At 39.8% G+C, this 243,793-nt stretch overlaps 1 protein-coding gene and 1 long non-coding RNA gene across 13 annotated transcripts; one reads left to right on the top strand and one right to left on the bottom strand.

Moving 5' to 3' along the window:
• Window positions 1-302: 302 nt before the first annotated feature.
• SYBU (syntabulin) lies at window positions 303-114,814 on the bottom strand. 12 transcript variants are annotated; one of them, XM_059165757.1, is made up of 8 exons: window positions 114,796-114,814; window positions 74,106-74,186; window positions 72,168-72,372; window positions 48,677-48,874; window positions 11,908-12,010; window positions 5,547-5,750; window positions 3,885-4,034; window positions 303-2,375 (listed from the first exon to the last, which is right to left on the bottom strand). In XM_059165757.1, the coding sequence occupies exons 2-8, from the start codon at window positions 74,127-74,129 to the stop codon at window positions 1,271-1,273; spliced, it is 1,989 nt and encodes a 662-aa protein (XP_059021740.1). In that variant the 5' UTR covers window positions 74,130-74,186; window positions 114,796-114,814; the 3' UTR covers window positions 303-1,270. The 12 variants fall into 12 exon arrangements, with proteins under 12 accessions (XP_059021740.1, XP_059021742.1, XP_059021739.1 ...); XM_059165759.1 differs by having other exon boundaries at window positions 72,168-72,369; XM_059165756.1 differs by lacking the exon at window positions 114,796-114,814 and adding an exon at window positions 77,892-78,020.
• Window positions 114,815-114,916: 102 nt separating this feature from the next.
• LOC131826487 (uncharacterized) lies at window positions 114,917-198,414 on the top strand. Its single transcript, XR_009351619.1, has 4 exons — window positions 114,917-116,084; window positions 121,622-121,718; window positions 122,784-122,855; window positions 193,975-198,414. It is a non-coding gene; the product is annotated as an uncharacterized LOC131826487 (long non-coding RNA).
• The last annotated feature ends 45,379 nt before the right edge of the window (window positions 198,415-243,793 follow it).

The following is a 243,793-nucleotide window of genomic DNA, read 5'->3' as shown; positions in this document are numbered from 1 at the left end:
AACCATGGAATTGTGAGTGGTTTACCTCATTGAGATTTAGCTCCCTTACCTGTAAAACAGACTAATACCCACCTCACAAGGTTAGTGTGGGGAATAAATAAGGTTATAGAAAATCAAATATTATCTCATCCTTCCTAGCCACGAACCCACCCTCATCCTATCATTCCAAGGGGAGGAAGCGTACGGTATTAGCATGTTCTCCCTCTCTGTATCCCTAACATACTAAAAAAAAATCAACCCAACTTTTTTGCAAATACTCAACACATCCTTAGGGAATAAATATATTACCAAACAAGTGTATGGGTAATTTCAGAGCAAACGATCAAAGCTACTTTTATTCCGAAGCAAAGTTTTTTTAAAGACAGTAGGAAACCCTCACCTTTCTTTAATAATTTTTCCCCTTTCTCATTCCTTAATTCATTTTACAGACCCCTATTGTTAAAGAAGAAAGGACCTATCCATTTAGTCTTTCTTATATACAGGAGTAAAACTAAACATAATTATTTTACAGGAGGATAAATATTTTACAGGAGGATTTATTTAAATGGAAACACTTATCTTTATTTTCATCATGCTGAAGTGTATGGTTACAAACAATTCCCAATAAAACACTATATAATAAGCAAAAAATAAGTTAATACATTGTGAACTTACCTACAGTTTCATCAATTAACAGGTTTAGGAACAAACAAGCCATTTTACAACTCTGGAGCTACATTTAGTAAAAAACCCCAAACACTCAAACCTTATCAACCCCAAGTAAGACACTAAGGAGCTATTCAAGACTTCTTCAAACCAATTACACGAGTACAGTTTTATTTTTGGTTACAGTCCCCTGCTGCGCACAAGACCACTGGAATGCTGTAACAATTACACATTTTTAAACGGCACAAAGCGAAGCAAGGAGCGAACATGCCGGCCTTACAGAAGCTGTCTTGAATGTGCAAACTCTGCATTTTCTCTTCCTGAACCACTAGGAGAAGCACAGGTACCTCGGACGACACGGCAGGGTCAGGAGCATGCTTTCTCTACCACTGGTGGGACATTGAACTTGAACCACGTCTCCATGCCTTTGAAGATACCTCTCGTTTCAGACAGCGAACAGGTGTCAACTAAATATAGTGCAAATCAAATACCGAGGAGCAAAACGACAGAGCACAGACCGCCACAGGTTGACCCGCTGTCTCCCCCCATCCTCCCCTCCCCCACCCCCCCCGCCCCAGGGCAGCACGGGACACGGGACAGACTGGCACAGGGCGACAACTTCTCTTCAGGTTTTGATGTGAAAGGCGGTGCGGCGGAGCGAATGCAGGGCGACCACGCAGCAGCCCCGCAGCAGCGCCCCGATGTTGTAGACCGGATCTGTCCCCCCTCTCTGAGTACTGAAGGCCCACAGAACCGTGGGGACCACGGGCGCGGCCACGGCCAGGAGATCCACCAGGAAGCTGCTGCTCCAGTACTGCCTCCCGGCGGCCCCCCGCGGCAGCGGGACGACCACGTCCAGTCTCTCCTCCACCGAGCCTGCAAAATCCAGCTCTCTCATGAGGCGGTTTGCAGGGGCCGCCGGACCCTCCGCGGCGGATGGGGTCTCCACGGGAGACAAAAGGATGGCGGAGTTGGGATTTCTTGGCGTCAGATCAACCAGGCATGCCAAGAAGGACTCCGGGAAGCTCTCGGTCGAGTCAGCCCCGGACTCCTCGGGAGACGCCGGGCTGGAGGGCCAGGGGTCCTGGAGCTTGAGCACGTGCTGAATGAGCTCGGAGACCGCGGGGCTGTAGGGCACCACGTCAGTCTGCACGGCCTGCTCCACCAGCACGCCGCCCTCTTCCTGACCCGCCGCCAGGGGGCGCAGCTCCAGGGCCTCGGCCCCGCGCGCGCAGCGAAGAAGCTCCAGGTCGGGGGCCTCGCCGGGGGCGGCCGTCACCATCCCATCCAACAGATCTGCGCCCTCGGCCCTGGCGCCTCCCGCCAGCAGCTCGCGGTCAGCCCCTTCCTCCACGACCTGCTCTTCCAGAGCCAGCCCGTCCGCCATCTTGCCAAAAGCGGTGGCGAGGGGCAAGCTCTTCCTCGGGGAATCGCAGGGGAAGTCCAGACACAGCTCGTCCCTCAGGGAGCCGCTGTGCGCCATCTCCATGCTCTGCAGCAGAGACTCCAACTTCTTGTTCTGGATGTTTATGTCCACGAAGTATTTCTGGATGCCTTTATCTTTATCAGCCAAGCTGCTCCGCATCGTTTCGATGACATGCCTGAGCTGCTTGATCTCTTTCCTGGCTTCCTTCAGGGCCAGCTGCGCCTCCACGCGGTGGCATTCTTCCTCGATCCAGTCTTCCCTCATGCGGGCCAGCTGCGACTTGAGCTCCACGATCTCGCTCTCCCTGCGGGGAGAAGACAAGCGGGGCTCAGGGAAATGTCGGCTCTCAGCCGGGCAGACAGACGGCCATGCCCACACTCGGCCAAGAGCCCGGGCTCTTCGCCCTTGAAACGCAGAGGTTAAATCAGTTTTGAGGGTTTTTTTTTTTTTTTTTTCCCTCACAGGTATTAGCTTGGAATTGAATCAGAATAAAAAATGGTTTTTCTTTCTGAGGGCTTATGACCTGTCAGGCGGTGTGGTAAGTATAAGCACCATCCTCTGTTCAGTACTTAATATTTGAAATTTCGACATAGGAATGCATTAGAGCTTCTTTGCCTGCTTGTCCATCCATCGCCTACCCTTTCCTACGTCTACACTGTGTGGAAGGAAAGTTCGTTTCACTTTTGGTCATCCACCACAGACACAAGGCAGACTGGTTAAGTTTTCGGCCTGCAGCCTTGTTCTGATCATAGAATAATCTGAAAATTTTTTAAATTAAAAAATGCTGCATGTCGCAAGGACTTTGTGAAACGCTGATTATTCTGACTCTTCTCAAGGGAAGAGGATAGGGGAGCCATGCGACACTGAAGAAGATCCATCCCACTGTTTCAGATCCTTCACGGGACCCTATCTCTAGATCTTTGTCGAAAAATTCTTCCTGACCTCTCATTTCTTCACAGTCAATGTAAATACAAGTCCTCACAGTCTCCGTGGATATGAAGACCAGGCAGTCAGGATCATGATCTGTATGAAGGGATGGCGTCAGTTTTGCTTCTCTAAATTCAGATTGGACTATTCTCCAGTTCCATTGCCTTCCCATGCTTCCCTGCCATGACTGCTCAACCCCTTCAGTAGATTCCCCAAATCATAAACAAAGATTTCCAGAAAGTGAGGTCTGACTCATGCTACCCTCACCCTGAGTTCACAGCTACCCTGGTCAGAGATTGGTGTGGCTATGCCAGAATGTTCCAGGGGAAAATCATTAAGCAGAAAATCTGGCCTGCCCCAAGATGTCAAAGGTCTTTTCTGAGATAAGATCTCTTAAGCACGGGCTGTTTTTTGGTTTTTTGTTTTTTACCTTAACACTTAGCCAAGAATAATGAACCTCTTCCTTCAGCACAGAAATAGCCTGCAGGAATCACAATACACAGGCCATCCACCCTCTCAGAGAGAGAAACAGGGCTTGAGAGGGGCCCCTCTGTGTGACCCTTTCTGCTGGAAGTAGGGGACTGTTCCTGCCAGTGTTCCTGCTGTGTAAAAATAGCCACGCACACGCCCAACACTTCACATCAAAGCTGTACACACGTAGAGAAAGCAGGGATCCCCTCTAACCTGAAAGGGTCCCTCAACCTCCTGAAGGAGTAAATCAGGCAGGAACATGAAATGGCTCTTTTGAAAGACCAATTTAAGGAGTTTGGCAAAAATTCAGTGAAATCATCTTTCTTCTTGTCTATTTCTCTAAAGTGTGGGCTTGGATTTCACTTGATGGGAAAAGAAAGTGTCCCGCATGGGAGTGAAAGGCGCGCAGATTCACCTTTCATGAAGCCGCCGCTCAGATTCCTTCAGCTTGGTCTTCAAGTGCCTCACAGTGACCTCTTTCTGCTGCAGAGGCGTCAAATACTGTTCTGGGTTTGGAGGCTTGACACCGTGATTTTCACCACAGGACATGTACCTTCCAGAGCGCCTGAAACAATCCAAGCAATGAAATGTTCCTTCTTCTGTGAGAACAGTTAGGGCACAGCTAACAGCCTGAGAAGCTAACTGCCTGAGAAAGAACGGCAGCTGTGTCCGGGGGGTCTTCAACCTCAGTAAAGGTCCTTCACTTGGGAAGGGGGACTGGAACCTACCTGCCAACTTAGGACCTCACATTTCTTGGGAGACTGCGGGGAGGGTGTTTGTGGAGAAGGTGGGGACAGTGGAGAGGGAGAATTCTCTATGGCTTAGGGAATGAGCTCATACAAAATAATGCACAATTGTGCATGGGCCTGCCTGTGGGTTCAGAGTAACCCACTGTTAGATGAGAGGACAATGCGTGGGTTGGCGGGGTGGGAGGGAGAGTGAGATGTCCTGACTTTCCACACAGTGTGCCACTGCCTAACCATCCTGAATGTTAGGAGCTGGATTCAAATTGTTTCTAGATCAATCCCTGGTGTGAGGGTGCTGATCTGACGATCTGATGATCTGATCTTTACCCATTGGAAGAAGTTTCCTTCTTCCAATGGGTAAAGGCTACTGCACTGTCACCAGAATGTGGTTTGTAAGAGAGATGCCCAGGGTTCGAGAAAACTTCCTGAGATGGAATGTCAGCCTCTCTCAGGCCTGGCCAAGCTTGGGGCATCCCTGCTGTACCAGAGCAATGAGCGAGAATGACCACCCAGAAGGAAGAAGACGAAGGAGGAAAGTTGCCAGCTTCTGCCCCGACTCTGGAACCCGTCCAGGCCGCTACACTTGCTCTGCTCCCCCTGAGCATGCGCTCCGTCCAAGATGACCCATGTCCAGCTCCCAACCTTTTAGCGCTTCTGTTGTGGTCCCTTAGCTTGCATAGGTCCTTTTTTCCAGAACCTCCTGTCCCCCAACCCCCACCCCAGACTAATTAATTCCTTGCTTGACCTTCAGATTCCATTTCAAAATTATTTCCTCAGGGAGGCCTCCTCTGATCCCTCCAGACTGAGCTGGATCCCCTCCTGACCTCTTAAAAACACATACAGCAACCGGTACTCACAGGATAACCTTAAATGTGTTTTTGTCATTAAATGAGCAATGTCTTTAGTGTGCTCCAGGCAGTAGGCCCAGGGACCCTCTCTGCCATTCACTGTCCCTTCCCAGTGCTCTACACAGTGCCTGGCACAATGTGGTACTCAAGCCATATCTGATGTTTGAATGAATGAACCAACCCCTGAATGACTCTTTCCTGTTCTGAGGGAAAGACGTCGGCCCCCCCTACTGCCCCTGTGCCATTTTCCTCCCTGGCCTGTCACTCCTCAGACTGATAAGCCTTAGCAGAAACTATGCTTTGTGTTCTTTGTGCAGCTGCCCTTGAGGGATTAGCTCAGTTGGGGAAAGGAAAGAGAAGTGACTTTACTACAGAATAAGGCTCAAGAGTTGTATACCTTTTTTTTTTTTTTCTTTCAAGTTTCTAAGTTTTTGCAAGAAAACTTACCGAGGAGGGCAAATTCAGACCCCGGAGCCCACTCACCTCATGACTGGGCTGCCGTCGCTTCCTTTGTAGGAGCCTGAGTTGCTACTACTTGGGGAGGAAGGCGCGTAACTGGGATGGATGTTAACGGGACTCAGCTGATTCCTGCACAGCATGGACAGAAAGTCCTTCTCCCGTGGGGAGGGCGGGCTGTTGCCAGACTTGTGTGACGAAGCTCCATTACTCCGCCCATGGGGCCCTCGGCTGGGAGAAAAGCAAGTAAAATGTTCACATGCCTGGGGCGACCAGTGTTCCAATGCTAGTTACTACTAAGGAAATTCAATGCATAGAGTTGAAAGGGCAACATAATTACTAGCAAACTGTCCTTCTGAGCGACCCTCTTCCCACCTGCCCGAGATTTCTTTCCATCTGCCATTAGCACGGACAACCTCATCGCCTGCCATTCGCGCAAATAGTTTCTGACCATAAAGCTTGCTTTGGATTAATCCCAAATGGCTGTTAAGAGCACACCCCGCGTCAAATATTGATTTGGTTGAGGTCCCCTCAGGAGGCTGTGCCAGGACACCTGTTCTCAGCTTCAACATGTTTGGGTTTGGTTCATATTGGGGTAAGAAAACCAGGGTGGTTCATTTGGAGGATAAAGAGAAAGGGGATTGCCCACAGAGGAGGAGGAGAAAAGAGGACAGATGAACACAGACCACACAAATGTCTCAAGTCTATAGTTTAACCACCTATTTTCTTTCCTTTTCTTTCCACCCCCAATGACTTAACACAGCCTTTATCATTTAGCTGCTAGATTGGAACAGCCCTCTCCTGGCTTCCCGGCCTGTCGTCTTGCCCCCTCAGCAGCTGGAGTGGCCTTTCCAAAATGGAACTGGATGTCACTGTCCTCAATGGCTGTCATGGCTGCCCCCATGCCTCATGAGGTCCAATCCCACCTCCCCGTCCAACCCATCTTCTGCCACTCCTCCCTCCTCCCTCTGTATTCCAGGAGTCCAAACAACTTACAGTTTCTTGATGATCCAAGCTCTCCATCACCTTTATGTGTTTGAACTTACAGTTTTCTCTGCCTAGAATGTCCTCCTGCTCCCTACCCTAAGCCTTGGGATATCTCCAACTTTGAGACCAATGGAAACCTACTCCAGGCAGCCTTCCTGGATTCTTCCTTCTCTAGACTTGTGTACATGGGGCTCCTTAGTGGTCCCTAGTACTCTGAAATTTATCTCATGGCATCACAACCACACACTGTGTGTCCTTCCTGCTAGACGAGGGCATTCTGAGGGCCGGAGCATAGTCTGTTCTGTCCCGACTACTTGCTGGCACATGGTGGGAGCTCCTGAAATAATGACTATTAAATGAATAAACTGGGTTGTAGCCTTGGCACTGCCACTTACTAGGAACTTAGGCAAGTAAGCTACTTAATACAAGGGGATCTGTAATAACCTTTCTTGCCTCCCTCGCAGAGTTGATGTGAATCAAAGAATGCATGCAAGTGCGTTTGATAAGATGTGAAGGGCGATTCCGCTGCAGGATAGTATGACAGGATCAACTTGTTTGGACTTCCCTATTCATTTACTTCCAGAGATTTGACACCCACTATGTAAGGAAGCAACTTGAGAATGTTGAAATTACTTAAATAGGGTAACAGTTCGGTGTCAGGAATATTTCTTGATGACATTACAAGGAAACGGAAGAGAACAAGATACTTTCACACAGAAGTACTGCTTTTTGACCATGCCCCGCCCCCTTGCAGTTTCGATTACAGCTGCACCCAACGGACGCATATCAATGAGAAACGTGTGTAAATGTGCGTGTGCGTGTGGGTAAACTTGGCTCCGAAACTGCACTTATTTAAAATCAAATGTAATTTCAACTAGCTGTCAACCCAGTAAATCACATATAAATGAAACATCACCAAATTCTAAAGTTAAAAAGTTCTTTCCTTTTGAAATCATCCAGATAGACTCTGCCTCCTTTTCGTGAGAAGGGGACACTTTATATGGAACAGATGGACTGATGGCTTTGTGACAAACCAACTTCAGCAGCCCAGGGGTGCTGGGCTGAGCAGCAGAAAAGAACACGGGCTCTGGCTTGGATCCGCTTCTCCACACTTCACTTCTGAGCCTACTCCAGCTGGCCTGACTATTTCTGAATGTGACAGTGAGAAATATGCAAGATTAACCACTACAAGCCAGGGCTGAAAGTAAAGAGCTAGCCCTGAGTTTGACCTGGGCAATCCCCTTCTGAGTCGACCTTCACTAACGACCTTCTGAGACCCTAGCCCTGTTCCAGATGCTTTGAGAGCACAGTTTTACTTAATTTCAACCACCATGGTATAAAGCTGGTACAATTATTACCTCTCATTTACATTACATTAAGTATTCAGTTATGTGAAAGAACTGTGGTTCAGGGAAAAATCTGGTCCAAAAATGCACAGCCGAACTAAGATTTAAATACAGATTTTTTTTTTTTTTTTAAACTCTGAAGAAATGTCTCCTTACTTTACACAAATAGAATATATTGTCTGGGGCTTTTAAATGGTATGTAGGTACTGGCTATGGATGTGGTTATTACCTGAAGAATTCACCACTGACTTTTACTGTAGAGCAGTCATTAAGATACAAATGAAATTAGATGGGGATTTTGAAGAACTCATCTGGTATACTGAATAAAGCAAAATCCCTTCAAGTACTAAACACTACTAAAGTACAATTAAATCTTCAATTATATTTCAGGAAATGAGTGGTTAGAATATAATAGCTAACTTATAAAAAAGAAACTACATGCTTAAAAGTATCAGTCTTATTCCTTACATTTAGTTCAGTTCAAATGCTAACACATGGAGGTACAAAGTCATGGCAAAACATTTTCAAGGAGAGGCCAAGGGTCCATGTTTGCCATGGCCATGGCCGGGAAAATGCGATGCTACTTTCCTCAGCCCACACTAAATCCCTCGGTGTGGTGGACAAGAAGAATGCAGTCCACAAGGAGGAGACAGAATTCTGCTGCCCCTGCCCCCTCCTGCACACCTGAATACAGTGATGGAAATGAAGAGAAAGAGAAGAAGGGAACCTCACAAGGGGCCAAGGAGAATGTCTATTCGCCCGATGTTGTCCTTTTTACTCCACGGCAACATTACTATCATCATCATCACCATGGTCACTGTTATGGGCTGAACCGTGCCCCACTCCCAATTCATAATATAGAAGTCCCACCCCCAGTCCCTAAGAATGTGACTGTATTTGGAAACTGCTTTTAAGAAAGGTAATGAAATCCAATGAAATCCTATCCAATTCGACTAGTGTCCTTATAAGAAGAGGAGATGCGGACACAGGCACAGAGAAAGGTTCTGCTGATGAAGCAGAGGCAAGATGGCCAGTTCTAAGCCAAGGAGCAAGGCTTCCAAAGAAGCCAATCCTGCGGACACCTGGCTCTTGGACTTCCAGCCTCCAGAATTGTGAGAGGGTGACTTCCTGCTGTGTGAGCCCACAAGTCTGTGCTCTTTTGTGACAGTAGCCCAAGCAAAATAAGACAATCATCACCACCACCGTCATCATTTCATCCTCATGGCCATCAATATTATTCTTACCACTACTGATGAAAATATCCACTTATGGCCCTTTTATAAAATTCTGGAAACCATGTTAAGCACCCATACGTTAGTTCAATTAACTCGGTGAGGTAGATGCCACCCACTATTACCCCATTTTCCAGAGCAGTAAGGCTCGGAGCTCTGGCTCATGTGCCAATAAATAATGGTGGCTAAACTCAAGCCATGTCTCTCTGACTCCAAATTCCAAACTTTATTATTTTTTTTTTCTGTCTCACTTCTATCTGCCCTTGGCCAGATTAGGATTTCAGTTTAAGAAAGAGAATTCCTCAGGGGCACCTGGATGATGCACTCGGTTAAATGTCCAACTCTTGATTCGGGCTCAGGTCATGATCTCAGGGTCATGGGACTGAGCCCTGAGCTCAGTCTGGAGTCCGCTTAAGACTCTCCTTGTTCCTTCTTCCTCTCTCCTTCCTCTCCCTCACCCTCTCGCTCTCTCTAAAATAAATAAATAAATCTTCAAAAAAAAAAAAAAAAAGAGAGAGAGAGAGAGAGAGAAAGAATTTCTCAAAAATGTCAGCAGAGTTGGCCTGTAAGAAGAGATCATTTGTAAATCCTTAAGTCTTGTTTTTAAAATCCCACCAAAAATATTCTCACCAGCTCCACCTGTTGCTTACTTTTCCCACCCCTTCACCACCCAAGTTTCTTCTCACCTTCCTCCCAGAAGCTGATTCTCCACAGAGAAAATTCATTTATTATAGGAGGCACAAGCCATTTAAAAGGATCATAAACTATTACAAGGTTGACAAGGATACCCAACCCATCTAGGGGAGTTGTCCTTGCACAGCCCTGGAGAACACAAAAATTACGTGAAATGTCCAAGGTACCACCTCACAGAAATCTACTGACTATGCTCTGTGCCTGGGTCTGATTAAAAAAAAAAAAAAAAGTGAATATAATGGATAGAATACTGCCAATTCCAATTTTCCATCTATTAAGCATGTATCTGATTTGCACATAATTCTACTTAGCTATTTTAGGTTTCGCGTTTCAGTTTTCAGTCACTTGGAGAAACCAGAGATTCCAGACCAGACAATTTTCTCTAAGTCACTCAGTATTGTAGACATTACTTTGGAACTTAACCACACAAATTCTTTTGAAATGTTTAATAAAATTGGCTTCTTTGACAGGCCATTTCTTTTTTTCTCTTGTTCTCTGCTCTTTGAGACTTGTACTATAGGTATGTGCTAATTTTCTTGAATGGGTTAGATAAATGGTTTATTCTCAGAGGAAGCCACAACTGATTTATACAGAAAATGTTTATATTCATATTCTGTGATCCTAGAGGTACTTTATTTCCAAAATAGATTATGTTTGGGGCTAGAATAACTGTGCTTTTTCATTGTGGACTTAACTCTTTTGTGACAGTAGCCCAAACAAAATACATCGGCTAAATGTTTTGCTCACTGAAGAGAAATGGGAAATATTTGCTTGCTGAATCCTGAGAATGCAACTTTTTAGTAACTAATCAGTTTTTCTCCATGAAGGAAAGGACCTTAAAAATTATGTGGTCCAACCCTCTTTTTACAAACTTGGACACTGTGGCCCACGAAAGTGAAGGGATTTGCCTAAAATCTAAAGACAAATCATCCTCAGAGGTCTTGCTGCTCACTCCATTGAACTGTTTGGGTCCCTGGCTCAGAGCTCAACATATCACAGAGGTCTCTTGGAAACACCCTATCCTAAAGATGCCATACATCCTATTAGTCTCAATGGCCTTTCTCTGTGTGTTTTTTTAAAAAATTTATTATTTATGTATTTATTGTCTTTCTTTTCCTACTAGAATGAATATAATTTCCATGAAGTTTTGTTTATTGCCCTATCTCTAGACCTTCATAGTAGATGCTCAATAAATACCTATTGAATGATAAGGTCACTGAAAGTAGGAGAGAATCCTAGGCTTACCACTTTTCCTGCCAAATGTAAATGGTAGCTCATGACTTCCCACAGCCCCTCTCTTCCCGCAACCCAAATAGCATCCATGGCGAACATCTGTTGATGCTTGCTACGCTCTAAGCACGGACCCACACTCTACATGCATGAACTAATTTAATCCTAACAATAAACCCTACGAAGTGGGTATGACTGTAGCCCTATTTTATAGATGAGGAAACTGAGGCAAAGAGAAGTTAAGCAACTTGCTCAGGGCCACACAGCCTGTAGGGGGTGGAGCGGGCCGTCACACCCAGGCAGCTGGGGCTCCAGAGCCCACATCTGTAGCACTTCTGTTCTCACGCCTCTTGTGGTGATGGCCACCCACGTCTATGAACTTTATTCTCTTTTCACCCCTTCCCCAAGTGAACGCTGGGAGTAATCAGGGCTCACTATGTCTCTTTCACGAGGGTAAAATGCAAACTCAGCTAGTGGAAAGAAATGGTGAAGTCAGAGGCTTCAGAGCTAAGAGATGACAGATTCATGAAGGGGAAGCAGGTAGGAAGTGGAACCAGGTAAGTACACAGTAGATACTCACCTGTGTACTTACCTGTGAACCAGGTAAGTACACAGGTGAGTGAGGGAAGGGGAAGGGAGAGAAGGGCGAGTGGCCACACAGCCAAGGCCTGGATGAGAGACGGCCACGGGCAGACACACCCTGGCTAAGCCCTGTGACCGCTGCTGGGAAGACAGTGAAAAGTTCCAATTGCAAATCATTATAGAAAACAAAAACTGCTCACTGAGTATAACAAAATATGAAATGACAGTTCATTCAGGTGGTTCCACAGGAACGTAAAGGACAGGTAAGTCACCTGTGTAAAGCATCTTAATAATTACAGAGCAGGAAACTGTGCCTACTTGCGTGAAAAAGAGGACCGCTTGCTTCCCGGGGCAGACATATGGACCTCAGGAGCGGAAATGCTGCCCGTGCTGCTGGAGGAGCTAAAATCCGCTTCACTACCTGAAAAACAACAGGGGGCAGAGAGACAGGCGTGAAGGAAGGAAACCTGAGAACAGGCTGGCTACTTCCCTGCCCGGCCAGGCCCCCAGGTCCCCGCAGGGGCACACTCAAAGCTCAGCAAGTGGCAGGATTCCAGAGCTTCCCGGCTCTCGGTCCGTTCCTCAAAGCAAATAAGAGAAGGTGCGAGAACGAGGACAATATTTCATAAACACAGCTTAGAAGCCCAGCGGGGCTGGTTTCATAAAGACCGATCTTCCTGCGGACACTCCCTGGTGGCCGAGGTGGGGACAGACACGCAGGGCTCTTCCTGTGCGTCCTCAGCCCTCCCTCAGCCACAGGAACGTTCCGGCCCAAACTTCAGGCAGAAGGAAGAGCATGCCTGTCAGTCCCAGAGTCGTTTTTCCAGGAGAGTGTATCTTTGGGCTTTTGCAGTCAGCTAGCCGTTCCTGAATCTGGCTCTTTTAGGTCTGGGGAGAATCAGCAGGGGGCAAGCAGCGGGGAGGACAGTGAGGAGGGCTCCAGACAGGTCCTTGAACCTGCTTTCTGATGAGTGACTCTGACTGCTCGGATGCTTTTCTTTCTTTCTCTTTTTTTTTTTTTTTTTTTAAGATTTTATTTATTTATTTGATGGATGGAGATCACAAGTAGGCAGAGAAGTAGGCAGAGATAGAGGAGGAAGCAGGCTCCCTGCTGAGCAGAGAGCCCGACCCGGGGCTCGAACCCAGGTCCCTGGGATCATGACCTGAGCTGAAGGCAGAGGCTTTAAACCACTGAGCCACCCAGGGGCTCCTGCTGCTTTTCTACTGAGAACACAACCTTCACGGGGGACCTGGGTGGCTCAGTCATTAAACGTCTGCTTTGAGCTCAGGTCATGATCCCAGGGTCCTGGGATCAAGCCCTGCATTGCGCTCCCTGCTCAGTGGAGAGCCTGCTTCTCCCTCTTCTCCCTCTCCCACTCCCCCTGCTTGTGTTCCCTCTCCTTGTGTCTCTGTCAAATAAATAAATAAAATCTTAAAAAACAAACAAACAGACAAACAAACAAATAACACATCCTTCACAAAAAGGCAGAACTGAACATTTCCAAGCAGAATGAAGAAAGTTCACAGCGACAGTGATGGAAACTGGGGTTATTATAGGGATGTGTGACATTGTAGTTGGGGGAGGGGGAGGGAGAGTGTTCATTAGTTTACAAAAATCACGTTACATTTTGAGTACAGACTACAGACTGTTATGTAATTAGAAACATGTTGTGTGGCAGAATAATTAATATAAATTTATTTCTAACAAAAACATACAGAGTTCTGAAATGGTCATCATAGAACTATTCCATGGATTGCCTTGGGGAGTGAAGGAGAGTGGAAGAGGCAAAAAAAAGAACAAATGAGAAGAAGGAAGAGATGATTTTTAAAAAGGTAAAATTCTATAGGCTTTTGGAAAAATAAATCTAGCTATACAGTTTTATTTGACCTTATCTCTCAACTCCTACAACAGTTTGTGACTCTTGTGGTCTAGAACCCAGAGCCAGCTCACATTTCTGGGTTGAGAAAAATAGGAATGACCTAAAACCTTTGAGTTTCTTTTTTTTTTTTTTTACTTTTCAGTGTAAAAAATACATTGAATTCATTGTTTATGCACCACACCCAGTGCTCCATGCAATGCGTGCCCTCCACAATACCCACTACCAGGCTGACACAACTTCCCACCCCCCCCTAGCCCCTTCAGAACCCTCAGATTGTTTTTCAGAGTCCGTAGTCTCTCATGGTTCACCTCCCCTTCCAATTTCCCTCAACTCCCCTCTCTTCTCCATCTCCCCATGTCCTCCGTGTTAAAAACCTTTGAGTTTCTAACAAGCCATGAGCTATAATTATCATCACAATAATAACTATTTATTGAGTGCCTACTAGGCACCAGACCCTCTAGGACAAGTTTTCTATTCTTTGTATCTGTTAATCTTGACAGGTCTGTAAAGCAGACGTCAATCTCGCTATTCTACTACTGAAGAAATTCAAAACTGATTTGCCCAAGGCTTGTGGGGGACAAATCCTGGTCAGGACCAAGTCTCCATGCCACTTCTCCACACCATGCTGCGTCCTCAAGAAGGCAGTGGGAAGAACGAGGGCGCAGGGGAACTTCCTGGATACACTATATAGTCCTGTTTCCCTAACAGCCAAGAGGACCACTGGTACGAGATGCAGCCAGACTGGCCCACTGGTGAACAGATCCTCTCACTGACAAGTTGTATTAATTATGCTAGAAGGAAAGGCAGGGCAGAGACAGAAGTCCCTTCCTGGACTCCCAGCACCTCTCTGGAATTTCATCTTCTGGAAAAGACACCAAAAATGGCCGCTTAGCACAGTTGATGGCAGTGAATCCTAATTCCCACCAGAAGTCCAGGAGAATTAGGCAGTTTATCAGGACTGAGAGTGGCTATTCCTTCCGGATTTCAGAGACTCCGTCTAATGTTGTAACGGGCTCCCCAAATATAATTAGTTCCCTCTGCATAATGCACTAGCTAAACTGCAGTATTTTACAGTCTCAAGGATTCATGATTATTGGTAGTGCTATCCGGCAATATGCTAGTCCTGACCTCCTAATTCCACCAGCCCTGTCTGCTAGTAAATCATCAGGTTAGTGACTAAGTGATAAAGGCAGACAGTTTTCAAAAAACAGATCCTGTGGGTGCAGCCACCAGGCTCGAGAGACGATTCTCTAACGTAAGATTATGACTCCGAAACACCCAATTTACATCCCTTCAAAGAAACGCATAACCCCACCAATTATAACTTAACTGCCTGAATAAAAACAGAAATTCTACAACAGAAACAGACCAGACAACTGCTGAAAATCCATTGTCTCCTCAAGATGCCTTTGATCTGTGGTAATTATGTACTCTGAACTGAAGGGACGAGTTCACTCTCCACCTCACTGCTATTGGAACTCGACATATTGACTCCTAGGTATGGGCGGGGCCCACGTTTGTTCCTATACTTCTCTTTCTTACCTTCTGGAAGAGGTTAGAAGATTCATGACGGGTACCCAGTGGCTGCATGCAGGACTGAGTAAGAGGATAGAGAAAACATCGACGCTACTTAACGCCATTTCACTTTGCTATGTTTTAAAATACATCTTCAGTTTGGTTAATGCAAGGTAAAGTCAACACACTCTTCTTAACGGATACGCAGAAAGGTCAATTGCACTACATTATCTGATACACAAACTCTTTCATTTACTAAGCAAGATAACTGAGAGGAAGACTGGAGATCTGAAAGTCCCCGTTTACCTACCAGCTGGCAACAAAGACTCAAGGAAGGAGAGGCTCTTTCTACTCATTTCCTTTAATCAGCGTGTGCAACTAGGTTAGTGCTGTGGGGATTATAGCTCAAGGATCATCGGTATTATTCAAACCATACAAAGACGGCACCTAACCTAAAAATATAGGCCCTGCGTCAGACAGCCCGGGTTCAAATCCCACCACTACCGGTCACTAGATGGGGGCCTTCTGGCAAGTTACTTCGCCTTTCTGCGCTTCATTTTCTCCATCTGTTGCACGGAGATGATAATCATGGATTCTGCCTCTTAAGGTTATTGTAAGCAAGGAGTGTGTGTGTGTGCGTGTGTGTGTGTGTGTTTACAAACACATGCATACACACACACACACACACACACACACACACATAAACCACCTGATCCCTTGTAAGGTCTCAATAAATGTTAGCCATTCTTCTCCTGCAGGGGTTAAAAAGACAACTTTTATTACACATTTCCTTTTTAAGAAATTTAGAAAACAGCAATGATCCGCAGGACAAAATGCAGTCTATTATTCCATCACCAAAAAATAACTAAAGTTAACCTTTTGATGTATAATTACTCAGCATTCATAGTTAATACATTACTATGTAGTCTAATTGATTTTCTTTTAATATGTGAATATCTTCAAAATATACTACATTATAGGTTTATATATATATATACACATATATATAAAATATATATTTAAGATATATTTATATATATATTTAAGATTTATTTGAGAGATTGAGAGAGCAGGGGGAGGGACAGAGGGAGAGGGAGAGGGAGAGAGAAACTCAAAGCAGACTCCGTGCTGAGTGTAGAGTATGAAGTGGGGCTCGAGCTCACAACCTTGAGATCACGACCTGAGAGGAAAACTAGAGTCAGATGTTTAACTGACTGAGCCACACAGGTGCCCCTGTGTTGTGTTCTATTAAATCAGTGAGTATATAGTCTATGTTCAATTTTTCTATTATGAGTAAAAAATACTATATGCCAGAAACCATTCTAAGCATATTTACTTATCAACTTATTTACTTCCCATGATAGTACAGACCTTATGAGGTAGAGACAATTATCAGTCCCTGTTGCAGACAAGGCAGAGAAGTTGAATGACATGCACAAGGGGGTACAACTATCAAGAGGTGGAGGCAAGACTTGTACCTAGGCCAAGAAGGCCAAGGAGACTCCCCGCTGAGCTGGGAGCCCAAGTCAGGGCTACTGCAGGACCCTGAGATCATGACCCGAGCTGAAGGCAGATGCTTAACCAACTGAGCCACCCAGGTGCCCCCTTGTCTGCTATTCTTTAGAATCAATGCCTGAAAGAATTTTTAAGCCAAAGGATATGCTCATTTCCAGAAATTTCATATTGCATCGCATATATTTTTGGATGACATTAGCCTAAAGCAGTTTTTGTGGTCAAGAGCGTGTTTGTCTCCACATGCCTGTGTGTAGATAACTGACCTCGAATCTGATGTCATAGAGAATACTCGGAAAGAGCGCAGGATACAGTATTTGCTGTCGCAGACTTGTGTTTGAACAGCTAAAGGGAGTTTTAAATGCATGCCTAAGTTATCCTCATCAGTATTGTCTCTGGTCAGCTACTGGCGTCGGTGGAGCAGGATTCCAGGACTGAAAGCAGTGGATGACCCTGATGACCTCTACCTCCTGATGCCAATGTCTTGGTGACTGCACATCGTGCGGCAGAAGGCATTCTCCAACTAGTGAGCTCTGCTCCCTGGCCTCCAGAAACTCTGGTGGCCTTTGCTTGTAGGACCGCTGGTTCTCTTGAGAGGCATGACTCTTTTTCATAATGTCAGGGCAATAAGCATTCTGTGCATGTGATGGTGAGGCCAGGAATGAGAGAAGGAAGGAAAAATGGAAACAAAAAGAGTATGTGCAAAAACTGATAACTAGACTTCTTTTTTTGAAACACTGCCTGCGAACTGGTCTCTTAGGACATTATTATTTTTGCTTTCAGGAGACTATGGAGTCCTCAGACATCAGAACATCACAAGCCTCTGAAAACAGAGGCTACTAAGCTGTGTTAAGCCATTCTAAACCACTGATTGAAGCAACCCCAAACCTTCCTTTATCCTTTGTCACCACAAAGCTATCAAATTAATTCAGATTGGCCACCTACATCCCTACCTCAAACAGAGGCAACAAATTAAAAAGGGAAAAAATAAAAACAAAAAAATAGTTCCCCATCCCTTCTCCCCCACCCCCAACACACACACACAGATACACAGATCTTTTATTTAAAGGTCTCTAGAGAGGAGAGGAGCCATTTCCACTGAAGCCAAGCAGAGCTATTAAGGAGCAGCTGCGGAAGTGGACACATGTAATTAAAGAAGACACTATTTACAAAAAAAAAAAAAGAAAAAAAGCTTCTTTAAAGTAGATTCTGTAGAACGGACTCTTAGCTGCGAAGCTCTAGGGCACCCAGCCAATGAATCCAAGAAACTCTTCACAAACTAAACAGGATTTTCGTTTTAGTTTCTGCAAACTATTCTCTAAAACCCCTCTAGGCATTTATTTTAGAAAAGGAATATTTGATCAAAAGATCAATAAACTGATTGGAGATATATATATGCAAGTTTTCTTGCATTTCAGAACAAAAGACTTTCTGAAAAAGTGTAAATGCATTTTCATTTGTATCATAATTTCAGAAAGGATTTCTCTTCATTATGATTGAGGTTTAATGGATGGAGCCACCATAAACTTAAAAGCATAAATATATACACAATTAAAAACAAAAGGAGGTTCAAATTTAAAGTATTTGGAAGACAGTTTTGTATTGAAAAAATATGACTACATAACAGCAAAATTCCTTATAGGAAAATAGCAGTCAAAGACAAATAATAAACTGAAGGAAAATATTTACAACAGAAGACAGACAAAAGGCAATCTCCTTAATTTACCAAAACCTCATACAAATTGGGGGAAAAAGAAAAAACCCTAAAAGAAAAATGGGCAAAGGACATGAACAAGCAGATGGTAGATAGAGAAAAAAAAATGACCAATACACATGGACAGACATTCAATCTCATATGTAACATAAAAAAAAAAAAAGTAAATGTAAACAAAGAGATTTTTTTCAGTTATCAGATTGGCAAAAAATTTAAAAATCTAAGTTTGAGAATACTAGCTCTGTTGAAGGTTTGAGAAAAACACTCTGATAAGAGTCAAGAAGAGAGTGAGGAGAAATTTCTCCCGCACATGAGCATTGAACAAACAACTTAAATGCCCATCAGCAATGACTGGTGAAGTCAGGTGGTACAGCCACCTAGGCGAATACCTATCAAGGAGTGACATGAACCTGTCCCTGCTCAATGAAAGCATCTTGAAGCCATGTGGCTAGATAAGAAAAACAAGATGCAGAATAGTGGGTGTGGCATGTCTGCTGCTTCATAAATAAATCTTTAAATAATATATAACTGGCTACATCCACAGAACATTTTCACTGAGGGATTAAAAAAAGATCTGTTAATAGTCGTTTCCCTTTGGAATGGGACAGTAGGGATCTAAAGAGACCCTCATCTTCACTTTATATCTTTCTGAGCCATTTCGCTCCTCTAACCATATGCTTATTACTCTTCTTATAAACCAATGATAGGATACACTAACATAATGGGCAACTGATTTTCCCTTTGAAAAAGATCTAAAATTTTTAAAGAAAAAGCACTTTATAGGAAAAAGCAATCACACCATTCCATGTAGTGTTAAGAGGACTTTGGAGTCAAGTCACTTGGGTTTGAGGAATCATGCCTCTTCTACTAACTGTGTAAAGGCTTAGGCAAATTATTTACCTTCTCTCTACCTTAGTTTCCTTATCTGTGAAATGGAGATAAAGATATTAATAGTAAGCATTGGTAAGGGATTCCAGGAATTAGGCGATGCATACAAGAAAGTTAGAACAGTGCTTGGCACATAGCAAGCACTCAGTCTATGTTAGTTGTTATAATTTCTAGTTAGAACTACTGGTACAGTGGCTTGATGGCCAGAAAAAGCTTTTAAATATCTTTCCCTTAAAAAGACCCACAATACAAAATGCCTTATCCTACTTAAGTCAAACATTCTTACAAACACTCTTTACAAAAGGTGGTTTTCCTTCAGCCATTTGTCAGTGGAGACTATGTTTCTATGTTTTACTGTGTGTGTGTGTACAACAGAGTATGTCTCAAAAATCTGTGGTCCTAAAACAAACTCTCCATGGTCTCCTCCAAATGTCTTTATAGAGTTGCTCCTGGGTTACAACCCACTTTAAGTAAGCCCCAGGGAAAATGCACTTAGGTTGCTTGACCTATTCTTACCAAAGGTCAGTACCCTGAGCCAGGAAGCTTTGAAGGTCTGAGGAAGAAGGGTAGGAGCATGAGAGATGAGACCCAAGAGGACTGAGAGGGTCAAAGGCATCTCTATCTGTTCATCGTGGGCTGGTACAACTACTTGTCTTGATAGAAACACAGGGAATACACCTGCTGAGCAAGAAAGCAGATGAAAGAAAGATAAAGCAATCTAAAGAAACTTCCAAAAAGCAGGGGGAGTGAACATTTCTGAAAGAAACCCCAGATACATCTAGTCTCCCTTTGCATCACCATCAGCGAAAATTAACACTATGCATTGGCCAACCTGAGTAGAGTACAGGAAAGACAACGGATGCTGTTTGGTTTTGTGAATGATCACCCAACTTCCTGGGCCTGTTCTCATGATCAGTAATAAATAAATATGTGCCCTGTTATCTTACCACAGATGGCCAAAAAGAGAACACTAGGCAAGAGATCCGTCAGTTCAACCCAAGGCCAATCAGGTGCCTCTGGAATCTTCTATAACCACTGCCACACACTACCCAGCATCACCAGAAGGAGGCGCCAGCCTGCAAAGTCACACACCAACAAGCTCTACCCAAAGAAGGCACTATAAACTCTGGCTCCATCTCTCAGCAGCTATGTGTTCCTGTCCAGGCGATTTTACCCTCACCAAGCCTTAGTTTTCCTATTTATTATGTATATGTGTATGTATTTTTTAAATGATTAACTTGTTTAACAAAAATTTATTGAGCATCTGTCATGTTGTTATGCATCAGGCCCCACTCTAGGTGGAGAGAAGTTCCTATCTTGGAGAGTTGCTGTGAAATTGAAATAAATGAAAAGTGAAATGTGTGGGAAGTGCTTGACAGGCTCATAAATACTCACTTTATAATTCTTATTAATAATATAATGATTCTTAAATCTTACTACCTAAAGATCATCAGGAAAGTTAAGTAATAGTGTGTTTATCTGGTTAACACTCACAAAAATTCCAGTTCAGAAAGATTGGGGAGAAGCCAGGAATGTGCATTTTTAGTCATTACCACAGATGACTATGTAACCAGCGGTCACAGACCACACTGAAGAGGAATCCAAAGATAAAGAATACATGGAATCTTTCTCCAGGTCTAGTCAGATTGCAAGGACTCTCTTCAACGGAAAGCTGAAGATGAGTGAGCAGAAGTTGAGGTCCTTTATCAAGGACCAAGCACCCAGAAAAGAGTCTACCTTCCAGGATGATTTACCCCTCACAGATCTCCAGAAGCCCCTTTCTGGGCTAACTCCATCTTCAAAGAGTTGTAAGGGGTGACAGGGACATAGAGAAAACGTGGCTTATTTGAAAACTGGCCCAGATCCAGCCAAACTCGTGCCCACATGATGGTTTGTAGAGCTAGCGGGATATTTAGCAGTTGGCCCATGGTTTGAAGTCCTCATAAATCCCGTTTTAAAGAGGAGGGACTGGGGCTTCGGGGCGGCTCAGTTGGTTAAGCACCTGCATTCGGCTCAGATCACAATCCTGAGGTCCTGGGATGGAGTCCCACGTCAGGCTCTCTGCTCAGTGGGGAGTCTGCTTCTCCCTCTCTCTCCGCTCCTCTCCCTGGCTTGTATTCTTTCTCTCAAATAAAGAAATTAAATCTTAAAAAAATTAAAAAAAAAATAAAGAGGATGGGCTGACCAGTTTGGAGCTGGGGGTGTCAAATACCATTCAGCAGAGAGAATCAGCTCACAATCTAGCACACTCCCTGTCTGGGTTAGCCCGTCAGCCCTGACTTGCTGCCTTCGGCGTGGTCGATGTATACATGGCTGACACGCTGAATGGCGCCAAACCCACCACACAACCATCCACCATCGCCCCGTGCTGACTCAGCACTGGGCACCAACCTTTCAGCAGGTGGGCACAGAAGCAACCATCTCCCATTGTCTTCCATTGAACAGGTCTGGGGAGAATTACATCTATTGTGGCCACGAACTTCATCTTAATTGACTATTCTGGGAACCTGGTAATAACAGAAGTAAATCCGCCCTGAAGAATTTTCCAGACTCTTACATGTTCCTTATCTTTAAGTTCTTGGCAAGTTCACTGAACTGAACTGACTTTCTGCCCCTTTCAAAAAGCTAGCTGGTTCTATTTAAGGAAAAGTGTTTATCCAGTGATTACTAAAATGAAGTGCCTGCCTCCGTGTCTGGCAGGAAGACCTAAATCAGGGAAAAGCCAGCCTTGAGGTGGCGGGGTGGGATCAGAGCAGGGATGACATTGTGGGGGGAGTTAACAGGGGAGGTAGGGGGGATCCAGGGGTGGCAGAGAGGAATGGGGACTGACAAGTCATCAACACTGAAAAGTCAGAGCTGGGCTAGGAATGAGGTCTGTGACTTCAAGTCCAGAGCATAAAAGGAAAAGATGAGTCTTTTTTGAAGTCATCTCACCTTCCACTCCCAGTAAAGTGGTGTTGTCTGCAGGCAGTTCCAGACCATGAATGCAGCAAAAACACCCACTCGCTAGGAAGACAGGACATAATCTACCACTTGCTACAGAGACTAGCAACAGCACTAAAACAGCATGGTTTTTCATTTTGTTTTATTTTATTTTTCTTAAGATTTTATTTATTTATTTATTTATCTATTTATTTAAGACAGGCAGAGAGAGAAAGCCAGTGCTCCAACAGTGGGAAGGGCGGAGGGGAAAGAATCTGAGATAGACTCTGAGCTTAATCCCTGGACCCTGAGATCCTGACCTAAGATGAAATCAAGAGTCTGAGACTTACCCAGCTGAGCCACCCAGATGCCCCCCCCCTTTTTTTAAGATTTTATTTATTTATTTGACAGAGATCACATGTAGGCAGAGGCAGGCAAAGAGAGAGGAAGGGAAGCAGGCTCCCCGCTGAGCAGAGAGCCCGATGCAGGGCTTGATCCCAGGACCCTGGGATCATGACCTGAGCAGAAGGCAGAGGCTTTAACCCACTGAGCCACCCAGGCGCCCCGGGATGCCCCTCTTTTATGTATTTATTTATTTATTTAACCTCACTTCTGTCAGAAGAGCCATTTTCTTAGTTGACTTCAAGACCTAACAGTCTTGGCAGCCTCCTCTCGTCTTCCCCACCCTGTGCAGCAGCCTCGAGGCTGCACCACATGGTGTGTATTCTCTAGTCACAGGCCACCCCCCCAGGGCTGTGGCCCCAACAGGGAGGGGTGCAGGAAGGGTTGCCACAATCTACATCTTCGCTGAAGCAGCCTCTTGCACTGGACCCTCTCCCTTGACTTTCTCAGCAGCACCAACCTTCCCCTTTTTCTATACTGGAACAGTCTTCCAGGTAATTACATCACTGGACCTTGGCAACTCTCAGCCATGCTCCACTTCTAATATCTTGATTTCCTTTCCCCTTGGTTCATGCATGATATATCACCGCTTGGTTTTACCCTTGCATTTTCAATCTCTGTGAAGTTGTTTCTTTTTGTTTTTTATGAGGTGACACTTTAGTAGCCTCAGTTACCAGCTGTGTGACCTTAGCAAGACACATAACCTCTCTGTGCCTTGCTTTCTTCTCTAAAAGGGAAAAGATAATAGTATCTATCTCATAGAGTATTGAAAAGATTATATAAGCTAATATATGAAAAAGTAGTGCCTGGCACTCAGTTAACACTTTAGAGGATTTTTTTTAAGAGTTTTATTTATTTATTTGAGAGAGAGCATGAGAGGGGGAAGGTCAGAGGGAGAAGCAGAACTCCCTGCTGAGCAGAGAGCCTGATGTGGGACTCGATCCCCGGACTCCAGGATCATGACCTGAGCCGAAGGCAGTCACTTAACCAACTGAGCCACCCAGGCACCCTCAGTTAACACTTTAAAATACTGCCTTTATTTTTATTTTTCTTCTTATGATCACCCTCGCAGAATCACATCTGGGTCCCAACATGTGTAACCAAAATCAGGGAAAAGGACTTGGAGCAGGAACAAGGAGTGAGGGGAGGCTGTCATCTGGGATGTGAGTAACAAAGCTAGCAGGAAAACAGACAGAAGGTGGTTCTGACAGAGGCTGGTAAGGATTCTGCCTCCTTCCTTGAGATTATAAATCAGTGAGTAAATTCCTCAGCTCTGGGCTATGTTGACTGAACTCTCAATTTCACATGAAAGCCTGAAGCACATCATAGAGAGCTAACTACCGAACCTTCTCATAGAGGCTGTAGGTCATCACACCGTGGGAGACAAGCTCCACCAGGGCAAGATTTCATGTGTTCCTACTGGAACGCCCCACAGCTCTCTGCACCCCTAGCAGGCGTCCAGTTGAGACAATGATCCTGATGTCGAGAAAGGGGCAAATCCCTTAGGATGGACACAACTTGGGTTCAAAAGACGCCAACAAAGGGAAATATTTCCTGTGGCAGGATTAAGATTCCACGGAAGAGCCTCCCGGAACTACCTAGCTTTCAAAACTACCCATGACTATTCAACCCATAGACAAGGAGTGGTGGAGGGCAAAGGGAGCGGCATATGAAAGCAGCAGCCCTGGAGGGAAAAGTAACAGCAGCGAATGATGTGATGAAGGCAGTTCAGGGGAGAGATAGTCGAAATTCTTTTTTTTTTTTTTTTTTTTTTTTAAGGTTTACTTATTTTAGAGAGAGAGAGAGAGGGAGAGTGTGAGCATAGCGGGAAGGGGCAGTGGAAGAGGGAGAGAGAGTCTCAAAGACTCTCCACTGAGTGCAGAGCCTGACTCGGTACTTGATCTCACAGCCCTGAGCTCATGACCTGAGCCAAAACCGAGAGTCAAACACTTGCCTGACTGCGCCACCCAGGGGCCCCTAGTTGAACATCCCTCTAAGCCACGGGCCCCCAAATTTGTGTCCGACAACAAGTGTCTCGTACTGGACACAGTCTTTTTTTATTTTCGAAAATCCCTACACTTGTTTCTCGGAGAAAACATGTCAACATGTTACCTTCCTCAGAGAGGTAGAGATTAGAGAAGAGGAACCACATGTTTTCTTACCCTAGCGATACCGCAGCCATGGTTTCTTCTGAAGTGACTGCTGGGATCTTCCCTGGCCTACTGATACCCTCCTTCAGTGATCTTCATGTATCAAGAACCAACTGGACCAATGGAAATGAGACATGGGAGAAAGTGGCAAAGACTTCAGGTCACAGTGCTGTGCGGGAACCAAGCAGGGGCCCAGAGAGTCACTTTTCATTATTTTCTCTGCAGAAAATCTATGAATCACGGTGCACAGGATTGGATTAATCAAATTCCTTGGATCCTGACACACTCTCATCATTGGTCCACGCAAGACGACCTTTATTTTAGTTCTTTCCTGACCGGTTTGTATGAGCCAGCATTCATGTTTCTTTAGTATTTATTTGTTGTACTTATGTTTTTTGTTTATTTCTTTACATTTAATCTTACAGTAAATGAAGAAACCACCACCCATCACAACAACTAAAATGTCTACACTAACTACTAAACTACACTAACTACTAAAATGTCTACACTACCTACCTCCACTTTCTATTCCGTGGTCACCATTTCCTTGCTTTCATTTTTACAAAGAATAGTCACATCTATAAGTATTCCTAAAAAGTAGATTCTTTTTTGTTTTCTGTTTTGTCCATCTTTCACTTTTTCATAAACAGGCTACTATGATATGTATCATCTTTTGGGATGATTTAGGTTCAAAATCATATTGCTAAGATCTTCCATATATCTGTAGTACATTCATCTGACTGCTATATAATATTCCACTGTATCTTATACCACAATTTATTTCTTCATTCTCCTGATGATGAGAAAATGAACTGGGTTTATTCCAGTTACTCATCTAGCTGGAGTTTCCATTATGATAAACAACTACTTGTATTTCCAGAGGCACAAGTCTCTCTAAGGAAAAAAAACAAAAAAACAAAAAAACAACAAAAAATAAAACAAAAAAAAACCCAGAAGAGTAAATCCACTTTTATGTAATATGTTCCATAGACAAAAAGAAATGCTCTGTGGACCATTTGTCTTTCTATACCTTTCCCTCTCGTTGTCATGGGGAGTCAAGAGCTAAAAGTAAAACTGGACTCTCTGCTTTACCTTATCTCAGTTTTACGGTGATCCAACACGCCTAAGGGGATCTTCATTCTTGGGTCATTCTGACCCTGACTAGCTCTAAGGGATCAGGAAGTCCATGATACTATTTTAGATTTTGCTTAAGTTATCTCCATGACCTTGCCCCTTAGCCTCAGCAATGAGACGGGCCCATGAACATGAGAAGCTGGCCCAGAGCTACTGTTTTATGAATATAACCTCATATTGTGGAGAGACAATCCTTGCTCCAGGGTAGGGAGTAATGGACACAAGTGTCTTCCTTAACACAGCCCAGAGTTGGTCAAGTACCTCGTTCTAAAGCCAAATGCTGGGTCTGAGTCACAGTCACAGCAACGATCTGGGTTTTTAAAAGACACCACTGTTGCGGAGAAGGGGAAGAGACTGTGTAAAAGTTTCCAAATCAGAAAGCCACTGCCCTACTTTGGAAAGGTTGAAGCTAAAGTAAAGATTTCTATCTTTTGATTTTCATCTAAGTATCTCCATGGTAGAGCTGACGACTTGTCACTTCTTAGTGTCTCTGTGAAGTTAGTAACTAGGTCTGTGAAGCAGGTCAGACAATTATAGCATAGATTTTTAAACCACCCTCTGCTCCCAAATTCACCAATAGTCTTCTCATTCCTCTAGGATGGTGGTTCTCAAAATGTGGTACCAAATCAGCATCAGCATCACCTAGGGCCTTGTTAGGAATGCAGGTTCTCGGACCACACCCCAGACCCGAGGCAGGGGTGGAGCCCAGTAACTGGGTTTTTAACAAGCCCTTGAGAAGGTTGGAGAAACATTGCTCTGAGACACCCCGACCAGATCCCGAGTACATAGCACAGTGCTGCATGGCTACCTCCGAGAAATAGACCATCGGGCTTGACTGTGACTTAAACACAGCTGTACTCATTTCGGGAATCATTTTCACACATTTCACCTTCAAGATAAGTCAATTTCTCAGTTTCCTTGGCATAAATCCAAGTGTTACTAACCATGCTTCACATAACTGACAATGCCTAAGACCCGTAGGTAAGAGCAGGGTCTAGCACGGGTAGCTTCTGAGTTCAGACATCTGATCTTTTTACTGACAATGTGACCGCAGGCAGTTCCTTGATCTCTCTGCCCCTGAGTTCCTCACTCCAAGAAGGGATTGACCATGCCTTGCCAATGGGATCACTGTGAGAATTAAAGGATGGACTGTGGGCGACTGTAAGTGCACAAGAAATACTCATCATTGCTACAGTTGGCCTACTTACCCATGTGTTCGGTATGTATGCCTAAGCACTTACACTTCCCTAAGAATTCTTGCATATGGGCACTATAAATGTGTGTGTGTGTGTGTGTGTATTTTAAAGTACCGTGGCTTAAAGAACAAGGTAAAGTGTTTATTACGTGACTAACGTCTAATGCAGGTGACTTAAGGTTTTTACAAACTACTGGGCTTTTGTCAGAAATGGTTTACCATGTTTGCATGCTGTTCAAAGTGGTTTACATGTATTCTTATTTAATCCTCACGATAAGCCCATGAGACAAGGTACAGTTTTACTCTCATTTTACAGATGAGAGAAGAAAAGCACAGGTAACTTGCTTGTGGTTATTACACAGCTCATAAATGGTGCAGCTGGGATTTAAAATCAGGTATACGGGCTTGAGAAATACCAAATAATAAATGCATTAAAATATGCCTTAAGCACTAAGAAGGCACACCTGCAAGGAACTTTGAGAGTTGGGGAAAATACGGTTTTTACCATAAATGCTTGCTTGCTTGCTCTTGCAAAGGGCATGCTGAAACCTTTGAAAATTCATTTACAATCAATCTGCAGCAGAGGTTTTTAACAAGATTATCACCATTCTGCTCTGCTCTGTATCTCTTATGGAGAGCAAACAATTAGTGAACACAGACCACACTGGCAAGGAGACTGCCTTTTTTTTAAACACATTAACCCTTGGGGCTGAGCCATTCACATATTTTCAACAGAGATAACAGGATTGAATCTTCATTCTTAAATGAAAAGTGAACATATTGTGAATGCACTTAAAAGAAGTATTGCCTTTTGAAAACATCTAATAGAAATGGGTTTTTCATGGTGTGGTCTGAGGACACCGGCATCTGTGCACCTAGGCTATCTGCTGAAAATAGACAATGACTCATATTCCAGACTTGTGGACTGAAATTTCTTTACATGATTCCCATAATCCACATTTTTACAAACTGTCCCCAAGTGATCTTTTACACACACTAAAGTATGAAAAGCACCGTCATAAATGGCTCTTGTTTTTTAATATTTAACTATAAACTGCAAGCTACCCGCTCTGAGCTGTTTAGTAACTCTGCGTTCTGCCTGCTTCTTCCCATCGGGAAGGTTCCACACCCAGGCCATCAGCGTTTCTCACCCGGAATTAACCGCAACAGCCCCACACTGCGTCCCAGCTACTCAGTGTGGTCCTGAGCACTCCATCTTCCATGCTGCTCCAGAGCATAGAGGTGACCCACCTCCTCATGAGGTGACACCCCCCCCCCAACGCTGTTGAAACCCTCTAATGGCACTCATGTCCTTCAGATCAAGTCCACACTCCCCGGCGTGATTTCCAAGCCCTTCTGCCTCCCTTCAGCTGCCACTGCATCCCGGCCCAATGCAACCAGTCCCTCTGGATCTGGCTAACTACTACCTGTTCTTCAGGTCTCCAGCCTCAACCTTTAATTGCTTCAGGAAGGGAAGCAGGTGCCCCTCCTTTATGCTCCTCGGCCTACCCAGAATATAAGAAACATTCCTCACACTGCAGTGCGATGTCTGTTTGCAATTTCCCGGCGTGTCATCAGCTTCTTGAGGGCTTGTTCGTCCTTCTATCCCAGTGTCTACGGCAGCCTTTGGCATACAGTAGGGGCTGTGGCCTTGACAGATTTCACACTGTTCAAGGTCCTCCACTCTTGTCATTCAGCAATGGCTCCTGGAAAGGCTCTCTGAGTTACCTTCCTTTTTCTTTCAGTTGGATTGATGGACTAGTATTAATTACAAGTAGGAAAAAATAGTCCCTCCACTCCTATCTCCATCCCACATGCTCAAATCTCTTAAAACTCAAGGTTTCATCATAGGATCTCCCTGATATGAGGAAGTTGAGAGGCAATGTGGGGGGTCTGGGGAGTAGGAAAGGAATAAATGAAACAAGATGGGATCGGGAGGGAGACAAACCATAAGAGACTCTAAATCTCACAAAACAAACTGAGGGTTGCTGGAGGGAGGGGGGCCGAGAGAGGGTGGTGGGGTTATGGACATTGGGGAGGGTATGTGCTACAGTGAGTGCTATGAAGTGTGTAAACCTGGCAACTCACACACCTGTACCCCGGGGCTAATAATACATTATATGTTATTTAAAAAAAAACAAAACAAAACAAAACAAAAACAAAAACCTCAAAGTTTCGGCCCAAAACTTGGTAAGCAAATATCATGCGACCCGGAAAGGCCTCTATCTTACTCATCCTTGCCTCCTCAAGGCCAAGCACAGTGCCTGAAAAATAGGAGATTCAAAAGAATATTTATTGAATGAGGAGAAAAAAGGTACTGAGAAAAACTTGTAGGCTTGACTGTGCCAATAACCCCACTAATTTCTGAGAAATTGCAAAGGAAGAGAAGCAGCAGGTTGGAGATGGACAAAAAGTATACATGTGATTCAAAGCAGAGAAAAAGACAAATTCTGAAAATCACCAACTGCCAAGTTTGGGGTGGATCTGCCGTAAAACTGTAGAGGCAAGTAGGAACCAACAAGAGCTCATGAAGAACCAGGTACGAAAGACAATCCTCCCTTCCTCTTCTGACCGAGTTAGGGTTGCAGGCTGCCACGTAAATCACAGATGTGGAATTCGGTAGGCATGTCGTCACACACACTAAGTAGAGTCTTAGGACCAAGGCTGACATACTCACAGGATGATGGCACAGTCCAGTACCCACAGGATGTTGACTAATGGATTGCCTGTCAACCTCGAGGGAAATGTCTAGTAATGTGTCACCTGACTCTGTCCTTGTCCTTAACCTATTTAACATGCTTTATTAATGACACAAATGAAAATATGAACAGCAGACTATGGATTCCACAGGCCTTGAAGAGATAACGGACACAACAAAGGACAGAGTCAGATACTAATGTGAGGAGCAGCTATCTGCCAAAAGCAGAATGTGCTAAAAACTCTACATCTGCTATTTCGTTGAATTGTTCCTCTCAAAACACACAGGGTGTTGACAAGAAACTGTCTTGAGCATGATGAGATTTGTCCCAAGCCTGGAGCTAGTGAACAGCAGAGTGGGCTTGTCTGACTCCAGAGTCTGCTTTCTTTTTCATATCCTCTCAGCCTGGTACCTTGTGATCAGAATTCCCAAAGATCTAAGAACTGGAAACCAAGATGGTAGCATTCAATTTAGTCCATTTCAAATATGCAATAAGCCTTGCACGTGCAAAGGCCCTGGGGGTTGGGCTGGGGAAGAGGGTCTGAAAAAGGAGAAGTCTGCTGCTCAAAGATCCTTTCAGGTGGAGATGAGATACGCAGACCAACAACTAGGATATGAGAAGACATGACGAGTGAAAGACAGAGGGGTCCTGAGGGAACACAGAGGAAGAACTACTCCCAGCTAGGTTGAGGGGAAGAGGGGAGGGGATATGTCACAGACAAGAAGCCACTTAAGATGTTTCGAACACTGGGTAGAATATGAAGAAGTGTTGGAGGAAGCAAAAGGAGCAGACCCCAGGTGAAAGGGATGCTGCGCATGAAAACACGGAGGAAGGAAAACATGAGGAATATTCAGAATATACAGAATCCCTTGTTTGGCTGGAGCACAGTGATCAGAGGAGATAAAGGAGCCACAAAGGTGAACTGTACGTGGAGAGTGGAAGAATGGGCACGCTCTGCTAAGGGCACTGACTCTGAAGGCAAGAGGGAGCCATGAGGAGTGTGGAATGGGGTGCTGATATGAACATATTTCATGCAGCCTTTGTGGCAGCTGTGTCTGGAGGAGAGATGGGCAGCTGGAAGGCAGGGCAGGGGACTATTACAGCTAGGAGGTGGGTCATATGGTAAAGGCGAGAGAGCCCCAGCACTGGAAACCCTTTCTAGTTTTGAATCTAGTTCTTAGGTCTAGAAAATTAACTGCATTGGGTCAAAACCATTTAAAACTACAGGTGAATATGAAAGAATTTAAAACAGGAAAAGCAGAAAGTAAGTGAAGTGGTAACACCATCCCGTGCTCCGTGCTTGACTGCAGTGTCTGGACATAAAAGAACAAGTGAATGAAGATATGTATGTTTTCTGCACAGTGTGGAAAACCAAACCAAACAGGAACTATCTTGGTCAAATGAAAGGAAACAATATCTCTCCTGGTGCCTGAGGACCATGTGAAAAATTAAACAATCTGATCAGAATGGACTGAGATGCTCCAAGATCAATGCTAGATTTTAATCTAGCACTGCACAATCTTTAATGCAAATATCTTTTATTTGCAAGCATGAATGTCAATAAACTAGAACAAATAAACTGGGTAAATTCTGGCCATTTCTGGCATCTGCACAGAGCTGAAACAAAAGCAAATGGAAAAATAGAAAGCCTAGAGGGGTTTGTTTTAATTCAGACATGTGTTCAAGGAACTACAGTGAGACTCGGGGAGAGGAAATCATAAAGGCACATGGAAATGTTTCCAGGAGAAAGCCTGGCAGCACAACAGAGAGAATTCTGGATCAGAGAACTGACTTGGAGGAGAGCAGGTGCGGGGCAGGTGGGCAGCTCCCACGCTCTGCCCAGAGACGGCTGTCCAAGGCCCCGCTGAGCAGAGAACCTGCCCAGGGAGGGCACTTCATCTAGGGAGCCGGTGCTTCCACCATGACCTTTTGGAGCTGGGTGCAGGTTGGGAAGAGAGACAAGGTATTATGCAAACCAGTTCAGCTTCCAGCCTCAAGCTGCAGCATTTCACCTCACACCACTGTTTATCAGTTAAAAACTGATCTGAACTCTCAAACTTCTGAACAGAATGCTTTTGAACGTCCCCCCTGAGAGAGTTCTGCATTGAACGTCCCCCCTGAGAGAGTTCTGCACTGATTCTTGTGTGTGGGTTTTTTTTTTTTAGCACTTAAAAAGAATGAAGCACATTCACAATTAGATTATGCTCTGTACACAAATTATGCCCTGAATTTCCATGGACTTGTTTAATGAAACCTTCCCCAGGATCTCAACTCAATGTGACATCTGGCACAGAACACGCATTCCCAGGCCAACATTTTGCTTGCCCTGCCGTTCTGCCCCACGCCTGGCCCTCCACAAGTTAACTTTTAAATTCAAGTGTACTCAGTGTTCTCTCTTCTCTCCATCCTTTTCCTCCTCCTCGCCCCACAATGTTCTTGGAAAAACCAAAATGGAATGGAAAAGCAAAGCAGACCATCACAAAAATACTGAGGCCATTCTCTTCGGGACCCCTGGAGAATAACTGCTGGGTGATAAAACGGAGAAAATGGTAAGGAGGTACTTTGAAAACATCCCCAAACAATTAAAATAGTATGTAATCAATTTCTGCAGTCCGTATCTATAAGCACCCCATAGAGGCAAAACTAACAAGGCTCAAAAGGAACAAGCTCACTGAAGCTGAACTAAGGTATCTCCCTGACATGTGGCAGTGCCACACATATCTCCTCCGGGCTCTAGAGCATACCCATTCATTCACACACATCTAGGGAGGGCTAAGTTCTAGGCACTCTGCTCATTATGGAGAACACAAAAGCAAAGAAAACATGGCTCCAGGATTTTTAAGTGTACCCTTGTGTCTCCAACATATTTTTAGGGACACATGATTAAGCTGGTAGGTAGATTGTCCTTAAAGTGCAAGGAAATGATAAAACACGCATTTCACTATCGCGGTCACCTCTGGGGGAGGCAGAGAATGGGATCTGGGAGATCATGCAGGCAGTTTTGGGGGTGGCAATTCTGAAAGTGGAAGGTGGGTCACAAATATTTATTATTATTATTATTATTATTATTATATGGTTATTATTACAGTGAATGGCTTATGTGTGTATTGTATATATATTCTTTTTATGTGTCACATTGTATACGTAATATTAAAAAGAAATAGGGAAGCAGCTATAATGAATTTAAAATAAAAGATAATAAAATGATAAAGAAGGAAAGCCAACATTGTTTATGTTCTAGGAAGGCTCATACCCCCGCAGAAAAAAGAGCCATTTAAAAAATAATGATTAGGGGCACCTGGGTGGTTCATGACCTGATTCGGCTCAGGTCATGATCTCAGGGTCCTGGGATCGAGCCCCACATCAGGCTCTCTGCTCAGCGGGGAGCCTGCTCCCCCCCCCCTCTCTGCCTGACTCTCTGCCTACTTGTGATCTCTGTCAAATAAATAAAATCTTAAAAAAAAATGATTAAATACAACATGGTAACCATAACAATAGAAATATAAAAGAACACTAAGGGAGCACACAGCATTTAAAATGACAACCATGGCCTGTGAAATTCTGATACCAAACTGTCTTTGCATTTAGGAGCCTGGTTTACCCCTTTGTAAGTGTCAGTACGACATTACTTGCCCTGGGATGCCTTCCAGATCCCCAAATTCTGGGCTCCACGGTCCTCCTCTGTGCACGGGTGGGATGCTGTACTACCCCCAGAAACATGTTACACTTGTTACAGGGGGCCCCCGTGTTTACTGTTACATCCCAGTACCGGGCTCATTTCCTGGCTTATCAGTAACTGCTTGTTGAAAAAACAAAGGAGTATCATTCCTGGTTCGGTTCTTTTAAGCGGTGGCTGAGATCAAAGAGAGAAGGGTAGGGTGGAAATGTGAAGTTGGAGACTCCCATCCAAAATTCAAGAATGCCCCAGCTTTATGCAGACAAAACTGCTCTGCTATCCCTGGTAAGCGAGGCTTGGCAGGGTAGGACGCTGACAGATCCTAACCCAGGCCTCCGTACGCCCTAGAGCTTCTCAGCCTGTGGCCTGGATCCTTCCCTTCTTCCGTTAACTGAGGGGGAAAGCATTGGATGTCAGGCTATATCAGGTTCAGGCCCAGCCTCCATCTCTCAGGAACTGTCAGGCCTGCCCACAGTCTCGGCAGAAATCAGATCTTCCTGGCAGCGGCCCGAGGAGCCTGCCTATCTCAGCCACAGGGGTGAGCGCAAGAAGCCAAACCCTCAGGAGGATCCAGTTTCCCTGAATAGTGCTGCTGCCCCACAAGACACAGAGGCATCCCTCCCTCTGAAACTGCCAAACTCTGTCTGCTGAAAAAGGACTCGGCAAACAGAACTGAGAGCTCCAAATGCTCCTCAGATGTCAGCAAAAGGATGAGAGCCACGACTCATGCCTGCAGCCCCAAGAGCCGACGGAGCATTCAACCAACTGCATCATCGGAGCACGTGACTGTATGACCCACAACAATGGAAAAGAAAGTGGGGCATTATTTTGGTCACAGACCAGCACAGTACAGAGAGAGAAGGTCACCGTGCTGGTGGGGAGGTTGCTAAGGATTTACTGTTTGCCTTGAAGCCTGACAACAGAAAGCTTATTCTAGCTACATGATCTGAGTGATATTGCATATGAAATCATGTTTAGCATCATATATTTAGCTACCTATTTGCACATCCGTGGATTCCCAAGTTCCCCAACTCCAGAGAGCTCGTTTTTAAATCACACCGTAAAAATGTCTTCCCCTTTTTTCCATTCCAGTGAATTGGTATAGTCCTTGTTCCCACATGCCACGTTCTTTCCAGGGCCAACAGATGGAAAGAGAGGAGATGCCAGAAAGAAATGGAAAATGAAAATGACATAAAAATAAAAATAAAGTTGCAAAATGTAATTTGGGTTAATTCCTGGTGCGTTTTTAAAATCAGCACCAGCAGGCTCTGTGCATAGGGCATTGGCTTTTTACTTTTTTTTTTTTTTTTTTTTTTTGGCTCAGATGTCACACAGGATTAGTGCAAAAGGAAAAATCCCAGCACGGGGCCTATTTTTATACTTAATCAATCATTGCCCGTCTCTTCCTCCCATCACTCCCCAAACTTTCAACTTAATGAAACTGGTCTCTCTTCAAAGTATGTCATTTACTGCCCTCTGAACGGAAATCCTTTCAGGAAAGGAGATGAGCTTACACTCTGAACCCAGATTTTTAACTTTCACATTTTTAATTTATTATAAATACTAACAACTTATGCTGATATTTAATTCCTTTTATCTTACATATCCATTGAGGAAAGCTACACATCTATTAGTAGCAGCAAAATGAATAGGCAAACATTTGATTACATGTACACATAGCCATTTAACAAAAAGAGCAAGGCACACATTGGAAAAGAGAAAACTATTATATACGTCTCACATTTTGTGAGGCACATAATTATGTACACTGAATGCCATAACTCCCATCAGAATACCAAGCACACAGTTAGGTTCTTCATAGTAAGTATTGGACAGAAAATTTGATAGCCTGAATGGAACCAAACTACAGAACTGTGCAAGCTCTGAGCTATCACCTTCCTTAACCACAGAGATTGCAAAAATGGTCATGCTCATAGGAACGTAATACAATATAATACAACGATGGTAGGTCATGTGCCATCGATTACGTCACTGAATTTTCAAAACAGCTTTATGTCATAGGTACTATTATTATCCCACTCTACAGATGAGGAAACATAGAGAGGGGATTTACACATTCTGAGGCTGGAAAAAAAAGTCCTACATGACGCTGGTCTGCAGAGATGGGCAGGAGAATTTATTGAAGGCACACTGAAATGGGAAAATGGGGTCTTAGGTTACCATTTGGCTGAAAAACATTGGGCAAAGTGTCATCAACATTGTTTCTATGTCTCCAAAACCAGGATTGCAACAGAGTTCACGCCCCCTTATTTGTCTGTTGTTCCTTTGAAGGATGGAAGTCATATTTTAAAAAAATATTAAGTCAATGACCCAGAGCCTGACCTCAAGGACAAAGTCAGGTGCAGACTAGTCACACACAGTCCATTTCACATCCTGAAAGGGTGGCACCTTCTCACCATTTGGGGCAGTTATAATTGAGGCATGACTAACAGTTGTCCTTTGCTGAATGGTCAGTCATAAGTACAGAAAATAAGAGACACTTACAACCTAGAAAAATATTCTGTGCTCATTCTTGTATGTGATTGAAACTGAGTTTCTCTTATACCAAAAAACACGTGTTATGTTTTTTGTGTAGAGCTGCTAGATGCTGTTATTTACTGTGGGTAGTCCAAAAACCTAAATTTTACACAATTTCAAAGCTATTGAACTACATTTAGGTTCACCATAGGTATTGCCTTTCTTTGTTTCTACTAATTAATTTTAACACCACAGGCATTAATCATTTGCCCACCAGATGAAAATCGCTTTAAGATGACTCATGTGTTTTACAACATTGCAAACCCAGTCCGTATGTTCTTGGAATGTAGAGTAAAGAGGAAGTGTTAGATCAAATCAGTTAATAATAAAATAAATAAATAAAAAAGAACACTCTTCCCTATCCCAATTCCATGAACATGAAGAGTTTCAGAATGTGAGAAAAGTATATTAAAACTGGACAGAGATGTGCTCTGAATAATTTCCATGAACTGGCAGACCCGAGCACATGAGCAAGCTCTCTCTTGATAATAAACACGTCGCGTCTCGGCCCACACAGAGGCCCATAGCAACTATGTGCGGGGCCAATTAGCATTAATTGTGGTTGTGCTCATCTATTCCCACAGCACACGACTGAGTAAGGCCCGGCTTTGCATTTACAAATACAGTGCTCAGAGTTAGACGAGCAATTCTAGAACGTCAAAGTCCATTTTTCTCGTTTTGGCTTCAAATTGCACAAACAGACTCACAGATGACAAGGGGTATTTCAAACAATAGACATGTGTGTGTTTAAAAGTTTAGGTATAGACTCTGCCTTCGGAATATCTGAGAGGCAGAGTGGAAAATTTGTTTTCAGTCTACATTTTTAGCCCGCCACAACGAACTTTACACACGCATCCATACAGAAAGAGCCTATCCTCTGTGATTCGATATAATTACTTACTTACTGTGACTAATACTACTTACTTAGAGGGTAAGCTCCGTAGACTTTCATGGCAAACACTGCCTCTGCAAACAGCCTCCCGCCACAGGCTGGTGTATGTCTTGTGCAGAAATACAGTGTGAGCAGCTCATCTCTCCGTGGAGTACAGTCTCAGAGTGGGGTATCCATGGAGACAGAGCAGGGCAAGGAAGTTACTCTGCTGGGCACCATAGCAACAGGAGGCAGAGGGATGGCTGGCCTATCAGGGAAGAGCAGAGGAGCTTCTCCCTGGTGACTGCAGCATTCCAAATGAAACCATCGCCCTCATGAATGGACACAAAGCATTTAAAGAAATACCAAATTGTCAAATAGAAGGAAATGCCTACACAACAGTCAGGGCTAATCTGCTAACAACACTGGAGCGAAACACTTAGTCTTTCTATAATGACTATCTCCCAATGGGCAAGGAAGAAATGACCTCAAAACCCCACATATTCTGAAGTTTAATGGCAAGCATGTGAAGCTTTGAAAAAAAAAAAATGCATGGTGTACTCCATGAATTCCAGCGATTTCAAAATGCAAGGCAACTCACAGAGCGGACCAAGAGGGAGAAATGGGAGAGATCTGTTGTTCTGAAGGGAGAAAAGGGAATCCAGGGCTCTCTGGGACAACCCTCAGCATAGTCCTTCCAAATGGGTTTGCTTAAAGTAAACACATTTATTAAGCTTCCGCCAAAGCCCTCCATTATATCAGAACAATTCTTACAAAGGAGGTATCTTTGATAAAACCAGACCAATGCAGAGGAGATGGTGAGTGGATACTCAAATGCCTTAATACTGTGCTATCTGTTAACTTGCCCCACTTCTTATTTAATAGCAATGGCACCAGTGATCATTTATGGACCATATGGTGTATGCCAGGCAAATACCATCACTGCAAACATCGTAGTAACAACGATTTTTGCAAAGATATATGACGTGCGTGTTGACCTCTTCATGTGTACAGCATGCATTTGCTCTGCTATATAACCAACATACTTTGTGATTCTCACAGTAACCTGTAAAAGCTAATTATTAGTTATTCTTCCACATTACAAAGAAAAAGAAAAGATTTTTTTTTTATGTTATAAAAGAAACCCTTCTGCCCTCGAACTTCCCTTCCTCCACAGCTCTGCAAGTGGCCTGGTCCACCCTATTCAGTGTCTAAATATAAGGTGATGTAATTTACCTCCCACAATTTACCTCTCAGAAAAGAAGAAACCCCCTATATTAAAGTCTTTCCAAAGCCTCTGATTACAGAGCTTTTGCTCATAATTACCTTCTTTGAAAAAAAGGGCCATTTGAAAAAGACACATCAGTCTGAATTGACCTCAGTCTGTGCTAGTTTGGGGTGCCTTTGGAGGTCAACTGATGGGATTGTTTAAAAGGAAGGAGACCAAGAAATTAAAAAAAAAAAAAAAAAAAAAAAAAAAGATTTTGTAATTCCTCAGACTCTTCCAGCCTTTAAAGAACACTTCAAATAGCAACATAGTCAGTGGTTAAATTGTACAGGTCAGAAAAACCTCATTCCCTTTGCTGACTGAACTCAAGAACCAAGCAGCTTCGGATAGTGAAGGATACTCACATAGAACTACAGGAAAACAGAAAAATCCGCTCTCTCCATGCTGTACCTCAGGTGCTATGACAACCTGTAGGTTATCCTCCAATGTCTACCTTCATTCTTCCTTCTTCTGCTGTCACAGGTGCCTACTTGACTAAACGTCCTGGGATATAATTGCAAATGACTTCCGTGTCCTGACCTTAACATGACTGAGTGCCCCTTGGTCCCTCTCCCCCTCCCCGCTGCCTGGTGGATGACAGCCGACCTGACATAGCTGCCTCCCAGCCTGGGTCACCCAGATCCCTAGGTTTTGTTTAGTAAGAGACAAATAAACCTCTGTCTGGTCTTAACCTCTGTATATTAGAGTCTTTTTTCTTTCTTTTTTTTTTTTTTTAAATAGTAACTTAACAGATACCCTCACAATACTTGTAGGCTTAAAAAATGTCCAATGAGGGGCGCCTGGGTGGTTCAGTGGGTTAAGCCACTGTCTTCGGCTCAGATCATGATCTCAGGGTCCTGGGATCAAGTCCCGCATCGGGCTCTCTGTTCAGCAGGGAGCCTGCTTCCCTCTCTCTCTCTCTCTCTCTGCCTGCCTCTCTGTCTACTTGTGATCTCTGTCAAATAAATAAATAAAAATCTTTTTTTTTTTTTAAATGTCCAATGAGAGCACCAGACACCGATTCGAAATTGCTTCATATCAAATGAATTGGGTGAAGGTGAAAATGCTGTGCTCTAGAAAAGTCAGAGGAGTTGCAGAGTAGCTCTAGGGAGGAGAACAACTGAATAAAAGATTTTATATTAGACATGAATAAAAAAAAATCAATGTTTCTAGGGGTGCCTGGGTGTCTCAGTAGGTTGAGCATCTGACTCTTGATTTCGGCTCAGGTCACGATCTTGGGGTCTTGGAATGGAGTCCCACATCGGGCTCTGTGCTCAGAGGGAGTCTGCTTGGGATTCTCTCCTCTCCCTCTGCCCCTCATCCCACCACTCTTCCTCTCTCTCTTTCTCTCAAATAAATGTCTTTAAAAAAAAATCAATGTTTCTAAATTAATAATATAGTATAAGTAAGAACATTTAACTAAGACAACAAATTTTTAAAAAAATCAGATACAATTTCATCCATATCTCCAAAGATTTACTTGAGCTAACAAATGAACTAAAACTTTTTTATTCTCATTAGGGAAGTGGGGGGACATTATATTCAGTCATATACACTGTATCCCTATACTTTTCTCTGTATCCGCTAACTCCGTCCTAGGCTAAGCTATCTAAATGTAGACCTGCTTCCTGTTGCACCACTTGATAATCCAAGCTCTACAGAGTAGCCAGAAGGATCTGGACTATTTACCTTAAATTATGTCTCGCTTCTTAAAAACTCTCCAATGGCTTTCCAGTACTCTAACAATACAGACACCTGCTACTGCTCTTTACCTTCCTAACTCACCGCCCTACCCTGCCCTTTAACCCTCCCCTAAACATAAAGGAATATGGCTACGTTCTCAGCTCAAAAGTCATCACCCCAGACACACCCTTGTCTCATCCCCACTCAGTCACTGTCTATATAGCATTTCCTGGCTTTGCTTGTCAGCATCTGAACTCCTCTTGTTTGTCTGCCTGTGTATCAGCCACCTCCCCATGTTAAAGGCAGACTCCATGAGAACAGGCATGTTGTCTGTTTCTTCTCTGTATCCTTCATGTCCACAGCAACAGCATCAGCACAGAGTAAATGCTTAATAACTGTTAACTGAATGACTGAATGACTGACTGAATGAATGAATGCTGGTCAATCTACAGCCAGGATTCAAGCCTCGGTTTAACAGAAACCCCTTATGTGTAATAAAGGGGTTCCTTTCCTTTACTTAGACTGACATAGACATCACTTTCTGCAATGCCATACACATTCTAGTCCCTGCATCTCCAAGTATAAGCTCACTGCAGCCAGGTTCCTGAAGGGTTACCTCGGTTAAGCATGACTTGCAGCCTTGGCTCTCAGAGAAGCTACAAGCTTAGGGGATAAAAGTATGTTACCCACACAAGCATACTATGTAGTTCAGCACATAACTTTTTATCAGTAACCGTGCCGTACACCAAAACATCACACAACAAATCATACCAGCAGAGGAGACAGAGAGAGAGCGGGGTATTTACCCCTCTGGCTCTTTTCCTATCCTTTGGCTTCATTCCTCTACCAAAGTGCACAGCTGCTCCACATGTGGCCTCAGAGTTCTCTCCCTCTGGCTTCCAGCTAACTCTACCCTGTCCTCAGCCCTTCAGGATGTGGGAATGTCTCCAAGCTCCTGCCAGTGCCAAGCATTTGACCATGCCTTGTTGGATCCCCTTAATTATGCCCTTTGCATGCAGACAGTCTCTTCAATAAACTCACCCCAATTAGCACAAAAAAAGGTCCCATCTAAAGCATATATCTGCATGATTTATAACTCAGTTTCCAAGTTTATGTACAGAATAAGTTTCTAGGTTTATTTCTCTTATGCTGGCAGTGGGTAACTATGTTCCGCGGTGGGTGTGTGGTCTGCTGGAACGTCTACCATGTATGGGAGACCAATAATGCTTCGTTCTCAACACGTTAGAGCACTTAGTAAGCATTTGGCAGGCTCCCAAACCAGTGGCTAGAACTGTACATGAAATAAATCCTACAGGCCCACGATTTGTATGGCAGTCACCTTTGGGAAGAAGAGGATTATAATTCACTAATTCTTAGGGGGAAACCATTAACGGGCCATTTGGCACCATTACACTGATCGGGTGCACCGTCAAAAGCACAGATGGGAGAAATGCTCAGAGTAGATACGTAGCCCTGTCGTAAAGATAAACACTCATCCCATTTAAGCTTTATTTTACTGGTCTGGTCTCTGCTGGGGAGAAGTGATAGATCGTACAAGAGTCCACCGCGAAACATTCTCTGCGGTAGCCTGGGTGAGCATTCTTTCTCTCAGGGTGGAAGAAAGGTTCAGAGACCCATTTCAGTATAAACACTAAAGCTCTTGCTACGTTGGCAAAGTGTAATGATCTGTGCTTAGGAAAGTATTCATGATATGCAGGGCAGCACAATAAACATCTTGACATGCAGGATAGGACGAGAGGATGATGAAGTGGAGAACACTGGAGACCTGAACATTCCTCTGATGTTCATATCCTCAGAGTTTACTGATCTGCACCCGGTCTTATGTGTTCAGTTCTGTGGACTTTATTGAAGTTACACTGAGGTTCATTGAATCTGTTATCAGCAACAGCCAGCATAATCTACATACGGGCTATATCAGCTAATTTATGAAAATTAATAAGAATTTTTAGGGCTTTACAGACATTAAAGAAAAATAATTTCTATCTTATTGAACATAATCTTTCTCAATAGTCAAGCTCCCTTATTGTAATTAAAATGATTCCTTTGAAGGCAGGCCTTACAACCAGTGCAGTGGTTAAGAGTTAGTAGCAAGACTGCCCTGTTTAAAACCTACCTACCTGCCACCTTGGATAAGTTACTTAACTTCTCTGGACTTTAGTTTCTCCATCTGCAACACAGGGGACAATAGTATCTTTTTCTCCTATGGATGTTAGGATTAAAGAGTAACATGCTTAGACTTTTGCCCGGGACTGTCATTGCTCCATAAATGTTAGCTAAAAAATACATTTTTAAAAGATTTTATTTTTGTAAGTAATCTCTATGCCCAGCATGGGGCTCGAACTCACAACCCTGAGATCAAGAGTCTCATGCTCTACTGCGTGAGCCAGAGAGCCGCCTCCGGCCAATAATTTTTAAATCCAATTTCAGACAGTTATTCAAGCCCTACAATTACATCTAATATATCCTTCCAGATACTTTCATAACGTTTTCAGTATCTAAAATAGATCGTAGTCTTTATATGAGGCTGGGCTTTGCTGCTGCAAGACCTTTGATTGGAACTATAAGCTATTAGAAAAACAATGCTTTGCTAAGAAGGCTGGAAGTTTCCTTACAATCGAAATCTTCTAGCACTAAAATTTTAATTTTTTCCACTCTATGAAAATATTTCTAAAATGTTTTAGACATTTTTCTGCCCTCAGACACATCATTTTCTGCTGACTCCACCATCACAATGACTCACTGTGTTTCTAGAACATTAACTACTTCGCATAGTGCTACAAAGCACTTAAACCCTTAAGAGGCCACCGAGTTTTTTAACCGATCTTTTGTCTGCTCTTTCATATTTTCCCATCTCCTTGTTGTCAAGGCATCAGCTGTCATTTCATACTGTGGTCAGTGTCCTCCTAGAGGAAACACTGCTCCCATTTTATTTGAACTAGGAGCCCAGGACAAGCTAGAATGCTGTTTTAAATAAACACAGACTCTATAGGAGACTTTTAAAGGGTTTTCTTCTAAAGAAAGTGCATGGAATTTGTGACATGCATTTTAGAAGCTACAAAGGACCACTATGAACATTTACTGAGGAATTATTTTGTGGCGGATCTAACGATGGGCACTTCCCATTCGTTAGTCTATTTAATCTTCAAAACAACCCATTTTACAGATGCTGAACAAGAGGTTTCGGGAAGATAATAAGCAGCTGAAGAACGCCTGGTTATGAAGTGGTGGCTTGAAGACTTGAACCCCGTAGGTTGGACACCGGGCTCCCAACCCTGACACACACTTTCTTCCCCCAAGGACAAGCCGAGCCGGGTAACCTGGCTGGCGGGGAAGCTGTACGTGTCTCGGCTCTCAACTCCCCTCCAGGTAGCTCACGTTATTTTAAGAATGGCTTCTCTCAGGTAAGTTGTCTAGCTCTCTTTCATCTCCCAGGACTAACTTTGAAATGAAAGGCTTGTGATAAGCCCGGGAACAGCTGTAGCTATCCACTGTGGGAGAAAGAGCTTCTATCTGCTTAGGGAACCTGGTTGGTGCCTTCTGAGCTTTCCAGCAGATGCTTCTGAATGTGGGAAATAGTCTTTTTAAAGCAACCAGGCCTCTGTTATTGTTGTGAGGTTATTATAGTTCATCTGGTCAGGTCTCCAATTTCCATAGCCCTGGGGGTGTCAGATGACAAGGGAATACTACCTTAGTTGGAACGCTGATGGCACCCAGTGACATGTTTCAAATGCAGATTTTAACATTTCAGTTTCTAAAAGTGGATTTCTTTTAAATTATAGTGACCCTAACCATTTGCTCTTTATCTATCTCCTCGATCAGCTGGTGTTGTTTTTTTTCCTCCCTTTCTTGTCTTCTGATTATTTGTTTAAATCTTGTAACTGTTTCCCCAGCTCTCCACCAAGCCTGCTGGAGAAAGGATTTATTATTTCTTTTCGTAAAATAATGACAGCAGGTGTCTTTCTTCCTTGGACTAAGACAAGTAGTAGATCGGCATTATAGGAGCCCCTGGAATGTCATTTAATGTACCGGAGCAGAAATGCAATCAGGCCTTGCGGTTTTGGGTGGAAAGGTCAGGAAGGCTGCAGACCAAACTTGAGAGGAGCCCCTGGGGGCACCTCAGAGCTCACAGACAGAATGCCTTCGTTCCTTTCTTTCCCATGGGCGCTATAGGCCAGGTTTATCGCACGGTACTCTGCTTCAGCTATAAGCTCCCTAGATGCAGGGATGACCCTGAGGTCTTCTTTGCCCTGTCCCTCTGATGCTCTTCCCATGCCAAACACAATTCCTTGCACAGGGTGTACACTGTATTTTTCATTTAAGTATTTATTGGACACCAACTTTATGACAGGCACTGTATCAGGCTCTGGAGATTTGGTCTTGAGTGTTTGCTGAATTGACTTGCAGATAAAAGGAAACCATGGACTTGCAAAGCCATTATCCAGCTGGACCGTGGGGATGTTTTCTTTTGCACTTTGGTGGCAATTTTTAATTAAGCCTGCCTAGGCACTAAGTGATGGAAGCCAAAGTGACAGAAGGCTCACTGCCTCCAAGAAGTTCCTGAGCAAGCCCGGCCTGAGGAAGGAAGGGGGCCTGCTGTGTGCGCACGGTGCCCAGCTGGCAAGGTGCAGGCTCGTTCGGTCCACCTCTCTAAGCTTCCCCCAGCATCCTGTGACAGATCTTCCTTCTCCTGCACCAGATCTCAGTGAGCATTCTTCGCTCTACCTGAATGACTGAAGGGGCATGACAGGAACTCCTTTTTGAGGTGAAGAGCAGTTTTCCAGAATCTAGAACAACGGACCTAAAATTAAATGGGCCTGGGTGATTTAACGTTAAAGAGGCCCAGAACGTCCATAGGAGCAACACTAATTGCTTGCTATTTTAATAAATTGGTATTGGTTCTAATGAGTTGATTTATTTTTAAAAAGTAGAGCACACATGGAGAGCGTAGGATCGGTTTGGGCTGAGTGGAGATGGTCACTTGGGGTTGGGGAGGAGGGAGAACATTTTAACCTGACAGCAGCATTGCCTTGTGGTTTAGCAGATGATGTCTCGGCATTTTACAAATTGTGGAGTCATCCAGGGGCCTCGTTTCCAGCATTTCCTCTCCTCATATTTATGAGACTGACAGGTTTATTCTGCCGCAAGTTCAGAGAACTATAGGTCACGGTGCAGATTTTTCTACAAAGAGCTTGCTGTACAGAATTGAGTCCCCTCAAAAGCGCAACCAACTTTTTCATTGATGATGTTGGGAATTTTAGGCAACTAAGAAAGAAGCTTTAGGGATCCCTTCGACCTTGGTTAAATGCAAATAAATAAAAACACCACGAGGTAAAGACTGTTTAGGTGATAATGTCTGCTCATGAGCAAGGAAATCAGAATTCTGGTGACAAAAGCTGGTGTTTGACCAAAGTAGTGTTTCAGGCTCTGCCTCCGGGCAAGGGTCACTATGTTAGGATCCATAATTGCTAATAAAGGAGGTCCAAGGAACCTCAGAAATAGTAAATGGTATTTTGTGCACATAGGTATTTTTCCAGGGTATGGGTTCACAGCCTTCATGATTCTCAAAGGATCCATGAAATAAAACAACATGAAGGGGCACCTGGGTGGCTCAGTGGGTTAAGCCTTTGCCTTTGACTTAGGTCATGATCTCAGGGTCCTGGGATCGAGTCCTGCATTGGGCTTTCTGCTCAGCAGGGAGCCTGCTTCCCTTCCTCTGCCTCTCTGCCTACTTGTGATCTCTCTCTTTCAAATAAATAAATAAAATCTTTTAAAAAAATAAAAAACAACAACAACATGAAGAATTGTTCTAGCTTTCATCCATTTTTCCATTCTTCCTTCCTTCTTTCTACTTTCTTTCTCCCCTCCCTCCATTTTTTTTTTTCTTTTTTGTCTACATTTTCTTCAGGAGCACTGAGGGCCTTAAACATTCTCAGAAAGTCAAGTGGTTGATCCTTAGCTAGTTGAGTACCTGCTATAGGATTAAGGACTTGCTCAGTGTGATTTCTGCATACAACACATAGGGTTTTAAATCTTATGTTAACATATGATTATTCCTCTTATGATTATTGAAACAAGGATGGGCAATGATAATCGTAACTCCCATTTAATCTTGGTTTGTTCTTGCTGCACCATACCTGTCTCCTATGTCCCTGTTTCCTTGTTTTGTCACCACTGTAAAAAGTTTTCAGAATAAGGTGGTGGGTAGGAAACCAAAATGAAATAATTTTAAGTTGCATTCAAACCCTACTACACCTGCACAGTGAAATCCCTTTTTCTTTGCAACTCATGAAGCTGGCATTCTTTCCTGCACCATTTTATTTTTTCAATCTCATAGCCTATCTTTGCCGTCGAGCCCCCACAATGCACTGGACTCTGTGTTAGGAATAGAAAAAGAGGATGACAAGGCTCCTGCTCTTAAATACATCCCATATGTTAGAAAAACAGATTCTGCGGTTGAGTACTCTCAGGTTAAAAGAAAAGTGAGAAGATTTTTCCAAAGAACATTGTACAAATGGCCCATAAGCACAGGAAAAGATGCTCATTGTCCTCAGCCATTGAGGAAATGTAAATCAAAAGCACGATGAAATACCACTTCACACTCATGAGAATAAGTATAATAAAAAAGCCAGGAACAGCCATCAACAAGGATGTGGAGGAAGTGGAACCCTCATACATTGCTGGTGGGAATGTAAAATGGTGCAGACAGTCGTTTTAGAAAGGTCTGGCAGTTCCTTAAAGAGTTCAACATGGTCACCGTATGACTCAGCAATCTCTTTCCTAGATATATACCCAAGGGAACCGAAAGCTGATTCACGAAAGACTTTGCCATGAACACTCATAGCGTCATTACTCAGAAGAGCCAAGAAGCAGAAACAACACAAATGTTCCTCATCTGTGAATGGATAAACAAAATGGGGATATAACCACACCAAAACAAGATGTTAATAAAGAAAAACCTGGAGGTGGCAGGGGTGGAGAGGTATGTGAGAACTCTCTGTACTCTCCATTCAGTTTTCCTGTAAACCTAAAATTGTTCAAAAAGAATCCACTTTAATGTGCGGTACAGCCATGTAATGGAATATCACTGAGCCATAAAAATGAATGAAATTCAAATGCATGCTATGTGGATGAACTCGGAAAACATGTAAGCTGGAAAAGGCCAAACGCGGAAGGCCACACGTTGTATGATTCCACGTTTACAGGATGCCCACAACGGGCAGGTCCACAGAGACAGGGTAGGTTAGTGGTTGCCACGGGCCGGGGGGAAGGGAGAGTGGAGAGGCACAATGGGCAGGGGCTTCTTTTGGCGGATGATAAAAGTGTTCTGAAATTAGATAGTGCTGATGTTTGCATCACCTTTTGAATATACTACAAACCAGCAAATTGTATACTTTAAAAGGGTGAATTTTATGGTATATGAATTGTATCTCAACTTTAAAAAGAACCACTCGGGGTGCCTGGGTGGCTCAGTGGGTTAAAGCCTCTGCCTTAGGCTCAGGTCATGATCCCAGAGTCCTGGGATCGAGCCCCGCATCGGGCTCTCTGCTCAACGGGGAGCCTGCTTCCCTTCCTCTCTCTCTCTGCCTGCCTCTCTGCCTACTTGTGATCTCTGTCTGTCAAGTAAATAAATAAAATCTTTAAAAAATAAAATAAAATTAAATTAAATTAAAAAGAACCACTGGTCTGGAGTGGGGAGGGAGATTCTCCTTCTGGGTACACAAGGTAATAGTTTATTTGTTGGCTCTAATCTCATGACATTCTTTAACTCATTGTCTCTGTCTTAAGTATTGAAGGTAGCCAACATCCTCTTTACAATAACCATCTTTCTCTTTTATATGCTGTCTTCCCCACTGTGTATCACTCCCTTTCTTTTCCATATTATCTCAAAGCAAAGGACTGTTAACAAACTCATCATGACTACCATTTATCAGTTGCCTAGGGAAGAGGGGATTTCCTTTTCACAAAGTTTAAAATTTTTCCCTGAAACAAGACAATATGGTCTTTGGTTGACCAAAAGCAAGATGAAGAATAATTCATTAAGATATGCTGTGCAAATCAATTATTCAGGAGAACAAAAGCAGACAGAGATGGAAGAGGACATAGGACCAAGCCTTGGCTCCACTGAAAAAAGCTGTTTATTTCTCCTTGCACAATAATGTCATCACCAAAACAAAAAAAAAAAAATGAGAAGACAAACATAATGAATGAGAACTCATGCAAGTCACTGATCTGTCTTTATAGGCTCATAAATACGCACAGCATTAACTTGGATTTTGAAGAAAATAATGCAATATTTAAGCTGTCTTTCAATGCCAACGCCCAGGGCTTTTAAAGTTATAACTTTAGTTTTATTAAAACTACAGTTATTCATATATTGCACATATTTCTGCGATATAAAAAAAAATTCTTTATTTACATATTGCAAATTCTGAGAATCGACCTTTTCTGGAATTTATGGTATCTTATCCATTGCAATAAAAATCTCCATTTCCCTTATTCATTGCAATACAAATCTCCATTTCACCTCATGTTTTGTAACTGTGGAACATCTATATTATATATATAACATCGGACTCATATTTAATTCTTTAAAAGCAAATAAAATAACTAGGTTAGTCAGTCTGCCCAGACCTATAGCTTTCCATCAAGATAACCTGTTCTTCTCATAATCTGTGGGCACTTTAGACAGTATCAAGTAATTTCTTAGTAAAATTTATGTTAGAATTTGATAGTTTAAATGTCTGTTAGACCATTCAGTTTACATGTCTCCAACTTTGCTCCTTCTTCCCATGCCTCTGTAATGCACGTATGCCCCTATACTTACTCAATTATCAACAATCAATACAGAAAATATTCCACTTTTTGCCCTACCTCCCTAAAAAAGGGAGATGTTTTTGGGTACTGGTACAGCAACCAACAATACAGTATTCCCTGTCCTGGTGTACAGGTGTTTCATTTCAAACGTGAAATCACTCCAGTCATACTGTTCTGAGAAAAACATGAAAAGTAAGTGCATTTACCTGGCTTTACAAGGCCTGACTTTGGTTCCTTCTTATATCGAGATGACTGGATGCTTCCTTCACCAACCATTCCAACTGTGCATTTCTTTCTGGAAAAGTCTTCATCACTTCCAGGACAAAAACCAATAGGGCTGTTTCCAGTATCTGAAGGCGTCTTCACGGGAGACACGGACTGGCTGCTAGGACAGCCCGTGTCATCTGGAAGACAGCAATCAGTAAGTGATTAATGAGGAGGAGGAAATCAACAAGGGCAGAGAGAAGCCATGCACACACGCACTCACCCACATGTACTCTGCTTATGAGGACCTGGACTGACGTCTGCAGATGCCCCTCCTTTTACTTTCCATATGTTGGTCAATTTTGTTTACAAAGAAAATAGCAGCTATCATGAAACCTATCTTAAGGCAAAACCTTCTGAAGTTTTTGGACCACAAATACTTCTGTAACTTTCATGTTGTCAACACTTAAAGGTTTGTCCATTTCAACATTTTAGGCAGTATACTTTTGGGTCAAAACTGTCCATATATTTTTTGATGCAGTTAAGTAACAAAAAGTTCACCAGACAATTCGGGGGCATCACTGGGAACACTTCAGAGTTGTTTGTGTTAGAAAAAAAAAAAATTACTTGACTATTATTGACCACACCCAGTTTTCAACAGTTGCCCTATCAACTGGTTAAGAGAGTTTAATAGGTAAGAAATCTGGCTTTTGGAGTTCAAAGGAGCAGACAAAAAGGTTTGTTTGTTTGTTTGTTTGTTTTATTATGTATCCTGTTTCATTAGCATACACACCCTCTCCAAAATATATCAATCCAGTATCTTGCTGGGTGGGATAAATGGTAAAATAAAAATGATAGTCAAATTACAAATATCCCCTTAACTTTCAAGTTTCAGATTATTACTATGATCATTATTATAAGCTAATATGCATGATACGAAGTGACCTGAGTAGGTGCTTATGAGGCAAACAGGAGAGTCATACTGCTGACTCCTATAAATGCTTTCATATTTATTAAATATTCATGATGCTTGGTTAATTCATGTATACTTTGAGGAAGAGAATTGTATGGGAATTTAAGGTAAATCAATATTACCTAAAAGTGTGTCTCTTCCAAAGAGTCAATTAGTGGCAAATACTCATTACTAAATAATTCTTTTTTATACAGAAATATTTTGATGGCGGAGCTACTTTAGTAACTCATTAGACAAAAAAAAAAAAAAAAAAAAAAAAGAATAGAGACTATTAGTACTAATAATTTTTAAGACTATCACACTTTAATGAGTATTAAAGGAACAAAAATAATTTGCCATCTGTGAAAGGCTCTCTCAAACTCCACAGCTTTAATAAATACAGAAACAGAACGAAACATGAATAAAATATACTGGTTGCCTGAATAAAGATGACTAGAATCCATCTAAAAAAAAAAAAAAATCATGGCCTTTGCTTCATTTTTGGCTTCCATTTCAGATTTTATTATGAAATAGCCCCAGTTTCTGGAACAAAGTGAACTTGGCACTGGTAAGATGATTCATTTCTCTGAATATTCTTTTTTTTTTTTGGACTATTGGACTTATTAGTATACACAGGACCTTAATGGTGCATTTCTGGAAGGGAGTAGTTTTTAGTGTACTGCTCATGCCTTCTGCCTTTGCTGTTCTCTTTCAAGTTCCCTGTTATTACCAAACTCCGGAAGAAACTTTGGCCATGAAGGAGAGTGCTGAGAGCCCCTCCTGGCTGCTATGGGTCAGCTCTTTCACCACTTATTGTCCCTGCCTTTCTGTAACATTTGCATGTCCCATGCTGCAACCCAATAAAAAGCCTAGCTCCCCTCAAAAGGTGCAAAGCTGCTAATTACTCAGATTCCAGCACTCTTACAAGGTCTTACAAGGCTCAACAGGCCTGCACATCGCCTCAGGAGGTCCTCCTTGATTCTGATCCCAAAGCAGATAATGCCAAGCAAAGGAGGTCTAATCATTCGAAATTACCCATTGCCTTCAAAATTATTTCCTTATGAGTCACTTCCATAAATTACTTCTTTTGAAAGAGAGATGGCCCAAATAAATAAAAAGTCCATGCTTCAGAGTCTCTAACCTGAAAAGCAATTTTTCTTGAAAACACTCAGACTCAACAGGACAAAATCAAATGATTTCCAGTATTGAGAAACACTGTCAAAATTATAATTTAAGTAAATAGAAAGCAAATGTGTTTTGTTGGTTCTATTATCATTTAGCCAGAGTTAAATGAGAAAGAATATGTATAAGCCATGCTTTTAATAATGTCAAGAATTAAGTGCTAGGCTCTGGTTAAAAATTGGGACCTGAAATTATTTAGAATAGTGGCACTTTAGGGAAGGCAGCAGCAACTTTTTTTTTTTTTTTTTTTTAACCTGGAATGTGTGCTTTACAAATCATCAATATTTACAGCTAGTATCTCTAGGGGAAGGGTTTGAGAAGGTGAAGACCTAAATAAACCTTTAACTTGTGGCACCTTGTACAGCATCTGAATCATGATATAAACTGGTGTTCCCCCAACATCTCTTAACTGTCTAGTATTGTGCTTTATATTGAGAGAGAAAAAATGGGCATAAGACATGATCTTTCATTGGTTAAACTGCATCTTGGCCCTGAACCAGCCCACAGACATTATGCCCAGCGCCCATACCAATGGAGCTTATAAATAAGCAAACGGAGCTGGATAAATATCACGTACAACGCACAACTCCTACAGACTGGCAAGCCCGTCAAAGCAAATCCATACTCCAGAAAATCAGTGTGTTATCAGAGAAAGTCAGGGTATTCGCCAGTTTCATCCCATGAGATCAACACTAACCAGATATCTAGTTTGGAAAGTGTAGGGCCATTGATTTTCCTACTAGAGAGAACAAACATTAAGTTATGCAAAGTAAGCCTCAGAGCAAAGGCAACAAAGGTTCATGGACCAGGGAGTCATCTGGTAACCTGGGACACCTGCAGTGTTTTCCTCTGTGTGGCACTGAAAAAGCGGTCATCTTTTCAACAAGTCTTGTTTAAGGCTCCTTTTCCCTTTCCCTCCCCTTCCCTTCTCTTCTCCTCCTCCCTTTTAACTCCATGGTCACAGCTGGAAGCAGACTCCTAGTCCAGATGAAAGTAATACTCCTTCCCGAAATTCTATGTAAAATACGTTTCCTTCACATTTACTGCAAGACTCTAAGAAGATGGAAGCCAAGTAGATGCCCCTTGGTTATTCATGTCTAATGTTACCAATGTGCCAAACTACATGTGGACTAAGCACATGTTAAACAGATTTATTTATAAAGCCCACTTTCGTTAAACCCTTTGAGTATGCCTCCTGTTTCCTGCTGCTACTAGCTCAGTTTGTCCCGTGGAATCCATGGATTTATAATTACAATATGTATAATTATGGTTTTTATTATGTTAGTATAAAGAAATTATCAATGACAAAAAAATTTTAATAGGACACCATGAGGAAACTATTTCAGAGAGGAAATGACAGAAATCCTGATTGACCTACCCAAAACAGTGTAGAGTGTTTTAAATTTCCAGAAAAATGCCTGAGAAAAATAAGAACATTTTGGTCTGGTTTTGGCAGAGGGAAGCTTTGCAGCAAGACTTTAGGTAGAGCATGTGGAAGACTTTCAGTCTCTGGAGAGAGAGGAGTTTTTCTTTTAAAACACACATACACACACACACTACTTTGGTGCTTACATTATTGAGCTTTTACACTTCTTCATTGTTCATAGTAAGTATAACTTCATTAAAAAAAAGAAAATATGGGGCGCCTGGGTGGCTCAGTGGGTTAAGCCGCTGCCTTCGGCTCAGGTCATGATCCCAGGGTCCTGGGATCCAGCCCCGCATCGGGCTCTCTGCTCAGCAGGGAGCCTGCTTCCTCCTCTCTCTCTGCCTGCCTCTCTGCCTGCTTGTCATCTCTCTCTGTCAAATAAATAAAATAAAATCTTTAAAAAAAAAAAAAAAAAAGAAAACATAAAACAGGGACGGCTATGTGGGTCAGCCGGCTGAGCACCTGCCTTCAGCTCAGGTCAGGATCTCAGGGTCCTGGGACACAGGTCTGCATTGGGCTCCTGCTCAGCGGGGAGTCTGCTTCTCCTTCTCCCTCTGCCCCTCCCCCGATCCTGCTTGCTCGCGCGCGCGCGCGCGCGCTCTCTCTCTCTCTCTCAAATAAATAAATAAAATAAAATCTTTTTTTTTTTAAAGATTTTATTTATTTTTTTGACAGAGAGAGATCACAAGTAGACAGAGAGGCAGGCAGAGAGAGAGGGGGAAGCAGGCTCCCCGCTGAGCAGAGAGCCCGATGTGGGGCTTGATCCCAGGACTCTGGGATCATGACCTGAGCCGAAAGCAGAGGCCTTAACCCACTGAGCCACCCAGGCACCCCAATAAAATAAAATCTTAAAAAAACCCAATAACCCTAAAATCGTGTTTCATGTTTTACACACTGTGATCCATCTGAAAATATAGGCTAACTTCCTTTTGGGGTCAATAATTTTAAATCCCACTTCAATGGGCCCAGGACGGTCCCTCGTGGGACACGGGTAAAACTGGCCCATACTAAGTCTACTTTTGATCATCATCTATCGTGAAGGAGACTAAGTTACATTTCGTCCTTGATATATATTAAGGAATAGGCCATTTTTGTTCTTGTTGTTCATTTGCTTTGAATCTGTCAACATACAAGTTTAAGGACACACAAAGAATACTCACAGACCTAGGAAGTCCCAGAAGTTGCAGCCCTTCTCAAGCGCTATAAGAAATGTACCTACTAAATAGTTTCCAAATTGTTGTTACGGGGAAAAAAATGTTAAGATCTGTAAGGACAGATGAGAGAAACAGGCATCTGTTGTAGCCTGCAGGTTGTTAAAAAAATGTTTTTAAATCTATTTCTCCTCTCTCTTTATATGACAAGCTCTTTGAGAACATGCCATATAGCTAATAACTGTACAATTACTCTACTGACAATTCTGAAAAAACATGTTAAGTATCTTTTAAAATAATTTGTATCTTATTTTAAATGCACTAAAGGAACTTGCTCAATTAAAAGAAATCTGTTGGGGTTGTTAAAATGTTCATTTAATCTTTGATATTGTCAAAGTAATAATTAACGCAAAGGGTCTAGCTTGAGTGCAGAAGAGTAAAAAGAAGGAAAGAGAACATAAATGGATAACAGTTTCCTGGAACTGCAGTACCCAGAAAAAATATTATTGATCTTTTAATTATGTGTATAGTTTACTTGCTCACTTGCTTTGTGCTGTTTCCACATGTAGTATATTCAGTTTCATTATCCTGCTACTGAGCACTTTCCCCTGGAACTTGTTAAGCTATAAAGAAAGAAGCTATTGAAGACTGACAGGAGCCAATGCAAAAGGGCTCATAGTGGCCAAAGACAATAATTCGAGCACCGAAAAGAACAAATAATTAATGCAACTGACTGATAACAACTGGATATTTAAAAAAAAAAATCTGGGGGCACCTGGTGGCTCAGCGGGTTAAAGCCTCTGCCTTCAGCTCAGGTCATGATCCCAGGGTCTTGGGATCGAACCCCGCATCGGACTCTCTGCTCAGGGGGGAGCCTGCTTCCTCCTCTCTCTCTGCCTACTTGTGATCTCTTTCTGTCAAATAAATAAATAAAATCTTAAAAAAAAAAAATCTGTGAGCTCATGGCTATTAAAAAAAAAAAAAAAAAAACAACTAAAGATGAAAAGAAAGACCCTTTCCACCTTAAAGAATCCCAATGCACTGGCAATCATTGGCAGCGACCCAGGGACCCATTCTTTGTGTTGAAATTCAGCAATTAAAAGGAAAGAAAGAACTAGTATAAATCCTGATTGAAAAACCATTCCTCGGGGTGCCTGGGTGGTTCAGTGGGTTAGAGCCTCTGCCTTAGGCTCAGATCATGGTCTTGGGGTCCTGGGATCGGGCCTTGCATTGGGCTCTCTGCTCGGTGGGGAGCCTGCCTCCCCCGCTCCCCACCTGCCCTGCCTCTCTGCTTACTTGTGATCTCTCTCTCTCTCTCTGTCAAATAAATAAATAAAATCTAAAAAAAAAAAAAGAAAAAAAAAAGAAAGAAAAACCATTCCTATACAAATTATATTTTAGTATAACTGAAATCTCTCACTGATGTTGCAAAGTTCTTCCTTACAGAAGCTTCTGTTAATGAAAATAGATGGAATAATAGAAACAGAAAGTCACTATTTTACAATTATTTCTAATGAAACAATTGATTTAGATAATACACATAATGGATGAAACCATTAGACAATAGTCTGTTAACGAATTTACAGTGAAGGGATCAGGCCTTACCCAACTGCACCCATTCTCAGCATCACCAATGGCGGAGAACAGATATTATGGACCTCCTGACAGGATGCCAGAGGAAACGCACAGCATTCACAGCATTCCCCATGAAGTAGTCTTGCTATAAAAATTGCCCCTGCATCTAACCAAGCTTTAAACCTAGTGTCCACCTTCTAAAATATATGGAGAACAGAGAGTAATGAGTCAAATCATGGGCTGGCAAGCGGCAACCTGCAGGCAAATTCTGCTTGCTACCCGCTTTTGTAAATAGAATGTTACTGGAACACAGCCATGCTGAATCCTTTAGATATTGTTCACTGTGGCTTTCAAGCGACAATGGCAGAGCTGAATAATTGTGACACAGATCATCTGGCTAGCAAAGTCGTAAATATTTACTGTTTTGTTCTCTACAGAAAAAGTTTCTTGGCCTCTGAGTTAAATGCTATGAGGAAGCAAACAGACACCTTCAAGACAACTGGGGCTATTTCGATGTTCTCTGTCATACCAAGGAATTATGTTAATTGTGTAGTAATGAAAATGGCACTATGATTATGTGAGAAAATGTCCAGTTTTTAAAGAAATGCAGGGCTGAGGTATGCAAGTAGACATGAAATGACATGATGTCTAGATATCTGTTTTTTAAAATGCTTCAGCAAAGTAAAAAAAAAAGAAAAGAGGAATAGATAAAGCAAATATGAGGATATCTTGTCATTACTTAATCTGGACAAAGTAGATTAGCAGTATATGGGGATTCATTGTAATATTATGTTTTTGAGTATGTTTTAAACAGGTTCAAAATGTTTTATTAAATTTCTCAAAAAAACATTATTTTAGAGCGAGTATCTATTTAAAAAAGATGTAAATGTATTATTTAAAAATCAATTCCATCTTGTATTGTTTCTTAGGGTGTTTCCAATTTTATCACTATTACTGAAATTGTTTCAATAACACATTTTAAAAATAAATCTTTGGGGGCACCTGGGTGGCTTAGTCAGTTAAGTGTCCGACTCTTGATTTCAGCTCAGGTCATGATCTCAGTGAGATCTCATGAGATCGAGCCCCACGTAGGGCTCATAGGCTGGGTGTGAAGCCTGTTTAGGATTCTCTCTCTCCCTCTCCCTCTGCCCCAACCCCCACTTACATATATGCAAGCTCTCTCTTTCTCTCTCTCTCAAAAAACAAAAATAAAAAGTAAAGAATAAGGGTGCCTGGGTAGCTCAGAGGGTTAAAGCCTCTGCCTTCAGCTTGGGTCATGGTCTCGGGGTCCTGGGATTGAGCCCCGCGTCAGGGTCTCTGCTCGGCAAGCAGCCTGCTTCCCCCCCTTCTCTATGCCTGCCTCTCTGCCTACTTGTGATCTCTGTTTGTCAAATAAATAAATAAATACTCTTTTTAAAAAAATGAAAAATACATCTTTGGTCAAATATTTTATTATCTCATAGAATGTATATCCAAAATGGAATAACTAAGCTTTCAAAAAAGTTTGAGACAACTTAAATTCTCCTTATTATTGAATGAACATACCCTACTTAGAAAAGTCCTGACAATATTAAATAATATTTATTTGAATTTTTGCCAAGTTAATAATGAAAAACGTATTTTTGATGTTTTAATTTGCACATATATAATTATTAGTGAGGCTTAATGTCTTTCATATGTTTTCTGGCCTCTTAAACTTATTGTATGAATTGTTAGTTTGACAATTTTCTACTAAGATGTTAAGAATTTCTTATCAATATGTAAAAAATCCCTATATAGTTTTTAATTTATAATGTTTTGACATTTAACCTTTGTATTTTCTCTATATTTTCCTTTGTGATTTCTTCCAGTGTTTTTTTTTTTTTTTAAGATTTTATTTATTTATTTGTCAGAGAGAGAGAGCACAAGCAGGGGGATCAGCAGACAGAGGGAGAGGCAAGCAAAGGGAGAAGCAGGCTCTCCAATGAGCAAGGAGCCCAATGCGGGACTCAATCCCAGGACCCTGGGATCATGACATGAGCTGAAGCCAGACTCTTAGCCAACTGAGCCACCCAGGTGTCCCTCTTCCAATGTTTTAATACTTAGAATATCCTTCACTCCAAAAAAATTAATATTTACTAATACTTTCTTCCAGATATTTATAGTTTCACTCTTCATATAAATTTAGTCCATCTCAGGTGCCTGGGTGGCTCAAGTGGTTAAGCATCTGCCTTTGGCTCAGGTCATGATCTCCAGGTCCTGGGGTGGAGCCCTACATCAGGCTCTCAGCTCAACAGGGAGTCTGCTTCTCCCTCTCCCTCTGCCTGCTGCTCCCCCTGCTTATGTTTTCTCTCTCTCTCAAATGAATAAATAAATAAAATCTTTAAAAAAAGCTCAAATAAATAAATTTAATCCATCTGGCATTCATTTTAAAATGCAGTGTGATGTTAGATATAACTTTATTATTATTTTTTAAAAATTTAGGAAATATATTCTTTCCCCATTACTTTGTAATACTTTTTGGTAAAATTTTGAAAGCAATAAATAGTTCTTGCAAAATGAATATATATATATATATATATATATATATATATATATGCTTTTGTGCATATATATTTTTAAAATCCACATTTTTAAAATGTTAAGATTGCCTGAAGTATGCGTGTGTGTATGTGTATTACATAATTTCTTGATATTTAACTGAAGTGCCTACCAGCCAGTGTCATCAAACTTTTGGTGGAAATTATGATGACCAAGTATCTACTTGAGTATCTGTGCACCAATTACATAAAAGAATAAAACATGAGGTTCTGAAATTTACAAATAAAATATTTCTTCAAAGTCCAAGCAACAGTTCTAGAACTTCTGGTTCACTTTTGAATTTAGATCTCAGAGCTCATTTGTTTTCCAAAATGCTGAACTAAACAATTCCAGAAGATGTACTTAAAAATAACATCAGGCGGAAGAAAACGTGGTTTTGTGCCATAATGTCTTGAAACATTCAGTTATGGTTTGATGCTGTTCAATCTTCCGTTGCATACTTTGTGCGGAAAAAATCATTGCTATTTTAAGGAAACATTACTTTAAACTATTGGGAAATCTAGTTGATTCTCATGAATGACCGAAGCACTTAGAGACCACTTACTCATCCATTCAACAAATATTTATTATCTACTACGTGCTAAACACTGGTCTAGGTGTTTGTATTCTTCCTGCTCCAGATACTGACATTTCTTAAGACATTATGTCTTTCTGAAAAAGACATAAAATGTCACAGCCTAAACTCATTGTTAATCTGAACTCTGTGAAATTCTTACCACAAACCATTCAAATGCACTGAAAGGATGTAGGTAAAATAAGAAAAGTAATATTTATTAAGTAGCTATCACATAACACTAATTTTTTTTTAAAGATTTTTTTTTTATCTATTTGACAGAGAGAGATCACAAGTAGGCATAGAGGCAGGCAGAGAGAGAGAGAGGAGGAAGCAGGCTCCCTGCTGAGCAGAGTGCCCGACGCGGGACTCGATCCCAGGACCCTGAGATCATGACCTGAGCCGAAGGCAGAGGCTTAACCCACTGAGCCACCCAGATGCCCCTAATTTTTTTTTTAAAGATTTCATTTATCTACCCGACAGACAGAGATCACAAGCAGGCAGAGAGACAGACAGAGAGAGAGAGAAGGGGAAGCAGGCTCCCCGCTGAGCAGAGAGCCCGATGCGGGACTCGATCCCAGCACCCTGGGATCATGACCCGAGCTGAAGGCAGAGACTTTAACCCACTGAGCCACCCAGGCGCCCCAACACTAACTTTTAATAATATTTTATTTTATAGGTGGGACAACTGAGGCTCAGAGAGGTTAAGGATTCCATAGTCACACAGCTATCAAGTTACTGACTCAAGATGCAAATTCAGGTTTTTCTGACTCTCAAGTCCTTGTTTTCCCCACCACTACAAGCTAGTTTCTTTCTAAAATTTTTTACCTATATTTGTTCCAGAGGAAACAGCAGGAATTCTGGGAAGGCTCAAATTAAAAACAGACATAGGAAGCTGTTAGAGAGAAGCCATCCCATAATAAACAGGCCACAAAAATTTGAGGCAAGAAAACTCCTTCTGGTTCTCGTTTTCCAATATTCTTGCTTCAACACAGTAATCATATAATGCTTGTCATTTAGATAATTTTGCATTCTAGGTTTTGAACAGGAAAACTTGAACTTCTATTCCTTTACCTAATTTTAGCATCCTTTCTGGAGTGAGAATTCACAAGTCTATTAGGCTCTACACCAATTTTGCTTCAGTATTATGCAATGTGACAGTACCCAATAGCAATGAAGTGCAAGAAGCCCATCCATCCATCCATCCATCCATCCATCCAACCAATCATTCCTTCCACAAATAGTTACTGATTTCCTATTATGTGCCAGTCGCTCTCTAGACACTAGGGATGCTATGATGGTCAAGACTCTCTAAGAGCTTAGTCCTGAAGTTTACATTCTGGTGGTGGAAAGAGACAGTAATAAACAAGGAAAACAAGAAATAATGTAGAGAAGATATTTGATGGTGACGTACTGTTTATGGAACAAAACTGGTTGATATCATATAGATTAGCTAGGTTGGGGGCGGAAAGGCACTTCATTAGACCGGTTCTTATGAAAGGCCCTGAGGAGGTAACCTGAGCTGAGACCAAAAGAATGAGAAGGAACTAATTGTGGAAAAGGCAAGGAAAAGAATTTCAGGCAGAGGGAACAACAAAGAGTTTGGTGCACTGGGGAAACTGAAAGGAGTCCAGGAAGGCTGAGAGGACTAACTAACAACGACTAACAAGGACTAACAAGGAGGCTGAAGGGACGTAGACGCCTGAGCACATGCAGGATCTTAGACCAGGAATCCTAAGTTTGTTAAGTGTGCTAGAAGCCATGATGTGCATTAAGCAGATGACAACAGTTTGGTATGTGGAGAACAGACTGTACTAGTGATAGTATGTTTGGCTAATACTAACTGAGTGCCTACTAAGTACCAGGCATGTTCTAAACACTTAACACAAGGCTTAATTAACGAAGTGTAATCCCCCTTCGAGACAGGCAGTAGTATCATCCTGCTTTGCAGAGGGCATCTAAAACTAGTACTAGCATTTATTCCACCTGCCAGGGTTGCAGTCAGTAAGTGGGAGAGCCATGGTAAGAATCCGAACAGCCCAACTCCAAAGCCTCTTTCTTAGCCCCTATGTTGTGGTTGAGGAAGGAACTCACCAAAGCAAGTAAGTCGCAGAGGCCCCTGCCATGGTGGGAATCAGAGATGACAGTGGTGTGACAAGCTGGTAGCAGGGAAAACTGAAGAAAGTAGATGGATCTGGGATATATTTTGGAAAAATAATCCAAAGCATTTAACTCATGATTATGAAAAATAGGAAGAGATCAAGGAAGTTTTTAAGGTTTTTTTGCATAAGCATTATTCCACGGTGGTCATTCCTGAGTTGGAGAAAAATGGGTTTATGAGTGTGTAGGGGCTGAAGCCAAGAATTCTGTGTTTGAGGCGCGTGTGGCTGGCTCAGTCAGTTAAATGACTGACTCTTGACTTCAGCTCAAGTCATGGTCTTAAGGTTGCAAGACACAGCCCTGCATCAGGCTCTGTGCTGAATGTGGAATCTGTTTGAGATTTTCTCTCTCCTTCTCTCTCTGCTCTTCCCTCACCTCATATTTTCTCTCTTAAAAAAAAAAAAAAAAATTCTGTTTTTGATATGTTAAATTTGAGGCACAAATTAACAATGACCCTGAAGATATCAAGTAGGCAGCTGAGTAGGCAGCTGAATAGGACAGGCCGGGAACATCACCAGCCTATGGCTGAGCAACTTAAAGATGGCCGCCCTTGGGGAGGACTGGAGAAGAGGGCAGTGTAACATTATGGGGACAGGGAGAGTGAGGAGCCAGAAATGGTGCCCAAGGAGTGACTCAGAGGCAGAAGGAACCTCAGAGGTTTGGAACCACAGAAGCTAAGGAGGAAAATCCTTCCTAATGGAGAGGCTAGTTCAGTTGTGTTGAGTGCTGCCGAGAAGTCAAGGAAAATGAGGACAGACAAGAGAAAGATCTGCCAGCCTGGGCACCCACATCCTTGACAAGAGCAAATGATGGGAATTTTGCTGTGAAAGAGAAGCAGAGAAACATGATGGCAGGCACAAGGAGATGAGAGGTCAAAGGCAACTTATTTTCTTTCAAAGGTGTGTATACTCGAGTGACTGCATGTGTGAGCTGATGAAGATGAGCTGGGGAAGGAATGAATGCAAATGAAGCCCTTCCACCAAGGCTTGTCACCCACATCTAAAAAAATGGAGACTGGAATAATTATTTAATGAATGTCTCCCTGGTTTCCTGGAGACAAAATAATCATCTCACATGTAAACATTCCCGGGATTTCTGAGCTATTTTGGAGCTTTGAGTGCTCCCACACGTCACTCTGGTGCAGCCCTCAGCAGCAGAGGAGGATGAAGTGAAGGGAGGCAAGCCTCCATTTCTTCACAGGACTCATGCTATCTTGTTTTGTTTGTTTGTTTTTGTTTTTTTAAACCAAACTTCAAGTTGTTGTATTTGTATTAGCAACCAGAGGGGAAGGAATTTGGAAAGGAAAACATCTTGGTCCCATTAGTTAATGTGGTGTGAGGAAAGACTCTCTGGAGGAGTTCTGGTGAGGGAGGAGTTGGTGTGGAAACTAGGGAACAGGGTGGCTGTGTCACTGCCCCAAGACAGGTGTGCCTGGCAGGGGCTGTGGGGAGGGACTCTTGTCTTGCAAGCTTCCGTTTCTCTTGCTCTGTCCTTTGTGGGGTTACGATCTTTCCGAAATAGGCATGATACGAATACCTCTGCCCTTCTCTCTCCTTAGCAATATGAGTTTATCTGCAGTTTCTAAACCACGCCTTCTTAAAGACTCTGTTGTTTATTTATTTATTTGGGTTCCTTGGTGGAAGAAGGTGGGAGGGAGGGAGACAGGGAGACAGAAAGAGAACTGGAAGGATCAGGAGGAAAAGAGGAGTAAGAGGCAGAGACACAGATCAAGAAGCCATCTTGTAATCTCTTGAAAACGTTATAACCAGGGCGCTGCAAACCACTCTAAGGACACCTGAACTACAGTTAGCTGTCTTGTAGCAATGTCAATATTCTCCCTTTCTGTTCTATTTTTCTCACATGGAGAATTTGAACAGAGTGATAGGAAGGAGTAAGGGATACAAATGGATGAAAGTTAAGGAAAAAACAATACTCAGTTCCTGCAATGGCTGCATTTGGGTTTTTTCTATTTGAAAATAAAAATGTCTTAGGTAATATCATGGTATTTACTTTGTTTTAAAAAGGGAACAAAGAGAGAGACAGAGAAATGTGCTCATATACCAGCCTAATTCCAATGATACTCATAAAATAAGATTCTGAATTTTGAAGGTTAAGCCCACGGACCAAACATCCGTCTGAGGACGAATGGCCGAAGACATGATGGCCTTCTCCAGGGTGAAATACGTGCCATCGTCACAATGAGTGAGGGGACTTTGCTGTGCCGACAAGCAATGACATGGACAGGTACTGCCTGGACACCCGGTCCTGGAGGGCAAGAGTTCTGTCATGATTGTCCCTCACTCTAGATCAGCTCTTGGGACAGTGCCCTGCCCATAATAGGTGTTCAAAAAATATTCACTTAACAAATAAACAGAAAGGATCACAGATCCTGCTTTGACAAAAAGCAAAACAAAATAAATCCTATAGATGCGATTACATCCACTCAATTTGCTTGCACATTTTTATTACTTCTGAGTTTAAAAAGTACAATAATTAGTCTTAAAAATATAATCCTCACAAACACCTCAGAATAAATAGAAGGGTGGGTTAGGGTCCACAGACTCAAGAGTTCTGAGGGTTAGGTTAGTGTCAGCGAGGAAAACGAACTCTAAGAGCACCCACACCAAAGAAGACAGAAGAAAGCCTGAGCTAGCCAGAAAAGGGGAGGGGCCCCAGGAAAAGTCACACTGAGCCAGGAAAAGCCTGAAGGATGAGTTTCTGCAAGGATGGGGGTGCGGGCCAGATGAGCCCACAGCTGAGCACTGGTCTGCACTGGAAAGCTTGCTTTGGGTTCCCTAAAAAGAGAGAGCAGTCATTCAGACCCACAAACACAGAACAAACTGGTGGTTGCCAGAAGGGAGGACATGGGGGGATGAGAAAAGTAGGTGAAGGGGGAGTGGGAGTTATAGGCTTCCAGTTATAAAATGAACAAGTCACAGGGATCAAAGGTCCCACACAGGGAATATACTCCATGGTATTGCTGTCGCTCTGCGTAGTGACAGAGGGTGGCTATACTTGTGAGCAGAGCATAGTAGCAGAGTTGCTGAACTACTATGTTGTACACCTGAAGCTACTGGAACATATGTCAGCTATACTCAAATAAAAACCAAAAAAAAAAAAAAAAGAAAAAAGAAAAAGAAAAAAGGACAGTCAGCCTGAGGATGTGACCTCAGGCAGTGGAACCTAGGGCACTCTGTCCAACCTCAGGAGGAGCAGCGGGGCAGGTGTCTCTCCCCTCTGGTGGGAGAGGGGCTGCACTCTGTCTCCAAAGCAGGAGACAGCCAAGCTGAGATGCAGGGCAGGTGTGGAGCAGTTGTGTGCCCGGGGCCAGCAAAGCCACCTGCCAACGCAGGCATACTCAGCAGCCTTGCATACCTGAAGTGCACCAGGTTTCCTTCCCCTGGGTCAGTGGGAGGAGACTGGAGCTTTCTCAAAAGCATCCCAGTAGGGTGGGGTGGTGGTTCATGTCCAGTTGTAGTCCTGGGAAATGTGGGTGTGTGGCTTTGTGCTGGCTTCCTTCTTCACTCCAAACTGGGCTGCTGGTTTTTCTCATGGCTTTCAAGTGCCAATTCGTGAGTGGAGCATTTTCTGATTTTCCTAGCAAAAGATCTCTCTCCTAGCTACCCACAGCACTGGAGTCATGGTTCTATTAGAGAGATTACTCTTTTTGACATTTAGAGATGCTGAACTCTCAAGGATAGGAATGTTTCTTTCACTTAATAAGCCCATTAAGTTGAGTATCGGGTACTGTTCTAGTTTTTCATTCTCCCAACTACGAAGACAGTACATGCTCTCAATAAATTTTATGAGTGAAAATACTTCTCCTGTTCTCATAATTGTGCCTTCTACCAAATTTCAGTGAATACTTACTTACTAAGCGACTGCTGTGTGTCTGGTATAGGGCAGGGAACTCTACTGTTCCTGCCTTCATGAAGCTTATAGTTTACTGGGGATTCAGGTAACTAAATATCAAATTTAAAAACCAGGTTCGTCATGTGGTGTGACAGAGGAAGCATCACCGGGCACCTAATCTAACTGTGAAATGTATCCTTCAGCTACGTCCCCAGCTCTGACATTTACCTATATTCACATCCAGCCTTTTTTTTCTTCCTATACATGTCTTTTTGGGTCCACCGGAGTCATGTTACAAAGTTAACACTTTCCTACTCTCCACTAATCTCTCTCTCTCTCTCCCTGCCCCCTATGTGTGTGTCTGTGTATGCCTCTTTTTTCTTTCTTGTCTATTTCCCCTCAGCCTAAAAACTTTACCAAAATAACCGGTCATTTGATAAATGTCCTATCTTTGCTATACATGCAACACTATTTTTTCTTTTTGGTGTAGTATTCAAAGATTTATTAGTTGTGTATAATGCCCAGGGCTCATTATGCCACTTACCCCTCCTTAATGCCCATCCCCCACTTTCTTCATCTCCCCACCCACCTCCCTGTCCACAACCCTCAGTTTATTTCCCGAAGTCAAGGGTCTCTTATGGTTTGGCTCCTTCTCTGATTTCTTCCCAGTTTTTCCTCTCTTCCCATTTGATCCTCTGCTCCATTTCTTATATTCTACATATGGGTGAAACCATATGATAATTGTCTTTCTGTGATTGGCTTATTTCACTTAAGCGTAAGACCCTCTAGTTCCATCCACGCCGAAGTAAATGGTAGGTATTCACCCTTCCCATTTCCTCTTTCCCACCCCAGTGAAGTCTGTTTTGTAAAGTTGTCTACACTCCATTTGTCACCTCCATTTCACATCTCAGCCATCCCTATAATTTTGTGGGATTGTTTCTGCCTAACCTAGTGGTTTTATACTTTTTAGTGCACCCCTTCCTTAATCTTGCTGTGACATCAGAAGCTGTTGGCTACTTTCTTCTTGAATCTCTTCCCTTAGGGTTAGAGACACGATCATTCCTGACTCTCCTCCTTCCTCTCTGAACTCTTTCTTGGTGCTTTGGTTTCCTTTTTCTGTCTACTCTTGTTTTATCTCAGAGGTCTAGCCGAGGGCCTCTAATCTTTCTCCAGGCACCGCCCTCGGGTAATATTATCAATTCCCTGGACTTCAGCTACCAACATCCCTGACTTCTCTTTGGAGCTTCAGACCTTTCCTTTTATCTCAAATGCAACACGGCTTAATCTGGCTCCTCAACCTGACTCAGTGTCCTTCTCCCCAGTCCTGCTACTCTGTTTATGTTCATCCAGTGGAAATTTAGATCTAACTCTTCCACTTGCAATTGGTGATGAAGACCTATAAGTTCTAGTCCCCAAATCCTCTCCCATATCATTTTATGGTCCTTAACGAGACAGCCACGATGGCCTTCAAACCAGGCAGGCATCTTGCCATCATTCCTGCCTCCTTCCATCCACTGACCAAAACATATCCAGAAAGATTTTTCTCAATTCTCAATCACAACTCTTTCTTGCTGAAAATCCTTCCATGACTTTGCAAGATCTTCAGGAATTGCCAGATGGCAGCCCATGAGCCACACTCAGCTATTTATGGTACTTAGCTGGAAGAGTTCATCAAAAACCTGAATTTTTTAAATTATGAATACTGTTAGAAAGAGCACATGCTGTCTGGTCTAGAGTCCTCTCTATTGTCCTTTATGCATGTGGCCTCACTCTCTATATTACTAGTCTAGTTTCTGCATAGATCCTCGATCTCACCAACTGGGTTAGCACAACATCTAAAACCTTTCCTGACGTGGCCTGGCCTGGCTACTCTCATTTCATGCTCTGAACTCAGGTCTGTGATGCCAAGGCTCATGTTTATCCACTGCGCCACGCTAATTTATGTCACTTCTTTGACTGCTTGGGTCTGTGAAATGTGAAAGGCCAATGTTGATAATAAATGGAGCAACAGGGCGCCTGGGTGGTTCAGTGGGTTAAGCCTCTGACTTTGGCTCGGGTCATGATCTCAGGGTCCTGGGATCGAGACTCGTGTCGGGAAGCAGGGAGCCTGCTTCCCCCTGCCTCTCTCTCTGCCTACTTGTGATCTCTGTCAAATAAATAAATAAAATCTTTAAAAATAAATAAATAAATGGAGCAATAGATTCCAATTATGAGGAAGAAGTGTGTGTAGTGCGCATAGATAAAAAGGACAGGGAAACAAAACAGGTGAGTCAAGATAGTCGTGTGGGAATTGCATCTAAAGATATGCTATCCCACTTATTTTTTGGCACCAGGCTTAAGGCAGTAATTGATTTTTCGACCTCTGTGTTTTATTCATTATGATGGCTTTAGCACAATTCTGATCCTCAGCAGGCATTTAATAAATGCTTACTGGATACTCCGTTTTTGTGGAAGCTTGCAAAAAAGTGGCTGTCCTGTTGCTCCTAGGCTACGGTTCCTTCTTTTTTCTCTTTCAGTGAGACCATTGGGTATTTACCAAGAGTGGACCCAATATATCTGCTTTCAGTGTACCCTAAATCACCTTAATGCCAAAGAAAGTAAATGCGCAAGAGAAGTGTGCTAGGGATGGTAAATCCAGAGAGAGAGGATTCTATAGGAAAATAAAGGAAGAGAATGCTTTCTCCTTCCCCTTTACTTGTCTACCACTTGGACACAAGTTACACCAATAATGTAGGTGTCAAGAATATTAATGCTAAGACTAATGACACGGCAATTGTAAATACAGAGTTGAGAAGCTATCATTTCCAGGGAATGTGGAGGCAATTTCCTTGTGCCGTGCCCTGAGTTTAAACAGCTTGGTTGGCCATCGCTTCTATCATCTTTGATCTTTCCTCATCTCGTGAAGCCACTGGGGGATTACCGTTCACATCCCTCTTCCAAAATTCCCAAACCCACACAGACCACAAAAGACTAAGGCTCCAACTTCATGAGACACAAGAGTCATCTGGAAAGCCTATAAAATACAGATTCCTGGGTCCTCCCATCCCGTGATGATAGGTAAGGGCAGGGCCAAGGTATCTGCATTTTAAACAAGTTTTCCTGAGGATTCACAAGTAGACAAACACCATTCTCTGAAACTGAGAAACAATTCCCATTATTTTAGGACCATCTTAGGATTCTCATGTTAAGTACCATAAATCTGCTCTCAGGCTTGCTCTAATCCCATCGTGATTAACATTTACTGTCCCCGCTGCTAAGTGTTTCTGTTATTAAATGGTAAAAAATTTTGCTCTTGCCGTCTTTGTTACAGTCACCACACCCTCAAAGAACTATTTCCCTTGTGCCCTTCATTTGTAACCTGTATCACTGGGTACTTACTCTGCAGCTGAAGCAGCTAAGCACTTGAAATACATATTCCACAACAGTGCCTGGGTCCCCTACTCATTAAAATGATACTAAAGTCTTAGGGTCTTTGTTTTTTTTTTTTTTTTCTTCACAGCAGGTTGGCAGGCATTCAATTATAGAATAATTCTGTACTGCAGCTCACTTTAGTTGAAGCCGTTCATCTCCATTCTGATTATTATGTTCAAAGGTTTACTCTATCCAGATGCCAAGTTTCCTCAACTGGACAAAAGCAAAGCAGAAATAGTTCTGTTTGGCAAGGCCTGGCAGATTTTTGGAGGTCTTGTCCTGTCACAGCAGGGCACTAGTCAGGTTGTAATTTGACTTAATTGTTCCTCCCACAAACAGCAACAATGATTACCTCCAGGTCGCTGGCACTCGAAGAAGAATTTCTTCCCAGCCACTGTAAAAACCAAAATACTTTCCACAAACACCTTACTCAGGATTCAGCTGCAGAGAATCTTAGAATCTGACCAATTAGGGGACTGACCCGGTATATGTGTTTAATGGGTTAAGTCACAAACTTGCCCATGTATCTGTGTGTGCACATTAGCAACACGGAAATAACTGAGAAATCACTGGTCTCCCATAAAACCACCAGTGTTCTCGCCACATAATTTGTTCCACCTGCCATGTTTACAAGGCACCCCAAGGAGAACTAGAGTAAAACCAGGCAATCCATCTGCCTCCCAGCCTCAAGGGGTAATTATGACCTCAACTAAGACAGAGGAATGCACAGCAGGCTGCTGTGTCAGGTGTGCGACGGAGGGACTGACTGACTTACCCACGTCCTGAGCTTTGTCAAGGGTGGCTGGAGTCACGGTAGGAAGACAAACCCAATGCACTACCACCAAAGCAAAGGGAGAAGAATGGACAGGGGACTCATTCAGTGGGCCACACGGAGGACACAAATCACAAATAGGGGTTTGAACACACGTTACAACACAAAACAAGGGAGCAGGAGTGTTGGGCGGAGGAAGATGCTGGCATGGTATCCTCCCAACCGCTGGTTACAAGAACTGTTTAAAAGTAAAGTGGGCGGGCCCCTGGCTGGCTAAGTGAGTGTCCAACTTTTTGAATTTGGTTCAGTTCAAGGTCTCAGGGTTGTGGGATGGAGCCCTGCAATGGGCGGAGGGGGCCGGGCTCAGCTCTCAGCGGGGGAGTCTGCTTGAGATTCCCTCCTTCTTCCGCTGCTCCTCCCCCCCTGCTCTCTCTTTCTCTCTCTCTCCCCTCCTCTCTAAAAATAAATAAATAAATAAATTGTTCAAAAAAAGAATAAAAGAGGGGACATGAAAGCATGTTTTGTTTCTATTGACTTACTATTAAATGTACTTCCTTACGTATGCTTCTTCTTTTCTTTTTTTTTAACTTTAGTTAATATTTACCAAGAATATATAATATTTTACTTGCCATGCACACTGAATAGGGCCTGGCCTCCAAGACCATACAAACTTAACTATGCCCAATTACGGTCACAGTGACGAAGACTAAATACACACTGTAAAGGATAGACTGCTTTATCAGGAGAATGATGTCGGAGTACAAAACGTATGTGCCGAGGAAGTGCACAAAACAGGCATATCTGCAAAGAAAGTCTGTTAATAAGAAGCTATTAAAAGAAACGCTCTTTGGGGATACACCCCAAATGAATTGCAAAAGGTCACACACAACTCCCTTCTCTGAAATGAGAGAGATACAACATACAAATTAGCATACAGAATATCAAGTCATTAAATGTTCCTTGTCAAGACTCCCAGGGGAAGATAAGGGGAAGGCAGTGGAGTGGGGGAGGGGATGGAGAGAGTAGGCAAAAATGGACAGGTCACTTTGAAAATACACGGTTCCCGGTCTTTTCATTTCACAGATCAGTAAAATTAAAAGAAAAACACAATGTGGAGAACACACCAACGTGGAGTTGTCATTTGTTTTGCTCAAGTTTAACTACCACCCACCATCATGACTTTTGTTATGACATTATAAAACAAAAATACAATATACTATCTAAGGAATTAGGAAAGCCAGACTCTCAAAATGAAGGATAATTCTTTATATTAGGTAAATTTAATTTCATGTAAACTCACCACATCCTTCTTTTAAAAACTGAAGATCTTAGAACATACGATGTTCTTCATAATTAATGCCTTTGATACAAATTTGGGGACAGAGTCTCTAGTTTGCAGTTCTGAAAATGTACTTTCCAAATTAAATTGCGTCGTGTTCCTCCATAATTTCACTACCTGATCGTAAGACTCCCCCTAACTCTGCACGTTCCCTTTCGCATTAGTGAACGTGATGATTTATAAAGAGCACAAGCTAATGCAGAATGATCACTGTGAGGCTATGAAGCTACAGGAGATCTCTAAATTATTTTAGTTTAATCCTAGCAGAGGATGGCATTTTTAATGTTGGCCTGTACCTTATTCTCTAACTTAAACGCCACGATGAAGCCAATACATATTCCGGTCTCAGTGTTAAAGCGGCTGGATTAAAACGAGCTATTTCCCCCTGCTGGTTGGACATGTTGTACATTCTCTACCTCACTGCCTGCAGCTTTAATGCTCCCCATAGTACCAAACCCATTTATTTCCCATCCACCGACTGACCTCCTAAAGCATCATTAACACGCCCCCAAAGGGGGCTCCTGTCAATTTTCGTCAGCGCAGCACTCAAAGCTGTCTTGGGGCCTGTGGGGGCTCCATAGGAAAGGAAAGCAAAGAAGGAAAGGCACCGACCCAAACCTTGGGGAAGCACCAACATAGAAAGATGACACCTAGGAACAGAGTCATCCATCCCGAGACCGGATGTGAGGCTCAAGACGGAAAGACAGGTTTACAGATGCTCATAATTAGGCGCTTCTGCCACTCAATTCACAGCTAGTTAATGGCAGAAGGATCAATATCTACTTTCGATTTTCATGTACAGCATTATGGCCTTAGTGGGAGACAGGTCTCTGGGGAGGAGAGATCATCCGAGAATGGGTCTTGGGCAGAGTGAGTCATAACCAAAGTTAATAATCTTATTGGTTTGCCTAATATATTTTCTAAAACATATGTGGAGGGTTTTTTTGTTTTGTTTTGACCATCTTTTTTTTTTTTTTCTTCCTAACACTACTCACCCTGAAGTCAGTCATAGAGAAAATGATTATGCGGAGAAAATATCAGGAAAAAATGTGGAATGGAGCTATGTAAACAAAGTGTGTCAGTTTGAAATGACATCCTCTGGGTTCATCCACACTCAAACAGAGTGAATCCTGAGCTCCAAAATGGAGTCTAAGCAAACAGCACTGCCTTCTGCAAACATGGTTCCAGGTTCTAGGTATCTTTGTGTTTTCTTCTTGCAAGAGCATCAAGCAAACCATCCGCGGGTCTCCATTTTAAACTAGATTCATGTAATACCAATGGCAAGAAACAAGCTTTACGGCATTTTGATAGATTTTTTTTCAGAATCAAGCAGAAAATCTGAGACTTTACAGAGAAAAAAATGTTGGCAGCATAGTATTCCTAATGTACAATTTATGCATGGGATAGAATTATTTCATGAAATTATGCAAGGAGTCCAAAGCTGGACTTTAAAGAAACCTCAAAAAATACATTGATACTAAAAATATTAGAATACTGTATCTTGCTAAATTCGGGAATTAATCACAGCATCTTCATCCACATGTCCCTTTGCATACATGTGTGAGCCTTCTAATTAAATGTTCCCTAAATAAACCCTAAAAATTATCCACTATGAAACATCCTTCATTACTCAGAAGACAGTCATTCTTTTAAATTTTACCCAATTTTCTAATACTTCTCAAAGAATATAAGTCATTCCAAGTCATGTGCTTTAACGGGTTGTAATGGGCTCTGTCATTGATAATGGTGGCACCTTCAGAAGCTATGAAGAGATTTGTGCTTTTGCTAGATGTGCTCACAACTTTAAGGAAACTTCCTTAACCATGCACCCAAACTGACATCGCCAGTTTATCTTTTTAAGAACCATCATGGATTAAGCACCTCTATAAGCCGGGCACTGTATTAGGAGTTCCTTTCGGTCTCATTCAACATTACAGCAACTGTACAAGGTTGATGTTACCGTCCCATTTTATGGATGTAACAACTGAGGCCGAAGGAGGTTAAGCCACTTGCCCAAGGTCATTCAGCTTGTAAATGGTGAAAAGGTCAGGGATTCCATCAGGTCTGGCAAATTACAAAGCCTGTGCTCTTTTCCTCTAAACTACAAGGTCAGGCTGGCCCTGGGATATAAACCTCCTTGATCCTGACCTCATTCATTAGGAGTTGTTTTGTTTTGGGGGATTCTATAATCAGAAGTACACAGCCTTATTAAGGTTGCTATTATAAAAATGCAAGCTAATTCATTTCCCAGATTTATTAAGGAGTCGTTTTCTAAACAGTCATTGAAACCAAAGTCAGATTTCATGTGGTAAATTATAAACTAGAATAACATAGAAAAACAGGTGCAAATGTCCATCAGGGTCGAACCATTTGAAACTGCTGTATGTGAAGGTCAAAAGTGCCAAAAAGGTGCAACCTATCACAATTCATCCTAATAACAGAAGTGTAGACCCAGGCTCTAAGGGGCACACCCCGGTCCATTCACAGTGCACCAGCAGAGCTCACACTCCATGACTGGAGGGCTTCCTTGGGTACTATACCTGAGCAGAAGCTGTTGCTGCTTATGGTCCTCGCCGAGCGCCCAGAGCTGCTGGCATTGAACTCTCTGCTCTCTTCCTCAGAGAAGGGAGACTCAGAGGCTGGGGACACTTTGTGCTGTTGCTGGGGCAGATGGGGCCGCAGAATCAAACGGGGAATTCGGCTTCGGGAAATCTCCTTCTCATGATGCTGTACTCTCTGCTCCTTCTCAAAATTGGACATTAAAAAGAAAACAAAAGGAAACTTGTTTCCCCCTCTTAACCTCTGTTTGTCCCTTCTGGGCTCAGTGTCTAAGAAATCACATTTCTGAATATTGAATTTTCACAGAGCAGTCCTTATCTCGGTTGCTTAAGTGAACACCGAAACTCTGTCTAATCCTTCCAATCTATTGAAGAGCACATACTTGAGTGTGGACACACACACACACACACACACACACACACACGAACACTTTCCATTAGCAGAGAAGCCATTCCATTCACCTATGCTATGCCTAACTCACCTTCCCACTCTGGCTTTTTCTGTCACATTCAAGCTTCTGCTTCTCTCAAAGGCTCTTTATTACTCAAAGCACTCTCTGACTTATTCCTTGATTTCCTCTAGACTTCCATTTTGCTCTCCCTGAATTAGCTGTGACAATCTGATTTCTGCTTTCCTATCTGCTCACTAAGTAGACCCCTATACCTGGAACAATTCTTTCCTGATAGATCATGCGGACTTACGTTTCAAATCCCTCCTCTTCCGGCCAGGATCTTAATTATTCATTAATATCCTGGTACACAAGGCTTGTTGCCAACAGAAAAGCAAACAAAAATCCAATACCCAGTAAGATGGCTCCACCTTTTACACCATGTTTGGCTTTTGTTTTCCTTACAGGACACCCAGGAGAAGAGAGTTTTCTCTCTCTCCTTAAAAAAACACAGCATTAAACACAGAGGGCGATATCTTGGTTTTAAAAATGCATAAAAAGTAATATTTTGGCAAGGTTTTCCAATTTTCAAAGAGTTTTCCTAACCATTATCCCATCTGACCTTTACAACCCGAGCCATAGAGAGGACCCCAACTTAAATCCCTATTTACAGATGAGGAAACTGAGGCTAAAGCCTTAGGCAACAAGGCATATCATCTAGAAGCAGAAGGAATCTTAAATTGTGTTTTTCAGGGTCACCACCACCCTGCCTTATTAAAATGGATTCCTAGGAGGAGCTCTTTGCAAAAAAACTCACCGCTCCCTCCAACCTCTGCAGCTGAAAAAGGCCTTTCCATTGGGTAACAAATACTATTAGGAAACATGACCTCCTGCCCATTTCCACGACGCTTACCAGGAAGGGTCGCTGCCAAAGTAAACACCTCTGGGAGATCTGCAGAGTGCAGGAGTTGAAGGGAAAGCCTCCGCCTCGGGGAACTCCTGAGGTCGCTCAGGCGTCCACCCCATCCGGGGCGAAAACCGCACCCAGCCTCGGGATTTGTTCTGCACATCAGTCCCCCAGCAGGTATCACGTCAGCCACTCTCCGCACACCGCAGACCCTGAACCAATGCTGGGTCGCTGACATGCAAGGGACCTTATTTCTCACTCACCAGAACACCCAATCCTTTTTATTCACATCACACTCCGGACATCCTCTGAGAGCCAGATCCCAAATCCCCAATTTCAGGAGGCGGGATTAACCCTCCAAAGTCAATCCTTTAATCCTCATGTCCACCCCTCAGATCTTTTCCTCTAGTGCCATCTTCCCATCTCCTGGGTCTCATCATCTGAGCAAACGCTCCTCTGCCCTCCCAACGTCCCCACTACCTCCATGTCCCCATCCCCCGCGACTCTGAACGCCACCCCTCCAAGCCCTCACCTGGCTCGCCCGCTGCCCCGCGGTGCCCACTTCCCCGCTCTCCGGCGCCCGCGGACGCTCTCCCCCGCGCCCGCACGACGTGCCCTCCTCACCTTGGTCTCTCGAAGGGGTCCCATCGCTCTGCTGCCCACCGGGTCCCCGCGCCGCCGCTGCCGCCGTCCAGGAGGAGGCACCTGCGGGCACGGGAGCGAGGACACTGCGCTGAGCCGGCGCGGGTTGCGGGCGGCGGCTGCTGCGGGGCCGACACGCCGCCGCCACCGCCACCGCCACCGCCACCGCCGCGGCTCTCTGGGCTCCGAGGGCGCGCCCCGGCGCCCCGCCCCGGCCGGACACGTGGTGCCGCGGCCGCTGCCCGCCGCCGCTCCCCGGGCGCCGCCGTCTCCCCGCCACCTCCCTCACCTGCCGGACCCCCGGGTGACTCGTCGGACACCCCGACCGCCCGATCTCGCCGCGGGCGCTTCCCCCCAGCGCCGCGCGCCGCTCCCTCTGTGCGTAGCCCGACCCCAGGGGGCTGGCCAGGGCCGCGAGCATCTCCAACCGGGAAGTGCCCGACCCCCTCTCTTCGGCACCTGGGGTCCGGTTTGAAGAGGGTACACGTCTGATAGCAGAGCGGAGAAAAACTGCGACATCACCGAGGGCCAAAATGGAGAAAGTTTTCCCCTCGCGGCCCCTCCCTGCCATCTCGGTTTTGAGTCAACATACGGCTCCCCACAATTACCTCGCCCGAGAGAGATGGGGCGGGTCCCCCTGCTCCCGGACCCCAGCCAAGCCAGTGCTGCAGGACTGACACAGCATCTCGTTCAGGGATCTCAGAGGCCGATTCTCCTCGGGGGATTTGCAACAGAAGGGCCAGGGAAAGAACCTTGAGGCCGCTTCCCAAGGACTTGGGGGAGCCAGACCGTTTTAAGCTTCAGAGCAGCCTTTTCTCCATCTCTGCCCCGCAGCGGCTAGGAATGGGCCCCGGGGCATACTGCTAGGGGAGGGCCACTACGTTTGAACTCAGAAACCCGGGTGCGAGGCAGCACTGGACTCCCTCCCAGCTGAGTGCGTTTATGGTAAAGTTGACCTCTCTGAACTTCAAAGTTTATGCTCCTTAAATTGAGGGTTGACAATAATATCTACCTCAAGGGTAGCTGTGAGGATTAGAAGGGGCAAGCAAACAGCTGTACCCAGTTTATGGAACAGAACTTTACAAGGGGGTCGTTAAGTCAGGTCCAGGACACCCTTCAGTATTTGCTGAGGCCTCCTATCTGACAGGCAGAAAAAGCATCTGTGAGGCAGACAGATTTGTTCAACTGAGGAGTTAAAATAGAGATCATCAGCTGGGTCATGGGCCTTACTTAGGACACCTGCTATAGTTAATATTTCTAGTGATGGAACTCAACTTACATGATAACTTAGATGCCCTTCATTCAGAATTGGAGGAAATTCTAAGCAGCAATGTGGATGGGAAACAGTCTGATCTCTACCCCCAGTGTTGTACACGAGGGGACTATAACCCTTGAAAATTGTATTTGAGCCACCACCATCCCCATTTGACTGCCCTCCAAACAGCATTTTTCTGAGTCTTTCCAATTTCAAATCCAGGAATAAGCAACGTGAGTCGAGAGCGAGCCTGAAAATAGTGAAATCAATATGCCCTTTTCCTATATCCCTAAGGAAATTTTATCCCATACATCTTCATGTCTTTTCAATCTACTTAGACTTCTTAAACAGTGAGCTTGGTCATCTTAGAATTCTTTATTTGGAGGGAGGAGTGATTAATTCATACTTTCTATACCTGCACTGTCTTAGATAAAGACTTCAGGAAAAGTGATGATCCAGGATGATTCCTACAATCGACTATTTCCAAAATTACGAGCCCAAGGACATCTACTATGGCACAGGAATAGACTGTTAAGGGCAAACGGTGTTTCTGAATTCTCTACTGAGAACTGAGAATTGAGTCTAGGGGCCTAAGAATAGAAACACCGTGCACTGAGCTGTCCCAATCAGAACCTTATTCTTGACTTTTTCATCTCTCTCCTGTGGCCCCCACGTAGTAAAAACCACAAGTCATCCCCATGCTACTCTAATAATAATACCTTGAATCTGAATACTTCTGTCCACTGTTTAACTCTACGGTCTTCATTTAAAATCTAAACCACAAACATCCCAGATTATTGCAGTAGTGGTCTAACAGGAGTTGCCTTGCTTCCAACCTTGCCTTTTCCTCCTTTCTTGCCAGTTTTTACATTTTTCCACAAGGCCTCTCAGAACAGCCAAATAAAGTCGTGTTTCTTTATTAAGGCTCATTAATGACTTTTCGGTTGTTCTCCCAAGTAGTACTCAAAATCCTGAACGGAGCACAGAGGCATTTCAGAATCTAGTCTTGTTTACTTCTCTGATCTCATTTGTTGCCACTCCTTGTGCACCCATCCCCCACCTCCACCCCTTGGCTACTCTGCCTCCCCCCACACATGGATAACTAACTCAAACAGTAGAACTTTCAGTTCTCTGGAGGTGTCATGTTTTCTTTTTCCTTTAGACTGTTCACATGCTAGTCCCTTTGTCTAGAGCATTTCTTCCACCTCACTCTCCTTAATCTCCTACTAGACTCCTAAAGATACATAAATTTCACTTTAGAGACAGCTTCTTCCAGGAAATCTCCCCTGATCCCTCAAGGTCTTTCCTTGCATATTTCCAGGATACCTGTTTTTAATGTACCCCAGGAGAATTGATATGCTCTTCTATCAGAATTCCCCATTTATCTATCTCTACCAGGAATCATAGGCAGTGCCTAGTACAGGTCCTGTCATACAGTAGGCACTCAGTACACAATAGTCAAATGAACAAATGCATGATTGACTGAATTCTCGAAGCCCATAGGGTCTCATCAGTACAGCATAAAGAAAAGAGACCCAACTTCTGTTTTGCAAATGACTCCTAAAGCTGCTTCCAATATGTCTTTGTATTTGATGATGGGGTGTGTGCCTAAAAAATCCAACATGTGTTCAGTGAAAGCTTTTACTGCAGAAGTGCAGGCAGTGAGAGGCTGTGTGGTGGCCCTGCTGTCACCATAGCAACGCTGCTGAGGGAAAGGCTGATGATTTAGTGTTCTAACGTCTCTTAGCTCTGTACTTTTGGAACCTAAGCCTGTTTTTCTGCTGTTCTATAAGGCAAGTTGTACAAATGATAATATCTATGCCGTCTTTAGTTTCATTCAAGTGTTTCTCAAGTCATTAAGAATAATGTCTTATAACGTTTGTGTTACACCATCAAAGAGATATAATCTAATATAGTGTATTATATTCATCTTTCATTTGCTTTAAAATACTCTAATGCATCATTTCTGTTTCTAGTTACTTATTTTGTTTTGTTTTGTAATTTTGCAGTTTTTCCTTTAGAAATGAATGTAATGCTGGTTTTTAGAGAATACTGACTGCTTTAGAAGGCTAGAGCCCTTCAAGATTATAAATAGTATCCCTGCCCAGGTCTCGGAAAGAATAGGAGATAGAATGTTATAGATTGTGGGGGAAAGAGTGTGTATGGGTAATTACGCCCCCAAATAGGAGATATATTATTTAATTCTTTGTTTATGTAAAATTTATAATTAAATGAATTATGTCTTTCATTTACATAAAACTTTATATTTTCAGAGCTCTTTCACATATATAATCTCATTTGAGCCTCACAAAAATCCTGTGAGGGGCATGTGGCCAATCCCTGAAATCAGATGTGATAAAGAACAGATTTTTATCTATAGGAACCTCTCCCCCCCCCAATGCAAACTTAACAGAAAAGATAATACATACAAATGCACTGCAAGGAGAAAACGTCTGCACCATACAACCGAGACCCATCACAGCCCCCGACATCCGCTCTCTCTCACGGCTCACCTGCGTATGCTGAGGGCTTCTCTGGACTCAGTCAAGGCTGACAAAGCACCATCTCCTAATCCTATCAGCTGTGGGAGCTAGCGCTGCCTTCTGTCTCAGTGACCCGATGTTGGGTGATCTGCACAGCAACAAGAAGCAGCTGACGTGCTTCACAACACGTCATGAGGAGAAGAAACTGCATTCTGGAGCATCCTGGGATTTTTTTGTGGTGGGGTGGAGACCCATATTTTTCTTACCGGGGGAAGAGCTGCCCATTTTCCCTTAGAAGCGTGTGTGAGTGATCAATGCTCCTCTTACTGTATGTGTGTTATTGTCACTATATGGTTAAGGGATTTGGATGCTGTAAAACTGTAATGAGTAGAATTCTTCAAGATCACTCCCTGAGGAGGGGGCCCGGAGAGTAGGGCACAGAGAGGGCAGTGGGTGACCTGCCAGAACTACCAGTGGGTTCACAGTGTGTCAGTTATCTCTGCTCTGCAAATGAGTCTTCAGTGAGAGGCATCCTTCAGATGAACAGGAATTAAGGGAAAGTCCAGGTAAACAGGGAGAGGCTGAGGGTTGGGGACTTTAAAGGATGATGCGGATATAGTCTTCCACCTACCCAGTGGGGTAGCATACATGAGGTAATCCTCCCCAAATGCCATCTGCTCCCTGTGGCCTTTTGCCCATTTTTGAGAATAGAGGGCGATACTAGCCAAAGACATAGGTACGGTGATTGTATTGAACAAACTGGGAACACGTGTTTGAACAAGTACGTATATACTTATTGGGACAGTAGATTAGAAGGACTGAAACTAAGATGCACTGGAAAGTATGAGAGTAAAGGTTGTCATCTGGATAGGAGAAACTGAGTCGTGACATTTACCTAATAAAAAGCTTCAAATGACTATACAAGACAGCAAATGTGTGGGTCTTACAGACTTGTAGAAAGGGCAAAGAAAGCTATCTCTATGGTAGGCATAGGAAGGCCTAAATCCAGAGGCTGAATTCTGAGCTGAGAAAAGTTCACCCTCCATTCTTAGGAGAACAAGAGACCAGAAGCATGAGAAGCACAGGGTGGTTAAAAGCTGCCTGAGCCCAGTGGGAGAACTCCCTACGGAGAAGATGAGGCTGAGACTCTTTTCATATGAAGCAGGGGCAGAGCAGGTAGCCAGGTTAGAGGCTCTGAAGGATTCGTTCAGCATCCACATCAGTCTTGGTTTAGAAAAGAAATTGATAATCTGTGTTCCCAGAAACGAGATCTGTGGCTAGATTTGAGTTACACTAAGATAAAAGAATCTGTTCTCCATTATATCATTTATTTCCATGATATTGTGCTTGTTTTCCGCTCAGCTTTCAACTAAGTGTTCTTCTTATTACTACTCATTTATTTTTGTAATTTTGCCTTTATTTCTGCTAAAAGATGGGAGGGGGAAGGATTTTGAGATTGTCTACTCAAAGGGTGCCGGTAGTATCGCAAGATGGAGCAGAGCGTCCCTAGCGGCCAACTTCTATCACAGCAGCTGCAGAAGTCCAGGGGAAACCAAGAACCACCAAACCCCAGGGGAATTTGGGAGTGGGGTGGGGGGAGGGGTTGCTTTATTTCCACCTCCTAGGTCATTGCTGTGAACCCTCTTCCCTCATCACCTGAAATCCTGTGACCTAATGAGTAAATTTAGCCCCTGCTAAATTTCCAATACACTGCAGAAAAATCTGTAGCAAAATATATCCAGAATTTAGGAACCTAGCTGATGTTTTTTCATCTGCCTGTGTCTTCTTTAGCTATTTCTAGAGCACTATTCCATCAAAGAAGAAAATAAGTACTTTTCTAAAAAGATAGATTTAATATTTTCTTCTACAAAAACCATGCCAACAAAATTTCGAAAAAAAAAATATTACTCATAATCTCATTGTCCTAACATCAATTATCCATACTCCTTCTGTTAGCATCTTTGGGTGTTTGTTTTCAGGCTTATCTATGGTGCATAAAAAACAGGACTTTTAAAATAAGAATAAAATTCTCACTTGAGGCCTCGTGATGCTATCACATCTGGCTGTTTCTGGATGGCTGTGGTAAACCCCCATGCCCACTGTTTTCCCAGAAGTTACCTCTGTTTTCCTCAGATTGGGCAAGGATATGAGGCTCTTGGTCCTCCTTACCATTGTTGACAAACAGCTGGGGCTGCATCCAGAACCTCAGAAGCTCAAGGTAGCTTCCCAGGTTCCTGGCCCTAGTGTTTACTGGCCCAGTCAAATATTTCAGGAAGAGCTGCCAGTGGTATGCTAGAGAAGAGCAAATTCAAGGGTTGAGAAATGACCTCAACTCAGAGGCTGATAGAAAAACATCTGTGTTCCTTTCAAATAGAAGCCCAGCTAGTAACCTGCTATAAGGGGATGCCGATTCAAGGGGCCACAGGAAAGTGAAAGGAGTTTCCGGAAGTCTGCAAAGACAACTATACTAAAAAAAAAAAAAAAAAAAAAAAAAGAAAGAAAAAATGAAGTTTAATAAAGAACATGGCTTCTCATATTCCATAGGGCTGGTGAGTCCTTTTTTGTGTCGTTGTAACTGGTAGTCTTAGACAAATAGTTTAATCCCTCTAGGACTCAGTATATGATAAGTGCATGTTAATTAAAAGAAGAAGGAAAAAGAAAAAAATGAAAGGAAGGGAGGGAGAGAGGGAGGAGGAAAGGTTGGTTGGCTGGAAGGTTATGTTGAAACCAGTTAATGTCTTTGGGAAAATCAACTTCTCTGATCCTCATTTTCTCACCTATAAAATGGACTTAATAACAGTAATTACTTCATAATACTGTTGTAAGGATTAGATAAGAATATATGCGAAGCCTATCATTTATGTTAGGCACATGGTAGAGCTTAATAGATGCCCTTTCTTCCTCAGGATCAACCACCATTTCTACCTCCTGTTTGCTTTTTTCATATTCTCCATATCTCAAAGATTTTTATTTTAGCTTTTATTAAAGAGAAACATCAAGTTTTTCCCCAGGTGACTTATGAGATAGAAAGAAACTGAATTTTTCATGGGAAAAGATATTGACAGGACTTTTGTTCCCAAAGTAAGATTTAAAAGGTAGAAGGCATGATAAATAGCGTGATTAGTATTTATTTCATTCCTATTCTGAGCCAGGCAATAGCTCAGGCACTGTTTCCAGAGTATTAAAAGATGAATGGTCTTTCCTGTCCTCAAGTATCTCACAGTCCAATAGAGACATGGGCAGGGCCATTGGCTGTTACACTACTCGTTGTGTTAACATCCTGACAAATGAATTCCCTGAGGGTTTGCCAGTGTCCAAGTTAGTCCGGGTCTGAGGCTTCCAGGGATGAGTTTTGAAATGAATTTCAAGGGATGAATAGGTCCTTTTATAATTTTGGCTCCTTTAGAGTTCCTTTCTCTTTTTCTCTCCTGTCTTTTCTGTCTTCTTTCTTCCTTCCCCTTCCCTCCCTTTCCTAGACCTTCTCCCTGCCACCCCCCGCCCCTTCTTTTTACTCTGAGAGACCTGCTGCCCTACAAACTGGTCTATGCTGAATTGATACAGAGAGAAGAAGCTTTAGGTTTTCCCTTGAATCTTTACTGTTTGACTCTAACCTTCTGGAAGAAATGGACTTGTCTCAGAGTTCTGATTACCTAGTATATAACATCAAGCACATACCTGGTGCTTCAATCAATATTTTAATTAGCAGGAATATTTAAAATTTCAAGAACACCATGTTATACTGCCACCTATTGGTTCATTAGTGAATTTTTCTCCTGACAGGTGAAGTCTGTTTGGTTTGCAACAGTCTGTCTTCATAAAAAACATTAGCAGCGTCTTTATTCAAACTTTCATTATTTTCAGAAAATTTTCAAAATTTAAGGCTACACGTAACTGAATACCAATGACTAGACTCACTATCCAGTGGGTATGGGATCATAAGTATGTGCTTTGTAGTGTGATCGATAATGGTTTGTTCAGAATGATTTTCTTTTATCTCCTGAGCCACCAAAATAGACAATCAAAGTGAGCCATTTTGTAAGTCACATTCAGAGAGTCCCTACTGTCTGTATTTCCAGACATATTTCTTAAAATTTTAGACTCCATATTTTCTGAGTAGTTTTAAGTTTATAGAAAAATTAAGCAGAAGGTATAGAGTTTCTATACACTCTTTCAAAGGAAAAAAATATAGATCTTCTAATTTTGGACACAATCCATTCCATGCTTTTTTTTTTCTTAATCTTTGGACACAATCCATTCCTAATTAAACTCCAGTTCTGAAGAAGGTGGAAGTAAGTGCCTATAAAATGATGGATCTACACCCCTCACTTCTTTTCTGCCCTTCTCCATACCCTCTACCTGCATGGTTTGCCTTCAAGATCTTTTAAGTTCATGGTGGACGCAAGGCCAAGATTTCTGGACCTTTTTCAGATACTCTGAACCTCGCCCTGAAGCCGAGCCCTGACCCGAGCTTCAGGTACACCCCACACACCTGCGGATGGATGATACAGCTAGCCCTTGCTCTCCAGCTGCAGTGGGACCTCGGTGCTGCCTGGCAATCGCTGTATGCCCCTGGGTCAGCATGCTTTCCTATTCTCCACAGAGTCTCCTTGAAACCCCCACACTTCAAATCTACCAGCCTACAACCTCCACTCTCATGCTATGTCATGCCCTCATCTCCTGATTGACAGATAAAAGCTATTAAGAAAACTCAGTCTCTCGGGACACCTGGGTGGCTCAGTTGTTAAGCATCTGCCTTTGGCTTGGGTCATGATCCCAGGGTCCTGGGTTTGAGCCCCTCATCCAGCTCCCTGCTCAGCAGGAAGCCTGCTTCTCCCTCTCTCCTGCCCCTGCTTATGTTCCCTCTCTCCCTGTCTCTCTCTGTTAAATAAATAAATAAAAACCTTAAAAAACAAAAACACCCCACTCAATCTCTCGCCTCCAAATCTACAAATTTGTCTGCTTTCACCCCATCCTCTCTATTTCTGGTCCTTTAGAACGGAAGTTCTCCCTCTTCTTACAAGGGTAATTGCTTCACTTGGGCTTTGGATCCCACCCTTTCCACCGCTTCAAGTTATCTCATCAGTCAGTCCCTCTAAGACTCCAGGTTTCTATTTCCTTATCTGTAAACTGGAATAATCACAGTACTTACCTCACAGGGCTATTAACATCAGAAGAGTTAATATACATGAAGAACCTGGAAGATTGTTTAGGGTATATTAAGCACCCAATAAGTGTTCTCTGTGATTATTAGCTATTTCTCCCTTTTTGCTTGTTAACTTTAACTTTTCTATCGGCGAATTCACATCATCATTTGAACATGCTGAGTCCTTTCACAACTACGTAAATGGCTCTCTTAAACTCACATCTCTCGAGTACTATCTAGTTGCTTCTCCCCATTCATCAAACTTCTGAAAAAGAATCTATGTTCACATGCTTCATACTCTCCCTGCCCCTTAACCCAAACCAATCCACTCACGTACGTGTACCCACCATTCTATGCAGAGTTCAGGCCCCAAGTCAAAAATTACCTCGCTATGGTTTGATCTAATGGTTAGTTTTTATCTCAATCTTGACCTCTCATCGACCTTTGAGATAAACACTCCCACACTTCTGAACATTGTTTTCCTTCCATACCTCAGTCCTCCTGTTTTTTCTTATTCCACTGTGTATCCTTTCTGGCCATTCCTTAAATGGCTTGTGTTCCTCGGTTTCTAGCCTTGACCCTCTCATGTCTTCATCCTACCCTCCCTCCCTAGGTAATATCTTTCTTTCTAATTGCTTCAATTACTATGTATAGGCAGATCTTCCATAAATTTTACAAATTCACATCATCTCTATTCTATGACTATGCCCTAATCCATCCAGATATCTTGACTTTCATATCCCATAGGGTACACAAATTCACTGTATTCCAAACTGAGTCTATCATAGTTCTTCAAAAAGCCAATCTTCTTTCTGTGTTCTCTAATTTAATAAATGCAATCATTTTACAGATCTGGGAAGCTGGGTGACACTCAGAGAGCATCTCTCTCCTTCACCTTTACAACTAATTGGAACCTAAATCAAATCCGTTCTGCCTTTTAATTATCTCTAAAACATTTTCATTTCTCTTCCTGCCTGGATTTCTTCCTTCCTTCCTTCCTTTCTTTTTTAAGATTTTTTTTTTAATTTAATTGACAGAGATCACAAGTAGGGGGGGGGGGGGCGGGAAACAGAGTAGAGAGCTAAGTAGAGAGCCCAAAACAGGGCTTGATCCCAAGACCCTGGGATCATGACCTGAGCTGAAGGCAGAGGCTTTAACCCACTCAGCCACCCAGGTTCCCCCTGCCTGGATTTCTAATCAGGCCTACAGACTTGTTCCCATTCAGTACATTTTTAAACAGTAGTCATAGTGATCTCTTTAAAGTGCAAATCTGACCACCCTCCACCCGACCCTGCATTTCCGGGCCCCAGTACAAGCCCTTCAATGTTCACCATTGCCCTGATGATAGCAGTCATACACTAACATATGGTATATAAGGTCTTTCATGATCTAATTCTTGTATTCTACCTTTGACTTTCACAAATGTTGTTTCTTCTACGCAGAACAGTTCCTAATCTCCAACCTCCACCTCCCACCACCACCATCTGGCTCCTACTACCCTCCAGCCAGACTAATTCGAAAATATGACTTGCAAGGGTCATGAATTTACTCCAGTCCTAAGTGTGAAATAATGATGAAGACAATGATTTCTGGCTTTGAAAATTCTTTCTGCTGTAACTGTAGGGGTATATAGTATTAGGGATATATAGGGGATATATATTAGGGATATATATAGGTATAAAGTGATATTAAGGATAAGATGAACACAGAAACTGTGTTAGCTTTTGGGCTAATCACACGAACTGAAGAGCAATTCAAAAGAATTTTTTAGTGATCAAGTAAAAAAATGACTTCCAAATTGGTGTATCTTGAAAAGCTTCTGCCCGAGAAAATACATACGTTTCATCCTATTTATTATAAAATATTAATCTTAGCTTCATTATTCTAATGGACTCACTTCTCTTGAGTGAGAATTCAAAGAATGCTCTTTGAAGTATTCCCATGACTCCTTGTTATAGTTTTCCTCCTGTTTTCCCCTACCACTTACTTGACTTTTTGTATTAAAATAGAAAACAATTCTAGATGAGAATTTAATTTTTAAAAAGACACTGGCATTTTAAATACTCATATGGTTGCACTGCTGCATTTTTTTGTTATAATAAACTCAGGAAAATGTTTAAATTTTTCAATTGTATATACAACTTCAGCAGATCTATTTTGAAGCTTGGAATATTTATAATAAATAGTTACGGGGGCAAGACAATATTAGAACACTCCACACTGCCAACCCCTCTTTTATTTTGAAGATTTTGTTTATTTAATGCCAGGACCCTGAGATCATGACCTGAGCCGAAGGCAGGCTCTCAACGGACTAGCCACCCAGGTGCCCCACTACCAACCCTTTTTAAATACACTTGAGAGTAGCCAATTTCCTAATGCTTGAGGTGCTAAATATAGAAGTGTGAGTTTGTTAAAACCAATATGCTTGCATTTATCATAGTAAGCACCAGTAATTTCTACATATCAATTACTGTTCTTTTTCTGCCTATGTTAAGGCTGTAGTTCCTGCATTGAGTTCTAAATTCAGAAACACCTCTGTGAAAGGACTACGAAATGTTGAAAATGGGGAATAAATACAGACCTAAGAATTTTCTGGTTTTCATTTTTGGATTTTAGTTTTGCAATAACAGATATATGAAATGATATATTTTGAAAATATTACAATGAAGATGAAACAAATAATAATTAGGCAGTTTCTGTAATGCTTACCTAAGAACTGCCTTGCAGAATTATACTTTCATGGCCACAAATCTTATCCTGTGAATTCCAGACTATTTATAAGTAACTGATTTTATTTATTCAACAAATATTAACTGAGACTTTCCTTGGTAGGTACAAAGAACTTAGGTAAATATTAGGGGACATTTAAGTAGTAAGCTTGGTAGTAGGAATAGGTATGATCTTTTAATTTTACTCTGTGCCCTCAGCAGTGTTTGGACATGTTCTAAGGCCATGGAAAATAAAGGCAGAATAATGAACTCCACCCAACTTAAGCCACACTGCATCCTTTTGGGCAATTTCTAAATAATAACATAAAATATAATCACTTTAACACTTACAGGATAGTGACATGACCTACTTCATATTAAAAACATCAAGAGACACCTGGGTGGCTCAGCTGGTTAAAACTCTGACTCTTGGTTTCAGCTCAGATCATGATCTCAGGGTCCTGAGATCGAGCCCTGAGTTGGGGTCCATGCTCAGCACAAAGTCCTCTTGTTCTTCTCCCTCTGCTTCCCTCCGCAGATTCTGCTTTCTCGAATACATAAATAAAAAATATTTTAAAAAATATTAAAACCTTGACTTCTACTTTTAAACTATATTTGAAGATAAAATGAAAAGTGCAAACATAAACATAACTAAAGAATGTTATTTATTAATACAGGACTTATGCGTTTTTTTTTTCTCCATAATGAAGAAGTGTGGTCAAGGGAAAATCAAGAAGGCAAGGCTTTCTTCCCTTGGCTGAATCCCTTGAATTCCTTTTCGGCAGAGCACTGTTTCTATAAACACTAAAAACTAAACAGGCACACAACAACCCCTTAATGATAAGAAATGTACTCACTTCTTCATTCTATTTTGCCAGAGTAGCTCTATTATTACACTTGACTACAAACCAGTCCCTTCTCCATAATTTATAGCTAGATCCAGAGATAATGGTGATTTACAGAGGGAGTTTGAGTAGAAAATTCTGCTGCTTCTTCTTTTTTTAATTAGGAGAATACGGTTCTCTTTCAAAACTGAGGTTTTCTGAGGGTCTTTTCCTAAAAGGTAATTTGTTTGTTCTGGTGAGCTTTAGTAAGGAAAGGCTGACCGCAGATCTGTAGTGACACAGTCCTGATGCCGGGCCTTCGGCAGAAATGCGCATTTCTGCACATTCAAGCCCTTTCTCAAGCATTTTATTCCTGTAACCTGACTTCATCCTTTCCTCTCTACTGTGGCTGCTGGAACTGGAAATGACTGCAGAATACAAATCATATGATAAATATTTGGGAATTTGTCTTTGTCGTTTTTCACTGTCACTGCCAAATTTCTGGCCTAGAGAGCTGTGGGAGGCTTTTCAACCTTTGAGCAATCCCATTCTCTAGCCAACTGAGAAGCAACCGCATGATTTAGTTGGAGTAGCCCTTCAGTGGGATTAATAAACACTTCGAGTTCTTTGTGTATTCGAGGCTTGCTTGTTTCTGGGTCAGAGTTTTATATCCAATAATTTTAAATACTGAGATGCAACTTCTTTATGGAGCCCCCCCAAAATGCGAGACACACAATTTTGAATTACGTGAGTATAATTGAGGACACTTTCTCTAAAATTTTTAATCATGTTATCTCCCATTTAGTCTGGTCCTACTGAAAGATGATACTTTTGGGTTTCTTACTGCATTCATTAGTTACTCACTGAGTGCACCATGTAAGATCCCTTTCTTGATGGTCATGGGTAAGGCAGCACATCTCAAGAAGTGATATGACAAAGAGCCAATCACACTGTCCCTCTGGAAGACAGCACTATTTGGAAAGTAGATCTACTATCTCAATAATAAGTAGAAAATGTAGGACAAATTTTAGACTAGTCAATATCTTCAGGTAGCCCTGGATTCTCACTGTAGGAATGGACTTGCAAACTTCTCTATGACCATGTTTTTTTTTTTTTTTTTTAAGATTTTATTTATTCATTTGACAGATAGAGATTACAGGTAGGCAGAGAGGCAGGCAGAGGGAGAGAGGGCGAAGCAGGCTCCCCGCTGAACAGAGAGCCTGATGCAGGGCTCGATCCCAGAACCCTGAGATCATGACTTGAGCAGAAGGCAGAGGCTTCAACCCACTGAGCCACCCAGGCGCCCTCCAATGACCATGCTTTTAAAGAGAGGGACTGGGGAGCGTAGGTGGCTCACTTGGTAAAACATCCAACTAGGTTTCAGCTCAGCTCATAAGCTCATGGGTCATGAGATTGAGCCCCGCATCAGGCTCCGCACTCTGCCGAGAGTCTGCTTGAGATGTTCATCCTCTGCCCCTCCCCCTACTCATGCGTGAGCTGTCTTTCTCTCTCAAAATAAATAAATCTTTAAAAAAATAAACTGAGGCACAAATGCAGGAAATTGGGGCTTTGCCTGCTTGGTTTTTTTTTTTTTTTTTATGTTGTAACTAGTGCATCTCATCTGATTTCTTTAGTATTGTTAGTCTTCCACAAATTCCGCTGAAACCTTTAATTCACAAAGACAAACAGGGGATATTTGATGGCAGCTATAAAGAGAAGTGTGGCAAAAATATCAACAACGTCGGTGTTTTCAGTATGTTCACAGCTGCTAGCTCTCTAAGTGGTAAAGACAAGGCATTGAAACTAGGAAAGCCACTTCCTGCTTGAGCAGATCAGAAATTTCTCTCTTCACTTAAAATTAGAGCTAATAGCATCCCTGTTACACTAATACATTTGTTTTTATATCTATCCCAAGTTCTGAGACTGTGTTAAGAATTACCCCTCAAATCTTCTGTATTCATCTGCTTGGCCTCTTTTAAGTTCCATAATTTAACATTTGGCAAAGGAGTCTTACCCATATATATAGAACATATACTTCCTCTCATAGGCATTAGTCTTTGTGTTTTCAGACCCATTAATAAGGTTGGAAAAGTGCTGGGTTTGCTGAACAGTTATCATCAGATCGTGTCTGACGGCTTTTCCGATGAGGTGGGTGAGCCTTATGTTTACTTTCAGCAGGCCAGTCTTGCCCCAGGTCTGCTCCGCGATGGACTTGCAGTTGGGCAATGAGAGAAAATTAACCAAGGGAATTTCCAGTTCAGCTATTGTGTAGGCAATAACAAACAACCTGACGATCTGCTGCCTCTTGTTTTTGCCCCAGCACCTGTAAAGTTTCTATTCATGACTGTCAAACTGAAGTTCTCCAGTGTAACATGGTAGGGACTTTTTCAAAGCTGATAGCTCTTTGTAGCTTTTCAGTGCCTAAGTCCTTTCTTACATTGTCCCTTTTCAATCAGGAACCCAGAATGCTGTTGACAAAAGCAGCCCTGTATTTCACGGTAGCCCAATTTGAATTTTTTCTTTTGTACACAGAGAACAATAGATTTTTACCAACCATAGCTCCACTGCCAGGTTCACAGGGCTCTTGACTTCTGCCTGCCACATTTAAACTTCTCCCAAACTAGGTGTCGCTTGGTTGTTCTCTTTTACTGTTCTTCATTTAATTTTTCTTCTCCTCTCTTCCAAATCTTATAGCCCTTTTGCAGTTCCCTATAAATAGGGGCAATCCAGTGACAGTAGGAGAAGGGAGAAATACATATTTACTATTATTAATTTGTTCTGGAAACAGAGGTGGGTGTTCTTATAAAACTGTTTCACAAGTTGGTTTAAAAAAATTACACTGCTAAGATCCTAAGTACATCTGTCATGCGAAAATACAAATGCTACATGGAAAGGACAAAGAAGTTAATTTTGCTCCTAAATCAACTTGAGTGTTTATGAATCAAGTAGCCAATTAGCCAAATAATTAGGATGAAATGACGAAAATAGACCTAATTCTGAGCCATCTTGTAGCTAATCCATTTGGCTTCATTTATCTCAATAAGAAATAGGTAGATATCTTTCCACACTGATTTCAAGTTTAAAGTAAAACCAAAACCGTATTTTTTGTTTGCAAATCAAAAAGTAAAAGCTCTTTTTCTTGTTAGGCTAGGAAAAAAGTTGGACCACGGTTACTTATGAATTTGTTAACTTTTTCTTTCCATTGATAGTTATAATAAATGGCTTTTATCAGAACGATGGTAGAAGTTACAAGTTATTTTAGTATCTGTTTCCTCATTTATATATATTGGAAAGATGAGTATATCAGACACTTTCTGGACTGTGTTCTTAACTATGTCAGGATTGTGTCTTATTTAAAAAAATCCAATTGAGGTTCCCACTTATTGTCTGATATCTGAATATTCACACTTACCATTTTTCAATGCTAAGTTTTTTTCTACAGCTCAAATGAGAATACATTTCCAAGTGCAGCATGGTCATCCTATCTGTGAGATTATCTGCCCAAGCATAGGAAAACCTTTAATTCAAGACTAATGAGAACAATAAAATGATCAACAAGAAAAAATAGAAATAAAAAATAAGATAGAAATTTAAAATAAAATAATTATCTAAGATAAATAACTAAAAATAAGAAAAAATGAAATAAAAATAAGATAAAATAAAACAGTAACCTAAATAAAAATAAAATAAGACATATTAATTTATATTATTTTCTACTCACCTGATAAGGATTAGTAAATATTTTTGACATTCTCATTTGACTCTAACCTCCAAATTATTTCTCTGCAAACGTTTATTGAGAAGTTCTGACTCTGCTATTACTTTTCTTTTTTAAAGATATTAATTAATTTATTTGACAGGCTCCCTGCTGAGCAGAGAGCTAGATATGGGGCTCAATTCCAGGATCCTGAGATCATGACCTAAGCAGAGGCTTAACCCACTGAGCCACCCAGGCCCCCATTACTTATCTTTTGATAAAATAAAAGGGAGGTACTCATTTCACAGTGAGTGGAACTGAAAAAAACATGAATTTCTGGGTATTCTCAAAGGAAATTCTAGAAACATACAGAGACTATAGATCCTTATCACACAAATCTATGGCAGCTTACTCTGAAAGTAATTATTAAATTCTTGACATCATATCTCAAAAAACATAAGATTAAACAGGAGAAGGCTGAAGCTAAAGTGATTAAAAGGAGAAAGGGAAACTAAAATGTTAAAAAAAAAAAAGTGAATGTTGCATGAAGAGACTAAAACTCCAAGGCCTCTAACTTGGGAAGGACCAACCCAGGTGCGTTTTAGACAGGAGTGTGCAGTTACACGGCTCTCATACCTGTCCACGCAGCAGCCTCTAGTAGAGGCCTATGGAAGAAGCACCTTCTGACCCTTGAGAAGTTAAGACAAAATCAGTGATCTCCAAGGTGCAGAGAAGTTCCATGGTCAGTGGAGGACAGCTGGAAAAATTATGCGTATGGAAGTGTCAGTGTGGCAATTTGCAAATAAGAAATTACGATATCAGGATTCCTGGGTGGCTCAGTGGGTTAAACTCAGGTCATGATCTCAGGGTCCTGGGCCTGCATTGGGCTCTCTGCTCATCAGGGAGCCTGCTTCCCCCACTCTCTCTGCCTGCCTCTCTGCTTAACTTGTGATCTCTTTCTCTGTGTCAAAGAAATAAATAAGATCTTAAAAAAAAAAAAAAAAACAGAAAGAAAAAAATTACAATATTTAATATGTGGAATGAAACCAGTGCCCTAATTTAGTTCCCAAGTCAGATGTTTGATTCCACCTATGTAAAAAATGCAATGCGAACGAGAGATCTACTGTCTAAAGTTGTAACCAAGTGCAGTTAACATGGTCCTGGATAATACAGATTAGTTTTAACTCAGAACAAATGGGTTTAAAAAGTAGTCTGCAGGCACAGATTGCATGGAGCACTGGGTGTGGTGAAAAAATAATGAATACTGTTATGCCGAAAATAAATAAAAAATAAATCAAAAATAAATAAATAAATAAATAAATAAAGTAGTCTGCAGAAGAATGGCAAATTGAAGTTCCTCTTCAAAGTGCAAGGAGAAGCTGACAAGGAAAGAATAGAGCTGTGTCTTCTCCCAGTATGAACTCATCATTAGCTTCATTATCAAGTGAAAACAAAGGAGAAAAAGTTACATACAAAAGGGCGTATGCTCAAAAATGGTGTCTTAGAGGTATGTGAGGAAAGAAGTTTGTAGAGCACTGGTCTAGGGTCATAGAAAATGAAATAGCCAATATGCATGCTTATCAAATTCATTACCTATGAGAAATAATATCTATGCAAAAATGCAGTCTTTGATATCCCTGGTGTATTTTCTTCTCTAGAGAACTTTTGAAATCTCTGTGACATATACTTGTCAAATCTAGATCTGAAAGCTGAGGGTTTTCATTTCCAAATCTTACCTGGACGCATGTACTTGCAAATACTGTCCTAAGTCCAAACTTTATTTCAAATACAAGTTATTATTTCTTACTCTCTTCAAATTAACTCCTCATCCCAAACTTATCTATGTCACCGTCTCTTCTTTGAACATGAAACTGAGACTAGTACAGATGTGAAGAGTATGGGATTTGAATCTAGGCTGCCTGGATTAAAATTTCTGTTCAAGTTCTATTTCCTCTATGAATTTGTTCCCTCCCTAATAAAACAGGGGAAATATTAGTACTTACATCAATAGATGTATCATGCAACTCAGGAAAATCCATGCAAAGGACACAAAACACTGGCACAGAGCAAATTCTCAAAAACATTAACTATTTTTTTTTTTAATCTGTGCTTAAAACTTTGGGGTCATTTTGACCATCTCACCCACATGTTTTAATTTTCTGTTTCAGTCAGTCACTGAGTCCTACCTGTTCTCTCAAAGCTACTTCTGGCCTTATTCCATGGCCCCTAACCTAAAGAGACATGCGCCCTTCCAACTTTGGCTAAACCCAACGGTCTCTGACATGGTCTTCCTTCTGCTATCTCTCCCTGCTCTAATCTGTTTCCCAGACTGGGCTGTGTGAGTCAAGAGAACCCCTCTTGTGGACTGTCTCCTCAAAACTCCTCATGGGCTCTCTGATGTCTACCAGAACATAATGTAAAACACGCTTCTGGCTTTAACAGCCTTCAAAGTTGCCTTCACTTTGCAGACCGAGTTCCTCGGTTTCAAGGCCTACTTTCAGTTTCCCTTTTCTGAACTGAAGTGTATGTCCCCTAGAACTTCACTCTCACTCTCCATTTGTTTCCTACTATCTGTTTCTCCTTTTTTTCTCAACCCTCAATTCAAAGAAAGCAGGTAATTTACTTTTTACCTTCCCAAAGCATCTGGCCCCAAACACAGTAAACAGATTATAAATACACACTTGTTGATCAGTTGATTTAAATATTTTACAATATAGGGGTGCTTGGGTGGCTCAGTGGGTTGAAGCCTCTGCCTTCGGTTCGGGTCATGATCCCAGGGTCCTGGCATCGAGCCCCGCATCAGGCTCTCTGCTCAGCGGGGAGCCTGCTTCCTCCTCTCTCTCTTTCTGCCTACATGTGATCTCTGTCTGTCAAATAAATAAATAAAATCTTTTAAAATATTTTACAATATAGAAAAAGTCATGGAAAATATTTCTCATGTGTTATTAAGGGAAACTTGGATCTTCACATATGCTCTTGACTTTTGAGGTGGAAATCAAGAAAACAGCGATCCTCTTCTTCAACACAACGTTTAATGCCAATGTCAGGGACTCTGCAAATATTAAGTGAATTGCACCAGGCACCAGAAATATAGAAAGACCTAAGACAATCTCTTCTCTGTCCCCTTCACATATATTTTTTGGGGGGAGTCATGTCTAGAAAAATATATGAATAAAAACAAGGGAATAAGGCAGAGAAAAGACTGACTGTGATAGAATAATAAAGGATGAAATAAGTAGGACTGTCTCCGGGTCAAACCTAACATGACATTTCCTAGGTACCATCTATCACGTTTAACCCTTATGACTGGCTTAAATATTGTCATTTTCATTTGCATTTTCATGTAATAGTAATAAATCAATTACCCTTTTGAGTTTGGTCACTGAGTGCATATTTTTGAAAAAATAAATTAGAGTTAATATATGGCCAAATGAATATTTGATAGAGGTTTTTTTTTTTTTTTTCACTGCCATGTAATTAAAATAATTCTGGTGATACATTATTATTCAACTTTGTCTTTCCTTCTTCCTAGCACACTTTTAAAGGTCTCTCTTTCACTCTCATTTTCACATCTTCTACTTGACCTCCAGTTTATATTTTCCAGTAACTTACCCCTTTTGTCCTCAAAGAAAGAGCCTAGGTACTTAGTGGCTCTGTTTAGTGCTGCTGATGGTTTTCCCTATTGAGTAGGTTGCAGATTGTCCTATACTCCTCCCACTAATTAGAGTTTAAATTTGAAAGTAAGAACTATAGCATTTGGCTTTACTGTAATGTCCACGTAATATTGCTCTCACCACAAACAGGGCTAACACATCACAAACAGGAATACATTTCCATTTAATGTATTAAACTAAATCAACAGGTAATGCAACATTTTGCATAGTGTTGACCGAAATGATTTCTGACTTTGGAAAATCATATACAGTGTATGTTAGGAAACAATAAATAAAAATTTGAGAACTCAGATAAAGGTATAGAGTTTATATAATGGCTGAAATCAAAAGAAAAAAAGTACAGAAGGGTATGTGCTGATCAATGGTATATGCATTATTTCTCAAGATGTGTTTCTAGAAACTCAGTTCTGTGAAATGCATGGAGGAAAAAAAAAAAAAAACCACTCCATTGTCAAAATGGACTGGGAGGGTCAGTCTGTTAAGCGTCTGATTCTTGGTCATGATCTCGGGTTGTAAAATCCTGCTGAGCAGCACAGGGCTCCACGCTCAGAAGGGAGTCTGCTCGAGATCCTTTTCTCCTGCTCTCTCTCTCTCATAATAAATAAACCTTAAAAAAAAAAAAAAAGAAAAGAAAAGAAAAAAGGACTGAAAAATGCTATATATCAAGTGGCTCTTTAAAAGTCCTTAATCCAATAAATGGTGCTGGGAAAATTGGACAGCCACATGCAGAAAAATGAAATTGGACCATTTCCTTACACCACACACGAAAATAGACTCAAAATGGATGAAGGACCTCAATGTGCGAAAGGAATCCATTAAAATCCTTGAGGAGAACACAGGCAGCAACCTCTTCGACCTCAGCCGCAGCAACATCTTCCTAGGAACAACGCAAAAGGCAAGGGAAGCAAGGGAAAAAATGAACTATTGGGATTTCATCAAGATCAAAAGCTTTTGCACAGCAAAGGAAACAGTTAACAAAATCAAAAGACAACTGACAGAATGGGAGAAGATATTTGCAAATGACATATCAGATAAAGGACTAGTGTCCAGAATCTATAAAGAACTTAGCAAACTCAACACCCAAAGAACAAATAATCCAATCAAGAAATGGGCAGAGGACATGAACAGACATTTCTGCAAAGAAGACATCCAGATGGCCAACAGACACATGAAAAAGTGCTCCATATCACTCGGCATCAGGGAAATACAAATCAAAACCACAATGCGATATCACCTCACACCAGTCAGAATGGCTAAAATCAACAAGTCAGGAAATGACAGATGCTGGCGAGGATGCGGAGAAAGGGGAACCCTCCTACACTGTTGGTGGGAATGCAAGCTGGTGCAACCTCTCTGGAAAACAGCATGGAGATTTTTCAAAATGTTGAAAATAGAACTTCCCTATGACCCAGCAATTGCACTATTGGGTATTTACCCTAAAGATACAAACGTAGTGATCCAAAGGGGCACGTGTACTCGAATGTTTATAGCAGCAATGTCCACAATAGCCAAACTATGGAAAGAACCTAGATGTCCATCAACAGATGAATGGATCAAGAAGATGTACTCGAATGTTTATAGCAGCAATGTCCACAATAGCCAAACTATGGAAAGAACCTAGATGTCCATCAACAGATGAATGGATATATACACAATGGAATACTATGCAGCCATCAAAAGAAATGAAATCTTGCCATTTGCGACAACATGGATGGAACTAGAGCGTATCATGCTTAGCGAAATAAGTCAAGCGGAGAAAGACAACTATCATATGATCTCCCTGATATAAGGAAGTGGTGATGCAACATGGGGGCTTAAGTGGGTACGAGAAGAATAAATGAAAGAAGATGGGATTGGGAGGGAGACAAACCATAAGTGACTCTTAATCTCACAAAACAAACTGAGGGTTGCTGGGGGGAGGGGGTTTGGGAGAAAGGGGTGGTATTATGGACATTGGGGAGAGTATGTGTTTTGGTGAGTGCTGTGATGTGTGTAAACCTGGTGATTCACAGACCTGTACCCCTGGGGATAAAAATATATGTTTATAAAAAATAAAAATTATATTAAAAAAAAAAGTCCTTAATCCAGATTAAACTATAAGGGTCCCGAAGAAATCCTGCAGGAAAGAGAATAATTTGACTATTGAATTCACTATTTCCCTAACCCATGTGACCATGGTAACTTTTCTCCTCAGAAAACGCTACGCTGGCAGTCCCAGTGTAAGAAGTAACACACTTCAGGAAAGGCCAGTACAGAGTAAGTGCTGAAGAAATTTAGGAATGAGACCACTCACAGTTGTAAAAAAAATTACTAAAATGTAATATTTTCAGTTAGATCTTGAAGACTGAGGTGAAGACTAAGGTAAATTGAGGAGGGGAGGCACCCCAGACAATGGGCACATTGTGAGAGGAAAAACAGAGGAGAGAAGAGAAGGTATTCAAAGGTTGTGTGGAAGAACCTCTTTGGGAGAAGCAGGAGGTTGCTGCAGGGTAGAAATGAGGAAATGGGAGGTCAACACTATGTAAATGATGATACATAGAATGATTAGCAAACTAGGTATACATTTTCTCTCACATAACCATAATTTCTAAAATGCTTGCTTGATCATGGAAGTAACTACTTAATTAAAACCTGAAGGGTCTAGGCCAGTGCCGTCCAATAAAAAAATGAGCTATACACATACTTTTAAATTTTCTACCAGCAACATTAAGGAAATAAAAAGAAATAGGTTAACTTAACAATACATTTTATTCAACCCAACATATCCAAAATACTGTCATATCAACATGCAATCAACATAAAAATTATTGGGATTTTTCTGGTTTTGGCCACATATCGAACACTATAATATTGCATAGAACAGATCTACCTATTTGGATAAATTGGATTAAACAGTTAATTTGGATAGTTTTCTAATACCATTGACCATGACTGTCAAGTTTTAAACTCTTTAAATTAGTATGACACATTTGCTTTCTTAGTTTTTGAAATTTATGTTTTATTTTTTAGCTGGATTTGATATAGGCAATTTAGGTGCCATTATAGATTAAAAGTGAAAAGCTCAATGCTCTCTCCAAATCAGCTAATTAATGTAAATAAATTACCTTCTTGTTCTCTTTTGGCTCTCTGAACTATTAATAAGTCAGGAAAAGTTAGTGGATTTGTGACAGTTAAACGCAAAGTCTCTACTACACATGCCAGCAGATTTGTAACCATATACATGTTCTATGAAACCGTTTTTCAGGTTTTTAGAATTTTAAATGATTCCTCCTGCTGGTACAATTTCTTCACACTTCATCACATTTCTAAATAAGTGATCATGTAACTGAAGATTTCATGTCCTGAAGGCATTATACCCTTGCTTCCAAATGCTTCGACTTAAAATACAAAGCAGTGTTAATCACACTTCCCATTTTTGAAACCACTGAGGCCATTTGGGGGAAGAAAAACTAGAAACCTGCTCTTCTGTTTTTGTTTTCTACAAATTCTCTCTACTGAGAGCTTGTACATTTCTTGCGAAGTTTCCAAAAGCACATTTAATCCCCATCAGACACTGAGTGAATATGGCACATTCTTTAAATGGAAGCTCTAGAAAATCTGCTGCTTTAAAAAGGGAAGATGAGCTCCAAGGCAACTGCTGTGCTTCGGGGCCCAGAGCTCTTCTCTAAACGACCAATGTGGACACGGAATAGAAATGGAAAATAGCCAACAACACAGCATAGTCTTTGAAAGTTCATGGCTTTACTCCAGGGTTTCTGAGCATCAGCACTATTAACATATTGGGCTGGGTAATTCTTTGTTGTGGGGGGCTGTCCTGTGCCCTGCGTCATGCGTCTCTAGCCGCCACTCACCAGATGCCAGCAGCACAACCCCCACACCTGCCCTCACCCTGGTCCTGACAAATCAGAAATTTCTCCAGACACTGCCAAATGTCCCCTGGGGGACAAAACTCTCCTTGATGGAGAACCACTGCGCTCTTCAAAGTCTGAAAAATATAGACTTAAAATTATACTAGAGCTCTAGCGTCAGGACAAACCCATTAATATATTATTATCTATGTTCTATATCTATCTGCTTTTCCTGAGAACTTGCAACTTTGGAAAATACATTAGTTTCATATACTGTTCTCTCGTGTCCTACCTTCTCAATCTCAATGATCTGGTTTTAGCCTGCCTTCTAATTTAAATTTAAATGCCCAACCTCATTCTTACCAGGAATTGCCATCTCATCATGATATCATATGGGTATATCAACATATCCTATATCATGATGATATGCTGACTTTCATATACAATCAATTGTTATATGCAACAGTGAAAAAACGTAGCAGCTTAAAACCCCTTAGATATATGTCAAGGGTATACATTGAAATTGTTTTTATAATGACCTGTACTCCTTAAATAAACAAGAAAAGCACTCAAACTTTGCTGCCATTAATTTGGTATTCTTCAGTAATACCACAAAGAAGATGCAGTCATTCATGTTTTAATTAGTACCCAAAACCTTTCCAGCTATATAAAATACCAAGTATTAATAAAACACTTCAAAGCAAGAAGTATACTTCTCTATCTTCTTTAAAATAGTTCAGGAATGAAGCATCTTATACTTACTACAGCCTATTCCTCATCATATGTAAAATTTGATCAAGCAAACATTTTAGAAATTATGGTTATGTGAGAGAAAATGTATACCTAGTTTGCTAATAATTCTATGTATCATCATTTACATAGTGTTGACCTTTGAAATGACAGGAGAGGCAGGCAGATGTATTATGAGGACAAGAACATGGCAATTTCATAGAGACAGCACCTGAACAATGTATACAAACTATTTGTTCTCTACTACCCTCTGGTGGTTTGTTTAAAAAAAAAAAAAGTAATAGTTAAAAACAAACAAAAAAACCCCAACCTTAAAGAACCATCCTAATCACTGATAATATCAATAGATACCATTTATTGGTAGACACTGTAGTAGGCTTAATGAAAATTCTCTCATTTAACCCTTACCAGTGGCTTGAGGTGGGTATTATGACCTACATCTGATAATTAAGGAAACCGAAGTTCTAAGTGTTGAAGTAACTTGTTCAAACTAATGTACCTGGTAGAAATTCAAATTCATCTCTTTTTAATGCCAAGGCTCAAGTTCATTGTGTGTGTGTGTTGCTGCTTCCTGGGCAACTCTTAATGAGAGCTGGCCGGACACCATGAGCCTTGTAATTCCAGAAGGCTAATGGACTTTTTGGCAAAACAGTCAAGTCTTGTCATATTCTCATTTACATAAATCAAAGTCAACTATTCAAGTTGAGAGAGAGAGAGATTTTTAATAGTGAAGCATTTTCCAGCTTGGGCTTGGGAGTCAACTTAGGCCTAAAAATATAAGCAATATGTTGTTTAATATTGCTTGTTTTGGGGCTTTATAAAAATGGTATCAAACTGTAAAAGAACTTTTTTTTTAAAAATGGGAGATGTGAATCTGTTATTTTTCTCCTTCTCACATCTCACTGAGCCACGTGTGTTTCTAATGGTTTAGAGATACGAATACATGTACAAGGGTTCTAATTATAAGCCAACAAAGCCCCCTGGTATTGAACTAACAAAAAGTGATGCTAGAAGGAAATCGGATGAATAATGAACTGACGAACAATTTAAAGAATTTTCAAAGATAATTTGAATTTTATTATTATTGTTGTTGCTGTTATTCACCCTGCGTGCTTTCTTTCCAACTTCAACCCAGCAGACAGTGTGATCGTGTCCCTTTTGTATGCACGGACATGTGTGAGGAGAATAGGGGGTAAGAGGTGATTTTAAGGGCTTATTACTCCATAATTTTTGACAAGAAAAGTGAAGCCAAAAAACATATTCTTCAAGGTATCATTTTAAGCAGCGAAATAGCATCCTCTTTTTCAGACCATTGATGGCAAAGTTGAATACATTTTAGGGGTTCTCAAGATGACTGAGTCAGGGCAACACTGAATGATAAATGTGGTTTTATTTTCAAATAGGAGAGTCCTTCAAAAGAGTCACAGTGAAAAAGATTATGCTGATAGCTCAAGCTCAGTAATTTATAACTTGAAATTCCCCTTCATTTTGCTTATGTGTATTTTGTGAGGAAATTATAAATATGTGTATTCAATTCAATTACATTAGACTTTAAGTACAAATGGACTGGGATTCATCACATGTCAAATATTTGAGTGCCTATGAAAGGAGAGACACTGAAAACAGCAAAATTTTTACCAGGTAGGAGAAATGTAGGCTTATTTCCCCGACTTATTTAACTACTCTGTGAAGTAAGCGATCTCTGAAACGGAAGATAATTATTGGCCCTGGCATAAATGCCTATAAAATCTGATTCAATCAATTACATTTACAGAGTATTATCATATAAAACATATCAGTGTGTTGAATTTCAAGTGGAAAACCTCTTGTTGTCATTTCTGATTTAATACCATGTGAGGTTTTATTCAAACACTATTTTTAATTTCTGGAGCGCAAGTTAGAGATTTAGAGATTCTACTAAGCAAAGTTCCTCTGGGGTTATTCTTTCCTCATCCCACTCCTCTTCCCCAGTCTGTCCAAGAAAATGCAAGGCAGTCGGAAGCTATGTTATTTATAACAGAGAAGAGCACATCCATTGATTTTCAAGTTTCCATGTGAAGGACATGCATTTGTTAGCTTAAATCAGTGCTTATGCCTTGATTACAACTCTCTTTTTGTAAGTACTACTGACTGAGCCTGGATCCTAGTTGGAAATTCATGCATGCTTACGCTGTTCAAGCCCTTATTAATGATGGACTATTCATCACAGGTACCTTTATTTTCAGTATAAATGTAGAGGATTAATTGGCTTAAGCCAAATGAAGGAAAGATTAGTGATAATAGGATTTTGAACAGAACTCTAATAAATACATTAAATTCCATGATATACAAATTAGATTCTGTTATTGTCTATTACATATCTATACATATATATATATATATATATATAGAGAGAGAGAGAGAGAGACAGTATACCAATAAAAACATCAAAACTGAACATGAAAAAGGTAACATTTTTAAGGAAATTTTAAAATTCAGACTTTTTTGTATTTACAAAAAGAAAATCCCAGAAAAATACAACTTTAAACATAGTATCTTATATATCTTAATCTTATATATCTTAATCATTTTCATGTACCCTGGCTCATTTAATTTCTAAATGCCTCTTGATCCTTATGATGTTTTTCCTATAATACTGTTTTAAAAGAGCCTATTGTGCAATTATCTTTTTATCTTGTGAGTACTACTGAATGAGTATATAAATGGTAGTTCACTTCTATCATCAGTGTTTAAATATATCTTTTTGAGAAAGAGAGTGAGGGTGCAGAGGAAGAGGGCGACAAGCAGGCTCCCCCTTCTGAGTGGGGGCCCTGACTTGGGGCTGGAATCCAGGACCTGAGATCATGACCTAATCCAAAATCAAGAGTCCAGTGCTTAACTGACTGAGCCACCCAGGTGCTCCTAAATATACCTTCAAATAATATTTTAAATTAAAAAACTTTTGCCGTATCTCTGTCAGGATATCAGTTTTTACCAAACAACCCCGATTCCTTCCTTTCTTTTCTTCTCCCTTCTGCTTTCCTTCCCTCCCTTTCTCATATATAATATCATTCTGGATATAACGTAATTTTCTTTGATTCTATTTTTCTCTAATGAAAGGAAAGACAGGGAGAGAGATGTGGGGAGAGACACAGAGAAAGAGAGAGATTGGTTTAGTTTATGTAGATATCAAAGGGAATCTCAATACAGAATTGCTCCTCTTTGTATTCTAATGGATAAAAGCATCTACAGGTTCTTTTTAAAGGACCGACTGAGAGAACACCTCTCAAATTATAAATCTTCTAGATGGAGCTACTTGCTTTTTTTGATTCACAGTATAGTAATTAGGTGTGAAATTCCTGACTTCAAATATGTAATGTTGGTTTTTTTTCCCCCATAATAATTCTTTTTGATAGAGAGGATTCAAATTTATATGCAGAAAACCATTCTTTATGGTGAAGTCATATAAGTTCACGACAAATTTTATCTCAGGTTTCTTGGGTTTTCTCATTATGGGTACGGCATAGTATTTTTTTTTTTTTTTTAAGAGAGGAAGGTTATGTGATTGCATATTTCATAAGCTTCTTATTCATTATTCATAGCATTAGAGATAGAAGGAATATACACACATGGAGAATTCTCTCTGATGTGTCCTCTGAGAAGTACACTCAGCCTAAACCTCAAGGGTGTCTTTCAGTGGAGGCTGGGAGGAAGCTCAAGAAGAAGCAGATGACCTTCCTAGAAATTTCTTAAAGTAATATCTAGTGCGTTCCAGTTCCACTGGAATTTAATTTTTGGCCACATCAATTAGGCCAAGAGCACTTTGCCCTAAAATACTTAGAGTAATACCAACATTTGAAAAGTTTTAAACTGGTTTTGTTCCACGTGTTTCAGAAATATTATTTTCTGAAATATGAAAACAAAACAATCTCATTTATTTTGGAAGGACTCATGTCACTTACTTATTTTCCTTATATAAATTGGACTCATTCTTCTTGATTAGGCCTAAGAGTTAATTAATATGCATTGAAGATGCTGTGGGTACTTTATAAATATTTTATTATAAAAGTGAGTATAGAATGTTCCTCCTCCCCTTGATTTAAAAAGGAGTTATTAGTGTAAACCTTTTGAAAAACTCATTTATAAAGTCAAAATGAACGAATAAAGAGGGTGCTAAAATATACTATGTAATGTAAGCATAGGTATGAAAATCTTTTTCCTTAGTATTAGATTATATTTTCTCTGAACGATCTACCTAATCTCAGCAATAAATGAAATATAAAAAAGAAAACAAATAAATAAGAATGAATTTTATTCATTTTTTCATTAGTGAATTTTATTCATTTTTTACTACACCTCAATTCTGCATATACTTGATATAGATTCTAAGTTACTTTCTCAGAAAAACATTTGCTGACATTAATAAATTATCATGTAGTTGATTATCGTTATTAGAAAGAACACAACAAACACAAGTAATTTTAAGGTTGCTGTACATTTAATAAACTGTGGTTGAGCAACTCAGAATGTGGGTCTTAGTATCAGCAGGAATTGTCTAACTCCAAGTTCATGGCCCAGCATCAGGGTCTTCACACACAAACTATAAATTAGCAAGAATTCAACTGAAATAGATAAAGCATAAGTAATTTGTGTATTGAGATTTATAGCTTGATGTCCAAAGGTTGTCAGATTAAAAATGACTTAAATATTTTCTTAATAAATTGAGGTTGGACATGGCACCCAACAGGGAATGGGATTTTTTGTATAATTAAGAATGTGTCATTTTGGCATACAGTGGATTGCTTTGGCAGGAGTCAGTTATCAACATGTAAACTGGCTAAGATCCTAGAGCATACATTGTAGAAAAGTCTCTCTCTTTTTTTCTCTCTCTCTCTGTTAAGGGAGATAAAGAAAAAAGCAAAAATATGTATTTGGTTAGAAAGAGGCAAGTGGTATGCATTAGTATGCGTTCAGATTTGAGTTGGAAGCTTCTGAAAGAACTGTCAATAAATGACAACATTCACAAAACTAAAAGAATTGAAGACGCTTTAAAAATAATATATATGGGGCACCTGGGTGGCGCAGTGGGTTAAGCCTCTGCCTTCAGTTCAGATCATGGTCTCAGGGTCCTGGGATCGAGCCTCACATCCGGCTCTCTGCTCAGCGGGGAGCCTGTCCCCCCCCCCCCTTTGCTTGCCTCTCTGCCTACTTGTGATCTCTGTCTGTCAGGTGAATAAATAAATTCCTTAAAAAAAAAAAAGTAAAAATAATATATAGAAATTAATCCCTGACAAGTTTACCATTAACAATATGAGACAACTCAATTTTAAATGATTTCTGCAGTATTTAAAAATAAGGATTTTTTTAGTCATTTCTCTTAACATTTAAGCAAATTAATAAACCTTGCATATTATGCATGATTTCTTAGTTACTTTGAATTCCTTAAATATTTTGAAATGAATTACAAAGACATACACATCATATTCCAGGCAAAGCTCTGAATTAATCCATTTAAAAAAACAAAAGAGGAATAAACATAATATAATGGGACATAATAGCTTGTTCATACCCATTGCCTGAAGGTTAACATGGACTGTTTTAATGTTAAAATTAATTGGCTGAAGAAGGAAGGGGAAAACTAACTTAGGTCCAGCCTCCACTGTGCATCAGACATCATGCTAGACATCTGGACATGCATTGTGCCAGTAATCCTCTAAGTAAAGTAGTAATCTAGCCACTTTTTCTAGTTGAGGAAACTGTTTTGAGTGTTGCCCAAACTTCAGGATGAGACATGTCTCAGGGACACGAGAAGTGTGATAAGCACTGCTGAATAACTCAAACACACTACTTTTTATATTTAGTTATAAATATGTTGAGATATAGAAAAGTAAAATGGAACACCCTTTTACATTTTACTTTTCCATACATGACTCCATATACATCAGCATTTAGATAAAACATCTGGCTTTACATCTTAATGCTAAATATGTATTTTTAAAATTTTATTTATTTGTTTGAGATAGAGTGAGAGCAAAAGGGAGAGACAAAAAGCGTAAGTGGGCGGGGGAGGGACAGAGGGAGAGGGAGCCTGCCACAGGGCTTAATCTCAGGACCCTAAGACCATGACCTGACTGAAGGCAGACACTTAGCTAACTCAGTCACCCAGGCACCCCTAAAGCAAAATATGTTTGCACCCTTATGAATTTCATTTCATCATTCCGTACAACTCAAGATTGCTGGATTAACCTTGATACCTCCCTACTTTTCCTACAAGTAAATAAACCACTCTCCTATCTGATATTGTTGTCTGAAGTAGAGAAGAGAGCAGTGGCAAAGGCCTTTTAACAATTATGCAGGGAAATGGTTCTTCCTTAGGCAGTGGTTCTCAACCTTGACTAAATCTAAGAATTACTTGGGAAACTAAAAAAATATTGATGCCCAGGACCCATCATGTGATTGTAATGTGAAGCTGAGGTTAGAAAACCTTGCTCTTAGTTTCCATCCACAACAAGGGCACTGTTCTTTCACAATTGCTTTGCTCTTTCCTTCATGTGACCTCAAATAAGATGAGTTTGGGGACACCAGGTGAGTGTGGGGGATTAAGGACAGCTCTCTGTTATTAGTTAGCAATGAGATCCCTCAGATAGTAACAATAACCACCATCACTTTGGGATAGCTTTCGGAACTTCTGCAAAAACAGTATACACCTTAATGGAGAGAAAGCTGCCATAGAGCAGCAGGCAGCAACCCTTTTCCGCTTTGTTGAGGTGGGGGCTTAACTGGCATCCAACATGGACTGGACCCCCTAAGAAAGCAGCTACATTTAGACTCACCTGAAAGAGTCTCCATCAAGTTGTAAACTAGACTATTAAAGTCATGGCTGTTATTTTGAAAATCTACATACTAGATAGTTTAGCAACAAATAATACAGCACTTCTACTTAATGGCTGATGGGACATTTCAGTCCTAATCTGTGACAGTTCCCACCCAGGAGAGCAGGCCTAAACTCTCATAGGCTACTAGAAGCATTCGATTTGAACAATCTCTAAGCAGCTAACAAATCCCACTCAAATTAATTTAATTAAAACACTTCTAGAACAAGAGCATTATTTTTCAGTTATGTTCTAAAGCAAAGTCTGCAGTATAAAATTATCGAGTCTGGAATAAACTCTGGATAGAAACTCACTGAAACTCAATTACTCACTCAACAGCTATCTAGTTGGCAAGTGTGGGAATGGCCAAATGCCACTGTAGTTAGCACTTCTTTCCTTGTCAACCAGATCAGAGATACTCACAGTTTATAACACAGAAGTATGGCTTTATATGGTTTGATAAAAGGAGTGCTTCCCTCTACCAAAATGACAAATTGATTTGTATTTTTTTTGCAGTAATTATAAATCAAGCAATATAAAGTCTTTGCTGTTTAAATGCTCATCTGGAAACTCAAATTTCCTCCAGATGCCTTCCACCTCCAAAACTAGGCTTTTCTGGAAAAAAAAAATCAGTAACATTTTATAAAATGCGGTTTAGTTAACCACATCTTCCTTAATTTTTACAACAAATCCCTGATAAAAATATAACCCCTTCACAAAATAAAGAGTCCTCTCTCATCATCAGAAGCAAACTTACCTATTGAGAAGGGGAAGTACTTAAAAAACCAAAACAAACAAACAAAAAAACCACTGGCTCAGGCAAATATAGGCTTCAGGTATGAAGCCAATGGTTAGAGACTTGTTTAAATGAACCTCAGAGTTAAAATGGCTGTGGCTACCCCTAAAGGTAAACCAGAGATTGGCAGGTGGTGCTTCTGGTCACCTCCCTTTGCTCTAAGTAGAATGCTAACGCTAAAGCTGTACTTTATATTCCTGCTTGTTCAGGGAACACCAATGCCGTCTGACAAAGATTCCAGTTTAAATATCTTGAGAAGGAAAAAAAAAATAAGTCCAGAGATGGAACCTCTCTTGTGTACTAGCAAATCTGAACAGTTGGAAATCTGTGGTAACATAAATAGTACTTCATCTCCTTGAAGATATACTGGGGGCATTGAGAAAAGAAATTTTTCACTTTTTGTAAATATCCACTAAGGTAGGAAAAGATGTGCCTTCGATTTTTTTTTTAACCTCTTTCTTCTCCTTGGTGTGCAAAATTTTCTTTGGCAGATAAAAGCAGGTAGTATAAAAAGAAAAAAAAAAATCCTCAGGGCAGTGAAATATAGATCAAGACATTGCATAATGGGATAAAAAATGCTATGAGAAAGTTAAAGCCATGAAGAGGAAATAAACCTAACAAAATAACTTATTCATGTGTTAACATGGTATATTTAAAGTAAGAAGTTTAATTTCAAATAATTTTTAATGCTGTTTTTCATTGTACTGGAGGAATATGAAGCAAATCAAAGAGAAAGCATTATTATGGGCCTAAGAAAAGCTAAAATGAAAAGTGTTGAGAAAACAAATAGAAATTGATAACTGTTAAATATTACTGATGTTGGTATATCTTAATAAATAACAGTGTGTAGGAGCAAAATTGTGAAAATTCCCAAGCTGTACTTCAAATGAGTTAAAAATAAATGTTTGCTATTTCAGCCTCACTGTTGCACATTATTCAAATACGCAAACCTATGGTACAATTTTTCTTATTATGCTGATTATAAAGCTGAAAAATACACTAATTTCTAACCCTTGTTTGAATTCTTATAAGTCATGAATTGGGACAAACATCAATCCTTTTGCCTGGCTCTATCTGACCCCATAGTGGGGCCACTGAGGGAAAAGCTGGTTTCAGCACCATGGACAAAGGACCCAAAGTTCTCTGCCTTATTCTTGGGACCCACAGGAAACGTTGCCCTTAGGTTAAAATATATGAAATAACTTTATAGTAGCCATCTTCCATTTTAAAATATTTTAAGAATCAAATGAATACAAAATAATGTTAAGCTAGATAATATAAAGTTTATACTTTCAAACCCCTTCTATCTTACGGAAAAACATAATGGCCCTTCTAAAGACATGCATCACTATGATGAATGCATTTAAGTGTCATTAGGTTTAATGGCTCCAACTCATTCACACTATTATACTTTACCTTTTAGAGTTAACTTAATGCGTATTAATGGTGTGAAATTGAAGAAATTATGAATTGAGTTTCCCTGGGCACAGGTTAAACCAAGGAAGAAAGGAGAGGACACGTTAATATTACCTTCTACCTCATTCTTCATTTGTACTACAAAAGATGTCAGCTATACCCTTGGGAAAGTAATGCTCACTATTAGTAAGTTGAACTTAAATGAATTTTTATGGTTTTAAACTCAGGTAACTGTCTTTGGTTGGGTCACCAAAGGTTTACAGTTTTCTCCAGGGAAGAAGAAAATATGTGCACTTCTGAGATTAAGTTAATATTTTATTCCATAGTTTTAGACAAATAGATAACTCTTCACTTTCTTTCCCTTCTGTATTCATCTTACAAATTCAACTTAGAGGGCTTTTTAGGGCATTTTTATATGTATTTTTAAATATTTTTAAAATATTTATTTTGTAATCTCTCCTTCACATTATCACCATGTATCACACAAAAGAGTGATGTTCAATCAATTTAAAATCTGAGTTAAATATTATAATAATAAGTAGTATTATTAATGCAAAAAAATGAAAAACGCACAGTTCTGATCCCAGGAACCTTTGATGCAGCAAAACTATGGTTCATAGTAACAGAAAGACCAAAATTTAATTTTGAAATCTGACCTTCAAAAATATTAAGAATGAAAACAATATTCATTGCAATTATGTTTGGAGGAAAAAAAGCATAAAATCACTACTTGTTGCAGTTCATTTATTATTAATGGGTGATTAAGAGAAGATGTGAACTTTGTAGCTACTCTTTTACTTCTCTATCATGCAAAATGATCTCCAAACTAAAAAGGATAGAATAAAACTTGGCAAAAGAGAGTAAATCTCAGGATAAGTGATGTTACTAGTTTCTCTGAAGATATTTAATTCGTTTGACAGACAAATTATGTCCCAGGCTTTATAATCTCACTTTTTACAAATAGGATTATGATAATACTGTTAATGTCTTTCAAGAATCTTGGAGATGCCCAAAGGGTACAAATCTAGAAAAAAAGCATATAATTCTGAGTTTCAAAAATTAAAGAGTCTCTAAAACATTGGTGAGACTAAGTGAGACATCAGGCAACATTCTGGCACAAATTAATAAAAAGATGGTCTGCGAGCTCTTCGGATAGCAAATGCATTACTTAGAAATCAACTTGGGCTCGAAGCTGGGGCAAACCTAGTTTCTTCTTCTTCCTCTTCTTCTTCTTCTTCTTCTTTTTTTTTTTTTTTTTTTCTGATGGGATTAAGACTAGTAAACCTGAGAAATAGTTAGGACAGAAGTCACAAATTTAGAGGCTTTCTTAGTTTAAGTAATTAAAATAAACAAGCTAAATGACCCAGTGTGCTATCAGGTAGAATGGTAATGGGCGCTGTGAAGAAAAGAGATTGTGCTCAGCTACCACTACTCAGCTCTAACTTTATTATTTATTTTCTAGGGAAATCAGAAATATGGGATTTCTTTGCAAATCCTCTTGATTAAAAAAAAATTCAAACTGCAAACTTTTACTAGTGAATACACCCCTGGCTTTTAAGACAAACAAAAAATACCTGCAGACTGAATCTGGCCCATAGGCTGCCAACTTGGGACACGTGGCAAAACATATGGACGTCAGTGAGGAATTTGGCAAGGCTTCACATGATATCATTATTAATAATTTCTGGTTGGGTGACAATAAAGACATTCCAGTTAGTTGAGTTCAAATTTGATCTCAATATAAGGATAATTAGATCTTCCCAATGATGAAATGGACTGCCCTTATACTAGAAGAATTCACCTTAACCACAATTTAGCAATTCACAAAATAAGCTATGGCTGAATTTTGAATTTAATGCTAATATTTTTTCATAAATTTTAATATGCTTATGTGATATATACATATATTCTTTTACTCACTTATTTGTTTGAAAATATTTATTAAAAACCTATTATTGCCAAACAACCCTCTAGGCCCTGGGAATACAACAGGAAAAAAAAAAAATCTCTGTTTTATGGAGTTTGCATTCTCTATTTTCCCCAGTATGGACATTAAATTATATAAGCACTCTATAAATGTGCTCTTGGTGGGCTAACTTTATATTGGAATTTTCCTATGCACTCAGCATAGAACACGAAATTACTTTAGGGTGAACAGCACATTACACTGTGACAAATAGGTGTTTTTAACCTAATGTATTTATTCATTCACTTACATTTTCTTTCTAAACTATTCATTACACAATTGCCACTTTGCTGAAGCAAAATGATAAACCAGATGGAATACAGAGTCAACAATATGTATTATACATAGTTGTATTCCTCATGCACCAACATGTTGAATACTTTGCTGACTCAGCAGCCCAAACATCCTACATTATCTTTGATTGGTTTTCAAACTCTTAAATAATTTAGAGGATGAAGAATGAAGAGGATGAAATCATCTGTCACCTGGCAGTGACTGTTCCTACAACAGTATCATCCTCCTTAAGAAAAACATCTTATCTTCGTTTTCTCTTCATGCTGTGGCAGACTGTAATTCTAAAATGAGGTGGCTTAGTGATAGACCTATACATGATTCTGTCCCAATCTAACTTCTTGCTTTTCTATTTATATTGATAATAGGATAAAGAAAAAATATTTTTAAAGATTTTATTTTTAAGTAATCTCTACACCCAACATGGGGCTTGAACCTACATCCCTGAGATCAAGAGTCATGTGCTCTACCTACTGAACCAGCCAGACACCCCAAGAAAAGATTTTTTTTCTTTAATTACCATGTATTGAAAATAATCTGATCTGACTGTGTAAATAACTTAGCTTTTCTTGAAACAAAGGGTCAGAAATAATTGGTGGATTTAGATTGTGACTTAGTTAATTTCTCCTTTTATCTATTCAGTCATAGTCAAAGACTGAACGTTCAAATATGGATTTTGCGGTAGGTAAGGTCTAGGAAGATATTTTCCAACTGTCCATGAGGCATGCTAGTATTTCTTGAGAAACAAAGTTAAAAACAAGGCAACCAATCCTTTTAATATTTGCAAGAAGATTATTTAAATAAAAAAGAATCATAGCCCTGAAGAATGCCTTTGTAAGCCACATGTTGTTACAGTAAATGTTCTGCTTTTCTTTCTTTTTTTTTTTTTTTTAAGATTTTAGTTTTAAGTAATCTCTACATTCAACATGGGGCTTCAACCACAACCCGGAAATCAAGAGCTACCTGTTCCCCCTACTCAGCCAGTCAAGTACTCCTGTCTTCTTCTGTGATGAGTGGATATTCTCACTTAAGTTTGATGGTTGTAAAAGTTCATTTTGGAACCAGTAGAAGCCCAAGGAGTTAAAGTTCCTTGAAAACATTTTTAGGAATGCTGGTTTGGTCCTTCCATACTATCTACCCTTCTTTTGTCATATAGTTTTTAAAATTCACTTGAAGAATGTAAATATTTTCTTATCCATGATGTTTTTCAAAGGGTTCTATACCAAACCAAATGCCTTATAGTTCAAGTAAATGAAATTAACCTACTCTGAGAAGAGAGACTGAAAAAGCCCATGTTCATATTACTTGGTGATTAAGCCCAAGAGACAACTTGCACAGTCATTACTATAAATTGTAGAAAGTAAAAGCAAATATTGCTTCTAGTTTCTACAGAGCTAAATATACTTGCTGAGATGTTTCACTCCAATAAAGAATGAGAGTACTTTTAGGAATAGTATATAATTTAAAAAGTTTAATGAAAAAAAATTTTTTTTTCTAGAAGGGATAATAGGACATTTTTGAAATGGCTCCTAGGATGTAGAAGCAACCTAGTTCTCTCTCCATCATACCATTGCTCACGAGCTGCTCTGTGGAGCTAGGCTTGCTTCCCTCACCACTCCCTGGGGGGCCTCGTAAAGTTTTGCTATTGTATAGTGTGCCTGTGTCCTGAGTGTACCACTGGTAGTACACTTTAAGTGGTTTATGGATAGGTCTCTTTTAAATTTATACATTTAATTGTACATACTGGAAGAAATATAACTAACACATAAAACCTGGTATTTCATGGATATTATTCCCTAGATGAAGGCTAAGTTAAAAAAAAAAAGTGTCTCAATATAAATTTTGGTAAATTAAGTTAATAGTAGTACAATTTGTATTTAGAAATGGTAGAAATTTTGAAGTGTACTAGAATAACTGAGGTTCTGAAATAGATCCTCCTCCCATGGAGAATGGTATTTCTTTCTTTCTTTTTTTTATGATTTATTTATTTATTTGAGAGAGAGAGCATGAGCAAGCTTGCAAGGGGGGAGGGGCAAAGGGAAGGCAGAGAGAGAATCTCAAGCAGACTCCCCTCTGAGACCTATGCAGGGTTCGATCTCACGACCAGAGATCATGACCTGAGCTGAAATCAAGAATCGGTCACTCAACCAAGTGAGCCACCCAGGCACCCCAGAGAATAATATTTCTTTGGTCAGAAGTGTGTAAACAAGAATCTTCCTTTCCTTTTGCATGATCTACAAGGATCTGGGGCTACAAGACCACCAAAGCTTTACTTTTCCACTTCCTTTGGAATGTGTTCTAGGGCTTCTGCCATTGGCGGCCAACCCCATAAAGAAAACCTCATCTTGGAACTGATAAGGTAGCTCTTAAAAATCCACAAAAAACTTTTCAGATATTTTAATTAATTTACATTCCTGAATTCTCATAAAGAAAAAAAATCATTATGACTATCAGTTTCTTTCTAAAGGAAGCCTATGTTTTCCCACCACTTCCACTTGGTGATATCTAACCATTTAATCGCCTGAAGCACGGAAAACATTCTGCTAAGAAAAGGAAAGACCAACTGTAGAGCCAAGACCACAGTATTTCTTTTTTTCTAGGAAAAAAAGAAGGAAAAACACCTGTTATTTTAGCACAATAACTTCTTAAAGGAGACACTTTCTGCCTATTTTCTGAAATTTTAAATAAATTATGTTAAATTGCATCTCTTGCTAAGATGCTATTTAGCATTTCCAGGATATACGGATATCCTAGCATGAGCAGACAGATATACATTAGGAGTGTACATGTTTTTTTTTAAATATCAAATGAACAGGGGCGCCTGAGTGGCTCAGTGGGTTAAGCCTCTGCCTTCGGCTCAGGTCATGATCTCAGGGTCCTGGGATCAAGCTCCACATTGGGCTCTCTGCTTAGTGGGGAGCCTGCTCCCCGCCCCACCCCACTTCCTGCTGCTCTGCCTACTTGTGATCTCTCTCTCTCTCTCTCTCTGTGTGTCAAATGAATAAACTAAATCTTTAAAAAATATCAAATGAGCAAATATGCAAGCATTAGTTTGTATCACATACATAAAATAGCACATACAGAAAAAAAGGGTATTTTGTGTACAACTCAGAATCAGCAAAATAGTCAAGATTGAGTTTTGAAGTACTTACAAAATTGTTTTTTAAAAAGACTTTTTATTTTGAGATAATTGCAGATTCACAGGAAGTTGCTTAGACAGTATAGAAGTCCATATATCCTTCACCCAGTTTCCCCCAGTGACTGTATTTTACATAACCACAGTATAAAATGAAATCTAGGAGGCTGATGTTAGTCCAATGTGTGTACACAGCTGATATTTTATCACATTTGCAGATTCATATAACTACACTATTCATATCAAGATACACAGCTATTCCATTATCCCAAGGATCTCCTTCATACACCTCTTTGTAATCACAGACCTCTTCACCCCATCTCTAAGACCTGTCAATCACTAGTCTGTAAAATTACTTATTTATGATTATCTCTTACATATTTTTAGTAAAATATAGGGAAACCACAGGACTGGGTGTTAGGAGGTGGCTGATTCTAAGTTTGCTACTGGTTAGTTTATGTCCTTAGACAACTCACTTACTCTCTATAGACTCAGTAGCTCATCTACAAAAATGAAGATTTGGACTCTGATTTTTTTTAGAGGACCAGCATTTAAGAACACTTGTGATTACTGTTCTCAATCATGATATTATTTTAAAGATTATTAAATGCCAACAAAGTTAAGAAATCATGATTTAAATATGTGGAGATCAACAAAGATTGAATATATTTAAATGTATTCTGCACTAAAATAGTGTCACTACCAAACAACTAACCAAAAGCTGCATTATGAAAAGATACTGCTCCTCTAAAATCTGAAGCAAATAAAAACATGATCTGACTTGGACCCATCTCTCAAGGGGACGGGCTACCATTCTTCCAAATGTACAGGTGGAGAAAACCTGGCATTGGGATTACTTGACTCTCTTTGCTCCCAAGAACATCCTTTAGGGAAGAGGAAGCAAACATCCTTAAAATGTGCCTGGCAATGCATCTGAGTAGGCAGTGCTGCAGCAGAAACTTCAAGTTGAAGATTCTGAACCTTGGGGTTCACATTTGGCCCTTTTCTGAGAAGGGAGTTTGAGACACAAGCAGGTCATTGCTTCTGCTGCCTAGGGTCTGGGGTCAGGGCCAGAGGACCTGCAAGGAACCTAGCAGTGAAGTTTCCTGCTTTCTCAGAGATCACTCCTTGCTTCACATTTCAGAACAGGATAAAAAAAACTGGAAAGCCGTTTTCCCCAAGTGACTCCTTCCATTTAAAGCTTTAGGAATCTCTTCCTATGCACCATGTTAAGCTTACGGATCTCTTTCTCTACAATTTACTCATTTAATTTGAACCTGTTGATGTCTTCCTGCATGAGGACATGTTGAGCGCAGCAGAGGAGTCCTTCAACAACATACTGAAGAAAATTCGTCCTCCCTCCTCACCTCGAATAATCTGCATGAAAAATCCCCAAGGGAGCAGAAACTTGAAAAGTGTCCTCTGGGGACTTTGGGCCATCCGTGTCTTTTGAGAGATCTACCGAGACTTTCTTTTTGGATAAGACTAATTCTTCACTGAATCTTCCTTATTGAAAGGCACCGCTTCCAAGCTCCACTCTAGTACGACTAGTAAAGAGGAGATCCAAATCCTATGGCCTGGTCAACCTTGCCTGCTGTGACGAGGAGTCTAGCTCAACCACCTCAATGACCAATGAAACTGGGACACTGTCACCTCCATCCCTCTGCTAAGAGTCCCCATTTTCCACGAGCTCCTTCTGTGGGTCCCCGAGCGCCCAGATAACCCCACCTCACCCACGCTGGTCTGGAGTATCCTTCTCCGCTCTCCTCGGACCCAAGAGGACTAGTCGCTCACGGTCAGTGACACTGGAACCCGCGCCGACGCCCGGTCTTACCTTCTCTCTCCCAGAAGGGGTCCATCGCGCCGTCCAAGAGGAGGCATCCACGCGCGCGCGGGAGGCCGGGGCCCGGCTGGCCCGGGGTCGGGTGCGCAAGCGACCCGGTGGAGCCGCCGGCGCGCGCTCAGGCTCCGGGAGCCGGGCCCGGCCCGCTCCGCCCGCGCCAGCCCGGGCGGGACACGTGGTGCCTGGGCCGCCCGCGCTCTCGGGAACCGCGGTGCCTGGACCTCAGCAGCCGGTTCGGCCGCCGCAGGAGCCGCGGACGTCGTGAGGGGAAGGGCGGGGACCGAAAGGGTCGGCGCCGGGAGGTGGGGCGCCGCGACGTGGGCGCCGTGAGGGCCGAGCGCGGGGGGCCTGCCTCCGGGGTTCGCGACGCGCGGGCTCTGTGCGGGTCTCCCGAGGCGAGCGGATGGTGTCGCCGCTCTTTCCCGAGCCACTCGGGGCGGCGGGCGGCGCCCTTCGGAGGCTCCGGGGGCCCGCGGGTTGAAGGGAAGGGCTGCGGGCCGGAGGGTCCGGGGCACAACCCCCTTCTCGCGCCCGCCGGGATCCGGGAGCAGCGGCGAGCCTGGGGCCGGCCTCCGCCTCGCGCTCCTCGCCCAGCGCAGTGAACAGGGTCCTGGCCCCGGGTGGAGACGCAAACCACTGAACGCCGCAGCGTGGACCCGAGCTCCCCTTTAGGACAGTCTCGCCCGGGAGAATTCCTCTCGCGACCACAGCCTGTCGTCTGGGGAAGGCTAAGGAGACACTGCTCAAAGCTGGGGACGGAGACGTTCCTGAAGCCGCGGCTCTTTCCGACTTCGCCAGTGACCTTGGACGCCTCTCCTAAACAAGGTGTCTCTTGAATTTCCTGCTTCTGGGAATAAACGTGGCTATTCATTTTCTAACTCTCAAGAGGTAATAGCGACTGGGTTAAAAACAAACAAAACAAAACAAATAAACAAACAAAAAAACACTCCAGACATCTTTAATAACAAGCGCAATATACATACAATTTGTACTGACTTTAGGAGAGGCTGAAGGAAGCCTTAAGACCCGAAGAAAACCGTTCTGATTTATTAGTACAAATGCAAAACTAATTCATCAGCCCCTCGACCTGCTTTTCTGGGAAGGTAGTTTGAGGAAATTGGCGGGAAGATACTTTGCTCAGAATTGCCAGAGCCCCATGGAGCTCCATCCAGAACATGCAGCTTTACTGAAGTCTCAAGTTGAAACCGATTTATCATTTTGCGCTTACCATAGGTGAGGGTCAAAGGGCACCACCACAGTTTGGCTAAGGGCCCTTCTTGGTGAGTTTCTGGATATGTTATTTGCTTACTCTTAGATCAGTCTTCATTTTTACCCCTAAAGGGAGCTTCTTCGCAGAAGAGTGCTTCTGGAGAGTAGCATGCCAGTGGTCCTTACCCTGACTGCCTTCTCCTTTCCCTAGCTCCCTTACTCACCATAGTCTCCCTAGAGGTTATCATATACAGTCAGTGTAAAGTATAACAGACTTCTAAATATGTGTGAGAGAACTCTGTACAGTTGAAACGCAGTCTCACGTTACTTGGCTAATGTGAAATGCATGAAACATTTTTTATTCTGTTGTTTCAGCTCATTTTCCTTTGGTTTATCTTCTATTTCTGTCTGATCATAAGGCTCAGACTTGAAGATTTCTTCTCTCTTATATTTTCTAAGTCTTGGAAAGACCCTCTTGCTTGAAAAATAAAGATTCATAGCATAATGGAACCTCAACGCAACAAATTTTTCTTTTACCCAATCTTGACTTTACTAGATGGTAGTTTGTACCTTGTGATTCCACCCTATTTGCCTCCATTCAAGGTCCTAGCAGTGATGTAAGCCTCCTTTGACCTTCAACAGAGATAAATTTGTCCCTGTGGCTTCTCCTCAAAATTTTTGTCTGTACTAGCATTTTCTTCACTTTCTTGGTTTATGGTCTTTTGGGACAGGGTCCTAGAAATTTGTTTTTTTTCCTCTTCCTTCTCCTCACAATCCAGGCTTCCAGGTCCTCTGCATCAGACATTCCTGCGTTCTTCCCATTGAATCCCTCTTAGTTCTTTCTAAGATTGTTTTGAAGCTAAAAAGGGAAGTGCCTGGAAATTGCCACAGAAAAACAGGACTATCGGGTTAAAGATAACCGGTCTCATGCCCTTGCATGAGATTTTAAAACAGGGATTCCCACTTATTTGGAAGGAAATGTTATTAGATTTTTATTCTGAAGCCTTCAGATCATAGGGAGTGTGTGTGTGTATATGCACATGAGGTAAAATGGAAGGCCCGAGGGTGGGGAAAGGAGAGGGAAGGGGGAGAAGCGGGGGTGGATATGGTACTGCTGTGGAGTTTCTGAGTGGGAATTCTCAAGTGGACTGCAAGATGGGAAGAAGAGAAAGGAAAGTCCTGTCAGGAATGGATTTCGTCAGAATGGCCCAGCACTGGCTGTCATGGAACAAGATTGTCCATAAGAACTTAGTTTCTCCTCATTGTCAGTGTATATCCTCCATAATGCATCTTCTCTAAGTTGACCTTCTGAAGGCAAAAACACAAGAAATAACTCTGGATATTCACCATCCATCTTATTTAAGAACACAAGAAATATCTCTAGATAGTTATCAAACCACCAACTACTTAACTCAAGCTGTCCTGGATATACTGCAAGAATACAAGATAATTGTAGAAACTGTGTAGAATTCATTTTAGAAGGAACGTTGAAGCGGAGATGTCTATAGAGTCTTGGAGGTCAAGAAGATCTTAAAAGATAATCTAATACAGCTTTTGAGACGTTACGATAATCGTGCTTTTCAGTTTTTGAGTTCTCTGTTTCTTTTGTCTGGCGCAGAAGTCCTCCTCAAAACTCCTAAGTATGCAAGCCAGGGCATTCTTCATGGCTACTAAAAAAAAAAAAAGAAAAAAAAAATCCTCTTCCTTACCAGTCGTTTCTTCCCAGATCCTAGATTCGAATCAGACTAGAGAAAATTCTCCTTTCATTTCTCTAGAATTGAGGATATTAAAAAACTAGCTCATAGATAGGAGGATTCAATGGGTGCCCAGAAGCTATATAGTCCTATAAGAAACTCCCAAGTTATAGGAAAATAAATTCACTTAAAATATTGAAAGAAAAATGTAAGCCTTTTTTTTTTTTTTTTTTTTTTTACCCCCCTGGGGCTAAAGTGTAATTTTCTTGTGCTAAGACTATTTGAAGTCTAGTTTTTCACTGTTTTTATCAAAATATGTATAGCTAGTACCTGTCTATAATTAATTTAGTTGTTCGTAACATTTACCCAATACTGTATTCTAGGCCTATCTTGGTTTTCCTCTTTCCATTTCCTTAAGGTTTATTTGTGAAAGTGTGGTTAGATTGATAGGTTATTTCTCCAAGTAACCGAGATGAGGAGGAGTTCTCATTTTCTGAGTGTGTACTGTATACCTGGCACCAACTTACATCATTTAATTTAATTTTACACTTTTCTTAAGAAGCGGTTAGTACGCTTTACAGATGCAGAAAAGGAGGCCCATGACTTGTTGACAGTGACAGAGGTGGTAAATGATAGAGTGGGGATTTGAACCCAAGTATTTCTGATTATTCTGTATTCCTGTTTAACTGCAGGGGCTTTCTGGAGGCAATGCCTTTCCTCAAAGGAATAAGTCGAACAGGAAGAGTTTTAGATGCTACTGCAGGATGACAGGGAGTCGAGCTGGTCCTGGCTTCTCCACTCAACTAAAACATGCTAGAAGCTTTCTCTTTTCTTATAGAAAGGGCAGGGCTGGAGTCTAATCCAAACTGTTGGAAGACTTGGAAACTATGTTACACTCTCTTGAATTATATGATGATTAATATTTTTTGAAAAAAATTTGGAGAAATATCATTTATTATAACTCCTACATATACACCATGACTATAAAAACATGTAAAGTATTAACCAATACAGATCTGTTAAGTGAAATAAGATGGATGGTGAATTTGGTTAATTCATATACCCCCTCTGAGTTTATAGTTATTTATAAAAAAAATTTTAAAAAACAGAAATAATAAATGTAAGGCTCCAACAGTTTAGGTATCAAAGGAAATAATGAAAACAAAAGTGTTTCGAGAACTATGATTATGTATACATTATTGAATATGTCAGTAAAGAAAAAGCTAAATGGAAATCCCATGGTGAATTGAATAGGAAATGAATATTTTATGTCAAGTAAACTTTGATCACAGAGTCATGAAATTTTTGCATAAATGGGAAAATTACTGCTTATTTAGCTTCCCCCATTTGTAAATGAAGAAACAAATGCCACCCCCACCCCCCCATGTACATTGTCCATAGTCAAAGCACATCCTAAAAAATACTGTTGGAAATTCTAAAGTAAGAAAGTGATATCATAGGAATAGGCAGAGTCATTGAGTACCTACTCTATATCAGACACTATTTTAGATGCTGGGAATATAGGGGTGAACAAAACAGATTGCATTCTTGCCCTGAAAGAACTGATACTCTAATGGACAGGGTCAGATAAAAGGTGTGGTAACAGACAAGCACGGACAAATGTTTAAAAGAAGTTGAAATAGGCAATGCGGTAATGATGCCAAGGTTTTTGATCCGAATAGCTGAGTGGGTAGGGGAGGTGGGGCAGGATATGATTGTGATGGCGGTCATGATGGAGATGGGAGAAATGATTGGGTTCTGTTTTGGGCATATGAAATGTCAAATCATGATCAGGCATCCGCATGGAGCTGTGGCATGGAAGTCTGAGCTCAAGGAAGAGGTCCAGGCTGGAGAGAAACATTTGAGAGTCTTCAACACAGAGACTGCCTCCAAGCCATGGGGTTAAAAGAAGAAAAGGGTGGGAGTAATTTGTTTCTATGTAAAGGGCTTTCTTGGTCAGGTTGCTGTGTGAGCACGGTGATTTCAATATGTCTTAGCTTGTCCACTCAAGCTAAAGCCACCCAGAGCTGCTCGGCCATAGGCTAGGGGACTGTCACCATAGCAACAGTGTCCTGTCAAAGGGGTAGGGATTCTTTTTTCTCATTTTGAGGCTAGAGTCACGTCTACCATTTTAAAATGAAAGTGTTCATGACCACGCTATTATTCCTTTTATTAAGCCCCAAATGTGTGCCTCAAATTCATTTCAGGAACTGTTGTGATGAGGAGACTACCCGCTCCTCTGCAGAAATGGGTTTTCATTAGTGTATTATTTGTCCAAATAACCCCAACTTCAGAGCTGAACTTAAATGATGATGGCTTCATATTTCTATTTGACGATATATACATAAAACCATCACTCAATTTATATTTTCTTATCGAAATTCTCCTGACAGTCTATTTTTTGCTTATTTTAAAATTTTTATGGGGTGTTAGAAAATTTACCTTTCATTGTTTTCACAGTACTTTTTATTTATTACTCTGGTTACTGTTGCTGTACTGTGCCAAATGGAGTTGTTCTTGGATAAAAGTTCTTTTAGACGAAGAAATAATGAGGCTAGAGATGATTGAGTTCAGGTATAGTGTTTTTCAAGGTGCCGTCTGTGATAAGAAAAGGTACTTAATGCTCCCAAATATCCAGGTTTTACAATGACTTAATGTTCTACCTTTAGAGAATAATTTCTATTAATCCAGCTCTAGATTTTCTTTGTAGGTCTGTTTTACTTTCAAAAGTAAAATCATACATGTTGTTATAGAAAATTAAAAAAGAAGAAAGGCACCAAGAAGAAAACAATCATTTGTAATATCTCACTCAAAGATAAATACTAGTAATATTTGTGTGCATGTTATCCCCGTATAACTTTTAAAATAAAATAGAAACATACTGAATACACTGTCTTGTTAAATAATACCTTTTTCTGATCACAAAGTACCACATTATAGAAAATTTTAAAAATACATAAATGTAAAAAACCCAGAAAAATAATAGTTACTTATTATCCTATTATCTGAGGTAGCCATTATGACAAATATTCCTACATTTTCAAGGAAGATATGTATTTTAGTTTTTACTTTAATGTTTTTAATGATTTTATTTATTTGAGACAGCACATGTGCACAAGTTGGGGGAGGCAGGATGGAGGAGAGGCAGAGAGAAAAGGAGAGTCAGAGGGAGAGGGAAAAGCAGCCTCCCCATCAAGCAGGGAGCCTGATGTGGGGCTCAATCCCAGGACTCTTGAGATCATGACTTAACAGGATGCTGAGCCACAGCAGATGCTTAACAGACTGAGCCACCCAGATGCCCCTCAAAGAATATATGTATTTTATATGTAAACATATGTATGGTATATGTGTACATATTTTATGTTAAAGTGGGATTTCCTGTTTTGCAACTTAATTTTTCCACAGCATATCATTCATAAGGTTGTGTTTTATTCTGCTCCACAATTATTTTAACAGCTTTACAGTATTACCTCATATATAGCCACATGATGTAATTGTTCACTAAAAATATAGTCACTCATGGGCAGTGCCATGATTTCACGCAAAGGGGAAGGTTCATATCAAATTAAAATGAATGTCTTCAATGATTTCATGCGAGGTAAGTCAGGACAGTAGGCTATCAAGGTAATTTATAAAGGGAAAATAGGTAGTAAGTGAACAAGTGTCTAAGATACAGGTCTGAAGGGATTCGGGCAGCCCCCTAACTTGTTGGTGATGCATATATAAGCATAGGGATGTGATTAGGGCATTTTATTGCCATTCAGCTATAGTTAGAAAGGATGTTCAAAGCTATTGAACAATGTTAAAGCACCAGTGTATTTTGCACAGTATGCTTATACACACCTGCATAGTACGGGATATAGACATAGAACATCATCACCGACTTGATGGGGTTTATGGAATTCATGTTTCAGCGTACAGAATACTTCAAACTGGAGCTGACCACGGAGGTCTGGATGGAAGAACACCCCAAGTATTCATTCTTCTGGAGACCAGCAGACGAGAAACCAGGTTCGTACATTTTCTGCAGCCTGTGTGGCGCTTTGAAAGTGTTAGTAATGACTTTCATAATGAAGTTCAGGGAGTAGTACTTGCATCAGGGATATTTGGGGGCTTATTAAAAATTCAGGTTTCTGGAGCCCACTTGACACCAAATAAGTAAAATTGTCAGGATTAGCACATTACCTAGGTGATTTGTATGGAAATAAAATTATTAGAATGGTAGAGAATTAATGTAGGGAACTAAGGGGAAAAAATGCCTGTAAGCTCCTTAGCATTAGAGATTTTTTTAAAAAAGATATTTATTTATTTAAGAGAGAGAGTGTGTGCAAGTGGTGGGGGTGGGGGGCAGAGGGCAGGAGGGTCCCGCTGAGAGGGAGGCTCTCTGCTGGTCAGGGAGCCTAATGTAGGACTTGATCCCAGGGTGCTGGGATCATGACCTGAGCTAAAGGCAGACACTTAACTGCCTGAGCTACCCAGGCACCCTACATCGGGGATTTTTTTGTTGTTGTTCTTATTTGTGTCTCTGGCACTTAGCATTGTGCCTGGCTCTGGAAATTGAGATATATATATATATATATATATATATATATATATATATATATATATATATATGTTTATGACATTGACTATTTGTTTTAATACTTGCAATGTTGTAGTAAGTTCTTGCCGGTACATAGCATTTTTCTTCAGAACATCTTGTCATAACTTTTCAAACCACTCTTATAATCTTTGTGATTGTGTCATATAGTAAGAACTTAATGGTTGTCGACTGCATGAATGAGTAAAATAATGTGGGGTAACACCTACTCATTTACCTCAGAGTGGTGTGCTACCCCCAATTACCTGGGATGCTGCCTTATGTCCCTGAAAGTATCACAGCTGGGAGTCAAACCTTCTGTGTTAAGTGTTTGCCAAAATTTCCACATGACCCTGCTGAGCCCTACTGACTTGGGCTTTGTAATCTATAAATAAAGAAAATTGCAGTGATTCAATGAGATAACACCAGTGAGGATACTTTGAAATCCGTAAAGTGCTTTGCAGAAGTAAGTTATTATTCTTATTTTCTCCATCAAGGTCATCCCCATCAAGAACTTTTCCACCTGCCTCAGTTCTAGGGAGAGCCGGTCCACTGTCCATTCACATGTGGTAAGCTTGGGGGCAAGAGTATATTTAAGAAATTTGTGAATGTGACATCCTTAAGGATCAGGGGTGGCAAATAAGTTTCATCTCTGGTATCCAAGACCAAAGTCACTAAATAATTATAGTTCTTTACTTCTTTATTTTTATTTTTTTTTTATTATGTTAGTCACTGTATAGTTCATCATTAGTTTTTGATGTAGTGTTCCATGGTTCATTGTTTGCATATAACACCCAGTGCTCCATGCAATATGTGCCCTCTTTAATACCCATCACCTACTTGTTGTGTGCTCAGAAGTTGCCTCCCAAACTTTCTCAACCCAGTGCAGCCTCTGTGATTAATTGTCACTGACCTTTCTGATGTAGGATAAATTTACATGTAAGTATGGATGTATTAGATTTGAGTTCCACACATATTTTTTAGAGATATGAAATTTCATTTTATGTATGAAGGATGTGTGGGCTGTGTATATTTATATATATTGTATGTGTTTATATATAGAGACAGAGGTATGTATTATTTGAGAAACAGTATTGAGTATAACCTAAGACTGTGAGTGTCTGTATATATGTAAACTAAAGAGAAACAAGAGGATATTGAAGCCTCTTAGCTAGGCCTTAACATTAAAAAAGCACAATAAAGTCTTGGGGAAAGAAGCTGAAAGAACAATCTAAAGACTACATAGGCCTCCCAGCCATCAGCAAGTGTTAGAGTCAGCCTCTCAGACTGGGCACCAGAATCAGATTTTCTATTTTATTGCTTGAAGAACCCCAGCTGGAGTCTTACCTCTTTGGAACAGGATACAAGTCTGAAAAATTGGGGTAAATTAGGCTTTACAATGTGATAATTGAGGTTTAGTCCCCTGTAGGAGAAACATGAGTAGTCCTTTGGAAGAGTGTCTTAATTACATCTTTTAGCATCTTGCTCTAGTATTTCAGGTCCTCAATGAATTCTTCCCTTCAAAAAAATTAGTTCACTTAGAGAGCATCTACTAGTATGGCAGCCAGTATTAGATGCTAGATCAAAAACCTTGATCCCCCCAATTTTAGATTAAAACATCTATGTGCTCCAATAGCAATTTTAATTTCTACTATCAAAATACATATCACGTTGTGTGACAATTGCCTGTGTCTCCCACTGAAGTATAGATTCCTATGAAACAGGTTGATATCTCTATTGGTTAAACCAGGGATTGCCAAACTTTCTGTAAAGGGTCAGGTAATGAACCTTTTAGGATCTGTAGACTATATATTCTCTGTTTCAGCTACTCAGTTTGCTAGTGTAGAGAGAAAAGCAGACATAGACAACATAAAAATGGATGGGTATGACTGTGTTCTAATAAAACTTCATTCACGAAAGTTGGTGGGTTGAAATTTGTTTTCTATTGCTTGGCCTTTGGTCAGAGCTCAATAGATTTTTATTAGAAGTAGTAGTGGTATGTTAATTTTGTTGAATTCATAAATGAACGTCTAATAAAACACAATGTTTACTTTGATGGATCTTATATTCCATTGGAGATTAGAATGATCCCAACATGGTGTGAGAAGTCTTGTGATGGACCATAAGTGGAATATTATGGCATCCCAGAGAACAGGCATCCTATGAACCTGGGGGAGTGGATTAGAAAAGTCTTCCTGGATGACTTTATTTTTTAAAATTTTTTAAAATAAAAGAATATAGAGAAGGCAAGAGGTAGAAAGGATGTTCTAGGCTAAGGGAATAGCTCCAGAACAAAGGCAGAGCAAAGTAGAAGTCCATGACACATTTTGGAGACCTGCAGGTGGTTCATTATGGGAGTCTTAACTATGGAAGATGGTGTTGCAGTTGGGTTCTTCCATTTGTGCTCTAACCTCCTTGTCTATTTGCCTTTGGGACCTATTCCATTCTTTTTTTTTTTTTTTTCTTTATTCTCTTACTCTTACTGGTTCTTTCACCTTAGTGGATAAACATGCTCAGGTATTCTCTTTATTTAAAGCTGTTATTTCCATTTCTATTCTCACCACTACCACCATCATCCCTGCCTGCATCATCACTTAAACCACCACCTCCCACCAGCATCTTCTCTGTCACCATCACTATCTCTGCCACCGCTACCACCTTCATCACCTCCAAGACCCCCACTGCCATGACCACCTTCATATCTGTCATCTGCACCACCACTTCTGTTACCTCCTCCACCACGATCACCACCATCACCTTAGCCACAACGAAGACTTCCTTTCATGCTCCAGCCCTTTAAATCAGTCATGGCATCTCCCTATTCCACAGACAACTTTCTTCAAAAAGTAGTATGCACTTGCTTTTTCCTCTTTAGCACTCATTTGCTGTTCAGCCAACTACAGCCTGGTTTCAGTTCTTGTCACCCCGTTGAAATTATTTGAAATAAAGTCACTACTTGCCATGATCATCATATTGCCACACTTAGTGGACTCTTTGGCCCTTAACATATTTGACCTCTCAGTGGCCTTTAATTCGGTTTGAGTTTTGTAATACGAAAACCTCGGGTCACCTCTTAATTTAATTTTTGTCTTCTTTTCAGTCCTCTCTAAAACCATCATCCAGTTACATTTTAAATGTGGGTGTTTTCTTTGGCTGTCCACTGAGCTCACAATCATTAATCAACTGTGTGTGTAACCTCTCCTATTCAGTTCCTACCTACAGTAAGTAGTAACAAGGGGGTTTGTTGCAAGTGAGTAAGAAAACTTAGGCAAATATGTGTTTGGCATAGGCACTGGAGAAAATGAGAAAGGAAGTGGGCTAAACTGTGCTGGTTGGAGCAGAGATCCCAGTGGAAGTTGCAGATCTTAAATTTGTAATGTTGTGAAACCACTCAGTGATGTATTATTTCCAGCATGCTAAGACTAGGAAAAAAATTGATTTGGTGGATATTTGGGTAGAAAAATGTGTAAAATTCCTAAAAAAAACTTCATTAATTCTCTGGAACTTCCCTGGGACTGCTCCCTTCACTGATATCATGTCCTCAAATGGTTAAGAATGTCCAGCTACCAAAAGCAGGAATCTCTAAACAATTTGTAGTTAGATCAACACATCCTTCTTGTTTGATGTGATAACTCTTTATTCTTTTTATTTTTCAAAAATGAATATTTATTTATTTATTGGACAGAGAGAGAGAGAGAGAGATCACGAGTAGGCAGAGCAGCAGGCAGAGAGAGAGGGGGAAGCAGGCTCCCTGCTGAGCAGAGAGCCTGATGTGGGGCTTGATCCTAGGACCCTGAGATCATGACCTGAGCTGAAGGCAAAGGCTTAACCCACTGAGCCACCCACCCAGGTGCCCTGTGATGTGATAACTCTTTATTCTACCCTTTCTTCATTTTCAGAGATGTTGTAAGGTTCATATTTATTTTTAAAAAATTAATATGTAATATAGTTAGATTTGTCTATAGCGTTTGACATAATCTTCATAGACTTTAAGATGATTTTTTAAATACTAAATCCTGGAAGATACAGAATAAATTTTAATGTAAACATTTGGAGCTATCCCCCTAAAAAGGGACTCCCATGTATTTTTAAAAGTGGTCTGAACCAGCTCATTCTTTTTTCTTTTTTTAAAGATTTTATTTGTTTATTTGACAGACAGAGATCACAAGTAGGCAGAGAGGCAGGCAGAGAGAGAGAGAGGGAAGCAGGCTCCCTGCTGAGCAGAGAGCCCCACGCGGGACTCGATCCCAGGACCCTGAGATCATGACCTGAGCCGAAGGCAGCGGCTTAACCCACTGAGCCACCCAGGCGCCCTGAACCAGCTCATTCTTAACCGGAATCTTTATCTAACAATGCATGGATAATTCCATGTCTGAATTCATATGCGTTATTTGGTTTTCTAGTTCATGTTGCATTTTCTGTTGCAGATGCTTGATATATTACATAAAATTATTAGAAGTCAGAGAGAATTATATTTTGGATGAAATCCAAGTATTTCACAATGACGTTTCATTAGAGGTCTCCAGTCTCTCTCTAGCCGCAACCTTCTCAACCTCACAACATATGATCTAGCCATACTGAGTTACTTCTGAATCTTCAGACATGCCTTGTCTTCTCTTGCCAGCTTGTCCTTGCATGTGCTACTTGTTCATAGTAGATTACATTCTCTCTAATGAATTCCTATGAACTTTTCAAAGCTTCTCCTTGGGATGTCTTTCTTGGCACCCTAATGTTAACTGTATCATAGGACTTCATGGGTCACACTGTAATAATTCCATCTTTGTTACTCCTGCTAGACAATAAGATCCTTGGAGACTCTGTTTTTGTCCGGATAGAGTGCCTAGCACAGGACTTGGCAATTGAAGGCGTTCAGTAATTGATAATCAGCTGAATGAATGAATGAATGAATTTGTTTCATTCTGTGTTTTGTTTTTCTTTTTAAATCATATTACTCTTTTTCATATTTTTCAATCATTTGTCACAGTTTCTTGAATAGAAAATTAGCTTTAATAATAGAATTTTAGAATAGAATGAAAAGGGGACGCCTGGGTGGCTCAGTGGGTTAGCAGCTGCCTTCGGCTCAGGTCATGATCCCAGCGATCTGGGATCGAGTTCCACATCGGGCTCCTTGTTTCACGGGGAGTCTGCTTCTCCCTCTGACTCTGCCTTCCACTCTGTCTGCCTGTGCTCGCTCTCCCTCTGAAAAATAAATAAATAAAATCTTTAAAAAAAAAAAAGAATAGAATGAAAAGAAAATTATGTTTTAATAGTACTTAATATAAATTATATTTAATTTATTATATTATATATTAGAAATTATATTTGTATTTATTATATATTATTTTATTATAATTATATATTACATATAAGTAAATATTATTATATATAAAATGCATGGTTTGTGAGTGGTTTGCATCTTTGTAGTTGTCTAGAATTATTCACCAGAGATCTTGTGCTATTCCGGCTCCCCTAGGAGCATCACCTCCTCTGTTTTTGTGCATTTACTTACTTCCATCTGCTGTCCTAGATTGGTTTTACTGCAGCAGAAAGTATAAAAGGCTTCCTGCCAGGGACTGGAGGTTGCCTTAAAATCAGACTCTCCATTTGCTGGTACCTGGCATCTTTTCTTCTCATCTAACTTGTAGGTCACCTGATTCCTGCTGACCAGCCTGGGCTTTGACCTTCTTTCTGCCTTCAGTTCCTCTATACCTTCTTATCTCTGCATTCACTTGCTGTTTGCCCTGACCTTCCTTGCATGCATTGATTTTTCCATTTCTTCCTGGTTTCTGACTTACTGCAATGTCTGATCTCTGACTTATTTGTGTGTTTGAATTATGGACTAAGCAATGTGGTTGCTATTTCTTATTGCTTTGTCTGTATCCCTTCCTTTGAATATACCTTGGCTTTCCTGGTCTTAGATGCATGCATTATTCATTATTATCTTTAGGTAAGGGCCTGGCTCTATACAAGAATGTGACTTCATATTATGACGATGGAAACTGAGGCACAGAGGTTTATAAACTCCAAGTTAAGTACTATGTTATTTATGATCTATAAGCAAGACATGTATTCTAATGAATCTGAAAGTGGTGTTTAATCTATGATATACTAATTAAGTATTCTTAATTGTGGCTGTGCATGAGAATTACTTGTGGAACCTAGAGTATATGTGGGTGATTGGGCCCTCGGAATGAATCAGAATCCTGTGTGGTGTGGGCCTCAGCATATACACTTTCCAAAGTTTCTTGATTCGTTTTGCTGGACAGCATGGGTTGAGCCACACTGCTGTACTAATGATTACCCTAGATGTTGTACATTGGATGTGACAACGAGGATCTCAAATCTTAGAGGACTAATGAAAAGCATCACTATTCATTGCTTACTTTATGCATCTAATTTCTCATTTAATTAACATTCAAATCAACACTATGAGCTAGGTACTGTCCATGTAGAGGGTGATTAAACTTAAATTGAAATATGTTCAGTTACTGGGTCAAGGTTACATGGCTAACTGCAGAGTAGGAATTTAAACCCATGTCTTTCTTACACTTAGATGTTTTGCTGTATAGCCTGCCAATAACTCATTGATTGTAGGTCGTCATAAACAGTATATTGTAGCTGTTTATTGTAACAGTATATTGTAACCATCATTCTACTGCTAGAGCTAATATGTTAAAAAATATGATTTCTTATTACCTTGCTGGAGTATTCATGTAGCTTCTAATTGCTGACAAGATAAAGAAAACTTTCCTTTTCATGATTTAAAATCTCCTTCACAATCCATCTTCCAACTCCCTCTTCAATTCTATCTTCCCCATCATTTCCTCTATCCATTAGTTATGCTTTATTTCCCACCATTTTTGTTACACATCCAACTCAGAAACAATGAAATACCTTTGCATTAGGATTTGAGAGTCATTTGAAGAGGAGATAAGTTCTCCTTTCCAGATTGTGAAGCAACTGAAGAGTCATATGAGGCAAGGATCAATAAATCAACTGTAGTAGGAGTAAAGCAGACTAGGAAGACGCAGCTTGGGTCCAGTGTCCTGAACTGAGCCCACTCAGCGGGTCATGGATGAAGTAACTGGATAGAATCAATGAAGTGTTACCATGGAACAAATTTTTAAAAACCCACTTAAATGTCAAGCAAAAGCTACTGAATTGGGCATCTGTAAGATTCCATAGGTTGTACAGGATTAGTCCCATAAAATATAAACACATGCTCTCAAAATATATACACATGCTCTCAAAAGTGCTATTGATCATGCTATGTAACTGATAAGAAGTGTCACATATATTCCTAGATATTAGCTCGTGGGAGATTTATTCATTTGTAAAGCCCTCGTTCTGTTAAATGGAAGAATTAAAATTTTCTTGGAAATACTTAGGCCATCGTATCTTCCCAGTCCACTCTTACCACTTTGCTTATATTTCTTTCAGACTGGCACTTTATTTGAAATGTTTAAGTTTCTTAGGTTTCAGGAGATAAGTCTAAACTAGGACACAGTCATTCTGAAGTGTTGCCATGTGAAATAATCAACCGAAACAAATATTGGCATGGAATTTGTAGTTGTATTTCTGTGCCTGTGAGTCCGTTTACTTCATCCTCTGGTCCTCTGGACTGGTCAATGATATCATTGAACAGAGCAGGTCAGCATGCTTATACTTTACATTTGCCCCTCTAGACATGGACTGTGGAAGCAAATTTCTTTTCTTTTCCCAGAAAATCTCTATTTTCCTTCATACAATGCTAAATATTTACAGAGAAAAATAAATATAATGTTAAAGTATTTTCTTGAAGCTGTTAAATGTGAGAAGATAGGTAATGCACAATGCCTAGTATGCCGGAGATGATGAATTATTGTTGCTAGTTTTGCCTTACAGCATATTTCTCTTCAAATTTTTAGTTTTGTAAGTTCTTAGAGGCCAATAACCAAGTCTTACTAGCCTTTGTATTCCTTGCACCACCTCACACAGCCCCTTGCACATATGAGATATAATCAATTTTGGTGAATAAATGAGTTAGTCAGTTAATTAAAGAGAGAATTGAATGGGACAACAGGTGTGAAAACAGCTTGCAAATTGTAAAATGCTGCCCTTGTAGGATATTACTTATTTTTAGATATTTATTTATTTATTTGAGAGAGAGAGAGGGTGCGTGTGCAAGCAGGGGAGGGGCAAATGAGGAGGGAGAGGGACTCTGAAGCAGACTCCACGCTGAGTGCCGAGCCCGTCGTGGGACTTGATCCCAGGATCCTGAGATCATGACCTGAGCCGAAACCAAGATTTGGATCCTCAACCAACTGAGCCATCCAGCTGCCCCTATTATTTTTGATGTTGAGTTACTTTTAAAAGTTTTTGAACTATGACTATATTCAGAAAGTATAAGATCATTAGTGTGAATTTACAAAAAGTGAACACACCCAAGTAACCAGCCCCCAAATAAAACACCCCTAACATCTCAGAAGCCACTTCATTCTCCCTTCCAGTCACTATCTACCTCCAGAGGTAACTTATCCTGACTTCTGTTGATACATTTTGCCTGTTTTTGAATTTCATAAAATTGAATCATACCGATTGTTTTCTTTTTGTACCTTACTTCTCAACATTGATGAGATTCATTCATATTTTGGGAGGTAGCAATAGTTGTTCAGTCCTGTTGTTATATAGTATCCCTTTATGTGAATATATTTTAGTTTATTTATCCTTTCTACTGCTGAAGGACTTGTTTCCATTTTTTGACTAGTATGAATAGTACAATAATATGCTTCTACATATCTTATGGTGCAGATATGTACATATTTCTTTTGAAAATAGTGTACCTAGAAGAGGAACTGCCCCTGGGTATAGATATATTAAGCTTTACCTGATGCTGCCAAACTATGTGCCAAAGAATTTGTATCTAGTTACACTGCCATCGTCAGCACAGGAGAGTTCCAGTTGCTTTTTTTTTTTTTTAATTCCTTCTTTAAAAAATTTTTAATTTTTTAGTTTCTTTTCAGTATACCAGAATTCATTGTTTATGCACCATACCTAGTACTCCATGCAATTCGTGCCCTCCATAATACCCACCACCAGGCTCACCCAACCTCCCACCCCCTGCTCCTTCAAAACCCTCAGATTGTTTTTCAGAGTCCACAGTTTCTCATGATTCGTCTCCCCCTCCAATTTCCCCCAACTCCCTTCTCCTCTCCATCTTCCCATGTCCTCCATGTTATTTCTTATGCTCCACAAATAAGTGAAACCATATGATAATTGACTCTCTGCTTAACTTACTTCACTCAGTATAATCTCTTCCAGTCCCATCCATGTTGATACAAAAGTTGGGTATTCATCCTTTCTGATGGAGGCATAATACTCATCCTAAAAAAGACTTGATATTGTTGGGCTTGTTCATGTTAGCCATTCGGGTGGGTGTCTTGTGTCTGGTATTACAATGTGTTTAATTTGCATTCCTAATGAAAACAAAGACTTTTTTTTAATTGGCCATTTGGATATTCTCTTTTATGAAGTGCCTGTCCAAGATCTTGCATGTTTTTACTGGGGTTTCCTTCTTTAAAAAAAATTCTGTATTTGCTCTTTGCATGTTTTTGTTATATGTTCTTTGTCAGGTGTAGGTATTTCAGATGTCTTGTGGGTGAGAGTTTTAACCTGCAGTCCATTCAGAGTGACTAACACCCATGACTGTGGTGTCAGAGGACGCTACAATAAAATACTTTGAGTAGATTTCATTAGATACCGATTCTCATTCCTGAACAACTGAATCAGCATCTGTGGGGCTGGAAACGGGTTTACAAAGTCTTCATCATTCCACAGTCTTAATCTTCTACATATTCTTCATCTCTAGTGCCTAGCAAACAATACTTTCTTTTTTTTAAGATTTTATTTTTTTATTTGACAGACAGAGATCACAAGTAGGCAAAGAGGCAGGCAGAGAGAGAGGAAGGGAAGCAGGATCCTTGCCGAGCAGAGAGTCCAATGTGGGGCTTGATCCCAGGATCCTGGGATCATGACCTGAGCGGAAGGCAGAGGCTTTAACCCACTGAGCAACCCAGGCTCCCCTGTAAACAATATTCTTGATATTGAAACAGATACTTAAAATTTAATCTTCAGTTCAAGATTCATTTTTTTTGCAAACTACATGCAATATAACTTGAATGCATTTTTTCACACGATTAAAGTAAACTACATCATTTATAGAACTTGATAAATAGGGAAAAATAAAAATTTATCTTTGCATGTTTGCTCTGTAGTCCTGATTATAATAAAACAAACTTTCTAGCAGAATGTTCAATAACATCCTTATATAAAATGGAAGAATCGTTTAAAATTACTTTGTATCTGATTCCTCATAAAATGATGTCATGATTTAAAACATTTTTAAGGGAGAGCATACAATTTTATATTTTAGCAGAGAAGGTTTGTGGTGCAAAATCAGATGGAGTATGTTTCTCTGGAGGAGCAAACGGGTAGAAATAAAAAGGAAACAAGAGGAAACCAGAGAGGGAGACAAACCATAGAAGACTCTTAATCTTAGGAAATAAACAGGATTGCCGTAAGGGAGTGCGGTAGAGGGATGGCGTAACTGGGTGATGGACATTAGGAGGGTATGTGTTGTAATGAGCACTGAGTATTATATAAGACTGATGAATTAGAGACCTGTACCCCTGAAACAAATAATACATTATATATTTGATATGAAAGAAAAAGAAAAAGAAAGTCTGTAGGTTGAGGCTCATGATCAAGAACTTGGGGGGAGAGGCTGCCCAGCCATGCAAAGGATTCCTTTCAGAAGACCTTGAATGACCCATCATGAAAAGTAATCTCAGGGAGTTTGAATTTCCATTTGAATGGAAATTTCCACAGTGGGTCAAATTAGATGACCTTTAACAGTGCCTTGCAGCTTTATATTCTGTATATTTCTTGCAATGTAAGGCACTTGATATGGCGCAAACACAAGTCTTCCCAACCCCATTCCTATTGGTACTCTGGTGGTGAACGCAGAGGCACACACTGACTTTAGGGTTTTTAAAGTCACCCTTTGAGGGAGTGTTCACCAAGGAGATACCTAACTGTTACTGACTTAGCAGAGAGGTTCTTATTAGACTTCTTCCTTTTGGATTTATTTTTGCTCTGTATTTTTAGGGACCTCCCTCAGCTAGATTCAAGATGTTCTGTGAAATGAAAATGTAGCCGAATGGAAAGCAAGATTGACAGTGAGAATCCTCAATCTGCCATTTATGAAGGATAATTTGTTCAACATTAAATATAAAAAGCTCTGCCTGATGGTTGCTTTATAACCAGTGGGGGGGCTTGTCAACTCACGTGCTGGGAAACAGGTTTATACAACTCACTCTTTTCAGTAATTATTGCCTTTTAAGTGAGAGCATCCAAGCATGTTAAATGAGACTTAGTTCATAATTGTCAGATATTTGTATAATGGATTCAACTAAAAGGATTTTAGACATTTGGGCCAATTTGGCCCTCTGTTCTAGAAACTGCACATGGCAGGGGATGAACCTGCCCCTTGAAACTAGAGAGAGGAGGATGTGAATGACTGAGTGCCTGGCTTTCCTTTTGAACATTTCCTGACTCATTTGCCACCCAACCCCTCGTCACTGCACTGAAGCACGCGTACCTCTAACAAACAGAGACATATGGAGGAAGTTACCGACTCCAGGGTGCACTAAAACCAGAGCTTAATGCTCAGGCTGAAAACCCACAATCAAAAATATTTTCACTTGGCTTCTTAGCTTGCATTTCCAAGTGTTATATGAGATTTGTTAGGCAGTTTTTAGTCTTAGGTTAGGAAGTGAGCTGTTCCTGAATTCCCAGGATATGTCCTGAACTACAGCATATTGTGCCAGTCCCTAGGCTTGTAAATGTTTCCGTATGGAAAAAAAAAAAAAATCTCCAAAACCCATGACATTTCAATTTACTTTTTTTTTTAAGTCTCTCATGTACAGGGTGTGAACCCACAACAGGGAAGTCACACCGATTCTTGTGGTAACACAGTCAGCATGTCTAGCGGTGTTGGCGTGTTATTTACAGAGTTAAGAACCATTTGAAGAGCTCTTGTAATATGATGTCAGGAACATTTTGAGGATTTCAGGGAAGACACGATTTTTTATTTTTATTTTTATTTTTTAATATTTTATTTATTTATTTGACAGACAGAGATCACAGGCAGGGAGGCAGGCAGAGAGAGAGAGAGAGAGGAGGAAGCAGGCTCCCCACCGAGCAGAGAGCCCGACATGGGGCTCGATCCCAGGAACCTGGGATCATGACCTAAGCCGAAGGCAGAGGCTTTAACCCACTGAGCCATCGTGCCCCAAGACACGATTATTTTGATAAACACCCATCTAAGACCTGCGACCTTCAAGCACTTAGTGATCTCTAATCTAACCTCAAAGAATGTTTCAAGGGGGACAGAATCTCCCGGGTATGAATATTCATTTTAGAATATCCCTCGGTTATAGTCGTGTCTGGAAATCCTTGAATCTGTGATAAAGTTTTATTCCACATCCATGCCTGGATCCAAACATAGACCAACCACATTTACCGCCCCCCCATCTTTTGCAAAGTACTTATTAATCTACGCAGGTAACACATGAATGCATTCCTGTGGGAATATTCCAAACATCGAAGAACTGTATTCATGATTAAAGAGTCTCTTTTCACTCCTGCCTCTAATCCCACTGACACCCTAAAAATAGTTGTCAGAGTATAATTTTCTGTTCTTTTTAATGCATTTAAATTCATATGTCAAGAAAACATACTACTATATACATTTGCAAATATTAAAGGAATCACAAAGTACACATTTTTCTGCTATTTGCCTTTTCATTAAAAAAATACAAGTCGTATTTAAACCAGAAATCATTATGATTTGGGAATGCGTCCCTATTTACAAACCCAGAGTTGAAGTTTTCCCAAGGCCTCCCTCACCTGTGGCCCTGATTGTACTGTTTCATTTCACGACCCTCCCCCCGACATTGTCCTTCCCATTGTCCCACCGTCCAGCTGCATCGAGGGAAAATTTTCCATTCGGTGCCTTCAGATTAAAGTATACCTAAGATTTTTGAACCACAGGGTGAGAAAATCGAAACACTAACGAAGATTCTAATTAGAGCTAAACAGTATATGTAGATAGGCTGCTTCGGCAACAAGGGAATATTTCTCCTAGCCTCAGAGATGGGAATGGGATAATTGCTAAGAAAAATGGGTCCATCTAACCTATTATCCCTTATGTCTGCCAAATTCTAGCAGCTTCCTTAACCCTTCCTTTATGAGCACTTGACAACTGAGCAGAAGGCAAGAGCTCTTCCCTGAAACATTGAGCTTGATTGCTTACAATCTTCTGCCCCCAGGGGTCCACGCCCCCCCTTGATTAGGAGAAAGGGCCCCCTGCTTATCCTGTCAAGACTCCAGGCTGCACAGTGAATGGGGGAGAAATCTCATTTTGGAGACAAGCATTTTCTGTGAACTCTATTAAGCAACAAAGCAGCCAGGCTTTCACGGGGGTCACATTTCCAGGATATAATCACCAACTTCTTGGGTCCAATATAAGGCCCCTGCCGGAGTCCACTCTTTCCATGTTCGTCAATGTGATTATTTGACGATAACAGCTTTCTCGAGGGAGTCAGAGATGCTTTCTGCACATTTTAATGAGCCTATCATCCCGCCTCAATTTTTTCCCCTTACTCTTTATTTCTTTTCTGATTCCTTTCTTACATGTTGTGAGCCACATGTATTTGGAAGGCCGAGAGGACACACAGATTTTAAATGTCATCCCGCATAGGTGAAAATCCATTGTCTTCCCCTCTTGAAATTTAGCAATATTGCAGGGTTTTGGGGTTCAGCAGGGTTAAAAATATTCTGTATCTCTGTTCTGAGAAAAAATAATGTATAATTAATTAGTCATGGAATTTCAGTATGTTCCTAGGTAAAGAATAATTTTATTTTTCATGAAGAATGGAAACACATGTTGAGTACCATTATAATAAAGAACATTACAACAAACATCACTGTGTATTAAAAGATTTCACAGTCCTGCCCAAAGACCAAGCAAATTCAAGATTCCATAGTTACAGTTTTACTAGAATTTATCAAAAGAACTAGATGAGACACAGTGATTTGAATGCTAACCTTTTTAATTTTTAGGTATTATTTAACAGCAAATACTGAATTGGGGATCCATAAAAATTTGGTTTTTACTTTTAAGACTGGGGGAAAAAAAGAATAGATAAAGGATGTTCAGAATATTTGATTTCATTTGTTACTCATACTACTTCCTATTTCTAAACCTTTGCTTCATTTTCAATATGTTTAATGTTTTTTTTTTCCTTACACTGGACTTTGATTTTTATAGCTAAATCTACCCTGAGATTTTTTGTGAAAAAACAGTAGAATAGGATTTGATTTTGTAAATAAATTTACCTTGAGATTTGCTAAGTAAAGACTATGGATTGGAGTGTATTTTAGTGAATTTCAACTAGCCATTGATGAATTTTTATTCTAGTTTTTTCAGATGGCTTTTGTTAATGAATGATGTCTGTGACTAATGCTCCCTGTAGCTTTACATACTTAAATTAATCTGGCTCTTTATCCTTTGTAAACATATGTATGATCTGCTTCAATCAGATTTTCTGAAAACAAAGGGAAGTATTCTCCATCTTTTCTCAGGAGGCTTACAAATGATATGCATTGAACTAATCCAATTGGACTAATATGATTATTTTTGTGTGTATATGCAAAAGGGCATATAATGCTCAATAATGTATGAGAAAAGAGAGATGATTATTCTCCTGCCAGCTTCTTTGTGTCTGGATCCAGGCGAGAAGGTGTTTGTGGGCTGAGAACCCATGTGGCCACTAGCTCTAAGACTTTTCCTTCGGAACAGTGTTCTTTCTTCCTCTAGAACTAATGATGCATTCCCCAACTCAGACAAAGAAGATACATTGGCTCACCTTCACTTACACTGTTCTTCTAGCAATGATGAGGGGCTGGTAGGCACAGACTTAGGCTTCTACTTGGCGGCAGAACGGAGGCCTGGGTGTCCAGGCTAGTTGGCTGAGGGAAGGACATGGACCCACTTCATGTGGGTCCATGAAGTCACCCCTCAAAATCTCCATGGTGTGTGTTTTGGTCTGTTTGGGCTACTACAGTAAAATATCTTAGACTCGGTGGCTTAGAAATATTGAAAATTATTTTTCACAATCCTGGAGGCTAGAGGTCCAAGATTAGGGTGTTGGTATAGTTGTACTCTGTTGAGAGCCTTCTTCCTGGTCCATAGCATTTACCTTCTTGCTTTGTCCTCAAATGGTGGAAGAGGCTAGGAAATCTCTATGGGGTTTCTTCTAATAGTGTTAGTTCCATTGCAGGGGGCTCCACCCTCATGACCAGTCTCCTCTTAAAAAACTCACTTCCTAACACCATCACCTTTGGGGGTTAGAATTCAATGTATGAACTTGGGGGAGATGCAAATATTCAAGCCACAGCAGTGTGCTTCCTTCCTCTGCTCTCCCTTTACTCACTGGTATTCTCAAAGCTCCTGTCTTGGTTCTTCCCTCTTCACGATACATAAATTCCCTTCACCAAAGCCAGATTTTCACCATCTCCTATTGACTCTGAAAAATAGATCATCAGCCCGGATTCTCTCCTGAGATCGAGACTCAAATATTCAACAGTCTACTGGATATTTTCACTTGAGCAGACCATTGATTCCTCAAATCTGTCAGGTCCCAAGATGAACTAATCATCTTTATTCTCAAAAATTATTTTGTAATTCTCATCTGAGGGAATGATACCACTGAACTGCAAAAAATGGAGCATATATTCTTTCCTCATTACCTCCCACATACCACATCACTACAATCTATCTTTCCTCTCTTAAATATCTCAGATTTCTCCTCTGTTTTCCCTGATCACCTCCACTACAGTAGACCAATTAATGAACTTATTTATTTTTTTGTGGAGCAGGGAAGGTAGTGAGGAGTGTTTTTCATAAATGTGGTACACACTGTTGGTTGGGTTAGATCCTGAACATATTAATATCCCCATTTTTGCTCTTCTTTTGGCGCTTTTGTGAATATAACTTTAAGATTGTAAATTACTTTGAGTAAGACAAGCCATTTACCTATTGATGGTACATTCCCTGCATCAATTTATCATTCCACTAACATTATATGAAAGTGTTCTTTTATACACGCTCTAAATATTATCAGTTTTTAACAATCTGGATGGGCAAAATGCTGTAGATCATTCTCTTAAAGTCCTTTGTTCATGATCATCAATAACTTGCAGTGTTTTTATACATTTGTTATGCTTTTCTGTTTTTTATGTGAATTAAAACTCACGTTTTATGTTAATTAACTGTTCTCATGACTTTTTTCATGATAATGTAATAAAATTGAAATAATATTTCTATTGAGTTGGAGGAGCTCTTTATGTATTAATCATATGAACCTTTTCTGGGATGGTAGTACAAGGCTTTCCTTTTCCTCCCCCACTTGCTTTTAAAGATGTTTATGTGACCCTTGTCATTCAGAAATATTTTGCATGTAGGGTTTTTTTTTTTTTTCATTGAAGTATAGTTAAAATATGTTGCATTAGTTTCAGGTGTACACATAGTATACATTATACCGTGCTTACCATGGCAAGTAGTTACCATCTGTCACCATACAATGTGATTACAGTATTATTGACTATCTTCCTTTTGCTGTATTTTCCATTCCCGTGACTTGTTTATCTTACAAACCCAGTATGTAGTTTGAGTGTGGTCTCCTGGTCTTTTCCTTTCTGCCTCCACAATGCAGTCTAACTGTTCTCTCTCTTATGGTCTCCTTGTCTTCCTCTGAGTTCTAAGTTATTCCAGAATTCTCTTTTACAACACAAATCAGCCTGTTACTTTTCACTTAAAATCCTTCAGTGGCTTCCTGTTGTCTACATTAGTTTTAAAGTGCATATTAATTTTAGTACAGCAAAGTAAGTCTTTTGTGATGTTACCTTGAAGCCTCTCTGACTCACAGGCTTTCATTCATCCCTACCAGCCACTTGAGCCCACCAGAGCTCAAATATACCAAGTGTAGAGCTCATGTCAGAGTCTTTTTACATAGCTGCCTTTGTCTGAAAGGCTTTTCGCCTTTCTTAGTCCTTTTAGGGAATTCCCTCTAAGGGAATTCATTTGGGGCTCAAGCGCAACCGATTATTCCTTTCTTTATGTCTCTATACAGTGTATATTCCTATTTTGTGTCCTTTCCCCAATTTTTGCTGTGACCTATAATCTTATTTACTTAATAGATTTTTCATATAGATCCATTCTTAATTTAAATAAAACTATTCAAAAAGGAAATGTTCTGTTTCTGCTATGAATGGAGATGCAACGTTATTTGCAATAGATATGAGAAAAACATAAAAATAAAAATATAGCTATTATAAAAATCTAACAATTGCCCACGTAAAATCATCTTGTACATCAGTGGCATAAAAAGCGGCATGCTACCTTTTGGAGAATGCTGCTCAATTGTCCCGCTTATCAAATTATCCAAAGATGTATAGACCATAGTACAATTGTGGCTTATAAAAAAGATATAAATATTGAAAGGTTTAAGCAAATCTTTAAATAACCACATTTATTTCTAGTTATCACCATGGTAAAAAACATTACGCTTAACCTTATGCAAATGGAGTAAGTCTTGGTTGACTATACACTGAATTCTAAACAGAGTGTGGTGGAAAGCCTTAAAAGTGTTTCTTAGTCCCTCTTTCCTATGGCCTTTGTCTTAATTCAGGAGAGAAAGTATTAAATACAGATAAAAGGAAATGAGATCAGTAGGGCAATGAAAATGGGATGTCGTGCCTCAGGGGGCAGATGTCGTTATGGAAAACTCTGTCAGGCTGAATTTGTTAGATTATATGGTAGGATGAGTATGAACTTAGAATAAAACACTGAATTATATTTAGATTTGGGAATGGTCAAAGACTCTTGCTAGGCTAGACTTAATCACATGTGTCGTTTAACTTTGCGGTGCTCTATATTCACAAAAATCTCAAAGGGATCCATTATTTATCTTGAAAGTGTAAATACACAATTCGCATGGCTTTTCCTTATTCTCCTTCGTGTTCTTTTCATTGGCAGGTGCTGACTTGTACACTTACTAGAAATGGGATAGCAATAGTCTATACTTGAATGTTTTTATTATTTGAATTTGTTGAGAATAAGTCAACATAGAAACTGAATACCGAATAAATTGAGAGCTAGAAACAAAGAAAATTGTTATTTAAAACTTTCTGAATTTGTTACACTTCACATCCCAGGATTATAAAGTACCAATTTTTACGAAATGCATAAAAGTGCTGCCAATACAAGAAATTTCAGAGAGAATAGTAAGCCTTAACTAGTAGTGTAAAAATAGAACCTTGTGACCAGTAATGAAAGGGTGTTTATTTCTCTGAAATGTATAATTTTAGTTGTTCCTTTTCAAATTACAACCGGATACAAAAACCTCTTTTCATTCAGAAAGGATGTTATTAAGTTTTCCTTAAAAACAAAACAAAACAAAACAAAAACCCAAAAGATGAATACAATAGCTTATTAACAAGGTTCTATATTTTAATGAGTGAGGTCATACTGTTTAATTCTTTATTCTTTGTGTGGATTTTATTACCATTCACCATTTGTGATCTGAAGTTGTGAGAAAGGCATTTAGTTTAGGCAATGCTGAAATTGTACTCACGAGTCCATGAGCTTTTGGACCGGTAATGGTGTCTTTTTGTTCTATTAATCCATCTGTGATTTCAGAGTTTTTCTAGACCTGGAGCTGAAGTTGGAGATCCCATACCAGCGAGATTTCCCTTCCTTCTGTGAAAGGCATCTGACATCCTCAACAGAGGGCCTTAGAGTTTTGTTGGTCTCCCATGACTCTGTGTCATAACCTCTGTCCCCCAAATTATACTCAAGACTGTGTTGTTTTTTCTTTTTTCCTTAGAGAGGAGTTCCATAGCATTCAGAAGATTCTTCAAGGGTCCATTAATTTTAAAACTTTTGAAAACTCTTGTAATACCTCATTTTGTTATAATTTATAGTCCTAAATTAACTCAATCTTTTTATGCTGATATTGATAACATTTCTTTTTTTTAAACCCATTATGGTATAATCTATATAGCATAATATTTATCACTTTAATTATAAGTGGATAGTTCAGTGGCATTAAACATATTCATAATGTTTTATAATTATCATTACCATCTATATCCAAAACACTTTCATCTTCCTGAATAAAAACTCGGCACCCATTATACAGCAACTTCTTCCCCACCCCCCAGCCCTTGTTAACGTCCGTTGTACTTTCTTTCTCTATGAATTTGCCAGTTTTAGCTAAGCACCTTGTATAAGTGAAATCATGCAATATTTGTCTTTCTGTGTCTGGTTTATTTCACTAAACATGATATTTTTAAGGTACATTTATGTTGTAGCATATATAAAAATTACATTCTTTTTTTATGGCCGAATAATATCCTATTACGTGTGTATACCACATTTTGTAATCTATTCATCCACTAATGGACATTTGGAGTGTTTCTACATTTTGGCTGTTGTAAACAATGCTGCTGTGAACATGGGTATACAAATATCTGTTCGAGTATCTGCTTTCAGTTTTTTTGGATTTATCACTAGGAGTGGAATTGCAGGGTAGACCTCTAGTGGATTAAAAATCTAGTTTCTTATTTTCACCATCAAGAAAAGTTTTGGCCACTGAGGCATTCAAAGTCCATTGTTATTCCACTGTTATTTCCTAATCAGTTTGCTATATATAAGTTCTCTGATATGAATCCACCTGGATGGTCTTACTGATCACACCAGTGTTCTCTTGTGAAATGCTTGGAAACAAAATTCATCAAAGAAGAAGATAGTTTCTTGACAAGTTTGTAGTTTCCCTTGAGTATGAATTTCATAGATCCTCTACTGTTTCACCATTCATGACACAGATAAGTTTTTATTTCATTACAAAGATATCCTAGATGTATTTCCATGTGATTTTCAGAATTTATTTTGCAAATTACTTGGCATGGCTCCTGTCACCAACGAATGGGGATGGAAAATAAGGACATGTCATTCCTCTTGTGGAAGTGATTATTCTGGACATGATGCTAATTTACTGACCCTGAAAAAGTCAGTTTTGCTTATAAAGACCTTGACATATCTACAGAACTGAGAATTTTAAGTAAATATCATGAGCTTGTGTTTGCTGGTTCTTGGGGTAACTGGTTAATACAAATTCCTCCAGAGTTCTTTATCCTTAAAAATCATACTAAGACAGAGACATTAAGCAAGGTATGAGAGGGTAGAAGAAAAAAAATAAATATGGATTTATAGTTGGAGCTCAAATCAAGGAACTTATCTTCGTAGAGGTATTTTGTCATTTCTCCTAACCTCGTCCTTAGGTCCATCAGAGAGGCAATAGAGGGGGAATGGGCGCATCCCTTTGAGACTTACAGTTAATTATCCTAAATAATGTGGGAGATGCTGTCCATTAATGGGAACAGAAATTAAGTAATCTCAGGAACCTGCAGTGCCCACATCACTTCTCTCACTCCCTGCTGTCAGATGGGTTCTGGATTGTTTTCAGGTTCTGTAGGTTTGCTTCTATTCTGGAGAACAATGGAAACACAGGATCGAAGGTTTTGGAGGTGTTTGTACTCATGTGTCTAAATTCCATCTGTATCTCTGCCAAGTGGGTTTCTGGATCCCAGAATTATTCCGACGGTGAGCTATATGGGGCTGATGTTTCAAAGTGCCCCAGTGTGGGAGTTAGACCAATTTGGAGCTGAAATGTCACTTAAATATCCTGAGCCTTGGTTTCCTCACCATAATACATTTTTAATAACAGTTTGCGAGATTGTTAAGAGAACCAAAGAGAGCAAGGTTTGTACACTCCTATCGTCACTGAGTAGCTGCTTTGTTCTCAGCACAATAAGTATTTCACATGCATGTCATCCCTTGTTGGAACACTAAGTAGGGGAGTAGCGCCTAGGCCTTGAGTTATCACTCAGATTACTCCAAGAGTTTCTCAATAGCATCAAATCACACCTCACCCCCACCTTCAATACATTCTCCAAAATATGTCTGTCATGACACGTGAAGAAGTTTGGTCATATTATTTCCCAACTTGAAATATGTTGGTATCATCTTATCTCCATCAGGACTCTGTTTACATTCTTCTGGCCAGACTCACATGTCACTTCTGCTAGACAGCTTCCTGGATACCTTCGCATAAGGTCACTGTAAGCTTATTTGGCTTCCAGTGAGCAAGAGCTGCCTTTCATTTCCTGTATGAAAACACCAAGCTTCAGGGCACCTAGGGGGCTCAGATGGTTAAGAGTCTGTCTTTAGCTCAGGTCATGATCTCCAGGGCCTAGGATGGAGCCCTGTGTCAGCCTCCCTGCTCAGCAGGGAGTCTGCTTCTCCCTACCCCTCTGCCTCTCCCCTCCACTCATGCTCTTGTCTTTCTCTCTCAAATGAATAAATAAAATCTTTTTTTTTTTTTTTTTTTAAAGAAAAGGAAAACACCAAGCATCTTTCCTAGCCTTTGGTAGCTCTCAACTAATATTTACTGAATTGAATAAATGCTTGTCAGTCCTTTGAAAGTAATTAGCATGCCATGTTTCCTCATGTCTCCTGTCCTTAACTTTTTCTTCATACAAAACCAGAGGCACACATACGGTTATATTTATTAATATACCTGAGTGGACTCCGCTGCCCACAGGATCAGTCCAAGCTTGGCTTATGATTCAGCTGGTACCCTGAACACAAGGTTTCATCTCTCCTCCTAAAAAACCCACTGAAATGTCGATAGAAAGTACAAAAGATGATGCAGTCTTACAAGTACAGAGACCTGGAGTAGGGATATCAGCAAACCAAAAATTTTAACCAATTTCTGGGAGACTAAAAATAGATGGTTCACATTGCCAGTTACATCAGAAAGGAGTCGCATGGCTCAATTTATGTGGAATGAAACCAGTGTAAGGTGAACCCGGTTTTTTCATGATAAATCGATTAGTTTGAACAGTGGGAAGAGGGGCAGAATCAGGTGACCGAGGTGGCTAAGAATTGAGGACCAGCAGCTCCCCTGGGTTCATCCCACCTTCTTCCTCTGCTGCTGTGTGTTCAGTGCTGACATTTGCCCAGTGACTGAAGCCAGATGGGTACTCTCCAAAGAAATGGTACCACCCAACCTGGGAAGAATAAGGCCTCTTGGATGAGGGCAAATCGGGATCCTCTTTCTCTGTCTTATCCTTAACTCTCTTTTCAGTTTCGTGTCCTGCTGCTCTTCTCCCTCCTCCTCCCCTAACCCTAGAGGGGAATCATACAGAAGCATTTGCTGTTTGAACGCTGTTTGTTTTTGTGTCTTTCCCAAATGATTCCCCTGCCTTAATGTTTTATCCAGATTATCCCCAGTCAGCTCCTTATCATTCTTTAAGATCCCTCTTGTGCATCTTCTGGGAATTCTGGGGAGAGTTAGGAGGTCCAAGGCCCCATGGAAATCCTTTTATTAGAATACTTAACACGTAATGTTATAGTTTCTACAGCGATTATCCTCATGAACTATGAGCTTCTTGAAGATAGGGACTGTATCACATTTGTATTGCATTTCAATGCCTGGTCTTGTGCCTACAATAGGGTAGGTCTTCATAAATGTTGGTTGGAAGGATGAATGAATGACCACAGCTTTGTTTTGTGCTTCCTACTGTTCTTGTTCTGGCCTCCCTTGCGGATTACGCTATGGTTGATAAAGTTTTCCAGATACCGTCTGAGTATATGTAGGGTTAGGCAGGGAATGGGCAAATTCCTAATTGAAATTATTTATTTTAAAAATATTTAAATAAATATAATTTTAAAAAAATTTTATTTTAAAAATATTTAAATAATCATATTGATAACAATAATAATACCATTTGCTGATTGTTATGTGATTGTCACTGTGCTGTAAACTTTGTGCAGAAAATCATGAATTCTCATAGCCACTCTACAAGATAGCTGTTATGTTTCTGTTGCATTAGTTTCCTCTGGCTACTGTATCAAATGACCACAAACTCAATGGCTTGAAACAGTAGAACCTGTCAAAGTTCTGGAGGTCTGAAGTCCAAAAGTCAGTGCCACTGGGCTGAAAGCAAGTGTCAGGAGAGCTAGTGAGGCTCTAAGGGGGAATCCATTCCTCGCCTCTTCCAGGGTTGGCAGCTGCTGGCCTTCCTTGACTTGTGACTGCCTCACTCCAAGCTCTGCCTCTGTGGTCACCGTCCCTCTTTCTCCTCAATGTCAAATCTCCCTCAGCTTCCCTCTTGTAAGGTTATATGTGCTTGCCTGTGGGGCCCGCCTGGCTCATCTCCCCATCTCAAAACCCTTAACTTAATCATATCTGCAGAGACTTTGCCACACAACGTAAAAATTATAGCTCCAGGGATTAGGACCCTGGTATCTCTTTGTGCCGGGAATATTTTTCAGCCCACCAAAGCACACTTTACAGATTTAGGAACAAAGGGATTAAGTTCACTTGCTCCAGTACACACAGGCATTAAGCAGTCGAGTCTGGATTTGAATTTGCATCTATTCCATCTCAGAGCCTGTCCCTTCCCCTGTTCCTCTATCTCTAAATAATGAGTAACACCTCAAGACATTTGCATTGTTGCTTTACTCTGAGTCCCATTTGAATGTAAAACACCTGTGTGCGGAATTCAAAGGGCAGGTCATGCCCAGAGAGATCACTGATGACCCAGGCACACACTCTAGGTCAGCTCAACACTTGCACTTATTTCCTTCAATGTTGAAGCAGGAAGGAAGGTGATGAGGAGGGCTGGCTGATGGACACAGGCCTCACGGGGATGGGCCAGTGTCTCATTACTCTGGCTGCTGCTGGCTGTCAGCTGTTGTGTTGGAGGCCTCCGCTAGCAAGATTTCTTTCTGTCTCCAAGGCTGGAGTCATTTCCCAGTCTGTGTATTGCAGTTTGCACAGAACCCAATCCCGTGTCCTCATTCAGAGATACAAAGAGTTGGACGTGCAGGTTTGGGGAAGGTGTGGCAGACCAAGTGTCTATGCTGGAATCTTTACTCGGAGACTGAGGACTCCAGCGGCAAGGACTGTCGGCTCCAATGGATTTTATTTAAATTCCAACAACTTTTTACATTCTTAACATTTCAGGTATAAATATGTTTTCCCCTTTTCAAACATGTTTGTTAAAAACATTATGTTTAAAACTAAATGTTATATAAAAATGGATATAATATTTCTTAAGAACAATGTGTTTAAATTTAGCAAAGTGTGGTGAAAACACTCTGCCAAAACAACTTCGCTTGCCAAAGTAGCTTTGCAAAATATTTATATCACGCAAGTGGTAATTGTACACATTCAAACAACACAAATGCTGAGGACAGGGCATTCCTTCCTCAGGGGTAATCCCTGTGAGTGGTGAATAATTTGGGGTGCAGCCTTCCAGTCCTCTGTTTATGCATTTTGACATAAATATCCAATACACTTATTTTTATTTTCAATACATGGGATCATATTTTGGCTACTTGTTTTTTAAAATTAACAATGAACTTTAGGGGCACCTGGGTGGCTCAGTGGGTTAAAGCCTCTGCTTTCAGCTCAGGTCATGATCCCAGGGTCCTGGTATCGAGCCCTGCATTGGGCTCTCTGGCAGGGAGCCTGCTTCTCTCTCTCTCTCTGCCTGCCTCTCTGCCTACTTGTGTGATCTCTCTGTCAAATAAATAAATAAAATCTCCAAAAAACAAAAACAAAACAAAACAAAAAACCCCACAAACCAACCAACCAACCAAACAAACAAACAAAACACAATGAACTTTAGCAGTGTTTACAGATCTGAACTTACAAAAAGTTGTAGAGTATCCTAAAGTGTAGGTATTTAATACCATAATTTATTTACTCCCTTATTGGACATTTATATGTTGCTTTTCCTGTTACTGACACAGTGCTGTAAGAAGCATCATTTTACATGTAGCTTGAGTGTTTGTGCAAATATACATTTAGGGGTGGTTTTTTTTAAAGTAGCATACACTTTCCAAAATGGAAAGATGGGTACCAAGTCAGATTTGAGTCAGAGAGCTCCTCTGAGAGTTCAGAAGTGTTCAAGTCTGCAGCCAGAGTTCATATAATGACATTGATGAGGTCTTTTGGTAATCGTACTTTGTTAAGAAGGCTCCTTGAGGGATGCCTCAAAGAATTCATCTTCTGATCCTTCCCACATGCCCATGGCTGCCCTTGAAGCTGATAGTGGTTCTTTTCATATTACTCGGATAAATTTATATTTCTGTTGTTTCCTTTCATGTTGTACCAATTAAAATTTTGTTTGGTTCCAACATAGCACACTTGACTGTAGTGACTTCCCAGATAGGTTCAGTTTGCTTATACAACAAGAAATCCAGAGTTTATTTAAATCGTGTGACATGACAGCTCCATGACACCAATAGGGACCATGTTCCCTCTTCTTCCTGCCCTGCCACCCTTTGTACGTCTCCTTTATCCTCCTGGGTATCCTGCAAAATGGCTGCCCCGCCTGTAGGCATGGTATCTGCATCCTAGACTAGAACATGGGAAAGGCTGTGGGCAAAGACAAGGACAAAAGCTGTATACCAGCTGAGCCCATCACTTTTCAAAGAGCTTTCCCAGAAGCCTCAATCAGTGACCTCTGCTTATATCTCACTTTCCAGAACTGAGATGGTTGTTCTGGTTGCAAAGTTTCAGGGGGAAAACAGGCCTACTTAACAGGGTTCTTTGTGACCAAACCATGCATTTGGTTATAAGAATGGCGGTTGGTTAGAAACCAGCAGTATCTGCCGTACTTGGCAATTCAGACTAGAATGTCTTGAAGAAAGCTCTAAAAATATGGAATACTAACCACTGATTCTGTTCTAAGTAAAGGCATTAAAATTCATGGCATGTATAACACTGTAACAATAATATTGCAAATAACAAATTACCTATTCTACCTTCCTTAAAAAAAGAATGGTTTTCATTTTTCTACACTTTATTCTGGTCCCACTGAATACGCACTTGTGATTTTTTTCTTCTATACCATCTACATACATACAGTCTAGAATAAATTTAATATTCTTTACTTTTCCACTTAATATAAGTATTTTAATACTTAGCTGTCCAATTTTCTAAATACTCATTTAAAAGAGCTGCAGTAGATTCCACCAGTTTGATATTTGTTATTTATTTAAATTCACAGTGTTATACATTTAGATTTTTTAAAAGATACTGTAGAAAATGTTATAAGGACTTTTTTTTATATATTGCTTTTTATTTCTTTAGAACTTACGCTTTATGGACACATTTCAATAAAATGAACTATGTGTTGAAGCATATGAGCATTTTTATGGTTTTTGGGAAAAGAACCATGCTATTTTGGGGGAAAGTTTTTATCAATTTTTATTCTTACCATCACTATATCTGTATATCCTTTTTAACACATTAAATAAAAAGAATAAGAGAAGGAGAAACAAAGAAGGGGCGGAAGGCAAGAGAGTTGTCCAGGATTGAATCAGCCCTGCCCTCTTGTGGTAACTCTTAAAACTTCAGGTCAGGGTTTTTCTTTCTCAAGGGCTTATTTTTACAGTGTTGTGCCTAATGCTGTTGTCTTTGATCTTTTCAAATAGGAAGTGGGGACCTCAGTATTAGTTTTACAGACTCAAAGAATAGGAATGATTTGGGCTTGAAATCCTCAACATTACCAAAGAAGGGACAGACAACAGATCTGTATGGGAATAGGTAAATTCTTGTTCTGCTGATTAGTAGGAGTTGGTGGTCCTACTTGGGAAGCAGTCTTCTGAAGGTGCCAGTCCATAAATGATGATTTAATGGAGGGGAGAGTATTTAGTTGAAGAATTTTATATATGTGTGTATATATGTATACGTATACCTATATACATATACAAAATATGTGTCTATATATGTATATGTATACATACACACACACATATATATATATAAAATCATCTCATCTTATATGCATTATATATCATGTATATATGTGATGAAAGAATAGAGAAAGAGAGAGAAATATCCAGAGGAAACATTAAAGATTGTCTAGCCTAATTAATTTATTTTGCAACTGAAGAGACTGAGAATCAGAGAAATTATGTGGATTTCTTCTTAAAAAGTATGAGCATCAAACGAGATAATACACAAGGGTGCTTTGAGAAATAGGACAACTATAAGGAAGCAGAATTATTAGATGCTATAGCAGAGAGGCTGTAGCAGAGTGTGATTTATATTTGGCATAGTTAATCTGCTTAAAATCACCGAAATGACAGATCTCAGAAGGCTCTTAAAAATTTTCATTTTGGTCCACTCAGCCTGCTGGTGGAATAAATGCATCTGGACTAATACACACATAGTGCTTAGCATAGTTCTAGAGCATAGCATTGGCCTAAAATTGTTAAATAATAATCTTTACCACTATATGCTTGGTATGTCCCAAGAGTTTTATGTATATTAATTCTTTCAGTCATCACAGCCACCCTATGAAGTAGATTCTATTGTTAATCCCATCTTATGAAGAACCTAAGGCCCGGAGAGGTTAAGTAACTTGCTGCGGTCACACAGCTGTAAGTGGCAGACCCAGGATTTGGCAACCTTACCATCCCGCTAAACTGCCTTTAATGACATCTAGTGCTCAGGCTAGAAGCCCATTTACTGGCTATGGTGTAACACACTCTATCTTCTCGGTTTGGCATGGTTATAGCTTATGCTGGGAAACTGGAGGTCACCTCAGATCTCTTTAGACAGGTTACAATGTAACTTCATTGAGAATCCATGTTTAATCAAAATGAAGTAAGTGTTACAACAGAAGCGTGAATATTTAATTTGTTTTCTACTTAGTCATAAGCAGTGGAGAAGGAGATATGTCTAGGTTCTTTTTCTTCTCAAAGCCAGAGGGGAGACAATGTAAAGAGACTCCTTTTTCATCCACAAGTCAACTAATGTGTACTAAGTGTCTTTTGAGCCAAAGGTTGAAGTTACCTTGATGAACAAGGCAGATGGGATCCCTGCCCTCAAGGTGCTTACACTCTTGAGGAAATGAATGTCAATTAATTGGTCAGAAGGGCAAATGTGAAAATTGCTGTAAAAAGGGGAAGAATATATGACAGAGTATAATAACACTATGATCCATTTTAATATGGAAGATTAGATAAGGGTTTCTAAGGAAGTAACATTTTGGGAGGAAGAGCACTTCAGGAGGAGGTAATAGAGTGCAAACACCGTCACAGGAGGGAGTATGACCCGAGTAAGGAACTAAGACATGACTGTGGGAGGAGCACCTGAGAGCAGGAGGGTCCAGATGAGATGGAATGTAGGGGTTGGGACAGATCAAACAAAGCTTGGCTGGATCTGTGAATGGTTTTGATCCTTGTCCAGAAATCAGTGGGGAATGATTAAAGGGCTTCAAGCCCGTGTGTGTGGACGGTGGCAAGGGGGGGATGTTTTAATCTTGCAACAGTGTGAAGAATGGATTGGAAAGGAACATCGGTGAGTGTGGCTAGGAGGTGCCCTGTCAGTGCTGGATGGAGAGTTGTTTTGAATCAAAATAGAGGTAAGGCAAAAAAAAGTAAGTAGAGTTGATAATCAATAGAAAAGAATAGAGAGTCCAGAAATAAACCTACATGTATACAGTCAACTAATTTCAACAAAGGCACCAAGAATGTACAATGGGGAAGGAATAGTCTCTTTAATAAATGGTGTTGGGAAAACTTGATATCCATGTGCAAAAGAATGAAACTGAACCTTTATCTTATACCATATATAAAAATCAAGTCAAGTGGATTAAAAACTTAAATCTAAGACCCCCAAACTGTAAAACTCCTTGAAGAAAACACGGGGGTAATATCCTTGACATTGGTCTTGGCAGTGGTTTTTTAGATTTAACACCAAACGCAAACAACTAAAGCAAAAATAAGTAAGTGGGACTATATGAAATTTAAAAGTCTTGCACAGCAGAAGAAGAAATCAACAAAATGAAAAGGTGAAAAAGGTGATCTGTGGAATGGAAGAAAATATTTGTAAGTCATACATCTGACAGGGGGTTAGTATCTAAGATATATAAAGAACTAGTGTGACTCAGTAGCAGCAAAAACTCAGACAACCCAATTAAAAAGTGGGCAGGGGGCACCTGGGTGGCTCAGTGGGTTAAGCCCACCAACAGTGTAGGAGGGTTTCCCTTTCTCCGCATCCTTGCCAGCATCTGTCATTTCCTGACTTGTTGATTTTAGCCATTCTAACTGGTGTGAGGTGATATCTCATTGTGGTTTTGATTTGTATTTCCCTGATGCCGAGTGATATGGAGCACTTTTTCATGTGTCTGTTGGCCATCTGGATGTCTTCTTTGCAGAAATGTCTGTTCATGTCCTCTGCCCATTTCTTGATTGGATTATTTGTTCTTTGGGTGTTGAGTTTGCTAAGTTCTTTATAGATTTTGGACACTAGTCCTTTATCTGATATGTCGTTTGCAAATATCTTCTCCCATTCTGTCAGTTGTCTTTTGATTTTGTTAACTGTTTCCTTTTAAGTGACTCTTAATCTCACAAAACAAACTGAGGGTTGCTGGGGGGAGGGGGTTTGGGAGAAGGGGGTGGGGTTATGGACATTGGGGAGGGTATGTGCTTTGGTGAGTGCTGTGAAGTGTGTAAACCTGGCAATTCACAGACTTGTAGCCCTGGGGATAAAAATATATGTTTATAAAAAATAAAAAATTAAAAACAAAACAAAACTAAAAAAACTAAAAAAAAAAAAAATCTTTCTTTCTAAAGTTAGTCCCTAGAAGATATTCATTTTTTTTAATTAAATGAAACTTTCTTCAAGATGCCATAGGCCTGCAAGGACTACATAAACTATGGACTATTAACAAAGGGGTTACTATTTTCACTGTTATTATTGATAAGCAAGTAATCATGTAGGTTATGTATGCATATGGTAATGTTTTTACTTAAATAATGACAGTTTGCTGGAGTCAATCTTATTTTTAAAATTATAAAAAAAGAATTTAATCTCTTGTGAAATAAGATATAGTTCTTTAAATATGCAGACTGTATTATTAATTTTATAAGAATATTTTGACTTTTATGATTTATGTTTTAATGATTTGTTAAAATGCAAATTATACTCTATACTTTTTCCTTTCAACTTCTATACCTCTCAAGAATTTTTGATAACTTCTTATTATGATTTTACCATATGAAAAATAATCAAATAAATAAATAGAACTATTTTGCCTTAAAAAAAAAATGGTCAACCAGTACATGTAAAGACATCCTTCGTCACCAGGAAAATGCAAATCAAAATTACAATTACATATCACCTTATATTTGTTAGAATGGCTATCATCAAATAGGCAAGAGACAACATGTATTCTTGAAGATGTGGAGAAAAGGGAACACTTGTGTACTATTGGTGAGAAGGTAAATTGTTATAGCCACTATGGAAAACAAATATGGAAGTTCCTCAAGAAATTAAAAAGAGAACTATCATATGATCCAGCATTCCCACTTCTAGGTATATATTCAAAGGAAATGAACTCAGGATCTCGAAGATGTATCTGCACACTCATGTTCATTACATCATTATTCATAATAGCCAAGATATGGAAACAACCCAAGTCTCCACTGATGGATAAAGAAGATGTGGTACACACGTACACACAGTGGAATATTATTCAGCCATGAAAAAAGAAGGAAAGCTTGCCATTCATGATGCCTTATGTAGGCCTCAAGGACAATATGCTAAGTGAAATAAAAAGACAGAGAAAGACAAATATTGTATGGCCTCATTTATGTTTGAAATCCAAAAAAAAAAACCAAACTCATAGAACAGAGAGTAGAATCGTGGTTGCCAGGGGGCAAGGGGGTGGGGAATGGGGAGATGTTAATCAAAGGGTACAGACTTACAGTTATAAGATGAAAGAGTTGTGAGGATCTAATACATGTTTCTAAGACAATAAATATTGAATGTTCTAACCACACACACAAAATAATGGTAATTATGGCAGGTAATGGAAGTGTTATCTAGCTTGATTGACATCCTTTCACAATAGCCACATGTATCAAATCATCACACTGCACACCTTAAACTTACACAATGCTGTATGTTATTATATCTCAACAAAGATGGAAAACACCCCAATAAAATCACTGTGTCTTTGTTTAGCATTAATAACTTTTGGGGTCTATAAACATAGACTCGGTGCTTTGTTTAGAGTGGGAAGAGTGTAGTAAATTGCTGCTGCTCTCAGTGACAACACCGTGGGAATAGGGAGATGTGTCCATGAACAGCAGGGTAATGTTGAGAGGCAGACAGGTACCTGAGATTGATGATACGAGGGAGCCTACAGAGGAAAAGGCCAGTGAGGAATTGTCTGCAGAGATGGGGAACAGCAGATACATTTTGGGAACTCCAATGTCCACTTTTAATTTGAAGTTGGTATATCTTCTGTGGTATCTTCTACTCCTAAACTCTCAGAACTGGTCTGGCCCATTCTCCTGACTTGGATCAGTAAAGCTTGGGAGAAGAATGGAAGTGGAGGAGGGCAGGGTCTGGCCTGAGGCTGAATATGGCCCTGGGGGTAGGTAAAGCAGAGACATGAGGTGCAGGGTTCCCTGGCTCAGGGTTGCACAGATGGTACATACTGGAGGAAGGGACCCTGGGAAGATAGAAGACAGGAGCTTGGGTGACTTAATAGTCAAAATTTGATAATTATTCTGGTATAGGAAGTGAGAGAGAGTTTCTCTGGCAGAACAGAGCAGCAGCATATCAATTATTTTAGGACCTAGATGTTCGGAATAGGGTACACTGGCTTAAAAAGCTTCATAGTTTAATGAGAGGCAAAAACAAATAAATAAACAAATAAACACAGAAGCAACGCAGTGGCAAAGCACAGCTGGGACATGTTGAATGACAGACGCTGGCGTGATCAGGGGAAACTTCAGGAGCTGAGAACCATGGTGTTCTCCTCCATGTGACGGCTTCAGTTTTCATTGAAGTTTTAGGCTTCCTTCCACTTTCTTGCTTGAGTCTCACTTGTTTATTCCTTTGTCCCCCCCCTTTTAAGATTTATTTATTTATTTGAGAGAGAGAGGGCATATGTGTGAACGAGGTGGTGGGAGGGGCAGAAGAGAGGGAGAGAATCTCAAGTGACGCCTTGCTCAGCAGGGAGCCTGATGATTTGGGGCTCAGTCTTAGCACCCTGAGATCATGACCAGAGCTGAAATCAGAAGTCAGGTGCTTAACTGACTGAGCCACCCAGGTGCTCCCCTTTGTTCCCATTCTTTTATCTAAACCCTAGAGGAAGCACAAGGGTAGAGGAAGGTGAGTCTTCCAGGTGCCTTTGCAGCCTGTACCTGAAAACTTGTGGAGGAGGTAGTGGATAAATAGTGACTTAGGGGTGGGGCGCCTGGGCAGCTCAGTGGATTAAAGCCTCTGCCTTTGGCTCAGGTCATGATCCCAGGGTCCTGGAATCTAGCCCGCGTCCGGGGGGCTCTCTACTCAGCAGGGAACCTGCTTCCTGCTTCCCTTCCTCTCTCTCTGCCTGCCTCTCTGCCTACTTGTGATCTTTGCCTGTCAAATAAACAAATAAAATCTTTAGAAAAAAAAATAGTAACTTAGGGGAGAGCAAGTGGTGAGTGGAGAAGAGAGAGCAGAGCATTCCGAGTGGTGGCGGGACAGGGTTGTTTGTGGTCGTGGAGAAGTCACGCAGAAGGTGCGGTAAGCTTGGCTTATCCCTCTGAGCATGTTGGGAGAGATATCCAGTTTATGTGCTTTGGGGACCTGCTATGTGCCAGGCTCTGAACTACACTTTTTACCACATTCGCTCATTCTCTCCTCTCTCACCCAGTAAGCCAAGAACTATTATTATATTCTTTTTACAGTTGAAGAAATTGAGGCCCGGGGATGATTAATAAGTGAGGTTTTTGGGTACTTTCAAGTTTTTATTTAAATTCCAGTTAGTTAACATCCAATGTAACATTCGTGTTGGGTGTAGAACTTAGTGATTATCAGTTTCATACAAGACCCAGTGCTCATCACAAGTGCTCCTTAATAACATCACCCACTGAGTCCATGCCTCTGTCTACCTCCCCTCCAACCCTTCCCGTATCTCTCCGTTTGTTCTCTGTAGTTAAAAGTCTGTTTTCTGGTTGCCTCCTTCACTCTTCCCCCCCCCCCCCCATGCTCATTTGTTTTATTTCTTAAATTCCATAGATGAGTGAAATCGTATGGTATTTGTCTTTCTCTGACTTATTTTGCTTAGCATAATACACTCTAGTTCCAGAAACAAATTGTTTAAGTCCCACAGCTGGTAATTGGCACAGGCATTTAATCCCAAATCCCGCTCAGATCTAAAGCTATGCCTAGAGCTGTCATACCAGGTTGATGTGCACCCCAGGACAGGGGAACAACAGTATTTCTAGTATGGGCACCTGGAAGGTCCGTGTCAATCTCCTGGGCCCGTAGTGCAGTCCGCAAGTCCTGCTTGAGGTATAGAATGTTGCGGTAAATCAAGTCTTTCTCATTGAGTAGACCGGGAGGCTGAGGTACAGAGGTTCCGTCTGTGTTGCAAAGACGGCGAACAGACAAACCAGCATTAGGGTTTTACTCATTTCTGGGGTAGATTATTTCATGCTGTCGCATACTGTGCAGAATTAGGTTTCTGTGCACTTAATTGTTTTTGGTCTCAGAAGAAAACTTATCTATGAATAAGAACTACAGAATGCAGCTCGTGAATAATAAAGTGTGAGGGTTAATTTTCCAGTTGTTTTATCCCATTGCTCAGAGAGCAAGGGGGCAAGGATTTCAGATTAATTGCACTTGAGCACATTGAATAATGCATATCAGTGGTTGCTTTGCTCATGGGGATCCTTTCAAAAGTAGATTTTAAACAATGTCTGAACTAGCAGAGATTTACCTCCAGAATTTTAAGAAAGTGTGTCTTAATAAAGCTATTTGGGGATTTTTTTTTCATTACAGCTCAGTATAAGGCCCATCGATGCCTTTCACCGATGGCTCAACATTTGAGTATCTCTCATATACCCACAAGCTGGTGTGCTCAAACTGGTGCCTGGTGTTGGAAGACTAATTAATGCAAGAAGTTGGGGACGGACTGAGAATACTCGGAAGATCGTAGTTTAATTGTTGTGGGTAAGAACATGGCTCATTGCCAGTGCTTTCAAAATCTCCCAAGAATACCATACCCCTTGTTTGCTTTCTTGTTCAGGTTTTCTAGAACTCTTCCTGGGCTTCCTTACATCCGCCGAGTGTCAGAAAAGAGTGCTAAAAGTCATCTGTCAAGGCTACACCACCTTTACTGCTAGTGAGAATATTCTTCCTTTCTTCTACAACTCGTGTATGAAAAATAACATTCTGACTTTATGGCAAACTAACCAGGAAAGAGATTAAATCTATTACCAGCTGAATAAATACAAACAGTTAAAAAATGAGGTTTTGTTTCGTTGTTTGGCCTCTGCTAGTTCAGAATTCCACTATCTGGGAAGATTTACTATTGGAGACGTAACAGCCCTGTTTGTTCACTATTTCATGGGGATTGCTGTCACTTAAAATGAATTTTTTTGTACCTTACCTTCTCTTTCCGAGCCAAGATTTAGGTTGCAGAAAGGAAACCAATAGTTTTAGAGGCAGCTTGATCATTTAGGTGTCATCTCTGTAGGCTTTGTATTATTCAGACAGATTACCCAGATTTTTTATTGTTTTTTTGTTTTATACCATTTTTGCTTCATAGACTAATATACTTGGTGTAAAGACTTCCACAAATGTAGGCAATCACTGCAATTAAGTAGGGTAGAAACTGGTTAAAACTCTTGATCAGATCAGAGCTTTCCTCAAGCTCCCCCAGCCTCATTGCTCTTGTCTTTTTTTTTTTTTTTTTAAAGATTTTATTTATTTATTTGACAGAGAGAAATTACAAGTACACTGAGAGGCAGGCAGAGAGAGAGAGAAGGAAGCAGGCTCCCTGCTGAGCAGAGAGCCCGATGCGGGACTCGATCCCAGGACCCTGAGATCATGACCTGAGCCGAAGGCAGCGGCTTAACCCACTGAGCCACCCAGGCGCCCCTGCTCTTGTCTTTTAAAGGAGTTTTTTTTTTAACCCCAAATTTCCTTTTTGCTTCTCTGTATTTGAGTATGTATTCTGGCCCGCTGTATGACCTCGGACAAGACACTGAACTTTGCTAGGTGGATTTTCCTCATCTATAAAATGAGGACATAGTTGTCTATCTGATAGAGTCTTTAAGGCTTGAATAAGAGAGTGTATGTGGAGCTGTTTGTGGGCTGGGAACCTCCCATAGATGCCTATGAAGTATTTATGAACGGTCTATTTTACTCTTATGTTTGTGCTTTTACCTCTTCCAATTTTGATGACTCACAATCCAATATCTTGGATAGGCTGCCATTGTTTCTTTCATGCACTGCTCAACCAAACATTTGTCCCTGGTGTACTAGTTAGTCTGGCTTCTTCCTGCCTTCTCAGGCAGTGGGTCTCTTTAGTCTGCTGCTGGCTCAAGGCTGTCCTCAGAGAAAGCACAGCTTGCTTTTTCTGAAACTGAACACCATTCGGTTTTGAATTCCTAGTCATTGTGCTCTCCATTGATGGCACACGTATTGATTGTGTCTACTCAGTCAGGCTCTGTTATTAGCACCCAGGTATGGCCACCTGCTGGGTGTCTTCTGTTTGTCCCTGCAGATCTGGTCTCCAGCCTTCTCCTCTCTGCTCTGTGCCCCCAGAGACACTGATCTGTAGGGGTTGCTGGATTCCTTTGGGGTTCAGTTCCAGAAAGCATCTGCAGTCTGAGGGATGGATGGAGGGAAGGAAGTTGAGACATGTATTTTCCAGGCTCTCCTCTAAAGGGAGACTGTGGGCTGGCTGTGCCTCTCCATGACAGGCCCTTGCTTCTGTTGTCAGTCCTCTCCATTCCCTGGGCTCCAGTGATGCTTCCAGTGTGCCCTTAGCCCTAGGAGTTCAGCAGCATGCCTCTCCCCCCCCCCCCACCAGCCCCTTTGGCTGCACAGAAGTCATGCAGTGGTCCTTTGGTAAACCGTCTCTTAATAAACTTTCCCCAACAACTCATCTGCTTCCTGTTGGGGCCCTGGTGAACTTAAGCAATAAACAAGACATATCAAGACCTTGTTCTTTAAGGAGCTTATATCCTAGAGGGGAAGAGAGATCACAAAAATAAGCAAAGTCATAATAAATAGTGATATTACCTTTGTGGGGGGAAAAAAAAAAGTTTACTTGATAGAAAGAAAGAAAGGTGTTGGGCCGGGTACAACGTTAGCTAGGTTAGCAGGGAAAACATTTTAGGAAGTGATCTGTAATTTGAGATCAGATTGATAAAATGATGGGGGAGAATTTGTGCAGGCAGGCGGAAACCACTGGCACAAAGGTCCTGAGGTAAGAATGAGAAGAGAACGAAGAACACAGAGAAGGCCAGGGTGGCTGGACATCGTGAATTCAGAGTGTGAGGGTGGGACGTAAGGCAGGCCTGGAAGGGACCGAGTGTCAAGGCGCCCAGCCCAACAGTGATGGACATAGGGCCGTGTAAGAGATCCGGTGAGTAACTAACATGCTCCAAAATGTGTTGTTCCATATACCACATTGTTCTGCCTACTGCGGTGCCTCTTGACCAGATAGGGGGCGCCCAAGGGTGACGACTGGGGGGAAGCCAGTGTGGAAGGAGGTGAAGGAATTCACCTGAGGCAGAACAAAAGAGATGGAGGTTTACACCACTAGGGAGTGCTGGGCAGGACAGCAAAGGAGACAACGTCTGCCCCGAGGCAGGGAGTGGGGGCTGTTTTTGCAAGGGGGAAGGTGAGGTACGGTAATGTATGGTATTCTCCCTTTTATGGGATCTGTGCGTAGCTGTAAGTAGCTCATTGGTCTATGGGTATTTCGCCTGATGGGACTGTTCCTAGTCAGACTGGTGGCCGCTCTGGGCCCTTCCTACATTCCATTGCTCAAGTCTGTTTTCCTAAAAAAAAAACGGCCTCTTCTCCCGCCCACCTGGAGAGTCCAGAAAAACAGATCCATCATAATTTTCCCTCACTGGGAAATACAAGGCTTGTTTGTATCTTCGAGTTATATTGTTCAGAAATTGAATTGTGTTTTTCAAAGGTCGAGGTCAAACATTCCCCACCCCTCCTCTCCAAATTCTCTTTTTAAAAACATGCCTCGGGCTTCTGTTTCAGCCTGCCATTTTCCATCTCGGTGCTTGTCATCCAGATGCCTAGACCTGGGAATGTTTTATGCCTTTCTCAAAACTCTCTTCCAGAGAGCAAGCCAGTCATGCCAGCAGCTCATTACTTCTCAGATCAAGCTTCCCTTGTGATTTCCTCCCTTTAAAAATGTAGAACCAGTACCTCTGACACCTTGTTTGCGGAGATTGGCCCTTCCCTGCAAACTTCCGACTCAGGTAAAGCTTTCTTACCTCCCAGCCCTGCAAGCTTCACAGCTGTCTTCATGGCGCTAACAAAAGCCTCCAACACAGTCGCAGAGTCTACAGACTTGGACCGCCTATAGCGCCCTGATGTTCACAGATAACCGGGAAGGGGAGCAAAACAGACCACCTCAAGAGATGCCTTTTGGGCATACAGATTATTTGGCGCTGGTTAGTTTGAACCGGATGCAGACTGGGTGAAGCACTTGGAAAACTGAGCAGATATTGCCCTTTTGTAAGGGACATTTACATTTATAAAGGAAATCTTCATTTGTAAGGATGTCTCTCCTCTATTCTCAGAGGAGAAGGATGACTAAATCTCCAGAGACTCTTATCAAAGGCAAAGGCAAGGGCTTAATGTTGGGTCCGTTATCAAAGGAACGAGACTGAGACAAAGTTACTCAAAGCCTTATTCTATGCCAAGCATTAGAAGTTAGGCTGACCAGCCACTGACTGGCCAGGGCCGCCTCCGAAGAGAGCGACGCCCCTTGGTCTTACAGGCTAGTTTTTATAGGGCACAATCGCAGACATCTGCATATGTGGCTTTGGCAGATTGGATGTCTCCTACCTGTGTGTTTTAATAACGGTTACCAATGGCCTTGTTTTAGTTATGTGTTTTAGTAACAGTTACCTTGTTTTAGGTGTTGTGTTTTAGTAACAGTTACCTGGAACTGAGAGCAATAACTTTTCTAGACAACAAAATGTCTAGGCAACATGGAGTCACTATGGCTAAGTAGGCCCAGGCAGGCCCAGGGGGTTAACATGTTTTAACGTGGAATTGACCCCAACACTTAACATGTGCATGACAACCTTACCTTGTTTGCCGTGCTTTTCTCAATAATTTTAAATAACTGCCCTTTCTCTCCCCAGCATATTGGTTTTACCTGGAAGTGTTCTTTAAGGTGTGGCCTGGGGTCCCTTCCCTGGGGCGTTACTCAGGTTTCCTGGATCTCTGTTATGTATACAGGAGGAATATCTGTTATTAAACTTCTGTTTGTATTTGTTCTGTTAATCTGCCCTTTATCACAGTGGGTTCTCAGCCAAGAACCTACAGGGGTAGAGGGCACATTATTTTTTCTCCTATATGATGGGAAACTCTGGTCTCTGAGAAAAAGTTTTGAAGCAAATTCTTTAAAACTGTAACATAAAGAAAATTTTTTAATCAAGTGTAACTGAGTCTCTTTACATCAAGCATAAAAACAGCAGGTGAGGGGGCGCCTGGGTGGCTCAGTGGGTTAAAGCCTCTGCCTTCAGCTTGGGTCATGAACCCGGGGTCCTGGGATGGAGCCCTGCATTGAGCTCCCTGCTTGGCGGGGAGCCTGCTTCCCCTTCTCTCTCTGCCTGCCTATCTGCCTACTTGTGATCTCTCACTCTCTGTCAAACAAATAAATAAAATCTTAAAAAAAAAAAAAAAAAAGGCAGGTGACTGCTTGTGATTATTGAATCAGTACCCAGAGACTACAGTTACATTTGATTAGTATACTTAACTCTTGGGCTTAATAGTATCTTCCAAGAAATAAAATTATATTGGTTCATTCTGTAAGGGCCTATTCAGCCAGAGTGGCCCCACCCCAGTTGAACTGCCATTTTGTTGTAAAACTTAAATTGATCTCCTGCCCCCAGCCCCCAGGGAAACTTACTTAAAAACAAGTCCTGGAAACCAGTCCCAGGTAACAAAGTCCAAGTACAAGGGTGGGTCAGGCCAGGTGGAGGTATCCAATCAGTGGGGACGCAAACTGTCTCCTAGTTACCAAGGAGTATGCCCCACCCCCTCTGGGAGCCTTTTGGCGTCAATCCTAACCAAGGTGTGATAGGCTAAATCAAATGTCTACTAGGGTAAATTGTAATTCAATTGGTCACCTACAATGACTGTGCTGCTTTCTCTGTGTGTTACAATTTCATTGGCCACCTTTGTGTGGCCAGGCCCAACCACATGGCCTTTGCTCTATAAAAGTTAGTCTGGAAAGCAGGGAGGGGTCGTCCTCTCTGTAAGGGGCGGCCCTGACAGGTATGTTTGACTGTCGGTCTGATTCTTGATACTTGGCGCCAAATAAAAGCTTTGCTTGACTTTCACTTTTTATCAGCCTTGCTCCTTTAATCACAGACCCATTATTGGGGTATCCTGGTTTTGGAGGTCCCAACAATTCAATATTTAGGAAAAGGAACTTGTTGAAATGCTAGAATTTCAAGATAATTTTCTGGAAACTTGCTCAATGCGGGAGTGGAAGAACCCTGGAACTTCTTAAAAGTCATTCCATATTTGGAGCCTTGGCTTTCTGTTGAAATGCTGTGGACATTAACACACGTGGAATATTCGCAATCCTGCCTAGCTAGACCAGAGAGGGAACTTGCTGATGGGGTAAAAATGTTGGGTGACTGACATCGCATTTCAAAACTCCTGTTTGTGATCTCCAATAATTCTGACTTCAGCATTGCTGTACGATACCCACTAGATGGCAGGAGTGAACAACATAAAAATTGCATCATGGCTTCTAACCGAAGAAACTAGTTTTAATGTTTCTCTCGTCCCCATCCACAACCCCCCACCACTTCTTACAAGCTGTTGTCTTTTCTTGGCTTTTCATTTTTGATCTGTCTGCCCCTCACTGTATTTGTGTTTCTACTTAAAATTTTAAATAATAGATCCTCAAGAATCACATGGCTGTTTCTAAGGAAATCAGAGTTGAAAACCAGTCACATGTACTTGTCTTTTGAATAATAAAGCAGAAATTATTTTCTCTAATTCAAGAGGTCTTGTACAACTGCTTTCTCCTTGAGCTGAGGATAAAGCTTCAGAGATTACTGAGGCTCAGAAAGCCTCATGTTTCAGTCCCATCCTCACACTGGCAGGTTGTGTGGTGGGGGTGAGAGTGCAGTGTGTGCAGATGGAGCAGAGCCGAACCAGAGAGAACGAAGAATCACAAAGACCTTTGGAGCTCTGTGTAAATGGATAAGCTGGATTACTTCTCTGTGATACTATCAAAGGGTGGTTTGATAATGATCACTGCCCCATCCCCAAACCAAAAAAAAAAAAAAAAAAAACCCTGCAACCCTACAACACAACTTGACTGGGGGCAGCACTTGAGAAAAGAGCTACCATTTTACTAATCCATTCAAAGGAGAAGTCTTTCGTCTGAATAACAGCCATGCATTTGAGCTTCACATTTGAGAGGTGTGATTTAGGCTCTCTGTGTTTCTCTTTCTTGGGAGTCATTGTTCTCGGCAGTAAATCTTCCTTTCATTTTTTAAAATTCATTTTTCTATTCTCAGAGGCTTCTTTTGAAGACTAGGGTTCCAGTTTCTGAGGCGCAGAATTTGAATTCTGTACCCCAATCCCTTAATAACTCAAAGGCAGGCTTCAGAGAGCTTCTTAGATATTAGCAATACCTCTTGGGGGTGCTCCTGGAGCACTGTTGGTGTGCCAGGGGGGTTGCAAGCTCTAGCTGTCATATTTTTCCAGACTGGGAATGAAGGTATTGAAGAAAAGTCAACTCTTCTTCCCTGTCACCCTCTCTCTCTCTCCTTGCATCTTTCTGTTGTTGTTGTTTTAAGAATTTCATTTATTTATTAGCGAACACAAACAGGGGGAGTGTCAGGCAGAGAGAGAAGCAGGCTCCCTGCTCAGGAAGCCCAATCTGGGGCTCAACCCTGGGATCGTGACCCAACCCCAAGGCAGATGCTTAACCAACTGAGCCGCCCAGGTGCCCCTCTCTGTCTCTGTTTTTGGTTTCTCTCTCTCTCACACACATACACTGTACTCACAAACACATAAACAAGAGAAGGAAAAACACTTATTCCAGTTTGAAACGGAACCTGACTAAAACAAATGAGGTTATGAAGATCCCCTTTGTGACTGTCATCCTCCTGTTGATTCCGTTTTCTCCTGCTGGAGAAGCGAAATACCAGGACTGGACAGGAGGTAAAGAGAGAGGAATAGGCTATAAAATGAAGTAATTTCTGGGATCATTAAAACTCACTGATAAAAGCTCCAGCAAAACCCAGAATTCAGGGTATAATTGTTCATTCCAACTGTTCTACTTCCGAATTGCAAAGCAGCACATGCATAATTAATATGATTGCTTTATCTGGATGGACTAGTTCACACCCTGATACTGTCACTTACTAGGTATAGGTCGTTAGTCAAGGTACTAACGCTCTGAGCTAGTTTTCTCACTGGCAAAACAAGATTGCTATCTACCCTACGTGTTGTTCTGAGGGTGAACCGAGATAACATGCTTTAAGCGTCTGCCAGTGGGCCTGGCTCACAGTAGGTGCTTGATGAATAGAACTTGGTAATTTTGGGGTAGTGATTAAGGAGTAGTAGAATGTGGACAATGGAGTTAAATAGACCTTGGTTTTAAATGGTGTACATTCAAAGGCTGGGGTGGTAATTTCAACACTGTTTACTGAGTTACTGTCCAGCTATGTGGTTCTAATTGTGCACATGATTACTAGTATTATGGATGTTGCCTGTTCATTCCTTAAAATATTTATTGAAACCAAACCATGTTCTGTGTTTAGCACGATGTTGAGTGCTAAGAGAGAATATATAAAAGAATCATGTGATGGCACTTGCTTTCAAGAGGTTAACAGGTGAAAAAGAAAGCATTGTCACTCAATGTAACAATATGGAATAATCAAATGTCAGTTGTAAGTGATATGGTAAATATCAAGTCTGATGGATTTTAGAAAAAGGAGAGAAGTTGGGAGCTGCCATTGGAGGGGAGGACATGAGGGAATAGTCAAGTCCTGCAGGGCTTTGAAGGATGAGTAGGGTTTGCAGATGTGGGGATTGGGATGCACACATATAAAATACATCAGATAGTGACATGTGTTATGGAGAAAATAACAGGGAAGAGGCAGAGGGAGTGCTGGGTGGGTTAACACTTGACATAGTGTAGACAGGGAAGGCCTCACTGAGAAGTTCTCAGAAGATATGGCTAGTTGAGCAAAGAACATGGACGAGTGAGCCATGTGGACATCTGGGGAGTTAGTATTCCAGGCTGAGGGAACTCCAGGTGCAGAGGCCCTAAAGCAGATACGTGCTTAGGATGTTGGAGAACTGGTAAAGAGACCAGTGTGGCTGGAGTGCAGATCGTAGTGGGGAAAGTCAAAGGAGATGAGGTTGGAGAGGTAGCACTGTGGGGTTGATGGTTGAAGAGAGTGAGCAGATCGTTTGGGGGCCTCGTGTGCCACTTGTATTTTAATTTATTTTTTTTAAAGATTTTATTTATTTATTTGTCAGAGAGAGAGAGGAGCGAGATTGAGCACAAGCAGACAGAGAGGTAGGCAGAGGCAGAGGGAGAAGCAGGCTCCCCGCTGAGCAGGGAGCCCGATGTGGGACTTGATCCCAGGACGCTGGGATCATGACCTGAGCCGAAGGCAGCCACTTAACCAGCTGAGCCACCCAGGTGTCCCCGTGTGCCACTTTTAAAGAGTTGGGCTTCACTTGGAGTGAGATGGAAAATCGCCAGAGTATTCAAGCAGAGAAATGGCAAAATCTGACTTCTACTTACAAAGGATTGTCTGCCTGCTGTTTTGAGAAATAGGCTACAGGGAGCCTAGGATGGAAGCAGGGAAATCGCTTAGGAGAAATTTTCGATAATACGGGTGAGAGATGATGATGTCTTAAACTGAAATATCAGATGTGACAAGTGATTGGATTCTGAAATTCTGGATATGTTTTGAAGTAACTGGAAGAATCACACAAAAACAATGATCTCATGAGGTACTTTGGAGATAGTTAACCTTTGAGCCCTCTGATTTAGATTTATTACGGTTTAGAGATGAGGAGGGCCATTGTAGGTTTTAAAAGTTTCTTTCCTTTCCTTTTACAACACTGTTCTGATTTGATCCTCTCTCTCTCAGCCTCCACTCTGTCTCCTTCACTATACATCCATCCCTCATCTTTCCAACCAGCCATCCATCCATCCATCCGTCCGTCCATTAATATCTCTATCCTTTAGGAACCTATGATGTGCTAATTTTAAGAACTGATGCTGATGATTGACAGATGATATAGCTCATAACCTAACCCTTAAAATGCTTATAGTCTAGTAATGGGAATAGCCAGTAAGCAAAAAAGAAGAGAAACAGTCTGACAGGAACTATATTAGAGAGATCTCACAAGATGATGCATAGCACTTGTCTGCATATTAAAGAAATCTCCATCGTTGAGATTTTTTCCCCCTGTTCCCTTAAATGTAAGTATTCACTGAAGTTCTGTCCTTCAACCTTTCTTTTCTTTCTCCTTTTGAGATCTCATCCATGCCAACAACTTAATTATCCCTGTTAGTATGTCTTCCAATTCTTCTCTAGTCTCGACCTTTCTTTCAATGCTGTCAATTAAGTTTGAAATTTTATCTTTCTTGAATCTGTGGACCCTCACTCTGTTGGCTACTGTTCTTCCAGGGTGCAAGGTTTACACTTCAGTCAACTTTGGCCCTTTGTTTCCTCTATCCAACAACTACCAAATCATGTAGAATCTACTGCTGCAGTGTTTTTCTTACCCATTCTCTCTTTCTCCAATCCTATCGCCACCAGAACATTACTTCTCAGCTGGGCTGTTGTGATAGCCATATGGGATGACTATGGCTGGTTCTGCAGTCTATCCTACACTTGGCTATCAGACTTATTTTCATAAAAGCTCACCTCAACAGCTACCATTGCCTGTGTGAGTATGAATTCTGGAAAAACATAGCATACAGTCAAACCTTATTTTCCTGTGGATATATAGTCCTCTGCACCTGCCAGATTGAGTGTCTCTTGCTTTTTTTGCTTCTAGGCCAATTCTTAATTTCTTATATTTTTCTGAATGTATGGAATTCTCTCCTTTTCCATCTCAGCCTTTTAAAATCCTACCCATACATCAAAGTCCATTTCCAGTTATTATCTATAGGTTACTTTTTCTGTCTCAATCAAATAAATATATATAACTATGTAATAGATAAACCATACATTTGTGATGTTTACATGTAAATTCAGCAAGCCTGTATCTACTATGTGTTAGGGTATATCTACATTGATGATGTTAGATATTACCTATCTATCTATCAATATATACACTTATACCCATAGGCACATGTAATTAATTGAAATATGGGAGTACATTGGAAGGATCCTTCACCTGGCCCAGGTAGAAGTCAGGAGAGCCTGAGATTTCTTTCTTTCTTTCTTTTTTTTTTTAAAGATTTTATTTATTTATTTGACAGACAGAGATTACACGTAGGCAGAGAGGCAGGTAGAGAGAGGGGAAGGGAAGGAAGCAGGCCCCTGCCGAGCAGAGAGCCCGATGCGGGGCTCGATCCCAGGACTCTGGGATCATGACCTGAGCTGAAGGCAGAGGCTTTAACCCACTGAGCCACCCAGGCGCCCCAGAGCCTGAGATTTCTTAGAGTAGGAGAAAAGTGGGTTCCTAGGGCTCTTCTTCTCTATTTTGGAGCTTAGATTTATTAAAATCAGAAAACGTTGAGACCAGATTCTTGTAGTTTTCCAGTGTCATGTTCTTGTATAAGTTATTTGCAAGTTCCTTCCACCTGAATGAAGTCCCAGTTGTATCTTAGAAGTTTGGTGTGATGAAGCCTGCAGTAATTCCCACTTTGTTGGTGCTTCTTGGGGAGGTAAGAGTCCTGGGAAGGTACATTTCTCACATATAGCCATTTGTGCCGATGATGGGAGTTTGTGTGAGTGACTCTTATGGGACTGTTGACATTGCTCATGTTTCTCAGATCTCATTCTGCCTTATGGATTTACCTTCTCACCTCTAGTTTACCTTCTCATCTCTAGTACAAAGGGTATGCATGGGTTGGGCTCCCCTTAAAAACCTCATTTTTTCAGGGTCATTGTGAATATTGCACGAGGTCCCTGGTCCATAGTAGGCACTTGGTTTGATATTGCTGATCTCTCTCTGACATTTTCACTCTCTCACTTCTATAAGTTTCTAAAGGGCAAGAATTGGACCTGATATCCTTTTAATCACTTGACACAGAATAAGGTGCTTATTAGATGCTCAATAACTACTTCAAACATAAAATCCTTTATCTTTTAGAAAACGGAATGGAAAACTAAATATGCTGGTTCTCAAATTTGCTGTTCATAAGAATTATCCAGGAAAAGTTTATTAAAAAAAAGATTTATGGGGCTACTCTGCAGATATTCAGTAGGTCTGGGGTGGATCCATACATCTTCATTTTTAATAAGCATTCTAGGTAGTTGAGTTGTAGGTGGTCTGAAATTGAGAAACAAAACCCTAAAATATGAGATGATTTGCCTAAACTCATCAAACCCACTTAGAAGTTAAGCTCAAATCTGACTTTATTTGTATATTAGGGAGATCTGGTTGAACTATCAGTAAGTAATGGTTCTGACTAGGTGGATATTCTTCTTCTTTCTATTGGAACTTCGCACACCTTGGAGGTTTTCTGTTTTTTTTTCTGGTTACTCAAATCTTAACTAAGAGACCTCATATCGTCAATTCATTTGGCTCTTTGAGTAGAACTTGTTTGGCCATTTCAAGTGATATGTCAGTTTTGAAAATAGACAAACCCTTATGCACTGTTAGTAGGGATGTAAATTGGTACAGATACCATGGAAAATACTCTAGAGGTTCCTTGAAAAGTTAAAAATAGAACTATCATAAAATCTAGTGATCAAACTTCTTGTAATATATCTGAAGGAAATGAAATCAATACCTCAAAAGGTAATAGCACTCCTATGTTCACTGCAGCATTATTCACAATAGCCAAGATGTGGGAACAACCTGAGTGTCCATCAATGGATAAATAGATAAAGAAAGGTGTGGGGTGTGTGTGTGTGTGTGTGTGTGTGTTTAATGGAATATTATTCAGCCATGCAAAAGAAGGAAATTTGTCATTTGTGACAGCATGGAAGGATCTTGAGGGGATTATGCTAAGTGAAATAAGTCAGACAGAGAAAGACAAGCACTTTATGATCTCATATGTGGAATCTAAGAAAGCTGAACTCATAGAAACAGAGAGTAGAATAAAATGGTGGTTAAAAGGAGCTAGGGATAGGAGAAATGGGGAGATGCTAGTCCAAGGGTACAGACTTCTAGTTAAAAGATGAATAAGGTTCTCAGGGTCTGATGTATGGCATGGTGATTATTGTTAATAATACTTAAATGTTTTCATTACACAAAAGAAATGGTAATTATGTGATGTGATGGAGGTGTTAGCTAATGCTGTGGTGGTAATCATTTCGTGATATATGAGTGTATCAAATTAATACTTCGTATACTTTAAACTTACACAGTGTTATATATCAATTATATCTCAATAAAGTTGGAGGAAAAAAAGAAAACAGAATCACTTAAGGATTTCAACATCTCCCTTTTGACTTTTGCATTTTTTAGAACATTGATATAGAATAGCTTTGTTTTGAAAATGACGTTTATTGGCACAATGTTTTTTATTTGAGATGTTAATTATTCACATGAATATGTACTGGTGCTTCTGTCTACAGAGCTCCATCAACCAGACAGAAATGATTTTGTTTTCATTTTTTGCCTCTTGTCAACAGTAATGACAATTCTAAAAAAAAAAAATGATGAGACTGGTACAGATTTTTATTATTTCAAAAAAGGAAACAAACCCCACACATTCAGTAAAAATACTCCTTAGTTTAGAGGCTCCCATTTGGTAAGAGAATAGATATTCCCTCTCATTCTCTCTCTATCTCTGTGTGTGTGTGTGTGTGTGTGTGTGTGAGAGAGAGAGAGACAGAGAGAGACAGAGAGTGAGTTTTCAAAATATATGAGATGCCAACTCACGCCTTGTTGAGTAGAATTGATACATGCTCCCCCCCCCCATAAAGTTTCTGCTGCTTGTATTTGTGTTTACCATCTTTTCTAGGCACCAGTGTCTCCTTAGTCTAACAACTGATAATCCCAATCTGTATTGGATGGAGAATATGACTATTGTAATCTTCACAGCCTTGTCTTAACTTGCTTTTCATTTCTTCTTCATCCAGTGTCCTAACAGGTACTCAGTATGAGAATACAGAATTACTTTCTCATTTTTTAATATATACGTTTTTCAAATCTCTTTTTACTTGCTGTTTCCTTTACCTAACACACACGTCCCTCTCTTGTTGGTTAGGTAAAATCCCATACATTCTTCAGAGCCCAGCACAACGGAAACAATACCACTTCCACTACTAACAGTAGCAACAAAAACAACAATTATTTTACAGTTACCTTGTGCCGGGGAATGTTTCGTGATCAAATCAACCTTACAAGATAGTTGTTCTAAATTTCTTATTTTTCACATGAAGAAACTTCATTGACCAGAGAGGTTAAGTGACCTGCTAGGTCACACAGAGAGTAAGACCAAAAATCTATATTTAAACCCTATCCAGCTGAGTATAAACTCGGTTGTTTTTTTTTTTTTTTAAGATTTTATTTATTTATTTAACAGAGATCACAAGCAGGCAGAGAGCCAGGCAGAGAGAGAGAGAGAGAGAGAGAGGGAAGCAAGCTCCCTCCCTACATATTTCCCTTCCGAGGAGAGAGCCCGACGTGGGACTTGATCTCAGGACCCTGAGATAATGACCTGAGCCGAAGACAGCAGCTTAACCCACTGAGCCACCCAGGCGCCCCTAAAGTTGGTGGTTTTAATCATAGTTCTCTGATGCATAGACATTGTTCAAATATGACTATAGATACTGTCTCATCAGTTTTTTTTTTTTTAAGATTTTATTTATTTATTTGACAAACAGAGATCACGAGTAGGCAGAGACAGGCAGAGAGAGAGAGAGGAGGAAGCAGGCTCCCTGATGCGGGACTTGATCCCAAGACCCTGAGATCATGACCTGAGCCGAAGGCAGCGGCTTAACCCACTGAGCCACCCAGGTGCCCCTCATCAGTTTTAATTATCACACTAGGTAGTGAGATATTTGAAACTGGAAACCATACTGTAGCCTAATGCCTGGGTATAGTAGATATCAAATAAATATTAAATAAAAGAATTGCATAGGTGAACATCCCTTACATTTTAAAAACTTACAAATAAAGAATATTTTTAATTTCCAGAAGTGTTTTGTTCAGCAGTGTTTACAGTTTGAAAATGAATTCTTATAGCCAGAGTTTTCCTATACTCTACAAAAAGCTGTGAAAACCACAGATTTGACAATAAAGTTGGTTGGCAGGAAAATAATTGGTATCACTAATACTTCCTTATTATAACTACCCTACTACTGCTCATGATTACAACTGCGATATAGGGCTTTTAATTATTCCTGAGGTATATACTCATTTTATTTCACAAAGAAAACAGGAAACAATAATTGTTATATGCAAAGATACTAAATTTTTCTTTGTTGTTTGATATATTTCTATTTTAGAATTCTAAGTGATTCAACATTGAACATTCTCTTGATTGTTGAGTGAGTTCTAAAGGTATTTATTTCTGACCTGATAGTAATTTTACATTTGGTTTAAAAGATCCCAAAATTTCCATGTCACGAAATTAGATATAGTATAACCTTATGCAGAATTTTGGGGGAAATTTCACCTCTATCCCTGCCTTCACTTTCTCTGATTTATAGATTTGCATTTGTATTGATCCACAGTCAGTTTCTAGCATAAAAACAATTCTAATTTCCTAGTCGATAAATAAAATCGACTTCATAATGATTTCTTATAGCAAATGTTGGGTAAAAAATTAAGTTAAAAAAGAGAGACATGCACATAAAGAAATAAGGGAATGAATATATAAGGAATTTTCTGTCTGTAACAGGATCCACCATAGATCCCCTTTAAATCAAATTAGTGAATATAACTGTAAGGCCCTATTTAGCCAGAGTGATTTCACCTCAGTCGAACAGCCATTTTGTTGTTTATGCAGTAAGCTTAGATTGACCCTGCCCCCTCCCCAGAGGAACTTACTTAGAAACAAGTCTGGGAAACCAGTAAAATATAGCCGACCAGCCCCTGACAACAGAGCCCATATACCAGGACTTGTCAAGTCAGGGAGAGATAACAGAGCCCAGATGCAAGGAGTCGTCAGGCCAGGTGGAGACAACCAATCAGTAAAGCGCACATACTATCTCCCTGACTCCCAAAGAATGTGGGCCCCGTCTTTTGGGTGCCAAATCTTACCAAGGTGATAGGCTAGTTCAATTAACTACTATAGGCTGAATTGTAATTCAATTGGCCACCCGTGTGTGACCTAGCATGACTGTGCAGCTATCTCTGTGTGTCACAATCTCATTGGCCACCTGTGTGTGGCCAGGCTCAACCACATGGCCCTTGCCCATTAAAAGTTAGTCTGTAAGACCGGGAGGGGGTCGCCTCTTTGTAAGAGACGGCCACCAGTTGGTTTGATTCTTGATGCTTGGTGCGAAATAAAGCTTTGCTTTACCTTCGCTTTGTATCGGTCTCATCCTTTTGTCCACGGACCCTTCATAACTAATTTAGTACTAACTAATGATTTTACTGATGAAAACTTAGAGTAAATATGAGTTTTCAGGAACCCTAACATCTGGCACAATTCTTTGTTAGTAATAGACATTGAGTAAATTCTTGTGGCAGAACAAATATGGTGACATAGGCATCTCAGGGCATGTTTGCAGGTTGATACAAAATCAGTGACGGTGTCTGGAAGAACATTGGTTAAATTCAGGAAGGGAGACAAGATACTTGGCTGGATGCGTAGTGTGTCTTGAATGCCGGTTATGGAGTTTTGGACTTCATTTTCCAAAGGATAAGGAACTATGCTAGATTTCTCTGCAGAGAATTAACCTGATTAAAGCAATATCAGAGAAGATAAATTCAGTGCCAGTGTGTGGTATTGAGGATAGAAAAACTCCGGGCTCTTAATTAGAGGACAGTTGCAATAGTCTAATTGAGAGGTGCTGAAGGATAGACTAGAATGAAGGTTGACATTTATGACTCTCAGGTCACAGCCAAACAAAATAAGAAAGGAATTCTTAAGGTAAAAGAAGAGAAAAGCTTGCATCCGTTAATTAATTCTCATTTATTCCTCGAGCCATTTTTGAACAGTGACCATGTGCCACACCCTGTGTCTACCAAGGTTTGAGAGATGAATGAGATGGTATTTTTGCCTCCAAGGAGCTCATGCTCTAAGAAGGGAGACCAAAATCTAACCCAATAGTTGCATATATTAGAGGATTGCTTTTCTCCTAATAGTAACATAAGTTTTCTCTATAATCCTCATTTGCCCTTTGGGTTTGTGCTTAATAGTGTTTAGTTAGACTGACCAGGATTAAGGCAAAGTCTGTGATATGCCATCTATGAAAGGGAGTCAGCCTCTGGTTGATTTAAGGGTGTGTTTCAGATCCCATTCACCGCCACAGGCTCCTGGGCTGCTGTTTAGCTAAGGATAAAAGAACTCAGACAGCTGAGGACTGAAGAAGCAGAAGAGAAAGGGGGAAAAGCATCCAACTCTGCAGACACAAGCTAATGGGCTGACTTCCAAAAACATCCTCAGGTTTCCTCGGCTTTGATGAAGTGTTAAGATCTTGTTTTCAGTGACTGAATGTCTTTCAAATGGGTGATAGATCCTCTTGCCAGGAGTCAAAAAAAGAAGAGAATGAGCCCTCTTAGTCTACTACTACAACATCATTTTACTTTATTTGAACAGCAATCAACTGATGAAGAGGGCTCAGACTTGTAAAAAGAAGAGGGAAAAAAATGCTTCTTTATTACTTACTAGTCTTGGGGCTCTGTCAGCAGTACTGAGAGCACTTGCCAAGTAAAATGATTTAGCAGGGGAAAGTAGTTTGTAAGTGCAATTTCCACCCCTTTCTCCCTGAAAATAGATGACAACTTAGACACCAGCACGATGGCAGAGTGTGCATGAAATTCTCCGGGTATTTCTTGCTGGCTTGCTCCCTGACCCAAGAAAGAACAGACTGTTGCATTGTCTGAGTTTTGGGGATGGGCTGAAGTGCATAAGGAGGGCGTGGGTGAGTGCCAGGCACCTAGTAGTGCTCAGTTAGCGCTTCTGAAAGGTTGCAGTGTCTTTTCATCTTTCACATCCCTTTGGGTTCTCTTCTCAACCACTGTAGGTTGCAGATATACAAAAGGCAACATTTGGAACAAAAAAGACATTGTATTGAAAATGAAGCAAAACTGATCATGTGCGACTTTCAGGGGTTATGAATGTGATTTTGAAAAAATAAGCCATGATGTGTGTGTGTGTGTGTGTGTGTGTGTGTGTGTGTGTGTATTTAAATATATAAATTAAACAAGGAGACGGGCTGTGGCATCTCTAATGCTGTGACAGCCTATGTAAGCAAACCCAGACCTATGCCTTAGGGTTATGAAATCAAAGAGCTATGACCACCAATCACAAATAGCCAACTAGCCTTTAAACTCTGAACAATCAAATAATTTCCTTTCTTTGCCTTCCAATCTTTTCTTCTCTCTCTCTTTTTTAAATATTTTAATTTTTTGTTTGTTTGTTTGTTTGACAAAGAGAGAGAGCGAGAGCTAGCACAAGCAGGTGGGGCAGCAGCAGAGGGACAGAGGCAGAGGGGGAAGGAGTCTCCCCACTCAGGAAGGAGCCCAATCACGACTTGATCCCAAGACCCCAGGATCATGACCAGAGCCAAAGGCAGACACAACCAACTGAGTCACACAGGTGCCAAGCAGAAGGAGTGGGAGGGGGAGAAGCAGGCTTCCCGTGGAGCAGGGATCTCCAAATCTTTTCTGTGTAAGTCCTTTGCTAGACTCCTGTGGTGGGGTTCTCCTAACCACTGCTGGTTTGGTGTTGCCACATTCCAATACATTCTTGCTCAACTTAACTCCTACATTAAAAAAAAAGATTTTATTTATTTATTTATCAGGGGGAGAGAGAGAGCACAAGCAGGCAGAGTGGCAGGCAGAGATGGAGAGAGAAGCAGGTTCCCTGCTGAGCAAGGAGCCCAATGTGGGACTTGATCCCAGGACCTTGGGATCATGACCTGAACTGAAGCCAGCGGCTTGACAGACTGAGCCACCCAGGCCTCTCTAGCTCTTAAAATTTTTAATATGCTTCAGTTTATATTTTAACTATATATATATATATATATATATATATATATATATATACATATAGTTGTATATAGTTGTATGTGTATATATATATGTTGTGTAGTATGTATTTTGTATATAAAATTGTCCCTTCTGTGAAAACATTTTAGACTGAAAACAAAACAAAACAAAAAACCAAGAGTCAGCTCTCTCCAAATTCAAGTGCATTTTCTGCATATCTGCATAATAGTCACTGGACAAGATTGATTGCATAAATAGATGCACCTTCTTTTTCTTTCTGTTTGATATTTGATCCAACACTAGAGCAAATTAGTGGATTAATTTTAGGTTTATACATGTTAACTCAAGTAAAAATCTTACTATTTCTTCTTTTTAAATAATAGACTACTGTTTCAAAATCAGATGCCCTGGGGCCCCTGGATGTCTAAGTTGGTTAAGTTGTCTCAGTTGGATGTCTCAGAAGGCAGTTGGCTGCCTTCAGCTCAGGTCATGATCTCAGCCTCCTGGGATAGAGCCCCATTCTGGCTCCTAGCTCAGCGCAGAGTCTGCTTCTCCCTCCCCCTCTGTGCTCTCCTTTTCCCTCTCTCTCTCTCAAATAAATAAATAAATATTTTAAAAAATTAGATGCCCTTTAAAAAAATATTTTATTTGAGGGGAAGGGGCAGAGAGAGGGAGAGAGAGTCTTAAGCAGATACCTGGTTGAGCACAGAGTCCAACACAGAGCTCCGTCTCACGACCCTGAGATCATGACCTGAGCTAAAACCAAGAGTTGGAGGCTTAACCAACTGTGCCACCCAAGCGCCCCTAGATCCCCTTTCTAATGGTTAATATTTACCTATGGCTTTAATTTCTTAGACATATCTTTTAGCTCAGACTTCTTCCAGTTTGACCTTTAAAGAATTGCACATTAGTAAAAGAGAGGATATAAGATAATAAGACTAAAAATGATCTTCAGATTTTTTTTACCCCAAATGATCACATAATTGGATGTGCAGATTATACAGCTCTGAAGCAGAATGTAGGGTATGCTGACTTTCTAGTTATAATTAAAACTAAAATCATTATTATTTTTTCCAAAAAGAAGAACAAGGACATTTAATGATACCTGCTTTCTAAGGGGCCCTTTCATACCTCATATGAAACTTCCATGGCCAGAACATTTAATTATTTCTGCAGATATTTCACCAAACATATGAGCCTTCAAATAGATTTTAGCATTCAGATTCCCTTCAAATTTTGGTAGACAGAAGCATTACCCAACAATACTTTAAGAAAAGGCAAATTCGGTACTCCATCCACACAGATTCTTGTTTTGTAGCTTTGAGGTGGGATTCTGAAGTCTGCATTTTTCTCTGTTATTTCTCGGGATATTCACCCTTTGAGGCTTTTGAAATTGCTACAAAGGCAAATTTCAGTCAAATGCTCACTGTCACCCTCCTGCGTGTCATAATATTCATTCTCCGCAGTGCAAATATAAACTTCATCAAAACATTCTCTTGCTCAAAAATAAGGTGGTGTGTTTTTGTGGTTTTCATATTGTGAGGTAATTCTTTGTGAATTTAGGAACAGCCTTAATAACTTTAACATCTTGGTTTAAGATTTGCATATGAGTGAAGGAATTACTCATGGATAATTCAACATTTAGATGAAATGCAGCATTACCTGACATTCATAGACTTGACCGCAGTGTGTCAGAAACGGAGGAAGAATCTACAGGGTTGTTTTCGGGAAAGGAGAGTTTTTGGAATAAATTAGAATTTATGCCGGGCCATTTTAGGTTGTTCTCAGATGTTACTCATTTATTTTAATGTGTCTTTATTATTTTGTTTTGGTCTTTCATAAGTCAAGTTTAGCCTCACTTGAATGAAGTTGAAAAATGGCAAGGGAAATTTTGAAAGGAGTTTTTGTTTCTTTGTTTTGCCAAACAATATATGAGGTGTTTGTAGTTGAAGTGAGTTAGAATGTGTTGTATTTTATAAAAGTATCTACCTGATTTCTAGAATATTCTGGATGGACATTGTCCAATTGAACATTGTACAGTGATGAAATTCGTCCGTATCTGTACTGTCCAATAGGGTAGCCACTAATCACATGTATACTTGAAATGTGGCTAATGTAATATAGGCTGAATTTTCAATTTTTTAATCTCATTGAATTTTACTAACTTAAATTAAAATAGGTACATGTAGCTAGTGGCTACCAAATTGGACAGCACAGGTCTAAATAGTATATTCAGAATTCATCTATAGCCATATATATAGAACTTGCATATGTCAAGCCCAAACAAAATTCAAAGTCCTTAAGGAAAATTCATGTTTCTTTAAAGCATGATAACTAGAATAGTGACTCTTAAATTAACCATTCAAGGAAAAGTCACTCAACTTTTAGGCTTTTATCTTCCTCAGTGGAATAAAGAGGAACGTGGCCCAAAAAAGTTTTTCTAACTTCAACACTTTACAATTTGCATTTAAATTGCTTCTAGAAACTTAATGAAGAACACAAAGAAATCCAGAGTACATTTTTCTTGGCTGGCTGTTGTTTTCTCTATCGATTTTTCTTTCTGTGGCCTTTTGCACTTTCATAATTTCAGTTACCGTCTCAGCTCTAAACCTCTGCATGTGTCCACTTACCCATACTCTTATCCTACAGTTACAGTGATTTAAGGCTATTTCTTTTCAAATATTCTACTTTCAAACTCAGTGTAAACATACAGACATATGTGCTGAGTCAGGTGCCCCTTTCCCCATGAACGTGTTAGGATCCTAACCCCCAGAACCTCAGAATGTGATCATATCTGGACGTAGGGTCTTTAAGAAGGTAACTAAATTAGAATGCAGTCATTAGGGTGAGCCCTAATTGGATATGGCTGGTGTCCTCATAAGAAGAGGGCATTAGAACACAGATACACATAGAGGGAAGACCATGCAAAGACACAGGGTGATGTCCATCTATGACCAAGTGGACCCTCGGACAAAAGCGGCTCTGCAGACATCTTAATCTTGGACCTCTGGCCTCCAGAACTGTGAGAGAACAAATGTCTGTTATTCAAGCCGTCCAGTCTGTGGGACTTTGTCGTGGCAGCCCAGCAAGATAATATCCCAAACACTAAACTTAATGGTTTAGTCAGGTTGGCACATTACCTAAAGCTTCTTCAAAAAATTTTTTAAAGATTTAATTAATTTATTGGACAGACAGAGATCACAAGTAGGCAGAGAAGCAGGCACCCCGCTGAGCAAAGAGCCTATGCAGGGCTGGATCCCAGGACCCTGAGATCATGAGCTGAGCCCAAAGGCAGAGGCTTAACCCGCTGAACCACCCAGGGCCCCTTTAATTTGTTTTTTCCTTAAAGGATGCAAACATTTTATCCATTCTACATTAAGGAAACAAACAAACAATATTAGAATAATGTGTTACAGTTTTTAAAGCTTTGGACTTTGGTGTTTCTATTATTTCTTATCTCCTGTTTTTGACAACTCTTGTTTTTCCTTGCTTTGTTGCAGAGATTCCACTTTCTTAGAATCTCTGTATCTCGTCCTTTTATACCCATTCTAATTCTCATTGACTTCTAAGACATGGTCCACGTGATCTTTAAAGTCAGGGTGAGCTACCACTGTTCTCAACTTCCACTGCATTTCACAAAACTCTCCATTTCGCTTATTGACTTGAGTATAGGGTCCCTGTTGTATTGATTAAAAGAAAAAAAAAATCCAGTTTCCTGTACTATGGGAGCTCTTGGTATTTAATGGGCACTCCAGAAACATTTTTGGAAGTAAACATGTCTTAATTCTTTAGATCCTAAGTTCCTTGATAGTTGTTCTTTCTCATGTTCTCTAGATATGCAGAGTTCACGGAGCATTTGCTACATGCAAGCCACTATAATTATTAACCTTTCACTTCATCGGGCCTGTATGCAAAGGTGTATCCAAGGTGTGTTTTCTTTTTGCTAGATTGCTTAGCTGGGTAACCATTCAAGCATAAGAAGTGTCTGCTTGATTGTGCCATCTTACTTAATACTGATCTGAAGTGAACTAGTTGTGCAAAAAGTGGGAAACTGTTATAGTTTGATTTGTAAAGAAATAATAAGCTCTTAAATGTATCTTTGCTTTTAAAAGCATCTCTGCTCTTGACTGTATCTTTCCATTCTTGGAAGATATACAGTAGTTGATTAAATTCAAAGAAATCTTAAATCAGTATGGAAAATCAGAAATTAATATCATTTTTCAGACAGGCAGAGTTCCATCTCTTAAAGTTAGATTTTACTTTAATCACAGATGACCATATTGGCCTTATCATTCATCCAACAGGTCTCTGGGCCAAATGTTCTAAGAAATTTTTTTTTTTTAAATGAGTAACTTGTATTTTATTTTTAAGATTTTATTTATTTATTTGACCGGAGAGATCACAAGTAGACAGAGCCAGGCAGAGAGAGGGGGAAGGCAGACTCTCTGCTGAACAGAGAGCCCGATGCGGCGCTTGATCCCAGGACCCTGAGACCATGACCTGACCTGAAGGTGAGGCTTTAACCCAAAGAGCCACCCAGGCACCCCTGTTCTGAGAAATTTAACAGAAGTATTGAGGGACATAAGAAGTAGTGGTCTCCTTTATTTCAAAATGCAGTTTTGGTTTTTTTTTTGTTTTTTACTTGTGTACATTTCTGAAAAGAAGAGTTCAAAGTGGCAATGAAGGCAAGCCTGAGAAGTAATGGTCTCTCAGTCTGCAGCTTCTATAAATTGAAAAACATATGGGAATTTACCCAGGAAGTAAGATAAAAGAAAAAATTGGAAACAATAAAAAAAGGAGAGCTAAACTTCATCTCTCTGTTCAGTTCACATAGGACTTAAGACCATAGACACCATCTGCTTGAAATTCTGTTGATGTGGTCTGTAATTTCAAAAAATCCCGAGTTACACCTGTGCCTAACTCTATCCTCTGTATCCTCCCTCCATGGAGGAAGCAGAATATTCCTGATGGATTCAGAGTTAGGGTCAGGGTGGGGGTGGGGACTTAGTTGAATTTATTATTCCTTTCTGTCTTCACCACACAGCATCATCAAGATGTAAGAGCCTTATCAGGACTTCTAGTTCGGTTCTCTTGACAGATGAGAAAAATGAGGCCCAAAGGAGTTAAGATCTGGGACAAAACCAGATGTTTTCTAATTCCCCCGAGTGTCATTTTCACCAGTTAGAGAATGCTAACGATTAACATTCATTTGAACTGAGCTACTGTTACATGGAAAGGGGACAACTGTGGTTTCTAAATATCTAGGTACAGATTGAGGCAGTTCTAATTTTCATGCGTATCCAGAGAGAAATGTCAGGCAATTTGATCTTACAATATAAAGGTTATTCATCATTAACCTGGTTGAACACCAGAAAAGGAAATTTTGATGAATAAAATAAAGCTACTGACACCCAAGTTTCAGAAGCTTAGATAATTTAAATGAAGATGAACTTTCTGTTTTTTTCTGATGACATTTACTGACTGGAAAGTCTGTATTGTTATCTGGAGGATTGATGTAAAATGGTATTGCATTGTTAAAAGCACTGTTTTTCATGTGACTCATAACTGGAAAAAAATCAGTTCAATATTACAAATGTATGAGTTGATTAATGTCCAGTTATCTCAGTGTATAAACTACTTCCTGGAGGAAAGCATTCATCCTTTTTCTTAACTTATTATTATAAAAAAAATTACAGTGTTTTTAAATTATGAAAAACATACCCATAAATTTGTTCTGTACTATTACAACTATTATTATTTTGTGTATCCTCTTAGTTATTTTAAATGGCATTCTTAAAAAAAAAAAAGAATCTTAATCTTGGTCCTCAGGGGCAGAGATTTGAGTTTATTATACTCTGTCATAGCTGAGTACATCATGGTCTGGGCAAGGCCATTCTCATTTTATTTTTCTCCTTCATTTTCATCCACATTCCAATTTCATTTGTTCCATTAGTCATTTGTTCTTTAATCTGTGTCCATTGTGATGTATTCATATACACATTCTGGAAAGATCTATTGTGCTATTTTGTTTATCTATGCTGTTATTTTATATAAATGGTCTCATATAAACCTCATTCACCTTATCCTATATTTTTAAGGTGATTTCTTTATAATACTATTATTTCTGCTCTTCAACTCCTTTTTAGAGGTTTGTATCTCAACTATTACATTTTTCATATTCAGAATCTCCTGATTCTGCCTCCTCATGATTCTGTTGATGGTTGATGTTTATAATATTTCACTTGTTTCTTCGAGGATTCCCTTCCTTTCTTTCTTTATACTTAAAATAAAATACATTTTATTTTTAAACTTTTGCTTACAATTTTTATTTTGACCATTCCATTAATTTGCTACTTCTGCTACAAGAGTGTTGAGCTTGGTGTCTTCCTTCTGTAGAACTTGTGCTTGATTTAGGGAGTAGAGTCTGGGGAGAGGGAGTAAGGTGGACCTCTTTCCATGGCCATGCCTCTGAGTGATCCATTCTCCCTCTCTTCCAGGGCAATACCCTCCTCTGATAGTTGCTTCTCTTGAGTTAAATCCCCAAGAGCAGCACTGGTTCTAGAATGTTAGCATGCATCAGAGTAGTCAGGCATGCTTGTTAAAGCACAGGATACTGGGCGACCCAGACTTTTTGATACAGTGATCTGGAGCAGAGAGGAGTGTTTGCATTTCTCACAAGCTACCAGTTGAATCTGATGCCACTGATCAGAAATTACATTTTGAGAGCTACTGTCTTGAATACTGGCATAGAAAGAGGAGAAGTAAACCAATAATTAGGTATTGGCTCATCTACCTCCAGCTATTTTTTTTCTGGTCCTCCTTCCTAACTCCATTCCTGAGTGGAAACCTCTGTTTAGCTCTGACTGGCTCTGGCTGGTCCTCCTGTTGTTTTACTGTCTGGACTAATTAGGTAGAAAGTGATCCAGGGCCTCCTTGAGGCAAGATCAAAGGCCAGGGAAGGAAGTTCTTCTTAGTCTATTCTCTTGATCATAGTTTGGGGCCCAACTACTCTAGTCTGTCCTAATTCAGTTCCCTCATTACTCCCACCTGATGGGGACCTATCAAAGTCTGTTTCATTAGAGCTTTCTCTCTCTCTTTTTTAAATAGTTATTTATTTGAGACAGAGAGAGAGAGAGAGAGAAAACATGAGCCGGGGGGAGAGGCAAAGGGAGAGGGAGAAGCAGGCTCCCTGCTGAGCAGGGAGCCAGAGGCAGGGCTTGATCAAGACCCTGGAATCACGACCTGAACCGAAGGTAGACACGTAACCATCTGAGCCACGCAGGTACCCCAGTTTTGTGTTCTTTAAACACTCTTATTTATTTATTTACTTTTGGCTAATATAAATTGTGTGTATTTAAGGTATACAGTATAGTATTTTGATATACATATACATTGTGAAATAACTGCAATCAAGCTAATTAACATATCCATTATCTTTTATAGTTACTTTTGTGTGTGTGTGTTTAGAATACTTGAAATTTACTCTTAGTAAATTTCAATTATACAATCAATTATTATTTAATTACCACATTGCATAGTAGGTCTCTGGACTTATTAGTTTTATGACTGGAAGTTTGTATGTTTCAGTCAGTATCTCCTTTTTTCCACTGTCCCTCTCCCCCAGCTTCTAGTTACCACTCTTCTGCTCTATATTACTATGAATTTGACTTTTCTTTTTTGAGATACCATATGTAAGTGAGGTCATACAGTATTTGTCTTTCTGTGTCTGGATTATTTCACTTTGCATAATGTCCTCCAGTTTCATCCATGCTGTCACAAATGGCAGAATTTCCTTCTATTTAAAGTTGAACAATATCCCACTGTATGTATGTGTGTGTGTGTGTGATCTGCACCCTTGATAGTTAGTGATATTGAGCTTTTCATGTAGTTGTTAGTCAATTGATGTCTTCTTTGGAAAAATGTTGATTTGGGGTCCTTTGTACATTTTTAAATTGGGCTTTTTTTTTGATATTGAGTTCTATGAGTTTCTTACATATTTTGGATATTAGTCCATCTACAGATACATGGTTTATAAATATTTTTCCCCATTTCATAGGTTTTCCTTTCATTATATTGGTTGTTTCTTTTACTGCACAGAAACTGTTTAGTTCGATGTAGTCCCACCGGTTCATTTTTGCTTTTGTTGCCTGCGCTTTTGGTGCCGAATACAGAAAATCATTGCCAACACTCATATCAAGGAGCTTATTCTCTATGTTTTTCTCTAGGAGTTTTATGGCTTCCTGTCTTGCATTTAAGTCTTTAACCCTTTTTGAGTTGATTTTTGTATATGGTGTAAGATAAGAATTCAATTTTATTCTTTTGCATGTGAATGTCCAGTTATCAGCACTATTTATTGAAGAAACTATCCTTTACCCATTGTATATTCTTGGTTCCTTTGTCAAAAATTAGTTAACTATGTATGTCTGAGTTTATTTCTGGGATCTCTATTCTGTTCCATTAGCCTATAGGTCTGTTTTATGCCAGTACCATACTGTTTTGATTACTATAGCTTTGCGGTATAGTTTAAAGGCAGAAAGTGTGATGTTTTGTTCTTTTTGCTCAAGATTCCTTTTGCTATTTGGGGTCTTTTGTGAGCCCATATGAATTTTAGGATTTTCTTTCTATTGCTCGAAAAATTCCATTAGAATTTTGATAGAGATTGCACTGAATCTGTAGATTGCTTTGGAGAGAATGGACATTTAAAAAATGTTAAATCTTCCAATCCAGGGTCATGAAATATATTTCCACTTATATGTATCTTCAGTGTCTTTCATCTATTTTTTTTTTCAATGTACAAATCTTTTACCTCCTTAGTTAAATATTCCTAAGTATTTTATTCTTTTTTTCTTCTTCTTCTAAATGGATTGTTTTCTTAGTGTCTCTTTTGAACAGCTTTCTGGTAGTATGTAGACATGCAACTGAATTTTGTATGTTGATTTTGTATCTTGAACTATACTGAATTCATTCATTAGTTGTAACAGTATTTTAGTATTCTTGTAAGATTTACTACATAAGGGGCACCTGGGTGTTTCAGTCATTAAGCATCTGCCTTTGGCTCAGGTCATGATCTGAGGGTCCTGGGATCAAGGCCCACATTGGGCTCCCTGCTTAGTGGAGAGCCTGCTTCTCCCTCCCTCTACTGGTGTTCTCTCTCCCTCCTTTGCTGTTTCTCTTTGTCATATAAATAAATAAATAAAATCTTAAAAAAAAAAGATATACTACATAAGATCATGTCATCTGCATAGTTTTATGTTCTGAGATACACTGATCTCCCTCTTATTTGTGCAGCTTCTCTAGGGTCAAATGTGGGGGCAGAGCCAATATCTTATATTAGTTTGTCATGTATAGTTTTTCAATGTTTTATTGTCTATCTAGAACCTATAATTGATATTTTAAAGTTTATAATTATGATGCATAATAATGATTATGGAATACTGTAGTAACACATTACTTGGATAAACCATTTTGTTTTATTTTTAAAAGATTTATTTATTTATTTAAGAGAGAGAGCACATGCAAGGGAGGGGGAGAGGGAGAGCGCCAAGCAGACTCCCTGCTGAGCGGGGATCCAGACGTAGAGCTTGATCCCAGGAATCTGAGACCATAACCTGAGCAGAAGTTTAGACCCCTAACCCACTGAGCCGCCCAGGTGCCCCAGCAAACTATATTTTATTTAATTATTCCTTATTTGTGGATGGTTGGGATGTTTTCCACTACCTCAACATTAGTAATAGCATTAAATATATTATCTTTTAGCAGCTACACAGGTATTTTTAGACACTTTCCTTTTTTTATTGTTTTCCAGTATTCTGAAAGAGTTAAGGCAGCTTTCAGAAGAGCTTTAAAGTTCTGGGAGAATCTGGCTCTTTGTGTCTGATTCATTTTCTGAGTGGGTGGTGTATGGCTCTAACCTTGTCACTGACAGGAAAGTTCAGATTTCACACTGTAAAGAAAGAAGAAGTCTGTCCTTACAGCTCTCTTTGACTGAAGTATTTGCCTTCAGATGAGATTATACACACTTTTCCATCATCACTCTGGTTCTTGCTAGTGTCAGTTCTTCTTTGAATTGAAATTGCAATTTCCTTTGTTCATCTGAGCTATTTTTAAACCTTGGCAGCTCGTTTGAAAGGCACAACTTGTGTTCCAGGTTTATCCTGTTCAAATATAGTAATAATGGTTATACCATTGAGTGCAACCAAAACAAGCAAATGAAGGAAAGCATGTATTTCCAAAATCAATGTTCAGATGGCATGACTTTCGTTTTTATATAAACATAGCATTTTGGTAAGCAACGTTTGAGAATAGGTTAGTGAATCATCATGGGAGGAAACTAGAGAATCTTTGATTTTCAAAAGGATGTTTGCAATCATGTACGTCAACTTACCACGAAAAGCAAAACTCATCTACAGTGTGCCTGATGGTCTATCAGTTTTGTTTTTTTTTTTTTAAGATTACTTATTTATTTATTTGAGAGAGAGACAGTGAGAGAGATCATGAGTGAGGAGAACGTCAGAGAGAGAAGCAGACTCCCCGTGGAGCTGGGAGCCCGATGTGGGACTCGATCCCGGGACTCCAAGATCATGACCTGAGCCGAAGGCAGTCGTCCAACCAACTGAGCCACCCAGGCGTCCCAGTCTATCAGTTTTTGACTGAACCCCTTCCATGGCTGGATTACCATCTCATCAGAAAGCCCATTTATTCTTGGATGGCTATAATTTAAAAAGTTCTTCTTTTCATTTTTTTCTTGAATTGAAACCTGTCCTTTTTTTTTTTTTTTTTTTAAGATATTCAGTTGTCCCTTCTGTTTTTATCGCTATTTTTATACCCTTTTCCAAAAATATTACCCATTCTTAAATGTTTGGTCTTCTCTAGAACAACTAAGCTGCTAATCAGTTCTTCTTATCGCATGTTCAGGAACCCCCTTTCTCAGATCTCTGGTTAGGGTTAGGGTTAGGATAAGGGCTAGGGTGAATGCAAGGGTATGTGCCTGGCAACCTGAAGTGCAGACACCTCTCCAGAGAGTAAAACCCCAGACGACTTCTGGGGTGAAATGAAACTTGTCTTTTTAACATCCACTTAATAATATATTGACTTCCTTTTGGAGCCATATAGAAAATGGGGTATGTCTCCTTATCATAATCCTTTAAATATTTGAAGACATCTAGGTAGTTTCCTTGTAGTCTTTATTCTTTGGGATAAGTATCCTTAGGCCATGCAGGTTTTTTGTTTGACAAGATGATGCTATCTAGATTTCTAATCATCTTAAAGACTTTCCTGTATATTTTCCAATATGTCCATGTTCTTAAAATAAGGGCTGTAGAGCAGAAAACATTGGCTCACAGAAGTAATGGAACCACATTGCATTCCTGAAATCTTGTCTTGAGATATTTGGTTTTACAAATATTTTTGAGAATTTCTGCAGTTTGTTATCATATATGGTTTCCCTGTAATATAGCTATAGGTACTCGTTATTTCCAACAGTCTTCTCCTAGAACATAGATGTTAAGAGATGGCACCTCACTCATAGAGTTAGGTATAGAATTGGTAATTATTAAACTCTTTTGTAAGGGCTCTGTCATAAAGCCATGGTGCTTTTGATAGGAAGTATGGTTCATAATAGACAAAAAATTATCATTTATACCTAAGAGCTAATCTATAATTGCAGTTTGAATTTCATGGCCCAACATGGGAGAAAATAAAAAAGAATTTGTTTTAACACACCTCAACTAGTACTAGGCAGTTTTGTATTCCAAGAGGATTTGTGGTCTAATTATTTGTAGGGTATATCAGATTTAAATGAAAAGGGGTCTTTCACTTCATACCCTCCTAATTGCTCAGGTCATTGACCACTCCATATTCATCTCAACAACCTAGGAATCATTTGTATTTTGAAAGAGTATTTGAGAGTTGATTTCGGTTTGTTACTTTTTTGTTTTCTTTTTTTTTCTTCTTTAGGATTTTATTTATTTGTCGGAGAGAGAGAGAGAGAGAGGCAGAGAGCACAAGCAGGGGGAGTGTCAGGCCCAGGGAGAAGCAAGCTTCCTGCAGAGCAAGGAACCTGATGTGGGTCTTGATCCCAGGACCCCGGGATCATGACCTGAGCTGAAGGCAGAGGCTTAAACAACTGAGCCACCCAGGCATCCTTTCGTTTTCTTTTTCTTTTTTTTTCCTAGTTTCTACTCCACACGGATAATTTGATCATTTTGAACATCTTGATTGAATTCAGTCTGTCTATTTAATAGAAAACAAAGTCAGTTAATGTTTAATGACATTTATTATTCAAGTTAGCCACAAGTGTCAATCTAGCTATCCCTTAAAGATATAAAAATAAAAAATATGTGTTATATTTAGCGGTCTATCTTTTTTATGTAATGCGTTAAAGACTTTTTCAATTGTGAAATTTGTGTACAAATATGTATATAATATGTAATAAATATATATACACGCAAATATATGTATATATCTCACGTAACTCAGTTGAAGAAATAGACAACATTATTAATGCCGGAAATACCTTTACAAGCTCTCTGTTCCCCCACCATGTGCACTTCAGACCTCCTTCCAATAGCCATCCTGTTCAAAAACAATCTTAGCTTTTATGATAATTACTTCCTTTTAAAAAAAAAAATGGTTTTATTATCTGAGTATGTATCCAGAGGCAATATATTGGTTAGTTTTGCCTATTTGGGGCCTTAGTAGAAGTACCATTATTTTTTGGATCTTTTTCTATGGCTTCCTGCTTTTGTTCAATGCTTTGTTTATATGATATGTCCACATGAATATGTGCAGTGCATTTCATTTATTTTAATGCTGTATGGGTACATTATAATTTATCCAATTTATTGTCATTATACCATTAGGTTATGTCTAGTTTTTGCTGTTTGTTTTTATCTATTAAGGGTACTGCTGCTAGTAATAATTTTTTTATGTCAGCTGGTACACAGGTGCAAAAGATTTCCCATTATTTACATCTAAAAATGGAGGTGTTTGGTTGTAAACTATATGAATGTTTAACTTTATTACATTGGACCAAACTATTTTCAAAGTACTTATATCAGCCATATATGAAAGTCCCTTATCCCATATCCTTGTAAATACTTGATGTTGTCAGACTTAAAAACTTTTGCCAATCTGGAGGATATATTATGTACTTCATTGTGACTGTAATTTGCAAATCTGTGATTACTGTTGAAACTGAGCTTCTTTGCAAATGTTTATTGTACATTTGAGTAACCTTAATTTTGAAGTGACTGATAAGGTTGTCTTTTTCCTTTCTGATTCATAGGCTTCAAAATAATATTCTTGATATTGGTCATTAAGTGTTATGAATGTTGCAAATATCCTTAACTAATAGAATTTTTACTGCATTTAATATTTATATATTTTTCGAATTGATGTGCTTGATTTTCGTGTGGTTGAATGTATTGTCTTTTCCTTTTTGGTCAGAAATTGTAAGTTCCATATTTTCTTCTCTTTGTTGAGAGCATGAAAATAATTTTTGTGAAAAGCTTTATTGCTTTGCTTTCAATTATTTTGTTTTGAGTGTCAGGAAACATCTATCTATGTTACATATGGACAAATTAAAAACAAAGAACGGTTTCCATTTCTTTGTTTTAAACACAGGACACTTGTATTTATGGAAGAGGCTTACTGTTCTATTTAGTGCTTAAAAACCAACTGTATAAATAACCTGTTTCTGAGTTGTTTTTTTCCCCCATGTATTTAACTGCTTAGAAACAAACTAAAACAGAACTCTGATTCTTCTAGAACCTATTGTTCTATTTCACAGTAGCAAGTAATTTCTGGAAAGTGCTAGGAAATGGTAAAACCAAAGTGTGTAGAACACTTGTTTCTCTGAAGATTCTGGAAGCCATCACTTAGCCACATGTAGGCTAATACTTTCTAAAGTCACATTGACAGCCATCTGAGAATGGAGTGTAGCTATTGCAGGGGAATTTCTCATTGTTTTAACCTTTGTTTTTAGGTGATGATAAACAATCCCTTTTAGCCTAGAAAAAGTACAATTAACCTTTAAGTTCATGAAAGCATTCCTCAAAAGAGGTGAACTATGGTCGAGGATGTTGTCTTGCTTTTTGGTTATGTCTGAGATTTTGCTTAATCCAAGGTCAAAAATATTTCTGTTTTCTTTGTAGAGTTGTATAGTTTTAGATCTTAGAGTCAGTCTGTGATCCATTTTTCAGTTCATCTTTATGTCTGATGTAAGGAAGGGGTCCAGCTTCATTCTTTTGCATATGTGGCTATCCAGTGTTCTAGCACTACTTGTTGAAAAGACTGTTCTTACCTATTGAATTGTCCTAGTACATCTGTTGAAGATCACCTGACCGTGGATTTAAGATTTATTTTTGAACTCTGATGTTTCATTGATCCATATATCTGTCTTTGTTACCACATTGTCTCAATTACTATAGCTTCGATGTAAGTTTGAAATAGGGAAGTGTGCTTTAACTTTGCTCTTATTTTTCTAGATTGTTTTACTTATTTTAAGTAACTTGTATTTTCACATTTATTTTAGGATAGCCTTGTGAATTTTCATAAGAAAGTTAGCTGGGATTTTGACAGGAATTACATTGAGCCTATAGATAAATTTGGGGAGTATTGTCATCTTACAATATTAAGCCTTCTGATTCATAAATATGCATTTCTTTCTATTTATTTAGGTCTTCAGTTTTCCTCAGTAATGTTTTATAGTTTTTGAGTATGCATTTTACACTTCTTTTAACAAATTTGTTCCCAAGTATATTATTTTTTTGTGACACCAATGTAAACGGAATTGTTTTCTTCAATTTTTGATTGTTTATTGATGGCATATAGAAGTAACAATTGATTTTTGTGTATTATCTTATATCTTGCAACCTTTTTAGATTTATTTATTCATTCTAAAAATCTTGTAGGTACCTTAGAGTTTTCTATATACATGATCATGTCATCTATAAATAGAGGTAGTTTTAAGTTGCCTTTTCAATCTGGGTGCCTTTTTTTTTTTTTTTTCTTGTCCAACTGCCCTGGCTAGAACCTCTAGTACAGTTTTGAATAGAAGTAGCAAAAATGAACATTCTTGTCTTATTGCTGTTCTTAAAGGGAAAATATTCAGTCTCTCACTATTAAGTATGATGTTAGCTGTGGATTTTTGTAGATGTCCTTTATCAGATTGAGGAAGTTTCCTTCTATCCCTAATTTGCTGAGTGTTTTTATCATGAAAGGATATTGCATCCTGTCAAATGTTTTTTCTGTATTATTGATGTCCTTTATGAGGTTGAAGAAGTTTCCTTTTCTTCCTAACTTGCTGAGTGTTTTTATCATGAAAGGATATTGCATTTGTCAAATGCTTTTTCTGCTTTACAGAGTTGATTATATATTTTCTTTTACTTTATTATATTGATGGGGTGTATTACATTAGTTTATTTTCAAATGTTAAAGCAACCTTACATTCTTGGGATCAATCCCACTGAGTTATTGTATAGAATTTTTTTTTAATGTTTTAGGTTCAGTTTGTTAATATTTTGTTGAGGAGATTTATGTCTGTATAAGAAATACTGGTCTGTAGTTTTCTTGTAATGTCTTTGGTTTTGGTGTCAGGGTAATATTGACTTCAAAGAGTGAGTTGGGAAGTATTCTCTTCTTATTTTAGAGGACTTTGTGAAGAATTTATTCTCTTTGAATATTTGATAGAATGAACCAATGAAGCCACATCAGCAAGGGTTATATTATCTGGCAAATTTTAACATTATTAACTCAGTATCTTTGCCTGTCATAGATTTATGCAGATTTTTAAAATTTTTTCTTGAGTCAATTTTGATAGTTTGTGCTTTAGTAAGAATTTTTCCATCTCATCCAAGTTACTTAATTTGTCAGTGGATTAAGTCTTTGTTCATGGTATTTTGCAATTAAATGAAGGTTCCCAACAGTTTACTTAATGTTTAGGATGGAGTTTAAGTAAAAAACACAAAATCCAACCCACAGTCAGTAACTAATCTAGTATAATTCCATAAAGGCTATGGATCACACTTTTTCTTTGGAAGGTGAAACTCTATTAATTCAGGTTGTAGAGGGAAGAACCAAGTGGGGAGAACAAATGCTTAGATTCAATCTCTTCTATCAGGATTTTCTTTTTTTTCCTGAGACTTCTGTTTCAAGGATTTCCTGATTCCTATGATTGTACAGGGCTCTATGGTACCAGTTTTTTAATGAGCAGATTGGGCTGGGAAAAGATAAGAAACAGCTATGGTGCTGTTTTTATGAAGGAAAGCCTCTTTCTATTTTTTTAAAACCTTTTTTTTTTTTTTTTTGACAGACAGAGATCACAAGTAGGCAGAGAGGCGGGCAGAGAGAGAGAGGAGGAAGCAGGCTCCCTGCTGAGCAGAGAGCCCGATGCGGGACTCGATCCCAGGACCCTGAGATCATGACCTGAGCCGAAGGCAGCGGCTTAACCCACTGAGCCACCCAGGCGCCCTCTTTCTATTTATTTTTTTAAAGATTTATTTATTTGTATAGAGAGAGTGAGTTGGGGGCAGAGGGAGAGAGAGAGAGAAAATCTCAAGCCGACTCCAGGCTGAGCACTGAACCCTATATGGGACTTCATCTTATTATTATGAGATCATGACCTGAGCTGAAATCAAGAGTCAGGTGTTTAACTGACTGAGCCACCCAGGGGCCCCAAAAGAAGGCCTCTTTTTGAACATCCTTTTCATGTGGCCTAACTCTTAGGTCACAAAAGGGCATTTTACTCAGGACTATCTCCCTGCATAGCTTCAGGCTATGGAGTTTCTAGATCTGTCAGAGTCATATCTAGTCCTAGGTTACCTGCCTGAGGAAGCAGTCTGAGTCAGCCTTGGGGCCGCAGTGTATCCCCCTGATGCCAATTATGCAGTCAACTCCTGTGCCTCAACAAAGGGAGAGATTCCAAAGGCTTTAAGAGCCTTGTGTGTGGCATTCAAGTATGGGGACTCAACAGGCTGAGCAGCAGTAAACTCAAGGACTTAGAGTTCACTTGGGAGTTCAGATGCAGAGTGCGGAAGAAGTCTCCTTTGGATCCATCTCAAGGAAGAAATTTAATGTTATTCCTTTTATACATAGCTTCTGGGCTTTTGGGACTTGAGTCTGGGGGACATCAAGCTTTGAAGAATTATTTGTGGCTGGTCCAGGGTTTCATCAGCCATAGCTGTGTTGAGGTCAGGAAGTCTGCTGGGAAATGTGTTGAAATGTCCTCAAAGGAAGAAAGAGGTCTTGGAAGCCAGTGATTACGTGGGCCTAATCATTCATATTGGAGTGAAGTAGGACTAGGAGCTAGCTCATTTATGTTCATTCAGAGAGAATGGACCATTCCTAGGAATTGTGCAGTCTGGAAATGTTTAACTATGAGGAAATCATTGCATTTAACTTCATAGATTTATGCCTGTTCTTGTATTAGAGATGTCAAACTTGGGGATTTGGGAGATGTCTTATGCCTATTTGTAAGTTTAGTCAAAACCTGAATGACTCTAGGCCTGTCCTCTTGGAAATATATAGCTTTCCAGGAAGGGTTGCAGGAGATATTGTCGTTTCGAGTCAACAGGTGTGGTTAGAAGTTAGGAGAAGGGAGAAGAGGCTGGTGAAAATGACTTCAGCCAGTTCCTCTTCTTATCTGGCTTTCAAATGGAATCTGCATCTTCCAAAATTTTTAACAAATTTGGAAGCTTAAATTTTTTTCTCCTCATAGCTTGGATGTTCTGGGTTCTGACTCTCTGTCTTGATAGGGAGTTAAATTCCCTTTAGAAAAATCATATGTATATATGTGTGTGGCATGTAATCTGACCTAGATCCCTCTTCTCCTGATGGTTTTTTAAAAAAATTTTTAATAAAGATTTTATTTATTTATTTGACACAGAGAGAGAGAGAGAGAAAGAGAGAGTGAGAGCAAGTACAAGCAGGTAGAAAGGCAGGCAGAGGCAGAGGAAGAAGCAGTCTCTCTGTTCAGAAAGGAGCCCAATCACGGCTTGATCCGAAGACCCCAGGATCATGACAAGAGCCAAAGGTAGACACTTAACCAACTGAGCTACCTAGGTGCCCAGATGTTTGTTTAGTAGGTTCTCCCTCCCTGAAGTCAGCATGCTCTGGGTAAGAAAAGCCAGGGGAACCAGCTGTTTACCTTTCCAGGAAAGGCCTTACGTTGATCTCAAGGCTGCCTTGGAAATTTTGAAGGCTCTGGTAACTGCCGCCTTCCACTTTAATGTTCTGACTGCTTCCTCGCCCTCCTGCCCAAATCCCCTCTCTTACTGTGTCCCCATCCCTCTTTCAACTTTTCACATGGTAGCAACAGACCATAAGTACTTTGTGTGCTAGTCTAGCTCTCCATACAGATACTATATGGATACCATATGCATTTAATGAGTCTTAAGTACTTGACTTTTCAGGGCTATTTATTCTAGGTGATGAATCAAAGTTTTATAGGATGTGCTTATTATGTGTCCCTTATTTTATGCTAGTCCTACAAAAAATGGAGATTTATAAATTATAGTAACTAGGAATTTATATTAGAATGATTGATAATAGCAGTGTCAAGGATTTTGGGGGGAAAAATCCTCAGACATTATCATGCCAATCTCTTTTAATTCTCACAATATTATATTTTAGTTTTTGAAGATGTAATTTTTCAGTGTAAATATTGTTTGTATTCCACTTTCCCAAGTAATTATTATTTCTATAAGTCTACCTAATTATTATTAATGGACTTAATCTTATCTATCATTTAGATATATATGAGCGGTTCATTGACCAGAAACTTTTTAGGTTTAATTTAATTTTAATTTTAATTTCCATCCTTCTTTCTTCTTTCTGGCCTTCTTTCTTCCTTTCTTCTATTAGAGCTCTATTTGGAATGGATCTCTTATTAATGTAGGTGTTTACTTTTGTTAAATGTATTTCCTGTGGAAAAATTCCCAAGAGAAGGGTTGCTGGATAAAAGCATACGAATGTCAATGATTTTACAAACAAAAATAATTTTTACATTTTTAATGCTTCTAGCTGTGTCAGTCTACACGTTTCAGCATGGTCTTCAGCATCATAGAGCATCATTTAAAACATGTTTTATTGCTTTGAGATGATTAAATTGTTACCTCTAGCTTGCTTTAATTTGCTTTTCTTTTTTCTTTCCATGTTCCTTCAGAAGCACAATGAGCTGAGGTTACAGAGTTCTACTGACTGGCCTTACAATGCAATCCACTTGATTGGTTGCAAGAAAGTAGGCTCCACGTGAGAGGAAGAGATGGCCTGGCACGAATGCCCTGCCATTGCTGTTACCTGGGAGACTTGTTCTGTTCTCCCAATGAGTTCCTAGCTCTGGTCACCAAGGAGTTATAACTGAGCTCCGTCAGTGGACTCACACATGAGAATGTGCTTTAACCAGTTGGGAACTCTCACAGGGAGTAAGTACAAGGACGTCAAAGCCATTCACAGAATTCTACCAGTGCAACCTCCCATCAGAAGTGCTGTTTAAGGGTCATCTTGGAACCTCAAAAGACTCCACGATCATGCAGAGAAAAGGTATAGCTATCTGAAAAGGTGCCAGGGAAAGAACCTGTCTCCCAGCCAGAGACTGTGTCGGGAAAACAGAAGGCTACTGGATAGCTTCCTCTACCTTCAGAGCCTGTGAAGCCTCAGAGGAAATTCAAAGGGGCCAAGGTAATAGGCCTGGGCCAGTTAGTTCTGGGGAACCTCTGTCTCTTTTCTCGTGCCCATCTGACCCAAGCCGATCCTCCACAGAGGGAGAGCGCCTGAGAGAAGTTCTTTGTGTCTCCCAGACCTCCTCATCTTCCACATGTGGTTCTCTGTACAGAGACAGAGAACTGTACAGAGACCGTTCTATGTACAGCACAGCCTGAGAAAAACAGGCTCAAGGCAGCACAGGCCAGCAGGCACCTTCACCTTGACCCTTTTCAACACGTAAATACCTGAATCCAGGCTGAGCTCTAGAAAGAGAACCTGACTCCAGAGATGGTCATCCATAGTGACAGAGCCAGGTGCCAAGGACTAGGGAGGAGCAACAAGATGTTTCAGCTCCCTCTGTTGGACCTCACCACAGCAGATCTCAGAGAAGCCATGTGGTCTTACGTTACCAGTAAAGGGTACAACTTGGAAGCCAGTTTTCTTTCTTGCTGTGATTCAGGTGAGACTGAAGAAAGTGAACATACATCCTTGAACTCACGGGTCTGCTCAGAAACAACTAATGAATCTTCTTTAGATACAATTGATGCTGTCAAATGCTCTACCACTGAGCTACACCCCCTAGATACAACTGATGAAGAAGAGTAGCTCCCTGAATCCAGGGGCAATGCAGGAAAGTGGGTTCGATCCAAATAGAGTTACCCATCCCAAAGATAAGTTGGATACATGTAAACCACCCAGTAGCCTCAGATCTCTTAAAAAACAACTATTTCTGCTATGCTGCCAACTCCATTGGGCCAGAAGTCCCCAAAACATGGCTTGCACTTGGTTCCTGTGTCCAGTCACAGTATTCTGATGCTTTCATCTGAGCTGAGCTCTACCTCCAGCAAAGCATTTGGCAGAGAGAACAAGATGAGCAGCTTTCCTGAAAGACAGTTTCTTGCGGGCTCCTATGTGGGGCAGAATGCTTCCATTGGCAAGTCTTGCAACAATTTACAGGCCACTCAAAAAAATTGGAGGTCGTTTCTGCAGAAGAGCTGCTGCCCACCATCAGGGTGCTCCTGGGCTGGCTCTGCATCAACCACAACTTCCTCACCACAGGTTGGCAGGGTCTGTTGGATCTGTGAGATCACCACTCTGCTGTTGAACCTGCTGCCTTCAGGGAGCCCTTCAGAAATCAGGCCTGGTGCTGTCCCACCATCTCCATGACCTGCTGCAGAGCTGTAAGGGAGAGATCTTCCCTGGTTCCTGCAACTCCTTGGTTATGTCTTCACCTTTTTTTTAATGCCCTGTTCAAGTTTTCACTCTTGACTGTGTCTGGGTTGGTGGCCAGACTGCCATGCTATGATTTCATTTGTTCCATCTAAACTAAGCATGATCACAATAGCCCAGGATTAGCAGGATTAGCAGATTCAGTTCTCCTTCTGATAATCTGAGAATAGGTGTTTTATGGTAAAATATTGGTATTTTATCTGGCATCTGCTGCTCAAATTTTCCAATTTTGGCTTCTATGACATTGTCTCTTGCCTTCTTCTTCTTCTTTTTCTTTTTCTTTTTTTTCCTCTCCTCCTCCTTCTCCTCCTTCTTCTTCTTCATCTTTTCTGGCTCACAGATGTCTTTTGGGACCTCTTGTCAATCTCTTATCTGGCATATACTCTAGGGGATAGCTCTTTTCCTGCTGTTAGTAGACCTCGGATGTGCACTCTGTAAAGACTGGACATTAGTTAAATTTCCCAGCTGCGATCAGATTGGCATGTGTTGAAACTAGTAACATTAGTCCCCTCCCCACTACCTATTCCCAACAGTCTTCTCTGAGAAACCACCACATCTCAAGGCCAACTGCAATACTCTTTCAGGATCCCAAGTTCTGGAGGCATCAGAGTCTTCCTCTGTCCAGTCCACTCCTTACCAACTCAGTCTCAGATTCATTTACTCCCCCCAGAAGCAAGAAATTCCATTCCTAGCTTTCCTTTACTCCTGGGTTCTCATTTCTTAGTTATCCTAAGCCAAGCTTTTGTGTTTCAGTTAAACTTCCTGTTATTTCCCTTTCTCCATGCTATTAAAAAGCATATTATTATATTTATTAGAAACATTTTGACAAACTAAAGAAAAATAGAAGAGAAAACCCAATGGTGGTTTAACCCAAACATTGCCACTTTTGTTGTTTTGATTATTTATAACCTGCCATGCTTCCTCTGCATACATGTTTTTCTTTCAGTTGTAATTATAATTTTTAAACATTTTTCAGCCTATTTTTTTCAAATTACAAATGTTTCTTACATTATTGCATATTCAATTTTGACCCTTTAGTAGCTGCTTCCTAGCATCATTTGCTTAAGTATTCATCTTGCTTTTCTAATATTTTTAGCATTAAGTCATTAATAATCATATGATAAAGATCTTTGATCCATTAGGATTAATTCCTTAGAATAGATGAGCAGAAATTGATTTACTGAGTTAAAAGATATGTATGTATAGGTACATAACGGACTGAGCCACCCAGATTCCCCTAAACTATTTTTGAAAACACAACCAGAATTGTTTTTCTGGTGGGAGATACTTGGTCATTTTCACATATGGAAAAAAATTTATTCATTGCTATGGAAGATTCTCCCTTCAAGAAGCTTGGGTGGGAGATCCCAAATTGCATTTAGGAGGTTCTAGGCTAGATAATATGAATAGAGTAAGAGCAAGAAAAACTCAGGCAGTGCTTCCTGTCAACACAGTAGAAACTGGAATTGTGTCTCACGGTGGGTTTTGGTTCTTTTAAGCGCAGCACCCAGTCCCATTCTTAAACTTCTGCTAGAAAAAGATGACGTTAGCATGCTTTTTCAGCTATGGACACTGGTGCTATGGCATGTGCTGAGCAAGACACAAATGGGGGTACCATCCAATCACCAGAGTTCTGCCAATTTTTCTGTTATTTATTTATTTTTTTATATGCAGGAATCATGCTCCCTAAGAAAGTCTCCTGTTGTGTTCTGGGGTGTTTCCTTGCTTTCCCTTGTAGGAGCTTTGGAACTTCAGGTGTTCAGCTACCATCAGCAGATAGATACCCTGCTCTGGACTTACAAACACACTGAGAGGCACCAATGGGCTGCCCTGAAGATGTTATTGCTGTGAATTCATGACGTGTCACGGATGACTCTTGCACGGCTTGCTGGTTCCTGGATGCCATACAAAGAATCTTGCTGAATCTGTGGACAAGCAATGAGACAAAGACCAAGAGAGTGTTGTCATTAAATGGTTGAACTTCACTGGGTTTACTTGGAGGATAAGCACCATTGAGGTCATCCTCTGCCGATAGGATCACTCAGGTGAAGCCCCTCGATGAAACATCTTATATTACTTACTGTTTCATCTCACTCTTAAAGTGTTTGTCCTCTTAAAGTATGGTCTTTTGGCTTAGGCCTATGGGACTGTGGACAAAATTTTGTATACTAGGAGAATTAATTTTCTCTTTGTATAGTTTTTTCTTCTCTTCATCAAGGCATTACAGGAATCATAAATAAAACAACAGGTAAAATAAGTGTCTGGAAGAGATTAATCTGAGTGAAATAAGTCAAGCAGAGAGAGTCAATTATCATATGGTTTCACTTATTTGTGGAGCATAACAAATAGCATGGAGGACAAGGGGAGATGGAGAGAAGGGAGTTGAGGGAAGTTGGAAGGGGAGGTGAACCATGAGAGACTATGGACTCTGAAAAACAATCTGAGGGTTTTGAAATGGTGGGGGGTAGGAGGTTGGGGGAACCAGGTGGTGGGTATTAGAGAGTACACGGATTGCATGGAGCCCTGGGTGTGGTGCAAAAACAATGACTACTGTTATGCTGACAAGAAATAAAAAATTAATCAAAAAAAGAATAAGTGCCTAAACCTTAATATTTGTATGAGACTCAGCTGAGGAAAATAACGACTAGAAACTTCATTGTTACCTGGGATTCTGAAAATTAAAGCACTGTGCAATGCACATAAACTTATAACTGGCTGTGGCTATTGCTTAAATGGCCGTAGTGGGAAGGGGACCTTCTATGAGCAATTGCTTTCTAACTCCTTTTACTTTGTAATGTAGGAAAGAACTCTATTTTACAGATGAATAAGGTAAAATCAGTCAAGTTAAGCCTCTTTCTCAAAGACATGAAGCTACTAAGTGACTTATTGGAGATTTGGTTCCAGATGTACTTAGCTTCAAGTTTGTCCCAGGAAGATTTGGCTCACTTACTATAAGCACACAAAAGCATGGAGTATCCAGTAACTAGCAGGAAAAGGACTCTTAGTGAAGGTCAGTGACAAACTATAAGGCAGCTTGTGCGATCCAGAAACCCTTACTCTAACCCCACCTGACTGTGATATGCAAACTTCCGCTTTTATCTAGATGCCCCTAGGCAAGGACATGCTAGTGGAGGGGAGAAACTGCCCTGACAGGGAGTTTCAAATCTGACTTGAGAGGGTATTTACCCAGGAAGAAACTTCTTCAAATGGGAAGACACTGAGTTATTTTACTAGGTAAGCTTTACATTTTGAATAGAATAGGTTAAAAGGCAAGATATATATTCAGACAACAACTAGAGTTAGGTATTTCTTTTCTATGTCCTGAGTTACAGTGTATAAATTTCAACCTCGCTATTAATGTTTGTTATATGTGCTTTTCAAGCAGCTAGGAACTATATTTATTCTGATTGAATAATATATTTTGACAGTAAGAATTTTTCTTATGAGCCTAAGACTCATATTTCCATCTTCTTCCTCTACATAGGCTGCTGGAACTTTCCATATATCTGACGTTCAACAAGTCTTGCAAGGAAGTTATTACTTCTACCTGAACTGGCCTTTTCCTTGTACAAATTATCTTAATAGGTGGCATTTAGGTAGATTTGAAATACTGGTTCTGTTCTCTTCTAACTGCCCATCCTCTCCCTCAACCAAAATATTTAATCATTAGCATACATCCCCACACACACACCCACACATTGACTTATGTGGTTGGGAGGGGAGTGTTGGCAAGTCAGAAATTTGTAGAGCAGGCTGACAGGTGCGAAGCTCTTAGGCACAGCATGATGCTTGCAGTCTTGAGGCAGAATTTCTTTTTCCTCAGGGAAATTAGAGTTTTGTTCTTAAGGCCTTTATGATCTTTTAATTGATTGGGTGAAGCCCATTTCATGTGCTCATTATTGAGATAATCTCCTTTACTTTACATCAACTGACTGTAGAAGTTTGCGGCATCTACAGAACACCTGTACAGCAGGGCTAGGGGAGTTCTGTTCAGTAACTAGTACTGGATACTGTTAGTCTAAACAAATTGATGCATAAAAGTAAGCATTGTACACAAGCAATTTCTCAACAATTTTCTGAGTGTATCCGTAAACACCAACAACTTCCTAAATTATTAGTTAACTTATTAGTTCCAGATATTTGCTGCTGTGGATACATGAAAAGTAAGATGTATTTCCTGTCCTTGAAGAAAGAGCTGAGACAGAAACTGACATCTAATCAAATACATTATAATCAGTAGTGAACAAAGGGGCAGGACACTGGAGAGGAGATAGTGACGGTGCCATCTAGGGAGTTTACAAAAGAGATACTTCCAGTCAAACATTTCTAAATCTACTGTTTAGATCCATTGTCACCACTGTACCTCAAGCCTTCTTCAGCACGAGCTGAAACATGACCACATCCTCTTACCATACCTCCCTCTAGCTCCCCCCGCCACTCTTTCAGCCACTCCTGCCTCCAGCTTGCCACCAGAATTACTGCACTCTTACATACCTGATTAGGTCTCTTTCTTGGTTAAAATGCAGCAGCTCCTTATTGCATCTAAGTCCAAATTCCTTAGCATAGTGTAAATGGTTTAGGACTAGATAGCCACAATCTATTCTTTCCAGATTTATTCAGCATTTCCTGTCTCTCAGTCATATACTCCATTCTACAGCCACAACAAGCAGCTGACATTTTCTGAACCTACATTTCTTTTTCTTCTTTTTTCCCCATATCCAAATATTTCACACACAATTCCCTTTGTCGGAAATGCTCCCTATCTAGCAAGATTTTATTTATTCTTCCAGACTCAACATAAATATCTCCTCTTCTGGGAAGGATTCTTCATTTCTGGGTGCAGTTAGTTGCTCTTTCCTTTGTACTTTTATTTTACAAAAAGCTCATACACTGTTACAACTCATATTTGAATTGTATCTCTCTCTTACTAAACTCTGGGTTTCATAGTGACAAGACCTGTATTACTCATTTTGCATCATCCTCTCTCTTACAGCTTGCATCAAACCTGGAACATGTTAAATATCTAATATATATTTGTTGACGAAAAATTGCACATTTTTCTAAACTAGTGCCTCAGTATTTCTCCAAGTAAATGTGGACATCAAAGATAAAGCCCAATACTGTTTAGAATCATTCCAGATAATTTGGTATTGTTTCTTGCCTATCAGGTTGGGGCTGTGCTTAAGTTGTGAAGATCTGAGTTCAGTTTTTTGCTTTATCACTTACTAGTGATAGCTAGTTCATTGCTCTGCATTTGGTTTCCTCAAATAATATCTGCTCCATACTATTAAGCAAATGAAATGAAATCATGTGAAAGCTCTGTAAATGAATGCCCTACATAAATGTCACCGCTGCTTATGAAGCTGCTTCCCATGAAGTTATCCCATGAAGTTGTGCACTCTGCATCCATGGAAGATAACTTATTCCTTTATCATATGATTTTTATAACATTTTCAGGGGAATTTTTTCTTCTCTCTTTGTCTTGATCCAAAGCAGAAGAAATTACACTCTCTCTTTGCTAAGAAACTTAAGAAAACATGTACATGTCCTTCTTGTTTGGATTTGTTGAATCAAGACCAGGGGATATAAAACCCTGGTGATTTCTTGTTCAGTATCTTATTACATTTATCATCTTTTTCTTTTTATCATTGTGCATCTGAAATGGGTTTAAATGGCAACTAGAATTGTTTTGTACACTAGGGACAAACGTGGAGTTTTATTTATTAAGTATATGTAATTATGTGTCTTAAAACATTTAATGAGCTTCTATTTAGTATATGAAATACAAGACAGAAAGAATATATGATACCTGTTCCTTAAGAGCTTGTAAGTAACTGGTACATTGAAACATTGTAATGGTAGAACAACAGTGTACCTAGTAAGAAATGCCAAAATGAAATCTTTAATTTCATGGATAAATGTATTTAAATGGCAAAATTCATAAAACAAACTGATATTCATAGGATCTGAGGTCTCTTCACAGAGGAAAATATACTAATGTTAACCTATCACAAATTTAAAGAAAATTAATATAACTGTGATTCTCAAAATAAGTCATATTTACAAAAATAAAATGATCCTACTAGAAATTCTGGTTCCTAGCTATAAGCTTTATAGCAAATATTTTCTTGCCATTTCAGTGATGCCTGATCTTTTTAAAAAAAATTGAGATTTAATTGACCTATAACATTATCATAGTTTCAGGCATTCAACATAATAATTCAATACTTGTGTATATTGTGATATTGCCTTATCGAAACACAACCTATGCGTTTATCATTCTCAAAGAAAGTCAATCAGTACAAATGCGTATACCTGAAGTTATTATGGAATCAGTGAATCTTAAAATACCGGGTAGAATAATTTGTCTTTTCAAACAATTCATGTCTTGAATGACTATTTCAAATGTATGGTTTACAATCTGCCTTTAGATTTTATACTTTGTGAATCAGGAGAACACTACATAGTCGTTCATCTAGAGGATGTCTGTCTTGATTTTGCTGCACACCTGTTAAAAATTCCTGGCTCCTTTGGAAATGCCAACGTACACCTTTCCAAACAAACTTCTGGATTTTCCTACTATAAGTAAGTATTTTTTTTCTTTTCTTTAATTAAGTCACTATAATGCAGTGCTGAGGAGTATGGGCTTTGAGCCAACCATTCCTGCCTCAATTTACTTTCAAAAGCCAAGAAAATGGATAAATTTTAGATTTATTTTCTTGAACTGATTTTCTTTGAATTGATTTGCTTGTCATGCAGATCAAATGAGCCAACATATGTAAAGCAGTTTGTGGGATGCTGGTCATGGGGTGGCAGAAATACAGCTACCAGTTATGCCTCTCTTGAATTATAACTAACTGGAACATCTGAATAGTTTGTTCTGTTTCAAAACCAAATGGAGAGGCTCTTGGACAGAGTATTAATGGGTGAACATTTAATTTTATGTTCTCAGTTTTATAAAGAAACTCTAGTCCCTGACTTGGAAAAAAAATGAAATAATAATCTGAAATCTGATGTTCACATAAAAAAACTTGTGATCATTGAATGATCACTGAATATTAGAGCTGGATTGATTTAGGACAATATCTTTTCTTTAAACATACAGCATCTGAGACCTAGAGAGACAAAACAACTTGTGCATGGTTATATACAAAGGGGTAGCAAGGTGGGAAGCTCCACTTTGGTTCATTCTTGGAAAGAACCATGACTCACAATTTTTTTCCTCTCTAACCTATTAATGCGGCAGGTTTATCTAATAGACAAAACTATATTTTTCAAATGCACTGGTATATATACAATATTTAAAGTAAGGCTCATAAGGGTGAATAAAATATTTTATAAAACAGAATTCCACTGCTAATTTATTTTCATTCTTTATTTTCTAATAAAATGGAGGTGTATTAGGGTGGATGAGTTTATTTGTAACTAGCTGACTCTGATTAATTTATATGGTGTCCAATTTAAGCACACCCACTCTCGGCTCTCTGAGGGCTTAGTGTCAGGAATAGAGGCTGGCATTAAAGTCAGAGCAGATGTGCATTCACTTCCTCCTCTCTAGCTTGGCTCAAGCTGTTGGTGTAATCGCTAGTCAACTCTAACACTCAATTTTTGGATCACTGCCTTAAAAAATAATAACATTCTGAATGGGACTCTGGTACAGAAATCCTGCCCTAGATAGAATGATCCTTCTTGTATTTGCTTGACTGGAAATTCTGGAAGGAGCAGACAGGTTGAGCAGGCATGTAGTAAATGTAATTCCTCTTCTTTGTGTGGAGTTGAGAGTGTAGGCTCTATAAGGAAGTCTCGCTACTGGTGCCAAACACCTTGCCCATAACATTTGTTCCATAAGTCCAACCCTGATTTTATTTCCTCTTCTGGGGGTATTAAACCCATTTCTCAACAGGGGTGGCTATTCATTGGGTATGTTTTTTTTTTTTTTTTTCTTTTTTTTTCTGAGTCTCCCAGGCTGGTTTAAAAGCAAGCAGCAAATGCTAAAATAGGTTTTCCCGAAGTTTAAACATGTTAATGGTTCACAGCATCTTTACTTGGTGGAGCAATGTTTTCATTCTAGCTGAACAGATTCTGAAGAGTCTTCTTACAGTTTTTAGTTTGATTTCTCTGTTGTCATTTGGCTTAGCTATTTCTATTTATTATATTTTAAAAGAGGAAGAGATGCAGATTCAACAGCAAAAACTGTGGATGGTACTCTGGTGGAGCCACAGAAAGTCATATAAAAGTCAAAATGCTGAGTTGTAAACCCAAGAGTAAGACTATTTGAAGTAGGGATAGAATAAAGACATGTTTAAGTCATTTTAATTTATGAAGTGAAATCTTGCCACTTTAACGCTGAAAGCTGGTTCAAATAATCTAGAAATTGATGAAAGGATCACTCATTTGGTCTATCTATAAGAATAATGAAAGTCAATTTTTTTGAAAGCTGAACTAGGGATTTTTTTGTTTCCCAATGTTCTATCCTAGTAGGAACTAGTTTCTTTCCATCTTGATGAAGTGCCTCCAACCTTTTACGGGGTTTCTTCTGTAGCAGGAACTCTGGATCTGAAATGAGATCAGATTTTTAAGTTGCCACTAAGTGAATATCATTTAGCATTTTCATTCTTCTAAGAGAGCTCATCAAGTAATTGCCCTCTAATAGCAGGCAAGCAGGGTAAGGCATCATGAAGCTAATGAAAATTTAAAGTAGTCTCTATTTTCCATTGGCTTGGGAAAAGCTTATCAGGGCAATGACACACCCCACAGAAAAATGGCACACTTCTTGCGGAAAGCAAGGTAAGTATTCTGGTTCCCCAAAGCACAGTTGTGGCTTAATGTGACAAATTTAAAGGCAAAAAGTCAAAAACGAAGACTCCTATAATTGAAAAGAACTGAGTTTGTCTATAACTAGGCATCTGCACAAAGATGTCTATGAAACTTTCACTTAAAGCTGTCATCTTTTAGGTACCATATCAAACCTACATATTTCTGAATCTGTCCCACATTATTTTTCTTAACTCTAACTTCTAGTCCTAAAAAATACTTCAGTTGTATTAATGAAAGAAGAACAGTTTTGTTTTTTTGTTTGTTTGTTTTGGTTTGATTTTTCGTCTGGATTTACCCAGAGTCAGACTCTGACACAGGGAAATAACTACATATATTTTATTTGAGAGGTGATCCCAAAAAAGCACAAGAAAGCTCTGGGGAAATTGAGAGAAAAAAATGGGAAAGCCAATGAAGTGAGCATGAGTGAGTGGGTTACCAGTGTGGAGAGTTGGGGTTCTTTTCCTCTGGAGATCTTCTGAGAAACCATGTAGAATGTACTAAAATATTGTATCACCAATCAAAGAGGAAACTGGGTCATTTTTCCATCAATTCTCATTCCCCATTGCTCTAGGGGTACCTGACATCTTAGGCTACCAAATGTAAGTTAAACCAGCTTCTGTGGCTCTAGTAAAAACCCTCAGAAGCAGAATCACACTTGAGAGCGACCCCCCACTCAAGACTTAATCACCTCTAAAGTGTCCTATCTCCAAACACCATCACATCGAGGTTTAGGTTTCAACATAGGAATTTTTTTTTGTTGAGGGAGGGGGCATAAACATTCTAGAGCATTCTGCTCTTGGCCCCCCTAAATTTGGGACCTCACATACAAAATACATTTACTTTACCCCAAACTCCAAAAGTCTTAACATGTTCCAGTATCAAGTCTAAAGTCTGAAGTCTGAAGTCTTACTTAAATATCATCTAAATCAGATATGGGGAAGACTCAGATATGACTTGCCATATGATTTATCTTGAGGAAAAATTCCTCTCCAGCTGTGAGCCTTTGAAACCACACAAATTATATGCTTCCAAAATACATTGGTAGGACAGACATTCCCATTCCAAAAGGGAGAAGTAGGAAAGAAGTGTTAAATTAATTTTAAAAGGAGACTATTCAACTGGGGAGGATTTAATGACTTAGTAGCTTATATAAGCAAACCAAAACCTAAACCTGTAATGCCTCATGGTTAAGAAATCGCAAACTAAAGACAACTAATCACAAGCAGCCCAACTAGGCTTTACTAATAAAAAAGGTGACTGCTTACACTATAGACAATTGAATAATTTTCTTGATTTGCTTGTTTCCAAATCTTCTCTATACAAGGTTTTCTTCTAGCTTCCATGGATAGAGCAATCCTCACCACTTCCAGTTTAGTGCTGCTGGATTCAAACTGGTTTTCGTTCAAAGAAACTCTTTATATTTTAATATGTATCAGTTTATCTTTCTTTTTTTGAAGGGGGGTAAGATTATTTATTTATTTATTTATTTGACACAGAGAGAGAGATCACAAGTGGACAGAGAGACAGGCAGAAAGAGAGGGGGAAGCAGACTCCCCGCTGAGCAGAGAGCCCGATGTGGGCCTTGGTCCCAAGACCCTGAGACCATGACCCAAGCTGAAGGCAGAGGCTTAACCCACTGAGCCACCCAGGCACCCCTCAGTTTCTATTTCAACAGTAGAAAGGAATGACAGGTCTCAAGGAGGTCCAAAACTTAATGGGACAAATTTCATTTGACCATAAAACTCAAGCAGATTTCTCTTTGACTCAATATTCCCTGTTTTTCAGACCCGCAGCGGGTGGCATTGTCACTCCCACATTTTGGTGGGTCCCACTCATGCCAAGGATCTCTGATGGGATCTGGTGGCTCTGCCCGGGGGCACTGACCTTTGAAAACTAGGTGAAGACATCATTTGAGTTTTCTCAAAACTATCATCCCAAGATGAGTTAATTATCTTTAGTCTCAAACATGCCTTCTTTTGTGTTTCTTATCTGAAGGAGTAACACCATCCAGTTGTCAAAGATGGAATCATAATGAATTCTTCCCTTTTATCATTTTCCACATTCCGTGTCACATATTCTATAAATTTCATCTCACTGGAGTTTGTATTCCCTCACTAGGACATTCCTTATTTCTTTAGTGATGGGAATGACATTCAGCGAACATAGCTGGTGGCCTTCTGATTTCATTCTGACTTGCTCACCACTCTGTTCCTTCTGATCTTTTCATCATACTTTGCAAAGGCAGTTCTGCATCTCACTCTTGATGACATCAGGCCTAATGACCCATTATGATGACCCAAGCTTTAGGGTCATCATAATGTCAAGAAAGAGTACTCCTATACTAATAAACTCTCACCTTTCCAGTCCAACACCCTGACTATTCAAACCCATGTCCCCATTTCTTGCTAGTGTGTATTTGCCAGATGCTGTGGGGTTTTTTGTGGATAAGCTATTTCTTCACATAAGACTATACTTGTCTGCTCGGGATATGCAACTTATTGGTCTACATCATGTACTCTACACCAGAGTAAAATGGATTTGGAGAGCATGAAAAAATATCCTACATATTACACAAATGTGGTCCTCTAATGGACTACAAAACATAAACAGATATATGGTAAATCTGTGGTACTAAAAATTCAATGGGGGAATGTTAGTACGTGTAAAATGTTTAAGAAGGTCCTTAGGGTAGGTGATAATGAAAAAAAGATTGAGAAACACTGGTCTTGATGTTACAGTTATGTTTCTCAACCTTGGGAATATTGACATTTTGGACTAGATCATCTTTATTTTGGGGCTTTCCTATGCATTATAGGATTTTAGCAGCCTCCCTCGTCTCTATTCATTAGATGCTAGTAACATTTTTCTCCTCCTTCCAAGTTGTAACAACCAACAATGTCTCCAGACATTGCAGTGGTCCTCAAATGTTAGCACACATGAGAATCTCCTGTAGGTCTTGTTAAAACACAGATTTCTGGTTCCTGTACCCTGAGTGGTATACCCTGAGAATTTGCTTTTCTGAATAATTTAAAAGGAGCATGGGTAATTTTAATACTTACCTCCTAGAATGATTTTGAGGATTAAATGAAATAAGGCTGAGAACAGCCAGAACAAAAACCCTGCAGTTGGGAGTATGCACAGTTTGATCAGGGAGATTAGTGGCTGAGGCAGAGTGAAAAGGGAGAAACATAAAGTCGGTGAATTAACCGCAGTAGCAAGGTGCCATATCATACGGAGCATGTTGACCAGAGGAAGGCTTTAAATTTAACTCAGAGTGATCAAGACCCACTGCCGTATTTTGAACAGATAAGTGGTGTGATCTGACGTAAATGAGACGACTGACTCTGTTTGCTGTATGGGGTATAGACTGAATGGAAGCCATAGGAGAAGCAAGAATACTAGTTAAGAGGTTATTGCAACTCAGGAAGAAATGTTGGGGTTTGGATTTAGTATGGAATTGGGGGAAAGTATCAGGTGATGGAAAATTTCCAAGTAAGAGTTGGCAAAATATGGTGATGGATTGCAAATGGCATGATAGAGCAAGACAGGAGTCAAGGGTCAAGAATGTCCCCAAGGATTTTGGCCTGCACTGGAATATGTAGTTACCATTTACTGAATTTGAGGATAATGAGGAAAGGGGAGGTTTTGGGGGGAGAAGATCAGGTGTTTAGTTTTGGACCTACTAAGTTTGAGGTATCTCAGATGGTGATATTGAATAAATGATTAGGTATATGAATTTGGAGTTCAGGAACAGGTCTGAACTAGAAATGCAAATGCCCAGTTATATTTCCACAGATGAAATTTAAAGCTTTGACATTGTAAGAGATTATGTAAGAATGAGTGCAGATAGAAAAGAGATAAGATCTTGGGGCTGAACCCTATTGAGCTAAAAAAAAATTGGGGTAATTGGAAACTAAAGCTATTATTAATAAAATGGGTTATGAAAAATTATTTTGCAAAATGTTAGAAGTAAGGTGATTGAAAAACACCCCAGTCATATGTCCTCTAGTAAGATAATTGGGGCAAAAGCCAAAGAAAGTTATTATCCTTGGTCTTTGGAGCTCAGGGTAAGGTAGGTTTATTGAAAAATTGAATTTACATGTATATCAATGGGTTATAATAATTACCTCTGGAAACCAATTATAGGAATTAAGAATAGTCTAACACAGTTATTATTTTACTTGAAAAGGAGTACTAAAATTTGTTTTATGCTGCATAAAGAACTCGTTTGATATATATTTCATGAGCCCTGGTTGAGAGAGAATATTTCATATTGGAATATATGAAAGCTTCTAATCAAACATTTATGTCAGCAAGAGTTTTCTTTTGTGGAAGAAAGTTAATGTGATAAAAAAGTAAAAAGGGCATAATAATGCCCTGAAGATGATAATCCATTTTAGGCAAGAGAGAGGGCAGGGGGAAGGCTTGCTAATGGACAGATCTTCACAACTGGGCTGAAGTCAGGAGCCGGGGCCATAGATATGGCTTTTGACCTCTGTTTCTGCAAGATGCCTCTTAACCTGTTCTCTTAGCTTACTCTGAGCCATTCTGTTACACCTGCTTAATAACACAGCAGTTGTGAGTGGTGGCCTTTAACTCTCTTCAGACTTTTACATTTGAATGGGAGGAAACAATGAAGTTTAGTTTAAATGAATCTAGGATCTAATGTGAGCAATTTGGGAAGGGGGGATAAGCTGCTTTAAAATGTGTTTACTTAGGGGCTCCTGGATGGCTCAGTGGGTTAAAATGTGTTTATTTTATTTGGTAGAATATATTTCTTGTCAACTTCTGGGTTTTTTTTTTTTTTTTCCCCCAGCTATTCCAAGCTGAGACCCCTGACAGCGTTTGGCTATAAACTCATACTCTCCCCATAATGTGGATGAATTTTCATAGGCCTTTGCATGACTTACACATCATCACTGAGTCTCCCCTTTCTCTGTCCTCCCTTACCTTCTACTTGACCAATTGGAGATTGGAATAAATCTGATATTCTAGTAATGACCATTGGGCTCTTGATTTCAAATTCTTTATCCCTGGACCATGTTCCCTCCTCTATCTTAGTAAGTTTTTTCCTACCCGTAGACTTGGGATCTGGTATACAAGGGAAGAACTCTGAGGAGCTCAGAAGACTAAACACCTCACCTGACTTCCTTTCTTTGCATTTTTGTTGCAGCCCCAGGTCTGGGTATTGACCCAAGTTCCCATCTCATTCATTCTAAATAGGGTCCATGTATGGGGTCCCCTCCTCTCTAGAACTGGTCCCCTCCTCTCTAGAACTGGAATCCTGACCTTAGCTATGTATTATTTGACTAGCTGGACCAGTTCCCCTGAGATTGGACCATCTTTCTGCTTGGAGTTAGCTTATTTTTTACAGATACCTTGTAAATCAACTATTTCTTGTTTGATTGTCAAGTATAGAACTATCTTCTGGTTGCTCTATTCTACTTTCTTGATTGTAGATCACAGTGCTAAATAATTTCAGAACCTCTGTTGTGAGAGTTGGGTCCTAAAACATTGTGTCTTGACATGCGGGCTTCTTCTCTGGAATGATCTGGGAGTCTGTTCCCCATACTTCCTCCTTATTGTTTGGATCTCAGTCTTGTCCTTACTCCATCCCCTTTCCTCTCTCTCTCTACCTCCCTTCTAGCATGCTGTAGGTTTTCAGTCATTTATGCAGTGAATAGATAACTTGAGTTAATAAAGTATTAACACAGTAACGTTCCTATATTACATAAATTTGGTTTTATCTAACATCAAATTTTAACTTCCAGACTTAAGTGAAACACAATTTCAAATCGCTGTGTGAGACTCAGATTTACTTTCACTGAAGTTCTGTTAATTTCATGAGACTTTCTGAAGTTAGAAGCATCTTTTTCAGATTGAAGCGAGAACAATGATAGATCTTCTGTGTATTCCCCATGATGATCAATGCTCATTTCCATGTACTTTCTCCCAATCACAAGCGAGCAATTTTTCTAATTTTTTTTCCTTTAGCTTAGGTCAAAAACTGATTTTTACTGGTAAACTTGATTTTACATAACCTTGATTCTATTACTGTCTCTAATCTGATCACTTTCAAGAGAGAATTGAAACTACTCTAATGACAGCCTATTCGAATGCCTGACATCTGACCATTACATGATGATATTTTAAGACAGAATAATAATTCCTTTATATCCTACTCCCAAAGTTATGTGCTTCAAAAGCACAGGTACATTTGCTGTTCCTGGAAGTGAGAAAAACTCTGAGAATATTGTGGCTCTGTTCTCTGATCCCCAGGGCCTTTAACATAATAATGATGCTTGTTGCATTTATGTATCATTTTATGCATTAAAAAATGCTCCTACATATGCTTCTTGTAGCAGTCTAGCAAAATAAAAGAGCATGAATTTTGGAGGTAGGCAACCTTAGACTTAAATTCCAGCTAGCATCCCACCATCTGTGGTCTTGGTCAAGTTCCTTAATCTGTCTGCACTCATTTTTTTCAATTCAAAAAATGGGGGCGATGCTACTTATTTAGGGAAGTTGGGAGAATTGAATCATATAATGTATGGGCTGCTACTGGCACATGTAGGCTTTCGGTACATCCTGATTTGATAGCAACCTTGGGAGATTGAGAGGAATTGAAATGGGAACCGACATAAATAACTTGCAAGGACATTTTATGTGGGTAATAGGTCAGTATTTCCTCCTCACACCTCAGTATAAGAAATGTTATTTTGGTTTAATTTTCTAAGTCAAATAAAATCTATGTGCCCCTACTCTCTATGGAGGTGAGAAATTAAATCTCAGTCATGTGTTTTAGTGTCTTCTCACTCCTTGGATTCCAAATTTGGAGGGAGGAAAGAAGGATGCTTGCGTGCATATAGAAAGATGTAGGAGGTGGAATGGCTCTCCAAGTTCTTACAGCTCCTCTTTCTGCAAAAACTACTTTCCATGTTGCCCTCCAGAGAGCAATGATGCTCTCTGGAAAGCTCAGAAGTACATGCCTTAGAAATCGTTCCCATGGACCATAGGCTTGGTAACTGAAGATCTCTACTGATCAGTGTGTGGCCTCCATCAGTGTTCCACAAAGAACGACCATCAGAAATATTACCTGCTCTCCAGAGTCTCCCCTGTCTGGGAAAATGTCTCTTTCCCTGGTCTCTGTTCCCAGCACCAGCCTTTATCCCTGTTCACTCTATGGGTCTTCACCTCACATTAAACCTATGACAGAGTTATCCATTATGCATAGCAGATTTTACTCTCAGATCTCAGATTCTCTGAGGCGATGGAGTCTAGGAGCAGAGTACCAACTTTTGGTTAATTTTGAGAGAAAGGGAAGGAAATAGTAACACTCATTCTTTTGAGCATCCTTCCTGTATTAGTGGAAATAATATATACGTTAATATAGCAGATCATTCTGCAATAATTGAGGTCTTCCATCACTTCCAAAATGGAAGTATTTTAGCCACCACACCATGCCCGATGAGGAAAGAGGTAAATCCTGTCTTCCTACCCCATGAGGATTTGCCCCTTCTTCAACTGCGATATTGCTTCGCTGTTAAGAGGGAAGAGGTCTTTCAGTGACTGGTAGTTCTGATCAAAGTCCTCTGAGAGGGTGTTCACTCATCCCTTGGCCTCAAGATGTCCAACATGAACATGCCTGATGTCTCCCCAGACCTTCTCAGGACTGATCCCATCATGACTCACATGCCTTTTCTGATTGGTCACCACTAGAAACTCAGCTGCCCTGCTGTTGATCACCAGGACTCTTAACCACTATACTGTTCCAGTGCTCATACCCATCTGCCTCCATTTCTGACCCAATCTGCCTCTCCTCACAGGCTTCCCAAACCCTTCCACTGTGCCTTCTGCCATTGGAAAAATACCCTTTATCCTTATCCTATTTTTGTGTATTTTCATCCCCTTCATCTTCTTTTTCTAATAGAAACGAACTGTTCCTTGATGTCACTTACCTCCTTCCAGCCTTTTAAATGGAGGATGTACTTTCCCCTAACTTTCTTACCTCAGAACCTAGAAGTGGTATATATGTTCCCCTTCACCTCCATTTTTTTCCTTGTCAGCTCCAGTGAAATAAAGTCTGGAAAATGTCATCCCATTTTTAGTTATCACTTGCACTTCACCACTCCAGTCCACAGGCTGGGGAGAACAAAGATACCCCCATACGAGGACAACCTAGCGTCTGTTTCAGCGGCAGGAGAAGGAAGGGCATTGTGCTTAGCTTGTCAGTCGGGAAGAGCTTCTTCAGGAAAAGAAGTGGTATCATATGTCAAGAAACTATTTGGCAACCAAAATGACTTTTGAGTAGAGTGAAAACTCAAATGTGTGTCAATGAGCTTTTCTATCACCTCTAGAACCAGCTTTTGAGATTAAAAAGTATTAAATTTTCTATAAATTTACTTCTTATTAATTACATACGTTTGTTTATAGATAAACACAGGGCGAAAAAAGGAACAAAGAAACAAAACAGGAGAAGATAAAAAAGGAAACAAATGATGTTCCCATATACCCCATATTAAATATAGGACTGAGGTCTGGTACTGAAGGGCATATTATCAGGAGTAATTGCTATATGTGGAGTACATATTTTGCTAAATGTCGTCTGAGTAGAAACTCAACATGGCTTTTAAAAATTGAGCTTACAGGCTTCTGGATGGCTCAGTCAGTGAAACATCTCACTTCAGCCCAGGTCATGATCCCAGGAGTTCTGGGATCGAGCCCCGTATCGGGCTCCTTGCTTGGTGGGGGGGTCTTCTCTCCCTTCGCCCCTCCCCATGCTCTTGCTCTCTCTCCTTAAATAAATAAATAAAATCTTTAAAAATAAAATAAAATAAATTGAACTTACACCCGGAATAGCAGAAGAATGATTTCCAAATGCAATTTTAGTGGCAGTTCTGTTTTCTTGCTTGATAACTTAAAATTTAAAAAAAAAAAAAAATTGGTCATTTCTTGTTGTTTTGATTGACTACACAGAAAAATTTTTTTTAACCTCATCTTGTTCTGAGAGACCATGGTTTTGGTGGGCTGATTGTTTTCAAGACAGTTTCCCACCAGACCCTGGCTCAAGATTTCAGCCGAAGCAAAGTGAACAAGGAGCACGTTTTGCCACCAGATGGAAACCTGGGGTAATCAAACAAGTCAGGTTTATGTCACCAGGCACACATCACCCAGATGATGAAAGCCTCTTTTGTATACCATGCACCATTTCCAGAAAACATTAGTTAAAATTGGCTAATCTTTGCTCTGCATATAGTCTCTCAACCTGATTATGTTATTTTCGTGGAAAAGAGGTGCCAGGATCAAAATGTTAGACTCAAAATGAGATGTTTTCCATATCATAATCCTTAGGTCATTGCCATATTCAGAACCATATTAGATAGTAAAATTTAAAAGCCCATTTTCATTCTGAGCTGCTTGATTTTAGTAACTGTTGAATTTCACACCACCTCTTATCCCTGCACCAACTGCCTATAGGAAACACGGAAACCTAATTATTGACAGGCCAACTATTTGCATCCTATGGAAACAAGAGTATTCCATAATTTAAGAAAGTAGCAAATATTTTTCCTAAAGCCAGATTTTGCACTTAGCTGTGGGTTACATTTAAAACTAGCAGTAAAACTTCTCGAACAGCAATTGGGATCTTTTATTTCATTTGAGGTCTGAACATAGGTTATTAGTTTTTCTTCCTTTTTAAAATTTTATTCTGCCTGCTTCTGCCATTTCTTCATTCATGAGCTATAAAAATAGCAGCTTACAGGTTGGTAAGGCTCTATCTACTATTTTCTTTCAACATATGAGTAATTTCTGTGCCATCTATCCACCAATTAAGGTTTTTCTGTGCAAGAGGATTTCATTTCAGAATATCCATGATCAGATGTTATTTTCTCTGGCTTAACCTGCAGTTTTCTGCAAAAGGTGTACTTGATGAGCGTCTCACTTGGTGTAAACAAGTTGGTTTACTTTACAGAGCCAGTTCTCAGGAAGTACAAACCTCCCTCTGCAAGTGCTTGAGAAATGTAAAGTGCTATGAAAATAAAAAACATTATTGTTATTGTTTTCTTAGAGCTTATAAATGACTTGCATTTTAAGAATGACCTTTGGCAAATCCTCCAAGTTATTAGTATCACAGAAACAGCTATGCTTCTTGGAGACCTTCCAATCTGGTTTTTGTATGTCAAAACACAACTGTTGAAGATGGTCGCTATCCCCAAGAGAGGCAGAGGCTGGAGTCCTTCCTGTGCTTTCCCAATGGTTAGTCCATTCCCTAGCAGTGCGGTGAATAGGAAACAGAATTAAAGAAAGGGACATGAGGGGCGCCTGGGTAGCTCAGTGGGTTAAAGCCTCTGCCTTCAGCTCAGGTCATGATCCCAGGGTCCTGAGATTGAGCCCCACATCGGGTTCTCTGCTCAGGGGGGAGCCTGCTTCCTCCTCTCTCTTTCTCTGCCTGCCTCTTCGCCTACTTGTCTGTCAAATAAATAAATTAAAAAAACAATCTTTTTTTTAAAAAAAGGAACATTAGATTAGAAACAGATTCCACTCTGTTACTTTTCTCCTACATAACTTTGGGCAAGTCACGGAGCCTGTTTGAGACTCCGTTTCTGTATCTGTAAAATAAGGATGACTCTATTTGCTATACCTACCTTTTGGAATTAAAAATAATCATGAATTTCAAAGTGCTACACACAGTTGGTTATTTCTAAGATTAATTATTGGTGTACTGTTTCTCGTCAGAGAGCCATGAACCCAAGCTGCACTGTTTTCAAATTGCTTTCACTAAACTCCATTTTAGTGTTATTCTGTTAGCCAAATTTGAGGTTTAATATAAGAGAACCAACACTTTTTTATTTGCTTTGATATGAAAATGTAATTGAGGAAATTTTTGTACCTCACATAGTGTCTTTTTTATGAGGTTCTAGAGAGGTGACACGCTTTTTTCTCAGCATATTTAGATTTCTTTTAAACACGGGTATTTTTATTTTTTAAGTCACGTGTCTGATTGTTGTTCCTTTTCACACTAGCTTCTAGGCAGCTCTGAGTTAGGTCCATGACTCATATCTAGAAATGTACAACCTCATGGTATCTCACAACCATCTTTATTATTTCTAGCTGTATTTTCCTTTTCTTCACGACTTCCTCACTTTTACCCTCCTCATATGCTACATGTATTTTGAAAATGACATGATTTTTGGAATAAGGTAGTATCTAAATATGAGACTGACGCGCTACCTACTGCGCTAATAAGAAACCTATGTGGTATCTAAATATGAGAAGTAATTTCTTCTATGAGATAGAAAATAATTGTTAGCATGTGTTGAACACCTACTGTGCGTTTGGTCCTATGAAAAACACTACATAAATAGGATGTCCTTTATTCTTCACCATGAAAATGTGTTATTATTTCCCATATTTTACCAATGAAGAAACAGGCTTCTGAGTTTAATGGACTCATCCAGTGGCTCTCCACTGATGAATGGAGGGTGCTAAATTCCACATAGGTTTATCTGGCTCCAATACTCATGCTGATTAGTCATTACACTATTATTGTCTTTTCATGCAAATTATAATAATGTGACAAATGACTAATATTAGTGTAGAGTTATCAAAGGTTTTTGATGTAATAAAATGCTTAATCTTTTTCAAAAGCATCCAAATTTTTAAAAATTAGGTGTTTTAAGACTCTCTTGTTCAAGGGTACTTGGGTGGCTCAGTTGGTTAAGCGACTGCCTTCAGCTCAGGTTGTGATCCTGGAGTCCCAGGATCAAGTCCCAGATCGGGCTCCCAGCTCCATGAGGAGTCTGCTTCTCCCTCTGATAGTCTCCCCTCTCAAGCTCTCTCTCTCTCTCTCAAATAAATAAATAAAATCTTAAAAAAAAAAAAAAAGACTCTCTTGTTCATATCTTTGGTTGAAAATTTGATAGAGCAGATATTTTGCCAACCCTTCCCTTTACTGCCAAAAATGATATCGATGTCTGTCTTCCTTTGTTAGTTGGTATGATACCCAAGAGAAATGCATGCCTCATAATGACATATGGAGAAACATATCCAACAATCCTTTTTTAGAATGTAACAAATACCTTCTGGCACTTTCTAGCAATCTTCTGCCACAGTTTGTTTCTTCAAGGTATACTTCAAATACCTTTGCTACTCTCTTTCTTTTCATGACCTTCAAATGTTGTTATTCATTGAATTATCTTCCTGTTCGCATTTGTTTAAGCAGAAAGGTTCTGTTTAGTTCCCTTGCTTTTTGCTGTATGGTAAATGTGCTTGTGGAATCTGTGGTTGAGGAAATGTAGGCCACACAGTTAATAAAAAATGGTTAACAGCAAGATCCTGGCTGGGTTAGTGGGAAGGTGACATTTGATATCACAGCAAGGAAAGCATTATGAAGTGAATGACTTCTGAACTTGCTTCGTATCGAGGGGAATGGGCATCTTGAAGCTGGAGTGCTTAGGACTCATAGGCTTGTTCCTCCTCAGCAAAGCCGTATACAAATCCTCCTCCTGCCGTAGAACAGACTCTTCTCAGGAGAGAGAAGAGCATTGTTCAGAAAGCCTGGAAGACGCAGTGCAGTTAGAAAAGTTGTTTCCAGAAAAGTGGGTGACTGAGGCAGTCATTTTTAAGAGAATCAAAGGAGACAAGCTATCTATAGCTTTAACTTTTGCACAGGTCTGTGTATTAACTAATAGGACTGAGAACAGCTGGAACTATAAGAATATAGTTCATTAAAACCCTTAGGGAGAAGATTTCTGAGCATCATATTCGGAAAGAATGAAATGCCTTTATAACTGTGCCATCATTCTAGGACAAACCTGTGTGGGACAAAGATCAAGTGGGAACACAAGAGATCTGCCAAGGACACGAAATCAGACCATGAAAATAAGAGGATAAGAACAGAATCAGCAGGGAAATTTTTTGTTCAGCATTTGCTAGAAGTTTCATTCAGTGCTTACTGAAGTATAATTAGAATTGAATTTCTCAAATTTGTCTTTTTTTTTTTTTTTTGTAATTTGTTTTTGTGCAGGGACACTTTATCTATTATGTAACATAGGCACAATTCCAAGAGCTATAAACTTTCAGAAGATCTACAACTAAATGTCCCACCTAAAAAATGCCCTATTAGCTTTAGAATATGAAAGAAACCTCTGCAAGTCAAAAGGAATTAATACTTAATGAAATATCCACAAAACATTATATTATTTTACTTGTTTGACTGCAACTTCAGTCAAGGGTTTTATCTTAGGATAGAAGTTAAATAATAAGAAAAAAATGAAGTATTTGTCCCCAAATAAATAAAATTATGAAAATATTTTCTATAATTTTCACAGCAAAAATATTCTTGATGTATGATATGGGTGTTTTAAATACATGTTCTTGATATCATATGAAGGGAGATCTCTAAGAAGATTAAAATTAAGAAGGTTTTCATAAAATAATTCAAGATGAGTTTATGTACATATATATTTGTTTCATTTTCTATTGTTATGTAACAAATTACCACAGATTTCGTGCATAAAAAGAACACACATTTAACATTTCACAATTTTCTTGTGTAGGACTCACACATGTGTTATCTGGGTCCTTTGTTGAGGGTTTAATCAGATTGAAATCACTTTGATTTCAGGTTGGTTGGACCTGTGATCTTATTTGGAGACTTAAGTGATTCAGTTGGATGAGTCATTATGGGAGTGACATCCATCAACTCGGTCACATTATGTAATGTAGTTACAAGAATGACAGCCATTACCTTTGCTGTATTGTAATGGTAAGAAGCAAGTCAAAGGTCCCACCCACACACAAGGGAAAGGAGTTATGTAAGTGGGGAGTGGACCATGCATCCCAAAATGATTTACTGGGGGTTACTTTTGGTTGCATCTGACACAGTGTTTACAGTTAGCTTTTTTCTTTTTTAAAACAGATTTTGAAATAATTGACAATAACTGAACCCATACTGAGGTGTGCGTGTGTGTGTGCGTGCGCACGCGTGTGTGTATAAATGCATGATTATGTGTCTGTATATAAACTTGGTGTATTACAATAGCTTATATTGGTAGCAATTACAATTAGTGAGTACATTTTTGGGTTTGAGTGTATGTGTTCTTCACTCCAAGATGGAGGAGTCAGGATTACCTGACTCACAGTCGGAGTAAGTGATTCTAGGACCTACTTATTTTTGGAAGGAGCTTGGTAACTGGAGCAGGAGCTTTGTTGGAGAGACCTTGCTTGTAGTTAAGAGTTCACAGATGGATCAGGATTTCTGAAGATAAACTGCAACTTGGTAAGTCTCAGAAACAATAGACATATATTTTCTTGGATTCGATTCTTGGAGTTTTGGAAGGCACACAGTTTGAGGGGCAGAAATCTACATCTAACAGCAGTAGCAAAATTTTTAAGATGAAGTGGAGGACTGCTAGAAGGGAAGGACTCTGGGTGATATTTTTAGTTTTAACTTATCACATCTGAGATCAAGCTATGAAGGAACCCTAGAAGATACGTAGTTTCATTTGCCAGCACCATAAACCATTAAGATGTCTGTATACATTCATAGCTCCCAGTTAAAATTCCTACTCTGAAGAAATAAGCAATACGTATTTGGAAAATCGTTGCTTCTCTGTAGGACTTCTTTAAACCCCAACCATTTGAAGAACTTTCAAATTCAGTACGTTTTATGTCAGAGTGAATAAAACCACACTGAATGAGTGAAAATGTCTGGTCTTCTCCATTTTTATTTTCTCTTCTACCAATTATTGCAGATGCTCGAACTAGCCTCCTCAGCTGCAAATTGATGGATACAGAGAACCAGCCACATGGAGTGTTCATATGATTGTTGCCATCTGTCTTTAAATATAACATTCTAGTGTGCATCTCTAAGTAACAACAAGAAAATCTCCACCTGGAACCACAATTCAAGTTTAAGTTTACATTTTCTAAACATATAGATTATGGAAAGATCAAGAACTAAAGAGAGAACAAGATAACTTATATAAATAAAAAAATATGACTATTATAAAAGAAGAAAGGACAAGTGAAAGAAAGTAGGGAATTAATTGAACAGCAGGAAGGAGATGGACGATTTCCAAGAACAATATATTCCTCCCACTCTAAAGCTGGAGAGCTTAATTTCTTCTCTTTCTTTCATAATTACTAGGAGAGCCTCTTCAGAACTAATACATTTTATTGGTTTATTTAAAAAATACTTATAATATAGGACCTAATAAATCTGAATATAGTTGTTTTGACTATTAAAATTTTTTATTCTTAGGAACTATATAAGTTAAGGCATACTATATTTTAAATAGGTTAAAATTGCTCCACTTTTTTTGCTAAATTTGGAATGAATTAGAAGAGCTTAAAATGCATTAAAATTAACTTTATGCATATAAAATCACCTTTTGAATTTTTTTTTTTAACAAAACTGGCTTAACCAAATTTAAGCTAAAGGAGACTCTATGAACGGATTTGAGAAAAGCAATTGCATCCTGGTATATCATAAAATGAGCAGGATTCAAAATAATTAAGCCCCCTCTTATAGGGAGATTTCTACTTAGAAGTTTCTTCTTAGAGAGTATAAGATTGTGTCATCAAACTTTAGTCCCTTTTTAATATGTCCTGGATGTAGACCTTCAATTAGGGAAATTCATATCCAAAATCTCCATTTAAGAGAGTAGATTTGTACTGACTACATCTCAAACTAAGTGCGATTCTGGAAACTCCCCAATTCTGTTTTGATTCCCATGGGAACATTACAATTTACAGGCTAGATAATACTTTTTAAAGACAGAAAGTGCTTCCTGTATACTGATACTTTTTTTTTTTTTTTTTTTGAGAAGCATTAGAGGCCATAAAGTGTGAATCTTTATACTACCTACATAGAAGTTGGTAGATATGTAGAGAATAAAGATATCTTACCTTGGTCATCTTCGTATTTTGAAACAGCTTCTCTGTGATGAAAGAATGAATGCAGGTGCTTAGGTTGACTCAGAAGTCTTAGCTGGAATGAGAGGATATGCAAAACAAAGTATTGAAGAACAATACTTCCTTCATTGTGAAAAGAAGAAAACCAGCCACATGAAGTCAGTAGAGTTTGATATTGAAGATAAATCCAGATTTGGAAGATTCTAAGTTGGAAGACTAATATCTACCAAGACTGGAAGTCAACTATTCAATGATTAGGTGTCACTGAGAGACATACTACTGGCCCTAGAAAATACACAGGAAAAGGTATTTCATGGAAAAGCCCTATATGATACCAAAAATGAGTCATTAGTGGAGTCAAGAGCAAAGGAAACTTGTGATGAGTTTTTTGTTTTGTTTTGTTTTACTAAATAAAACTGACTTAAAAAAATAAATTAACTTCCTAAATCAAAGTAAAAGTTCATAATTAAGAAGCTGGAGAGCACTAGAATATTGGTTGGGGGAGTAATCTAAAATCACAGATTAGAGCCAATTTAAAAAAACTACATAAATCCTCTTATTGGGCATTTTCAAAATTTAGATATTATTATACTTTTTATGTTTTCTATGAAAAGAGCTAAGTCCAGTTTTCTGTTATTTCCTAGAGTGTTTCTGACTGATGTCACAGAGGTGAGGGGCTGGTCTTCTGTTTACAAAATCTGTGATTGGGAATATGCCTTTCAGTTTATTGATTCAGTCCGGGAGAAGGAGAAATAACTGAGTAAATGAAGGGAGTTATTTATTTATTTATTTTAAAAAGATTTTATTTATTTATTTGACAGAGAGAGAGAGAGAGAGAGAAATCACAAGTAGGCAGAGAAGCAGGCAGAGAGAGAGGGGGAAGCAGGCTCCCTGATGCGGGGCTCAATCCCAGGACCCTGAGATCATGACTTGAGCTGAAGGCAGAGGCTTAACCCACTGAGCCACCCAGGTGCCCCTTGAAAGGAGTTATTATGTTGCTTAACTGAAACAGTATTATAAAAGGAAATTATAAAGATTTTGGGTGAGATTCAATTAGTTGTGTGGCTTTATAAATAATTTGAGCTTTTTGATTCTCAATTTTTTTAGTTTATAAAATAAGAATAATGACACCTAATTGGACATGTGGTCATGATACATATAGAGTTTACAGAAAGCATCCTGTGAAAAATGATACTGATTTATTATTATTATTATTACTAAAGATTTTATTTACCTTTTTGACAGACAGAGATCACAAGTAGGTAGAGAGGCAGGCAGAGAGTAAGAGGGAAGCAGGCTTCCCACTAAGCAGAGAGCCTGATGCGGGGCTCTATCCCAGCACCCTGAGATCATGACCTGAGCTGAAGGCAGAAGCTTTAACTCACTGAGCCACCCAGGCACCCTGATTTTTTTTTATTATTGAGATAATCAGTATTCTGGAGTTCACTGGAAAAAATGAAAGGTGATTCTCCTAAATACATTGACATTATAGACAAAGAAGGTCCACAGTAGATTTTATTCTCTGTATAAATAAAGATGAGCTTGATAATAGAAAAGAGTGTACATGGTTAAATTTTACAGTGAGGAATAAAGTCTAGGGCATTTTGTTTTATAGGCATTTGTTATTTGGGCCATTCAGTCATCTGATTCACATTGCATTGCCCTGTCTGCTAAGCTTGATTGGACAAGTTAGTTGAGCTTTTCTTTTCTAGCAGGGAAGTAGAATATGAGGTGAATTCTCAACCTAATAGAATGACCTTGGGATAAACTTAATTGGATTATTCTGTCTTGGCATGTTTTGGGAACTTTTGTTAAATTATAAAAGAGATAAAGTCTTGAAAGATGGTACTTCACATCTCAGTTGTCCCAGTGGCTATTTAAGAGAGATAGTAACATAAGATAAGAAGGCAGTCTAGCACGTGTTGCCATCAAATGTAAGGTCTAAGATTTGGGTATGCATTTAGTGGTAACAGGATGAGGGGGATGTTTAGTCTGATTTAGTTTCCAGCGGTAGGTCTACCTCTAGCTACGGCAAATGTGGTTTTCTTTGTGGTCCAGCTAATAGGCTAGGGTACTAAATTAGAGTGTGGAATCAAAACCCGAGCTCATAAGTATTTCTCTATCTGTCCTTGTTCTTTATGAATACACAACACTGGGGGGTGTTTTACGGAGGGATGCTTGGTTGAAGACAGAATGTGGATTCGAGACCGTAGTTTCCTTGTATCTCTGTATATTTATGTAGTTACATTACTACTTATCTGCAAAAAAAAAGGGCTTATAATGTCTACCTAACTTCTTTTCTTACCTTACATAATTGAATGAAACTTGTATATTGAAGAGGTTTTGGAAAAAAGTTGATTATTCGATAAAAGCCTAAGGTCTCATGAAGAAGTTTTGTGAAAATTATACAAAGAATGAGTCAGAAAGAAGCCATCTTTCATCTTTCTGTAGCTCTTTCCTTACTCCTTTTGTCTTTTTTTTTTTTTTTTCCAGAATAAGAGGAATAGGAATGAAGTTATGTTAAATTTTTTTTTCTTTTCAAAGCTTGCTTGCATTGTGACTTCAGTGACAGCATTTCAACTGAAGAGTTGAAAGACAGTGCATGTCATGGTTCAGAGCTGGGATTCTGGAGCCAGGCTGTTGGGTCACAACCTTGCCTCTGCCACTCACTCTGACCTTTGACAGGTCATTTAGCGTCTCTGTTCCACGCTTTCCTTTATGTCAAATGGGGGTAATTCCATACAGTTGTTGTGAGGACTAACTGAATTATTCCATGTGTAGTACTGAGAATAGTGGCTAACACTTCCTAAATTCTCAGAAATTGCCAGCTATTTTTCTTCTTAATCGTATCCCTTGAAAAGTCATTAATTTTTCCAGGAAATCTGTGACAGCGCCAGGCTGATCCACTCATTTTTGAACTTGTAAGTAGGATGTGAAAGGATGTTTGCAATTAGTTGCTTTACATTTGGGGGTACAAATGCCTTGTTCTCCAGAATGGTGCATTCTGACTCAGAATAAGTTAAGACTTTTCTCCACATTATCATTATTATATGGGGAGATGAGTTCAGCTTCAGTGGGTACAAGGGTTATGTTGGAATTTGTTCTCTGTGACAGTCTGAAATCAGATTCATCAAAGGAGCCTGTCCTAGCAAGAGATTGCAACAGCTTGTGTGGTATTGGATGCGGAACATGACTCAGCAGTATATGATTCCATGATGCTCTTGCTCCTTCTGGTGCTTATGTCTATTGTGTAATAAATATGCCTTAATCTCTATAGGTAGGAAGTGAGGCAATTAAACACTCTTTCTTTCATCCAGAAGACTCAGAGCTTTAGGTTCTTTAATGATACTGTGTCCAGCAGAGAGAATTAAAGCTTTCATTAAGCACATCGGTTGCAATTTTGATTGGAAGATTGTACCTTGGGAGAGAGATCTTCCTCTGCCACCTTTTTGTCTTCCCTACCTTCTTTGCTCTGATGACATGCATGTCTCACAAATTATACACATAGTTTCAAGATGATAATTACTCAAGAAACAAGAAATTCACATTAATTTGTGCAGAGGAGTCACCTAGCGCCTCAGAGGAAAGAAGGAGCCCCTTGTTTCCTTGTTCTCGTTTACAGGGCAGGGTCACCGCAGCATCAGGTAGAAAATATATTTTGAGCTGTTGGACTGGATAGGAAATGAATGTCATATTTCTGCCTCCTATGCTTTACGTCTGATGAACAAGCCCGAAGCACTGACTGGGAGTTCTGTTTCCAGACATTATTTTGAGATACAAATGCTCACCTGATGGTGACTGCCGTTATAGGGACAGTCTGCTTTGAAAGACCAACCTTATCTCCTCTCCTCTTCTATTTAGAAAACAACAACAACAACAAACTTTTAAATAGGAAATGGTATACCCACCGAAATGTGTACAGATTATAAGTGTATAATTCAATCAATTACCAGAGTGTGAACCGTAACAGTATAAGCATCCTCAAGTCGTACAGTGACCTCTTCCGGGTCTCTCCTCTCTCCTTCCCCAAATGCAACCACTCTCCTGACTTCTTGCACAGTTAGTTCACCTGGTTTTGAACTCTGTATAAATGGAAACACACAGGATGTGCTTTTTTGTGTCTGGTTCTTATTTTCTCAACATAATATTTGTGAGATTCATCTGTGTTGGTATGCATGGCAGAATTAAGGCAGACTTGTCATTACTATTCTGCCCACATTCTCTAAGACTTACTGTTGTAGTGAAGAAGGCAGAATCCCACCGGCCTGAAGATTTTTTTTTTTTTTTTTTTTTTTTTGGCATTCGAGAGCCTAAAGTCCAAAGAGATTAATCACCCTCCCGCAGATCTCCATCAATGACTGACAGGAGCTTGTGCATAAAAAAGCTTCCTCACTCCTTGGGTGGAACAACTCTGGGGCATGTATTTTTTTTACAGTTTCTTAAGAGTTCTGCCGGGGGATTAAGCTTTACCTACTCACAATGCTAACTGGCTTGCGGGTGTACCCTTTATTGGCTACCTTCCCTTCCCTGTTCATTTCCTCACTTTCTAGCAATGTTTCCTGAGCTCAACTTCCAAATAAATGAATTGGACTTGAATTCTCGTCTCGGGGTCTGTTTCTGGGAAACTTGATCTAATAACAAGTAATTCGATCAGTTCCATTGCTCTGCAGTACACTATTATATGAATATACCTTAATAATTTATATGTTATTATGTCAATGGGCATTTCGGTTATTTCCAAAAATGGATATTGTTAATAATGTTGCTATGAACATTTTTCATATCTATTAGTAAATGCATGATTGTGGAATTTCTGGCTCAGAGGTTATGGAATATATTCAGCTTTAGTAGATGATACCAAAATATTTTTCAAAGTGGTCGCAACGATTTATACCATAAAGAGAATTCCAGTTGCTTGTAGTGTTGGAGAATTTCAGTTGCTGCATATCTTTGTATTTGTTATTGTCTGTCCTTTTCATTTTAGGCATTTTGCTAGGTGAACATAATTAATATTCATTGAGTTTTTGTTTCTATCATGCTGAAGATAAAGGATGCTGATTACGTTTTCTTATGCATATTTGCCATTTGGAGACTCTATTTTGAAGTGTCCTTGCTTTGGACTGGATGTCTGTTCCCGTCTAGACTCCCCTATTGGAGCTCTCCGCTATCGGAGCCTCAAGCCCCAACATGGCTATATTTGGACATAAGGCCTTTATGGATGTAAAGTTAAATGAGGGCCTAAGTGTGGGGCCCTGATCTAATGGATTAGTGTCCTTATAAAAAGAGACAAGAAAGTTGTCTTGTTTTCTCTCCCTTGCCCACAGGCACTGAAGAAAGGCCATATGAAAGCATAACAAAAAGGTGGCAGTCCACAAGCCAGGAAGAGGCTGGCACCTTGATCATGGCCTTCTAGCCTCTAGAACTCTGGGAAAATGAATTTCTTTTGTTTAAACTACCTGACTTGTGGTGTTTGATAGGGCAGCTTTAGCTGATTAATACAGATTTTGGTACTGAGAAATGGCGTGCGGTGAGAACAAATACACTTAAATATGTGGAAGGGGTGTTTGAGGTGCACGCTAGAAAAAGTGGAGATTGTAGCGAAGGGATTGTTAATAGAAATACGGACATTAAAGGTGATTCTGATGAGAGCTCAGAAAGAAAAGAGAGCTGGAGAGCAAACCTCCATCTTTTTAGAGAAAAAAGTAAATAACCCTGCACAGACTGTTGATAGAAATACAGACGTTAAAGGTCATTCTGGCAAGGTCTCAGGTGGAAATAAGGAATTAAGGCTGGGAAACTGCAGGAAAGACCATCCTTTTGACAAAATGGCAAAGAACTTGACTGATGTGTTCTACTGTTCTGTGGAAAATAGAGCTTGTGAACAATGTGACTGGATATTTATCTGAAGTGATTTTTGAGCGAAGTGTTGAAGGTACACCCTGGGTCTTTCTGACTTCTTATAATAAAAAGCAAGAGTAGAGAGATGAATCGAGGAAGGAGTGGTCGAGGAAAAAGGAACCCAACTTAAAGATTTAGAAACTTCTCTGCGCCTCTCCATATTGGCAAAAACCAAGGAGGCTTGTTCTGATGAACACAGTAAAGGTGTGGACGAAGCCATTTGATAAGGACATCATGGGTGTGACTCATGGACTTACTCAGCCATCTCAGCAGAAGCCAGAAATAGAGATGCAATTTTACCAGCTGAGACGCTGCCAGTTGGAACTGAAGGGGAGAGAGAAAGCAGGATGGAATGAAGGAGAGCCGTCAGACTTCTTGGAGTCTACAGGACTGGACCACAGAACTATTCGGCTGTGAACGTGCCTGCTGTATTCTTCAGGGAAAGGGATGCATCACCCCCAGAGTCATTCAGCGGTCATCAGGACTGCCACTCACCACAGACCCAGGGAGTGGGCTGCTTTCATTTCAGAAAACCCTACCTACATGGCTCTCACATTGGCTAAAGTGCCCCATTGAGCCAAAGAGATAATGCTGCCCCCACAGAGCCTTGGGGGTGATGCTGCCACACCAGTAAGACCGGAAGGCAGGACACTGAGCCAAAGTGATTATTCTAAAGCCTCAAGATCTAATGAAATTAGCTTTTTCTTTTCTTTCTTTCCTTCTTCTTCTTCTTTTTTTTTAAAGCTGCTTGTTCAATAAATTTGTTGTCTTTAGTTGAAAAATCTTCATACAAAATTCCGTTTGGTTATTTAGCTTTGAGCGGCCCACTCCAGAGCTCTGAGGAAGTTTGTCTTCTCCTGAGCTATTCAGTCTTTCTTCTGGGCAAGAGACATTTTGGGATGATTCCTCCTGTGTCGTTTTTTGTTTTTTGTTTTTTTTTTAAGATTTTATTTATTTTTTTGGAAAGACAGAGAGACAACATGAGGCCGGGTGGGGAGCAGAGGGAGAAGTAGACTCCCCGCTGAGCAGGGAACCCGACATGGGAGTTCCATCCCAGGACTCCAGGATCGTGACCTGGGCAGAAGGCAAATGGTTAACCAACTGAGCCACCCACGTGACTCCCACCTTTTTTTCCATCTTTCTCAGGCTTCTTCTCATAAACTGATTCTCTTGAATAGCAGCCCGAGCTTTCTTCTACATCTCTTTATGTCTGGAGTTACCTTGTTCTTTATATATTGAGAGAATTGTTTCATGTAAACATCTGCAACTTCTTCCATTAGGTAATGCATATAATCCACAAAGTTCTGACCCATGATGTGCTTCTGATGTACTTTTGCATTGAATTCCTTGTTTTCTGAATCATCACCAAGGAATCATTTTGTACTGTGAGTGACAAACTAGCTTCTGTCCATAGCTTAACTTCAGGACCCCATTCAATTTTAATGATATGGGCTGGGTTCTGGAATTATCTGGGACCTGTCACCCCTTTCTTTGTTCTTATTTCTCTTCTTTGGAATGGACATATCTATCCTGTGCCTGTCTCACCATCATATTTTAGCTTCTCTGGTTTCACATGTTCATGGTGTAGAGGAATATTGCCTTAGGAGGAATTATACAGCAAGTCTCACCCATATCTGATTTACATGATACCGAGACAAGACCGATTAGGCTTTAGAATTGAAGCTGGAATGAATTAAGAATTTGGGAGATTTTAGGACAGAATGACTATATTTGCCTGTGAGAAAGACATGATTTTTGAGGGGCCAGGGTCAGCATGCTATGGACCAAATTATATCCCCCCAAAATTCATCTGTTTAAGCTCCAACCCAAGTATGACTGCATTTGGAGAATATGGGGCCTTTATGGAGGTAATCAAGGTTATAAAGGTAGGCCTTGACCCAGTGGAATTAGTGTCCTTATAGGAAGAGACAAAAGTGAGCTGTGTGAGGAGATGGTATGTTAATTAGCTTGAACTGGTGCATGTTCTTCTCTCATTCTCATTTTCTCTACTGTGAGAAGGCAACTGTCAGCAAGCCAGGAAGAGAGCCCCTACCAGGAATAGAATTGGCCAACACCCTGATCTTCAACTTCCCAGCCTCCAGGATTGTGAGAAAATAAATTTCTGTTTCTTAGTCCATACAGTCTGTAGTATTTTGTTAATGGCAACTCTAGTAGACTAATATAGTCCTTTTAAATCTTGACTTTTCTCTTATACTGAGAGATTATATTGTTTTGTTTGTTTTTCTTACTGATCTGTGGTTTTTCGTAAAGTCTGGGGAACACTTGATTTTAAGTGTTTCATATACCTTCTCCCATTCCATGACTTACCTTTTAACTCAATTATGGTTAATTTTGATGAACAAAAATTGATAATTTAAATGTAATTTCAGTAGCTTTCTATTGTGATTAGTTATTTTGGAGTCTGTGTCTCTCACCCTAAGGTCATCATAATAGTTTCTTAGGTTGCAGTGTATGTGCTAACATGGTGTTCACTAGTCGCATGTGGTTTTGAAGCACTTGAAATGTGGCTAATCTAAACTGAGAGGTACTATAAGTATAAGATACACATTTCAAAGACTTCTGATTACATAAAGAAATTATATTTTGAGTATGTTCTGTATACAAAATATTATATATATTGAATGTCTTAGGTATATATAATACCATGTGTATACATAATTACTGACACCTACCACACACCTGTTTGGTGTGGAATTCTTGGTCCACAAGAATTTTTCCATTGAAAATCTTTGGTCATTGGCATTTAGGGCTGCAGTTTGGAAATCTGAGGTTAGTCTAACTTTTGTTCTGTTATGGGTGCAAAGATTTTCCTTGATCTTAGAATTAAATTTTTTCTCAAGTGATTTCCTTTCATTAATTTTCCTTGGTAATTACTTACATGCTTTACTTGAAATTCAGGTATCTCCTCTGTTATAATTTCCATTTTTTCTCTCATACCTCTCCTTTTGTACTTAACATTATGAATTTATCTTTCTCTTATTCTTTTTTTTTTTGTCTTTTCACTTTTTGCCCATTTTAATATTGCATACTTTTCTTTTGATCTCTGAGTGAATCATTCTGACTTCTGTCACTAATTTCATTTTCTACCACATCCAAGTGTTCATTGACTTAATTTAGGGTTTTGGGGATATTTTATTATTTTTTTAGCTCTTTTATTTCAGTTTCATTTTAAAATAATTTTAGATTATAGAAGTGTTGCAAAGACAGTAACAGAGAGTTCCTGTACAGCCTTCTCTGAGTTTCAACTAATGTTAACAGCTTACATAGTCATAGTACATTTATCAAAACTAAGAAGTTAACGTTGCTAAAATACTATTAACTAGGTGTAGACTTTATTTGAATTTTTCCAGTTTTTTAACTAATGTTCTTTTTCCGTTCCAAGGTTCAGTTCAGGATACTGCATTACGTTTAGTTATTATGTCTCTTTAGGCACCTCAAATCTGTGACAATTTGCTGGTTTTTACTTGTCTTTTGTGACCTTGACGGTTTTGAAGAGTACTTTGTAGAACAGTAGTTTGCAGAATGCCCCACAATTTGGGTTTTCCTGATGATTTCTTGTTTCACATGTAGCCAGGGTTTGTTTTAATCAGGTGTGGTAAGACATGCAGACATGGAAATGACTGCTATGAAGGAAGAGGTTTATTATTAGATTCCTGGAAATAGAATGTGTGGCATGCCAGGGAGTGCTGGCTACACGAGGCAGGAAGCAGCAGTTGGTCAGGAGGGAGGGGAAGCAAGTCTAAGAAGTGGAGGTTGGGGAGGAACATGGGCAAGAGAATTTATTGTGGTTTCTGTGGAAAGTAACAGGGGATACAGGAGAAGCAGACTCAGGGTTTTCTGTTTTGAATAATTTCAGTGGGTTCTGGGGCATAGGGACCATCTCTAGTTTTCTGGTACTTGGCTCTGGGATGAGTAGGCAGGTGGGTGGTGGTCCAGACTGGGAGACCCTGATAAAGGAGGTGGTGGGGATATGAGTTCTGGGTTAGTTTTCATAGGAATTGACCAGCCCTGGTGGGGTTACCCTTGAGGGTCAGCTAGACTCCCAAATGTCAAAACATAAAAAATATGAAATCAAAAGACATGACTAATACATTTCTCATGACTGGATAAGGGGGGGGTATCTCAATTTAGATTTAGAATTAGCAATCATGCTTTTCATGTTGAAAACAAATCTTTCCTGAGTTTAGAACACTCCACTTTCATTATTTCTTAGTCTGGGCATTTTCCATATCTTTTTGATAAGCTGGAACTTTGAATAATTGTGTCTTATTCATACTGCAACTTTATTTTGTCAGAGAGGTTTACTTTCATTCTTCACCATTGTCTTTGTTGAAACAATACGTCTTTCTGAAGACTGGGGTCTTCCTTTCACTACCTGATGATCCATACAGAAAGTTGTTTGCTTTGTATTAAAGACGAGATGAATCCAACCCAGGTTGTGTGGGTCTTTTCTTCACAGGTAGAGGGAAAATGGAAATGCTTGTATTTAATTTGGGTTTGTTTGTTTGTCTTCAGATTTCAGGAGCAGCAGCTCATTGGCCTGTGGCCTGCTGGCAAATTTACTTGCAATGGTTTCCATTTCTTCTGTCCTCTTTTTCTATAATCCAGGTTTTTTTCCTTGGACTTCTATTGCTGGTAATTTTACCATGTTACTTAAAAGAAAGTGTGGATCCTATGTAAAGCTCACGGAATTATTAAAATTATCCTATTACGTATATTATGGATTATTAAAATTATCATGTGGGGTTTGGTTCCCCAGATGCAGATGGAGATGGGCAAATGATTTATTGAGAGTGCTGGGGTGTGAATTGCATCACAGAGACTGTCCTGCTTGGAGAAAAGGAGACTAGAAGTTTGTTCCCCTGCATTAGTCACTGTGGGTTTCCCATGGGGGATGGGAAGTGGGGAGACAAAGCGCAACTCTGGGGGTGAGTTTGCTCCCATTGGTTGAGGACAAGTTTCCAGAGAAGGGCACAGCTGGAAACATGCTCAGACAGCCCTCACAGCTCCTGCAGGATGGGCAAAGGGCTTCGGGTTGGGCACCGGTAGTGTTTCCTACATGTACAATAGCTCCAAGGGTCAACCAAAAAGATGAAATTTCCCTTTGTATTTCTGGTCACCAGATCTTAATTAATTAGCCTTTTCCATTATGAGTAAATGAGCATCTGAGGTTACAAAGACTGTAAAGTTCAGAAGAACGTATCTGACAAAACAAAAATCCTCAATAGCTGTGTTTCCCAGGACGTGAGTTAATTTTAAGTTTAGCAGAAAATAAGTACTAAGTATATACTGCCTGTACTTAGAGGTGTTTATCAAAAATATACCTTCTTCACAGAGGTAGTATAGTATGCTAATTATCCACTAGAGTTCCTTTTATATTCAAATCCCCCACAACCTGAGCTGTAATGTAGATTGTCAATGAAGAAACAGAAGCCCATTTAAAAAGTTTAATAGGAAAAACAACAGCTGTTATAAATAGTGCTACCTATGCCATTTATGTATATAGGATAAGCTCCTGAGATGGAAAAGAATTGGGAATACAGAAAAATTTGGCAATGCATCCATTCAAGAGTCAAATATAAATTTAACTTCAATATATTAATTCAATAAGGCAATCAGTTACTGCTCAATGATGAACACTGATCTGGGTTTGGTGGGGAATCAACATAAAGAAAGCTCACAGTGGATCCTGCAGACTTCTCCCATTATTAGAAAAATCAAATACATTTATTTTTATTAGGAAAAACAAATTACCTTTTTGTTTTAGAAACTTTTTGCCCTTTAATAATATGTCCCAAGTCCTAATATTTACAGTACATATCCATTAATCTTATAGTTAAACTGTAGTTAACTTCCATTATTCAAAACATAATCAGGCTTAAATGTATTCAGAGGAGAGAAAAATTACTGCCGTGAAACACAGAAATTTTGTTCTTTAGAAGAGATAGGAAGTTGTGCTTTAAGTCTGATGATCTAGGGTCAGGTCCTAAAATAAAGATTCGATTAAGCATACATGTTTATCTATTTATTTTTAAATTAGGAATCTTAAACGTTTTGTAGACTATAATAGAGTAAAATTAAAGATGTGGCAGTCATGAAAATTTGCTGTTTAGGTCTTCACCTGTAGGGAGCAGAATTGACTAATGGCTTCATCTGCTGTCCCAATGGATCCAACATTGCCTTTGTGCTGAGGCCCTACTTCTTGTGCGATGCTCTCAGTCAGTGAGTGAGCAAGGTGAAAATATTCAGGAAACCCATTTCTGAGGGTTGCTGGACTCCTCCTATATGTTTTTGGATCAAGAATTTCCCACTGGCTCGTTTCAATCTTTCTTGAAACTGTACTGCTGTCAGTGACTCCTCCTACCCAATCCTTCTTACTTCCCTACCTCCCTGCACAGAAAAATCTCTTGCATGTACGATCTCATTTTGGCATATGCTTCTTGTGGACCTAAAGTAACATGAGTGGTTATGAGAGCGGTTCAAGAAAACAGGTGGTAGCATGTGGATGTAGGTAGATGTGGATCTAGCTCATGAAGCACTTAGTGGACAGAAAGATGACTCCCGAACCTAAGTTGATCCTGGCACTTAGTGGACAGAAAATGAAGCACTTAGTGGACAGAAAGATAACTCCCAAATGTAAGTTAATCCTGGCACAACTTGCTGGCCCAGCTATTAAATATTCTAGCAGTGGTAACCTGGTAAAATGTTCCACTATAGGGAAAGGCCCTCATTGGAGGTATGGCGATTCAGGTATTTGAAAGAGATCACGGTGAAGTTTATCGTGATGGCAGCATTGGCTTGTTAGTACTAGGTGTTATTACCATCCTGCTGAGGGATAACAAGAAACTGAGAGCTGGTAAAAGCTAATAAGTGTGGGAATGAGGGGATCTCTTTGGTAGCTTACCAAGGGTTACATCTTCTGAGTAGACCAAAGACAACAAAATGAAGATTTGAGAGTCACAGAGCTCCAGAGACATTTGAATGCTCATCATCTAAGACAGGTCTGTTACATTAAGTTCAGTGTTCTGCATTGGAATCCTGGAACACTGATACATAGCGTTCAAGATGTAGGTCAGTACTCCTAAGAGGGTTAGTAGCTCTGCACATTCTCTAGAATTCTCATAGTTTGAAAAATAGTCCACCTTTTGCTAGAAGACTCTGTAGGGGCTGCATGTAAGGTGACAAGTGTTCCCCTTAAGAATGATTCCTGGTTACTCTCCCGGTTTCCAGGCTAATTAAAGTTAAACCCCAGCAAATCCCAGCTGGTGGGCCTGATAAGGAAGAGACTATACAACAAATGCATGATAAGACTTAGCTCTAATGTACTGGCAGGAGCGAGAGTATAATGCCTTGGGTTAGATTTCCAGGGTGGTTTGACGAGGAGCTGGAATACTACCTAGAACCAATAGGAATTCATTTATTTGGTGGTACTTGCTCTGGACAAGTCTCTTGTAGGGGATGAGACAAACTCTGGACAAGTCTCTTGTAGGGGATGAGACAAACTCAATGATAAGCTGGCTCATGGAAGCTTAGAAGAATTGAAGGCCAATGCTGAGTCCCCAGTATGACATGATTACAAAAGGAAACCAACAAGTCACTTTGTGGCAATTATCTACATTAGGCTCTCCTTCTGTCCTAGAATGGCCAGCGGTTTGCCTTTTTAGGGATAGATATGTATTTTGGGTATAAATTGCCTTTCTTGCCTTCAGGGCCTCAGCTACTACCTACCGCTACTATCTCAGGGCTATGGGATGATCTATAGGAATTGAATCCCACACAACAGAGTGTCTGACCAGGGACCCGCTTTCCAGTCAAGTGAAGGAATACGTTCATGGTATATACAGTTTGTGTCATACACTCCTCCATGCAGAAGCAGCTAGAATACCCTTCCAAAGTCAGTTTCAGAAGTCACGCTCTGAAAGAATGGGATACCATCTTTCAGGATACAATACATATATTAAACCTCCATATGGTGTTGTATCCCCAGGAAGAATACATGCATCCTGGAATAAAGGCCACCATTTCCAAGGACCCATTGGGAGACTTTGTACTTCCTATCCCTGTAACTCCAGGGTTTGTTGAAGATCTTTGTCCCCAAATGAGGCATACTCTTGCAGGGGACAGAACAAGGGTTTCATTGAACTGCAAGTTTTACCTGCCATCAAGAGCACTTTAGACTTTTTATGCCCAGAGACCAGAGGCAAGGGATCACCATCATGACAGAAGTTAACAACACTGAACAGTGGGAAGATAGAGGACACCTTTCAACAATGGGCTAGGAAGGAATATGTGGAGCACTCAGGTGATCTTTGGGCACCTGTTGGTACTCCTTTGACCCACTGGGACCATGAATGGACATGTTGTAGCAGCTTGAACTGAAAAAAAACATGACTGGTAAGGATTCACACCCTCAGGAAGGAGATCCTGGGTCACACTATCAGGCAAGACACCCATACCTCCTGAGATAATAGGTGAAGGTACAGGGAATGTTGAAAGGAAGGTGGAAGAGGACAAGAATGATTGCCATTTGTGGCTCTATGCCAACCTGCAAAGATGAAGTTCTAGTTTATCCCATTTGCCTTCCTGAGGAAGAGAGACCCATAGGAGCCTTCATGGAGAAGCAGATTTGGAAGATACAAAGGTGAACTGTGGTAGCTCTAGAATATACTGAGATCTTCTATAGGAACAAAGCCCACTGATGGCCCTGGCTGCTGTCCCTGCTACTGCCCTCTTGAGTCTACACTGTGTTTGCAGTGAGGCCATGCTTCCTGCTACCTGCTCCTACTTAGTGACTGAGCATGGCCAGGCTTCTTTTTTGTTTTTTTGTTTTTTGTTTTTTAATGACAGAGTGAGGTATGAGACAACTGGTATGGGTGACATATGATAAACAAAAATTATTTTATATGTAAATACACACACATGCTTACATACATATGCATATGAAAGAAACTTCTTAATTCCTATTGTTTCTTTAATAAAAGTTTTAAAATATTGTGAAGCCTTAGTTTCTTGGTTTAGTGATTGTGGTGATAATTTTGCAATATGTACAGATTGTAATGATCATTATGTTATGCCATTATGTTATCATTATGTATCAAATCACCTGAAAATAAAATAGTATTATATGTTAGTTACATCTCAATGGAAGAAGAGTCAGGAATGTCACAATTAAAAATGAATAGAATAGACACCCAATAAATACAGTCATGACATCAAAAGTTAAAAAAAGAGCAGAAGACATGAAAATAGAGAGGCATAGAGAGCCAATAAATATATGAAATGTGTTTTTCCCTCATAATTAAATGAATTTTAAGGGACTCTCCCGTCGTTAAAGGAATCTTAAAAACAGTGAGATATTTTTGTCACCTTTTAGATTTTCAAAATTTGGTTGAATTGACCCAGCGCTTTGAGGATATAGGAAAGATGGTGAGCTCACATACCATTTTAGGGGGAGTTAATTATAAGTTATTAATTGTTGAAAATTTGGAAGAGGACATTTTCTACTATTTATCTAAATTTTAAATGACATTTCCTTTTTTAAAAAATTTTATTTATTTATTCATTAAAGAGAGAGAAGGACAGGGAGCACAAGCAGGAGGCACAGCAGGCAGAGGGAGAAGCAAACTCCCCACCAAGCAAGGAGCCTGATGAGAGACTCGACCCTAGGACTCTGGGATCATGACCCGAGCAGAAATGGGATGCTTAACCAACTGAGCCACTCAGGCATCCCGTGACCAAATAATCCTACTTCTAGGAAGTACTCATAGTCATATAAGTACAAGCACATTGAACTCTATAGCATTGTTTGTAATAATAAAAACTTCTGGAAGCTAATATACATTGGGTGCTTACTTTGTGTAAACACAGGTTTAAGAATTTTACATGTATTAGCTTATTTAATCTCCATAGCAATTCTATGAGGTAGGTAATTTGTTATTGCATTTTATAGATGAGGGAACTAAGGCACGGGAAGATAGGTCACTGGTCTGAGGTCTGGTTAGTGGTGAAGATGAAATTGAACCGAGAGTCTCGCTTCAGTGTCTGTCTCTTAACCACTATCTACATTACTTCTTGATAAATGGTGGCACAGATTTGCAGTTGCTTAGCCACAGTTTTGATATTCAGCTCTGATAGCTGAAAGTGCTAATTATAGTATACTTGATGGAAAATCTGACCTAACTGAATTCAAATGGTAGCAAATTCTGAAATGAACTGACATGAAGCTATTTATAGTTATTATCTATCCCATTTAGTGACATATTAATTAATGTTTCACTGCAAAAATATTAATGTGTTCGATTATAGGGTGATGTCCCATACCCTGCTGTGGATGTTTCATAATATATGGCATATACCATATATATGAATGGACTAGATGCTTAGGAGATAAAATTAGTAGCAGTGGAAAATTGGGGTGGGGTGAAGGAGAAGGAGGCTTGAAGAGGAACTCATGGATTAATAACTTAGGAAATATGGGTCATTGAGCCATTCACTGAAATAGAGAACATTACCATGGGATGATAGGTTTGGAGGAAGCTTGAGTTCAGCTTGATGTGCCTTTGAGATAACAGCAGGGACATCAGGAAGGTGGTTGTGTATATTGGAATGGAAGTCAAAGACAGATCCCTGCTGGAGATTGAAATTTGTGTTTCAGAAGTTGGGTGTGTGAGGGGCACCTGGGTGGCTCAGCTGATGACCTTCTGACTCTTGATTTTGGCTCGGGTCATGATTTCAGGGTTGTGAGATTGAGCCCTTTGTCAGGCTCTGCACTCAATGAGGAGTCTGCTTGAGATTGTCTCTCTCCCTCTGCCCCTCCCTCCTAATTCTCTCTCTCTCTCTCTCCTTCAAATAAATAAATCTTAAAAAAAAAAAAAGTAGGGTATGTGAAATGCTGCTGACATATCAAGTAAGACAGGACTTAATTTAGCCATTTGAAGATTATTGGTAACTTTAGTCAAAGCTGTTTCCATGGCATGTTATTTGTGGAATCCTGGACAGAAGAGTGAGTGATAGGGTGGAAATGGAAATAAAAAGTACAGGCAACACTCAAGAAGTTTGGCTCTTTTTTTCTTTTTAAGATTTCAATTATTTTTTGATAGAGAGAGAGAGAGAGAGGGAGGGAACACAACCACGGAGAGTGGAGGGGGGAGAAGCAGGCTCCCTGCTGAGCAGGAAGCCCAATGTGGGGCTTGATCCCAGGTCCCTGGGATCATGACCTGAGGCAAAGGCAGACACCCAATCGACGGAGCCACCCGGGCACCCAAGGTTTGGCTCTTAAGGGTGGAGAGGAAAGATAGTGCTAATTGAAGGAGGCCATGAGGTTAGGGGGAGGATTATTGAAATTTGAGTGTGCTTAAGAACACAAGATGGAAAAAGCATAATCAATATGCAGATTTTCTGAGTAAAGGGGATGGTGTAAGAGCCAGAATGCTGGTGGAGGAGGAGGAATAAGTGTTCCTTTGGTTAGGAGACAAGGAGGATGGAACCATGTGCAAATTCTGTGTACACATAGAATATTGGAGTCAAGAGGAGGAAGAGATCCCATCAGATAACTTCAAGTTAGTACCTCATCTTGTGGGCATGGGATGCACATGTAGGTTTCATGATAGGAGAATTTATTTATTTATTCTGGCAGATCCTTTATTAGTTGTGGCAGATCATTATTTATTAACTGTGGTAGATCATTAAAGAGACCAATAGAACACTGTCTTGAGGTTTTAATGAAGGTCTGTTGAGATGAGAGTTAATTGCTTATTTGGTACCAAACAAGCATTTTCTCTAGCAAGGCTTTCTCCTAATAAAGCTGTTAGGGTATAGTTGTAAAAATATCCCCCATAGAGAGGGTTATGTACCTTCAAGCAGACCCCTCTCTATTTAAAGAAAATGGGTTGCTGGCCCCCCAAAATATAATTCCCCATTTCTAAATAATTACTGTATCCAAAGTACTAAAATGAAAGTGATAGTGTAGTTTAAATCAAGTTGGACTCAGAGTTAAGTGGTTTTGCTTGGAATTCCAGCTCTGCATTTACTCAGCTGGGTGTCCTTGGGCAAATTATTTCATTTTCTGCAACTCAACTGCCTCTTCTCTTAGAATTGGTTAACTGATGGAGATCAGGATAGTCCTTGCACCTAAGAAGTATTTAAAAGATGTGAGACCCTGCCCAGGCCCTAATAGAAGTGAAGGAGTCAATAAACCAGGTAGTCTGGCTTCAGAGTCTAGAAGCCTCTTACACTATATGCAAGAGTAGTATGCTCCTTCTCAAGGAGTCCACATGTTAGCTGTCATTTTTTAAATTTATAAATATTATCTAAAGAAATGTGGCCTTTTGAAGTATGCTCTTATATTTTCAGTTTTTTCATTAAAAGTCAATAAAGAATAAGTAGTTGATAAAATATGCTCTGCAAGACTGTTTTGGGTGATTTAGTGACGATGGCTAGATCCCCTCTCAACGTGCCGGCATTAAGAAGAGGAGGGTAAGGAAGGGAGGGAGAAAGAAAGACTGAGAGAGACAAGAGAGACAGCAGACAGGGAGAAAGCTTTTATCTTCCAATGGCACCAGTCCCATTCATGAGAGCTCCGCCCTCATGACCTAATCATCTCCCAAAGGTCCCACATCTTAATACCATCACATTGGGGGTTAGGGGGAACACACAACATTTAGTTCCTCACATTCCTGGATACTATTTGTGAATTTAAAATATTTGTTAAATGAATCTCTCACTTAATGGGAAATAGAAAGTATTAAGGATAGTTTTGTATCAGGGTTAACTATATTCTTTATTTCTTGAGGATTTCAGCATCAGTGTTGCTTGTTTTCTTGGTTTCTCTTAGATTTTTTTCTACATAGGTATTATTTTAGCTCTTTCTGTTCCTCTGTGTCACTATTTTCCTCCAAAAGGGCTTCTTGCCATTTCTTTTGTGTCCCTCAGTTCTCAATATTTGTGTGTATTACTAGGTAATCCTTGGACCTTGTAAACCTGATATATGGAGATCTGTGTTTCCATATAAGATAACTGCCTACTTTTCAAATGGTGATACTGAATAAAACCTTGCTTTCTTAGAATAATTGGAATGACTCACTCTATTCTGCTTACAAGAGACTTCTATGGACCTTTAGTAAGCACTTTGGGTATTTCATGTTCTGTGTTTTAATCATTTTGGAACAAAATATTTCATTAGTTTGTTTTACTTGTATAAGTATAATGTCTGTTTACCATATAGATAATATAATCTCTATCAGCAATCTTAAGATTCTGATTATTTCTTCTTAACTTGTTACATTAATACAATTTTCAAATTGAAGTACTGAAATGATATTTTAAAAATGGTGATACATTTACTTCTTGAGAGAAAGTCAGTATTTGACTTCGTATAAGCACCATAAATTATCTTTTCCTTATCCTTTTATTCTATAGTTCATAACCCATGTTTATATATCCAGTTGTTTCTTTAGAATGTGACACTTCATTTTGTTGTGTATCAGAAATGATAATTTAAAATGTATCTTTAGTACCACAGGAGTGGTATTATTAATTTAATATCAATGATTTGAAACAAATAAAAATGCATTCAATTTAGAATCATTTGACTTTTAAACTTTGCTACTTTGTGCTTAATTTCAATCATGGCCTTCTCCATTCACCCTCCTCCGTCCCCCCAAAAAGATAGGATTGAAACCACAGATTGCATTAAAAGCTATTGAGGAACAGTGTTTCATCTTAATGTTTGGTGCCATGCCCAGTATGTGGCAAGACTCTACAGATCATGAAAATTAACATTATCATTAATGTCTTAACACCAATAATTTGAAGGAAGAACAACCCTTAATTTAAAAATAAAAGTGAATCAGCACTAAAAATGTTGCTGCCACCAGGAGTCTTATTCATCAGAATACTTTTAACATAATATTTTAAAGCTATAAATTATGGAAAATTGTCTTCACAAGAAATGATAAAAGAAAGAAAAAAAAGGAAAGAGTGTTTATGAAGTTATTATAGGGTGAACCTGGGTAAAGTTTGAATATTTCTCCACTTGAAAAATTGCTATGGCTTTAAGAAAAAGACATTCTTTCAGACCTATTCTTATTATTATGGAAAAAATTGAAATTGTTTTCTGGTGATTATGTTAATCACCATAAAAGTAATTTATTCAGTTTCCATTTCATTTAGTGCTCGCCTAGGTATATATAGAGAAGTACGTGGGTTTTGATTATTATAGGGAAATACATGTATATATTCATTCTATCAAGGGAGATTACACATTTTCTATTACAGTGATATAAGCATCTAGTGTTTAGTGGAGAATACTGCATTAAATAGATTTCCACTGACTTTAGAAAACTTTATCTCAAGAATGAAGAATGAATCTAAGTAGTGAAATCACACACAGCTACCTGATTTCACTAAATCCTCTTTCTAATTTCCACAACTTTGACTGGCACTATTATTTACCTCCTCAGTCTGGAAGCCTGAAGTTCTCTGACTTTTATTACAATAACGTTCCCATTTCTCTTTTTGTGCCCTTTCAGATTGTGCCTCTTTCTCTTGTGCTTTAAATGTGGCTCCCTCCTACGTATACTCTTTGGTGTTTTATTTTTTTCAGCACGTTTCTTCTCAGTAATTGTTCCAGTGTGAATTCCACAGCTTTAAGCTATACTAAACTACACAAGAAGCATTTTAGAGATTCTTGAATTTATTCTTTTATCAAAAATTATAAAGAATTTCTGTATATCCATCATTGCTGCTGGGAACATTAGGATGATAAAGATACAATCCCTGCTCATTATTACCTCAGAGCCTAGAGAGAAAGACAGACATGGACACAAACGCTGTCCTATAGTGTTTCTTAAGGACTAGATTAGGAGAACAAGAAAAGTGCCCTAGTGGAACAGAGGAGAGAGTGACCAGTTCCACTGTTAGGGGAAAGGCAACTTGAATCAGGAATGCACCAGCAACCAGAGCCCATCAAGGCAAGCATTTCCAACAACCTGCTGGCTACTTGTACCCAGGAGTTCCAAACAAATGTGTATTTTAGTTCATACTCTTTCCTCAGTCTTCTTGATGTGCCAGTCTGAGCCAATAACTACAAAGGGTATAAAGTTCAAAAATTATAATGACTTGCAGAAGATCCTAGTCTTGCAATTTTTCTAACTCAATACCTGCTCTTCTCACCATCAGGAGAACCTTGCGTAACTCAGAAAACATGAGATAAGGAAACTCCTATTATGAATGTGTTTGTTATGGTGTGTGTGTGTGTGAGCGTGTGCATGTGCACACGCAGTAGGTGGGGAGGATTGGTGTTTTAGCAAGTGTGGACAGATGGTGAGCTTGCTTGGTACTTAAATAAGAAATTTGGATATTGGGATGGGTTGTGAGTTTCCAAGTGAGAAAGCAAATTGAAGCAAAAGATCTGGGCTGCTAAATTCTCTAGGGGATTCCCTATGAGTTTAAGAAACTTCTCCCTGAGGACATTTCTTTCAGATTTCCCCTCACCTTCTGTTTTACTCTTTTGCCTTTTTACTCTTTAATTAACCTCTTCTTTAATTTTCATATTGTTTTGGTTGTGTTAAATTCTAGTCTCTCTCATTTAAAAATATTATTTTGACAGTTCTTAACATATTTTAAATTTTTTTAAAAAAATTAATGATTATTCATTTTATCAGTGATTTTTAATTGGTTCTTTTCAGATTTATTTCTTATGTCATTTCTAAATGCCTATTTCATAATTCCTTACTGCATTTTGTGAGTGTTATTCCTTGATTTTCTCCTTGTTAATCCTAGGACAAAACTCCTTTTTCCTTATTCTTCCACATACATCAATGATATCACCACAAGTCAATGACAAATATATGTATTACAAAGCAACTAACTCTATATAAAAAATTCATTCACGCAACAGGGATCTCTATTTGGATTAAATTTAATAGTGAAAGGTAAAACAATAAGAATTGAGAGAAAAAATAGTCTCCTGTATTATAAAGAAAAGTCCTTAAATTTTCGAAGCATTAAACCAGAAGGCAAAGAAATTGATTAATTACATCCAAATAAAATATTTGTTTTGTTAACTAACTAGAATTTAAATAAAAACAAAACAAAACAAGACACCATAAAGAAAGTTAATAGATGACACAATGAGAGAAGAGATTTGCAATGTTTAAACCTACCAAGATTTTATTTCTTTGTCATTTAAAATGTCATGTATTTGTAAACAATCCTATTTATCTTATCAAGTCTTTTTAAAGTGAATTTTCTTTTCTTATATATGTATATTGCTTTTAAATAAGGATTTATTTATGATTTATTTATTTATTTTAGAGATAAAGAGTACACATGAGCAGGGGGAGGGGCAGAGGGAAAGGGAGAGAAGAAGATGACTCATTGAGCACAGAGCTCAGAGCACAGAGCTCAATGAGGGGCTGAATCCTGGGAACTTGGTACAGAAAACAGGAGACAGCTTTTCAACTGACTGAGCCACCCGGGTGCCCCATGTGTGTTGTCTTTATCATTTTAAAAGTGATTAGTGTCAGGTAGGGAGTGTGTGTGCAAAATGTGTAATAACAATGGAGAAAATATACATTGTGTTTCTCAAGGCATGGTTCAAAGATTATCTCCGTTGGAACTTGGTTGATTGGTTTTAAATGCAGGTTCCTCATCTCATACCAGCCCTGTTTAAACTCACTCTGGCTTTGGGGGATTCTTTTCCACACTATAAGAAATTATAAATGGTTTTTTCTTCTGGCTATCTCTGCAGCGAAGAAGTAGGATTTATTTCTTCCCAGTAATCCCCACAGAGACCCATAATTCCTCTAACAGGTTGATGCTACAGTTTTTTCTCCAGAAATCCTTACCACCCTTTGGCAACTGGCACTTATATACATGGTAATTTCATTCTAATTTTCTCTGTATAGGTGGTACAAAAGATTTAATGGGATTGTTTTTCTTTGGACAGGTTGGTTTAATTTTTATATGAGTAACTATATGTTTTAAAATCTATATTCTGAAGAAATTGCTTCTTTTCCCACAATATGCCCTGCCATCAGTGGTATTGCTGGTGGAAGGATAAGCAGAAAAGTGGATAAAGTAAGGAGAAAAAATTTGGGGGGAATGAAGATGGTCATTTTCCCATAATGATTTTTCAGATATTGGAGTTTCTGAGTTTCTACTTCTTTAGGATAGATACCTCTTATCTATGTTCAAATCTGAACATTTGACAAGAATCTTAGAATTCAAGAAAAGAACATTTTGTATATTGCCAAAATCTTGCTACCATCTTGGTTGCTACTCTAATGATCACAAGTAACGGTAATCAATGTTGATTTTAAATGATTAGTGAAGATTAGAAGTAGCCAATGTTTTTTGTAAAGGGCTGAAGATAAATATTTTAGCCTTTGTGGGCT

The sequence above is a fragment of the Mustela lutreola genome, chromosome 3 (assembly GCF_030435805.1).
Source record: "Mustela lutreola isolate mMusLut2 chromosome 3, mMusLut2.pri, whole genome shotgun sequence".
In the NCBI taxonomy this organism is placed as follows: Eukaryota; Metazoa; Chordata; class Mammalia; order Carnivora; family Mustelidae; genus Mustela; species Mustela lutreola.
Note: the sequence above shows the minus strand (reverse complement) of the source record. Positions and strands in the feature narration are given on the sequence as shown.

Coding starts and splice junctions, on each gene's coding strand:
- SYBU (XM_059165754.1), bottom strand. CDS start 74,642: ATGTCGCAGTTTTTCTCCGCTCTGCTATCAGACGTGTACCCTCTTCAA. Junction 72,373..74,105: donor GACCCCTTCGAGAGACCAAG/GTGAGGAGGGCA, acceptor TCCAATTTTGAG/AAGGAGCAGAGAGTACAGCA. Junction 5,751..11,907: donor CGGTCCTCTTTTTCACGCAA/GTAGGCACAGTT, acceptor CTTTTCTCCCAG/CCGAGGGCCCCATGGGCGGA.